This window comes from Balaenoptera ricei, chromosome 16 (assembly GCF_028023285.1).
Source record: "Balaenoptera ricei isolate mBalRic1 chromosome 16, mBalRic1.hap2, whole genome shotgun sequence".
Lineage (NCBI taxonomy): Eukaryota > Metazoa > Chordata > Mammalia > Artiodactyla > Balaenopteridae > Balaenoptera > Balaenoptera ricei.
The window spans coordinates 16,784,713-17,051,063 of NC_082654.1; the positions used below are offsets into that span (position 1 = coordinate 16,784,713).

Here is a 266,351-nt window from a genome sequence, read left to right on the forward strand (position 1 = left end):
AAGAAATTAAAGATGATACCAACAGATGGAGAGATATACCATGTTCTTGGATTGGAAGAATCAACATTGTGAAAATGACTATACTACCCGAAGCAATCTACAGATTCAGTGCAATCCCTATCAAACTACCAATGGCATTTTTCACAAAACTAGAACAAAAAATTTCAAAATTTGTATGGAAACACAAAAGACCCCGAATAGCCAAAGCAATCTTGAGAAAGAAAAATGGAGCTGGAGGAATCAAGCTCCAGGTCTTCAGACTATACTACAAAGCTGCAGTAAACAAGACAGTATGGTACTGGCATAAAAACAGAAATATAGATCAATGGAACAGGATAGAAAGCCCAGAGATAAACCCACGCATATATGGTCACCTTACCTTTGATAAAGGAGGCAAGAGTATGCAATGGAGAAAAGACAGCCTCTTCAATAAGTGGTGCTGGGAAAACTGGACAGCTACATGGAAAAGAATGAAATTAGAACACTCCCTAACACCATACACAAAAATAAACTCAAAATGGATTAAAGACCTATATGTAAGGCCAGACACTATAAAACTCAGAGGAAAACATAGGCAGAACATTCTATGACATAAATCACAGCAAGATCGTTTTTGATCCACCTCCGAGAGAAATGGAAATAAAAACAAAAATAAACAAATGGGACCTAATGAAACTTCAAAGCTTTTGCACAGCAAAGGAAACCATAAACAAGATGAAAAGACAACCCTCAGAATGGGAGAAAATATTTGCAAATGAAGCAGCTGACAAAGGATTAACCTCCAAAATTTACAAGCAGCTCATGCAGCTCAATATCAAAAAAACAAACAAACCAATCCAAAAATGGGCAGAAGACCTAAATAGACATTTCTCCAAAGAAAATATACAGATTGCCAACAAACACATGAAAGGATGCTCAACATCACTAATCATTAGAAAAATGCAAATCAAAACTACAATGAAGTATCACCTCACACCAGTCAGAATGGCCATCATCAAAAAATCTACAAACAATGCTGGAGAGGGTGTGGAGAAAAGAGAACCCTCTTGCACTGTTGGTGGGAATGTAAATTGTTACAGCCACTATGGAGAACAGTGTGGAGGTTCCTTAAAAAGCTAAAAATAGAACTACCATACGACCCAGCAATCCCACTACTGGGCATATACCCTGAGAAAACCATAATTCAAAAAGAGTCATGTACCACAATATTCACTGCAGCTCTATTTACAATAGCCAGGACATGGAAGCAATCTAAGTGTCCATCAACAGATGAATGGATAAAGAAGATGTGGCACATATGTACAATGGAATATTACTCAGCCATAAAAAGAAACGAAATGGAGTTTTTTGTAGTGAGGTGGATGGAGCTAGAGTCTGTCATACAGAGTGAAGTAAGTCAGAAAGAGAAAAACAAATACCGTATGCTAACACATATATATGGAATCTAAAAAAACAAAAACAAAAACAAAAATGGTTCTGAAGAACCTAGGGGCAGGACAGGAATAAAGACGCAGACGTAGAGAATGAACTTGAGGACATGGGGAGGGGGAAAGGTAAGCTGGGACGAAGTGAGAGAGTGGCATGGACATATATACGCTACCAAATGTAAAATAGCTAGTGGGAAGCAGCCGCATAGCACAGGGAGATCAGCTCGGTGCTTTGTGACCACCTAGAGGGGTGGGACAGGGAGGGTGGGAGGGAGATGCAAGAGGGAGGAGATATGGGGATACATGTATATGTATAGCTGATTCACTCTGTTATAAAGCAGAAACTAACACACCATTGTAAAGCAATTATACTCCAATAAGGATGTTAAAAAAAATAAATAAAATAAAATAAAATTGCAGCATGCTATTTAAGATCTTTTGTGAAGGCTCGATAATGAAATAAAGAACTTATTTGGGTCCTGTTTAGTCTTAAATCCTCTAATTATATAATTCCTGGTTAACATCCAGGTTCTTTTAAGTACATAATAAAGCACAGTGTTTTAAACAGTTCAGCTATTCACGTCATGAGAATAATCAGCCAAGAAACGTATCTTTTTGTTTCTAAGCTGTTGACGTTTATATAAGAACTCTTTACTTATCCCAGGTTGTGTTCTAGTAATTTATTCATATGTATTAAAATTTTTAACAAGTTTCTGACGAAGAACAGGTGAGTTAAGTCAGGAGTCGTGAGAAGGTCAGCATAAAGTTATTTTTGTCACCATTTGAAATCCCTGCACAAAAGGAAACAGATGGGTTTGGTTACATTACCCTTGCTGTGCCAAATAAACAATTAAGGAAAATGTTAAATATCCTTTTGCTGCACATCTGTGTCTAGGCTAGGAATTGTGCTTAACGTTAACAGTGCTGGCCTTTCCAGCTGCTCAATATTTAATGGTAGAAGCTTGAAAATTTTTTAATAGATATCATGAGAAAGTTCATTTAAATCCTCATTGAATGACTTAGTTTATTAATTCAGGAAACATTTACTGGGTGCTAATTATCTGTAAGACACTCTGCTGGGCAGAGGAAGGGGCTTGATTCCTTAGGGGGACCAGGTAGCCTTTGAAGTGAATTTTAAACATGAGTACAATTGGGATACTCATAAAAGATAAAAGCTCGGAGTGGCAATTGTATCTAAAAAATACCAAAGATGGTTGTGAGAAAGGTTCCACTGAAGAACTAGGTGGGTAGCAGCCATACACCCAAGAAACATTTAAGTGTCCACAAAAGGAGTTCAGGCAATAAACAGAACAGTTCTAAAACAAGCAAAAACACAGAGATACCTGCGTTTACAGGGCTTCTGGAATATGCAAAGTAAATGAGGAGTCATAATATTGAACACATTATCGGGGAAATAGGATGCTGTGGGCAGAGATAGCGTCCAAGTTGGGAGATGAAAGATGAGTGTGGCCTGACCATCCCCTCCTGGCATTCAGACACATTCAAAGCAACAACTTGACAGAGACATACTGGAAGCCTTTTGAATCTTCCACGTCTCACAAAAGTATCAAAAGGGGAGTCTTCTTTTCAATGTATATTTGTTAAAAGTTATTGTAAAAGGAGAGAATTCTTAAGCTAAAATATTAATGGAATTAATATTAATGGAATTTCAATTAAATTGGTGGATAGACCATGCTTATTTTTCTCCTCTCCTTCCCGAAATTCATTAACATGGTAGTAAAGGTATTAAAAAGAAGTAGATTCACAAGAATAATTCCATCAGTGGTTGAGAGATTCAACAAGAAATTTCTGGAAGACAGAAAAAGGTCAGCTGGGCAGACTAGACGACAGATGGTATGATAGAGACTCTGGAATGAATTGAAGCTGTGTATTTGTGTGCATATGTATATAATTATGTAAGTGAAAAACAAATGATACTATTAACATGAGGCAAACCAAAAGCTACACAAGAAAGGAAAATAAACTTCAGTTAAACTACTCGGTTCTGCAATGAGCAATATTAACACTGATGTTAACAGTGATAATGATTTAATCAAAGTCAGTGATGTAATGCTAATAAGGAATGGAAAAGGGGAAGATGTGAGAGAGAATGGTTAAATCAGTTCCCTGCTGAAAAGTCTCCCGTGGGTTCCAAATGCAATTAGAGTAAAAGTGAAATTCCTTACCATGGTTTAAAATTCCCACATGGTCTGGTCCCTGTCTGCTTCCCTGAACCCATAGCCTCCCACCCTCCCCTCTTGAACCATCATTCAGTGACACTGGCCTTCTTTCTCTTCTTTAAACAAGTCAAGATCTTGCTCTCCTCAGAGCCTTTGCCCTTGATTTTTCCTGTGTGTAAAATGTTCTTTTGTCAGAGAATAAGTTGGTCCCTGTTACCCATTCTCTTCTCCCACAGGAATAGAATTTTAGCTCAGCACATGGCTGCTCAGAATAGAAACCACATTTCAAGTTTCTCTTGCAGCTAGCTGTGACTATGTGACTAAGTTCTGGCCAAAAGTATGTGAGCATAAGAGATGGGAAATTTCTGAGTTGTGCCCTTATAAAGAAGAGATGTAACCTTCTCTTTCTTCCATCTTGTTCTGTGAAACATGAACGTAGTGAAGATATCTAGGACCTTACAGATGAGGAGCAAGAAAATAGAAGGAGCCTGGACCCCTGGCTGGCCTACCCTCAGGCTATTACATAAGGAAAAAAAAAAAGAAAGAAAAAGAAAACAAAGTCACTTGTTTAGGCTATTGTTATAGGGTCCGTTACATGCACCCGACCCATATCCTAATTAATACCGTTCTTGTTCTAGATCTTCACAGTACAGGCTCAACTCAAATGTCATTTCAGAGGAACATTTCTTGACCACCTTACCTGAAGTCATTCTTACTCTGTTTTACTTTCTTTATAGCACATAGTAGTATATTAAATTGTCGTATTTAGTTATTTGCTTTTTAACTGCCTTTCTCCTAGAATTAAGTTTCACAATGTAATAATCTTGTCTGTTTTGCTCATTGCCTGGAACGGTGTCTGGCACATAGTAGTGAGTAAAAGGTATTAGTTGAATTATTGACTCCATCACACTGCAAGTCAATAGATAAAATAGATCAATCAATACAAAGTGGCATACCCATATTATTTGGAAATACAGAGATCAATTAGTAAAAACAACAGCTAAAATATTCTTAAGTGGCTGCTTCTGGGGACCAGGGCTGGAGGGGAGACCGTTGGCACAGGGTGCTATTGTTTTTTTATTATTAATCCTTTAATATTATTTGATTTTTTTTAACGTGCATTTATCACTTTGGGAAAGATCAAATTTAAAAATAAACAAATCAATAAAACACTGTGCGGTCATCACAGTGGTAGAAAAATGTTTAATGACATGGAAATATGAAAATAAAAAGAGTAGGTTACATAACACGTCAGTATGTAGAGCAGGATCCATTTTTGTATATATATGAAGGATATATGCATAAAAAAGATGCTATGTTATAGTCAATGCATATGGCAAATTCCTAACTTTAGATATAAATGGATATTCAGGTTTTATTAATAGAATCAGCTTGTTCCTGATTAACAATGTTGAATGAATATTTAAAGACTTTAGGTTTGAAGAGACACCATGTTATCTTCCTTCCTAGGTGTCCTACAGGCCACTTAATGAGCCATTTCTTGAGGAGTTTTACCCTAATCTAAGAGCCACTGAAGTGTGTTAAGCAGAGATGGCATGATAAGATTGGTTTCAGGCAGTTTTCTCTCCCTGTATTGTGGCAATGGTTTGGAAAGCCAAGCCTAGAATCAGAGAAACGATTTAGGAAGCAGTTGACGTAATCAAGGCCAGAAATGATGGATTCCTCAAGTGGGAAAGCAGCGGCTGGGTTAGAGGGACGAGGGCTGCCTCAAGAACAACAGGACAGTGTTAGCAGGATTGGTGAGAGTGAGGCATGTTCTCAACTATAAGCTCCGTAAGGTCAAGGACCGTTTTTACTACTCCATCCCGGGGCCAACCTAGAACGGTGGCTGGTACATGTGGACACTCAGTGAATATTTGTGATCTAAAGAAGAGGAAAGAATCAAGGGTGAGCTCAGAAGTCTGACTAGGTTACCTGGGTGACTGTTGGGCTGTTCGCTCAGCAGTGACATGAGGGGCAGCATGGAGAGAGGGAGACCAGTGAGTAGCTTGAACTTGTTGGCTTACAGATTCCTGGTACCTGTTGACACAAAGGCAGTCGGGGAACATTTGGATCTCCAGGGCTAGAAGCTCTTGGCTAGAAATAGGTTTGAGAGTCACCAGCATTCAATGAGGAATGCTGCCAATAGAACATTAAGATCAGTTCTGAAAAATGCCCGTAGTATTTAGAACAAAGAGGTCGTAAGTGATGATCACTTGGGGAGCTTAGAATATATGAGGATATAGGGACTGGGGACCATTTTATTGTATTAAGGAGACTGACTGAGTGAGCTACCACCTTTTCCTCCTTTTTAGGGTTTTCCCCTTTTAATTTTAATGCTTCTCTGAACTTGTAACCACTGCTACATTGTCGCTTTCTTATCAAGTTTCCAGTGACTAATTTGGCAGCAGGAAGGTTTTTCCACTTGGTCACATTTGTAATCAGTGCACTATCAGTGAGCTGACAGCACTTTGTTTGTGCTGTTTCAGAATGTGGCCCTACAAAACCAGTCCTCCAAACGCTTGGCTTTTCCTGCTCTATGATTACATCCACAGTTCCTATGTGTCTTTTTCACCTTTCCTAGAATAACGATACACACACACACATGCACACACACACACACTCAATATCCAGAAAAAGATAATAGATTTTGTAACTGTACAAATTATGCTGCTGTCATATTTTTGATTATTGATTGACAATTGGATTGTGTATTTTTCCAAATTTTCTTGACTAAGGATATTCTCAGCACATGAATATTTTTCTCTTTTTTTTGGCCTCACCAGGCAGCATATGGGATCTTAGTTCTCCGAACCTGTGCCCCTTGCGGTGAAAGTGAGGAGTCCTAACCACTGGACCGTCAGGGAATTCCCACATGAATATTTCCTGAATACAGCATTCCCCCACCTTTTTCTTTTTTCCCTCAAGCCATTATTTCTCTTTTAGCACACCTCCATAATATTATTACTTTTCCTTTGTAATTAACCAGCCATGCTTCTTGCCTCTACTTAAACAACACGAAATCTCTCTTTCTCGTCTTGTATTTCATGATTTTCTCTTTATAATAACTCTTGTAAGCAATAAGTGATTTGGCAAATTACATAGGAATATTAAAGGCATGATTATTTTGCGGTAGCTTGTACTGTATTCAAACAAAATGTCTCTAATTGTATGCCACCTGTTTTGTCATCAAAACATTTACTCAAATACTACTCAGCACCTTCTCGGTGGCAGGCACCACATATGTGCTATAAATTTCAATAGCAAATACAGGCCTGAGAAGTTTATTCAATAATTTTGTGAATGAACGAGAAAGCTCAGGCAGTCACTGATACAGACAGGAGTTTGTGGGGAGAGTATGAAATGAGATTAGACGTCACACTTGGAAAAACCTGTAGATAAAGCCATGACAGCAATGGTGGTCCCTACCACAGCAGCCCAAACAGGAGCAGATAAAGTGATGGATGGCAGGTCTTGAGTACCTTTTAGAGATGAACATGAATGGGTAAAGCACCCTCACTTCCCATGGCTATTTGATGATGAAAACTTTTTGGTTGGAATGGCCACCAACCAAAGGAAGAGGGAAATTTTTTTAGCTCCAATTAAACATGGTGAAATTAGCCAAATCAGCTGGGAATACTAACATCATTACATGATGCTCAAAGGAGTCAGGTGTTAGCTCTGCAAAAAGGCCATTGGTATCATCATCATACAACTTGTAATTAATTTATGACTCTCTGAGAAGAGATATTGCTGACACGGGAGGTGTCATAATGAAAAATTTTGGCTTAGTGTACAGAGATTATAATTCAGGCCTGATTCTGCCACTAATTTGTGACCTTGGGCAGATGAATTCACTTCCCTGAATTACTGAAATGAGGTCTGTTTCCTCCACTAGAATGAGAGAGCTGATAGATCTCTAGGTCATGGCTATATAATTCTATGAGTCTGTTAGCTCAGTTGCTATTTTTTTTAAAAAAAATTAATTAATTAATTTACTGGCTTGCTGGGTCTTCGTTTCTGTGCAAGGGCTTTCTCTAGTTGCGGCGAGCGGGGGCCACTGTTCATCGCGGTGCACAGGCCTCTCACTGTTGCGGCTTCTCTTGTTGCGCAGCACAAGCTCTAGACGCGCAGGCTCAGTAGTTGTGGCTCACAGGCCTAGTTGCTCCGCGGCATGTGGGATCCTCACAGACCAGGGCTCGAACCCGTGTCCCCTGCATTGGCAGGCAGATTCTCAACCACTGCGCCACCAGGGAAGCCCTCAGTTGCTATTTTGTTCAGAGTGTTTCATGCTTTTCCAGGACTTGGACATGATGGTTTTGGTCAAGCTACTTATCACAATATATATATTCTATAATATTAAAATATGTTAGATGAGAAAATGTTTTAAATCAATTTATTTTATTATTTAATTTAAATATATATGTATGTGTATATTTATATATATATACATATCTATACATATATATAAATATATAAATGGCAGAACTTCCTCTAGTTTAGATTTGGGGCCTTGAAGGTAAAGTAATGGAAGAATTGATCCCTTATAGTGGTATTAACTAAAATGGTTGTATTAACTCTAAAATAGGACCAGGAGCCAATAGCAATAGACCTGCCCGTCAGTAAGTGAATGAAAGAGTGATAAGCAGAGCACATTCATTCTTCTGCATTCTCAAGGGATAGTGAGCACACAGGAGCAGAACAAATCCACAAATGCAGATTATTCATTTTGATAAACAAGGTGTTATACAAGCAATTGGTAAGACCTATATATTACATCAATTCAAGTAATGGCATAGTTTAGAACTGCAGTGTCTGGTTTCAGCCTAGTGATGCAGTACATTAACAGGTTCTGGCAGATCTATGGAAGCTCTTTGGTGATTTTGTTGGTTAATAATATACTGCAGTACCTGCTCTTCCCCTGAACTTAGAATAAATTGATGATCCAAGAGGCATCAACAAGAAGGATATATTTGAAGGTTTGGGGTGGCTGTGGGGAGAATAGAAGTTGAGTGACCCTGAGTAAGAACTGCTCATTCATTTCCTATTCATAGGAGGGAATTTTGCATTCCATTCCCTTCCATATACTCAGGATTCCCTCTATAGGCTTAAGATAGCCAGATTCTCAGATGGAAAATAGCTTAATTCCCTATAAGGCAAGGCAAGACAGAGGCCTGGGCCCTAGTGGGTGCACAAGAGGACAGCTATTCTGCTTTTGGAAAAAAGAGTGGCTTTTTAAAGTTCCATTCTTTCTCTCTCTTTTTCTCTCAATTAGTCTCCAGAGCCAGCTTTTCAACCACAAGTAAGATGGATACAAACACACCAGATTCAAACTCCACTGGTAATTGTTCACCCATTTTGGCAACACCTATCTTCCTAACAGCTAAAGAATCAAAAGATAATAAGCATTACCCTCTGTTTATCCCTAAAGGGGTCCCTGGAGACAATTTTTTCACCATTTCTTGGCTTGGTGAGAGAGGATGTTGTTAACCAACTGCCATTTTACTGGTCAGATTACAGTGTCAGGACTAACAGGGCAGCTGGTTTGCTTCACCGATAAAAGAATGAAAGTCCTCACTTGTAAATAGCTTTGTCTGTGTTAGCAACCTCTTAAATTAGCCTTGCTACCCTTGCATTCCCCAACGGCTACTTCAAAAGCTCTGCTGCTTCTTAGGCTGTGAGTCACCCTGGTGACTCATCTTGGTAATCAGTTCCTGGAGGTTTTCGCTGTGGCAGAGTCTTAGCGCCTGTGTGTGATGGCTTTGAATCTGGTGGGATATGGTGAATCTGGTGGGATATGGTGAATCTGTGTTCTGTGTTTCCCTGCTCCTGGTAATGGGAGTGTTTGTGTGGAGTGGGATGGGGGAGGAATGCTCCCTTGCTAGGATCTGAGCAATGGTGTGCTACTGAATTTCGCCGCCACTTTATACACACCTATCAGATTCGTCCTAAAAATAAGAAAGGTAATTTATTCCCAGTTTTATTCCTAACAATAAGAAAGGTAATTATGCCAAGACTGCAGAGAGCAGCCTCTCAGCTTTTCGGAAGTTCTGGGTCTCACCTGTAAGTTCTGCTAGCAGATGATGCTTTCTACCCACTCCGTCTTCGTAAAAATAGTCACCTGATAGACTTTGCCACAGCTTGTGGAAAAGGAGGTTAGATAGTGAAAGGAGAAAAGAATACAGTGCTTAAATGAGCCAAAAAAGAAGGAAGAAGAAGAGGAGGAGGGAGAGAAGAGACAGGGAAAGGGGAAAGGGAAGAGGAGGAGGATGGTGAAGGAGGAGGAGGAGAGAGAAGAGGAAGAACAGGAGGGGGAGGAGGAAAAGCAGGACGAGGGGGAGAACAGGGAGGAGAAGAAGGCAACCAGATGATGAAATGAGACCATTTTTTGAAACAAAGCATTTGCCTTTATCTCTTCCGAGGCATCCAGAAACCTCCCACTGTGGACTGTTCAGTTCACTCACAGAAGGACTTTCTAACTCCTCATGGGTTTCTTTCTGAGCTTAGAGATCGCTCGGATGACAGCTTAATAAAGGGGTGAGTATAGCTAAAACAGCTCTCCTTCATTCCAGGGTTTCTCAGAGTATGATCTGTGGGCATTTCTCAGAATTACCTGGGGCCCTAGTTTAAAAAAAAAAAAAAAAAAAAAGACAAATTCCTGGACCTAAATCAGTATCTCCAATGGGTGGAGGGGGAATCTGGGGATTTTCAATCTGCAGGGGTTTTTTTGCTTTTGTATTTAAGGAGGAAGGACGCAGATTATTCTTAATGCCCCCCCAAAATTAGTGAATCACTGCTTTAATCCATAGGACTCAGAGCTCTGTTTTTCTCCCTGTAAAGGATAAAATTTAACAGTATTGTAGCACTTGCATCATTAGCCAAGAAATGTGGGTGTTGCTTAGTTCTAAGCATCCTGAAACATTAAAGAAATATGTGTGTACAAATATTGAAAGAAACAGTTGCTTCATTGCTATGATACATAGTCAGATATCATGAAAGATACCAACACCATAAGTCACAAAAAGGAAGTAAATTAGGAAGCTCATGTACTGGTGGCTTAAGAATATAAGTACTATGTACAAGGAAAAAGATGACACACCTGAAAGCAAAGCTTGAATGAGGAAGTGGCTTTGTTAGGGGTCTCTCAGCAGACTTTACTGCAGTGAATTTCTAGCACAAGCTGCCTCCTCTCCATGATGGAGGCATTCTTCCCTGCCTCGTGGTGGACACAGCAGCTCATTACCCACAGTTTGCATGTTGTGGGTCCAGGAAATGCAGCTGACTTTGAATGGTACTATAAATCTGAGGTGGAAAAACATTGAGATCTAATGCCTGGCCAGGTAGCTGGCTTATCCCCAAAATGCAAGCCCATGTTTCTGGGTTTTCTCTCCTGGGGACTCAGTGTGCAGGGGCTTCCAGAAGATAATCAGAAATGACCCACAGAGGGGTAGAAAGACAACCCACCTCATGGTGTTAGATAAAACATCAGGTACACCTGAAAACCTGGTATCTGAGAATAACTCAAGACACAAGCAAACAAACAACAACCAAAAAAACCCCTATGCTTTCCATTTTGTATTCTGTAATGACCCATCTCTTAAACTTTTTTTTTCATGGATAGGAGTAGAAGAAAGAAATTCTTGTACATACTTAAACTTAAACCAAATTAACTTTATCAAAAATAGGATCATTTTAAATAAACAATGGGATTGAAGAATGGAACATTCCAAGAAGAAAACAATCAGTAATTAAAGTTTTTTGGTGGTCAGTAATCCACTGAATGGATTAAATGAACATTTTGTGGAACGATGAATTGGATAGAAAACAGTTCTGTTTTTTATGTATTTATAAAGGTTTATGTTGCTAAATTAGGGAGTTTTTCACTTTTATACAGTCCTTATAGGTTTTGACAAATACTGCTTACCTACTGACTATTATTAACTTCAAACAATAAAACAGCTAGTTATTTTATCAGCAAAACAAGTTTATTCGGTAGCAGCAAAGAATTGCAGTTCAGGACATGCAATTATGGTGAACCACATGCAAGTCTAGTAAAACAAAAGAGAGGAAACTTTTATAGAGGAGAAGGGGAAGTTGGGAGGGGCTGTTAATAAATAAAAAGTCCATTGGAAGAAACTGGGATTTCTAAGTATAGTAGCTTTTCATTGGCTGAATTGTAACTGTGTGTCATTGATTTCTTGTCATCAATCAAGTAACAGAGTTGAAACTGACTTTTAACTTTGTAAACTTCAAGTGCTGGAATGCCTGAAATCATTACGTTACACGAGGATTACTCGAAAAGCTGTCCTTCTGTTCTTGTGTTTTGTCAGCCTTTGAAATATTTAGCATGTGTGGATTTGAATCCAATAAAAGATATGTACTTTCTATGTACCTTAGAATGAGAAAATAGTGATAGAACTTCACTTGTAGTAAATTGGGGCTTTCCTGTGATGAAGGGAACAAATATGGCCATTCTGCATTGTAAAAGCTGAGACTGAATTTTGTTGTTTTTTGTTTTTTTAAACATCTTTATTGGAGCATAATTGCTTTACAATGGTGTGTTAGTTTCTGCTTTATAACAAAGTGAATCAGCTATATGTACACATATATCCCCATATCTCCTCCCTCTTGCATCTCCCTCCCACCCTCCCTATCCCACCCCTCTAGGTGGTCACAAAGCACCGAGCTGATCTCCCTGTGCTATGCGGCTGCTTCCCACTAGCTATCTATTTTCCATTTGGTAGTGTATATATGTCCGTGCCACTCTCTCACTTTGTCCCAGCTTACCCTTCCCACTCCCCGTGTCCTCAAGTCCATTCTCTACGTCTGTGTCTTTATTCCTGTCCTGACCCTAGGTTCTTCAGAACCATTTTTGGTTTTAGATTCCATATATATGTGTGTTAGCAAATGGTATTTGTTTTTCTCTTTCTGACTTACTTCACTCTGTATGACAGACTCTAGCTCCATCCACCTCACTACAAATAACTTGATTTTGTTTCTTTTTATGGCTGAGTAATATTCCATTATATACATATGTGCCACATCTTCTTTATCCATTCATCTGTTGATGGACACTTAGGTTGCTTCCATGTCCTGGCTATTGTAAATAGAGCTGCAGTGAATATTGTGGTACGTGACTCTTTTTGAATTATGGTTTTCTCAGGGTATATGCCCAGTAGTGGGATTGCTGGGTTGTATGGTAGTTCTATTTTTAGTTTTTTAAGGAACCTCCATACTGTTCTCCATAGTGGCTGCATCAATTTACATTCCCATCAACAGTGCAAGAGGGTTCCCTTTTCTCCACACCCTTTCCAGCATTTACTGTTTGTAGATTTTTTGATGATGGCCATTCTGACTGGTGTGAGGTGATACCTCATTGTAGTTTTGATTTGCATTTCTCTAATGATTAGTGATGTTGAGCATGAGACTGAATTTTGTACTGTTCTTGGTACTGTTTTCTTCTGACTCCAAATTTTGAAAGTACAAATGAAAGCCATGCCTTTTTTGGATTAAAATAAATGCTAGAGAGTAATCTCCTTTTTGCTTGTCTAGTGTTTTATTATTTACAAATCCCTGTCCCACTCACCTCACTTATCCAAATCCAGACCAATATACGAAGATGTCCTAAAAGTCCTTACTTAGAACTTTGGTTATCAGTTTGTTCTCTTTCAAGAACCAGGTCTGCACAAGCTGGGAAAGTTCCTGGAGGTAGGATGGAATAGAAGATCCCTCCCACTTTTGTTCCACATCCTTATATCCCTCCAAATGCCACTACTTCTGCTTTCATGTGTTCTACTCAGACTGGTAACCTAGTGTCATTCCATCTTAGGGAACCTGTAGGGAACTGGGGGAATAGAATGACACCACACTTTTTATTCCTTTTTTGTTCCTGGCAGACTTTCAAACCATCAGATCTTCTATGAGATGTTTAATGCTTCTTACCAATTCATCCAATGAATCTGGGGGTTAGGAGTGCTAGGTTCAAGTTCTCATTTTTCTACTGAGTTACCATGGGCATGTCTTTTGACTTTCTGGAGTCTTTCAACCTTACTCTGAAGATGAGACTGTTAGATCAAATGGCCTCCCATACTCCATCCAATTCCAGTACTTTCTGTATTAGGGAGAATCTTTGACTCTCTGCTATGAATGAGACATATAGGAGACTGTAAGGACAGACAGGAAACAGAAGTCCTGGTACCTGCCCTTCAGTAACTACAGTTCAGTTGAGGGGTTAAGGCTTTCAAACAAGAGTCAAGTTATCAGTCCAAGGCTATGTGTTATGAAATGCCCAAGCAGCTGACTGCCGAAACTCACAATTCTGATTGCAGAGCTTGAAAATAATACTGGATACAGTTTGTAAACAGATCTGTGAGCTCTTGGGAGGCCAAATATCATCAACAGTCTTTTGCAATTTATTGGAGTAGGGACAGGCATCTGCGAATTGTAGATATTTACATAGATGAAATGCAATACTCTAAGGGGATTAGACTGCATCTCAGTAAAAATGAAATGTCTAGTCACCATATTGTAAATTTAATTCCAACCAGAATCTTTATTAAGCCTTTTGGGGCAGGAGGACATGGCTATATAAACATTTTAAAACTCGGCTGTTCTCCAGAAGCCAGCACTCTTTCCAGTTGCTGAGAAGAGAATGTCCTATTTTAGTCACATTTAAGTAATTTTAATTGAACTATTAACTCCTTATTAGCTAGTCTGAGACTAAGAAAAAGTCAAGGCATGTACAAGTATTTAGAACAATGGCTACTTTTGTGATGAGTATTCTTAACCATTCTCGGTAGCAAGTCAGGGTCTTCATTAGATCAAAGCCCCTAGTATAGGGCTCTGTACATGGGAGACACTCAAAAAATGGTAGCTGAGGGATGGACCTTGAAATTCCAATATACCCGAAAGCCAACTTTAAAGAAAATAATTAACAGTTGCACATTTGAAAATTTTGTATGTGGTTTGCATTTCGATTGTTTTTTCATCTAAGCCATATTTTTCAAATGAGGAAACTGGGGGTCATAGAGATTAACTTGCTCAAGATTACACTGCCATGGCATCAAGATTCCTTCACCTTTAATTTTAAATTCCATGGTTCTTTCCAAAGTCTTGAACATTTAGAACATAAATACAGACATAGATAGATACAGATATTTCTCTCAATAACTTTGCATTTTTTGGAAGCAAAGAAGTCCTTGAGAAGGAAACATCTTTTAATCTGTGATTTCTTTTCCTTCCCATTCCGTTTTCCAGGCTTTCATATATCTTGCCTTGGTTTAATGTGTTGAACTTCCCAAATATCAGACCCAAAGATAAGTTTCAGAAAAAGTCAAAAAACACAACCTTGAGAATAATTTTTAAGAAGTCCTCCAGTCTTTAAAGATTCCTTTTGGTGCCCAATGTACATTTGAAGTGGAGCAGGACCCTATGGTCCTTGCCCCGCCATGTCCTCAGCCTGCCTTTTGTCCGTGGAAAAACTTTAGCCAAAGAATAAGTTTAATCAGACAAGTGAGAAATGCAGAAACAGAGGAAAACAGTCAAAGGACACCAAATAATAATAGTTTAGTCATTAAGCATAGTCAAGGACCTTTAGGTCCTCCTTAAGGGCTATAGATAATATTCTGAGCCATATCCTGTGAGCTGTCTTATAGATACTGAAACCCCACCAGGTGGAAGAAGTGAATTACCAGGCTGTAGCCACGACATAAGCTGCCACAATTCCGAGAACTGGCCTCAAAGAAATGGAAACAAACTGACCCTGGAACTGAAGATTAACTATGCCCAAAACAATCGAGATGACACTGGTCAGACCACTGATGACCAATTTCAAGATGACTGTCAGAGCTGACTGTATTGTTTCTGCATGTAGCTCCCTCCCTCTCTCTATAAAAGCTCTTGCCCCCTGATTGTGGGAGGAGGGGGGAGTCGGCCTTTGGACAGGCGTCAGCCCTCTCCCCACCCCCTCAGTTGCCGGCCTCCGAAATAAAGCAACTTTCCTTTCCTACCAACACTTGTCTCTCGAGAACTGGCTTTCGAGCGGCGAGTAGCCGGACCTGGGTTTGGTAACACGTTGGCCAAGCTTCTTAACCAGGGCTGGCATCTGGCCTGGTTTTTTATTTCCCTCTACTGCTACCTGCTGGTAGTGGATGTGCAATGGCATCCTCTAGACCAGAGACCATGTGATCATTCATGTTTCTAGGGTCAGATTCTCTGTAAATCAGTGATCCTCAGCTTCAGCTGCTTATTAGAACAACATGGGATGTTTTCAAGAGTACTGATGCCCAAGCCTCACCCCTAGAAATTCTGATTCAGTTTGGTCTGGGGAGGGGCTCATGCATTGGTATATTTTGAAAAGCTCACCAGAGAATTCTAAATTGTAGCCAAGATTGAGAAACACTGAGCTAAATCAATTAAATCTCCCTAGTACAGATAATAAGAAGGTTAATATAACTGTGAAAAATATGCATTCGATTTTGTCATATGTAGACCAGTACCCCAGTTTATTTCTTAGCGCTGGTACAACTCATTTCAGCTCTAGGTAATTTTTATGGATTAAAAAAAATTGAAATCAATTATTTTCTCTGCAAACTTTCAGGATTTTCCTCATGACTAAACAGGAATCCAGCCTAAAATAAGTTAGCTTTATTATTTTACCGCATTTCATATTATAAGCTATGATATAAATGAATACTAAAAATAAAATGAGTTATGAAAAATGTATAATTCAGAAAGAGGTGGCTTGCATTTCATATTAATGTTCCTGTAAGCTTAGCATTCCTTTATCACGTGAGTCCATGTTAGACTAAGTCAGAGGCTTTCTTACTATTATAAGCAGGCAGATTGAAAACACGATTTATTTGAGATTGAATTTCTGTCCAGTCATGAGGAAAACTGAAAATTTCAGAAGGAGAAATTAATATAAGCTTTACACACACACACACACACACACACACACACACACACACCCCACATCATGTACAGATCTTATATATTTTCACAAATTACAAATGAATGGGAAAAGGGATTTGATTTTCTTGGAAGTGAATTTAACAGATGATCCAAAGAACATCTATTAGAATAAATAAATGTTTATCCTGTATTCCCAGGAGGTATTCCATAGGCCTGCAGGTCGGGAAGAATTTCCACACCCTAGTCAATCCCAATCTCAAATAGCCCAAAGGAAAACATGGCGTATTTATCCTTTAGGTCCTCATTATTTCTGGGAGGCTTTATATCTTGTCAGGACAGAATGTCAGAATCTATCATCACCTATACCTGTGAGGCCTTGACACTTTGACCGGCTGGACTTCCTAGCATTTGGGAAACTACAGCTGTGACATTTTTTCTTTAACTGCGTGAGCTTTCTGGAAAAAGAACAAAACCCAAAACCAAACCAACCAAAAAAAACTCACCTGGTATCTTTCGGCCTTTAGGCCTTCCCTTAGCTTAAAAATTTTTTTAAACACACAAAAAATTCACAGTCTTGTTAAGGAGCGTTTTCTCAGTCTGATGGGGGAGAATTGCCAGTGTTAGCCTCAAGGGCAATTTTTATGGAAAAAAATTATGTAATGGAATACAAACCATTACTTAACAAGATGATTCTGAAAATTTCACTGAACTTAAAAGATTTCCAATAAATATGGTCTTAAAAAAATAAGGGCACATGAAAGAGAAGCAGAATAAATTCATTTGTTTTTAGTCTTATTGCCTGATTTCAGCCTGATTTAAGTTCTGAAAATATTGTGCAATTATTTACTTTCATGGTTGAAGAAATGAGTTACAAAACTAGGGAGATGTGATCTTGAAACCATTTGAAAACAACCCACCAGCCCAGTCTCTCACCCTTGTTTTATCTAGAGGATTATAGTCCTGTGAATTTCCCAGCATTATCAATTTGGATTTAGCCAAGATTCCAATTCTGATCATTCTGATTCCCAGAATAGACCTAGGGGAGGTAATGTGATTTTTAAATTTCTATTAAAATCATTTTGTACATGGAAGGAAATCATTTCAGTGACCTTTGGTACTGAAAAGGACATGAGCCGTTTTAAATTCCTGAGATTAGTGTCAACATCAGTCAAAATGTTATCACTAAGATGGATTGTTCCACCTGGTTCTATTTAAAACTAAACGGGATTACTCACAGAGATCCAATCTACTTCATCAAATTGTTTGGGAGGGAAGACTCTTTATTTGGAGGCCAGATGTGGGTTTAAAGTGGAGAGGGATGGGGACCCAGAGAACTTGTCATTCATCTAAGGTTGCACAGCAAGTCATGGCGAAGGTCAGACTACATCCGGATGTTTTGCTGTCCACCAGCACCCCACTGCCTTGGGAACCCCACTGTTAAATGCATTGGCAACATTACTCTCTTTTTAGTTCTTTTGATAAATGCAAACCTCTGCAAGTTCTTAATTTCTTCCTTTGTCCAAATGGTGCACTTTATCATTGGTATGTTAAATTCCAGACTTTTTATATCCAAAAGTTGTTGCTAGGAAATGTCTGATCCATTCCAACTACTTTGCAAATGCAGCAAAATTATGAAGTGAAAAATATTTGAGGCCTTTACAAGGGTACACAAGTGGGATTGTTACTTCTCAGGACAAAACCAAGTTATTCAAGAGATTACATTTGCTGGGAGGCGAAAGCCACGAAACCGCAATCCAACAAGACCTAAGATCACAGCAAATTCACGAAAGTGTTTTGAAATTGTCAGCATGTTAAGTGTATTTAAATTTTTAAATGATTAATTAAAATAGATGCATTTAATCAATAGCATAGTTATACTTAATTTTAGGGTAAGTACATAATTTTTTTAAATAAGGGTTTAATTAAATAGTAACCAGTATGCATATTATGAAATAAAATTCATATTTTATGGCAAGACAAGAATAATTCAGACATAAAAAATTTGCTCTGCCCTTTGGCCTCCTTTCTCCCCACTACTGTGCATTGTGTATCTGCATTATACATCGACCAAACTTCCCCATTGGCAGACATACCTGCTCAACCATAAGAAACAACATTCTCCTAGAATCAACAAGACAACTCCTTAAAGATAACATTCCTTCTTAATCTTGTAAGGGGCCATGATGGTGCTTAGATCTGGATTGTGTAAACTGTCAATAGTACGTCATTTAATGTATAGCCCTCTGTCTCAAAAATTTATATAACTATGCCTTGACTTCTAACAGGTGGAACAATTCTCAAAGCTTCCTGAGATGCTTTTCTCGGGTTAAAATCCTCAAATTTGGCTCGAATAAAATTTTCCATTTCTTTCTTAGATAGTCTGATTAATTTTTCATCAACAGTATTATTTAGAAGAGTTTGTTTTATTGTTTTTAACAAGAGAAAAACAAACAGAAGTTTATTAACTTGTATACTTCAGGTATCCATGGGACACACGGAGGGAAAATCAGAAGAGTTTATTTTCAGTTCAGAAGTCAGTCAATAAAAATTCTTCCTAGAAAGTATTGGCAGAAAATACATACTCTCTGTCAACTTTGTATGGAAAACACATCTACTATTATAATTTCTGTGCTGGAGGTGATGATTTTACCAAAATGTAAGCTCTATGACAGCAAATATTTTTGCTTTTTTTTGTTTATTGCTACAGCTCTGGTGCCTTGAATAGTCCCTGGAACATAATAGGTGCTGGAAATATTTGTTGAACCAATGGTTTTTCTTAAACAAATACAAATTGGTCAGCAAGTAGCCAGGACTGGAAATTTGGAGGATTTACCAAGGCCAAAGAGCATTTAATACTTAGATCTTATTCCCACTTTCAGGTTGAGGTTGGTCATCAATTTGAGAATAAGGACAGGATTTTGGCTTTGACATTGATTTTTTTTTTTTTTAAAGTATTTATTTATTTATTTATGGCTGTGTTGGGTCTTTGTTTCTGTGCGAGGGCTTTCTCTAGTTGTGGCAAGCGGGGGCCACTCTTCATCGCGGTGCGCAGGCCTCTCACTATCGTGGCCTCTCTTGCTGCGGAGCACAGGCTCCAGACGCGCAGGCTCAGTAATTGTGGCTCACGGGCCCAGCTGTTCCGCGGCACGTGGGATCCTCCCAGACCAGGGATCGAACCCGTGTCCCCTGCATTGGCAGGCAGATTCTCAACCACTGCGCCACCAGGGAAGCCCTTGACATTGATTTTTACTTTTCAAATCTTCAGCCCATGTGTTTGCAGCCAGGTGTTCACCTTGACAATTTGCAATGCCTGAGGTGGCAATAGAAAGAAGGGTTATATTTCATCCACTTTTATATATTCAGGATGTCTTGCACATAGTAGGTTTTCAATACACATCTACAGATTTGCATTGAACTATGCAACTTCAGTTTTAAGTGTAGCTTTCTATTTTTCTTGGCAAATGTTAATCTGGGAAAGAATCGACATAAGGACTGAACACATAGGCATACTGTTATTCAGTCCTGCCGCGATGATTAAGTTTGGTTTTATTTCCGACCTGAAATGAAAAGCAGTTCACATATGGGAAACTGCTGCCCAATTCCTCTCCACCTGCCAGTCAATTTTCAAGAAAGTGCTATCTGCATAATTCTCCATGTCGTTTTCCAATGGATTTATGTCGTCTTAAGATACTTTGGTTATGTATTTCAGTACGAGGCCCCCTCCAGGGCCAGGTAGGTTGACAGGAAATGGCTATGCACTGTGGTGCCCCCACCTAATCAGGACTCACAGTTGGGGGGTTGCATGGCAGAATTTTCGCATGAGGGCACCAGGGAGAGTTGGGATGGGGAGTGGACCCCCCCACCACCCCACCATACCTTCCTCTGTCCATTTATATTCCTCAGAGCTAGAACAGTAACTGTTATCAAATGCTGACTTTCAACACACTTTACTTCCTTTCCAAATGGTAATCTTCACATCTAGAACCATGGGATCCAGAATTTTCCTGTCTGGAAAGACTTACCCTTTGCTGGGTGTTCATTTTGGTCTTTAATAATTGACATCCTGAGAAAGTCAATGCAATGTGTAAAAGCAGCTTCACCTGATGGTCACTGAATCTTCAAGCGACTGCCACACACTCTGGGCACAAACTCCCACTGAGGGGAGGGGGACCCAACCTTGAAGGCACAACATTTATGCCCTGAAGTTGGGTGATAGGTTGACTGAGTTTTTGTCATTGCAGATGAAAGAAAGCAGATGTGGATGCTTCAAAGTGTGGTGATCTTCTAAAGAGTAGTTCTCTCTGAACCCAAAGGGGCCAGTGGTCAAAGGTGGCTTAATTTGAAGCCAGATCACTTCTTGACCCCTGGTCCCCATAGTCATAGCATTTGATTTTTCCATTTTGTGCAGTGCAGTGAAAAGGGACTTCTTATATCATGTCATTTCTATGTTAGAGGTCTAGCTTTAAATTCTTGACTTGCTTAGAACACAAGGACTAAATATATGATAGAACCAAAGCCTCTAGAGAACCAGATTCTCTGATACACTAACATATAGAAAGAGTTGTATTAGTTAAAGAGCTCATAGAGAAGCGCTGAGAGTTAAAAGCCTGGGAGAAAGAGACAAAAAGAAAAAAATATCAATAGGCACATGAGGAATTAATTTAGAAATTATAACAATAATAGTAAAACTTGGCACTCTTTGTTAAATGAAATTAAAAGAAATTTAGACTACAAAGATCTCAAAGAACTATTTCCTCTAAAGAATCCTTGGGAAATGTGTCTCTGTAAAGTACTTCATCTGGCTGCCATCTATCAGATGGAATTAAAGAAATAAATCTGTTTATTCACTGCCAACCTCCTCACTGTTGTTTTTTCAACATGGAATAATAGACGAGTTATTAAGTAAAAAAGTTATTAGTTATTAACTTTGAAAAGAGGAAGAAAGGATAAGTTTCATAAGGGAAGAAAAGTAGATACAGGAAACCACCTTGACTTTATGATGACATCAGGATATATAACAAACAAAAATGAAATCTATTGACATTGGCAAAAATACGATGCAGTGAATACCCAGAAAAGGTCAAATCAAATAAGTTGGGTTTGTCCTACCCTTTGTTCCCTCAAAGGGTAGGACAAATGATAGGAATTTAGGGGAATTTATCTTTAAGGTGTTGCATTTCTTAACACTTTGTGGGAAAATTAATTCACATAGACTGATAATCTCAGTGACTACAGAAGCCATCTTGTTTTCCATAGCCCTCTGAATAACTTCTTTGACATGTGCCATCTTTCCTGGTTAGTCAAGAGCATGGAGTCAGATTCCTAGTTCTACCATTTAATAACTGTGTGACCCTGGGCAAATCACTTCACCTCTCTGATCCTTAGTTTTCCCATCAGTAAAATGGGGATACTCAAATAGCTAACCTCATAAGATTAGAGCTAGGATTAAATGAAGTAATGCTTACAAAGTGCTTGGCACTCTTCCTGCTATATAATAAACACACAATAAACGGTAGTTTTCTTCATCATAATGTGCAGTGTTCTTTTCACTATCATGCTCATTTCAAACATTTTTCTTCTTTTGTTCAATCTGCTCTTCCTTTATCTTGCCAAATCTCATTCATTCTTTTAGTCCCAATTTATCCCTCTTCTGTTCCAAGGGGGGCTTCTCTGAGAACATTAGCTTACATTCATGTTATCTTCCTCTGAATTCCTGCATTACTTTTTGTTTATATGGTAGATTTTAACACTTAGATTCATTCTTTCTTATGTTACACGATACTAGTTTCATGATAGTCACATCTCCCCGAGTAGATTTAGAATGACAGGCTTGATAGGGTTACAAGGGTTCCTTAAAAACTTAGGCTATCACTTGTCCAAAAGAGGTAGTATCATTCCCATTTTACAGATGTAGTAATTGAGGCCCAGGAGGTGAAGTGAATGTTCCAGGCCCAAGGTCAAACAGAAGCTAGATGAGAGATCAGTGGGACCCTGAAGACTGTGCCTCATAAGGTAAGTGCATGGGTTTTGGAGCCAGGTCACCTGGATTTGAAACTGTGACCTTGGGACAATTACTTAACTTCACTGAGCTTTATTTTCCTCATCTTTAAAATGAGGTTGGTAGTACTTACCTTGAAGAGTTGTTGAGAAGGTTAAATGGAATAATGTTCAGAAAGCAGTGCCTAGTGTTATTGAAGAGAGGCTCAAAAAACCAGACCCCTTTCCATTCCTTTCTACATCTTAAAGAATAAAGTAGGTATCTTCTACAACTTCTAAGCACCAAGCCTTATTAAGCAGCACTGAGTAAATACTCTTTTATTGACTCAAGAGAAACGTGGAGGGTTTTTGCTGATGACAAATGTTAGAACTCTATCACCCCAGCATCTCTGAAGTATCCAGCCCTAAGAACTCATCCTCATAACCAAAACCAAGTGGAGACTTGGTGTGCTGTGGGCATGTGTAGCTGCACTCTGGGGAAGGCCCCATATTGTGAGACTGTAACCTCATATTTCACTTTAATTCGACGTGCACTTATTATTCTGAGCACTCTTACAGATCCTAACAATATAAAGGTGACCAAGATATGGCTTAGCTTGCAAAGAATCCACAGACTTGTATGGAATAACAGATATATTGACAAAAGAAGTAATAGATTTACATGCTACAGAGGAAATGGATACAAACTGATGTGGAAACATGGATGGGGCAATCAATTCTACTTGAGAAAGGAAGGCGAAGAGATAGAGAAGGATGACATTTGAGCTGGACCTTGGGGGTCAAGTGTTTGCCAAGTAAGCAAATACTATATTAAAAATACTCACAGCGCTCTGATTAGCTTTACTCTTATTTTTCATTTAATTCCTGCATCGTAGAGAGTTAACCAGGCAATTCTTATATGGTTTAAATGATCTGGACTGCCATCTATACTCTCAGATTCAAAAAATTAGGAGGGAAGGAGTGCAAGGGGGAGGGGATGGTGGAAAATGTTTTGAAGATAATGAATAATGTGCAAATATCTAACAGCCAACATATGAAGAGGAGCACCTTTCCTAAAATGATGGTGTCATTAGTATCAAGTCTATTTATACAGCTCAGTAAATAAATACTGCATTAAAATGTTCACAGCACTGCCTAATAAATCCACAACGCAGCTCAAGTTTGGCTTATGTAAGCTGAGAGGAATGCTGGCAGAGCTTTTGTGATTTCACCCACTTTGTTTGGAATTGTGAGAATATTAATTAAAGAAAAGTTGGATCACAGCATCCAGGCTGATTTGAGCTGTCAGCATCTTGCTAGCCAGCTGTAATTGGTTAAGACCAATTTCTTCCTAGATCTCCCTCTTCTTGAGTTCAAGTCCTACTCCTCCTCCACGTAGCTCATTGCTAGAGCTTCTGATCCTCTTGATTTGGGCATTGTTTAGGCTTTGGGAAGACCTTTTTGCTACAGTGTTAAATTTTGTGCGATTTTTTTTTTGTGGCAAGATAATGGGATTGCAAAACAGTTTATGAGACAGCAGGACTGGATTAGCATATAAGGCAAAAAGCAATTTGATCAAGGAGTTACCTTTCCTTGGAGCACAAGAAAATCCTGTCAGTCCTACATATGACTCTGAACAAAAATAGCAGTTATGTTTTCTCAGCAGTTCCTAGAAGAAGGCTTTAGAGGAGGGACTATAGAGGAGGGACTATAATTTCTGGGCACTTTAGCCAGTATCAATAGCTACTTTGATAAGTTAATTATGTTATTTGTTTTGGATGATTTATTGGTATCTTTCCTCATTTTCTGTAGTCTAGCTCTGCACATCCTGCCCTTCTAGGCACTGAGTGCATTCTTTTTTTTTTTTTTTTTTTTAGGTAAGAAGTGGATTTATTTAGAGAGAAACACGCTCCACAGAGTGTGGGCCATCTCAGAAGGTGAGAAAGGCCTGAGTGCATTCTTGTCCTCTCTTACCATCCTGCTGCTCTAAGGCTCATATAGTCATTTGCACCTTAGTATAAATGAGACTTTAAATGGGATGCCTGGTCCTTGAGGTACTTTTATCTTAAGATTGGATGTTAATAAGAATTAACACCTATAAAGGAATTAAAGATGTTAATCAGGTGATCCACTGTTTCTTACAACAGGATACTCTTATCATCTTCACATGAAGCCATGTTTTAGAAAAGACTGCTTAGTCAGTCATAGGAAGGCTGCTCCTGCCCTTATTCTTCAGCAACTATAAATGAACCCTATCTTCAAGGTTGGCGGGATGCCTTGATATCCAATTTCCTTACCCCAGTTTAGAGTCTATGAGGGACATTTTTCTTTTATATTTTTTAAATTGAGATATAATTTACACACCGTAAATTCACCTTTTTAAAGTGTACAATTCAGTGGTTTTTAGTATATCTAGAGTTGTACAACAATCACCACTATCTAATTTCACAACATTTTCACCTCAGACCATTAGCAGTCACTCCCCATTCTCCCCTCCCCCCATCTCTTGGCAACCATTAATCTATTTTCTGTCTTTATGGATTTGTAGATTGTGGACACTTCATATAAACAGAATCATATAATATGTGGCCTTTTGTTCCTGCCATTCTTCACTTAGCACTTTTTCAAGGATCATCTACATCATAGCAAATATCAATACTTCCCTCCTTTTTATGGCTAGATAATGTTCTATTGTATGGATACATCACATTTAATTTATTCGTACATCAATTGATGATCATTTCCACTTTTTGACTATTATGAGTCATGCTGCTGTGAACATCCATGTACACATTTTTGTGTGACAATATATCCATTCCATTTGGGAAAATTTTACCCCTAAGCAATTTTTACCCTCCCGCCCTTAATTAGGGATTATTAATTCCCTGAGGGAAGGTATTTTATTTCTGTTGATATCACTAGTGCTTGGCACAGTTCTCTGAACCCAAGATGTGCTTAAGAAGTGCCGTTGGTGACATTTCAAAGGGCTGAGATGGTGTAAGAGTTAAGGAAGGAGAGCTATAGGACCTTGAGAATTTCTTTGGTCCTGGCAGTTACATTCTGATGTCTGTGCACTGGTGATTTGGCCTGTTCTAGAGAATCACGTAAACTTTATTCATTCTTCCATAGGTAAAATTTCACCCCTCACACCACGCAATAACTAACTAACTAACTAAGTAAATAAATAAATAAATGAATAATCACCCTTCCTATGAGGCTCTCCCCAAACCAACCAAATAGGATTCACCTTTAAGTCTTTTACTCATTTAACACTGAATTCGTACTTTAACAAAGGATTTAGGGCTATCAGATTTGCCTTGTAGTTTTCTATGCAGGTGTTCCTATTACTCCTACTTGATGAAAAGGTTTGCAAAGTCAAAGATGCTTTATTACTCATCTCCTGTCCAGAGCTCTAGCCTAATGCCTTTGTCATTGGAGGTGTGCACTGCTTGTTAACTTGCATGTTATACGGAGCCAGATGGCCATCTAAAAGGAGGGGTAGGAAACCTGCTAACCAGTCATACTAGGAGCCTCCATAGAGTTCCCCTGGATCCTGGAACAGAAGGTGTCGACTTTTATGGTTCTCCTGGGCAAGAGGCCCAGTCAAGGAGTGGATATTGTTAAATCAGAGATGTACAAAAAATCTGAGTCATTCCACACATTCCTTGTCTGCACTTGGACAGTATGCTCTATGCTCGCTCCTGCCTGTGTCACTGCTGCCTGTGGATTATCCTCTTGCAGAGCTCAAGTTCCTTCCTCCTCCAAGAAGCTTTCAGTGTGATGTAGAGTTAGACTTGTGGCCTCCAAAGCCAACCAGTCTGGTTTAAAGTCTGGCTCTGTCATGTATCAGCCATAGCCTTGAGCAAGTTATTCAGCTTCACTGTGCTTTGGCTTCCCGTACAAAAAGGGGGGGTAGTGACAGTCCTGGTTTTACAAGGCTGTTGTAGGATTCACTAGCGTGTGTACGCTCAGCTCACTGAATGCTAGTCATGACTGTACTCCATTCCATCACCGTCTCTTTCTTCTGTCACCATACAGTTTGGTAATTAATTGTCCTCTAGTTTTTCTTATAGAGTAATTTTACTTTGTCCCCCCATTCATTTTTCCAGGACACACTTGAGAACCAAGAGGCAGGCAAATAACAATACCTCCACTACCACCATCAAGATAACTGAACACCCCAAATTAATGTCACATAACCCCTGTACTAGCAACTAATGGGCTCTCCTCATAAAACCTCTTATACACACACTCATAGCGTATTAACCCTTAATGTATGTACAGTGAGTACACGAGCACCATCTGCCTCCCCAGTCCACGGCATAAACAAAAGCAGTCCAGGATCATTTGGTATAAGAAAAAATAAGAGATTGGCACAACATTGTAAATCAACTACACTTCAATTTAAAAAATTAAATTAAAAAAAATTAAAAAACAGCTATCACTTATATGTGGAATCTAAAAAATAGTCAAATGAACTTATTTACAAAACAGAAACAGACTCACAATGAGAAAACGAACTTATGGTTATCCAAGGGGAAGGGGGGGAGGGATAAACTGGGAGTATGGGATTAACAGATGCACATGAGCATATATACAATAGATAAACAACAAGGATTTACTGTATAGCCCAGGGAACTATATTCAATATCTTGTAAGAAAATATAATGGAAAAGAATCAAGGAAAAAAAGAATACATATATACATATATGTATGTATAACTGAATCGCTTTGCTGTACACCTGAAACTAACACAATATTATAAATCAACTACACTTACATTTAAAATAAAGTATATATATGCTAGTGAAAAAAAAAAAAAAAAAAAAATTAAAAAATAAAACTAAAAAATAAAACCCCATTTGTAACAATGGACAGGTCATCCAGACAGAAAATCGGTAAGGAAACACTGGCCTTAAATGATACATTAGACCAGATGTGTGTGTGTGTGTGTGTGTGTGTGTGTGTGTGTGTGTGTATATATATATATATATATATATGTAAATGTCTTCCATGTCCCAGTACTTCTTAGAAAATACTTAGAATATGGTAAAATAATGTCCATCACCATGACCCTGAGTAAGAAGAGTTTAAGAAGGCAAGAGAGTGTTAACAAATTTTGGAAAGATTATGATGAACATAATTTAAAATTTAAACTATAGGAGAGTGACTTCTCAAATGACATCATGTAAACAAGAGATCACAGTTTGGTCATTTTCCTCTTTTTTTACTATGTCATAAGCTCTTGTTAAAGAGTTTTAGATCTTGCATATCTTTTGTGTCCCCAGGAGAGCTCCCAAGTCAATATTGACTAGTCCATAAAAACCTGTTAATTGTTGAGAAAACAGCTTATATTAAAAAGGCCCACAGTTTGGCTTTTAAATTAATTGGATCTAACCCCATACCAAAAGAAAAAAAGTTATAAAAATCATTGATATGAATATTTTATTTGAAACCATTAACAAAATAGAATAATGCTTGTAAATTGGTATTTAACCCCACATTTAGTGATTCCTTCTTTTAACATGTATTTATTAGCCCTTGTCATGAGCAGTGCAATGTATTTACGTGCTAGGAATATGGTAGTGAGCAAGGCAGATGTGAATTGTTCCCCTCTGAGGGGTTTAACATTCTAGAGCAGGGCTGTACACTAGAACTTTCTGCAATGATGAAAATATTCTACATCTGTGCTGTCCAATACTGTAGCCACTCACCATCATACGGCTACCGAACAATTCCAGTGTGGCTAGTACAACTGAAAAACCAGATTTTAAATTTTATTTAATTTTAATTAGTTTAAAAATTTAAGTCACATGTGGCTAGTGGCTACTGAATAGGGCAGCCCAGCTCCAGAGTCCAGTCCTGTGAGTGCAAAGTTCACTTAAACCCTTAGATTTCCAGGACCATCTAGCCAGAGTTGATATTGAGAATGGCTCCGGAGGTCCTTCCAGATTCTTGATCATTAGACAAAGACTTCATCAACTCAGATGTTTTAAAGAGATTTTTCAATAAAACACATTTCCTGCATGTCTGTGTATTCAACTTCAGGAAAGAAATCTAAGTTAATCCAGCTTCTGAATCTGAAAGCCCTCTCCCTTTGGGCCTGTTTATGATAGTTTAAATCCTCCTTCTTATCCCAAGGGAAAGTACTTGGCACAAGCCCTGAAGAGAAAGGGGTAGGGGTGGGGAGACTGAGTGCTTCAACTTCTCAGCCGATTAAAGAATTATTGTTGCCCCCACCTGTCTTCTCCACCACCCCCCAACCCATCAACATGCACACAAACGCACACACATCTAGGTAAGCGCCTTTCTGGAATCCATGCTAATATGTCAGCAGCTTTGAGTCAGGATAGATGTATTTGGCCCTGCATGTTCATTGCATATCTTACCAGCTGCTATTTAGATTTCACTCTGAATAGTTTGTGTCCTCAGCAGAAAGAACAAAGTGGAAAGATACAGACACCCTCTGAGGCCTGTCCTGGAGGCATGATGCAACCATTAGGAAGAGGGAGTGGCTGAGAGGTGGCAGCTCCAAATGCCCTGTTGGAAAGTTGAGCAAGGGCAGAAAAGATGTCAACCTGGAAGCTGGAGGTGCCACGCCGAGCTGGGGAGCCCAGGTAATTCTCTTCACATTGCCAGCTCTGGTTTCTTCCCCAGCAAGACTGAAGTGCACCACATTCAGGCCTAGGTTATATGATGGCCAGGACTAGCTTATAATCCATTCTCGTTACCTCCTTTCCTCCAGAAATATGCCCAGAACAGGGCTATCTCTTGCAGGGACAGTTCATCACTCTGCAGCCCCCAGCTCCACCTTCACTCATGTTCATCCATCTGGAATCGGGCTGGAATGAACAACAAGGGCAACTCTGGAAGGGGAAGGTCACAGATGACTCTCTGCACCGAGGATGGGTGTGGGTATGGTCGGGGGTGCACAGTGGGAGGAGGGTCTATCCTACCCTCTCTGCTCTGATGAATTACCTGTCTATGAGGCACATGTCCTTTTTGCCTTGGCCTCGAGACTTGCCCCCATCTCTCAGCAGGCTGTCCTACAGTTCTCTTGGCCGAGTAACAAAAAGCTGGGTCTGGAACAAATGCCTCGGTTAGCAGATTTCTGGACCAGTTCAGTCACCAGCTTTCCTTGGGGCCACTACCGTTGTTAGGAGGAAGAAGAGCCGTCACTGGGCTGGACCTAGCTTAAATAAATCGTGGGGAAAATTGCTGGCTTACTGCTCGGGGAAGGGAGAGATGCAGAGGAATGAACCTGGCTGAGGAGGAGCAGCCTGCAGTCCCACGCCACGTTGCTCTCCATCCCAATGCTTCTGCCCCTCTCCCGCCCAATGGCGTGCGGGCACACAGAGTCTGGACAGGTTGCTTCTTCCCAGCCCTGGCTATGACACTCCCCAGTGGCAGAGAGCAGACTGGAAACCAGGCTTCTGTGCTCAGGAACAGGGTTCTTTTCTGGAGGGGGAATGGAGGGGTGGTTGTCATCAGCCTCTTCCAGGACTATTGAAAACGAAGGGCCTTTTCCTCTCAAAATCACCCTCGTGCGTATTCCGTGTCCTGCAGCTTCTCAGAAGATACACCGGCCTCTCCCCGTTACCCGGGGGGCGGGGGGCGGTGAGTCTCCCCAGAAATGCTCCCTGGCCCACCTGCAGTCCAGTCACCTGGTTGTTAGAAGGCAGCTTCCAGGGCCCCACAACAGAACTACCAAATCAGAACCTTTGGGTTGGGGGAGATCGTGAAATCTGCCCTGAGACTTCCTTTGGGGAACAAATCGCTCATGTGGGAGAAGCCCCTAGAGCAGGATCTTCGTAACAAGTATCCCAGATGGTTCAGCTGCAGGTGGAAGGTTCTGGGATGAAGAGAGGGCCAGGAGCAGGCTCTCTAGCCTCACTGTACAGGGAAGAGAATGGACTGGGAGCCAGGAGCCCTGTGTTCTCCCAGCACTTCCATGAGCCACGTAAACACTTCAGCACCTTAGTCTTCAGGCTCTTCTTCCACTCAATGCGGAACTGAAGGGCCTGGGAGCTAGAGCTTGTCCATCCATCTCAGCTTAGACGTCTGAGCAAAACAGGAGAAGGACTTCTGGCTTCAAAGCAGTGCACCCACCCCCATTGTTGATTCCCAGACAGTTTTACCTTGATGTTTTTTTAAATTTGCTTCACTAAGGTGGCTTGGTTTCTACTTATGAAGGCTTAATATATAAATATGTTTAAATATATATATTATTTACCACACCTGTATTTATTTTTCATTATAAATGTGGCATGTGCTCATAGTTAAAAAAAAAGGGAGAGAGAGAAAAATTCAAACATTATAGAAATGCCTCCCCCCAATGGCCAACTGTGATCATACTTCTCAGAGATGATTCTTATTGACAATTTGATGTATGTTCTTCTAGACAAAAAAAGGTATTGTCTGAGCAGCGGCAGTATAACTAACCTTTATTGAGTGCTTACTCCATATCAGGCAATGTGTCAGGGGCTGTTTGTACATCATCCATTTCAACATCATAACAACCCCTGTGAGGGAGGGATTTCTCTCCCCAGTTAGGGTTGGGAAAAAATTTTTTTTAATTAATTAATTAATTTTTGGCTGCGTTGGGTCCTCGTCACTGCGGGCGTGCTTTCTCTAGCTGCGGCGAGTGGGGGCTGCCCCTTGCTGCGGAGCGCAGGCCTCTCATTGCAGTGGCCTCTCCTGCTGCGGAGCACAGGCTCTAGATGTGCGGGCTTCAGTAGTTGTGGCACATGGGCTCAGGAGTTGTGGCTCGCGGGCTCTAGAGTGCAGGCTCAGTAGTTGTGGCGCACGGGCTTAGTTGCTCTGCGGCATGTGGGATCTTCCTGGACCAGGACTCGAACCTGTGCCCCCTGCATTGGCAGGTGGATTCTCAACTACTGCACCGCCAGGGAAGCCCAGGGTTGGGAAAATTTTATATGCACCAACACCAGTCATTTATTTTTGTAAATGTGGGATGATGTTATACCTGCTGTACTGCAACTTGCTTCTTTCGTTCTTAAGATATTGTGAACATCTTTCCTAATCATTCATGTAAAACTTTGAACATCTGCAGAATGTTCAATTATATGAAGTCATCATAATTAAGCAATTCCCAAAGGATTTTTGTTGTTGTTGTTACAAACAACGCTACTGTGAACAATTTTTTTTTATGGATATCTTTGTGTATTTGTGTGAGTATTTCTGTAGGATAAATTTCTAGAAGTAGAAACAGTAGGTCAATATACACATATAAAATCATTATACAGTATACCTTAAACTAATACAATGTTATATGTCAATTATATCTCAATAAAACTGGAAAAAAGTAGAGTCTTAACTCCAATCTAGCTTTACCAAAAAAAAAAAAAAAAAGAAAAAGAAAGAAACAGTAGGTCCAATAGGGCATGCAAATGAAAATTTTTTAATACTTTTCTGTACAATCTAGATAACAGAAAATGAACTATATTTGAGTGTCTCATCTATGTGCTGAAGGTCTTTTTGAATCTAAATCCAAATACAAAGTGAAGATCAGGACATCTATTTCTCAGAGCTGGTTTTAAATTCTTGGTTCTGCCACTAAATAGCTATGAAACCAGGAGCCACAAAGAAAATATATCATTAAACGTCTGAGGCCTTGATTTCTTCCCGTGTGAAATGGTAACACAGTAAGATCTATTTTCCGAAGCCCTCTTTTGCTCTACCATTCCCCCATTTGATTCGTTTAGTTCTCTGCATTTGTTTTCTTACTTATGAAAAAAGACTTGATCCTTTCGGCCTTTTAGGATCAATGAATTAATGCATCAATTAGTTAAGAACTTTCAAACTTAGAAGTGCTAAGCAGTTCTCTTATTACTTGTAGAGCAAGCAAACTTTGCTGGATATAACCTTAAAATTGCTTCGACTTCTAAAATTGTTCCTTGGTCTTTAAGAAAACAAGATGATCATTGAATCCAAGAAGTCACTGTGTCTTAGCATTCTGGATGTGATGAATAGCAGGAGGTGTCTGGGAAGGCTGATACGGTATCACATCTCTCTCGGGAATCTTGGCTTCCCGAAATGAGTGTTTCCAACTGTCCATTCCCTAACAAAGAAGAGACTGTGTGGACCATGACCTCACAGAACACACAGCACATTTTAAATTTTTTTTTTAATATATATATTTTTTATAAATTTATTTATTTATTTATTTATTTTTGGCTGTGTTGGGTCCTCGTTTCTGTGCGAGGGCTTTCTCCAGTTGTGGCAAGCGGGGGCCACTCTTCATCGCAGCGCGCGGGACTCTCACTGTCGCGGCCTCTCCCGTTGCGGAGCACAGGCTCCAGACGCGCAGGCTCAGTAGTTGTGGCTCACGGGCCCAGTTGCTCCGCGGCATGTGGGATCTTCCCGGCCCGGGGCACGAACCCGTGTCCCCTGCACTGGCAGGCGGACTCCCAACCACTGCACCATCAGGGAAGCCCCACAGCACATTTTAGATGAGAAACTTACCCAATCTCAGTCTGTGGTGTTTGGGACAAAGTCTGAGATAATAAGGTCTTAACATTTTCACTGTGTTCCATAATCATCATCCCACTTGGGCCTCTCAACATCCCTGACGAAACAGCCAGAGATGGGATGGTTATTCCCATTGTTAAGATGCAGATGGAGAAATTCAGAGAGGTGTGCTGACTGCCTGCTGTCACACAGCAGTGAGGGGCAGAGCCCAGCACAGAGTCTGGGGCCCATCCTCGCTCGTCGGCAGTGGGCCCCAGCACGTTACTCTCCAGATCCTTTCTGCTGACCCTTTTTAATGGCTAGATTCCTCTTCAGTGTCCTCTCCAGTACAGACGTATCCAGTTTAGAAGGTTTAATACCTTGGTCTTGTAAGTGGCACGTACAGGCTATTGTGTGGAATTTCTCTGAATTTGGGATCCGAGCGATGGTGAGTTTTACTTTCTAAAACACAAGAAAGAAGAACATTAAATGACTAAAGACTATCCTTAGGGCCGTTGGTTCTCAGTGTCAGTCTGTCCTCATTCACACCCTTTGAAGCTGGTTTTGAGGAAAATCTGGGCCGGAAGAAACCAGGATGGATGACTTATATTGATATATTCAGGTGGAAGAAGGATTTTCATTCTCTGGCCTCCACTGGGCAGATTCCAGAGTACATCAGTCCTGTCCAGATGGGCCCATTTGTACCAAGAAATAAAAAGCCTCTTGAAACAAGAGAATCCAAATAAGACCACCAGACAGGACCAGCCCCTGACAAAATTGGGAGGAAATTGAAGTTCTATGTGTTTCTCCTGCAATCTAGCATCTCCTCCCCCTCCTTTTAAAATCTCACATTCTCTCCCCTCCCTGTCCCTACCCACGCTCACCCCAAATTCCCATTTCTGTCAACTTCATTCTCAAGGATGGAAAGTACATCTGCTTGGTTCAGCTGCTGTAAAACATTAGGGGTCTTTGACTGCCCCTCCTTTGGTCCCATATCTTCCCATCTTCCAATATCCTTTTTCCTTCCAGGGACCAGCTATTTGAATTTTAAAAAGGACTGGATATTTGTTTTTAACATAAAGAAATAGATCAGGAATGGTAGGGGTGGGCAAGTTGGGGAGTTTTTTGATCTTCAATAATCACATTGGTGAACACATGTATTTCTCAATAGCATCCGGGAGAAAGGGGGCAGGCAGAATGAGCCCAAAAGAAATGCTGTCAGTCCCTCTTATGCAAGGGACTCCACAATCTAGAAGGCAGTCTTGATAAACTGCAGTCAGCAACACCCAGGTGGAGTTCCTCCTGGATCTGCTCCCAGGCAAAAACCCTTTTCTTGGCTTCGGAGCTGATGCCTATGTCTCTGGATAAGCGTATTGTTTGGTAACTTTCAGAAGATTATATTGAACACTTGGCCGCAGCATGGGTCTTTGGCAGAGGAAATATATTACAGTTACTAGAGTGTTGGGCTGGACTCCTAAAAGCTCCCCTTTGCCACCACACAAACTCCTACCCTAGTCTTCAAAACCCAAGTCAAGCATCCCCTTCTCTGAGACACCTTTCTGGCCTCCCTCAAATAGATTAACTTCATTCTTCCTCTGTGATCCCATGGTCCTCTGTTCATATCTCAAGGCACATACTGCACCTGTAACTAGCACATAATATACCTGTTTTATCCACTAATCTGTAAGCTCCTTGAGCTCTGGCCGAGGCCATTTTTGTGGCTCTAGGACCTAGCAGAGAATCCAGCATACAATAGATGTTCAATAAATGGTGAGTGAGTGAAGGAATGAAGGAATGAATGAGTCCTTTTGCTCTAACGCTATTTATGTATCTTAGACAACTCCCTCATTCTTACTAAATTTTCCCATTTAGATAGCAGGGGTAGTACAATTTGTCTAACCAACAAAGTTATTGTGTGATGCAGAAGAGATAAGACATATTTAATCATAAACTCTCAGAGCTGGAAGAAATTTGAGAGATCTTCCAGTACTGTGGTTTTTAGAAATTCTAAGCCAAGTTACTGTTTCCTCAAGGTGAGGTAACAGGAAATTCCACCATGAAAAAATAATGATAAACATACACTGCTCTCACTGGCCGAGGCCCAGAATACCATCCTCTTCCTCCCCTCTCCTCCTGCCCTGGTCTTAGGGGTCCAAGAAGTACAGTTTGAAAACCAACCCTCTCTCACTTTAGAGAGAAGAAACTGAAACTGACTTGTCAGAGAAGGAAGTGACTTTCCCAAGGTCAAATGGCTTGTCAGAAATAAAAATAGACCAGGAAAGGAGTTAACAATATGGAGACTGTACTAATAGGCAGAAACATGGAGAGCCTTTTAACGACATGCGTACTCGGTACATAGTCACGTGTTCAGTATAATTCTTACAAGAACTCTGTGAGGAAGGTATGTCAATTTCTAAGATGAGGAAATGGAGGCTTAAAAAGCTAAACCTGTTCAGCATTCCCCAGCCGATAGTAGAAGAAGTCATAGTAACCATACTGAGTACCTAATCTGTGCCCATCACTGTCGTAAGCATGTTACATATTATCTCATTTAATTCTCCAATAACTAGTATTACCATTATCCCTAATTTTACAGAAGAGAAAATTGAGGCACCGTTTGGTTAAAGGAGGTTGGATGTAAACACTGAGCCTGCCTGATTCCACTACAAGCTCTTTTTTGCCATGTCATGCTGCGTCTGAGGTCTTGAACCCAGCTGTTCAGCCTCCTAGCAAAGTGCTCCCTCCAAATACTACTCGATACAAAAGAATTTTAAAAGGGTCCTAAAATAACATTCTTGTTATTTAGAAGTATTTTATGAAGTGTTATTTACACTTCTTAGTCTCTTATTTACATATGGTGGCTGAGGATTGAAGAGTCTCATTTGTCTTTAGAGTACAGTACTGTTCAGACACCATCCCAGACCTTGATCTTGTTCATCTTGCCCTGACCAGGGCCAATCAGCAGGACTCACCTCCCTCTGGATGGACCGGCTGAGAAACAAGGAAAACTCCTCCAGGCTCTGGGGCTTCAGGTCATTCACGGCCAAAAGGTGATCTCCGTGAAAAAATAAGCATCCCAGGTGCGGGGGGCCTTTCCACTGAGCCACACTGCAATGGGAGTACAGCATCCAACACAAGAGTGAGAAGGTACTTGCTGGGAGTGCGGGGCACAGATGGAGATACAGAGGGGGCTTCTCACTCTATTGTACCACTACTATTACTAGTTTCTTTAGCTATATCGCACTACATCTGAAGTAGTCGAACTCCTTTTTCTGTTTGGAATAGTCTTTCCTCTATCATTACTCTTGGAGCCTGAGCCTTCCTCCAAACTCCAGCTCCAATGACACTGCCTCTACAAAGCCCTCCTACATTACCCTTCCTTTACCTTAATTAATCTCTCCTGCCTCTGGACTTCTACTGCATTGTGTGAGCTCCTTGCTTATTGTATATTCAGATCAAATGCATTTTATATTTACTTGTCTATGTAGCTGTCTTTTTCAACTGGCTTTGAGACCCCAGAAGTATGCAACCACCTTAAAAAAATGTTTTTTTATAACCCCATAAACAGAAGATGTTAAGTACTGGGTTGGCCAAAAAGTTCGTTCCGGTTTTTCCGTAAGACGGTACGGAAAAACCCAGTATTTAAAGTGAGCACACAGTGAATATGTCATGCAAAAATAGATGAATTATTAGATGAGCAAGCTCAGGTGTAGAGAAGTCCATAGTTTCCGTCAAATATGTTTTGAGCCTTAGATTGTGGGAAGTTTGGAAAAATGGCAGGTTGTGCTTCCTGCCCTCTTATAGAACTTATAATTGATGTGTGATATTTACATTAACAAGCTTTCTTCTATTCTAAAAATGTAATCTTCCATCAGAATGAATTACAACGTCTTTAAAAGAATGGAGAATCAAATAAACAGTAATCATTCTAAGAAAATTCTCTGCCACACAATCTTCTGTGTCTGAGTCCCTGACCAGCAGGTTTTTACCTGGTGTCTAGAAGTCTTCGACCCTGTTATGCCATTTTCTTTTAGACCTTAGATTCTTGTTGACCTCACTGACTTCATTCATCAAATACCCACTGCTCATTGTTTGGCAATGATTTCCTTGGACCATACACATTCCTGCCCACTTTTCCTCACTTTCAAAAAATCAGAAATTTAGTGCCTCCTGGACTTTTGGGTCCTCCTATACCCACCTATCTCCCAGCTGTCCCTCCTATACAACAGTATCCTTATTTCTGCGTCAATCAAAGACCTTTTGTGACAACAGCAGCACGAGAGTCCGAGTTCTCCAGGCAGTTTTGCCACATACAGTGCTTCAAGATATAATTACTGTCTTCATATCATCCAACCCCATTTATAATCAGTAACCCTCAAATCTCCTACCTACCATATCTGTCCTGCAGCTTCTTTGAGAGCAAGGTAGTTTATGATGTCAGGAGGAGAAAGGAACACGTTCAGTTTCTCCACTTGGATTTCATCGGGGATGTTACTGCAAGACATTTGTAAAAGTCAGGCAACTCTCTCTGGCTCTGAACTGTACCTTCTGAGTGGACTTTGGCTTCCAACATCTGAGACTGTATTATGCCATTAAAGATTGTCCAAAACATTTGGAGAAGAGTAAGAATTTAAGTTACTCGTTAATGCCCTCCTCCACCCCCTTGGGATGTGGTAGCGATGGTAGACAATGGAAAAGGAGTAAAAAATGGACGAAGTTCGTTATATATCATGTCAGTTTGCACACTTCTCCACAGAAGGAGACACTGAAAAGAGTTAAAGTTGAGAATGATCTCATCAAATGTTCTTGGCATCATTTAAAACCTGAAAGTTCTCCAGCCTAGTCTACAACCAAACCTCATGTGACTTGCATGCCTGTAATTTTAATAGTAAAATCTGGGTGATATACAACCCAGGTCAGGGTGATCCAAGGTTCCAGAACCTGAAAGAACAGAATTTTTTAAAGTATTTGCAAATGCCACTCACAGCCCAGGGGACTGCTTGCTGTGTTTCCAGCTCTGGTACTCACTGTCCTTGGTTACCACATCAGTGAGAAGGGCAAGCTGGACAGATTCTTGGCTGAGTTGGAGATTAAAATGTGAATTCTGAGGACAAATGGAAGCCTGCCTTGCTCTACGGGCCCATAAAGTTTTAGAAATGAGAACTTTACTTGATCAGTATAGACAATTGCACAACACTTAGTGAGGCCGACCCCTTTTTGTCATTCGTGATCTGTGCTTCCGTATTGGCAGGTGAAAGACAAGAGCCTGTTCCTGAGCCTTGGTCTTGTGGGTGAAGCTCCCCATTCAGCATATCTGCCAGGGTCTGGGATTCTTCTTTGCCATCAGCAGACTTATGGGACGTCTCTTTGGAAACACTAGAGTACAAGAAGTTAACACAAACACTTTTTCAGCATTATCTATTTACAGCTTTCCGTGGTGTGTGAATCAGATTTAAGTAGCTAACAGCCATGTGAAAACTAACAAGGTTTTGAAGTATGTCCAACCATCAGAATCCCAGCTACAGTTAGAACCAAATCCAATAAACTTTCCTTCTAAAAATGGACATGGAACCAAAATAGCCCTTTACATTGGGAGGGTTTGGAGAGACAAAGTGATTGTGCGAGAGACGTAAATGCAAAATAGAAAAGAACTGCCCCAGGAGACAGAAAATGTCCCGCGGATGTCACTAATGGTTTTCTATGGGTAGAGAAACCATTCTCACGTTTACTTGTTTTGAGATGACTGAATAATGTGTTGAACTTGGTCTATGGTAATGCTTTTGTATTATTATATCAACTATTTAAATGATCTGGCAGCAATTGTTCTAGAACAGTACATTAGCGAAGATCAAATTTTAAAGTATGGCAGTTTTACTTACCAGGATTTCATTGACATGTAATGACGCTCAACTGCCTTGGTGACCTGGTCTGGACTACCAGGTCCAATGGGTTCAATGGGTTTGCCAGAGTCACTGGCAGCAAGAATATTATCCAACTACAGACAAGAGGCAGAGACGTAAGGATGTGAGTCTACCAATAAGCCAGGTACCTTGTCACCCACTACCTGATGGCTCTGGTCCCTGAAACAGAATGTCTACCATTGGATGAACAGTGGTGCTCATTCTGGGGGAATGAACCAGTAAAGCTTCTGGCAGACTCCAAATCTGCTTTCTTCTCTAGGATTCCCCACGCTCCTGATACAAGTGTTCTATTGGACTAAATTGCTGTTCATTTTTCTGTTTCATCACTAGGCACTTAATGACATGAACTCTTTTGCCCAACCGATACTATTATAGAATCGCGACACCTGACTGGGTCAAAGGCTCCGACATAGTGCAGAGCTGGCCTCGGGCTGCTCTGCTCACAGGCAGTCAAGTTACTTCAAGGGGCTGTAAGGATTCGAGAAAATACTGTCCTCTGGGGATTCTCCACTAGCCTGTTGGAACTAAGTCATTTGGGGCAATGGTTTCTCAAAAACCCTAAGGGCTTTCGATTGCCTACCTAACAAACTAACCATTAACCATCACTGGAACACTTCTTTCCAGTCAAGCCAGCCTTCCCACTATGCCCCTCCAAACGATGTTCTTCTAGTGCCCATTTCATGCTGTTTTCTTCTCCTGGAGTGCCCCTTTTTTCTTTTGTCTAATGAAGCTGTATTCAGGCCTGGCTTGAGGTCCCATAGCCCCCTCCAATCACCTCAGCCACTGCCAACCTCTCCTTTCTCTGAATTTCTATGACACAGTGTTGTACTTAATTTTTGTAATGGTCTTCCAGCTTAGTTTTATCTGTCTTACTAGACTTTGCATCTCGTAAAGTACCTAGCAAACGCCGGGCATATAGCTAGTGCTCAGTACCACCTGACTGGTTGGTTGGACTGTCATGAAAGACTAGTTGCTGTCACCATGTCCCAGAGAGCACTGGTATGAAAAGCAGGGTCCTGTGGTCAAAGCTTGCGGAATGCTGTGTGTTGTATCCTGCTTGGCTATTTATAATGCACCACTGCATACTAAAGGCTCTGAGAATTCTTCAGTGAAGAAGCTTGTGTAACTTACTTTGATTTGGTGTTTCCAGAACTCATTTGACCTCAGAATGCTTCTTATGTATGAACACATGTCACCATCTTGTAGAAAAACCCAGTTTGGGAAATGCTGCCCCCCTCCCCCCAACTTTGTCTTCCTACTTCCCATTTCCATTCTCTTCTCTCTACTGTCCACCTTGAATATAGCTGCTGGGTTAATAGTACTAGAAGATAATTCGGTTTTGCCCCTTCCTAACTGAGAAGCCACCACTGCCCCTTGTCCTGCCTGCAGCATGAAGTCAACTTGGCATTCAAGACCCATTATGGTCTGGCTCTTTTTTCTGGTTGCTGTGGGGTTTTTTCCCCGAATATGCCACTCACGCTGGGTTAGAGCTCAACTGAACTATTCATCATATATGTGTCAAATGCCATTTTGTGTCTTGAAGCCCTCCCTGACTCCAGTGGAGACCGAAAATCTGTCTTGTTTTCTATTGCTTCCAGAGCTCTTTTATTTTTTTAAAAAAGTATTATTTTATTGAAGTGTAGTTGATTTACAATGTTGTGTTAATTTCTACTGTACAGCAAAGTGATTCAGCTATATATATATATATATATATGTATATATATTGGGTTGGCCAAAAATTTAATTTGGGTTTTCCGTAAGCTGTTATGGAAAAACCCAAATGAACTTTTTGGCCAACCCAATATATATGTATATGTGTGTGTGTGTGTGTGTGTGTGTATACACACACACATTCTTTTTCATATTCTTTTCCATTTTGGTATATCACAGGATATTGAATATGGTTCCCTGTGCTGTACAGTAGGACCTTGTTGTTTGCTTCCAGAGCTCTTTGACCATGCCGCTGGTGGAGCATCGTCAGGTGGTAACTGGGAGGACTGTGAGCGCTGAGGGCAGGCGTGATATCAGGTCCCTTCTGGCAGCCACCATGCCTGGCACAGTACAGGATTCGCACACAGAAGGCACTCAGTAGGGAATTCCAAATGATCAATAGACTGGTTGGTATATGCCACACAATTTATCACCCAAGGGTGTTGTTGTTTCTGCTCATATTATTATTATCTCTTCCCAGAATGCAGAAAGACTCCCCAGGTCAATCCCTCAAGTTCAAATTTTGCCTATCATGTAAGGTCAAATGTCATTCCATGGAACTTTCCCTGGCCTCTGTCTGGAAGTCAGCTTCCCCGCCTACCACCCCTCATGCCCTCCGAGCATTTGACGAGCATCTCTCTTCAGTATGGAGCCCTTTCTGTCTCGTATCATGGTTGGTTCCTATTAAAGTGTCAACACTGTGAGCACATCACCTGTGTCTGATTCTGAAACCAGCCTAGTGCCTCAGAAACAGTGCCTGGCAGGGGCTCAGTAAATATTTGCAGAAGGAATAAATGATTAGTAAACAGAAGGGGTTACCTCTAAAAGAATACTTCGAGGACTAATATAATGACTCTCTTCTTCTGTATCTTGAGCGGCCTCTGACCAGAAGTCGTGTGGTAGATGAGCTTCTCTTAGTCCCGAAGAACTCTTTTCCATTGAAAAAGAACTTTTTACCATTAAATGCTGAATAAAGAGACGAAGACAGAATTAATGCTTTTTCTTTGTCTTTGCAAGAGACAGAATTAAACCACATGTCTTCTGGAAAAGGCATGATAGATTAATTGGGTTGAGAACATCCGAGGATCTTCCAAGGTTACATCCAGAAGCCCTCACAACTTGAACTTGCTTCTTGAGTCTGGGTCACCACTGATATAAAAATATAAGCCAGCCCATCTTTCAGGCTTTTCTCTATTATTGGGTCCCGTATCTCAGAACAAGTAATTCTCTCCGGTGGGTGGTGTGCTAAGTCACTAAGCTCCGCCACTGAATCCTCCACACTCATCTTTTTCTAGTTTTCACTCAGTGCCATCTGAGAAGCTAATTAGCCCAGGGTCAAGGCACTGCATCTTTTCCCTTTCTGCTGTGTTCCTCTTTTGTGTTCTGCTTATATAATTCTACTGTTTCCATAGCAATGCAATTTTGTAGCACCGATCATGTGATAGTATGAATTGTAGGCTTCAAGGTGATCTAGGTTCAACCAATTACTGCTTCCCTCTCTAATAGATACAGGACTGTACAAAGTAGCTGCTTTGCCTGGCAGGAAAATTGTTATAAGTACAATTCAATTCTTCCAAGTACAATGCCTTAGAGCAAGGGGGGAGGGTTGAAAAAACCCTGAATGTTCTCTAGGAAGTCCTTGAAAGAAAGTGATTTAAAAAAAAAAAAAAAAGATGTATTTAAGTTGTGTCCGTTTTTCTAGCTCCAAGTTCACGAAGCCAGGTCATGCTGAGTCGGGGATGAGGAAGGGTTCCCATTTTATTTTAGAAACAGCAACAACAACTCCCAACAGGGTAGGTGGTACTCTTAACTGAAGGTGATTGGAAAATCACTGGATTGGAATACATAGTATGAAAAGGCAAAATGACCAATAATAGTATCTTTAGGGAGAAGGGGTACAGGAGTGAAAAGCAAGAGGCATTTACTGAAAAGAGTTATCTTTCTCAACCCCATTTCCTACCGCCTTTCCTACAAATACCAAATGAAGTGTTTGGCCTGGTGCATTTGATATGCTACATAAAGCTTTTAAAATAGTTGGAGAGCTTCCAGCTAGATAAAACAGGAGGCTATGCCCTATTAAGATGTGCCCGGTACCCAGGAAAAAGGCAAAGTCAGTGGTTACATCTCTAAGGGATAAAATAGCATCCATGGCAGAAGAAAAAAACACTCAGCCTGTTCGTTAATAATACCCAAAATTGGGAAGATTGCAAATCCAGGAGAGCTGAAAGCACAATTACAAATCATTTTCAAGGGGCAAATGTATTATATTTGTTTTCCTCAAATGGACTTCATTAGAAATGAAGTCACACACACACACACGGAGAAGCAAGACTGATTTGGGTAAATATAGGAAATAATAAGAACTCTGATTTTGCCTCAGGAGTACAGATGGTCAAGTGGTGTTTGGGGAATTTTTTTTACAGAAGTAATCTTTGCCCTGTTGGTGAAAGGAAGGAAAAGGCTACCATCCAGGCTTTTGTTTAGCTGGGGGGGATCTCCACCCGACATACCTGCTGTACCTGGATGCATATCAAAGAGCACCCAAAGTGAATGAATACATTTAGATGTAGGCCGGGCAAGCAGTAAGGCTCATCATGGCAGGGGAAACAGACTAAATATAGGATAGACAGTAGGACTAAGAATCATTCTTTGGTGGATTAGGCTTTGAGGAAGATGTCAAATACTTTGACTTTTGAAGCATCAGCTGGCTCCCAGGCAGGGCGTCCTAAGAGAGGTAAGTCTGATTACCATGTCTGGAAGACTTTTTCTTGTTGTGGTCGTGCTGACAGCCTCCGGTGTGCAGGAAGGACCAAGGAGAGGGATGGGGTCTGAAGAGGGCCTTCTATCACCCAATGAGAGTTTCTCCTGCTTATCAAAAAGGAATACTGGAATCAGGGCATGACTGATCTCTTGTCTAGAATGAAGCAACAGCCTGGTCATGGGGCTCTCTGCTTCCAAACTTTGACCACTAACATTTATACTGCTGGCCAGCATTCTCCCATTTAGACAAGAGCTGATCTTGTGTCTCTCCTGTTCCAAAACCCTTGAGGACTCCCAGCCTGGCCTTCAGAGATGCTCTAAGTTTCCCTCAACCTGTCTTTTCAACACCGTGTCCCTCTGTACCCCACCCCTTCACTCTAATCATTTGAGTACTTGTAGACACACTTTGCTTTCCCTTCTCCTTGGCCTCTGCTTTTGTTGTAAGCATAGAACAACCTAGAAACCATGTCAAAATGATACCTAGAGGCCAAAGTTTCATTTATAAAGGTCTGTCCTAAGAAAGGACTTAGGTAAATTAGCAAAGGTTCTTATGAAGTAAATAAACAACTTAAAATTTCTGGCACTTACATCAAAGAAAACTCGTATTGAAAATACAAGATAGGTTAAAAAGCATTTTTTTAGAAACCACCCTGGACTTAGTCATTCAAAGGGTAGCTGTTATGTACCTTGAATAACAATGATGGAAAATACTGTAGTTTCAGCTACTATTAAAAAATGCCACAGTTAACTTTCACTCCTCCTACTCCAATAATGAAAATTTGAAGTGTCTGTATTTTAGCTCTCTTGCAAAACACAGAAGAATTTTTTTCTATTGTTAGTCATAAAAATAACAAGGATGTACATTTTCTCAATTATTTATTCCTTGTATTAATGCCAGTTGCTAAGGAGGAAAAAAAAAAATAGCTCACATTTTGTTTCCTTGTGAAAGAGGGCTTTGTTCAGATGCCCCGTTATTTTATTAGTGAAATAGAGTCACCTCTGTATTCTGGTGTGCTGCTTTTATATTCCGGCAGAGTGATGACAAGAAGGACACCCAGTCTTTAATCTTCTCCCTGTTGATAGGAATAAACTTTCACCCGTCATGTGGCAACAATGGCGCCTGCGCTCACTTTGAACCGGCGAAGGATTCTTTTATTAAGATTGGAACAGGCAATGAGGTAGGTACCAGGGAAATAAGGATCTTTTTCTTGAGTAGCTTAAATGCCCCCCCTTGGATCCTTACCACCTCCACGCTAACACACCAGAATTAACCCTCATGCCACCTCTGTGAGCAAAGCTCAGAGAAATGGGAAGAAAAGTGGAAAGTAACAGTATAATCACAGGGTTTGGAGATTTTGACTTTGAAACGGATTTCTTTTGTGTCCTTAAGTGGCCCCTTAACCTGTCAGCGCCATTTGGTGTAGCTATTTAGGTGTGCCCCCCTTTAGGGAATGCATGTATTTAAGAAGGATGTATTTGAACAAATGTATATAAATCACGTCTTCTTTTCTATTGACTCCTGCGACAATTGAAAAGAAAGGTTTTCGCCTGAATATCTCTTCATATTGATAGTTTGGCTTGAGCATTTGCCACCTCCTCTGTACAGCTGCCTTCTCCAACTTTAGCCTCTCTGTGAAGCAGATAATCATCCGCAAAGAATCCATTTGCCATCTTCGCTAGCACCAAAAGCCCCTCAAAAACTGAAGACTCCTTCAGGGACGAGCATAGCCACTCCCTAATATATGTACCTTGGGTAGATGTTACTGTATTGGTTTCTTGTACATAAAATGTATCTGCGGTGATGGTGACTGTTATGGGTTGAATTGTGTGCCCCGCCCCCCGCAATTCACATGTTGAAATCCCAATCCTCAGTACCTCAGAATGTGACCTTATTTGGAAGTCAGGTCAGGTTGTTGCAGACGTAATTAGTTAAGATGAGGTCAGACTGGAGTAGGGTGTCCCAATCCAATATGACTAGTGTCTTTATAAAAAGGAGAAATTTGGACGTAGAGACGTGCACATAGGGAGATTGCCATGTAAAGACTGGAGGTTTGCTGCCACAAGCCAAGGAACTACCAGAAGTTAGGAGAGAGGCCTGGAACAGATCTTCTCTAGAACCTTCAGAGGAACCATGGCCTGTGACGCCTTGATTTCAGACTCCTAGTCTCCAGGACAGTGAGACAACAAATTTCTGTTGTTCTAAGCCACCCAGTTTGTGGTACGTTGCTATGGCAGCACTAGGAAATGAATAGTGTGATTTGCCAAGGTATTTTAACACATAATAAAGACTGCCAAGATGGTGTTTAAGGTTGTGGCCATGGGTTTCTATTCAAGGCATGTTTATTGTTTACTGGTTTAAAATGTTTTTGTTTATTTGTTTGTTTTTTATTTTGCATACAGGAGACACCCTGTGTTATCTTACTACTTACCTGTCATAGCCAATGAGGAAGTATTCCCTGTTAGTGGTCCTGATGGACATCACTTCTTCAGGATGGCATCTAAACATCTTCTGTACAGATTGCATTTTTTCATGGTTACTGATGCCGACTTCTACACTGGAGTTTCTGTTAGAAATAGATATAAAGTATTAAACAGATGCAAATACAAAATTAGGAAGAAATTGACTAATGTTTTTTATTAAGTTTCAAATTGAATAAAACTTTAGATCTGTTTGATCAATACTTTGAAAATTGTCCAATAGTTTTAGAAAATAAGTTGAGATCTGGTTTATCACTGATTGAAAATACTTTGTTCAGCCTAAAACTTAATTCAGAATTCCTATTTCAGTTGGACTCTTAGTTCCACAAATTAACGTTTTCTAATTCTTTTTTCTATTTTGCAGGCAACACGTTAGTATTTGTTGTTATAAACATTTTCTTGATTGGATACGCACCGATCAATTTCAACAGAACCTCGGTGATGATGGTCTTTGTAATAGGAAAGACTAAAGCCCTTTTCCCCACTCTTTGACAGGATGAAAAGCCGCTTTTTCCAAGAGGCCTGAAAAATGAAAACATTTTGCATCTCAGTTAAATCTCAAAGGAAGAGAAAGGATTTTAAAAATGCTCATGAGGCTGGTGGGAGGCCTGTTAAATCTTTGTGAATACTTACTGCAGAGAAGAAAAGCTGAGGAGGTGGTGATTTAATAAAGTAATCTTGTTTGCAGACTTCATTTTCATAATATAATGTAAGTTGTTTGCCTAATAAAAGAAAGTGAACAGGACTCAGTCTGTTGCCTATAAATTTCTGAGAAGAACTGCTTCAGTTGGAGAACACTGTTTACCGCTGGAAAGGTCTTTGCATTATTCAGTTATGGAAAAAACCATCTATAATAGGCCAGGAGAACAAAAAACCCAGGACCAAGTGTGTGATTCTTATTCATCCAGTGTCGGGACCTTTGTTCAGATGACATTTAGAAGCTCTTTAATTCAGCTCACACCTGTCTGGCTCTCCGTCTCTGGAGGATGCCGTTGGCTCTCTAGATGTGAGCAAAGATCTGTCTCCCTGTTGAAGCACCAGCCGCAGAAGCAAGATAATTCTGCCTTGACCTTTGACTTACCAAACAAAAGCGAAACCACCTGCTATTGAAAATAAGGTGGCAAAGTGGTTAAATAGAAGGTTTCCAAAATGTTAATTGCTTCTCTGTAAGGATTGACATGTATAGGCAGTTTTGATTTTTTCTATATTTTTGAAAATGTCTGCAAGAAATATGTACTACTTTCCTTATCTAGAAAAAATTAATGTTGCTAAAATAAAATTTATTTTAAAAAGAAGACCTTGGTTTTGCTTTTACATCCAGGCTATAGTTCTAGGTCATCCATGGTTTGGTAAAAGACAGCCTTTACTAAAGTATTAGCACTTCTTCATTAAGTGAAAACAGAATCAAGATTGGGTACTACAGCTGATGGAGACATTATGCTCGTATCCAGTAATTCTCAGACAGCCGTCCTCACCTTCCCTCCCTCTCCTCCTTCTGCAGCAGCTCTGCCTGCTCCCCCCCATTCTCCCCACCAAGGAAGAAAAAAGGAAAGAGAAGAACAGAAGGAAACAAAAGCAAAAAGTTTTAGCTCCTTTATTTAATGGTTGTGTGGCTTTGGACAAATTCACAGATTTATTTACTGAACAAATATTTACAGAACACCTTGAATCACTCAATTTCTCTCAGTTTCCTCATTTGTAAAACGGAGGTGAAAAATAAAGGAAAGCAGAGAGTATCGTAGCCACTGCAGTCCCTGACCGACGGTGCACCCTGAGAGGAAGTCAGGATGAAAAACAGGATGCGGCACTCTGTGATCTAGAAAAACAGTCCCCATAGATAGTCAGAGGTATTTCAGGAAGAATTTTAATGAATCCAAATCCTTGCATCTTCCCGTACATAGATGAGCATTAAAATCATTCACTTGAGGTATCTGCTCTTTGTGACTAACAGCAACCTTTTTACTGAGATGCATTTTTTTTTTTTTTTTTTTTAGAAATTCACATTCTTTTATTTATTTATTTATGACTGTGTTGAGTCTTTCGTTTCTGTGCGAGGGCTTTCTCTAGTTGCGGCAAGTGGGGACCACTCTTCATCGCGGTGCGCGGGCCTCTCACCATCGCGGCCTCTCTTGTTGCGGAGCACAGGCTCCAGACGTGCAAGCTCAGTAATTGTGGCTCACGGGCCCAGTTGCTCCGTGGCATGTGGGATCTTCCCAGACCAGGGCTCGAACCCGTGTCCCCTGCATTGGCAGGCAGATTCTCAACCACTGCGCCACCAGGGAAGCCCTGAGATGCATTCTTGACTAAATGTATTTTCTAGCCAAAAGTCATACATAAGCTGGTTTCTCCCTACCTCTTCAGAGCAGTTCCCTAGAGCTACTGAGAGGTTGTCTCCCCAGTAGGAGACAGAGTGGAGTAAGAGAACAGAGTGAATAAGAGAGGAAGAGTGGTATAAGATGAGGCTGCAGATGAATCCTGCAGCACCTGGTAGACACTAGACCATGGTAGAGTTTGCATTTATTTTAAAAGCAATGGGCAACACCATCCATGGATTAGCCTTGACCAAAAAACACTGAAACGATCTCATCAACCCTCTAGATCCAATTTGTAGGAAATACAGAAAACAGAGAAACATGCTAAACACCATACCAGGGATGTGATCAGCAAAATTCAGTCTCTAGGGGAACTTCTAGGACAAAATCTCAGTATTTTCACCCTTGGATAGACCATTTCCGGCCCTGAACATCTCCACCTGGATTTCCCATAAACTCCTTTCTCTCCTCCTTTTCTCTCAGGTGCCCTAGATCACTTGGTGGCACCAACATCTACCTAGCCTCCCCTCCTAGAACACTCAGAGTCCTCTTAAACTTTCACCCTTCCATCACCCTTCTGTCCAGTCAGTCATCAAGTCATGTCCATTTTACGTCCTGGATCCACCCCTATCTCTCTGTTCTATCACCACTGCCTTCCAGACCTTCATATATTTCAATACATTAAATTCACATGAATTCAAGGCCTGCATACATTTTTCACTACACTGCTTTGGTAACTGTCTAGATTGACTCTCTAATTCCATTTTTGACATCTTCAAAACCATCCTCGACACAGCCCTGAGAGTAAATGCCAAATCTGGCCAATTTTGTACTTCGGGCAAAGATGAAATAACAGGAACTGGATTTACTCTCCTGTCTGAAACACACAAAAAATACAAAATATATGAATTAGTTGTTTTCAGGACACTGGTCATAGGCAATAAAAGTCATGGATCCCTGAGAGACAGGAAACGAACTTGGTGAGCCCTACAATTTCCTTGGTGGAGTTTCCAGTCCACAGCACAGGAAAGGGGAACTGAGGTGGGCCCAGGTGGACCCCTGAGCGGAGGAAACAGAGCTGAGAGTTCAGGGAGATCAAGGCAGCTAGAGCTCATAGGACAGAGGGAAGAGCTACACAGAGGGAGAATCCCAGAGACAGTCACACGGTCCCCCTCAAGTATTCAAGAATATTGATCAGTATACGTGTGTGGGGAAACTACCCAAGGCCAGAGAACGAACCATCAGAAAAAATTAGAGGGAAGAGTGCCCAGTGCCCCACTGGGCCAGAAAAAGTGCCACTTCCGTCCAGCCAAACTGGCAAAAATGATCATTTATGGAGCACTGTGTAGAGTACTCAGGAAGGTCTTGCCTCAGTAGGGAGGAATAATTAGCTCTGGGCTGAGGACTGCTCCAGACCTAACAAATCATAAGAGCAAGTCTTAAAAGGATCAAATTGTTTCCAAGGAAGTTAACTACATCCCAGAAAAAAGCTCAAGATTTATAGAAATACAGAAATATCCAGCACCCAACAAGGTAAAATTTGCCAGGTCTGGCAACCAATCAAAAGTTACCTGGTATGCAAAGAGACAGGAAAGCATGACCCATAATGTGGATAATCATCAATCCTTCAAAACTGGCCTAGAACTGACACAGATGTTAGAATTAACAGAGAAGTTCATTAAAACAGTTATTATCAACTGTATTTTATACATTCAAGAAGTTAGAGATATAGAAGATATAAGAAAGATCCAAAGTGAACTTCTAGAGATGAAAACCACAATGTCTCAGAAAAACAACAACACTGGATGGGATTAATGGGACTAAAACAAATGGAGAGTGAAAAAAGCACCCCAAACACAAAAGAGCACTGGTGCATTGTGGGACAATTTCAAGTTTAAGGTAACTGGATTCCCTGAAGTGGGGGAGGGAGACAGAAAAAAATATTTGATGAAATAATGCTGAAAATATTTACAAATTTAAAGAAAACTATCTCAGAAATCTCAGCAGGTCAGGAACCCCAAATACAAAATATAGGAAGAAAACTATAACAAGGAACATCGTAGCCAAATTGCTCAAAATCAGTGATAAAGAAAAACCTTAAAAACTGTCAGAGGGAAAAAAGAGATAATGCATACAGAAGAAAAAATAAGGATGACATTAGATTTCTCATCAGAAACAACGCAAGCAAAACAAAAACACCATCAAAACCCAGTGGAACAACATACTTAAAGTACTGAAAGAAAAATAGTGTCATTTTAGAATTCTATAGGCAGCAAACATATCTTTCAAAAACGAAGGCAGTTTCAAGACATTTTCAGACATACAAAAGCTGAAAGAATTCAGCATCAGGAGGCCGCATTAGAAGAAATGTTAAAGGAAATCCTTCAGGTGGAAAAAATGATGCCAGATGGAAATCTGAATTCATACAAATGAATGAAGAATGCTGAAGTGGTAACTTCAAGGATAAATATGTGACATTTTTATCTTACTACTTAAGACATAAAAATTCAATTGACTATCTAAACCAAAAACTCTTGATATATGCAACAACATAGATGAATCTCAAAAGAATTATGTTGCGTGAAAGAAACCAGACAAGAGTTCATACAGTATGGTTCCATTTATATGAACTCTAGGAAATGCAAACGAACTTAGAGTGACAGAAAGCAGAACAACGGGGAGTGGGATTGGATGCTGGAGGGAAGGATTATAAACAGGCACAAGAAAACTTTTGGGAGTGATGCATGTGATTACTATCCCGCTGTGGTGATCGTTTCCCAGGCACATACACACAACCTTATCAAGTTGTTCATTTTAAATATGTGCAGTTGATTGTGTGTCAGTTATACCACAATAAAACTATTTTTTTTAAAATATGAGCAATCCAAAAAGCAAATCTGATGACATCACTTCCGTGCTTGAAATCCTTCAAGGGTTGCTGGTTATATGAGGTCAATATCCGGCACCATACAGCACCACTTTCCTGTTCTCCCCTCTTCCTCCTATTTTACAGCCACATTCTCCTTGAACACAACCTGCCTCGAACACACTTCATTGCTTTCGGTCATGCCATCCCTTTCTGCTGAGATGTGCTCTTTCCCAATCTCTTTTAAAACCCTATACATCCTTTAGGGTCCAGCTCAAATGCCTTCTCCATAAAACCTCTCTGGATCCCCACAATGACGCATGTGCTTTTTTTCCCTTCAGACTCTACAGAATTTTGCACTTACCTATCATAGCCTGATCACATGTGCCGATCTTAACTTCCCAATACAGCTACTGGAACGTGTTTATCTTAATATCCCAATGAAATTACAAACTCATTGAGAAAATGACTCTTCCTAATTAACCTGTGCATCCTCTGCAATACGAAGCACAGTGACTTACTAATAATAGGTGCTTTGAATAAATATTCAAAAATACTCATTTTGGAATTGAATCAGATAGTTTGATTTTTAAATTAGTTCATCCTAAACTTCTGACCAATCATCTACAGTGAGGCATGTGAGCATGAAGCAGGAACATCTGAATAATACCCCTTGACCTATCCTCATAATAAGCCCTGATAACAATTTTGGCAGTTTCTCCAATTGAGAATTTCATATAAAATTACGGAAATATTCTCCAGTCTTTTCTGGGCTATAGTTTGCTGTTAGTACCACCTCCAAGCAACAAATGGAACATTTGGTCCATGAAAATCAGAAAATGCCAAATTTCTAGATAAGTGAGCTCTTACAAAATAATCAGCTGAATCTAATAGCCTCCGCTACATTCTCCACACCAAGAATAATTGTCTCAGAATTGCCACCCATCATCCTTACTAAAACCATCTTCTGTATCCTGGTTAGTTTGACAGGAATTGATCATTATTTTCAATAGAGTTTTTTCCTTCTGAGAATATGCCCCTCGGGTACCTGAACTCTTCTGAGGTTTGGGTTCCATTATGGCTGTCTGTTCTCACCTGTCAAAAAAGAAGGGTTAAGCGTTAGTCCCCAAACAACGGTATGCTTCACTGCTTAGCCACTCAATCACCAAGCGTCAGGATGGTGCTCCCAAATGTTGGTGAGACGGCTTATCAGCTCCCCTCTCCCCATTCTGCCCTTGAGGCTGATAGTAGCCATGGTAATGAGGACCCGCCCAAGCAGCCTGTGTTCACCAAGTGCCAGTTCTGTGGAGGTGTGGCTAGGATGACCAAAGGAGCATCTTCCCTGGACTTTCTCTGCTCCTGCTTCATAAGTGGCTCTGACAAGAGAGCCCCTGGGGACAGCAACACCAAGGAACAGAGATAAGAACAGGGCAGAGGGCAGCATGCTATGGACCAACTGCAGCTGAGAAAGCATTTCTGGCCAAAAAGAAGCCCAAGATAAGCCCTCCTCCACGCCAGGAACTCATTTTCTCCAGAGGGAAACCTTAGAGCAAGGACCAGGGCATACCCCTATCCTTAAACTGCCTCCACTGCCCGTGTGCCCCGTTCCCAAGGCTGCCCAGCACTGGGGGCTGAGGCTGACATGGTCACACTGACTCTAGAGGTCAAGCCCTTTCCTGCACAGATCTGCTGGCAATCCCATGACCGACACGGGGCCCTGCGAGGAGAGGAATCCCACAGGGTAAGAGACCAGGGGGCAGGTGAGATCGTTGAAACAGGAATGTATTGGTGACCAAGTTTTACCCTGAATCAGACTCTCAAAATAGGAGGAAACACTGAACAGGGCAGTGCTAGGGCAGTCCCAGGGCAGTCCCAGGGCAGTCCCAGGAAATGGGAAGAGGCAAAGGGCTCTTTACCATCCAATTGGCATGATGTCATTCCTCCTCTCCTGAGGTCTCCCTTTCTCCAGCATAAACTCACTCATTCCTCCTAGGGTATAAATGACTCACAGCAATTTCTGAAATATATATGTATATTGTATATAGTATACAATATACATATACTATACTATAGTGCGTGTGTGTGTGTGTGTGTGTATATATATATATATATATATATATACATACGCATATAGTATACTATATGCATGTATACATATACTATTTGTGTACATATATATAGTAAACAGAGATGAAAGTCTTAAGGTTAAGACCTCAAGATCTCAAAGCATACTCCTGGTGATTTGTGAAAGGCACATGGGAACCCTCTGAAGACAAGTGGGGTTTTCCTGGACCTAGAACTCACACATTCCCTAACTAAAAAATGGTTTTCTCTGTTGAGGTATCTCTGTATAATAACGATAGTGATTATTTGAACAAATAACAAATAGATAACAAGTGAAGTAACAAACAGGTCCTTGGGGTATCTTAAGGCATATGTTGAATCTCTGGTGCCCTCAGCCCTCCCCTGGTGTAAGGAGCATGCTTAGCTCTGTGCAATGGGCTGTAATACTTGGTGAAGGCACCAGGCCATTGAGACCAAAGCCTTCTGTTCCCTGGAAGAGCATTTCTGTACAAGGAAAAGGAATAGAACCTACTTAAAAATTTGCCAACCATGGACATTAAAAAAAAACTTACCCCTGAGGTTTTGCTTCAGATCCCTGAGGTTCTTTCCAATTGTAGGGATTTCACTGCCTGAAGCAGAATTGGGGGCCAGTGGTTCTCAGCCCATCGCCTTTCCTCACATCCCTGCATGTGGGACTTGACCACCTTTCCCACGGGGCATTTAGCCTAGTGAGCGATGGAGTTCAAAGGTGAGATTGTAGGACTGTGCCGGAGAGACTAGCTGAGGGAACATTTTTTTTTTTTGGATTTTTGAATTTTATTTTATTTATTTTTTTATACAGCAGGTCCTTATTAGTCGTCAATTTTATACACATCAGTGGATACATGTCAATCCCAATCACCCAATTCATCACACCACCACCCCCACCGCTTTGAGGGGAACATATTTTAAAGCAGTGTTTTTACTGCAAGCTCTCTTTGTTTAAAAGCCCCAAATCATTCTTTTTCTTGACAGAATAATTCTTTGTTAAGCCTTTACAGTTTATAAAATGTGTTTGCTCACGTGACTGCTTTGGTGTCGCAGAACCGTCCCGGGAGACGGCTCGTTTTATGCACGGAAAACTGCGTTTGCTAGAGGACGAGCGAGGTGACTTGTGCAGATCCCCACACCGCTCCACGCTCCCACCCACATCCATGCTCCCTGCGCACCGTGGACGGCAAGGAGAGCTCTGGAAGACGTTTCTGGCCTTCCAATGTCTGTGAAAGGCCCCAAAGTCTCGTGTAGGGACCGCTCTTCCTGCTTTTTTTTTATGGTGGTATTTTTTTACCCACTGTAAAATGAGACGGCAGTTTTAGAGTATTAACTCTGAAATCCGGATTCATCTCCATCAGTTATGACATGTGATCTTGGGTACATTATAGCACCTGTGTTCACCTGTGTTCCTTCATCTATAAAATGGAAGTGATAACATCACCACCCTCATAGGATTGCTGTCAGCATCACTTGAAATAATCTGGCGAAGAGCATTTTATAGGTGCTCGACAAGTGTTACTTGTTGGGTCATGTCCAGTTCGGATAGTCTATGATTCTATGATTGTTTCATAATGTCTAGCATGTATTGAGTACTTAATACATTCCAAGCACTTCTAAACAAAATCTGTATAATAGATTTCAGATATATATATATGTATATAATGGTTTTCATATATATGTATACATATTCTGGATTTCACATAATATATGTTGCATATGATCTATATCGATTTCAAATTATTTTTATGAAATTCAGTATATGTATATGTATATATGAAATCTACTATATTCAAACATATGAAATCTATTATATAAATTTTGCTTATATAATGTAAGCAAAGTTTTAATATTATATATTACATATATGAAATCTAGTGAGATTCAACATAGCAATGAGATATAACAATACTATAACGTTTACATTATTCTTACAGTGATACAGTATCCACTTTACAGATGAGAAACTGTTACCAGAAAGATTAAGTAATTTGCCTTTGATCACATAACTAAAAAGAAGCAGAGCCAGCGTCCTAACTTGAGAGCTGGTGTCTGAACTACTTTGCTGTTCCTTTCACCTGAGAAAAAAGAATTAAATCTGTTCAGAGTTTGACTTTCATTTCTTGTCATTGCCCCCAAACAAAACAGCCTTTCAGATTTAACTCTCTGATCTTGTTCAGGAGACAGCATCCAGTCTCATTGCCTAACCTGTTCATTGTAATGAAATCTGATGAGTGTGATACCAAGAGGTCCTGTTTCCCTCTGTGCAGCCCAAGAAGGTTATGAAGAGAGAGCCCGTAACAGTGATTTTGTTCAGTTAAGCTTCCAGATCAGCACAGTCTTGAGAACCCCGACCAGTCACGTCAAGCAGTACTTACTGGAAGCCAGGTGATCACTGGTTCGGTTCTCAGCGAAGTGTCCTGTCCTTGTGTCTCCTGAACTCACCCCGGCTCACTCTGAGCTCTGAGGATTAAGTACCAGCTTTGCCTGAAATGTGAGTCAATGGGAAATTCCCAAACTTCTGTCTTCGGGAAGATTTTACTCTTGCTCCAAGCTGAAGGAAGCTGGTGACCCAAGGGAAGTCCTGGGCTTTCATTCTTCTTGCGGTTTGGCACAGAACTGCCCTTGGCATTCTCGGTGTCTAATAACAAAACAAAAGCAAACAAATAAAAAATTCCTGCCAGACTCTGGACCATGAACACAATGACTCTTATTGAAAACAGTGCCAGCCCAGTCTTGACCTCCTGCAATGACTGCCATTGAAACAATTCCTTTGCTTCCCACCCATCCATATCCTCCCAATGTCCTCCTGGGGAAGTTAGGAAGGGTTCCTTTGTGCCAGATGAGGAAATAAAACCTGACTTCTCTAACACATTTGCACATGCCAAGGGTCTCTGGAAGGTCTGCTTATTTATCCATGATGGAGTGGTCAGCAGGGTGGCACTGGGCAGGCTCTCCTGAACGTCCTGCACAGCCACCAACAACTCTTAGAAATAAGCAGGCTACCATGAATGGTCATTCTCAGTGATCTCTAACCACCAAAGGGCCTTAGGTATATTTTCATTTATATTAAATTGTTCTTTGGAGAAAGAGGAAGTGGCAAATGAATTAAACTTCTTATAGCACCTTCAGCAGTGAAAGCACATAATTTTAACCTTTGTTTTCACTAGTGTAACTGGACTTGAATCAGCTCTGCCAGGTATTCACTGAGTGGTTTTAGCTAGCTATTTAAATTTTCTGAGTCTGCTTCCGCATCTGAAAAATTGGGTGCAGCACTGACCTCACAGGATCTGTTTAAAGATTAAGTAAGATTTCACCATAAAAAGCCTATAGTATAGTGCTTGATCCTTGGTAAGCATTCGACAAAGGTTATTTCTCTGCTTTTCCCTTTGGCACCCTATGGAAGGGACAAGTATTATTGGTTCCTTTACTCAGCAAACTTAGATGGACTTCAGATATGCAGAAATGATTATTTTATTGTTCACTTCCTGCACAGGATGGGTTTTGCTTGATTTAGGAGAAATAATTTCTTGGAATGTATTTCTTTGGATGTTTCTTTAAGGCCAGCTTTTGACTACTCTGGAAATAGTTTTTAGTATCTTTACATTTGGTCTTTAAGCAGATATTACAAGTTATTGCTCTAAGGGGTTCGTGAAAAGCTTGTGCTGATCTCCACTTACTCAGAACTATAAAGCTACAGACAGCCCAATGTAATAATCCAGGGACCCAACCAAAAAAGGGAAGAGAGAAAATTTCTTTAAGACTGTATTCCTTTGGAAAGGCTATCGATAAACCAGTTAGACAGACAGAGGGACTGCCCATCCATCCATCCATCCATCCATCCATCCATCCAACCAGCCATCTACCAACCCAGTCCACATTGTTCTAGGCTTTTTTGGTCATATTTTCCTAATAGTATTACAAAGCTCCTTGAAGAAGAAGCTTAATATATCTTACAAGTGCTTATGAGAGTTATCTATACTGTAGATGCCACCTAGAAAATTAAAACTTGGCAAGCAGACACCAAATACGAAGCTTGTAAAAAGTAAACATACCTATGAAATGCAAGTATAGTTTCCTTCATCATCTCCAGTGACCTGTAAACAAGGTATCAGTGAAATGCCTGTTGCAAAAGAGCAATCATCTGTTCATTTGAAATATCAAGTAAGTTATTTCATGGTTTTGCCAATTGTGCTTCTGTATCATGAAACAGCTCTTCAGCTCTGCTGCCTCTTAACCAAAACACAGCTGAATGGTTTATATTACATGACCTAACATTTGTTGGGAATTTTTCTTTTACATATACTATCTTAGTTAATCCCAACAATTTTGCAGGATAAGTGTTGTGATTCCTTAATTTCAAAAAGAGGAAATTGAAATTTAGAGAGAAAAAAGAACTTGCTCAAAGTCACACAGCTAGTGTGTGACCACCAGAAATCAAAACTCGAGTCTGTCTTGACTATAAGCTTACATGTGCCCTTTCGTACCCTCTAGTGTGTTGAATCCTGGGCTTGGATCAGTTGGTCTGGGCTCTTGGCCTGCTCTGCCACCAACCGTGTGACACTGCATAGGTTGCCAGCTTTCTGGGCCTCATGACCCCATTGCTGTCCCTGTGTCAAGGAGCTCTAAGTACCCATTCAGTTCTGATTATAATGACGCCCTTGAGGCAATGCCAACGACATTGTTGGCCAAAAGGAAATGAGATTTCCTGGGCTGGCTTGGACCAATCATGATTCTTTTCCTTAGCATCTGAACAAAATTGAGGTACAGTTATCAGGAAGATGGAGAACATCTGTTGCCGACATCATCACCTGGCCCCTGCCTCCCTCTCCAAGATCACCTCTGAGAGCTCTCACTTGTACTGTCTGCCCTCTAGGCATCTTGACCTGTGTATGTACTGTTCCCTCTCTCTGATTCATTCTTCTCCCATCTCTTCACCTGGTTAACTTCTACTCATCCTTCAGATCTCACTCAACTATCACTTCCCAGTGATTCCCTCCCTCCCCCAGACAAGGTCAGATTCTCCCATGATACATTATCATGGTGCTGTGTTAACTTCAGAACACATTTTCCCATTTATAATTTTATATTCATTTGTCTGATTATTTGATTAATGTCTGTCTCTTCCTCCACAAGACTGCAAAATCCATGAGGATTATTAGTATTGTGTCTGCTTCTGCTGACCCTTGCATCCCAAGTAGCTAGCTTAAATGCCTCTCCCATTCTTTCTTTATTGTGTGCCTACTATATGCAAGGTGTATATTATGGGTCAAAAGATAAATGAAAAGATGAATGTCTTTTGAGAGCTCATAACGTGGCCAGGGAGATCAGACACAATGAACTCTAATACTCCAGTGATACCTCTACTTCACTTCCATACCCCACTCCCATGGTCACACTTTGGACCTTGTAATTACCCATCCCTGTCTGGCCTTTGATCACTTTGATGCTGGTATCCTACCTTCTGACTGCAACTTCCCATCCTTCTACCTATTCTATTTCCTCATTTCAACCAAACCTGTTCTTCAGCCTTTTCAAGCCCTCGGGATTCTTGATGCTTCCTCATACTTTCACATGTCTGTTGCGATCAGTGACCTTTTCTAGCTGAAACTGCCATTCCTCAACCCCCTGTTGAAGGAAATGAGCCAGCCTGGTCTTTGGATCAGGGCGAGCATGTGACCCTAGAGCTGGCCCTCCGTTGGTTGGCTGTTGGTCCACAGAGTAGCCTGACACAGAGTTTTGCTCAAAAGAGACAATGGCAGTTAGTGAAGCCTTGTTGAAATTCTCTTTCCTTTACTTCCAAGTTACTTTTTTCAGCTGGTTCTCTTCTGCACTGATTGATCTTCTTTGCCTCTTTTGCTCGCTCCTCTACCTGCATGCAATCCTTACATTTCAGAATCCTCAGCGTTCCTTCCATAGATATTTACCCACTCTACAAGTATATCTTGATGCTGGAAGTGTTGACAGTCCATTGAGGTTGGTGACCATAAATCTGGCAAGATTCCTGTCTGCTTGATGTGTGATTTTCTCTAGTAGCATCCAGCTGTTCAGGAGCAGACATGGGGAAGCCAGGTGGTGAGGTTCATTCCAGGTTAGCATTTGTGCTGGGGAGATGCCACGGAAGGACAAAAGAGAAAGGGAGTTTAGGATAATTGCAAAAGGGTGCCCAAATAGGTGAACCATGGGATCAGAGGGGCATAAGGAGGGAAGAGATGGTAGGAGGGGCTCCTGGAGAGGAAGTACCGGTGAGATTGAAAATAGATGAAATAAGCTGACTGGAAGGGTAGGAAGTGGTGCTTGAAGAGAGCATGACTGATTGATGATCTTAAAAGTAGAACAGTTGCAGGGAGGGGATGGCTGAGCTACAGTGTGTAAGAAGGTCATTGGCAATGAGGAGGTCAAGGAACTTAGGGGCTAAGATGTTTGGTCATCCACATGGATGTCTAGTTTATGGAACAAAATCCTTTTGAAGTTCTCTGAAGTTTTTTTGAAATGAAAAACAGAATAAAGTTAATCATCTCTGCCCACCTCCCCTAACACATACATACAACAGTGTCTATTTTAATAGTTGAATTCATTTGTAAAAGCAAAAGTAGACATAGATGTCAAAGGAGGACCCTTGGATCCACAGACGATTGAAGTCAGAATCCTCTTTATTTCAAAAGAACATTTGGGTCCAGTTTCTGGGGATGAGGGAATGTGTATAGGTGATAGAAGATGGCCCAAAGGTTGCAGGCTGGGAAGACAGCCAAAAGACCACCACTGGATCCAAAGGAGGGATGACGGGGGCTGCTTCCTTTTCTTTCCTTTCCTTTCCCCTTATTGCCCTGAATCCTTATTTTGCCCACCTGGTTGGCACTGGGGCAATGGGAACAGAGTTGGTAGAGAAGGAATGGCAGTGCAGTTTACAATAGTGAAGAGGGAGGGACAAGCAGAGTAGGAAAGAGACCCCCAAAGTGGGGACCCCATGCAATAGCCACTTTCCCAAAGCGTATCACATGCATAGGATGTGGCACAATTACTGATACTCTATGTTTCTTAGATCCCTCCATTGTTCCGCAGTGGGGCTTCCCTGCTGCTCTGGATTTCACAGCTGCCCGCTTTATTTGTACTTCAACTTCTATGGTAATAGAAGTAACCGTCTTTCATTTATGTACCTGGAGAAGAAAGCGCATGCTCCACACGGATTTTGTATGAATCGCGAATTTGACGAATCAGGCAAAGCCCATGAAATCAGCAACTAGTGGGGCTTCCCTGGTGGCGCAGTGGTTGAGAGTCTGCCTGCCAATGCAGGGGACACGGGTTCGAGCCCTGGTCTGGGAGGATCCCACATGCCGCGGAGCAACTGGGCCCGTGAGCCACAGCTACTGAGCCTGCGCGTCTGGAGCCTGTGCCCCGCAACAAGAGAGGCCGCGATAGTGAGAGGCCCGCGCACCGCGATGAAGAGTGGCCCCCGCTTGCCGCAAATGGAGAAAGCCCTCGCACAGAAACGAAGACCCAACACAGCCAAAATAAAATGAATAAATAAATAAAAATAAATAATAAAAATAAAAAGGAATTCCTTTAAAAAAAAAAAAAAACCTCCTTAAAAAAAAAAATCAGCAACTAGCATTATTTCATCCTTCTGCCTTTTGTCCTGGGGGATCTATAAACATTTTAAATGCTTTTATCCCTTTCACTTCCTATTTAAGTTGAAGGCAGTTAATAAGAAAGAATATTTTATTTCGGCATTTGTTGGTACCAATTGTATAACAATCATTACTAGGAATAAAAAAAGAACTAAGACCTTGCTCTTAGTGACCATATAAGCTAATATGGGAGATAAGCAACATACAAAAACAAGCAGTGTGTCAATCAGGGTCCCAGCAGGGAACAGGACACTCAAAGTGTTTATAGAAGAGAGTTACTGAAGGGACTATTTACAGAGGCGTAGCCAGATTAAGAGAGCCAAAAGGGATGGTGAAGCACCCAGGGTCTAGCAATAGCGGGAAGCCTTTACCACATCTAAGCCTGCTGGGACAAGAGGAGGGAGCAGTGTTACCAGATTCTGATGAGGGCTGCAACTGTGGAAGAAACACCACATTACAGGAGCAGAGGCTATAGGAGGAGCACAGCCACTGTCAAAACTGTGGTCCTGCATGAAGAGAACAGGGATAGGTAGGGGTGGGGTGGGATGGAGAGAAGCCAGCAAAGGAGATTAAAAGGGAGCAGTCAGAGGAGTATGTGAAAATCCAGGAACGTCTGGTGTCTGGAAGTGGCGGCAAGTGTTTCTGGAGGGGGAGGGGGTCAGCCACATCAAATGCTGTCAGGAGGAGGAGTGAGATGAAGACTGAGAACTGACCACAGGACTGGGCAACATGGAGGTCATCATGGTCTTGGCAAGAGCTATTCTGGGAGAGTGGTGTAGAGTGGAAAGTTTGATTGGGTCTTTGTTCTTTTTTTTATTCCTAGCGGTGACCATTATGCCATAGGTACAAATAAATGCCAAAATAGAATATTCTTTCTTATTAACTGCTTTCAACTTAAATAGGAAGTGAAAGGGATAAAAGCATTTAAAATGTTTACACTTCCCCCAGGACAAAAGGCAGAAGGATGAAATAGTGCTAGTTGCTGATTTTATGGGCTTTGCCTGATTCCTCAAATTCGCGATTCATACAAAATCCGTGGGGAGTATGCTCTCTCTTCTCCAGGTCCATAAACGAAAGATGGTTACTTCTATGACCATAGAAGTTGAAGTACAAACAAAGCGGGCAGCTGTGAAATCCAGAGCAGCAGGGAAGCCCCATGGGGGATCAACAAAGGGATCTAAGAAACATAGGGCGTCAGTAATTGTGCCACATCCTATGCATGAGATGGGATTTGGGAAAATGGCCATTGCATGGGGTCCCCACTTTGGGGCTCTCCTTTCTACTTTGCTTGTCCCTCTCCCTTCACTACTGTGAGAGGGTTCATTTGGTGGGCTGCAGAGCAGGACAGAGAAGAATAGAGAATAGAGAAGAGTAGCTCTGGAGGGGCAAGTGGAGATGGTCCAGAAGGAATCCAGTGAGGAATATGTAGAGTGATAGATGCAGATCAAGAGTCACGGTATTTCAGAGGAAGGAGCTGTTCTTCCAGAGAGGGAAGAGGAGGAGACCAAGGGAGGCTTCACGGAGGAGGTGGCACCTCAGCTGGGTCTTGAAGACTCCCTACCCTCCCACTTCCCAGTGATCCCTGGGACCCACGTGACTCTTGGACCGGGGACACACTCTGGACTCCAACGTCGGCCTCAGCCACTGGTCCAGAAGCAGAGGGAATCTCAGGACTTGTGAGTGGGATGCTGGGTCAAAGGCTCCTTCTCTTCCGCTGGGCAGCACAGTGTGCGGATGGGAAGGCATTTTGCTTCCATGCGGGGAAGCCAACCTAATAATAAAGATGATGCAAGGAAAGAACAGAGCTGAAAGAATCACAGAGATACAGTGCCACTGTCTTGATGGCTTGGTAAACTTTGGATTAAACTGTGCTTGAATTCCATCCTTCCTCTGGACTTTCCTGTTAGGATAAGCTGAAATTCTCTTGACTGTTGAAATCAGTTTGCATTAAATTGTTTGTTTTGTGCAAATGGAAATCATTTTGAGTGAGGGATGTATGATTTGAACATGAGGAATTGGCCCAGGGATAGAGATGGGTGAGAGAGTTTATAGGAGAAAAAGGATAAAAAAGGAAGGGTAAAAAAGAAGATGACTCAGCATAGCATAGTATTTTCAAGCATAGAGTCAGACTTACAGAGCTCCCAGAGCTCATTATTGTGCTCTGTGCTCTTGGAGAAATCACTTAACTTCTATATGCCTCAGTTTCCTTGTCTTTAAATGAGAATGATAATAGTACCAACTTGCTAGAGTTGTTACAAGGATGAAATGAGCATATATTTGTAAAGTGCTTGGCCCATAGTAAGCACTTTATAAGGGTTTATCAAATAAATCAAGGACGTTGTGTCTGTAATTTAACTTATAAATGAGTTTGTGTAGGAGCCATACCTCTAATGGGAGGGGCTAGGCTCCTCTCTGAGTTTAAAGACTCTTCAGAGTACTTTATAGTGGCATTGGGGGTGTGATGTCATTCTTTCCATGTTTCACATGAGTAAATAGAGGGAGGCTACACAAGGCTCAGAAATCATCTAAGAGTCACCTGGTAATAAACATCGTGACAGAGTTGAAACCTACCAGACCTAGAATCAAGATACCAAGTTTATGCTTCTGGTCTGCTTCAGCTCACTGGAAGACCTTGGGTTTGTCCCCTTTTTCCCCCTGGGAGGGGGAGACCAGTCTATGGGTCTCATAATAGTACCAGCTTAATTGATTGTGCAGTTTGCCAGTTACAAGGCACTTATACAATGTCTCCTGCTTGCACAAAAATCTTGTGAGGGAAGCAGGGCAGATATTATATTCCCTGTTTTACAACCAAGAAGGGAAGCCAGCTGATAAAAATGTTTGATATCTGGTAAGTTACCACTGAGGGTAACTGGAGCTGGATCCCACTAGGAAACTCTGGAAACTATTCTACAACACTCACCTTAGTTATTCCACCCAGGGGTGAGGGAGCTGGGGTATTTATAGACCAACTCCTGTCTATCATCAGGGGGACATGAATTTCTGGCACTGCTGACCTGTCATATATGTAGCAAAGTGGGCTCAGGAGGCCAGAGGGATCCAGAGGGACATGTGGGTGTTGACACTTGGGAGTAGACCAATGTGGCTGCCGCCGGCATCTGCTACAGTCCCCCTTGGATAAGATGCTTTTGTCACTTTTACCTGCAAATATGTCTGAGAAATATAGTTTTGTAGTTGGGCACATTGCTATTTTCACCTCAGTCAGGGTTTTGAGGGCAAGGACACATGGCAGGTTAATAGTGGTCCCCAAAGATGTCCACATCCTAACCCTGGAACCTGTGAATATGTTACATCACATGGCAAAATGGTCATTGCAGATGTGAGTAAGCTAAGGATCTTGAGATGGGAAGATTATCTTGGCTTATTTGTGTGGGCCTGCTAGAATCGCAAGGGTCCCTATATGAAGGAGGCAGGAGGTCAGAGGAGAGAGAAGATGCTACACTGCTGGCTTTGAAGAAATGAGGAAGGGGCCAGGGGCCAGGGAGTGTAAAGCCTCTAGAAGTTGAAAAAAGCAAGGAAAGTTTGATAGATTTTCCCCTGAAGCCTCCAGCTGGAACAGAGCCCTGCTGATACCTTGATTTTATATTCTGAACTTCAAACTCCGAGAGAATAAATTAGTGTTGTTTTAAGCCACGAAATTTGTGGTAATTCGTTAGAACAGCAATTGGAAATTAATGCAGAGCAAATGGATGGGTTAACATCAGGGTCTACGATAGATGTTCAGCAGGTAGCTCAAACAACTTGTGCAAAACAGAAACCTTGATTTTCGCCATCCTCACCCTTCCCAGCAAACCTCTTCCCAGTCTCAGGAAACGGCACCATTTCATCTACCTGTTAGGCTATAAACCGGAATCATCCTTAATTTCCAGCCTTTTCGCATATCCCTACTCCAAATCTGTCAGCCAATCCTGCTGTCTCTGCCTTCAAGACAAAGCCCACATCTGACCACTTCCCATGACATCCACTACCATGTCAACCTGCATCTCTCACCTAGGCCACTACTGCAACCCCTGGGCTTCCTGCTTCTACTTTCTCTCTTCAGTCCATTCTCCAGAGTATCTCTGACAATAAATAGTTCATGAAATCCTATCACTTCCCTGCTCAAATCCCTCCAATGGCTTCCCGTTCGTTGTATCAGAATGAAATCCAGTGTGCTCACCATGGTTGAGAGCCCTACACGATCTGGCCCTGCCCGCCTTTCTTATTTCCCAGCATCCTGCTCTGCAGCACTGGCTTTCTTGATGTTTCTCAAATAGGCCCAGGTGGTAGCTGCCTCAGGGCCTTTGCACTCACTGCTTGCTCTGCCTAGGAACCCCTTTCTTTGCATGTCTACGTGGCCCACTCCATCACTCTGCTCAAGTTTCTGCTCAGATATGGCTCTGAGGAGGCCTCTCCCAGTCATTCTACCTAACTTAACCTTCCTCTCACCCACCTCACCATTCCTGAGCTTCTTATCCTGCTTTATTTCTTCATAATACTTCTCACTACATGAAATCATATTAACTATCTGTCTTCTCCACTAAAATATAAATTCTATGAGAGAAAAGACTGTTTTTTTACCTGTTCTTTCCCCAATGCTAAGAACAGTGCTTAGCACAGATCTCAGTAAATATCTGTTGACTGAGAAAAAATACACATAAAAGGTTATTTCCTTTTTGGTGTCTATCATGATCAGTCAAAGACAAGTGGTGGCTTCTGATGTAGGCACGGTTTACCCAGAACACAAATTAGTGCATTTTCACATATCCACCCACCCACACCTTCTAGATCTTTATGCCTGAAAGAGAAATTCATCTTCAGCTCCCACAAGTCCTAAGTTGGAAGAGAAATTGTGAACCAACTGTGACTTCACTGAAAGTACAAATCCTCCAACAGCGCTCTCTTCAATCACAAGTGGATCATCTTGCCCTCTGAAATGAGAGGGACCACTGTTCACATCGGCTATGTGGCTGTTAGGCGCTGGTTAATTTATCATAGAAAATTCTTACTTGGTATTCTTATCTAACCCCTGTTTCTAGCACACACCCAAATCTCCTGGTTTTTAAATTAGCCATGCTCATTTGCTCTTGGTACTTATATTATTTTTAAAAGTTTAGCAGACGGAATATATCTATCTTTACAATTCCTTTCTCTCTTGTTTTTATTATTTTTCCTCCTCTCCTTCTTTCACTCAGTCTCACTGAAGAATGTATCTATCCCGTAGGACCCTCCTCAGGCTCCAAAGTTTCTAAACTGTTCAACTTACCCCTTCCCAGGGTGCATTCTACCACTAGTTTAAAGTTTGGCTGCAAGCTGGAATCACATGGAGAGGTTTAACAACACTGATTCCTGGTCCCACCCTCAGAGATCCTGACTTAGCTGGTCTGGGATACTGCCTGGGCACTGGGCTGGAAAAGATCTCCAGGTGATTCTAGGGTGTAGCCACAGTTGAGAACCATCACATCTAGTCAATCTCCTTAGGGTCTTTATTTATTTTTTTAGAATTTTTTAAAAAAATAAATTTATTTTATTATTTATTTTTGGCTTCATTGGGTCTTCGTTGCTGCGCGTGGCTTTCTCTAGTTGCGGCGAGCGGGCACTACTCTTCGTTGCAGTGCGTGAGCTTCTCTTGTTGCGGAGCACAGGCTCTAGGCGTGCAGGCTTCAGTAGTTGTGGCTCCCGGGCTCTAGAGCGCAGGCTCAGTAGTTGTGGCGCATGGGCTTAGTTGCTCTGTGGCATGTGGGATCTTCCTGGGCCAGGGCTCGAACCCGTGTCCCCTGCATTGGCGGGTGGATTCTTAACCACTGCGCCACCAGGGAAGGGAAGCCCCCTTTAGGGTCTTTAGAATCGCCCCTTCTGAATAAACTCCATAGGCTCCCTGGAATTTTCCATTTATCTCTTTAAATTCACAAAGACCTGGCTTTTGCTTGATGACTCATAACAACACCCACCAAAGGAAATGTCTCCTTATTTGATCTTATAGTTCTTTGGAGTTTGCAAAGCCCTTTCCACGCATTTTTCTTTAAATCCTCCCAACACCCCTGTGAGGTGGGCATTCAGGGCCAAGATGAGGCGATGGAAGCTGGAACAATGGTCTGCAGAGTTAGGGCTGGGGCAGCCAGATTGAGCAAAACAAGCAGATAGACAAACACACACACACAATAAACAATAACCCCATAAAAACAGGATACCCAGTTAAATTGGAATTCCAGATAAGCAACGAATAATTTTTCAGTATAAGTATATTCCATGGAATATTTGGGACATACTTACACTAAAAAAATGTGTTGCTTTGCCTGAAATTCCAATGTAACTGGGCACCTTGTATTTTATTGGACATCTCTGCACTCAGCGCCCATTCCTCTTCTGAAGCCCAGGCTGGTGGCTATGCCATTCTCTGGCCTTCCTATAATTCTCTTGCCTTCCTTTCCTGCTCCCGTTCTTCCTCTGCTCTGCATGGGTAGCCATAATCCTCAGAAAGCCTCTTCTGTAGATTAGAATCCGCTTGCACTTCCTTTTTCTCCCTCCTTCCTAATCTCCTTCCTGTGTCCTAAATTATTAACAAGGTCAGGCTGGTTTAAAAAACATAGTCAAACATTTACTGAGTACTTTCTGCATGCCAGGCGTTGTGCTAAGCGCTTTGTACTCATTATTTCATTTATTTCTCACAAGACGCTTAGAGGTAGATACAATTTCCTAGGTACCTACATATGGCTATTTCCATTTTAAGATGGAGAAACTGCGGTTTAGAGAGCTTGAGAGATTCCTCAAGGTTATCTAACTTGGAAGTGCCAAAGCTGGGATGGGAACAGGGCTCTTCCTCCAGAGCCTTTGTTCTCAACTAGCATACTAGGAAAATGAGATGGTACAAAGAGCCTTGTGGCTTTGCTATTCAAATTTTCCAGCTTGTTCAATTTAGCTTTCTGAAGCTCCTGGGATTTGGAACAACCATTGGATAAACCTCTTCCATGCCATGTGGGAGGCCTAGGAGATGAAAAGTGTTGACAGCGTAGCAATCCATAAGATGCATACATATTTTTGGAAATCTTATTTTTAACCCTGAAAAAAAGAAGTGTCATCCACAAGTCTCTTGAAGGAAGACTTCAGCATCCATTGCCAGCAAAGTAAACACTTAGTCAACTCAGGGACAACGTTCTTTAAACACGTTTGCTGAGGCTAAGGGGCAAATAGTTTATGCTGATTCTGGGTAACAGACCACAAATACAGTGTGTCAGAGGGGCTTTTTTTCAAGTGTTCCATATCTTTTTTGGTATAAGCTGCCCCTATGCTTTAGCAGTCTGTAAATATTTGTGCAATTAATGTATGCTGGCAAACGTCTCAAGAGAAAAGCAGGCTTCATAATGCCAAGAAAAATTGTAATTAGCAACACAAAAGAAAAAGAATTTGTCTCTTTCATCTCAGTGCTTAAAAACTGTCAGCACTTAATACAGCTGGAAGCTTCAGAAAAGATAATTTGCAAAAGCTGATTTTCCTAAGCTTTTAAGAGTTGGTCCTGCATATATCCTCGTATAAAAAACATACACTTGAGAATTAATTTTTCCCTTCCTTACTTAACATTAAACCAGTTAATATTAATTATGAAAGGTGTGGTAGAGAAAAGTTCCTTTAAAAATGTCAGTAATGTTATTAAAGAGAGTATTTTACATTGTGGTACCTAAGAGGCACTGGAGGAGAGGGAAAACACGTGTGGCCCATCTTGCCTAGAAATGATTGCCTAAGTGATCTGAGAGGAAGAGGAAAGAGGTGTGCCTGCAGATACCAGCTGGAGAAGCCAGTGCATCTGGACCCATTCATTGCAAGCTCCCTCACACTTCCCAAGCTTCCTCCAAAAGTCACCCTGGGCTTGAAGTTCCTGTTCAGCCTCTGGAAGTTCCTGGGCAAGTGTTCTCTAGTTCTAGCACATTTGGAATTGGGATAGGGTGGCTAGCTGTACGTTATGGACTGAATGTTTGTGCCCCTCCCCCAAATTCATATGTTGAAATCCTACCCCCCCACCCCCACCATGTGACAATATTAGGCAGTGGGGCTTTTGGGAGGTGATTAGATCATGAGGGTGAAGCCCTCATGAATAGGATTAGTGCCCTTATAACAGAAACCCCAGAGAGTTCTCTTGTCCCTTCTGCCACGTGAGGATACAGTAAGAAGATGGCCATCTATGAACTAGGAAGCAAGCTCTCACCAGACACCAAATCTGCTGTGCCTTGATCCTGGACTTTATAACCTCCAGAACTGTGAGAGATAAATGTTGTTTAAGTTTCTCTTTCTATAGTAATTTGTTAGTAGTCCAAACTGACTAAGTCACCAGATCTGAGAATAGCCAATGCATGGCTGGCCCTTTGATGGTCTTTCGTAGCTGGGTTTTTTTTTTTTATATTTATTTTTTTTGGCTGCGTCAGGTCTTAGTTGCGGCACTCAGGATCTTCGTTGCTGCGTGTGGGATCTTTTTAGCTGTGGCATGCGGGATCTTTAGTTGCAGCATGCAGGCTCTTAGTTGCGGCATGCAGGATCTAGTTCCCTGACCAGGGATGGAACCTGGGCCTTGGGAGCATGGAGTCTTAACCACTGGACCACCAGGGAAGTCCCTTTCCTAGCTGTTTAACTGAGGTTTTACTGCCACTCACACTGATCTGCAAGGGAGGCTTTTACTATCAATATAAAATACACTGTCCTAGGACCACCTACATCAGAATCTCCAGGCAGGTTTGTCAAACATGCAGATTCCTGGTCTCCAACCTGGAAATACTGAATTACAATGGGGGCAGAGTGGGGTGCAGGAATTTGCTTCATACACAGATCCTCCAGGGTTCTCAGGCACCCTAAAATGTGAGAATTACTAGAGTAAAGGAACCACCTTCTACCTGCTGACCTTCATTTCCTGTCTCTGCTGCCTCCTCTCAGCCTTGCTGGGAGGCTAAAATGTAAGAGAATTAGATATGTCCTCTGGGAACCCCTCTCTGAATCCCTACCTAGGCAGAGGGAGACCTCCTCATCTGTACTCCAGAGTAATGAATGCACAACTCAATAAATAAACAAAAATAAGCTACTCTTTTACTGGAGGGATTTGTTTACCTCCTCTGGGGAAAGTATCATTTCATGGTCATCTTTTTAGCCCCACCTCTAATACAACATCTGGCATTTAGTAGGGCTTTTTAAATGTTTGCTGTATAAATCAGTCTTTGGTGTAATTCCTGCTCTTTTGGGAGACCTCACTTTGAGGCAGAAAGAGTGGAGGGTCCAGTGGAGCATCTTCCATTCTTGCCTTTTCCATGTTTCATGTTAAAATCATTGTCTTCACATCATCATCTTCTTCATCATCCCTTGATACTTACCTTTTATTGAGTGTTTTGTGCCAGGCATTGTGCTAAGCACTTTACATACATATCTTATTTAATCTTCACAACATTACTATCCTCATGGGTTGATGGGGAAACAGAAAGGTTGTCTAAGGTTATATGGGTATTAAACAGTCAAATGGCAGAGCTGGGATTAGAATTTGATCAGACTGTTAATTAAACCAGGAGGCCATCAGACTCAAGGCAGCTCTAGCGTTGCTGCACCGACAGAAGCAAATCAAAATCTAAGCCTATAAACATCTCAAGTTTAGGAAAGCGAAAGCTAAGGACAACCAATCACAGCCAACTAGGGTTTAGGCTATAGCCAACCAATAATGTCCTTTCTGCTTCCACTTTTTCCCTGTAAAAGATTTTCCCCAGCTCCCTCTGAGGGAGCACTTCTAACCACTTCCCCTTTGGAGCAAAGAAATTCCTAAAATTTTAATATGCCTCAGTTTATCTTTTAATGGGACTCAGAGCCAAGTTTCTAAATACTGATGGTTAAAAGCACCTCTGCTAACCTTGGATCCTAAGAAAAAAGTTTGATGCTGTGAGTATTGAGATATGCCTTAAACAGCTTAAGCTGGAACTAGCAATTTTTCATTTCATTTCATTCCATTTTTTGGCCGTGCTGCACAGCTTGCGGGATCTCAGCTCCCCAACCAGGGATTGAACCCAGGCCGACACGGCAGTGAAAGCGCGGAGTCCTAACCACTAGGCGCCAGGGAACTCCCTGGAACTAGCAATTTAGACCAAACCTATCAGACTGTTTCTACCTCCCTCTTTTTCCCAAATCATTCCTGAACCTCATGCCATCTACCTGGGTCAGACCATCAAAGCTCAAGAAATGCCTGGCCTTGTATTTCTGCAGTTATATCAACCCCAAGTGCCTTCCAAATTTAAATCCTTTGACATCGTTTGGCTTTAAATGCTTAAAACAAACTTAACAGAAAACTGTAGTGCCATAAATATTTATATAAACCAAAGCTCGCGCCAAAGCCAACTCCTCATCTTCGGCTTTTGGGTTTTCAGATGTTGATTGTGCACTTTTAGAAGGCTATTCAAGTATGAACCTGCAAGCTAATGGAGTTTCCACATCCACACCAGTACTGCGGAGGTGGCTGGGGTCTTCCACATGTGTTCTTGGTGTATTTGTGTTAATGATCTATGAATCAGAAAGAATTATTTGCCATCTGATCCAAAACCAAGTCCTGAAATCTATCGGAAGGGTGATCTGTGGCCCGAGGGCACACTGGCAGGGACAGGCAGTAATTCTCTCTATTGGGAGGACTGGTGGGAAGAGACAGGCTCTGTGGTTTCAATGCACAACAGCTCCTGCCCACAGCAGAAACATGCGCAGAATGGCTCCCTTAATCCCATCCTGTCTGGGAAGACATCTTAAAGCCTGCAATTCATATTCTCAAGCACTTTGAGAACATAAAAACAATCCTATTATATCACTCAGCAGAAGCCTCATTTAAAGTGGAGAAGGGCATAGAAAGTATACCTTGGAAATTAAGGGCATCGTAGAGTTTTACAAGAAGATTTTTGCTGAAGGTTAAGATGTGCTTGAAACATGCCTTCCGTGAAAACTCCAAAATAGATATGTTCTTTCATGAATTCTTTTTAGGTATATACTATATTATCAGCTTCAGTTTCAGTGGAGAGGGGAAGCAAAAATGTGTAAACAAGTGGTCCTTGCCCTCAAAACTGAGCTTCTCAAACTGTCCTGTGCATGTGGATCCCCTGGGGATTTGGTTAAAATGCAGATTCTTGTTGAGTGGGGCTGGGCCTGGGATTCTGCATTTCTGACAAGCTCCCAGGGGACGTGGATGTTGCCCGGCACACACTTGGTATTGACATTTACAAGGCAAAAACATTTACAAGGCAAAACAGTGTAAAAGAACCTTTTGATCTTGCGTTATCTTTGAAGAACTCTGAAGGATCCCATTCCTTTGGAAGTTCATGGTACTCGGGGCTACTGCTATTTGTGTCCCGGCCTAAGGACACAGATGCATTGCTGCTGCTTTAAACTGGTGACCACCGCAGCTCCTCACCTGGCCAGACGTCTGCTGGAAAAGGCCTGACAGATGGCAAGCCAGACGGAAAGGTGTGATCCTAGGAAGTCAAAAGGCAATCCTTGGTGGCCAGAGTATCTGGACAAAAGATTTCAGGAGACGCACTGCAAGGCTGGACAAAAGAAAGGATTTGTCAACCAGTGTCTATGTCCTTTCCGTGGACATTACCGTCTTTCTCACAGAGAAACCTTGATTTTCTTGAGGTTTTAAACCATGTTGAATACACTGCATCCCAGCACTTTGAGACCTATTTTGGGCAATTTATATACATAATAGGCTTATGATGGTTTATGGAAATTTGCTCAGAGGAAAAAGCTCAAGGCAGAGCCTAAAGCTAGCACTTAAAATAGGCTAGTGGCACCTCGAGAAAAAGCAAACAAAGAGAAACCCAGACTTGAGCCCACCATGCCAAGTGAGGCCTCTTCCTCACCGACAGCAGCACTCTGCCTGGTACTTTTGCAAGGGGGAAGCTTGGATTCTAAATAACAATAACCAGGAACGTGTATTCACCAGGATTGAGTTCTCCTTTAGTGTAATTTGTCATCAGAATTTCAGATTATAAAAATATTGGTAAGTTTAAGAATGGAGATGGGTATGAACACATACCCAACTCGGAACAGGATTTCTGATCTTGATAAACGAAGGCTCTTTCCTAACAGCGATTTATATTTCTGGACTACGGGGCATGAGGTAATATTATTTTATAAGCTTAATGACTGCTCAGAGAATTAAAAAAAAAAATTAATGCTGACACTTGGAATCACTTCTGTCTCTTTAATGAAGCTTACAAGGCAAATATCAATAAGTAGAGTGCTATGGTTTTTACTTCAAATTACAATGCACTTGGGCATATTTATTTTTAAGACAGGAACCTTTAACAGGGTAGTCTATTTCCCAAAGAACAGCCTGTGAATTCTGAGAAAAGTGGGGTAGGTGTTTGCTGATTCTCTTGATTCATGATCACCACTTAAATTTTGAACATTTGGTATATTTTAGATGGCAGGAGACAGGGACAATTCTAATAAACTGGCCCTAAATTAGTTTTCTTATTGAAAGAAGATACTTTTACACCATCTGATTTTGTTGCCAAATTAAAAAGGGCCAGCCCATCACAAACAGCTTTACAAGTTCATTAACCCTTTATGTGAAGAGTTTCAGCTTCCTAAGTGATTATTTACTTGTTGTTTTATTAGTGTTCTAGCTTCAAAAGAAAACATGAATTACATTCTGTGTTGAGGTCAAGTCAGTAGGGTCAATTCTTATCCTGTTTTCTCATTTTCCCACTGAAATAAAAAAAACTTCAAAAGGAAAGCAAACTGAGCAGATTAGGAATTAAACAACCACATTTTAATCAATAAATATAAACATTTGTTTGTTAACAAGTTATCGGGCAGAGTAAAATAGTAATTATCAAGGATTCAAAAGGGGACACCACCTTGAAAACACAGTGCAAATATCTTTGCCATAAACCTTCCCCCATTTAGAGAATTAGAGGTAACAAAAAATTTACTCAGAATAAGGCTTGGAATAACCTAAAAAGTTCCAGGCAGATTTTAAAGCTAAAACAGATGATTTTGCACATAACAGGTAATACATAGATTATCTGACAACTCAATGAATAAATGATTGAATGGATGACTCACTGAACACAGGGAATAGGATTCCTTCTACTCACATTGTGAGCCAGGCCCATATCTATTTCTGTTCCTCCCTTGCCTCACTATCCCTTGCTATGCTCTGTATTGCAGGAAATCACACTTCCCAGGGCCCTTGCCAGATTGCTTCCAGGTAGGGCTGGAAGGGTAAGGTGTTGGAGGAAGACTAGAGGGCAGAAGGAGAGGTGAAGCCCGGGTATGTTGCCATGTCTGACTCATCTGGTGTTGCCCCATCTCGGGCGATGGCTTTGTTCCTGCCACGGCTCCATTTCCCACAACTCCTAGGTGGTTCCAGCTCCTACCAGCCAGTCCCCAACCATGTTTCCAGCTCCTGTGTATGACCCCAGCTTCTGGACTCAGGGAACCACACCTCCTCATAGCCCTAGGTGGTAACAGCTTCCTTTCATTTATCTTCTCTTTCATCATCTATGTATGTCAATTTCCTCTATTGAATTCCCTCTACTGAAATACTTAGAATGGTTTCTGTTTTCCTGACTGGATCCTGACTACTACATATTAGAATCATTACATTTTTTCCCCCTCTAACATATCTGGGAATTTCTGCACGAGAATCCGCTGTAAGCCAATGAAAATAATCACTCAAACCGCATTCAATACCCACTTTCTGCAATACAGGCAAATGAATATCCCTTTGGCTGTCTTTTGTCAAGCACTCTCTTTGCCAGGTACAAATATGACTCTGACGGTCTACCAAAGTCACCACCAATCACGGTGGACACAGCCAGAACTCATCTGCAGAGGTCATTTTTGTTGTATGTACTAAGTGTGACAACAAGGAAAAAGAAAGACAAACAGAAAATTAATCTTAAGAGAAAGTCACCAAATGGATAACAATGTTAAAAAAAAAAAAAAAGTCTCTGAAAATTCAGAGACGATAAGACAGCACCAGAAAGTTTCCTGTTGAATCAATTTTCCTGAAGTTAAAATCTTTTTGAATTTCTGGATCTTTCAAGAGCATCAAAAAAAAAAACCAATTCTGATTCACCCACAAATGATCCGTAGCTTCTCAGCTAGAATGCGCCCCTGGAATGGTTATCTTCAGAAGTAGAGTTCCTTGGTGAGCATGGAGACGACACATGGGATCTGCTTCTTCTCATGGAAGCGTGGGTCATCAGACTGAGATTCAAAGTGCCTGGCGACCCTGTCATTCACCCTGGTGAGAATCTGCAAGATCTCCAGGCTTTTCCCGTGCTCGTTCAGGATGGAGCAGAGGGCCTGCACAAACCAGGAGCCACTCCCTTGGTTCCGCCATGAGAAATAGCCTTCAACGGGAGAGAAAGGAGGTGAAATCAGCAGACCTGGCCACTGCTCCGCTCACCACCCAGTAGGAGCTGGTGGTGTTTGGGGCCTTCGCACGTGCTTTTCTGAAGTGACAGTACTCCCCGCCTATCCGTGCAGGGTATGTGTCCTACAGGTAACCACTCTAAAACACAAATCTCATCCTGTCCCTCTCCTACCTAAAACAGTTCCCTCGCACCCCTATATTAGGGTGAAGTTCAGGCTGCTTAGCACAGCCCACAGGGCCCATGACAACGTGGCCCCCTGTCTACCTGTCCGGGTTTGAACCTTGCTAATGCCCGGTCACACCCTGTGCTATGGCCTCTCGCTCCTCTCTGTGCCATGGGAGTGAAAAGGCAGCGGTCTACAAGCCAGGGTGAGAGCTCTCATCAGAAGTCACAATGCCCGGCACCTTGATCTCAACCTCCAGAACTGGGAGAAATGAATTTCTGCCCCCCAGTCTGTGGTCTTATGTTAGCGCAGCCGGAGCAGACTGACAGCCCCCTGTGGTCCAGCCTTTTGAGTTTTACCAACGCGCTGGGCCACCTGCCCCTGGGCACGCTGTCTGGTGAGCCATCTCTCCCTTCCTCCTGCTGTTTGGTTTTTCAAGACCCAGTGACAGCAGCTCTTTTTTCCGGAAGCCTCTCTCACCTGCCTCCCTAGGGTTCACCCTTCTTCCTTTAGCTCTGCTAGACTTGGCTCAGAGCACCTCCCACTTGAGTAACAGGTTGGTTTACACAGATACATGCTCCCATGACTCTGCCTCCCTCTCACGAGCAGGAGACCAGGTTTCTTTCTTCCACGCACAATCCTTAAGACTTGTGACGTTATCATTCTCACAAAACCCCATTTGTAGATCCTGCCAGAACTGGTTTTCCAAACACAATGGCCTATTTACTGTAACCAGTACCTCTGTATCAAGCACTTGACAAACTACTACTACAGTTGGGAGAACTCTAACTTAGTGATGGTTTTTACCCCAAACAAAGGAACTTCACTGAACTCACTCAGGCAGACCCGGAGCTTGGTTAATCATAAGGCGGCTTGCTTGCTACAGGCATTTCTGGTGTCTCTTAACAGGATGCCGTATAAAAGAATAAAAGAATCCTGGTCTGAGCTATAACTCTATTATGTACCAAAATCTCTATATGACCTTGGGCAGGTCACCTAAACTCACCCAAGCTCAATTTTTTCTTCTATCTGTAAAATTAGGACAGATGTAACACCTTTCCTAACTACCTACGCAATTATTTCAGGGATGATTGAGGTAAAAGACATGAACAACACTCGGTAAATTGTAAAGTGCCATAGAAATGTTTGTTCTTATAATTCCCAACAATGATAATAATAATCATAAACGAGAGAATTCAGCTTTCTTTGGAGAGAAAAGTGACTACGTCCCTGTGGTAGGCAGAATAATGGCCCCCAGAATAATGGCCCCCAGAGATGTTCATGCCCTTACTCCAGGGCCTGTGAATATGTTACCGGACACGGCGAAAAAGAGCTTCGCACACGTGATTGAGGTCAAGGAAACAAGATGGGGAAATTATTCTGGATTATCCAGATGGGACTGATCTAATCACAGGAGTCCTTAAAAGAGGGGAACCCTTCCCAGCTGTGGTCAGAAAGAGTGGTGTAAGGGTGGAGGGAGGGTCAGAGATGGGAGGTTGCTGGTTTTGAAGCTGGAGGAAGGGGGGCCACGGGCCAAGGAATGCAGGTGGTTCTAACATGTCGGGAAAGCAAGGACATGGATTTCCCACCCCCCGCTACAGTCTCCAGAAGGAACTGTAGCCCTGCCAACCCATTTTGGAATTCCATCCTCTGGAACTGTAAGGTAATACGTTTGTGTGTGTTAAGCCACTATGTTTGTGGCAACTTATTGCTGCAGCAGTAAGAAACTGACAGAGCTGCAAGGCTTCATTTCGATGGTGGGATGGATGGCATGGTCTGGTTAGCAGACAATGGACGTGATACCTGGAACTGTGGAATAGGCGAAGAGAAAGTCGGCTTCAACTGGGATCTTATTTCGGGGATTAGCATCTGTGTCACTGATAGGCCCCGAGTCGGCCTGGATCCCATCATCAAGCTCTGTCCCCCGGCAAGCCTAAATATCAAAGCAGAGATCACTCCGTGAAGTTGGGAACAGGAACATGTGTGCTGTTCACTGCTGTGTCCCAGTGTTGTCTACGCTTGGCATGTACTAGCAACGCAACAATCTTCAAGATAATTTGATAATGTGTCAAATCAGTAAGCAGAGCAAATAAAAATATTGCAATGTCTTAAACTCTCATAATTTGTGATCGAATGCAATCTAAATGCAGATGGCAAGCATTTAGAGGTAGAAAACTACAACCCAAATTTGCATACCCCAATAGAAACAGCATGTAGATTTGTAAAAAATGATACAATCCAAGTCATTGTGTAATCTTTTCCCATTTCTATGGACTTTGGAAAGGGATTACCTGAATGAAGAAGAGTTTGGGTTTCTCTAACAGGGTTTTGCATCGATCCCCCCTAAAATGGGCTGTCAAGTCCTTTATTGTTGTCTTGCCATCTGTTCCATAAATTAAATTTTCTTCTCCGTGGCTTAGTAAGATGCAGGCAAAGCAGGCTGAATTTCTGTGGTCCTCTTCAGAAGCTGCAAGTGATTTAAACATTGAAAAGTTAAAACCTAAGTCCTGTGGGACCTCAGAGGTAGTATTCCCTTCCAGCCTGGCAGCTGTTACTGACAGAGAGTGACGGGCAGATGGTGCAGGAGCCCCCACTGGAGAGAAGTTAGAGAGAGGGAGAATTCTAGAATTCTCACTCAGTCTGAAACCAGAACGAGGCTGCCTCATGAGGAAGAGAACCCCAAGGGTAGGAGGGCTTCAGGCAGCAGCTGGGAGACAGCATATGGGGTTGCTGAAGGGTGTGGCCTTTGTTAGGTCCGTGACACTGGGTGAGTTACTCAACCATTTTGTGCCTTGGTTTCCTTGTCTGTAAAATGGAGATAACAGTACTCATTAAATGAGTTGATATTTGTAAAGCAGACCACAAGAGTATTGGGCAAGTATTTGTTAAAGAAAATAAAACATACTAAGTGAAACAAGCCACTTAGTAAAGGAAAAATACTCTACGATTCCATGTATATGAGGCTCCTAGAGCAATCAGGTTCACAAAGGCAGAAAACAGAATGGTGGTTGCCAGGGGTTGCGGGGATGGGGAAATGCAGCGTTAGTGTTTAATGGGGACAGAGTTTCAGTTATGCAAGATGAAAAGAGTTCTTCTGGAGACGGGTGGTGATGGCTGCCAAACGATGTGAATGTACTCACTGCCACTGAACTGTACACTTAAAAGTCGTTAAGATGGTAACTTTTATGTTATGTGTAGTTTACCACAATTTAAAAAGTAAAAAATAAGATTACAAAAAAAAAAAAAAAGAAAGAAAGGAAGAAAATGCTAGGTTGGCTGTCAATTTAGGATACTGAGGAGAGGAACCATAAATAATGTAATGGGTTGGCTCAGCTTGATTTCATCTAAGGTTCTGTGGTTCTAACTAACTAGCTAGCTAACTAACTAATTACTATAACCTATCCTTTCTTCTTCTCTTCTCTTCATCAATGATAAGGGAAGAATAAGATTTAGAATTTCTTAATTCCCTGGAGGTCCAGTGGTTAGGACTCCACACTCTCACTGCCAAGGGCCCGGGTTCAATCCCTGGTTGGGGAGTTAAAATCCCACAAGTTGTGCGGTGTGAGCAAAAGGAAAAAAAAAAAAGTAGTAAAGAATTTCTTGAGCACCTACTGCGGGCAGACAGTGATCTAGGTACTTTGCCAGAGTTATCTTATTTAATCCCTACAAGAGCCGCTTGAAGTAGGCCTCGTTTATCTTTATTTCACTGATAAAAAAAATGGAATCTCGGAGAGGTCCTAGCACTTTGTCCTGTCAAGAAAAATCACCATGTTGCTATTTTGACAGGACAATATATGAGAATTCTGTGATCCTGACATGCCCTGGACACGGGTGGAATAACTCACTTTTCATAAGAAACTACAATTGGGACAAGCCCTTACATCTGTAGAGGCCATTACCCTTCTCAAATCACATTCACAATCTTTCCCTCAGCTAATGCTAACTGCAGCCCCAAGAAGCAGGGGGAGCTGGTATCATGATCCGCATTTCAGGAAAGCAAAAAACCAAGAAGGCACAGATGCCTTGCCTAGCTCGCCCAGCTGCTAGAACTTGGACTAGACCCCAAATTTGTACTCTTGACTTCCAGTCTGCTCTACCATGTGGCCTACTAGGGTACAGAAGGTGGGCTCTTAAGATTCCTGTTTGAAGAAATAAGGAAAAGATGCCTAGGTCTTAAAAATATAAGAGAGGGTACTTAAGAGAGAGTGTTATGGGGGGGGGGTCTTTTTTGTTTAGCTGCACAGCTAAGAAAAGCAGCGCTGATTGGAATTGTGTGCCTACCCTCTGCCCGTGGGTCACCATCTAATGAGTTGGGAGGCCATTACTTTCAATCATTTGCCCTAAATGCGAGAATATCCTAGGTGGCTTCCACTAGATGGTGTGGGGTAATAGAAAACCTAATTGTTCTGGAATCGGAAGACCAAGGCTTGAGTTTTGGTTCTGCCCCTACTAACTATGCCTTCAGTATGGCCTTTGTCCTCTCTAAAGCTCTGTCCCTATATTCATGAAACGGGCATGATAATATTGTTGGCCAACATGCAGGGGTTGTGTTAAAGATCTAAAGAAACAATTTTGTGAACATGTCATATAAAAAATAAGGTGTTGCGTATGGGGTTATTCTTCTCTCTCTGCCACCAGGGAAAAGTTTATACTTAAACTCTGTTCTGGACAGAAAGGTAGATTTGTTACTTCCCTAGGAATTAGCGTTTTGAAATTGAGACCATTCTGTAGATACAGAACCTATTTCTCTTGCTGTGATGTGAGCTGCTTTCATCTTTTTAGGGGGAGATCTAAGTTTCCAGAGAGACAGGTGCCCCAGAGACAGGTATGGAGTCACCCAGAGGAAGGAAGGGCTTCCCACGCTGAGACATTTCCCTCCTGCATGTGAAGGTGTCTTCCCCAGACCAGGAGGGGAGCAGGAAGAAGACTGAAGGAAGAAAGGGAGGAGTGCACCTTTTTTCAGCAGATCTTGCATCCTGGCACAAGAGCAGTCATTATAGACGGTCACATCAAAACCCAGGCTTCGGAAGCACTTGAAAAGAGCCTCAGCATCTTTGTCTGTTCCGTTGCGGACATCCATTCCTGTGGGAATCAAGCACCGAGTCCACGATGAGTGCCACGTGCTGGCACCATCAGGCCAGGTGCTCCGGTGTAAATGCTGCCAAGGTCACAATTTAGATGAGCGACTGAAATAAGAAGCAAACTCAAAGGAGAGGGTAACTCAGCCCACCCACAAAAGGTGAGCCTCGTCATGGTGACTCTCAGGCCCAGTCAGCCCAAACAGCCCACCTTGATCCTCAGCCAAATCCCACATGTGGTCCAAATATTACATCCGCTAATGCACATGATGGGACTCTCAGACTGAAAGTTCCCAGTTTCCCCGCATCCCTCTCTCCTGGACACTCGAATACCACCTGCGGAGGGGCTGTCTGCCACAGTAGGTGGGCACAGTGTCTTCCTGATGAATATCTGATACAAGTCTGAATGCAAGCTGAAGAAACTGGAAGGGAACAGGAGAGGTTAGCCCATGCCCAGAGCACCCACCTGTCACTCTGTCGAAGTTCTTGTTGTTTATGATGATGCATTTGCCCACCTTCTCAAAATTCATGTTATACTGATATGTAGGCACTCGGTCCCGGGGGTTCTTGGCCGATTTCCCTGAGTCATTTTTCTTCTTCTTACTGGGGAAATACAAAGCCAGTCAGGGGCTGTGGAAGATGTTTGGACAGGAATGACCACTTGTTTTTACTACTAGCATAAAAGGGGTGCCCAAGATTGCTGCAATGTCTGTGAAAAAGAAAAAGAGCTGGGGTGGACAGTTGGTTCTGTTTAATTGTCATGTTGAAAATGAACAGGATCTCCTGCTTAATTTCATTAGATGCTACAGAAATGCAAACTGAAATCATAATGCGATACCAGTACATTTCTCAGAATGGCTTCATTGTCTTGGTGACCACGTTCGGCACCTGGAATTATTATACGTTACTGGGGGAGCCCCCTTTGTACATCCCTCTGTGGAAAACTGGCAGAACCTACTAAAACTGAACTTAAACATATCCTATGACAGAGCTATTCCCCTCCTGGGTATATAGCTCAAAGGAGAGCAGACGTTTACCTAACGACAGAGCCACACATGTGCACAGCAGTACTATTTAAACAGCCCCAAACAGGAAATAATCCAAATGTCCATTTACAGTAGAATGGATAAATTGTGGAATATTCATGCAATGCAATACTATAGACAGGCAGACCTCAGAGATATTGTGGGTTCTGCAATAAGCAAATAACCCAATAAAGCAAGTCAGATGATCTTTTTGGTTTCCCAGTGCATATAAAAGTTATGTTTACACCATACTGTAGTCTATTAAGTGTGTAATATGTCTAAAAAAACAATGTAGGTATATCTTTATTAAAAAATACTTCATTGCTAAAAAATGCTAGCCATCATCTGACAACACAGGGTTGTCACAAGCCTTCAATTTGTAAAAAAACACATTATCTGTGACGCACAGTGAAGTGAGTGCAATAAAATATATGCCTACAATAATGAGAGTGAACAAACCATGACAACACAGAGCCGCACGGATGCATCTTAGACAGGTAACGCTGAGTGAAAGAACACATACACAAAAGGGTACATAAGTGTGTGCACTTCTCTATGTAGATGTTATAATTTAATTAACATTGACATTAAAAGGGGAAAAAAGGAACAGCAACTTAAACAAGAAAGTAGGCCCCTTCCGATCTCCAGACACTGACTGTCCAGTTTTTTAAGAGTCAGGCACACAGGCACTGAGACTGAAATCTGCGGCATCGTTGACAGGGTAGAGGAAAAAAATGTCAAATGTCAGCGGGGAGCTGCCTTGCTAGTCGACCGTCTGAATGTAAGCTCCGTGAGAGAAGAGATTTTTTAATCTCTTTTGAAAAATTGCAGAATCCCCAACACCTAGAACAACACCTGGCATATGAGTTGCTCAATATTTGTTATAAACTACAGACCAATAGCCCTAATAAATACAGATGCAAAAATCCTTGATGAAATATCAGCAAGCCAATCCAGCAACCTATAAATAGGGTAACACACCATGACCAAGTGTGATTGATCCCAGGAACACAAGGTTGGTTTAACATCCAAAAATCAACCAATGTAATCCATTGTATGACTAGAATAAAGGACAAAAACCACATGATCAACTCAATTGGTGCAAAAAAGCATTTGACAAAATCCAACACCCTGCTATGATAAAAATGCTCACTAAACTAGGATTACAATGGAACTAACTCAGCCTGCAAAGGGCATGTATGAAAAACCCACTGCTAATATCATACTTGATGAAATAAAATTTATATTTTAAGGTGGGACAAGAAAAAATTAAACATAAAATTCTCTGTGTTTGTTTGGGCCTCCTCCCTCCCTCCCTAATGTGCAGTTTACCTCTGCACTACATGTTAACCAGAACTCCTCAAAGACAGGAGTGCCCGCTCAACTGTAACGATCAATATTTCTTCTTTCTTCGGATGCTAGCAATGTAACTTCTTAAAATGGCATTCTTTCCCAGTTCTGTAGGGGGTCATGGTGACTTGCTGCTGGCTTTGTATGTGCTTATCTGGACTATGTAACTTTGGTGAACTTTATGTGAATTATCAGTATGTCATTTTGATGGACGATCCTATGTCTCGAAAATGAATATGACTGTGCCTTTGACTTCTAACAGGTGGAACAGTTCTCAGAGCCTTCTGAGAATATGCTTCCTGGGTTATAACCCTCGGTTTGGCTCGAATAAAATTCCCGTTTTCTTCTTGACTTGATAGTTAATTGAATTTTCATCGACATACTTAATGATGAAAGGCTGAATGCTTCCTGCCCTAAGATCAGGAACAAGTCAAATATGTCCACTCTTGCCACTTCCTACTAAATACTGTATGAGAGGTTTTAGTCAGGCAATGAAGTTAAAAACTGTCATTTGAATGAATGAATCAGGTTTTATTTGCTCATTTTGCAGACATGGAAACTGAGGTCCACAGAGAGGCAGGGGGTTGTCCAAGGTCACCCAGCTAGTGATCGGCAAGGTGGGACCATCCGCCCAGGCCTCCTCCTTCATGTCAGTGTTCCAGAGCCTTATGCTCTTGAGTATCTGTTAGAATGATTTGTCCACCATCCCCCCAAAGCTTCCTCAAAAGTTGGAAGAAGTAAAGTGAGAGTGAAAACTGAGCTTGTTCCCTGATGAATGTGGGTCCAAGGGTATTTTACTCTGAGTTTTCATTGAATGTTATCTGAGTTTCTCAGAATCTCTGAAAGGACGTGGCCTTTCCCCTTTCTCCTCCTACTTTGGTCCAGATTACAGGTTAGCTATGTTAAGTCGAAACTTCAGATTCCATATTGCTGTTTTCAACCTCAACATGACTTTATCCTCCACTTTTATAAGGCCAAATTTCTTCCGTCGTATCATTTTATTTCTAAAAGAGAAATGCCCTCAGTCTGGTCTCCTACCTTCTAAAGTCTCCCCTCTCAAAACATAGGCAGAACATTCTATGACATAAATCACAGCAAGGTCCTTTTTGACCCACTTCCTAGAGAAATGGAAATAAAAACAAAAATAAACAAATGGGACCTAATGAAACTTAAAAGCTTTTGCACAGCAAAGGAAACCATAAACAAGACGAGAAGACAACCCTCAGAATGGGAGAAAATATTTGCAAATGAAGCAACTGACAAAGGATTAATCTCCAAAATTTACAAGCAGCTCATGCAGCTCAATATCAAAAAAACAAACAACCCAATCCAAAAATGGGCAGAAGACCTAAATAGACATTTCTCCAAAGAAGGTATACAGATTGCCAACAAACACATGAAAGAATGCTCAACATCATTAATCATTAGAGAAATGCAAATCAAAACTACAATGAGGTATCACCTCACACCAGTCAGAATGGCCATCATCAAAAAAATCTAGAAACAATAAATGCTGGAGAGGGTGTGGAGAAAAGGGAACCCTCTTGCACTGTTGGTGGGAATGTAAATTGATACAGCCACTATGGAGAACAGTATGGAGGTTCCTTAAAAAACTAAAAATAGAACTACCATATGACCCAGCAATCCCACTACTGGGCATATATCCTGAGAAAACCATAATTCAAAAAGAGTCATGTACCACAATGTTCATTGCAGCTCTATTTACAATAGCCAGGACATGGAAGCAACCTAAATGTCCATCGACAGATGAATGGATAAAGAAGATGTGGCATATATATACAATGGAATATTACTCAGCCATAAAAAGAAACAAAATTGAGTTATTTGCAGTGAGGTGGATGGACCTAGAGTCTGTCATACGGAGTGAAGTAAGTCAGAAAGAGAAAAACACTCTGTCATACAGAGTGAGGTAAGTCAGAAAGATGTCGGTCTTCAACTGACATCTCTGAGGTAGGTGGAGGGGGCATAATCACACCCATTTTATAGGTAATAATAACAACAATTAGCGTTTGTCAGGGCTTATTATGGGCTGGGATCTTGAAAAAATTCTCACCTGCATTTTGTCATTGGCTCCTGAGAGGACTTTAGCTAATTTAAGCCTACTCGAAGACCCTAACAAGAGGAGCATTACGTCTGGCAGGCTGGAGGTCAAGTTTATGCCCTTTATGAGAGAAAATTTCACTTCTGTCTTCTGCAATACAGACTATTTTAAAACAAACTGTACAATGATATCCAAATTATAAACAAGCTGTGATTTTTTTAGGCTGCCATAAGCCAAACTACACCAGTGAGCATTTTTTATAAGAAAAACAGGCTCAGATATAACTTACACAAAAAAGAAAAGGACTCTGTTTCTATCAGAATAGAATTTGGAAAACTAACTGCTTAAAAAAAAGGAACACAAAAGTGTGTATATAAAGATATACACACTTTAAAGAAAACACTTTCCATGGTTATAAAAAATACCTTAAAAAGGAATATGAAATGTGATTCTTATCCCCAGTAAATATCTCAAGGGAGATAAGGACAATTTCCCTTTCTTATCCTTCCCCTAAACTGAATTCTCATTTTTCAAAATGAACTTAATATCTGCTTCTTCTTTCTGGATTTGAGTCAGTCCATATTAATTTTTCCTTCTAACTCAAATAGCTTTTTGTTAAACTCAGGTCTTCCCACACCAAAGATGTGTATCAGAGAGTGAATATCAACTTGATCCCATTGAGCTCATCTTCCTAAGAGGCACTGGCTTTGGGAAAACTCCATCTGTAGCTTAAGTCTGGGGAAGCAAACCCTGATGATTAGCTTAAAGCATGTAACGAGAGACAAACAAGAGGAAGAAATGATTGTCGAGAAGTCACCAGGGGAAAGGAGCCAGGAAAAAACCAGGTGGACTAAAGTCTATTGCCTATGGATAGATTCCACAAGTAAAAGAGTCCAAGAGACTAGAGTCTACCACCTACTAGATGTGAGGCTTTGGGGTCCCTTCTCCTGGGGATTATCTATCTCCCTTTCACCCCATTTTCCCTCTTGTGGGAGCAATGCCATCTCTTCCACTTTGCCAGCTGCTGTTGCCAGGCTGCTGCAGAGACAACATTAAGTACAGCCTCACATATAGGAAGGGGGCTGATTCCTGAGAGGGGCTTACGTTAGGGAGCCCCAGTAGCTGATTCCGCAGGAACACAGGGCAATCACTTTGCTTGAGTCTTTCTTTTGTGTGTGACACCTAATACTATTTGGAAACACTTTTGGACTGACAAGTTCTCTTCCATTTTTTCCCCCTGGGGTTCCCACGTCCAGTTTTGAACCTTAATAGCAGGCCTCAATGAAAAGACCTGGTTGGCGGACCTAAGTTTATTCAGTTGCCACTCACTCCCATAATAACCAGCAGGGCAAGTATCAAGATCTAATTCGGCCTCTACTTCCTAGCTGGACTGTAAAAGGGAGGGTCTTGAATCTAAAACACACAGTATTGTTAAAATCATGAGGAAGCTCTCCCTATCCTGATGTGGGATGATTTGTAATAAGCAGTGTTAAGGGTGGAACAAAACAAAGGGGCAAAACAATGAGAACAGTGTGCTACGTGTCAGGAAAAATTCGTATCTTGCTTGTATTTGCATAAACAGACTCTTGCAGGATGATATAAAGGATAAATCCATGGATTCTGGGGCTGGACTGCCTGGGTTTGAAACCCTGCCCCACCACAGAGCTGAATGATCGTGGGCAAGTTACGTATTAACCTCTCTGGGCTTCAGCTTCCTCATTTGTAAAAAGGACAAAATTATAGCATCTGCCTCAGAGCTCGTAAAGAAGTTAATATTCACAAAGCACTTAGAACAATGTGCGGCATGTAGTAAGTTGTACTGAATAAATAAACATCATTATTATTACTCATGTTATTTATTAAATAGCATCAAAAGTGGTTACCTGTGTTCTGGAGCCCAGAGCAGGACAGCAGGAAGGAGAAAGAATTTTGACCGTATATCTCTTTTTCTATCTATGAATAAGTTAACTACTCAAAAGATTAAAATAAAAATTATTATTTAATAGTTAAAAATCACTTGCTGCAAGTGGATTTCAAGACCTGTTTTGAAAATTACTTTTTGGATTTTTTGGATTCATACTTTTTTGTGCGAATTGTTGAAAGGCGTCCCTGGACACCCCATTTTTCTGGTTTCCACTGTGATTTTACCCCTCTCCCTAGCCTTCTTCCTCTACGTGTCAATAGTAACAACAATAATAAATAAAGTTCTAATAAGTACCACTTTTTGAACACTTACCGCTTTACATATATTATCTCATGTAATCTTTACAACAACTCTGTGAGACATTAACTCCATATCTCATAGAAAAAGATTACATTAGCTTGTCCAAGATCACAAAGCTAGGCAGGGGTAGTGTCCAGGTTTATTCTGAGGTCTGACACCAAGTCCCTTTCCCAGGATTTCTCTGTTAAAATTCAGATTCCCAGGCCTCGCCCTAGACCCAGGGGATCAGAGCCAGGCCCGGGTATTGTCCTGGAGACGCTCATATCCTCTGAAGCCTGAGGGCCTCAGCACCAGCCTGTGTGCCCACTGCCTGGGCCTGCTTGGCCCTCACCTTTCACTGCACTCTCCACTCTTGTTTCAAGCCCCTTCGTTACTTCCAGAGCCCATGGAAGCAGAGGTCCCTGCGGGCTAGTCCCTCTTCCTCCCGGGCAGGGTACAGAGTACCAGCTCGTCCCACCCTATCAAACACCGCTCTCTATATGGCTGCAGCCTTTGGGCCCCTTAGCTCTTGGCTAGAAAGTCAAATGAGATATGCCTCGAGGAGTACAGCCTGTGGAAGGCGGCCCTGGGCAGCAGCGTGGTTATATTTAGGGTCATGTGTGGGATTTATGGCTCTCCACGAAACCCGCAAGGTCTCCCAGAGGTGACAGCCGAGCTGAACATTAAACTGAAATTAACAGCACAACCAAAACGCTTCCAGGAAATGCCACGTTGCAAGCAATGCCATCCTTATTCTCCCTTGTTTGCACAATGTTTGGGTGAGTCCCCAGCACCGCCTTGGTGGCCCTGTAACTCACTATCAGCACAGTCGGGGGAGGTGAGCTCTGTGACCGAAGTGCTAGCAGCTCATAAAGAGTTACTGTTTGTTTGGAGATCAATGGTCAGAGCCAAGCAGATCATCAGATAAACAACTGCTGTTGGACAGAAGCAAGGCCCTCAAGGGCTCCAAAGAGATGGTGCTCATTAATCAGCCAACTACAGAGAGATGGCAGTGGTCTGATCCACAGCTCAGCACCGCAGGTTCTCCAGGGGTGGGCGCCGGGGTGGGAATGAACAGGGTGATAAGAAGCTTTCAAGGATCCAGATTAGAAACTTCTTCAGCTGGCGATCCTCCCCCAAAGACAAGATTTTCTAAAAGTGGCTGTTCTTGTCATCCTGGGTTCATTTGGCCTTTTCTGCAGAAGACGCTAGCACACGTGAGAACTGCCGTTACACAGACCCCAACAGGTGGGCACCCGCACTTCGTTCAAATTCGGATCAGTGGAAACCAGCCTTTCTCCTGAATCTGACAAACGGTACAAATGGTGGAGGAACCACGTAAGATAGTCCCTAAGTCACCAGGAACAAGTATCACTGATATATTTTAAAAATTTATTTTATTGAAGTATAGTTGATTTACAATGTTGTGTTAATTTCTGCTGTACAGGAAAGTGATTCAGTTACACATATATAAATATATACATTCTTTTTCATGTTCTTTTCCATTATGGTTTCATCAAAGGATATTGAATACAGTTCCCTGTGCTATACAGTAGGACCTTGTTGTTTCATTAATATTTTTTAATAGGGTTTTATGCTTTACAAAGTATGTTAATAACCATTACCCCCATTTGTTCTGCAAAGTACAAACGAAAGGTATGGGAAGATGTAACAAATAAAGGCTGGCCAGGGCATTTTTAAAGCCAGATTCTATCACTTCCCATTGTACCCTCGCTAGGACCCATTTTGTTCCCTCCCTTTGCTAATTTTGTGCTGATAAACTCAGTCTTTAACTTGACTTTTTTACATTCTGAACACATTGGCCAAGATTACTACACTGAGGAGAAACACAGGATTCTGGTTTTGGAACCTGCTGTTAAGTGCAAGGCTATGATAAACCAGACCAGTGAATTAAAAGGTCCAAATCCTCTTAAAAGCTCATGTGTTATATACAATTGGCTGCAGATTTTAAAACAACAAATCTGGCCACGAAATCACTGTGCTTGGTTAGGGCTGGACAAGCAAGGTCACAACAACCACAAAAGCCTGGTAGAAAGACTGACTTAGGAAGTGCATTCAAGTGTGCACTCAAATACAATGAGCAGTTAATTTACACAAGCAGGTTGGCTAACTGTGGTGCTTCCTAACCATCCTTCATGTTTGCTGGTGTTGTATTTCCTCGCTCATATGCGCAAGGACCACTATCTTCATTTCCCAGATATGTTTTGGTAAGCTCAAATCTCTGCTAGGAACACAGATAATACCAGCATTGATTATCAGGAAGGACCGAGATTATCCTAACTTCTCAGGTCGAGAGCCATTTTTTGGAACCTCAGATTTCGCAGCCATTTCAGCAAAATCAAGAGGCAAAGAATTACCACCAAGCTCTGATAGTTATTTATATAGAAAGACTTCCTTGAACAGTCTACAGTAACACATACCAGAAAACATTATAAGATAAAAATACTGTACCTACTATACAAAGAAGTGAAAAGCCTCAGAAAGTGCAGGAAAAATTTTTACAATCCACTCTGGGTACAAGTATAATTTTCCCCATCACCAGAGTGAATAAATACAGGTTTTATCTTCTTACAGATCCCCCAGGCTGCTCGAAACGTGAATTACACCTTTCTATATTTGGAAGGGAATATAAGCACGCAAACTGGCTCCTATTTATTTTCTAAAGTGTCTCCATGAATTGGATTCCCAGTAGCTCTGTCTGTTTGCAGACATTCATCAGCATGAAAGTAAACACACCACCAGGCACACATTTCCCCAGGGCTGCTTCATTCGGAACTAGAGCTCTGGTTTTCGTAGCTGCTTTGTCTAAATATTTTTGGGATGATTCATTCATGGTTTCAGGATTTCAGTAGAGGGCATTCCCAGCAGTCCTGACATACCAAGGCACAGAACAAGACCGAGAGGAAGGGACAGAGTGAAGGTGGTACCTCATGTCTCCATCTGAAAGCAACCCCCTCTGCATCAGAACTAGGCTTCGCCCTGCGATGACCGGCAGCGAGTTTCCTTCTTCTCTGAAATAATAAAAACTCAACATGCTCGGAGCACAGCAGGGGCAGAAGATTGGCACAGTCCGCCCGGCCCTGAAGGCCTGTGACTGAATCAGCAGTGAACTGCACGCTGGAGTTTTCCACAGGACCATTCACACTGGGGCTGGGAAAGTCACACTGGCCTCCCCCTTCTCTGCTGACCGGCAGAAATGCCCAGGCTCCACGCGGCTGCATGCTCCCCACTCCAGGACAGCTCCCTAGAGAAAAAGCGACTTCCTAGGAACTTGGGGTCCCATGGGAAAAAACCCACATTTCCACAAAGATGCAGCCAGTAGCACCATCTCTGAGAGGGAAAAACTGGAAACAATGGGGAAGTGGCTAAGCAGGGGACAGAGTATCAGGAGAATAAAATACTACACAGCTATTTAAAGTGATGAGCACGCAGATGTGGGCAACCCACCGAAGTGCCAAATCTACAAAAGGTGGCAAAACAGCACACATAGGAAGTGCAAAGTATGTAAAGTTATATGTGAGTGAGCAAAAATAGGAAGTGAGTTTGTGCTGAATCAGAGAGTTCAAATTCATTAGGTTATTTTTTTCCTTTTAAAGGTCCTCAAGGTAGTAATATAAGAATAAAATAAAAGACCATAGAGGCATACCAAATACTTTAATTTTCAAGTGAGGCATATAAACATTTTTCAAGGGTCTTGGATAAAGCGAATGACTCAGGAGTTACCACACTTTCCCATTTCACCCCTCCAAATGCAATGAGGAAGAGGTGGATGCATAAAAACCAAAATTATTAAGCAATGCTTTTCTCAATTTCCTGGTTCAAGGTCACAGTTAATGAAAGGTGTGGAGCTGATGAAGGGGAGTTATAACACCTGCACTCCTGGGAAACCTCCTAATCACTTGCCATCCTCAGGTTTGTGAAGGAGAAAAAACTGGCTCCGTATATTCTTCTCTGAAACTCAATTTGCAAAAGTACATTTACACTGGGAAACAAAGTCAGTTTAAAATAGGCTAAGGAGAAGAATTATCAGCCTCCAGGTTTCCAACTTCCCCCTTAGAAAAAGAACAGAGACCTCTGGCAATAAAAATTGACAAATGACTCAAAGAAAAAAATCATTCGGGGGGAAATAAAGGACTGAATTCTCTTTAAATAGTCTAGAATGAAGTGGGAGACACAGTGGTGTCTGTACTGTGGCTGCAAGCTCCAGAACTGCGAACAGCTCACACACTTCAGTCTTGATTCTTACACAACCACTTCATCTGTCTTCTTCACTTTCAGCTGAGCAGTATACAAACTCACCCTATCAGATGCAGGCCAGACAGAAAGCCCCAAGCACCAGCAAGCTTGGGCTTTGAACGTGCAAGGCCATAATGCACATTTCTTATTTGTGATTATGAGCTCCCTTGAGAAGCAACGGGGCTTATTTTCATAGTACTCTTCTATTACTGGACTTAATTCTACACTAATGGTGTTTTAAAAGTTCTATCACTATGGAAACCTGACATTTACCTCCCTTCCTCACTTTTTCTGTTAATTTTAGAGCTTATTTTTTCCCCTCTAGAAAAGCAATAATCTAAAATAACTAGAGGTATTCTACACACGTAGAAGTCATGGCTTCAAAGATTTAGACCCCGTGACCATGGTTCAGAGGTGTGGCTCGCTGCTCCTGAAATGCGCACGTGGCCCTCTTTATCAGAAACCCCGTCGCTAGCCCTGTTGAAATGCTGTCTGTATACCATCTCTCAGCTGAAGTGAAGCAGAAAGGGAGCAGTTTCAATGAAGAATTAAATTTGCTGACCCACTTGGGTGGAAGAAAAAAACCACCCCGCTGGTGGATTAATATGGTTGAATAGCTAGATGCCACTGCACCTGTGGGTGGCACTTGGTTGAATAGCTAGATGCCACTGCACTTGTGGGTGGCACTTGATGTAAGGGGCGGGGGGGAAAATGGACCCCAAATTAGACCTGGGTCTTGGTCCTGTTGGGTGACTATGGATAGAGGACTTTACCTCTCTGGCCTTCACTTTCTTTGATCGTTGCACAGAAGGGGAACTGGATAAATTACCTTTCAAGGAGTCTTCCGGTTTGAAATTATGATTCTATGATTTCTCCCTTATCAGGTAATTTAATTCTCACAAACAACCCAGTGGATAGGTATTCATATCCCTATCATGCAAATGAGGGGACTGAGGCTCAGAAAGGTCAAAACACCTGCTCTAGTTGTTCAACTAAAGAGTGGGACTCAGGGCCAGGATCTGAACCTAGGTTGTCCAACTCCACACCAGCACTGCTGTCATTTTAAGTGGTATCATGACTACTTCAAATATGGCATTAAATCTTTATTACTCTCTATATAAAAAGTTGGGAGACAGGCATCCAGTATTCTGGAGTCTGAATCTGAAGGCTTCCTTTATTGAAAAGTAAACTGCCTGGGTATGTTTTAACGTTCTTTTTCTTTTTAGGGGGCTCAGACCTGGCCTCTGCTTTTGCTTAATTAGGGACATAGTCCTTGGGATGAGTTGAGGTCTGCTTTCTTTGTTCTTTTCTCCAATTCCAAAGCATTGCTTCTTCTGAAACACTTCCCCTACCAGCCTCCAAATGAACAGGCAGGCCACCTGGATCTTTCTTATAATTACACAAATAACACTTTTTTTAAAAAAAATAGGGACCTGTTTACATATAACACAATTGGTGGAGCAACTCAAGTTGCAGCCCAGGAGAAAGAAGAATTACAACCAAGTGGCATTTATGAAACACGTTCCAGGGGGACAAAGGTCAGAACACAAAGATGATACACAGGAGAAAGCTCATGGGATCTGAGCCTGTGCTTCAAAAGTAGGGAGCTTATCAAGCTTTGAAAACAAGCCTTTTCTCCTGCCCTCTTCACCAGGGAACTGGAAGGATAAATACACCCCCCCCCCACCCCCGGAAAACACCCCAGGCTCTACCAAGGCCCTGGGGAAATTTGAGAGCATGTGCAATCTGTTTGCTACTTTGTTTTTTATTTCCTTTAACAGTGACCTGGAGCAGAACTCAGGAAGGAGCCTCTGATTTCACAGCTGAAGTGTTCCTGGAAGGGGGGACATCTTCCAGGCTACTGTGCAGGGCTTGGTCTTACATGTGCAATGGCTCTCAGTGGTGCCACCAGGATCAAACTCAGCCCGTCCAAGGGCTCTACCCACTTTCCCAGACCTGTGCCGTGGGGCCTGGCCATCATTCCCACCACGGCTCTGGCCCCGGCAGGCAGGCTCTTCTAGTGCCCTGATAACCCCACTGCCTTTTCTCTGACAAGTCCCAACTCCTCCAGGCCCGCCCTCATCCTTCCTCTCCCAGCCTCCCACAGCTCCCAATACTCTACAATTCTGCAATCAGTTACTTCCTGTTGTTAGCTATTTTCTATACCTGTGCCTAGATATTCACTAAGAACTTGAGTTTCTATCCAGGGCAGGGACCACATCGTTGCCTTGCATGACAGGTAACCCAGGCCAGGATCTAGGGTTACCTTTACATCAAGAGGGATCCCTCTTCAAGTTCGCAGATGACAGGATGCCTTGTTCATCAACTACGGCTCATAATGAACACAGACTGTGCACACACAGTTGGCCCTTCGTATCCGAGGAGATTGGTTCCAGGATCCCTGAGGATACCAAAATCCTCGGATGCTCAAGTCCCGTATTTCAAATGGAGTAGTATTTGCATATAACATATGCACATCCTCCCTTATACCTTAAATTATCTCTAGTTTACTTATAATCCCTAAAACAATGTAAATACTATGTAAATAGTTGCTGGCACTCAGCAAATTCAAGTTTTGCTTTTTGGAACTTTCTGGAATTTCCACTCCCAATATTTTTGATCCACAGTTGGTTAGATCCACGGATGCGGATCAGAGGGCAGACAGTACTTATTTCTTCTAAGTCATTTTTTTTTAAGTCCAAGCACTTTACTAATGTAAAATTTACATTCTAAATATTTTTCCTTTGTGGTTTTCTGTGTTTTCCAAATGTTCTCCAATAATCAGATAAGTAGAAGATATTTCTATCTTTTTTTTTTTTTTTTTTTTTTTTTAAGAAAAGTGAATTAAGGAACTGCCTGGTTTATTCAGGGCCCAGCAAAATGGAAATAAAATGATGTTGTCATGCCATCTAGTGGCACTGACACAAAACAGCCAAGACAAGTGTGAGGGCTTGGGACCACCTGAGTCCCACCCAGGCTTTTGGGGGAAAAAGAGGCGTCTTTTCGTTTCCCAGAATACTTGAAGTTTCCAGAGGAGGGTGAGGGTCCTCGACTAGAGATGGATGGGGGTGCTACTGCCCCCTCCACTGCCTTACCTCCCTGCAATTCTGACGCTTAGAGAAGGGAACTGGGGATGGGACGGGAGGGGGAAGGTGCCTGCCGTCAGTTGCAGGGAGCAGCCATTGATGTTCCCCCAGGCTGCGCCCACACCTCTGAAGTGTGGGAAGCAAAGTTCCCCACGCGCCACAGCGGGGACCATGGGCGGGGCTACTGCACACCTGCCAGATTTGCAGGAAACAACCAGCATCTAGTGCTGTGTTCAGGTCGCCCCAGTGAGTCACAGGTAACAATCCCAGTTAGAATCCTTAAGGCACAGAGGGTAAGTGCGGGGTGTCCATGGGTCAGGTGTGATAAGGGACACTCCCTCTTTGCTTCAGATCACCCTGTTTTAATCACACTTAGAGTCTCACCCCATCATATACAAGGTCCCTGACGCCAGCCAAGTTTCTCAAGAGGTCTCAGTCAGCAAAGCCGAGGCAGCAGGCACGGTCAGGGGAACACTGAGAGGCAGCAAATGCTGGTGCAGTTCTGTCACTGTGACACTAGAAATATACACGGCTTTCCCTCTTTGCTGAGCAAGGGGGCTCAGTGGGCACGAGCCTCCTTCAACTATTCCCAGGGGTGCAGGTGCCACTTGCCTCTTCGTCCCTCCCTTCTTCGGCCCTCTCCTTCCACTTGGTCAAAGTCTGGTGGCTTCTACCTCCCAGGCACCTCTGGAAGCCCCGGTCCTGCTCCATCTACACCATCCACTCTGGCCTGGGGAGCAGCAATGGCCTCCTAACTCACGTCCCCTCGCCACAAACCCCTCCTCAGGGCACTCCCCTCCATGCTGCAGCTCGAGTGGTCTTGTGGGTTTCCATAGGTGTAATCGATCAAGTCACTCTACAGCTAAAATCCTTTAGTGACTTCACCGTCCTTAGGATTGATTCCAAATCCTTTACGTGACCTGCAGACAAGTCCTGCTAAAATCTGGCTCAGCCCATCTCCCCTTGTCTCTGCTCTGTCCCCTCCGGGGGTCATCACACCGAAGTTACTGGCTCCATGTCTGCCTTCCCCACCAGAATGTGAGTGCGGCAAGGGCCACGTTGACCTCGCTGTTCTTGCTCCTGGCTGCAGCGCCAGGGCCACACACAGGACCAGGTACACAAAGGCGGCAACAGAGACTGGTGGTCGAGAGCTTGGTTTTGAGAGGCAGGGGAATACAGGTTCAAATCCTGGTTCTGCCACTAATCAACCATGGGATTTGGGGCAAGGGACTTGAGTTCTCTCTGTCACGCCGCAAGTATTTAATGAATAAATGAAATAATGGATGTGACCAAAAATGGCATCTCAAGTGATTAATTTTAAAGCCAATGATACTTTACTAGATGAAAGGACCTTCTATCCTGCTGAAGTTAAAAAAAAAAAAAAAAAAGGAAGGAAAAATCTAAATTTTACGGGTATGTTGCAAATCCTGATTGAATTTTATTTGCATTGATTGCCTATTTGGTAGACGGTCCGTGTACAACCTAACACATGGGTACGAGTCAGATGCCTAGAGAAGGCAAAGAAAATAAACAACTAACATTTCACAACCTAGATGAATAAGGCATTAAATAGACATTTATTGTAGTTCAAATACATTTAATAATTCAACAATCGTGTCTTGCAATTCACACAACTAAAATAAGCAGTTCATAAAATGGAATTTAATTTAAATATTTTGCAAGTATTTAAATATTCAGTTTATTTTCATAATATGTAGCTTGACATCAATATCAGCCACACTATAAAAAAAGGTATAGTGGACCAGAATACAGAAGATTATCCAGGCTTATTTACTTTTCCAAAGAACTTAAGGGGGTAAAAAAAACCCACATCACAGACCACACCTATTTTTGCAAAATGATGGGTCTTTAAGGCAGTGGTCTCCAGCCAGGGTACTCAGAGATTTTCCAAGGGGTGCAGACAAGACAATTTTAAGTGAATGAATTGCCAGATCCTCAATTTCCATTTGTATTTTTCCTAAAACTGGTCTGCCTGAATATGATACCACCTCCCCTTTCCCAGTTTCCCATCTCCCACCAGAGAGGAGAAGGGTGGACTTCTCACCCTCCTTGAAATCTTAGATCACATAGAAACTGCCGCATCAGCTAACTAAGACGTATGAAATGGCTGTTATACGATTCCTGTTTCTCTTTCACTTAGAGGCAACCTGCTTAACCTGAATACTCAGAGAGATGGGAAAACTGAAATATTACTACATCCTCTGCAACTATTTTGAGGTGGTGTGTAGTTTTACATTATTTGGGGGGTATGTGAGCAAAAACATTGGAAGGCCACTGCTCTAAAGGGTTTGCACTGGGGAGTGGCTTAGCCTGGACCACTTGAACTCATGGCTTTGAAAAGTTTTCAGTAATTGGAGCTGTATTTTCTGGTCATCTCATCAGATATCTTTGACCCTCAATGGCAACCAGTGCCAACGGAACTTGGATCCAGGATGCCGAGGCCTTCCCACTTCTCCGAGTCATGTCTGGGATGATATGACCAAAGGATCTCTGCGGGATGTTGCAGGGAGCCAGAATGCCCCTCATCACCAGCTCTTACCCTCCCGAACACTGCTTGGGAGCACTCCCTAACCTCACCCTTTATCCCCCTCGCTGTCCCTCCGCCGTGGGGCTTGGTTTAGGAGCTACGGAGAAGTCTGATGCTCTGATGCACAGACCACTCCTGCCTCTTTGCCAGGGAATACCACTCACTGCCCCTCCATGACCAAGGTTAAGGAGGGGAGGGAAGGGGCTCCTCCACATCCCTGCAGCCCTACTTTTAAATAGAAAGCACGGCAGAGCTGTTAAGGGAGTGGTGCTGGTACCGTTTGGGTTCTAATCTCAGCTCTACCATTTATTAACTGCCACCAGAAAGGCAGGCTACTAACCCTCTTAATGCCTCAGTTTAGCTTACTTGTTAAATGACGGGAAGAGTAGAACCATCTCCTGGGATTGTGAGGGTTACTGAGCTGGCATACAGAAGCTTAACAAATGAAGCTGTTACGATTGTTATTAAATGTAAAGTTTAGAACTTCAAAAGTGAACTCTAAGAAGGAAAAGGTAGGAATCGGCAGAGTGCCACCCTACCACTTCCCATGCCATGGCCCTCAGTTCTGCCTTTCAGCCAAGCCTGGCCCCACTGGCGGCAGCAGCCCATGCTCTGCCCCGAAGGAGGTTAGCGGCAAATCACCTCTGACGGGGACAGCCCCTCACTCCTGGGCAGCTGCCACCGCGGCAAGAGACCCCCCAGAGCCTGGCTCCCCCATACCTGGGCTTGCCCTGGGGACAGGGGAGTGCACAGGGGGACCCCAGTGTTGTCACACACAGCTGGCAGGATTCTGTGCAAATCTCCCACGCACAGCACAGACCTCCTCCCCTGAAGGTCCGCTTCTGCATGGGTGGGTGGAGAGGGCAGAGGCGTGGTAGGCTGAAGTGGCCCAGGGTCCCTCTTTAACTCAGCAAGGAAGGAAACTTACCTGAAGAGTGATGGGACAAAAGAGGACCGGTCTGGCTTCGCATCAACTGTGTCATTGCTTGCTGAGTCCCCAGCCCCCTGTTCCACAATATGGTCTTGACTGTCTGCCATCTGGAAGGAAAAAAACCAACCAGAAAATTGGTACCCAGTGGCATCCCTGGTGTCATGACATTTTAAAATAACACTCATTCAGTGACACAGCTTTTAATTAAGCCTGGAGATGACCAGTACTGCATATCTGGGCTCCAGGGCTGCTGCACCAACAACTCATTCAAATGCTCGAGTGCCAGCTCCATTTCAGGCCTCATTCCAGAGACTCGATACACAGTGGCAAAGAAAGCAAAGTCCTTGCCCCTCTGGGAGCTTCTGATCCAGCATTCACGATTTTGTTAAATGTTCACTGCTTATGAGAAGCTGTGGAAGGTTCGTCAAAGTCTGTAACAACAAGAAACTCCCCCTAAATTCCTGACAGGTTATAAGATGCTCATCCTTTGCCCGACATCACTCAAACCCAGTTAAAAAACAGCAGCGACCTGGAGTATAAAGTTCTCTTTCTGTTTCAGATGGTTTTACATGGTTCTACCAGAGTAGATTTCCATCAAACTATTTTCCTGCTCAAGAATCTTCATGAGATCCCTACAATCTAAAAGTTCAAACCTTAAACTGAACTCCTTGGATCTTAAGGGTCTTCATTATCTAGTACTGGAGTCGATAACAAACTATGGCCCACCACCTGTTTTTTTGTTTGTTTGGTTTTTCTTTGAATTTTATTTGTTCTTCCTTTTTCTAATTTTATAAGGTTGAAGCTGAATTTACTGATTTGTGACCTTACTTCTTTCCTACATACAGGTGTTCAGTGCTAAAAATTTCACTCTAAATACTCACCACCTGTTTTTGTAAATAAAGTTGGAACATAGCCACGCCCATTCATTTACATGCTGTCTGTGGCTACTTTCCCACCACAACCAGAGTTGAGTAATTGTGACACAGATCATGTGGCCTAAAAAGCCTAAAATATTTACTACCTGGCCTTTTACAAAAAAGGTTTGCCAACCCCTGATCTAGGATTAACTGCCAGCCAGTCGGATCCCCTACTCACCTTCTACTTCCCTTACTTTAAGTAGTAAAAATAGCAATAATAAGAATAGAAACTCACACTTATTATTTGCTGTGCTAATTGTTTCATAAGCATTATCTTATTTAACACTCCCCCAAATGCTGTTAGATCAGCCCTATGATCACTGCCTTTTGACAGATGAGAAAGCTGCAGTTAGAAAAGGTTAGTAACTAGTCCCAGGCTAAGTAACTAGTAAACTAGACTTGGATCTGAAGCCGGCAAACAAGCACTCAGAACCCACCCCTCACCACCACACCATTCGGCCTCCCAGCCTCCTAGCATCCTTGGGCCCGCTATGCTCATTTCAGCTTCCATCAGGGCTTCTGGTTCTCCCTTTCTGGTAGTCACCACCCAAATGTTTGCTGGACAGGCCATCTTTGCCCAGCTGGCTAGTTCTCAACCTTCAGAATTCAGTTTAATGGCACCTTTGCAGGAGGTCCTCCTGGATTACACCTACCTCACCAACTCCCTCCCTTCCCCCAGTCCCTCTACAGCCCTTCTATTTATCTTGTTTACTTGCACTCTACTTATTGCTTGGTTCAAACACGACAATGTAAGTTCATCATGGCAGAGGCCCCTGGCACACAAAAAGTATTTGCTAGATCGGGCTTCCCTAGTGGTGCAGTGGTTAAGAATCTGCAGGCCAATGCAGGGGACAGGGGTTCGAGCCCTGGTCCGGGAAGATCCCACATGCCATGGAGCAACTATGCCTGTGCGCCACAACTACTGAGCCTGCGCTCTAGAACCCGCAAGCCACAACTACTGAGCCCGCGTGCCACATCTATTGAAGCCCGCGCGCCTACAGCCCGTGCTCCGCAACAAGAGAAGCCACCGCAATGAGAAGCCCGTGCACTGCAACGAAGAGTAGCCCCCGCTCGCCGCAACTAGAGAAAGCCTGTGCACAGCAACGAAGACCCAACTCAGCCAAAAGTAAAAATAAATAAAATAAATTTATTAAAAAAAAATCATTTGCTAGATAAATATTAATTGAATGGGAAGCTGGAAGAAATCAACGCCCTGAGGGAAGAGAATTAGCTAAGTGACACAGCTGGTCAGAAGCACAGTCTTGAGTTGTTTCTCCTAAACCAAGTCCTGTGTCCTTTCCCGTAAAGGGACTGGCCTTCAGTAACAAAGGGAAACCTCTCCAGACTCTAATTCCTGCCGATCTCTATCTCTGAGCAATCGCACAGTGGGCCAGGTTGGCAGCTGCAGGTCTGTGTTCCCGTCAGGCTCACCCAGGGATGTTTTCACACCGCTGGAAAACAAGATGGCATCTATCTCACAGAATACCCGTGCCCCAGAGCACAAGCAATGACTTTTGGAGGTGGGCAGAAGGAATCCAACTGGGGGGAGGTATCCAAGATGGCAAAACGCCAACCTTGTGTCCTTGAGTCCCGAGAGGCATTATCATGTCACCTTGCAGCTTATTTAGGGGTGAGCTGGGCAGTGAGGAGAGAAGTGAGAGGAAGGGCGAATCCTGCAGCCGGATCTTTACAAAGACAATGAGAAGTCCGATGGCTATCTTGTTCCTCAACACATCGTGAACCCCCCATCATAGCCACCAACCTGTCTCCAGTTGTGAGGCAGTAAGATTTTTCTGATTAGGACCCAAAATGCTTCTTGAAAACAGAGATAACCCATCCCCAGAGGAGATGAGCGTTAAGTCCACGCATGCAGAAAACACTCAGTCATTTTTATTTCATTTCCTTTATACAGACTTAGTTACTTTTCACTGTGGATTGTTATTAGCAAAGCACGGAAGTATTTTCAAAATTAACAATATTATACAAAATCCACCAGAAAAAGACACTAAATTCGACATGTGTTGTTGAAACCTTGAGTCTTTTGCTAAGGCTAATCTTAAAGACTGAATCTAGGAAGTATGATGATATAACAATGTGACCATTATATATAGATATAATTTCCTGGAAGTCCAAGGCACCAGGTGTGTGCTAGGAGCCGGGGATACACCTGACCTGGTCCTGCCTTGTTGAGAGACAGGCACTGATAAACAGCACAAATGTTGACGGACAACCGTGATCAGTGCCATGAGGTTGAACAACTTGCGGCCACAGTAGGGGACCTGACCTAGCCCCAGAGGAATTAGGGAGGGTTCTCAGGGGAGGAAATGTTTGACCTGAGGTCTGAGAAGGGGAAGCAGAGAGGGTGGAAGTGAGGGAGGCACAGGGAACTGCATGTCCGTTAAACACCTGACATGCTCCATCGACGGAGGGGCTCAGCTTGAATCCCGCATCCCTCCCAGATTTTTGGAGGGAGCTTTGGACTTAGCGACAGGCTGATTTCTATGGCTCAGTGGTGGGAGGATCTCCAGAACTTTCTCTGCAAACACTAGGCCAGAAGGGTCTTCTGTGTGAAACCTACAGCATCTTTCTGGGTTGGTGCTGTTTACCGTCTAGGAGGGCAGCAAGAGTCCCTTCTAACAAGTTGCCAGAGTGTGCGTCTAAAACGAGTCAGTGCTAGGGCTTTACTCTTAAATCTGTAAGGCTAAACATTCAGTGACTTTCTTATTCCTATGAGACTGGGCTTAATTTCTGGGTGAAATCAAGTTCACCCAGAACGAGAGTGGTGACCGAGTGGGGAGCCTGACCTTGGTCACATCATATCAGTCAAGCCAAGGCTTGGTGTTGACCTTTTATTTCTGCTTATCTTCACAGCCCAAGACATTTCAGGCCTATCTCAGTCTGCTCTACTTGGAGAGGGCATGCCTGGCATTATTTTCTTGTATTCGTTCCCTCTGTAATGCTTCAGGCTGCAAAGAGCAGTCATCCATTCAAGGGAATATTGCTTATTCAATTGCTTCAATTGTTAAAAACATCTATCTTCTCTTTAAATAAATGAATATATAATACACATGAAGCATTAACAGTGTCAGGCACTCTCTGTAAGCGCTCTGCTAATTATTATCATTACTCTTACTATTGTCCACTAGGACTCTTATTTGTATATTATCTTAATCATCCTTTTATAGTTCCAGTTATAGAAAAGTGCCAGGTACATGGTAGGCACTCAAAATTTCTTTATAAATGTCACAACTGAAATGTACTTAAAAATTTTTAATCTTTCAGGGCCCCGAATAAATTGTTGATATGGGACAGACCACAGAACCAAAGGGACCTAGGAGGGCGGTTGAGAACTCAGTTATGGTGAACCACAGACCAGGGGTTTAAATCAGCGCCTCCAGGGGTTTACATCAACCTCTCCTGAGTTTCGTCATCTGTAAAATGGGAAAATGGTGATGCCTAAGTCACACGTGGCTATGAGGATGAATGGAGCAATGCATGTAAAATGCTAAGCATGGTGTCTAAATGTTCAATAAGTAGTCCCTGTTATCACCACTGCCCACAGAACTCAAGACTAAGACAACATTCAACTGTCAACCCTCACTGGTATTTTAAAATCACATTAATATTTTAAACAGCTTTTGTGGAGACTGAAAAAAAAGTTCCTCTAGTGATTATTTCTATACATACTTAATAGGCGACTGGTACAGATCTGGTAGGAAATCAGTTCCCAGCTACTGTCTGAATTTCATTGCAGCTGCTTCCCCCGAAAAGTGACATAATACAACTTGTGCCTCACTCTTGCCCCAATGAAGACAATCTTCCTAAAAGGCTCAAAGAGAAGCAGCCCAGCGGACCTCCACTGTTCACCTCCGGCACCTGGAGGGGGAGGGGGCTCTGCTGGGCACTGAAGTACTCCACTGTCCCCTGATGCTCACGACACTGCTAGGAGGCTGTATTGCAGAAGAAACTTCAGTTTTCTCAGAGAGGTTAAGTAACCTGCCCAAAGCCACAGAGCTAAGAGGAAGCAGAAGTGGATTATGAACCTAGGCGGTGACAGGCTACCTGGGATGAAGGTCAGGCCATAGGCCCTAAAGGAGGAAATAGCCTGTAAGTAAACTAAGGTTAGGGCCACGTCCTTGGCCAGCCCAGGAGTTCAAGGGAAAAGGCTGGGAATGACTCAGAATCACCCACATATAATTTTACTGCCCCCCAAAAAGCGAAGTTGAATACAGTGGTGAAAGGCTGCAGCCTGAGAGTCCTGCCTTCTTCCGCTTCCTCAAGGAATCTTCGAGAGCCGTGCACAAGGGTACCTGAACGAAGATGACAGCGGCTTACGTGTAGCCTGCTAAGCCCTGACAGATGCACGGCTATGCACCACAATCACCTCATTCCATCGTCGCAGCAACCGTCAGCCCGGGCCCACCACTAACCCCATTTCACAGACAAGCACAGAGAGGGCCAAGGCCCCACAGCTGACGGGCAAGGAGGCGAGAGAACGAACCCCTCCCGCCCTCCTAAATCCACCCCTCCTTCTTTTCGAAATCCCGAACAGTACCGGGTGTCCCAAGCCCGGGGACCAGAATGGAACAGAGGACAAGCTGAGAAAAGCAGGCGATGGTGTGGGTGGCAGAGAGCCTTCTCCTCCTAAGTTGAGCGCCGGCCGTCGGGGCCGCTTAGCCCGAAGGGACCGGGCCCCCACCGACTGCGCTCGGCGAGAAGGGAGGAAGGAGGCAGGGGAAGGCAGGGCAGAAGCGCGGCGGCGGGCGGTAGAGGCGCCGGCGGAGGCGGGGGCCAAACTTACCGTTCCCTCGACGATCGGGAGGCCAGAGCTGGCGGCCGTCTCCGTCTCTCCGCCGAGAGGGTCTGCGGCTGCTCGAATGAAAGCGAAAGTAAAAGCCCCTACGCGGCTAGGGGAGGAGTCGCCCGGGGCTGGAAACGGACCGGGCAGGCGGGGCTGCGGACGCCGCCTCCGGCCCGGAACCCCGCGTTCCGCAAAGTCCGCCGCGCGCAAGACCACCAGGCCGCCGCGCGCCCCCTCGGGGAGAGCGCGCCCAGCCCAGCCGGCCAACTGTCGCGCGCGCCATCGCCGGAGGGCGCCCTCGGCAAAGCTGGCCGCGGGCACCGGAGAGCGTGCTGGGCGAAGTTTGCGCAGCTCTAGCACCGCGCTCCAAGTGACCCGGAGAGCGCGCTCCGCAAACCCGCCGCACGCGGCCTCCCCATCCAGGCGAACTGAAGAGCGCGCCCTGCCGACTTCGCGGCTCTGGACGATGGGGCGCTCGTCGGAGACCCCCGCTCCTGCTCTCCCGCTGCTGCCCGGGTCTACACCTGGACTTCGGCCTCCACACCAGCTCCGGGACCCAGTTCCCAAGGCCCGAGGACGCCTCCCCCGCCAGACCCTGACCCCAGTATGCGCGGGCTGCGCCCCTCGGGGGGACGGGGCGCCCACATCTGCAAGAGCTACCGTCTCCCAGGGGCCCGCGCTGGGAGCCGCCGTGGTCTCCCGCCTCCCAGAACTTGCTTCCAGTCCCTGGCGCGCCTTTCTCACCCTTGGGCAGCAGGACGCTAACTCCGTTTCCTGCAGAGCGCGTCCCCAGTGCCTAACACCGCCTGCTGGCCTGGATGTAGCGCCAGAATCATTCATGGACTATTTATTGAGCGCCCCCATGTGTCAGCCACTGGGTACGTGGCCGTGACTTGGTCTACTGTGGGAGAGTCAGTGAGTCCCCCCAACACCACTTCACCCCGGCGTCTCCCACACCCGCAACACCCACGCACCTTCCCACATTTGTCCTTTTTCAACCTGAGGCCTCCAAGGCCTTGCTCTCCGAGACTCCTCAGGGGACCAGCTAATGAACACAGTCGCACTGAGGTGTAAATAGCTGAGGAGAAATTACAGTTTTATTCACACCAGAGATGTTGACTGTGAAACTATCAACGCCTTGAGTGAAAGGAGTGAACCTTCGTGGTGTGACATCGGGCAAGAACCACATCTTGTCTTTTATTTGCTCTCCTCTGGGACTGAGACTTCAATATTGTCCGTAAAATCTCACCAGGTAAGGACACTTTCTTGGTTTAAGAAAGACTGGTCCCAGGCAAGGGTAAGGGAGTAATTATAATTTATTAACTTCTGCCAGAATACTGAATTCCTGAATATTTTAAACAGGCAGTTACACTATTTCCACTATGGCTGTGCTATAGGCTGACCTTTTGTGCCACTCCCACCCCCCAATTCGTATGTTGAAACTTAATCGCTAAAGTGATGGCATTAGGCGGTAAGGCCTTTGGGAGGTGCTTAAATCTTGAGGGTGGAGCCCTGGTGAATGGCATTAGTGCCTTTGTAAAGGAGACCAGACAGAGCTCCCCGGCCTTTTCCACCACAGAGAGAAATTGCAGTCTGCAACCCAAAGAGGGCTTTGACTAGAACCCAGCCATGCTGGCACCCTGATCTTGGCCTTCTAGCCTCCAGAACTGTGAAGAATAGATTTCTGTTGTTTATAAGCTACTCAGTCTGTGGTATTTTGTCATAGCAGCCAAAACAGACTAAGACAGGCTGCACTACTCTCTTTAATACCCATATTTGCAGGACTCCCCTGGTAGTGCAGTGGTTAAGAATCTGCCTGCCAGTGCAGGGGACAGGGGTTCGAGCCCTGGTCCGGGAAGATCCCACATGCCGTGGAGCAACTAGGCCCTAATGAAGCCCGTGTGCCTAGAGCCCATGCTCCGTAACAAGAGAAGCCACTGCAATGAGAAGCCTGCACACCGCAACGAAGACTCAATGCAGCCGTAGATAAATAAATAAATAAATTTTAAAAATAATAAATTTATGCTTAAAAAAATACCCATATTTGCAACATGTCAGGCAAACTAAATTATTGTAGACACAAAGATAATTTACTTTTTGCAGGAATTCAATTGTGAATCACGTGAGAAATGAAAAATCCTATTAGTAAGGCAAGTAAATTACTCTTTAATTTATCTGATTTATAAAATTGTTTTTGCAAGTTATTCCTGAAATATGATGAAACAGTGTTAGATGTAGAGGAGCCTTAACAACTAATCTCTCTGCTCATATTATAGATAAAGAATCTGAGGCTCAGAGAGGTTGCCAACATCACAAGCTTTCTAGTGGAAGAACCAGGATCAGGTTGCCTAGACAAATAATGAATTTTTCATCCACAAGAAGGTTCTACCATAAATTATATCATGCAATTGTTAAAATGTGTTGCACACAGGAATTCATTGCTGGCTCAGGTAGAAAGATGGTCTGAAGGAAAACTTTCTTTTTTCAGTTCTATAGTGTAGACTGGCATGGGAACTCCAAATGTATTGCTCCGAGGCTGGATTATCACTGTACCAACAAATAAAATCGTAGATATGTGAAAGGGAAGAAACAATTTTGAACTTTTCCTCTATAATAATTGTACTGACCCTTTAGATCCAAATGATATTCTCTTCTAATTGTATTTCCTGTGTTTCTCCAGCCTTGGCCCATATCATTGTTTTCTGCTTCCTTTCCAAACTCACATGAGTAGAGCATGAGTCTTCCTCTTCACCCTAGAAAAATCGCCGACTCCATTATTGAGATGGTTTCCCAAGGGCTGGCCTCATGGGTGCTCCTGGGCTGGTCCCTCTGGACCTTGCCTCCAGCCCTCTGCTCTGGTCACCAGGCTGCTGCTGCTAATCTTGCCAAGCTCTGCAGTCCCACCCTCGCCCTGCGGGCACTGCGTCCCCCAAGGGGTGCCACCGGTGATCGCTTCTCCAGCTGTTCACAGGACAGCTCAGGCCAGGCTATGGCTTCGTACAGGACTCCACTGAAGGATAATCCCTTGAATAACAGAAACGCCAGTCTTAGGACTCACAGGCCCAAACCCAGACTCTGTCTGAGGCACCAGCAGACTTCTGCAAAGGGGGAGAGTGGTGAGTGGGAAGCTCAGGGTCCAGGCAGAATTCCCTGGAAGGAGGAACTGATGCTGTACCTATTAACCACCGCCTCTAAGCTCCCTGGTCTGTTCTGTGAAAATGGAAGCGGGCCCTTTGCGTGTGGCCCCATGTTCAGCTTTGCCAGTAGGGGGCGCTGGAGAAAGATTGCAGGAAGTAAAGCTTTTGCTCCCTGGTTCTGGTGTGTCTGCCATGCTTTTGAGGAATCGGGCTCATGCAGAAGGGGTGGCTTCTCAAGTTCCTATACCGCACGTGGCTTCCCCAGCGCCCAGCTGTGCCTGCTGGCCAGCAGCACCCAGCAGCTAGCAGCTTCCCTGGCACCCCCTTCAGGTGATTTTGTAGCAGGGTGCCTCCATTGAGACAACTCCCCATGAACAGCTCTCTCAGGCACCTAGAGGGTAGATTTCCAGAAAGTTCTAGAGGACAGAGTTCTAGCAAGTTTCACTGGCACAGCCCCATAATAACTTCCCTGCATCTAGTAAGCCATGAACGTGCTCTCTCCAGTAAGATTTGGGTCACAGCCCTGGGGTGGGGAGTCTCTTCTTTAGACCCTCTAAGGGCAGTGACAAGTTAAGTTATGTCATGTTATGTTGTTCTGGAGTGGATTGTGTCTCCTGCTTCCAAATTCGTATGTTGAAATCCTAACCACCAGTACCAAGGAATGTGACTTTATTTAGAGATAGAGTTTTTTTTTTTTAATTAATTAATTTATTTATTTTATTTATTTTTGGCTGTGTTGGGTCTTCGTTTCTGTGCGAGGGCTTTCTCCAGTTACGGTCAGCGGGGGCCACTCTTCATCGCGGTGCGCGGGCCTCTCACTGTCACGGCCTCTCTCGTTGCGGAGCACAGGCTCCAGACGCACAGGCTCAGTAGCTGTGGCTCATGGGCCTAGTTGCTCCGCGGCATGTGGGATCTTCCCAGACCAGGGCTCGAACCCGTGTCTTCTGCATTGGCAGGCAGATTCTCAACCACTGGGCCACCAGGGAAGCCCAGAGATAGAATTTTTAAAGAGGTAAAATGAGGTCATTAGGGTAGGCCCTAATTGAATATGACTGATGTCCTTATAAGAAGAAATTAGTACACAGATACACGCAGAGTGAAGACGACCATCTACAAGCCAAGGACAGAGGCCTTAGAAGAAATCAACCATGCTGACACTTTGATTTCAGACTTCCAGCCTCCAGAACTGTGAGAAGGTAAATTTCTGTTGTTTAAGCCACCCAGTCTGTGGCGCTTTGTATGACAGCCGTAGCAAACTAATACATATGTTATCTTCAAGTGTGCTATGTCTGTAATAGCTGTATTTTTTTAAGTTCTCTTTACTTCTTACTCTTGATATTATAATCCCCTGTTATAGTTAATCATTTGATGTATCAACCTTTCCCTGTTCAGATTACTGGGTGGTTTCTCTCTCCTGACTGGACCCAGGAAGCTAGACCTATGTATCCTGAATCCAAGGGCTGCCTCCTTTCTGATTCTATGGCCTTCAGCAGTTGGGAATATCCATTTCTTGATTCAGAGGGAAAGCTCCACCCCACCCACAGTGTGTGTTGTGGTCCTCTGGTCCAGGGAAAGGTCCAGCAGAAGTTCAGGCTTCCCCAAGGTGAGGAAAGATACTTGCCTAACTATGGTCACCACCATCTAGTGCACAGACCTCATGACTGCATGAAGGAACATGACTCTGAAGTCATCAACGGGTGCCCATGGAACTTTATTCTGCCCCTGTCTAAACCCATGTGGTCACCCCCAACAAATTCTCCCAGACATAAAGGGATGGGGGTGGGAATTCTGACCTGGGAAAGCATGACAGCTAGAGACAAGCCCTCGCTTCATTAATTTTCCACCCCAAGTATTGGTCACAGCTTGCACAGTGCAGAGGAGAGGAAGGATGGAACAGAATTGACACCATCAGCTGGAAAGGAGGACAGTGGGAGTTCATGGTGTACCTCATACAAACACTTTCCTTTACCCTTAGCACAATCAGTTTCCTTGAGTGATTGACCCTTGGGGTACCCTATGCCACAGCCCCTTGGCTCACCAATAGCTCCTTGGGTGGCACCAGGACCTCCTTAAGTTCCTGCAGTAGCACCTCTCTGCTCCTCTTCCTCTGGGCTTCCTCCAAAGCCGTAAAAGTCTGTTCAGCTAGTGCTGAGGGTGTACCCTAGAGGTGTAGGGAGTTATTGCCCCTGAGAGTACTTGCAGCTGATGGGAGGTGAGAATTGGGTGGATAAGTGTCCCAGCCTCCTGTCCTTCAGTGGGACGGTTTGGGGGCACATCCTACACGATTCCTCAGAGGGTCCCTAGCAAGATTGAGCCCTAGTTGCCCACAGTGGTAATTAGATCAGGATGGGCCCTTATTGACTCTTCTTCCTCTGGCTCACTCACCTCAAACCATCACTCCTGCCTTGTGGGATCACCGCCCAAAGCAAGCACCTGCGGCCAAGTGCTCATCTCAAGCTCCACTTTTGGGAGAACCTAGACTAAGGGAGGCACGCACCCCCAGCACGGGAGGAGCAAGCCCGATCTAACCAGAGTGACGATGACGGAGTGAAGGCTTTGGTAGCTTTCTTGTTACTTCACATTTGTCATCTCTCTGTAATTTCAAAACCATTTGGCATCCATGGCCCTGGAGGGCACTGGAAATGATTCAGAGCTGGGAAGAATTACCTCATAGTCTCGAGGACAGAACCAAGATACAAAAAGATCTTGACCGGCTGAAGCAATGGGGCCGCCATCAACAGGATGCAGTTTAAAAGAGAGAAATGAGTGCTACATTTAAGTTCCGAAAGGAAATCGATCGCCTGTATACTGAACATGATAGTCATTGATGTGAAAGAAAATGTGGGGTTTTTCATTGATCACAATCTCCCTATGAGTCAAGACTTAAAAAAAAAAAAAATGAGCCAAAGCAATATGGGACACTGTTGGCAAAAGCATCCAGATCAAGGATTAACAAGCCTCTACAGGGTCTGGCTCTGGCTCACCATCACCAAGCCCGAGTCCTGGGCTCTCTGCTGATTGGACAATGTATCAGACACCTCTCAGGAGCCACTTTCCATCCACTTAGCCTCACCTGTCTTAGACCTTTGCCCATGTATGCCAGTCCAGCCTGGGCGGTGGCAGCTAGCTCTGTATGGGCCCTGGCCATCTTCACTGTTGCTGCTCTTGCTTTTTTCCCCTGTTGCTATTGAGGCATAAGATGCTGTGGGTCTCCCTGGGTGCATACACAGCATGGATGTGCAGGGGAGTTAAAACCCAGTGGGGCCAAACTTTCACCAACGGGAGACAGGGGCCAACAGATACTTCCTTCCCGCTTCCTTCCTCTAGCAGACGTTCCTGGGTAGCAGTTGTTTGTGTGGCGTCTTGGAAGCTAGAGACCAAGAGATCCAGTGTCCAGTGGCTTCTTTGGGAAAGGACCCTCCTGTTGACTCTCCCCCCTCCATTTCCTGCCTTCTTACTTCTGTTCCCTGGGACCATACTTCTGAATAAAGTCCTTGCACATAAGCCTTTGCCCCAGGTTCTGTTTTTTGGGGGAACCCAGGCTAACACACATTGTCTGAACCGATGCCGGGGGCCAGAAGAGCATGTGTGCTCATTGGCTAAGGCTCGGAGGTCCTCATGTAATCACTGTGACAAGGGGGAGGGGCTCTACTGGATGTGAGAGGGGTCGGCTGGACACAGGGAAGACCATCCACAAGGTCTATCAAGCAGATGAGGGCTCTGTGTCTCTTGCCAGCAACGAGGGTTCATTTTAGGTCCTTAAACTGTCCCATTTCCAGTTCTGCGGGGTTGTTTTTCCTCACTATTTCTGATACATAATAAGTGCCTTTTAAAAGCAGAAGTGATGGTAGGAGTCACATTTAACATCTTTCATTTGGGTCATCCTTGTTTTCACAAGGGTGACCGAGAACTTGTAGCAGTGATGCAATCACAACCTTAGAGAAGTGTTAGGTAGTTTTTTTCTTTAAAGGAAATCTGGCTGCAATTCCTCATCCCTCTGGATGGGGGCAGAGTTCTTTCTCTGTGATTACTGGGGCTTCCAGCCCAGGTCCAGGTAAGGCTGGAGAAATCCCACACAGAGCAAAACGTCTGGGGAACCTGTAGGTCTTAGGTCTCTGCCTTTGCTGTTCCCCTTTGTTCAGGCTGCCTTGTGTCACATTTCAGCCTGGGAGTCTTCCTGGGTCTAGAGCCCCTACGTAGAGCCTCCTTCCCATGCTGAGAAGGCAGCACTGTGCCCACTCTCCGTCTGTGGGGAGACTCACACTGCACCCTCTCCTTAGTGTCATGGCAACGCTGCTCTCCTTCCCTTGCTCTGTGGCCTCCTCCCCCTGGTTCTCCCAACACAACACAAAAGCACTACTGATTTCTCTCTGCCTCACCTGGGGTCCCTCCAGCAGAGTTTCCTCAGAGCCTTTTCTTTAGGCCACAGATCACTAACTGGTAACCTGCCGTCTAAGTACTGCCCATGTTTCTGTTTTATTGTTTTATTCCCAGTGTTTTACAAAAGAGAGAATTTCAGGTGCAGATGCAGATATCTGGCTTTTCTGGAAAAATCATAATATTTGGCAGTGCCGGGTACTGATTGCCTCATGACAAATTGCTGGGGCGGAGGAGTGGTTCAGATGGGGCCTGTGACCTATGGCTTCACCTCTGTCCCCTGTAGGTATTTTGGTGTGAGTATTAAGTTGATTTCTTTGACTTGATAAATACTTGTTGAGCACCTTTTCCATATCCGACCTTGTTCTAGGCACTGGGGATACAGAAAGGACAACAAGGACCAAGGATCCTATTTTGATGGAACTCATATTTTGATGGAGGAGACGGATAATTTTTAAAGGTAGATATAGTAAGATTTAAGGGGTCAGGTGGTGGCAACCGCTGTGAAGAGCATAAAGCAGGGGGAGGGTCACAGAAGGCAGTGAGCTGAGGAGAGGGACACGTGTGGTGCCATCTTTTGTAAGCTGTTTCTGGAAGGTCTGTTTTAAGTGACATTTAGGTAGATCCCTGAAGGCAATGAGGGGCTTCACAAAGCCAAGAAGAGAGCTTGTCTTCAAGCTGCTCCCTTTCAAGCCTGGGAGGCAAGGGACTGAGCAAGACCTGGAAGGCAAGGACTTCTTGGAACGGTCCAGGATAACATACAGAAGCCGGCATTCAAAGAGTTCTCATCTGTTCTTAGTTTTGCATTCTTGCAGAAGCTACACACGAATTGATATCTTAATAAGTTTGCCGTCCTACTCTTATAAACATCTTTATTTATTTTTTTAAGTTTTATTGAATTATAGTTGATTTACAATGTTATGTTAATATCTGCTGTACAGCAAAGTGACTCAGTTACACATATATATACATATATATTTTTCATATTCTTTTCCTTTATGGTTTGTCCAGGATATTGAATATAGTTCCCTGTGCTATACAGTAGGACCTTGTTTATCCATCCTATATATAATAGTTTGCCTCTGCTAATCCCCAACTTCCAGTCTTTTCCACTCCTACCCCCCTTCCCCTTGGCAACCACAAGTCTATTCTCTATGTCTGAGTCTTTTTTTGTTTCATAGATATGTTCATTTGTGTTGTATTTTAAAGGATTTTAAAAATTTTATTTATTTATTTATTTATTTTTGGCTGTGTTGGGTCTTCGTTTCTGTGCGAGGGCTCTCTCTAGTTGCGGCAAGCGGGGGCCACTCTTCATCGTGGTGCATGGGCCTTTCACTGTCGCAGCCTCTCTTTTTGCAGAGCATAGGCTCCAGACGCGCAGGCTCAGTAGTTGTGGCGCACGGGCCCAGTTGCTCCGCGGCATGTGGGATCTTCCCGGACCAGGGCTCGAACCCGTGTCCCCTGCGTTGGCAGGCGGATTCTCAACCACTGCGCCACCAGGGAAGCCCTGTGTTGTATTTTAGATTCCACATATAAGTGATATCATATGGTATTTATCTTTTTCTTTGTCTTCTTTCACTTATGTGATCATCTCTAGGTTCATCCATGTTCCTGCAAATAGCATTATTTCTTTTTTATGGCTGACTAATAGTAAACATTTTTAGTAGACAAGGCTAAATTTCAAATATGGTATTTACCCTCCTGTGGAGTGAATCAATCCTGTTTTATTTTCTTTTGCGGGGGGAGCTGGACTTTCTGCTTTAGTCACAGGCCTCACAGAGCCAGCTTTCTCATTTGGTCGTTGGATGAGGGTGTGGTGAATGCCTTCGAGTTCTTTTCTTGGGTTATGATCACAGCTAGTGTTAAACGACTACATGCTGCCTGATCATACACGAGGATTCGGTCATCCACATAAACGTGATGCTGGTGTGAGTTCACTTTTCTATTTAGAGAAGCGTGTCAGCTAGGAATACCTCCACCTCATTTCCCAGGCGCATGCGTGCTGAGCAGAGTTGCCAAAATAGCCCTTTGAGTAAGTGGCAGCTTTAAAAACCATCCAGCTGCTGACTTCAAACTAGAAGGTCAGCAAAGGAAAGTGGAAGTTGGATTCTGAACGGTCAGGGTGCCCACAGAAATTTACTAGGGGTCGGGATTTTGGAGACTTGAACAACTAGACTGGGGCTTCTCCTTGGATTTCTTCCTTGTTACCTATCTTTGTCTTCTCTCTTCGGACTTCAAGATGAATGTGCAAGCTTGCTCCAGGTGTGGGTACGGAGTATACCCTGCTGAGAAGATCAGCTGTCTAGACCAGGTCAGTAGACTTTTCTTGGCCTTTGGGAATCATAACAAACATGAGAAATTTATCTTCTCACATGTGGACATGTGGGTTTTTTTAAACCACCAAAATAAGACGCTTTCCCCACCTTTCTTCATTTCTACCCATTTCTAGCTACATCTCCTGTATTGCCTCAATTTTTTTTTATTCATTTATGTATCGTAGCCGTGTGTGTGTGTTTTATCACCATTTTATCCCTAAAGCTCATTTTTTTTTACCCTGAAATATATTAAGAATACTGAGTCTGAAAAAAAAAGGTAATTTTGCTAAATCTTTTCTGTTTGATTTCTAGATATGGCACAAAGCATGTTTTCACTGTGAAATTTGCAAGATGATGCTGTCGGTTAATAACTTTGTGAGTCACCAGAAAAAGCCATACTGTCATGCGTAAGTGTTTGACGCTTCTTCCCACCACCTCTTGAGTTGTGTTTATCTTTTTTTTAAACAAGTAGCCAACCAGAGGTTCAAATCACACACTCCAGGGTTAAATCCAAGAAATGCCTTCTCAAAAGTTTTTACTTCCATACAATCATTACAGAGACCTAAGACGGGATTTTATGCAATGGACAGAAAGTTGAAAATTTCAGATTTCTTATAAGTAAAAGATCAAATCTATCCACTACAACCTCATGTCAAAGTATTAAATATTGTGCAGAACAGTGTAATTTCCATGAATATGCATGAAGCTTTAAAACGTTTTCTTTTAAAAAATTTCAGAATCCTTTTTTATTTCTTCAGAAAGTTTTTAAGTGATCATTTCCAGTTAAATTTGGTCTTTAAGTTAAATAGGTTGAATTTATTTGGTTAGCCTTTGTTTTCTTTAGGACGCATTGCCTGGAAAATCTTGAATTTAATTATTAAGTTTTATATTTTTGATAAAAAATGACTCTGCCTTTAAGAATAGTCAGTCATCTTGGATAAAGTACAGTTCTAATTTTGGTTTATATCTACTTTTTGTAGCCATAACCCCAAGAACAACACTTTTACAAGTGTCTGTCACACTCCATTAAATCTAAATGTGAGGAAATCTCCAGAGGCCATTTGTGGGGTAAGTTACTTAATTTTGAATTTCAAAATAGCCTTTAAAGAAGATTTCTTAGCTCAGGAACCTGTTAGGTTTTTAAGTGTCTCTGCCTAGATGTGAACCTGCCCATTTTCTCCACATATACAAGCAAAGTATATTTAAATAACAAATATTGCTATTTGCCCTACCACAACATAGAGGCCAATACACAGGATAATCTAGCTTGAATATCTGAGATCCTTGTATCTATTTTAATCTCTCTGTGTCTGCTAGCTCTGGACACCTTGATGCAATAGGCTGTGCATACACTAGGTGCTTAATACATAAAACAAAGTTTATATAGTTGGAAAGTATTACAAAGGCCTTTCCTTTCTTTCCCCATGATATTTTGGTACAGACATTGAAACTTCTAGTTCCGTACTCTTAAATCTCTCCGAATTCAGTAGTGTTTCAGTTTATTTGCAGTGTTTAAGATCTCTTTCCCTATGGGTAGCGGTAGGTCAAAGATATTTTGATTTGGAACTGATGTTTGGATAGACCAGGAGGCCATATTGATAAACCAAGCTCTTTTGAAAAACCAACAGTAGAGTTTTGTCAAATAACTGTTGATTAAATGCCTGCATTTATTAAAATGATGAGTCATTTCACTTCCCTCCCCCATGCTCCACAACAAGTTGTTTTTTGGGATGGAGCTAGCAGCTTTCTAAAATTAGAAAATGACACATGAGGTGGAAGGCTCTCTAGTAATCTGCCTTCCTCATGTTACCTTACCTCATCCTGACTCTCCGGCCTGCCCAGGCCGTGTCCTCCTCAAGAAAATGGTTTAGATTGAGCTTATCATTATCATGTGGCTCTCTACACAGACTGCCAAGTAGCTTATTTCACTAAATGCTTTGCACCAATTGTGAGTTTATTATTTTTTTTACAAGCTTATATAATATTTACTGTACAGTCAGTTCATTTAATACATTACGTCCAATAAAGTAAATACTATTTTTATCCCATTCTACTGGTGAGGAAACTGAGGCTCAGAGAGTTGTTCATATGTCATTGATTTCTAAGGATTAACAAGCCTTAAGAATTCACAAGCCATCCTAGATTACTGAGAAGGCTAATTCTTTTAGGATTTTGCTTTCATCTCTGTTTGTTTGGTTTTTGTTGTTGTTGTTGTTTGTTTTCATCTCTTTTTGTCTAAGGGCAACTACACAAAATTACAATCAATACTGAATTTAGCTCTCAGTTCGATAGAGTGCCAGACACTCTTTGAGGCCCTTTATCTGTGTGATCTCACTTTTTCTTCACAAGAGCCCTCTGTAATATTATCATATTACAGTTGGGGAGGCTGAGGCTCAGAGAGATTAAGTAACTTGCCCAGTTTTACCCAGCTAGTTCAATGGGCACAAATCCAGATCTATCTCACTCTGGGACCTGTATCCTAAACTGCTCCATTGGTCTGCTCCCATGTACCTAGGGGGTGGCAAACTCTCTAGGAGGAAAAAAAAAAGCACTTACTTATGTTTACAAACATCCAGAGTTTACTGCAGTTCTGGGGCCAGAGTTTGACAGACTGAACACAAGGAGACGTACTTATACATCAGAGTACTATTTGTATTTATTACAAAAAGATCCATAATGTCTGTATCTTTCGTCCTATGTGAGGTGTCGACTGGCATGTCCCCCTTACGCTCTTACAACAGGTCACAAAGTATTTACCTTTTTTTGAGGTGGTAGTGGATTCACTTTCTTTTAACTTGTATGACAGGCCCGACCTGGAGCAAGATCATTGCTGGCTCTGTTTCCAGCCACAGACAGTGATGTGAGCTTCTCAGGAAGCCTGTGTGTGTGTATTTGTTCGCATCTATGTAAATATATGTGTATGTGTATAAAAATGTATGTGTGCATATGGAGAGTGTATGTATGTGTGTATGTAGGTGTGAATATGTGTACACATGTATACATATGTGTGTACATGGTGCATATGCATGTGTGTATGTATATGTACATGTGTATACATATCTGTGTGCACATCTGTGCATGTGTGTGGTGTGTGTATGTGTGTATGCGTATATGTGTGTTATCTCTGTGTGTATGGTGGATGTGTGTTTACATGCATGTGTATGTACATGCATATGTGTGTACATGCGTATGTGTGCATGTGTGTACACGCATATGTGTGGGTGTGTACATGCATATGTGTGCGTGTGTGTGTGTGTACTGAACAATTGACTGCTGAGACCCCTTTCTCCTCCTTTCCCACCAGGGAAAAAATCAAATGGACAACGATGTCCGTTCTAGGCCCCAGATCTTTTTTTTTTTTTAAATAAATTTACTTACTTATTTATTTTCGGCCACGTCGGGTCTTGTTGCTACATGCGGGTTTTCTCTAGTTGCAGCGAGCGGGGGCTACTCTTCGTTGCGGTGCGAGGGCTTCTCATTGCGGTGGCTTCTCTTGTTGTGGAGCACAGACTACAGGTGCAAGGGCTTCCGTAGTTGTGGCACATGGGCTTATCTGCTCTGCGGCATGTGGGATCTTCCCAGACCAGGGCTCAAACCCATGTCCCCTGCATTGGCAGGCGGATTCTTAACCACTGCACCACCAGGGAAGTCCCCACGGCCCCAGATCTTATAACCATTCTAGGGAGTGTGGTGGATTACTTTCTTACTCCCTTTTCTTCTCTGAGAGACTTTGCCAATTGAATAAAAAAACAGATTCATGGTGCACATGCTAAAAAAAAGGAAAGAAAGGGATGCTTCAGTAATGGTGATGAACGACAAAAGTAAAGATTTTAAGTTGGCATTTGAAGGAGGTTGACATTTTTCTGTATTTTAAATGTCATTCTTTAAAAAGTAAATGAATAAATAAATATTTACTAAGAAAAAATTTCCTGTTTGGTAGGTGTGAATGGAACTTTTAATAGAATAGAACATCTGGGTTCCCTTCTATTTGGAGAATGAACTTTAGCCCTTAATGCTTCCTTACCCCACTATTAACAGTTACGGCTTTTTCTCTCTTCCTGCTTCCTCTGAATAATCACGAGTCCTGTGAAAGGTCTCTGGGGAGGCAGGCACGGCCCCCACCGCCACCCCCCGCCCCATGATGGATTTGTCCTGTGAGACGGGGCAGCAGATATGGCTTCCTGTTTATTTTGGTCATGTGATTCTGATTCCGTAAGTCAATGGCTCTCAAGGAGGGCAGTTTTGCCCCCCAGGTGATGTCTGGGGACTTTTTTTGGGTCAGAACTAGGAAGGTAGGAATACTATTGGCATCTGGTGGATAGAGACCACCTATCCTGGTCAGCGTAGTGCCATGCACTAGACAGTCCTCCCCAACAAATAACGAACTGGCCTCAAATATCAGTGGAGCCGCCAACAAGAAACTTTGCCTTGAGTCTGTGTAATGTTTGTGGTAGTTTCTCAAAATCCAAGGGAAAAAACATGTTAAGATCTCTCAATTTATCTATTTTAAAGTATACATATTAGTGCAGTGTTAAGCAAGCCCAGACAAAGTGCCCTTGACAGGGAACTAGAATTCCTGGATTGTGAACCTGGCTCTGCTAAATCATTGAATGATTTCAATAAGTTCATTTCTCTTCTCTGAGCTTCTTTCCTCACCTGTAAAATTAATGACTTAAACTTCAACTTGTTAAAGTTGCAGGTTTCTGGGCCCCATCTTGGATCTCATACGTTATGATATCTGGGTTTGGACTTAAGACCTGATTTTTTTCTTTTGTTATTAGCTCTTTTTATGTTCTCCTTAAGAAATCTTTGCCTATTCCAAAGTCATGAAGATATTGTTAGATGTCAGTTCTCCTCAAATTGATCTACACATTCAGTGCAATCCCAGCCAAAATCCTGGTGTTTTTCATAGAAATTGACAAACTGATTCTAAAATTGATATGTACATACAATGATTCTAGAGTGGCCAAGATGTCTTGAAGAGCAAAATCAATGGACTTAGGTTACCAGATTTCTAGACTTACTATAAAAGTAGTAGTAATTCACTCAGCATACTATTGGTGTAAGAATGGACAGACAGACCAGTAGAAAACAATAGAACATCCAGAAATAGAGCTGCACGTATGTGGTCACTTGAGTTACAACAAAGGCACCACTGCATTTCAATGTAGCAAGAATGATCTTTAAATAAATGGTACCGGAGCGATTGGACACTTGCGTAGAAAAAAATGAACCTTGATATCTTATTCATACATAAAAATTAACTCAAGGTGTGTTATAGATCAAGATGTGAAAGGTGAAATTATAAAGCATAGGAGAACACCTACATGAATCTGGGGAGCCAGCATTTAACAAGCTCCCTGGGTGTTGCACAGGCCAAAGTTAAGAATAACTGCTCTAATGTCTAATGTTTTCTAAGCTGAACACTTGGTGTTGTGTGATTAGCTCGTAGAGATGTTGCCTTTTTAACTGCACTGCTAAATAGAGCTTTGCACACAGCAGGTGCTTTCTGTGTGCCCTTTGGCTGGTGGTACAGATGAAGCTGGTGGTGACACTGACAGCTGTGGCTTGTAGTGCAGTTAAGATGCTTTGCAGTTGAGACTTAGGATCCCCGCCCCAGTTTAGCTGTATATCATTTGTTTCCTTTCTCTTTTCTGATGGAAACATTACTGATAATATCTTCATTGTGCAGATCGATGACGAAGACGATGGCAAACGATTTAAATCGGTTTTTCACTGGGACATGAAATCCAAGGATGGGGCGACTGCACCTAACAGGCAACCATTGGTGGATGAGGTGAAGGAAGAGTTATAAATGGCTTTGGAAACAGAGAAAAGAATGACACACTATGCAAATGAAATGTATTATCAGTATTACTTCTAGAGGGCATTGGTTACACTTTCTTTTATCCAGTTTGTAATTCCAGCTGTCTGCAGAAGACCCAGCATCACCCCAGCCAAACCTGCTCCAGTCCAAGCTCACTGACTTCTCCCTTCCAACCACTGTGTTTCTGTCACTGGGATCAGCCACCAGGCTGGAAACCAAGGCTGCCTTTTCTTCTTCTTGACCCTTCACTCAGCTCCACCCCTTCCCTCCCATTTCACTCTCCCAGCTCTGAGCCCCATCATCTCCTGCCTGGACCTTTGTGAGGACCTTCCCTCTCCTGGCTTTGCCCCTCTCCAGCCTGTCATGTGACATCGGTCACACACATCTTCCTGCTTGTCTCTGATTTACTCTTCCCATCACCTGAGAATTTGTGGTCATTCTCTATTGACAGCCTCATCATTTCAAAATTCCACAGCCATTTGTTTTTAATGACCTACATAAAACAGTCCAAACAGTGCAAAGCTAACCCTTTGTCCACTATCTCCAATCCCAGTTCCTTCTGTAGAGGTACCCATTGCTGTCAGTCTTGTGGGTTATCCTTCCAGACTCTCTCTCCTCATTTACAAATTAATATCCATATAATTTATTTTTTTGTTACTTACATTTATATATGACTACTGCCACTTATTGAAGGACCTTTAATGAGTTATTTAACCATTCTTTTCTTTGGCTTTCTTTAAGTTCAATTTTTAAGTGAACTTCAAACAGTTCCTGATTCACAGAACTATTGTAAAAATTAAAAGAGTATATAAATGTAAAGATCTTAGAACACTGGTTGGCACAATAAATATCAGCTAGCATTTCTTATGGAAAATTATAGATGTATATTTCTATTGAAATGTATAATTTTGTTTTTCCGTGAAACAATATGCATTGTTTTACAACTTGCATTTTTCGCTCAACAAATACCCTGGAGATGTTTCTATGTCAGCAACCTTTTAAGCTGTTGTAGGTGGGTAGATCATGGGTGCAATCATTAAGAGAGGATGTATCATGCTTTCTTATTGATGGGCAGGGTTATTCCCATTTTTTTTCTGTTATGAATTTGCAGTGAACACCTTTGTGCAAGACCTCTTTTGGACACAGTGAGTGTTTCTCTAGAATAGATAATGGAAAATGAGGTTGCTAGATCAAGAGTCTGTGCCTTTTTAATTTTAATGGACAAACTGTCAAATTTCTGTCTAAAATGGCTATACATTTTATATTCCCACAGGCAGAGTATGAGAATACCCGTTTCCCACAGACTCACCAACACTTGGTATTACCAGATAAAAGTTTTAACAACCTGTATTTTGTTGTTTGAATTTAAACTTCCCTGATTGGGAGTGTAGTTGAGCATATTTTCACATGTGAATTATCTGTCTTTCCAGATCGCCAAAAGATGGTCTGTGCAACTTGCCCCACCTCCAGCCCACTTGGTTCCTCATCCTTACTCCCAATTCCAATCAAACCCACCTCCTCATGGTCTTTCACATGAAGCCTATCACTGCCTTCATGCTTTTATTCATGGAAGTTCCCACTCCGAGAATTTATTCAACATATATTTATTGAGTATTATATGCCAGGCATAGTTCCAGGCTACTAGAATACATCAGTGCACAAAACAGATAAAAATCCCTGCCTTCATGGAACTGACCTCCTAGAGTAGATGTTTTTCTTTTTCCCTTTGCATCATCTGTCAACTGACCTTAGCCCTGGAGGACCAGCTCAAATTCCTGTCCAAAACAGGGGCCATCATATACAGATTGCTTTTTCAAGACTCTCACTGTGTTTTATCTTCAATACAGTACATTTAAGCACACAAATGTTCCCTAATAGCTCATTGTTTCATATGTTAGTTTTATCTCCATAGATAGGTTACAAGTATCTTAAAAGAGAAACTTTGATTTCTTCTTCTTTTTTCTTTTTTGATTTTCTTTTCCTAGTGTTAACTGCTTAATCTAATGCTTGGCACGCAACAGGTAGCAGGTTTTTGAAGCTTGGCTGAATAGTGCTGATTAGTCTCAGATGGCCTGTCCACAGCAACTCCCCGCTGCCCATCTTGGTGCAATAATGAGCAAAGAAATGTTAAGTTACATTTGGAACTCTTCTATGATATAAGTGAATCTCAGAAAGTTTGGTTATTTAGGATATTAGGTTATTTTCTAGTTTGAAAAAAAATGAACATTCTGGTTAGGTGAGACCTTCCATAAAGCAAGAGGAGTTTATAGCTTTTAGAGAATGTCTATTTTTTCTATCTTATATTGACAATGTATGTGAGTGTTGCCGGGAGGGTGGGGTAGGTAGGGGGATCTTACCAGGCAAATGTGTGGGGTGTGTGTTTGTATACATTTGTGTTTTTCCTCTGTAGAGAGCCTATTGGACTGGATATGGGGAAGGGAAGGCTTGGCGCCCAGGAGCTCTGCCAGACGCTGAAGTTGTAAGGATGGCTAAGGCTCGAAAGTCACTGGGTGAGGTAAGGGTCCTGGAAAGTTACTTTAGCAATTAGTTTGAATATTCCTTTATTTTAAGATTGTGGTAGACAGAATACCGGCCCTCCCCGAAAGATTCCCATGTCCTAATCCCTGGAACCTGTGTATATGCTACTTTGCCTGGCCAAAGGGATGTTACAGATATGATTATGGTAAGGAATTTTCTTTTTTATTGAAGTATAGTTGATTTACAATATTGTGTTAGTTTCTGATGTACAGCAAAGTGATTCAGTTATACATATACATACATTTATATGTATATATATATATTCTTTTTCAGATTCTTTTCATTATAATTTATTACAAGATATTGAATATAGTTCCCTGTGCTATACAGTAGGACCTTGTTGTTTATCTATTTTATATGTAGTAGTTTGTATCTGCTAAACCCAAACTCCTAATTAAGGTGAGTATAGGAAGATTATCCTGGATTATTAGGGTGGACCGAATGTAACAAGAGTCCTTATAAGGAGGGAGGCAGGAGGGTCAGAGTCAGAGAAAAGATGATGTGACAACAGAAGCAGAGGTCAAAACTGTTTGGGGCCATAAGCCAAGGAACGTGGACAGCCTCCAGAAGCTGGAAAAGGCAAAGAAATGGATTCTCCACCAGAGCCTCCAAAAAGAATCAGCCCTGATGCCCTATTTTAGATTTCTGACCTGTAGCACCGTAAGAGAGATCTTAGTAGGTTTTCATCGTAGAAAAGGCAATCTTAGCCCAGATTATGGAAATCCTTAGTGATCTGCACACAGTACCCTCTAGTCCTCTCCATATACCCAGGGCACCTACCCTTTGAAGAAACCACTCTGGAAAATATTGCTAGTCTTTAGTAACTTTTCTTTAGCAAATGGAAAGAAGACAACAGAAATATAATTGCTAAGGTGGAAAACAGACCATCAGAGATACTCAAAAGTTAGGAGCAAAGAAGAGCAGACATTTCACTTCCAGTGCTGTAGAACTGTCTCTAGTACCAGAAAGTCTTCTGCATAATAATTGCTGCATTATCACACAAGCCTTTGAGTTAAAGGGCATCCCTTGGGTTGTGCCAGGTTCCACATAGTTGAATATAAACATTGAAGGAGAAACCCTTTGACCTGGGAAATATGCTTTCTTCAGCCTTGAAGGTGTTATTTAAATCACCAAGTGAATAACATTTTCAAATTTATTCCAGGTGACTGCAATATTTTCCAAGTATCTTATACATCCAATTGCATTGGTTCTGATGATGCTTGCTATTGCAGTTTTATTCGTTCTCATTGGATTTCCTATTGGTTCTCATGCTGACGTTGGTCTGACCAACAGGAGTACACAGAAGACTATGAACAACAGCGGGGCAAGGGCAGCTTTCCAGCCATGATCACACCTGCTTATCAAAGGGCCAAGATAGCCAACCAGCTGGCCAGCCAAGTGAGTGTCTTAGTGCTTATTCACCACTGATTACGCTAATGTTTGTCATTAGTCAACCCCTGGGATTCAGATAAAATCCAAAAGGAGAGTGCTTTGGGGCAGTAGGTACCCTTAGTGTGATATTATGGAGAAAACTATGTTCTTATCTTTTCCCTATCATTCACTCTCTGTGCCTTGTTTGGGCCTCATCTATCACATGGAGAGAAGACCCTGTAGCTCACCCCAAGACTGTCCCAAATAATTTCTTGTGGTGGCGTTAGCATTAAGGACACTGATTTTTATTAAGTGGATGGTAGAACCTCCTGAAGAGTAGCACAACTTGTTGGTTAAGAGCTCAGATTTTAGAGCTGGAATGTTGGGATTTGAATCCTGGCTTTCTCACTTAGTACCTGTGGGACCATGAGCAAATTACTTAACCTTTCTGTTCCTCAGCTGCTCTTCTGTAAAATGGGGAAAATCATAGTCCTGCCTTATGTGATTGTTATGGAGATGAATGAATATTTGTTAATGTTTATAAGTTCCTGGCACTCTCTTGGACTTAACACAAGAGCATTGATGCTTTTTGGAGAGGAGCCCGTAGAACAAACCAGAAAGACTTGCCATATGTTTGTGTTGAGTGTTGCCCGATGGTGTAGCTGCCGGACGGCTGCAAGGAGAGGTCCTATAAAGGCTGTTGGGTGTGACCTTGACTCTATGCTGTCCCCTCACCAGGTGGAGTACAAGAGAGGGCATGACGAACACATCTCCAGGTTCAGCACAGTGGCGGATACCCCTGAGCTTCTCCGGGCCAAGGCGGCAGGACAGCTTCAAAGTGATGTAAGAAATGATGGAGGCCAGATGCAGTGATTCTCGTTTAAGGTTCCCCATTCTTTCCTTATGTGGAGGAGGAGGCAGGGAGAATGCAGGCGGCATCTCAATCCTGTGCGGGGGCCAGGAAGAACTTTCTAAGGTCAAGGAGGGTCAGGTCAGATTTGGCAGCTAGCACAGACCTTGCAAAAACTTTTCCTTAGAGAGGAAAGTTTACACGGTATTAGTAACAAGCCAGGTATATCTGATTAATCTTAAAGAAGTCTCTCCTTGTCACTGCAAATTGTAGAAGATAACTTCTGAAGAATTTCTTCCATTTGCCTTTTCATAGCCCAGTTGCTCCATGGCATACTAAGACTGGGAACTTAGTATTGCTCTGAGTGGGAAGTTTAAGCACGAATCCAGGTTCAGCTTAACAAGTGGCTTCCACTTGACTTGGGTTGAGAAGCCTCTTTCATCCCCCAGACTTGACTGGCAGCTCCTCGAGGGCAGAAGCCTTGTTGCTCTGCCTGGCCTCACCCCTGGTCCACAGCAGGTGCTCACAAGTATGTGTCGAATTCTACATTGAGCATCTCCACGTATCAGGCAGTGAGCTGGGTATTGGGAATAAAATGGTAAATAAGACACACAGGGTCCATCAAGCTCTAAGCCAACGACACTGCATAAGAGCTGTGACGATGTGAGATGTGCAGGGTGCTATGGGAGCCCTGAGCAGGGCTTCTCAGTCAGATTGCCTGGGAGATGGTGGGATTGTGGCATGTGATTCAAAATTTGTTTTCATTTTCCAGGTGAGATACACAGAGGACTATGAACGACAGAGAGGGAAAGGCAGTTTTCCTGCTATGACCACACCTGCTTATCAGATAGCCAAAAGAGCCAATGAGCTGGCAAGTGATGTAAGTGTCCAGGGCGATGTTTTCATGGGAGGGAAGGAAGCAGGAATTTACCTGGGCCTGGCGAGTCCAACTTCCTGTCTCCTTGTCTCCGTTTTTACAGGGAGTAGCTTTCCTACATAGTTTTCAATCAGTTTTACCAGGACAATGATGAGGCACTTTTATGTCTAAGACACATTCCCTAGACCCAAGCAGAAAAAGAACATTCCACAAGACATTCATTTTTTACTGTTCTGGCCTCTGTGCATAAGAAGCTAAATTTGTCCTTCCCCTTCAAATAGGTGAGGTACCATCAACAATATCAAAGAGAAACGAAGGGAACGGCTGGTCCAGCTGCTGGAGCTGAGGGCGCATTGACAAAGGAGTATGTGGACCAGTATGGCCAGGTATGTGATAAAATGACGTCCTGCGAGACCCTTTTTGATGGTCATTTCTCAGTTTGGCAGCCCTCTAGCCTGTGACACAACCTATGACTATTTAATCAGGGGTTGGGCTGTGATTTTTTCTTTGCCCTATTTATGGAAGGTGGAATTTCCAAGCCAGAAAGTAGCGAACAAACAATTACACAGGGCTCAACTTGACTCACTTAGGAAAACAGACTCTAAGCACTTTTTCTTTCCTTTTTTAAAAATAAAGGACCAATATCAAAATGGTGGGTTTGCCAGGAATAAAGCATCCTCATCTATTCATTGAAGAAAAGTCCCAAGGACTAAGACTGGCTGTGTTTAGCCTGTCACTGCATAGGCACAAAAGGGATCAAAATGCATGTCTTGAAAAATATTGAGCACTTCACTGAGTAGCAGGATTCATTTTCTTAGAAAATGAATTTCTTATCTAGGTTGCTAGATAAAGCAATATGCCAGAGAAAGTAACCCTTTTTCTCAATTTCACTTCTTAAATGAACTACATCTTGGCAGGATGTAAAAATGTTGAGTGACAATTGCAGCTAATTTTATTTGCACATCCCTCTGATTTTCTGGTACTAGACAGGTGTTGTAAGGGAAAAAGGGAACATTATTTTTTCATGGTTGTAAGTAAAGAATGTTGGAAGAGCAAGCGTGTGTCCGGAAGGGTACATTCAGTGGGCTTGGGTGATATTTCTTTCTTAATTTGACAGTTGTTTAAATTTTTTGGCACTGGGTAGACTTTACAACATATGTGACATTCAATATACATAATTTATAAAAAGAAACAAATAACTTACTTCTCTTCTTCAGAAAACCTAGTTGCTTATATTGGGGATATATTCATGTGAAACTTAAAATGCACGTGAAGATAGGTTTTGACCCTTTTGCAAATGTCTATCTGAGCAAAAATGTTTGGTTTTGAATTTAAAAGGCCATTTTATTAAATTTCATGATAAGTCAGTTAAATGGTCTCTCAGTGCTTAAAACTCAATGAAAATACATTCTTATTGGTTTCATGTTGTAAATATGTTGTTTAGAATGCTCAGGACAACTTTTTTTTTTTTTCCCTATTTTTTTTTTTTTTTTGGTTTTATTTATTTATTTATTTTTATTTATGGCTGTGTTGGGTCTTCGTTTCTGTGCGAGGGCTTTCTCTAGTTGCGGCAAGCGGGGGCCACTCTTCATCACGGTGCGCAGGCCTCTCATTATCGCGGCCTCTCTTGTTGCGGAGCACAGGCTCCAGACGCGCAGGCTCAGTAATTGTGGCTCACGGGTCTAGTTGCTCCGCGGCATGTGGGATCTTCCCAGACCAGGGCTTGAACCTGTGTCCCCTGCCTTGGCAGGCTGATTCTCAACCACTGCGCCACCAGGGAAGCCCAGGACAACTTTTAAAAGTCTGTTTAAAAAATATTTGGCTTCCATATTTAGCAAAAAGTATTTTGTTCTAAATTTGGACTATCCTATCTGCCACTAGTTATAACACATGCATATAATTTCATGTGTGTATCTAGACCTGTCTATACACAGTGATGAAATGTAACTTCATAGTATCATAGTGGAACCTTGATTATTAGGACATTTTGATTGAAGTTTCCAATCATGATAATAACAAATACAAGAATCAAAGTGGGTGTTGTTCGATAGCACTGCCAGCAGCTGTCAGTTGAGAGGACTCCATATCCTGTGGCATTTCACCGTGATTGACTGTGACTCACCAGGGCGAGAGTAGGAGGGAGTGATAGAGAAGCAGGCGGACAGTCAGATACACTATAAATATCTGTAGTGCCTAAAAGACCAAACAATTCATTCTTCATTTTTTTTTTTTTTATAAAATTATTTTATTTATTTATTTTTGGCTGTGTTGGGTCTTCGTTGCTGCGTGCGGGCTTTCTCTAGTTGCGGCGAGCGGGGGCTACTCTTCCTTGCGTTGCACGGGCTTCTCATTGCGGTGGCTTCTCTTGTTGCGGAGCACGGGCTGTAGGCACGCGGGCTTCAGTAGTTGTGGCTCACGGGCGCTAGAGTGCAGGCTCAGTAGTTGTGGCGCACGGGATGTGGGATCCTTCCGGTCCAGGGCTCGAACCCGTGTCCCCTGCGTTGGCAGGCGGATTCTTAACCACTGCGCCACCAGGGAAGTCCCCATTCTTCTTTTTAACGAGTAGTTTTTTAAGTTAATGGACTATACCGTGTAATCTGTTATTTGTAACCTGTCAACTCCCCGATAGGATTAAGGGTCTCAAAAAGATTTACATACACAATATATATTCACATAAGCAGAGAAGTTAAAATGAAGCTACAAGCCAACTCCAAACCGTAAAGCAGAATGGGCAAAAGGAGGTTACCAAAGAATTTGAGAGTCTTTGTTGTTATTATTTTTTTCACTTACTACATTTGGCCCAGAACATTCTGGCAGCCAAGCATAAAGGAGCACTCAGGCTAAACAGTTGTCATTATTGGATAAAACGGAAGCCTGGACATTCTAATTTGGCCCAACTATTTCATTTAAGAGAGTATGTGTGCTAGACTCTGAGCCATGATGCTGTAGCAGGGCAGGCCCCTGCTTTGGAGGAGGCCAGAGAGAGATGGAGTCATGAGCCCAAGGAGGCACACTAAGGGCTGTTCAAGATTTGTGGGAACACAGATGAAGAAGCGGCTGATTCTGCCTGGGGTGGGGCTGGGAGTGAGGGAGGAGTTCCCTGGAGAGAAGGTAGCATCTGACAGGGTCTTGAAGTACCTCCGGTTGCTGGGGAAGTTTTACACTAGTAACGTGATGACAGTTCCGTGAGAGAGAAGGTTCTCCTTTGTGGGAGAGCCTGGGTGATGTGGGGAGGAGGACGGAAGAAATTAAGACTCAGATTGTAATACTTAGTCTGAAATATACATTTGGTCCCAGCTGAGATCATCTTATTGCAATTTGAAGTCTTTTCAGCCAAATTACAAAAATTCAAATAGTTACATAATATCTCTTTCTTGGTAAATGAAATGAATCCATCACTGGGGGAGACAGTATGTGGAATATCAACGTGTCTTTGCATAGATCTGCTAAGGGGCCTGAGAACGGTGGCATTCGAGACTACTGGAAGACAGAAGGACTTTCCAGGTGTCATTTAAGAAATGAATACTCCAAAATACATGAGCCTAGGAGACTCATAGAGTATCTTGATTTATCTGATGGAAATGATGATGCTAGTGATAACAGTTACCATTTATTTAGTGCTGACTGTGTGCTGGGTCTACCTCTAGTGTCTACCACCTTAACGACCACGTGCTACTGCTCTTAGGGGTGATCACAGGAATTTCCAAGGTGGACGGGCCTCCATGGGAACAGGCTCTAGGAGAGATCATTGCTAATCCCCCACCCATTCCAGGAGTGGAGCATTACTGATTAAACTTTTTGATTGACCCAGCAGGGTTACTCAGAAGAGTATGGCGAGCACAGAGGAAAGGGCAGCTTCCCGGCCATGATCACCCCGGCTTATCAGAATGCCAAGAAAGCCAGCGAACTCGCTAGTGATGTAAGTACCACATCGTGACGACCCACAGAGTCACAGAAGCAGAGGAGAAATGAGACTTTGAAGGCTGTGCTTACTGAAACCTATATACAGTTAAATTTATCAGAGCTGAGTCAAAGCAGAATGTTAGCCCTCAATTCCTATCCAAATTTCTGACATCTGCATTTTTGGCTCATGCTGTTAGGTCACATTTATCTGCTTCAAAGGAGACTGACATGGACAAACCACACAACTTACTTGAAGTCAGCTGAAGCAAGTGCACATACCGGTCCAGCTAGATAAGCTGGGGTTAGGAGAGTCTTTGCAAAATAACCCATCTTAGAAATTGAGCACTTCAGAGGAATAGCTGATTAAAATAAATCGTATGATTATCAAACTCAGTGTAACCCAGTTGATAAAATGATTTTTATTTGCAGAATGTTAGCCAGTTGGCAGTCCTTGAAAGATAAGCTATAATCAAACTTGGTAAAGTGACAAGCACACTGCAGATCTTACACCAACTTGAACTTGATCTATAATCAGAAGCCCAGCATTCATTTCATACCCCCTTTGCCCTTCTCCTTTACTTTGTTACTATTCAGTTATTACCCATTTCCTTAGAAGAGTGCACTTTGCCCTGAGAGGGGAAGTAAAAGACACATTCATCACTGGAGGCTGGAAGAGAAATGATTGTTAAAACCAAGAGCAGAATGGGTTTTGGATTATACCTTTAGGTATGATCATTTTGAGACCTTTCTTCATGCAGAATTAGAATGTAAAGTGTAAAAAATGTGAAAGGGGGCAGTAAAATTTTAATATAAAAGGCACTAAGTGGTTTATGGAGTTTAGTGGAGGAAAAACCCATGTGATTATTTTTTCCTCCAGAAAATTCTATGAAATAAATGTTGACATTAAATGTGAAGTAAGTGTGGAGTAACTTCTCTCATGGAGCGTGAAAACAACAACTCCAGACGCTCCTTGTGTGCTTCTTTCAGATAAAATACAGGCAGGACTTCAGTAAGATGAAGGGCGCTGCACATTATCATTCCCTCCCAGCCCAAGACAACTTGGTTCTTAAGTGGGCTCAGAACGTGAACAAGCTTGTGAGTGAGGTACGTATGGGGACAGTTTCACCTGTGTGCTGTCACCTCCTTTATCTCCGACAGACAGTGGAGGGGCGACCCCAGAATGAAAAGTTCCGTGTAACACCACATAAACTACACATGAGTTACCAGTTCCCAAAGAACGAATAGTCAGTAAAAAGCAATTCACAAGACAGCCTAGAATCAAACCAATTAAATCTTTCTCTGATGGTTCAAAAGTTTCTTCCCAGAATTCTCACAGGGCTGTAGCTATTCCAAAGTTCCCAGCAATAGATTTCTAGTTGCCAGAATACTGGAGGAGACATGCTTTATAACAATATGTCATTCTTATAGAGTGGAAATCAAAGATAGGAGTGTTTTGAACGTGGAACCTCCCTCATTCTCTTATTATTGTAGTCAGGTTTCTGAGAAGTTGTGTGTACCGCCGTATGAATTCCCCTTGCCTTAGAGGCTGACCTGGCTGCCAGAGACTGTGTTTTGTTTGGCCTACCCAGTGGTTACGATTTTTATAATTGCTAGGACTATTTGGCAAGGAAATCTCCCCTCTGGCTTCCCATATCCTTTTTAAGTCCTGGAGTTTCTTCATAGTAGCTTCTCTGTTTGCATTGCCTATTGGGACCCTGAAGGCATTTGAGTTGTCAGCCTCTTGGCAGGCTATTCATAGGACTCACCTAGCAAGTTATCTGAAACTCAAAAAAGGATATGCAAATTTCCTAAAACATTTTTCTTCTCTAACCCCTAAGAGTCAGTCTTTTACCCCAAAGTGTTCCTTAGCCTGTGGTGCTCTAATTGCTCAGAATCACAAGGGTGACATTTCCTGGGCCTCATCAGCAACCTCAGATACTTTGAAGTAGTAGATGGGTGCCGAGCCCTTGGAACCTGCATTTTAAACAAATATTCCACATGATTCTGATGCTGTAGGCCAGAGGTCAGCAAACTATGGCCTGAGTGCCAAATCCAGCCCACAGCCTGTTTTTATAAATAAAGTTTTATTGAAACACATCATATTATCTATGGCTGCTTTTGAGCTACAAGAGTTGATATAAAGATGGGATGTCCCACGAAGGGGCAAATATTTACTGTCTGGTCATTTACAGAAAAAGTTTGCTGAACCTTGCTTTTGACTCAGAGGACGTTAGATCTAGATGGGATCTTTGCAATCTTAGGCCCTCGCTTTGTCATAGGCCTGGAAAAGTAAAGTGTCTTGTTCTGGTTCAGATAGACTTTTAGGGACAGAACTAGAACCAGACTGCTGATAATGTAGTTCTACCCAAGAATAACATTGTTACCATTTTGACCTCTTTCTATGTGAATATATCATAAACTAATATATGAATATAAAAACATACATTTGTAGAATTAGAATTCAACGTATATACAGTTTTGTATACTTTTTAAATTTTGTATCATATTGTAAGCATTACAATGCATCTTGCATACTTTAAAAGTCATATTCCCACCAAATGTTTTATAAGATATGATAACAAGTTGTATTTCCTTTGGGAAGCGGTCACGAGGGAACCTTCCATTTCTTTTTGCTCTTATGTTTCTCTAGTAAGACAAACCAGCCAGGCCTCTATTAATGGTAATCACCCTTCAGCTGCCTTCTCCAACTACCTGGGATGACTTGCAGTCTATTTAGTAACTATGGCCTCACATCTTATATCTAGCTACCCAGGGGAGCTCAACTAGCCATTTAAAATTAGAAGACACTTTGCATCTATGAGTGGTCTCATTTATTACACTCTTTTGTAAAGTAACTTTTTGGGTTAAATTCTACTTCAGTATACATACAGAGAAGTGCGTATATCATAAGTGTACAACAGGAAGAATTTCCACAAGTGGACACATCTGTGTAATTAGCACCCAGATCAAGAAACAGGACATGACCAGAAGTCCAGACACCTGTCCCCAAGAGTATCCACTGTCTGAATTTCTAAAACCATTTTGCCATTTTTTTGAGCTATATGAAATCTTAAAGTATTTACTCTTGGAAGTGGCTGTATATTTTTAACATTCAGAACCAAACTGATTATTTACTTATCACTATTTGAAAGGAAAAGACATATTGTTAACCTACAGTATCCTATGCCTGGTATTTTAAAATCTTGGGTTGAAAGTTTTCTAAAAATATCCTAAGTCGAGTCCTGGTGACATTTTCAAGAGTGACTTCGGGTTTGGTTCTCTTGTGCATGTGGTGTTTTGGTTTCCAAGGTGGAGTATAAGAAGGATCTGGAAAGTAGTAAAGGTCGTAGTATCAACTACTGTGAAACACCTCAATTCAGGAATGTGAGCAAGATCTCAAAATTCACCAGTGATGTGAGTTTTTAATGCCTACACGTCTGTTTGGGCTTTTTTTTTAATGACCTTAATTTCTAGGTCTCCTAAGAGACAGTCTACGTGAATGTATCTGGGTGTCTTGGAGAAGCATGGCGTCTTAGGCACAAATACTATGAGTTTTGATAGAGATTGCCTGCTGGGGCTGGTCCATGGAGTGTTAAATCCCCTGGCATGCACTTGACCTTGAGCCCTCAGGGCTGCACTTGTCCTCTTGCATCCTTCGTGTATAGTAGTATCTGGCTCCTACTGGTGAATGCTGGCGAGGGAGCCTGGCTGAGTGTGCAATGTCCCCTCTCAACTTGACTTTGTGCTTCTTAAATTAGTACAAGATCTCAGTTGACCTGCACAGTCACCTAGGGAGCCAGGTGTTATTTCCCCATCTTACAGGTGAGCAGATATATGCTGGAGTGGCATTTGCAGATTTGGAAATTCTCAAAGTCTGGGGATGTATCCTTGAGAACATCAAGGACTAGTTTATATGATTTTACTTCTTTTTGTTGTTGTTGTTGCCCTCATTTTTACTAATTCCAATTTTTTTTTTCACAACTCACACACACACACTGTATTTTATTTTTACAAGAGATAAATAAACTGACACCAAGCACTGTAAATGGATGACCGCAACAAAAGCAACAATGATTGCAATTACCAAACATGAAACACACTCATACTGTGTCATAATATTGACATTCAGTCCAGTAATCCTCCACTGTAACAGCTCCTTTACTTTGCAGTGAAAGTTGATTTGTATATTTTTTGCCTCTGAGTCCTTGTGGGATTTTTTTTAATTCAAACAGAAAGTCACAAAAATTATAATCATCCTCATCAGTTCACTCAGTCCCATGTAATTAAATTTTTTTTTCATCTTGATCTTTTGTTAGCACTTTTATGAATTCATCAGTTTTCCATTAAGGTTCTGAAAATGCTTATTCATTCAGTTCAGCAGAGTATAGTCAGAAACCTGTACTTGTCAGAGTCTTTTCCATGAATTCCTTGAAGATGAAACCCTTTTATAGGAACATTTTTGCGAAAGCATCAGAGTACACCCAGAACTGTCTGTAAATGACAAAAGACTTAAAAATGACCACGGTTAAAGATTTGATGAAAGTTCATAATAATGCAATTGACAAGGAAATTTAGTTATTTCTGAGATATACATTTTAAAGTAATAACTAGAATTATGACTTATAACATTATACCAGAACATATAAGATTTTTAGAAATTTCATGTAATGTCTGAAACATTTATATTAACATATTTCCATACAAATAACCCAAAGAAAGTTTAGTATTAGTTGGTTTTTTTGTTTGTTTTTTTATACTGCAGGTTCTTATTAGATTTTACTTCCGCTTAGCTGCATATAATAGTAGAATTTAAAATCACTTGGGACTTCGTGAGGCTCAGTAAGGAATGTCTTCTGCATAAATGTCATGGTTAAGAGCACCAGCTTTGGAGCTGATGGACCTGGCTCCACAATTAGCCAAGTGGCCGACTTCGGGCACGTTTAGTTCTTGGAGCCATTTTGCCCTCTGTAAAATGGGGATGATAATAATTCCTTCCTTCTCATAGAGTGCTTGTGAAGATTAACAGAGATAAGTAGAACTGCGTCTGATGCAGAGTAATAGTATTCTGTTGGAATACTCTCAGTGCCTGGAAACTCCGTGGCCTCCCAGGGGAGGTGATTTTAATGTAGCTTCATTAGAGGCTACCCACCTTTTCTTATTTATGACTTCTTGTCCTCTTGTTTTGTTCTTTGTTTGGTAAGCTGCATTTGGGACATAACATCGTTATTTCACATGGTTGTGGTAGTGACCAATGTGTCATGTATAAGTCACAGATTTTGGCAAAGCTGAGGTTTTATTCCTCATATATTTAGAAATGGAGGTCATAGCATGCAGTGATGTGTACTAACCCCCAGCATGGGGCTTGCGTGCAGCCCCTGTACGATCAGTGGTTGTCCTTGGAAAGCTCCACACCTGTGCAATGGGTTTTCACATTGGAAAAATCTGGTATATTTACAACTGAAGATGTTAAAAAAAAAAAAAAATCAGGTCCGTTTTGTGCTGTCTGGGTGCATCAGATCTTATGTTTGCTTGTGTGCTTGTCTCACCCCAACTTCTTGAATTTTAAGTTATTTTTTTTTAAGTTTGTCTTACTTTTAATTCAGAGACACACTGAATACTTAAATAGGTTCTATTTAATCATTTAGGTTTTGGATTAGTGCATTAAGATGAGTAGTTTATCTTCAGCGAGTTGGGGAGAGAATGCTTTTGTTGAAGGTTTTGTGTTCCCGTGTAGAATAAATATAAAGAAAACTACCAGAACCACATGAGAGGCCACTATGAAGGAGTTGGGATGGACAGACGGACGCTGCATGCTCTGAAAGTTGGAAGCCTGGCAAGCAACGTGAGTCCTGTTGTGAAGGGCCTTCAGGTCCTGGGGGTCTGTTGGCGTGGAGAGTGGTGGGGCACAAGGAATTCAGCCAATTCTTTTTCAACCTCCCCTTTTTAAAAAATCAGTGTTTTGTTGTGTAAAGATTGACCCAAAAGAGTTTGTAAATGTTAATCAGTGCAACCAAGGCTAGGTAAAAAAATCTTTGAAAAATTTTAAAAGCTTCAATTTAGGGCTTCCCTGGTGGCGCAGTGGTTGAGAATCTGCCTGCTAATGCAGGGGACATGGGTTCACGCCCTGGACTGGGAAGATCCCACATGCCGCGGAGCAACTAGGCCCGTGAGCCACAACTACTGAGCCTGCGCATCTGGAGCCTGTGCTCCGCAACAAGAGAGGCCACAATAGTGAGAGGCCCGCGCACCGCAATGAAGAGTGGCCCCCACTTGCCGCAACTACAGAAAGCCCTAGCACAGAAACGAAGACCCAACATAGCAATCAATCAATCAATCAATGAATAAATCTTTAAAAAAAAAAAGCTTCAATTTATTAAACTCAACTTTCTCTGCTTTGAAGAGTACTTAGATCTATTGTAATTGATCCAGTGTGAGAAAAACTTTCAGTTTCTGAGAGATAAAGAGAAATGGACGAGCATAATTCTCATTTGAAATGCTTCAAATTTCCAAAGCATTGCAATTTATTTAGAATTGGTTGGTTGGTTGGTTGATTGGTTCATTCATTCATTCAATCTTAGTGTTCATTGAAGACTTCCTGTATCCAGGCACTGCTCAAGATACTGGCATAACAAAATAGATCAGGACCCTCTTTTCCCAATAGCATGTGATCTATTAATCTCTCTTTGGCTTTGTCAATTCAGTTTACAGGTTTGCAAATGCCAAATTGTAAATCTTGGAGGTAAAGGACACTGAGAAGGAACTGATTTCGTTATTAAAACATACAAACGTCAAATTTCCTGTACTTGAGAATGTCAAATTTGACCTTTAAAAATCTTTTTAAATACTCTGAAGACTCTTGACTTTTCATTTATTTTCTGGGGGTCACCCAAGAAGCTCTTTTGCTATACACTTGTCTGCAAATGCTTCTTTTTAACAAAAAACTACAAGGGGTTCCATGATTAATAAGAAAGATAAAATAAATGTGCTACAGATGACGTTAACTAATTTTAGATTAATTAAGAAGAAGAATTCAAATTAATTAAAAACAAAAGTGTGAACATAATTTTCCTTGGAGATGATGAAACTGAATTAATTTTGTTTCTGGTTATTTTTAAAAGATTCTTTTATGACATTCAAACAAGGTCAAAAGAGAGAGGAGACTAATTTCTCTTTTCTTGTTTTTTTCTTTGTGTTTCAGATTGCCTACAAGGCCAGTTACAAACATAACGCTGTCGACTACAACTACCCAGCCACCCTGACTCCTTCCTATCAGACAACAATGAAACTGTTTCCCTTGAAAGATGTACGTCCTTTTCCAATAGTCCTTTCTGCTTTATTCCTGTCACTTCCCTCCAGTAGAGTGATTCTTTTTTTTGGCTGCTTTGGGTCTTCGTTGCTGTGCACGGGCTTTCTCTAGTTGCGGTGAGCGGAGTCTACTCTTCGTTGTGGTGCACGGGCTTCTCAGTGCCGTGGCTTCTCTTGTTGCGGAGCACGGGCTCTAGGCGTTCAGGCGTCAGTAGTTGTGGCTCGCGGGCTCTAGAGCGCAGGCTCAGTAGTTGTGGTGCACAGGCTTAGTTGCTCCGCGGCATGTGGGATCTTCCAGGACCAGGGATCGAATCTGTGTCCCCTTCATTGGCAGGCAGATTCTTAACCACCAGGCCACCAGGGAAGTGCCAGTGGAGTGATTCTTAGGCAGCAAGATGGAAAGAAACAAGATACAACAGTTCATAGGAGATGGAAGGGATTGAGAAAGGGGAACTCTTTTCTGATAGGAAGTCCGTATATACACGTTTGGAAACTCTTAGATTTCCAACATAAGGCGGGGACAACTCTGGTTTCATCTTGAAAATATCCTAAGGTTCCATTTCACCTCTTAGAGTTTGGGGACTATGTCTGCTGCTGAGCACATTAAAGTAATTATTCCCTAACAATGATGATCTTTTTCTTTTAAGTTTTGGAGTGTGGTATGTTTAAGGACCAAAGGGAGTAAACTGAAATAGCTGTAAGTTGAGAGGAAATGGTAACATTGACTTACATTTTTTCCCCAGGAGTGCTCAGGAAATATGTGTGGAATAATATGTATCACTAATTTATTGCAGCAGTGGTTTTATTTATTTATAGTTTGGCTTGTCTCCAATGAAATATGTATAATTAATTACATTTGTTGTTTCCTAATTATAAGAATTTTACTACATGTTTATTTCAGAAAATTCAGATAATACAGAAATGTACAAAGAAAAAAGGTAAAAGTTATCTACTATTTTAAAAAGTACATAAGGTGGTTTAGAACTGAGTTGGTATCATGGTTGTCAGTGAAAGTTATCTCCAATCAATCAAGAATTTAATGTATCGTTCGACGTGCTAATTGAATGCTCAGGGCTACTTTCCTTCACATTCCTTTTGGATCAGCACAGCTTCAGCAGCTGACTTGGGCTTTGCTATTGGTAGATCAGTCTTTGCATCTCTTTCCCTTTCGCTCAGAGTAGGAGCAGTGTCAGGTTCAGCTGGGCATCTCCGGCGTCTAACAGTTTACAGGACAAAGAAGGCCAATCATTGGCAAATGATAGTTTGATGGATGAAAGGGGCTTATCAAACGTGTGATAAAGCAGGGGATGGGAAGTAGAAGAATACAAAGGGCCTACATTTTGCTTTTCCTTTTCCCAGAAAGTTTGCCCGAGTTGACTTATTCATTTCACCTTAATGAAATTCAAGGTTAAACTTGGCTACCAAAGCCAAGTTTCTTTTTTGGCTGCACACATTACCTGGGAAACTTGAGGGATCAAGAGCACCTTGTAAAATTTGAATGCCAATTTTCACAGTAGAATTCTAGAAAAAACGCTTCATAGCACAAACAAAACAAGAGAGCGCTCTGCAATTTTGTATTCCCACTATAAAATGACTTGCTGTTACGTTTGTCTGTATAAGACAGTGGATCAAACCAGGCACCTGAAATATAGTCAGCTGTCCTGGGGAAGTCGGAGAGGTGAATTAAACTAGACTGGATTAGAAATATTAATTGGAAGCAGAGGTAGGTTCCACACTGGCAACGCATGAGCCAGATCCAGGCTGCAGAGGTATTTTGTTTGGCCACACAGTGTTAAAAAAAAATTGTTTTTGAACCAATATGTAGAAATTGTGAGAGTTCACATAGGAACTGTGGTCCTAGTTCCTGCACGGCAGCAATTGCCTGGGGCTGAGTGGCAGCTGCTTTTATCACCTTCATCTCCTTTATTTTCCTGGCTCCTGTGTGAATTTGAATTTACCACCCTTAATGAAGGGACTTTAGTATTCAGGAAGTTTGGGGAATCCATTTACAAGAAGATTTGTGGTCTCTATTTCTGTCTGGTAGTCTTAAAGGTGGTCAAGTAGCTATGAAATTAAATAAACAAACACAGGTCCTTAATTAGAGAGCATTCCCTTCAGATGGATTTTATAAACACTGATAGCATTAAAAATGAGACTCTACCCTCAGCAAAGGGACCTTTCAGAAAGTAGACTGAAGCAATGACCAAGCATCCGTGATGTTGCAAAGATATGATTAATCATGCAGAGTGTTAATTATGTCCTGCAGAGCAAAGTAACTGTACTCTGCAACATACTTAACGTAACATTATCAGGAAGGAATGTACCATTTTAAAAGTACAGTTTTGTGACATTTTATCGTGCATAATTCTGAATTCTAATAGACTCTATTATGAGATGATAATTTTCCCTCTGACTTAATGCATTAGGAAGCTACTGTAGTGTAATCTCATTAATGATTAACATTGAAATGACTTCATATTTCCTAGTTTTCTTAAATACCCCATGTCCAAAACTCAGAAAGTGCAAAAACTTTTCTCCTTGAATCATTAACTAAAAAGCTTGAAACAATGCTGTTCTTTTTCTCCAAATCCAACAAAAGAGTCTGTGGCCCAGTATCTGGAACACTCTGCTTTTCCTAGATCTTGTTCTAGAAGCTAATTTGTAAGTCTTTTTCTTTTTTTTCTAATTTGTCAGTCAGAATACATTTCCCTCTCTAAACAAAGTTAGCTCTGGCTATAGGGAACACCTCGTCCATCTGTAAGATAACAAGTAACAGTTCCAAGCACACCAGCTTTGGCAAACCACATTTATAGTGTGTAGGCTGGGAGCCACTTTGGGAGGCCAGCTGCTGGGATTTAAAACCTAACTCTGACACTAGCTGGGTGACCTTGAGCAAGTCACTTCAGGTCTCTGTGCCTCAGTTTTCATGTTGTGAGGTAGGGATAATAACAGTGGTTATTATCTGGAGTGGTTGGGAAGATTAGATGCATCAATATGTGTAAAGCACTTGAAATAGTGCCAGGCACATAGTAAGTACTATTTTTTAGCCATAATTATTATTAGCTGATGTTGGGACAGGCAAGAATGGAGTGAATACAAGGAAGAGATGCAGTATCAACTGGTCCTTGGGTCTGTTTCACTTGGGTCACTGGGTTTTAAAATATTGCACTATTTTCCAGCATTTAAAAAGTGTAAGAATTTATATAATAATATAGATTTCTGGTTTCTTTGGAGTAATTGGACTATCTGTCTACTCTGAACCCCACTTTGATGCAGGATTACCATCTCCTAGAGCTGAGTGGTAGCTGCTGCCCTTCGCCCCAGTCCCCACCACTCCTTACTACTTCCCCAACAATGAGGCCAAACACTGACTAGTGCCAGCCTAGTGCCATCTAGCTAGTGGTCTGTGACTCACTGAGGTGGGCTGTCACCCAGGGAGGTGACAGCAGTCAGATAGAATGGCAAAGACATCAGAGTCTAGTTTAGATAGACAGAAAACGGTAGGAAAGTGCAGTGCTGGCTGTAGTACTAACCCCCGTGAGGGCAGAGCCAGCTGCCAGAGGAGTATGGCCAGAGGCAGTAGGTGGAGGTCTGGACAGAGTTGGCAATAGCTAGTGGGGATGCAGGGAAGGGGCATGGAGGTCTTAGGCAGAAGCTAGGCCTAAAGAAGCTGCCACACTGTGTGGGATACTGGGAGAGGCCTTGGGCTTTGGACAATTAAACAGAGGCATGAAGACCATGCATGGGGTGTTTGATGGTGATCCGACTGCTGCAAACAGAGCCAAAGCCTAGTTGACTAAAGGGCCTAGCCGGGAGCCTGTTGGTTTTAAAACACCTTTCTCTGATTTAACGATGTGGATGAACACATTTTCCTCTGTTCACCAGCCATTTAGTTGACCTCTTTTATGAGCTGCCTGTTTAAGTCACTCAGTCTTCAGTGGACTGTTTTTCCATTTGTTGGCCTGGAGTGTCTTTTGGTCTCCAGTTGGAATCTGATTCTTTCTCTGCTAATTTGAGAATCATGGCTCTGTAGGGCTGAGCGGGAGGGAGCTAAGTAAATCTTAGAGAAAAGTACAAATGACGTCTTCTTGTGTCTCTTTGCCTCTTTGCACCCAGGTCAACTACAGGCAAAGCATTGACAAGCTGAAGTACAGCTCTGTGACCAACACCCCTCAGATTGTTCAAGCCAAAATCAATGCCCAGCAACTGAGTCATGTAAGTGACCTGCCCCTGCCCAGCGGGATATGGGACACTTGTAATTGCTTTGCAGGGTCTGGATATCTGGTTCCCCAAAGATTTGACTTTCACTGATGGTGACATGTGTCCTATTACAACCATGAGATGACTCTCTTTGATTTAAATGTTTTATTATACAAAATTTCAAATACATTCAAAAGTAGAAAGAAGAGCATAATGAATCACCAGGTTCCCATCACTCAGCTCAACTACTACTAACTCATGGCCAGTCTTGCTTCTATATGCCTATCCACTTCCCCCCTCCATATTATTTTGAAGAAAATCCTAAGTATTGTATAATTAAATCTATAAATATTTTAGAATGAATCTCTAAAAGATAAAAATAATTTAAATTGTATTCATACAATTTTAATATATCACACCAAAAAACTAACAACAATTCTTAACATCACCAACGTCCAGGTGGCATTCAGCATTCCAATTGTCTCATAAGGTTATAATTTCTTTTTACAGTTTGTCTGAATCAAGCTCCAAATAAGGTCCACACTTTGTGATTGGTTGATATGTCTTCAGGACTCTTTTCATCTTGAAGTTTTCCCTTTATCACTTTTCTTTTCTTGCAAGTTGTTCGTTGAAGAACTTGAACTGTTTGTCCTATAACGTTTCCCACATCTGAGCTTTGCTGACTGCATACCATTGTGGACTTCATGTATTCCTCTGGCCTCCAAATGCCTGTAACATAGTAGTTGGAGCTATAGGTTTGATCAGGTTCAGGTTTAATTTGGGGGCAAGACTGCTTCTCAGATGATGCTGTGTTCTTCCATTGAGAATCATATAATGTCTGGTTGGCTGTTTTTGTGTGTGATTTAAGATGGCTTTTTTCCAATGGGGGCAGGCATTTGATAATTACTCTTTGAGTATCTACCCTGCACATAGCAAGAGGTTCAGAACTGCAGCAAGTTAAAAAAATAAGTTTCATACCCTCAAGTGCCTCAGAGGACAGTGGGTGAGGTAGCCACAGGGAAATCTTTTGCAAACTCATAACTTTGAGCATGCCTTTGAGTTGTCTGACTTTTCATTTGGTCTTCAATCTGTTAATTTAAAACACTCCTAAAATTACAGGCTTCCTTGTAAAAGGCCTTTTCCGGAAACTCCTTCTGGGCTACGGGCCTACAAAAAGAAAGTGAAAAAGAGAGTGTTCTCTCCAAAGTTCTCCTTCTGCCCATGTAAAAACCATGCACTTACCCTGCAGGTTTGTTTTAAATCCAACAGGTGAATTACCGTGCTGACTATGAGAAAAATAAGTTGAATTACACATTGCCACAGGATGTACCTCAGCTAGTGAAGGCCAGAGCCAATGCCGAATTGTTCAGTGAGGTAAGCAAGCAGCATGGGTGAGAACGTGGTGAGGGTTATGCACAGACGTGAAAATGAAGATGCAAGGATGGTCCAGCAAAACAGGGACCAGGGGCTCTTCTGTCCATGGAGAAGTTCATCAGAGGCACCCATCAGGTTATAATTTTGAATTTTGCTGTCTCATGGCATGTGGTAGTGCACGGGGCTAAATTGATCATAGCAATTGAATTCTCACTGTGTATGCACATGTATGATGTGTGCTGGGACACACACACACACACACACACACACACACACTCACTCATCATCAGTATCATCATCATCATCATCCTGATGACTTCTAGCTGGTGCTTTGCTGTGTGGGTAAAATTTAAATTTTAAGAAGACCAATCTTAATCACCAGATTCTTCCAGGAGTCACAACTAGGCTATGATTAGGCTTCTCATTCTAGATGGGAATTGTAGGGCAGGAGAATGTAAAAAGGAACTAACCTTGGATGGGGAGAGATCAATTAGGAGTTTGGGATTAACATATATACACTACTATATATAGGATAGGTAAACAGTAGGGACCTACTGTATAGCACAGGGAACTATACTCAATATCTTGTAATAACCCCTAATGGAAAAGAATATATATATACACACACACACATATATATATATATATATATATATATGTATACATCTAAATCACTTTTCTGTACACTTGAAACTGGCACAACATCGTAAATTAACTATACTTCAATAAAAAAAAATAAATAAGAAGGAATAACCTTTTCCGTATGCTTATTTTGTGCTGGGCACTGGGATAGGCACTTTACATATGGAATTATTCAGTTGTTATAACCCCTTGGAGGCATTTACTACAGAGACACAGTTGGTGGCATGGGCTTCGGTATCAGATAGACAGAGAGAGTCAGGTGTTACTACCATGGCAATAATAATAACTTACATCCGTGTTGCACCTTACGTGCTTAGGTTATCTGTTTTCGTGTATACAATTTATTCTCACAGCCACCCTGAGACAGATAATATAATATTATTTTTTCAAATGGTAAACTGAGGCCCAAAGAGGTAAAGTGATTTGTCCAAGGTCACATGATCAGGAAACAACAGCGCTAGGATGAACCCATGGGTCTTCTCTTTGCCCCCTCCCATTAGCACTGCCCCGCATGACCCTACAGTGAGGGAATCAACTGTATTAATAATTGATGTTATCACTTTGATAACAGCCAAAATTCTGGTCTGTAAACAGAAGAAGACTTTGTTATTGAAAAAACAAAATTCTGTTCAACTTTTGGCAGGACTCTGGATAGTGACTCCCATTCACCTGTGTTCTTATTTGTCAGGTTAAGTACAAAGAAGGCTGGGAGAAGACAAAGGGGAAGGGATTTGAGATGAAGCTGGATGCCATGTCTCTGCTGGCCGCCAAAGCCTCTGGAGAGCTTGCTAGCAACGTAGGTTTTCTCTCATTAACTCAGAAATGCATAAGAAATTGTTTCAGTGAAACGTCAGTGGTCCCGCAGAAAAAAATAATGACTGTTAACACTGTAAACATCGCTATACTTTAATCTTCCACTGGGTTCAAGAAAGACTGGGTGTTGTTTTCTTAGATTTGTTCCCCTTGCACCTGTTAAACCACAGCCCCTTAGATGGCAAAGTTTCTCTCTCACAGTCGACTTTCCTCTTTCTCTCAAGATTAAATACAAAGAAGATTATGAAAAAGCAAAAGGCAAAGTCCTGGGAACTACAGACACGAGGCTTCTGCACTCCCTGCAGGTTGCCAAGATGAGCAGTGAGGTAAACGCTTTTCTACTCCCCAAACCTTCACTTAGCGCTGTGCTGCTCTGAAAGTTTTTCCCTGGCCTGCTTCGCCGGACACTGTTATTTTTTCCACTTCCACTTGTAATTTCTTTCTTGGCTTACATGAGAAGTGTTTTCTCTTTCTTTATTTTGGCAAAGGATACTGTTCTTTTAAAGTAGATGAGAAACATGTGGTCCCTAAGGGTGACCGGCATCTACTGTTCACGGTACAAGATGTTCGGCCACATCTATTCACTCTGCAGATGTTTACTAAACAACTACTCTGCGTGAGGTACTGTGTGAGACACTGGGGCTGTAAGAACAAACAACACATAACTGGTTCCTCCCTAATGGAGCTTAATTCTACTGGGAGAGTTAGACAGGAAGCATCCTGTTTATTGAGGTAATGTCCTGGATGAATCCTCTCGTCCGAACACACGTGATATTCAAAATGTTTAGCCACCAACTGGGGCAACCAGGCTCCAACCACTCAAAATGACACCGCTTGTAAACAACTGTAATGGCTGGAGGTTAACCTTGGTAAATGTCACTTACCAGAAGCCTTTGGGGAAGGAAAGTTCTGCCAGAAGGTCAGACTTGGTTTCTAATTAAGACTTCGTTGTCAATGCCAAACAGGCAAAAAGGAAGCACGGGCATTGGTTTTCTGCTTTACGATGGTCTGCTCTAAGCTGTGAGGTCAGCTTATGCCACTTTGATGATGCAGTCAGATATAATTACCTAATGAGTCATTAAGGACCCAGGGCTTGAAATAGAATAAGAGTGTTGGCATCTGGGTCACCATTTTGGTTGTGCCTACAGAACAAGCCTTATGATGTGCATAGTCATGAAGCATTTGGCTTCAGTTTAGACAGAGAACAAATTGGTATTATTTCCTATTTGCAGTTGGAGCAAATGGGGCCAAAAAAGATGGACTTGCCCAAAGTCATATAGTAGTCAGTGGTAGTGGTGGAGGAGTGGAGAATTAGACCCTAGAACTCTTACTTACTGGCACCATGCTGCTTCTACTGTACTACCTTTCCTCACCATCACACCATCACCATACCACCATCATTATCACCATCATCACCAGAAACACCATCACCACCATCATCACACCATCCATCCTCATTGCCATCCTCATTGCTAACATTTATCAAGTGTTTGCTATATGCCATCCCTGCGCTAAGTGGGTTTGAGCTACTATTTTGTTTACTTATCACAATAGCCCTCCAAGGAAAATGAGCCATTAGAGAGGTAATGTGACTTTCTAGAGGTCATCTAGCTGACAAAGGGCTGATCAGATTTGAACTCAAGCTTGGCTGGCCCTGGAGCCCAAGCTTTGTTATTTTGCCTCTTAAAGTTTCTACAGAAACCATGGGTAGGGTGTTCTCTTCCTGGAGCAACTGGGGAAAAAAGAGTTAGGAGGCATTCCTCCCAGAGACAAAGTAGTGTGAAACCTCAGTTTCCAGGTGCCACCACCTTACAGAGCCAAGACTTGGGTCACATCCTTTGGACAGACAGGTGCCACTGTCCAGAGTGCCAATTCCTCATGGAAACCTGGCCTTCTTTCCTGTGTTTTCACATCACTCCTGCCAAGGCAGGCTTCAAGTAATACAGCGTGTTTTGGTGCATTCAAGGTTGAATACAAGAAAGGCTTCGAAAAGAGTAAGACCCACTTTCACCTGCCCATGGACATGGTCAACATCAGGCATGCTAAGAAGGCCCAAGCTCTGGCCAGTGACCTGGAGTACAGGAAAAAACTGCATGAATACACCGCGCTGCCTGAAGATATGAAGACTTGCTGGGCCAAGAAAGCCTATGGGCTCCAGAGTGAGGTGAGCCCTGGCTCTTCGCCAGTTCTACCCACGCATCTCTTGCAACTGGATACAGTGACAGTTTCAGAGTGATTTAGAAACTGTGCCTGAGTCTATTAGGTGACTCAGAGGACTAAGAAGAATTTCTGGAGATGTGCCAGGCCCAGGGAGGATGGATGGGGAGGTAGCGATAGAGAGTGAGTCAAGACAGTGGAGACTAGAGGGTGGAGGACTGGGGCTCAGAGCTATTGCGAAAGTCAAGATGTTGCTGGCCATGGGATGAGCAAAGAGGAAGCAAGTGTTGAAAATGGTAAATCTGGTAAGTGTTAAAAAGTAAATCTGGGAAGTGTAGCAGGTTGGCAGATGAGATCCTTAGGCAAGAAGTCTGAAAAGCCCTCTTTTTGGTAAGGCGGTGGTGTTTCAGAGTTAAGGTAGAAGAGCCTCTTCTGAGTACAAGGTGAGCCAGTGGCTTTACCCACAAGCAGAGTTCTGCTGCCCGACTATAACAGAATGGAGAGCAGCTCTTGCACGGAGACAAATACAGGATCGAGGGCTTTCCTAACTCTCCCGTTAACTTTGCCCCATCCGCATCCATGTGTCTGATTAGAGCGTGGTTTTTCTCTCGCAGCTGCAGTACAAGGCCGACCTCTCGTGGATGAAAGGAGTTGGGTGGCTGACGGAAGGCAGTCTCAATCTGGAGCAGGCCAAGAAGGCTGGACAGCTGGTCAGCGAGGTAACCTGAGCCCAGGCCCCCCAGCCTCTAATCCTTCTCAGCCCAAGTCACCACCGAGAGCCATCTTTCCCTCTGATTCCTCCCCCATCCCCAGGCTTATTTTGAGTGAGACTCAGAAGAGAACTTCTTCATTTTGCACGCATAGCACACCCTGAACTAACTTTCATACCCTTAAGCTTCCCAGGGAGGTATTTGTAAGAAGCCAACTAAAAGCAGTAGTTGGATCCAAAGCCTCGTTCAGAACAGTTGTGGTATACAATTAGTCACGTAGGAAACATGTTTGTTGTGTAAGAAGTGTGTGATTCCTTCTGAATCAGAGAATCTGGTGTTTGGAGGTCAGCGTTCTCATTGTGCGTGTGCCTTAAACTCACTGCAGACTTCGGGCAAGTCACTCAACCCTTCCGATCCTCTTTCTCTTATAAAAATGAGAAAGTCGGAAAGGATACTCTACAAAGTCCCTGTGGCTCCAAGCCTGTGCTTCTCTTTATACCGTGTAGAGCTGGCATTGGCAACAGGCAGAGGAGGACTTTTGAAGGACATTTCATTTGGAAATGGGACTATTTCGGGAGCTCTGTTTGGGATCTCCAAAGGGGTTTCTTATTTCGGTGCCAGGAAGGCTGAGTTGGCATTTCTCTTTCATATGGTAATAATAGTGATGATAACAGCTGCCATTTATGGACTGATACTAATTATGTAACCACTGCTATCATTCATGGATGACTTTGAGTGTATTACATACCTATTGATCATTTATTGCTCACATTTATTATCGCTATGTGACTAGACACTAGTAGTATTCTATTAATATCCCCATTTTACATTTGCGAAAGGTGAGAGACAAAATCACATTTCAGTAAGTGGCAGAGCTGGGATCTGTACCCAGTATTTTGGTCCAATGCCCCAGCTCCGGACTATTAAACAAAATTGAATCCCCAAAGCACGTTTTGTAATTTATTCTCATTTTTCAACTGTACTCATCCTTCTCTCAGATACAGACACATTGAAAGTTAGAGTGCATAAATAAGGAGGGTTCTCATTACTTAACTTCTGTGAGACCAACTGAAATCCAGGTGGAGCAAGCCGAACCCCGTTTGACTTGGATGGGGTGCAGTAAGGGGACCTTCTGCCTTAGGAATGCCCGTTCCTGTCTCACTTCCTGTACTGACTAATTTTCAAGCTCCTCAAGGGGCAAGAAGGTATCATTTCCTTTGCCTTTTTCATATCCCTGCTCTGCCCTGGGCAGGGTGGGTTCTTGGCTCCTCCCTACACACTTATGATTTGACCAGTGCAGAGGCTGGGATGCCATGGAAGGGGCAACGTGACTTCCTTCAATTACGTAGTGAAGGAGTTTTCCCATTCAACACACTGGAATGAGAAAGAAAAAGTACAAGTCTCTTTGGAATTTTTTTTCTAGATTTTTTTTTTCCCGAAGGGAGGAAATTTTGGAGTTTTCCATATTCCAATTCCAATCCCTATTTTGGGTTCGACTGACATCGACAACCCTCTTGCTGACAGCACTGGGGGCTCTGCTCATCTCTGATCTCCCCACCACGTGAAGTTTTGCTTCCATAAGCCATTCTCAGCAGCTTCCTTTCCCATCAACTTTGCCAACTCCAATGGAAAAGACAGAGGAACCAACCTCCGGGAAGGACAAGAAGTCCCCGTGGGGGGACAGAATTAACACATTCGAAGTTGCATTGTGGCCGTGAGATGGCAACATGATGAAGACAAGCCCAGTGATCTGGAACACGGAGAGCTGGGAGGGCAAATCCCACCTTGCCACCCACCTTCTGAATGTGACTCTTGGCGTTGCCCTTCATTAGAGCTGATACTTCCTGGATCATCCTGATGGCACCGTGAATAACAGTGATGGCGAGCTTAGTGAACACTTACTCTGCCCAAGGACTCCACTCGTGGGAAGTGTGGCATTGAAGCCTCCGCACCACCCTCAGTGAAGCAGCTTCTATTGTTTTCCACATTGTACAGTCCAAGCCCGAGGGGCTCAGGTGATCCAGTGATGTGCCCAAGGCCGTGAAGCCGAAAATAGGTAGAGGGGAGATTTGGACCTTGGGATTCATGGTTGTAAAGTCCAAGTTCCCTCCACCTCGCTCTCCTATGTCAGATCTAGGTTTATAAAATGGATCCATCCCAGGGCTCATGGTAACATACAGGGTTCACTGAAGGGAAAATTCAAGTCCCCATTCAGTAGTAGCAACTAAAACAAGCTCACCAGGGCTGGAAGTCTCAGGTCTGCATGGTCCTCTTTAAGCTATAGGACCAGCTGGAGCATCCCCCCTGGGGAAATGCTTGGGTCACAGAAGGTATGCATGTGTGTGCACGTGTGTGATGGTGGGGACAGCCCGATCCTAATGCTATGGGGTCCCTTTTCTTTGGAAACAGAAAAACTACAGGCAGAGGGTGGACGAGCTGAAGTTTACCAGCGTGGCCGACAGTGCCCAGATGAAGCACGCCAAGACGAGCCAGGAGCTGCAGAGCGGGGTGAGTCCCAGGCTGCCCTCTCTCCACCGGGCTGCTGTGTCACGGGCCTGGGAACCTCTGGGGACAACAGCAGGTGCTGCCCATGCACGATCCAGGGACCGAAGAGCCTTTCCTTTAAATAGGCCGGACCCGGCTTTCTATGGGCTTCCAGGCCTCCCTGCCTCACCCACTACACTTCTCCTCTGGTTGTTAAGGACAGATGTCAACTGACATTATTCCTTCTCAGCTTTCAGTCTTTCCTAGTTCCTTCTTTCTTTCTCCTTCTTTTCTCTCTTCTCAAAGACTCCATAATTCTGGAGCCAGGAGAGAGGAGGAAAACATTTGCTTGCAGGATGTGTGCATTTCATGCCCACTTGAGCTCAAATGTGGAAGGTGGGACAACGAAACACCACATATGCTATTTACATTTTAGTGGTCAACAGCCAAACGGGTGTAGTTGCTGCCATCTGGCCAGGACGTTCCTACCTTTCCTTCCTAAAAGTCCAGGTACACCTGCCAGAAAGCATGCAATCAACATAATTCAGAATCAGCAGAAAGCCACTGCATGGAAACTCAAGCTGGGGAGTGGGAGAGGGCGGAAGAGAGAAAGAGCGGGAGGGACATGGTTTCCATAGAGAAGATGTGCCCTCATGTTGCCTTTTGGGTTACCGTTCACTCTCCAGGTGTCAGTACCTGTGGAAACATTAGGTCTGGTTATGGGGTGCAGGTGACAGGGGATGCTTCTTATTTTTCCCACCTGGGGAGCCTGTGCTCATCTGAGCCCTCAGGTGGGTTATTTTTTGTGGCCATGGACACTGTGGATGGGAACAGCTTGGGGAAGTCGACGCCTCCTCAAAGGAAAGGTGTGAACGCGAAAACCGTAGAGGGGTTCTCAGGTTGGCCCCCTGGCTACATTCTCCTCCCCGCTCCTCACTGCTGCTGCTTCTTCCTGCATCACCTCTCCTGCTTTAAGCCTCGTTTCCTGCGCGCTGCCAGCAGCATCTGGTCTGGGTGGCCTGGTGACGGACTTTCCACGTAAGACACAGAGAGCTGAGCAGCCAGCCACCCTCCTCCCTTGCCTCCTGCTCCTGACCCGGTGCTCTCTCCCAACAGGTGGCCTACAAGGCAGGGCACGAGCAGTCTGTCCATCAGTACAGCATCAGCAAAGACGAGCCTCTCTTCCTACAGGCCCAAGCCAACGCTGCCAATCTCAGTGAGGTACAGCCAGAGGGAGTGAGCAGCCCAGGGCTCTGCTTCCCTGCGTGTAGGCGCCTGGTCCACAAAACCCACCGGCCGTGTTGGTGTGTCTGTGTCACTTGAGGCTGCATACATCTGGTCATTGTAAACAGCTCGTGAGCAGTATTTTAGGGGGAGGGAAGGCCAGCCTTTGGTAGGAATGAGCTGGTGGGAGATTTGAACCACTGACTATATGATGGGGTAGGAGGAAGTGGTTATTCCGGGACTGGAGTTAAAACAGCGTAAGAGGGGAGTAAATAAGAGCTCAGACGTTAGCTTCAAACTGCCTGGGTTTGATCCTTGTTTCTAACACTTACTAGGTGTGCAACCTTAACCAATTTCTTTGCTCTCGGTTGTCCCGTTGGTAAATGAGGGCACTCCTAGTCCCCTCCACATTAGGTTGCCTTGAGGCTTCAACGAGCTGATATATGGAAAACACTCAGAGGAGTGTTCACAGGGCAGTTATTCCTTAGATGCAAAAGCTTGCACAGTTCCAACTTTCCTTCTCTGTCTTCTAAGGAGGGGCCTTTCTTGGCTCTTCTGCTTGGCTCCCAGGTCTTTAGGGCCCTGATCCGAGGAATGGGTAGAGGGGAGAATTAGAAGGAGCAACAGAAGCTAAACTGATTCACATGCAGAAATGGAGGGAGCCTTCCAGAAGAAAGAACTTGAAATCTGGAAGTGGGGGGCGGGACAGAAAATGGGAGGAGCAAAGAAAAGACCCACATGGACTAGGGGCTGGGCTTGGAAAGAAAAAGGGCTGCAGCTGGAGCAGCTGCTGGGCTGGTGGGGTGTGTGGACAGAGACGGAGAACGGAATTTTCAGAAATGCTGCTGTGTGTTGTGCAATGTTATTCCACCCGTGACAAGTCATTAAGACTTCCATGAAGACGCCTAGTATTTTCCAAGTCTTCTGGAGTTCAATTTCTTCCTCTTTTGGCCGAAGCCCTATGTGGCAAGAGGCCTTAAGGCAGGAACAAGAAGGCCTGGTTGTATTCAAGTTACAGGTTTCTCTGGCTCTCAGGGTTTCTGTGGAAGGATGTAATAGGTGTTTCCCTCTTGGAGAGGTCATTAAAGAGTCTAATTGAAGCCCTCTCACATGAGGATGATCTCTTTTCTCCCGAATCCCCTTAGAAACTGTATAAGAGCAGCTGGGAAAAGCAGAAGGCGAAAGGGTTTGAGCTGCGTCTTGACTCCTTGGCCTTCCTGACAGCCAAAGCCAAGAGGGACCTGGCCAGTGAGGTAAGCCAGTCCCCAACTCGTACTCGACACCACGAATCCCGACATTTACATCTGGGAGAGTCTGAAAGTGTCCTGGCAGGTTTTTATAGTCTCTCTGAGCCTCAGGGTTCTAGTGTGTAAAATGGAGATAAATATGACCACCTTGCAGGGAGATAATCGTGTAACTGTCTAGCACACTGCCTGCTGCACACTGGTTTTTGGTAAGTCGTGACTGTTATTATGAGCGGTAGTAGTGTGAGTGGTAATCCAAATCACTCATTTTACAGATAAACTGATGCCCAGAGACATTCCGTGACTTTCTAAGGTTGTAGAGGCCTGCTGATGGTTAAGAGTACAGGCTCTGGTGTTGGATAGACTTGGCATAAAATCCCAACTCCATCACCTACTAGTTTGTGATTTGGGGCAGATTGTTTAACCTTTCAAAATCTCAGTTAACTCATGGGTAAATTGGTAGTTGCAAAATGGTTATGAGGAAATGAAATGAATTGATGTATGTTAAGTGTTCTGTAGTCCAGTGCTGTCTGTTATGAGTCTGATGTGAGATAAGGAGCCTAGGACAGAATGTAAGTCAAACTCTGCTTCCCTCATCGAGAAAGTCTTGCTTCCAAAAAAACCCCCAATATATATACATGTATATATATTCTGTATCTATTGTGTATATATATATATATAGTACATATATATACAGAAAATATATCCGTAAATGTATATAGATATCAGCTGAGCTAAACAGTGGCTTGGCAATGTGGTTGATTTCCGTTATGACACAAGCCCCTTATCTTATCAACTGGTAACATTTTACAAACCAGCACTTGTCTTCAGATGCAGTTTGAGTGACACAGATTTATACCACGCCTGGCTCATTGTAAGTGTTCAATAAATTGTGGCAGATATTGATACCGTTGTTCTTGCTGGCAGATTTGAGAGTAGAGCCCAAGTCTCCTGATGGCCACGGTAATGATGATGTTGAAATGATGCCACACACCAGTATTCTGTTACAGTTTTCAAAGCATTTCTATATTTATTCTTTTTTTGGATCCTCATTACTTTTTGCCTAGTGCTTTTTCAAGCCAATGTGCTCCCTTTTGCTCCCTGTAACTGCTAAATATTTATACGTACCTCAGTTGTCTTTGAGCTTCTTTCTGAAACAGCAGTTGTATTTTAGATACTCTGTGTCTTTTTCATTTTGTGATAACTTTCTATTTATAATATTCTCACTGTTATCAAAAAAGATTATAAAATGGCTTTCATGAAAGCAACAGGCCACTTAAAAATAAACCCAGAAAGAGTAATCTCAAATAATATAGAGACAAGATAGAATTTCACCAGGAAATTGAAAAGACGGTTCTATAGCTGAACTTTCAGTTTAGCTCTGAGCTTTCTGGCAGTCCAGGTGTAAAAGGAAATAATGAGTAGTAATAATTTTTTTCACTGTTTGATCAAAGGAAGTACATCAGTTGTTCTAAGGAGGCAAGCTTTTTATGACACTAATTCTGATAGGATTCTGCTGTATGGCTTTGTTTTAACTTTCTTGCATGGCTTGATACTTAATTCCTTTAGGAGATGCTAATGTACCGCTGCTCTCTTCCTCTCATTTAGGTGAAGTACAGGGAGAATTATGAAAAGTCCAGAGGGAAACTCATTGGGGCTAAGGGTGCCCAGGGGGATTCGCAAATGAGCCACTCGCTGCAAATGTCCAAGCTGCAGAGTGACCTGGAGTACAAGAAGGGATTCGAGGACACCAAATCCCAGTGCCACGTCCCCCTGGACATGATCCACCTCGTGCACGTCCGCCAGGCTCAGCACTTAGCCACAGACATAGGCTACAAGACGGCATCCCATCACTTTACAGCTTTGCCCACAGACATGAAGGTGGAATGGGCGAAGAAGGCTTACGGTTTGCAGAGTGATGTAAGCTCTGTGTGTGCGTTTATGTGTGTGTGTGTGCTGGTGTTGGCGCCAGGGTTTTCCCAAACCCTTCAGGACATCGTTTATTCTCTGAGATACCTGTTTCTGGATCCCTAAGTGGAAACATTTTAGCTTCCTAGTGCTTTAACTTTTACTCAGACTATGCCCATTTTAGATTCTATACTACCAAAGAAAATCATACAGCTACTCCTTTCTTCTTGGAATTCTGATCTACATACGTTTTCCGTATTTCTGTTTCTTGCAGGGCGGTGGCGACGGTGGGGCGGGAGGCATGTATTTGTGACCTTCTTAACTGTGGCCTGCTCTGGGAGAGCATCCCTGGCACTCATTCTAACGTTGGTAGTCCCATTTTTAGAAAGGGCACCTTGCTAATCGTCAACAACCCCCTCCCCTTTCTCGTTATATTCTTTCATCTTCGGTTGACTCTTGCAAGAGAAAGTGGGTGAACTGAACAGGCAGGTCAGTTGCAACCAGACTGGCACACGTGGGCGTGGGGTGGAGGCAGCACAGACACACCCTTCCAGGTAGAGCTCTTTCAGGATCAAGAGGTGATACGCTAGTTTTAGAGACGTGTCCATTTAAATGGCTTTCCCTTAAAAGTACTCCTTCAATGGCAAGGAGAAAAATGAGGAAGACCCCCCGCCCCGCACCGAGCTTCCTAAGAAGGAATTGGCACCGTGGGAAGCCTCGAATGTCTTGTGATATTCCCTCAAATAGCTCCCCACCTGGGTTCTGTTGTGAATTCTCATTTTCTTCTCCCCTGCATGTCATTTTAAACAAGAAACCAGGGAAAGCAGACAATGAGGACGGGCTCCTTCCGGAGGTCTACGTGGCCTGTAATGAGGGATGCGGCTGATTTGGCTCCACCCCCAATAGTGTCGGGCGGGGCCAAAGCCGCTGTCAGCAGGTCGGCTCCAATTAAGTGGGAAATTAATTTACATTTTGGAGCCCTACCTGTGACTGTGCAGAAATAGATAAGACAAAAGTGGCATCTAATTCGACTCAGCTGGCACCAAGGCGACATTGGGGAGCTGTTAACAGCCCTTTAAATGTCCGCACACCAACAATGGCCTGCCTTTTTTTTTTCTTTCCTTTCTCCTTTGTCAGAACCAATACAGGGCAGATGTGAAGTGGATGAAAGGCACGGGCTGGGTCGCCACCGGGTCATTAAATGTGGAGCAGGCGAAGAAGGCAGGAGAACTCATTAGCGAGGTGAGATTCCCTGACAGCGTGCAGCAGGCCTGGCTGCATTAGGCGTGCGGCATTTCTGTATAAAATTAAAATAATTTCCACTCAAAAGGCAAAGAAAAAGGCAAAGCTACATGAAAGGCCTCAAAACCCAGACTAAGGCTGGTAATTAGAGGGAAACCACATACCAAACACACCCCAGTAGGGGCCCAGAGAGCCCTGGCAAAAACAAAGTGGGTGACAAATGATATTATGAATAATAATGGCAATCAAACAGAGCTCAATTGCTACCCACCAACTTACCTTTTTAATGAAGCAACATGGGACAGATGATTAAAAGATACATTTATTGCACCTAGAAAGCCCTTTTGTGACTTAAGGCACATTTTCTCCCTCTTTCTTTCCGCAGCAGGCAGTGTATACACTTTTTGAATATTCATGTGGTGTCGAACATGTGACATGGTTCTGGTTCTTTTTTGTTGGAGGGTCTCACTTCTATTTGAATCTCACTCCTGTCTACTTGCAGCCACCCTCGCTGGACCCGAAGGCTTATGAAAGGAGCCCTTTCCTCGCATTTTAGGGCAGTATCCTTGAGCAGATCTTTTAAAGATTAGATCAGGGTTTCTCAACCTTGGCCCTGTGGACATTTTGATAATTCTGTGCTGTGGGGCTGTCCTGGGCCTTGTAGGATGTTGGGCAGCGTCCCTGGCCTCTACGCACTAGATGCTAATGGTACCGTTTCCCATTATACACATCACTTAGACTTCGAGATGATTCCTTCATGCATCGAAGTCTGGTATCCAAGGGATCTTTTTGGAACCATTTTTCCCACGGTGGTCTTAATCTTCTACCACATTTTGCAAACTTATTCAACAGATTTGCTTATCTTCCGTGCTTTATACTAGTCCTCAAACTTCAGGAAGGCAAGACATCTTTCAGCAGCTTTTCCCAACCATCTCATTCCAGTTTGGCACATTTCCAGTTTAGTGTCAAATTGGATTGGCCTCTAAATTTTCAGACAGAATGCCAGGCACCGTGAAAGAGCCACAAATGCACACACACCTGTCATTTAAAGCAGGAGTTAGCAAACCTTTTTTTGTAAAGGACCTGATGGTAAATATTTTTCGTTTTGTGGGCCACACTGCTTCTGTTGTAACTGCTCACCTCTACCATTGTAGCATGATGCAGCCATAGACGATACGTAAATGAGCGAGCACGACTGTGTTTTAATAAAACTTTATTTACAAAAACAACTGATGGGTCAAATTCAGCTGGATATTGAACTGTCTTCTTAAGACAACCCAGTATACAAATATCTAACCCAATAAATAAGGAAGTGTTTCTAAAATAATTGTTTGATTGGAGAAAAGATATACTTCATAATTCCATTAAGATAGCAACTGTTTTCAGTCTACTGGAACTGTAGTTTAATTAAAAAAAAAAAAACAACAGGAATGAATTGAAGCATAATTTTCAGAATACTTCAAAACTGGGTATCTAGGACTTTGTTAGCATTTGAATTTCTTGTAATTTTTTTTTTCTCAGTGTCTTTCAAACTGTATGATGACTCCTTTCAATAATAGCACCCTTTTTCTTATAACATTTATAGAATTATTGTGTATGTTAACTGAACCGGTTTCTAAAGTGATTAGATAATGTACAGTCACTGACTTAAATGCAAGGGTTTTGACTCTGGTAATCTCTGCCCAATTCTTTTGTGGAGGGAAAATAGAAAGCTTCAACTGATAAATGTAACTGTGAGTGTTCTTTCTTGCTTGGGAGACCCGAACTAAAATATGTAAACAACTGCAAAACAGTATTTGAAGGCTATATAAAAAAATCCTTTACTAAGTGTGTATCCTCTAGTATTTTACTGGTATGACCTAATTTTGAGATGTTTTCTTTGCACCGTAGAAATACTTTAATGTTAATTGACATGAGGTTATTCTTAAATTGAAACAAATATTAACCTGAAGGCACCTAGGATATAAAGATGGAGGAAGCCGAATAATAATTATGTTCACAAATTCACTCTAATCTCAAGCAACCTATGATTTTCTCTTTCAAATGGCATGAAAGAACAGCACAAAATTCACAGCTTTGATCTTTTTCTGCTCAACAGAAGAAGTACCGTCAGCATCCAGATGCTTTGAAGTTTACCAGTATTAAAGACACTCCGGAGATGGTCCAGGCCAGAATTAGTTACACCCAAGCAGTGGATGTAAGCGATAATGTATATACATTATGACTCTAAGAGTGGGCTCTTCTTTCAACCCTGCGATTGAAGCCGAGGGGTTCTTGGCTTGCTCCTTCTGTTGTTCTAAGGATGAAGGAGCTTCTTATCCTTTGCTGAGGCTCATCTTAGTGGCGGTGCTTCCTCATCAGGATGTAGGCGGGGTGTTACCACTGCTCTTAGGATGCCAAGGAAGGCTCCACCACCCCACAGCCCCATGCTTTCACTTCTTCCCATTTGCATGTCTCCAGGATTTTTCTGTGGTCGAGGTCTTTTCCCCTCTCCTTTTGTTTTGAAGCATTGTTTTCAGAAATGGGACTTTTGGGCGAAATTCTTGGTAATTATAACACCTAGGAATTAGAATGCTTAGGGCTTCTTGGGACACACGGCAGGAATTCTTGCTTTCCGAATTCTCCCAAAGACTTTGAAAAGGATTTGGGTCTGGTTTATGTACATTAGACTAACTTTCAAGCCATTTCCCATATTCCCTTTATAAAGTGAAGCCAAGATCTGGCCTTTTGTCCTCTCTCAGCGCAGGGTTCCTTGTAAACTAGACGGAATGATGAGGTCCTCTAAAAATTCATGTTAAGACATGGATTAGCCCTGGTCGGCTGATTCTACTGAGAGGGGCCCCCAGGTCATTGTGCAGGGTGGACATGCCTTTTAAATATCTTCAGACCATTTAAGTTGCCATGAGGGAAATTGACAAAACTTGGTGGGGAGGGGTTTCAAAATGTCTCCCTTGCTTCCCAGTTGAACAAATTATTCCTGTTGTGCCTTATTCGACAGGCATTCTGAGATGGCTTGAGTGCCTGTCAGAATATGTTATGGGATGATTTACAAACTTATGGGTTTAGAAATGTATAATTTCTTGACAATCACCCCTTCAGAAGCAAATTTAATTCTGAGAAACATAGATGGTCAAACAAGAACTTTTGTATGGAAAAAAAAAAAAAATAGCTGCTTTTTTCCTTATCCTAACCAACTCTAGGGGGCACTGCTGTGATACGTAGAAACTTGGACACATCTAATAAGATTTGGGATGGAAAAGCCCGGTTTAGAAACTTTCTCTGGTGGCAGATGCCAACTCCATGTGTCATTGCTAACTACTAGAATTATCATAAGCCCAGATAAGAGTTCTAGATGAATAGCGCCCCAGACCTACCCAGGAAACGTTTATTAGCACAAGACTCCTTGAGATGGCGGGAGGGGAGGAGGGTAGAAGTAGGTCCAGGGAAAATTTCGCCTGTGGAAGAGCCATTTTCTCTTGTGCCTGCTGAATTTTGATGTCCTCTCCTAGCTTATAGTTAATAACGAAATTACTAGATGTTAACCAGCCATCATTTTCTCATTTGACACCCATCTCAGCAGTATGCTACAAGTGGAGTATTAACTGAGAGGAAAGTTTCAGCCTGTCATGTTCTGGGCTGGGAACTAGAACTCCGGAGGGAATGAAGTACATGTCACCTCGCTTAGCCGTGCGAGCCAGGGAGAGGCAGGGCGCCCAAGATCTCGTCTCTATGGGGAGGTGGCAGCTGCAGTGCCCTTGTCCTCCTGGAGTGTAACTGGCTGATGGCTGTATGGGGGAGGCTTCTGGGTTTAATGCAAAACCTCTCTGCATCCACAGAGGTTATACAGGGAACAAGGAGAGAACATAAAGCATCATTACACACAGACAGCGGATCTCCCTGAAGTCCTGCTGGCCAAGCTGAATGCCATGAATATCAGCGAGGTGAGGCTGATGGAGGGGGGGGCTGGTTTTAATTACTGGAGGTCCAGAGACCTGCACAGTTGTACTGCATCGCATACTCAGAAGCGTCCTGTTCTTCCACACTTGGTTTAATGCTCTGCTGTCACCATGTTGAAATTTGTTAAGATTCCTGAACAAGGGGCCCTATGTTTTCCTTTGCATTGGGCCCTGCAAATTATGTAGCTGGTCCTGCAGAAGAGTCAAGCTCATTGATAAGGATGAGACTAGGAATACTTCCTTAGTGCAAAGGACATTTGTACTGAGGGGCTGGAATATGGGAGCATCAGAATATAGGTGAAGACATCCAGCCAAAGAGAGACTTGGGAGACTTAACTCTTCCCTTCCATCATCCCTATCAGCACCCGCTTTCCTCTTCTTCAGTAGAGACAGTCGTTCCTCTTTATTCTCCATCAAGAGCTGTGCACACGCAGCCTCATGCCTCCTTCTTCCCATCAACTGCTGCTCAGAGCGATCTGGTTCTGACTCCAAAGCTCTTGCTTTTTAAATCCCACTCCCCACCCCCGTGGCTCTCCCCTCCAAGGGTGGACATAAGGCAGGATCCAACTCTTTGTTGGTTTTTGCTAAGCCACAGTGATCTCTCACTGGGGGAAAAAACTCCACGAGAAACCAGATTCTCGTTTTGATAATGGGAGTTCAGGAAGCCACCAGGTCACAGGAGGGTCTTTATTGGTGCACATCTTCTCGACAGACACGCTACAAGGAATCCTGGAGCAAACTTCGAGACGGTGGCTATAAACTGAGATTGGATGCCATTCCGTTCCAGGCAGCAAAGGCTTCTGGTGAAATCATAAGTGATGTAAGCCTCCACCTCCATTCCTAGGACAATGTTTAATACTCACCAATTTTTATTCCCTTTGCCCCTAACCCCTGCCTTCTTTTGCCTGTGGATAATATCCTCTGCTCTCCCAACTGACTGTGAGAAAGAACATGCCTTACAACAACAGCAAAAATCCCCCAGCCAGGGTACAAAGCTGATGCTGGACTGTAAATATGGACCCCTGGCAGATGAAATGCACCCTCCACCAAGCGCTTGCCTAAAGCAAGTCCACGTGAAGAGACTGTTAACAATGTACCCACCTTCCTCCGGTGTGGGCGGCCCAAGCGCTCTCATGTCCTGCCATTTCATATCCCAGCCCTTTAGTCATTGGGAGGCTTGCATATGAAAGAATAGGCCTTTTGACGACTCCCGCGCCTTTTCTTTTAACTCACCCAGTTACTGTCAAAAGAACAAAACATTTTCACCCAATACCCACCTCTTCCATTCCGTGTCCCTTGTCCCTGAGCTGTTACTCTCTCCCGCTCTCTTTCCCTTTAGTACAAATACAAAGAGGCATTTGAGAAAATGAAAGGGCAGATGCTCGGCTCCCGGAGCTTGGAAGGTGATATCAGCCTCGCGCATTCAGTGTACGCGAGCTCTCTGCAGAGCCAAGTAAGTGGGAGAGAACGCAGTGGAGCTGGGGGCCCCCCACCTAATGACGCGCAGCCGACAGATGTCCTGTGTCCTTCCGGTTGAGGGTATTGGCTCTGTCCTAGCTAGCTAGGTGGCGTGGTCAGGTCCCTTGGCCCCTCTGGGCTTCAGGTTCTTCCTCAGTCAAGTGAGGGATAGGACTAGTTGACCCCTTAGCTCCCTTCCAGGGTGGACATTCTATGATTTTGACCAATGGCCACACATGGGGGCCTGTGGGCTGGATTTGCACTGCAGAGGCGTTCTGTTGGGTCTGCAGGGCGAATTAATTGCAAACCTTGCAAAACGGAAAACTTCACATAAAAGTTTTAGACTTCTGTGCAGAAGCCAGACCTGGATTCCTCAAGGCTCCTGTTGAAGTTGATTGCTGAGAGCCCCACTTCGAAGGGATCTGTACTCTCCTAGTCATGCAGACAGCCCCTCCTCCCCCCCTTCCTCCTTCACTCATTTATGCTACCTGTCTGGCCTCTGGTGGCATCTGAGTTTGTACCCCTTGATTTGATCCCCTGGATGCTGGCACATGTGTGTATACAGTATCTCCTTGCCCACATGTGAGTTGGCTAATGGCTGTGATGAAATCGAATATGTGTCCAACATGTAGCAGAGGACTAAACATTTTACATGCAGTGTCTCATTTAATCATCAACTTATTTCTAGGAGCGTCACTTGTTCATCCTGGTTACTGATAAGGAAACCTAGACTCTGAGGGTCTCAATCCCTCGCCCAAGGTCAGCTTGCAAGGGGCAGACTAGAACGTGCAGCCAGCTCTCCATCGCGTGCTCTTTCCACAGTTTCACACGTTCTCGTCTCTTTTGTTCTCTGCCTCAGTTTCCCTATTTCTAACACTTCTCTCTGCTTTCGGTACTGGGGTGGGATTGGACATGAATTGTCCTTGGCTGTATGCTAGGGGTGGGGAGGGTGCGTGGAGGTGGGGGTGGGAGGTTAGGGAGGAGCGGCTGGAGCTTGGAGGGCAACGGGAAGGGTGGAGGAAGAGGTGGCGATTCTGCACCTGACTCCCCAGAAGCCCAGAGTGAGCTTTGTGGACCTTCAAGCAGCTCCTCCGAGGACTGGGGCGGAGCTTGAGGTCTGGAAATGGGCCTCTCCCTTCCTCCCTCAGGATGCATGTTGGGCTCTTGGGAATACCCATCCCGCAGAACTGGCTTTTCAAGCATCTGCCCACTGCTCCTGGCTCCCAGATTTACTAGGATGTCCTCTGATGTTTGAAGAAGCTCTCTGTTACCTAGCGTGAGAGGAGAACCCCTGGTGTCTCAGTCTGAACTTGAGAGGGTGACGGGGAGAAACTGTGTGGTGCAGGAGGCGGCTTAGCCATGTGTCTTCTTGCCTCTGGAAAATGGGAAGGTCTAAAGACTTGAGCAAGGGAACCACTGCCATTATATCTGTCCCTCGAACTTCTGTATTTTCCCCAAGTAGGGGAACCATGGGCCTTGATCATCCAAGAGCTGGAGGTGGTGAGTGGCAGGACCTGGAGACGAGTCCTGCTTGTTAAGCCAGTTGCTGCAAGAAAGGAGCACTGGCCCTGCCAGGAAAGCCTCCTGGGCTCACCTGGGACAGTCACGTCGCATTGCTCTCCCTCATGGTCCTGATGCAAATGGCGGCTTTGAAATAGCTGCTATTGATCTGTCTGCCCATCTAGGTGAATTACAGGAAAGGCTTTGAGCACTCAAAGGCACAGTTCCATCTGCCATTGGACATGGTAACACTGGTGCATGCCAAGAAGGCTCAGACCCTGGCCAGCGACCAGGACTACAGACACCCACTCCCCCAGTATACTTCCTTGGCCGAGGACCTGAGGCTCAGCTGTGCCAAGAAAGCTCACAAGTTGCAGAGTGAGGTAAGGGGACCTGGCCTCTCTCTCCAGGCTCTTTTCCTCTTAAATGTGACTGTGAGGCAGTGACCCACAAACTCCTGGTGGCTCAGTGGGGCTTCCAGAGATGAGGAATCCCGTACCTGGGGTTTCTTTTAAAGCACTGCCCTGGTTGTCCCTGCCTTGCTCTTCATAAGCACAATTGCACAGATCTATTAACAACAACAACAGCAGTTTATTGAGTACTTCTGCTGAATTCCAAGCATTGTGTTTTCAGACATTATCTCATTTAATCCTCCAAATAACCCTATATCGATAGTCTTTATCCCCATTTTACGGAGGAACTATAGTGAGTCTCAAAGAAGTTAAATAGCTCGTGCAAGATCATAAAACTATAAATGAGAAAGTGGGTGCTGGGACTTGGATGGTGTCCAAGGAAGATGCTTTCAAGGCTCATGGTTTTGCATGTTCAAGACTCGCCAATGGTGTTGCCTCTGGCCCCAGCTTGAGCTGGGGGTTCTTCTTGGTGCATCATATGTTCCCGGGCCACCCAACTTCTGAAGAGGCCTGAGATCTGCTGAGAGAGTTGCTCAGAGCCCCTTTGGAACTGACCCACTTCAGGCAGAGGAGAGGGAAATAAGGGCCCAGAGACCCTTCCTGAGTCCTCCCAAGGAGTCTTGGAGGCCTTCACGCCCCCTTGCCCCCACTGAGGGCATTTCTAGCTCATGCCGCCTGTTTTCTGAAGCAGGCGGGCCCGGGAGCGGTGGGGAGCGGTGGGAAGCGTTGGGGAGCGGTGGGGAGCGGTGGGGAGCGGTGAGGAGCGTTGGAGGATTGCCTCACTCCCAAGGAGATCCAGAATGTGTCTTCCCAACAGGCAGCAGCATCCTTTTTGGTACTCACCTCATCTCCCAGCTCGCCACGTTTCCGTGCCGGGAGATTTGCAAGTAACGGGCCTCTGCTGGAAAATAAAACAACCCTCCCAAAACCTGCTTTCTGGTTTGGCAGAGCCTGAGAGCTGAGCAGTGCTCGCATCCGGGTTTCTGTTGTCCACTGGAACTTTCCGCCTGTACAGCGTTTACTAAGTGACATAATTGTCAGGAACCCAACAGCAGGTGGAGGAACGAGGGAGCCGCCACGCTCAGCTCAGGGGCCCGTTTGTCACTTGAGCAGAGCCCTGGCTTCCCCTGCCTCTCGTTGCCATGGCAATTGGAAGGTGGCACGCACGGGGGCGCCTCGGTGGCCGGAGGGGAGTGAACTTGGGGCCCCCTTTAAACTGTCAGCCCAGACCCCTCAGGTACACACACCGCCTCCACCCACACAGACTCAGGCCTTTGCCAGATTATTCTGGATTCATTTATTAGTTCTTTCTTAACCCATGATTAATTAATGCCGCCTTCTGCTGCTGGGTTTTGTTTTGAAGACCCATTAAACCATTTCCACATTTGCCCCAAGACAGCTGACTTTCTAACCACAATCCGCTCCAGCGTTTATTTTTGATAGCCCACATTAAAATAAAAATCCGCCAGGCATCCCTCTGACAGCTACGGAGACAAGTGACAGCAGAATTATTTCCTTCTGACCTACATTTTTGTTTCCCTAATGAGCATTTAAGTAAGAAGCGTGTTTGTGTTTGCTGAGTGTGATGTATCTGGAGAGACTGCCTTGGCCTTGAGTTCTAATTATGATGCTGTCTGTCGTGGGTCCTTCCTCATTCTGCGAGCTTGGCTTTTCTGATTCCTCGTGTCGTTCCTTGTAGAATTTGTACCGGTCGGACCTGAACTTCATGCGAGGCGTTGCCTGTGTCATTCCAGGCACGTTAGACATTGAAGAGAGAAAGAGAGCATCTGAACTCATCAGTGAGGTAACCAGGGACCCAGGACGGGTTGGGGGTGTCAAGTATATTCCACGGTAGAGGTTACACAACCATCTGTTTGTTTCTTACTAAAGCCAGTTAGATGCTACACTGTTAGCAGTGGCAACTCACCCAGCCTCTCTCCTTACTCCCTTCTCCATTCAGACTGGATGCCGTTTAAGACAGCTTTGCAGATCTCGAGCCAGTTCCTATATTAACATATAAGAATTATTTGCTGGATCCTAAGATGTACTTTCCTAGGGTCCCTTTGAAGAGTGGCTTGTGGTACAATGAAAAGAGGGCGGGCTTTGGAGACACATGTGGTGACTGAAATTCCAGGCCAGTACTCATTTGCTGTGTGACCTCAAGCCAGTCACCTGCCCTCTCTGAGATTCAACCTCTTAATCAGTCAAATGGGAATCCTCAGACCTCTCTCATTTAGTTTTTGTGAGGATCAGCGCTAATGTAAGCACTGTGCTTCTCTGGGGGCTGTATATGAAATGGTTGCTATAAGCTTGGTGATAACTTCTTGGTAAATTACAGAAGTCTGGAATTCTAAGCTCTTTGAACTCCTGAGGAATCTTGCCCACCCCTGGGAGGGCTCTGGGATTTCCATTCACGGTAGATGGGCATAATGGAAGGCACTGCAAGCAAAAGGCGGTCAGCATCCAGCCTGGGTGCCTCAGAATGGCTTACGCATTGATTAGAAGCTCTGAGCAAGCGGAATTGGCTGCACTGTGGGAGTTGAGATTTAATTTTGTGCTTTGCTTTTCCAGTGAAATCTCTAAAGCGAGTGGTTTCTAAACCTCATGGTGCATCAGAATCCCCTTTGGAACTTAAAAAAAGTACAGAGCCCACTGACGATTTACTGAATCCCATCCCCTGGGGTGGTGTGCAGGCATGTGGATTATTTTAAGCTGCACGGTTGTTTCTGGTACACCCCCAAAGCTGAGGAGCCTAGGGTTTCCAGCGAGCAAAGGAAATTTGGGAGCAAAACGTGAATTTCTATAGTCGCGTTCACATTCGTAGCAAAGGACTAGATCTCCCTTTCCCATTGATAAGTATCTGATTCCATCCGTCCTCTCCTCCTCTCTGCTTCTTCATCCCACTGGGTTCTGAGGTCACAAGAGCAGGGGACGGACTGGATTCTGGGCCACAGACTAGCAGCCTTTGCAAAACGAGGGTTTATAGCTAGTGCTTAATGAGCTGGTTCTTCTGCTGGTTTTGCATCTTACCTTGTCTTCTTATCGCCTCTTGTGTGTGAGCTCAGAGTAAATATCGTCAGCATCCCCAGTCATTCAAGTACACGGCCGTGACAGACACTCCCAGCCTCACTCATGCAAAGCTCAGCAACCAGATTACAAACGAGGTAAAATCTTCGGATGGCTTTGGGATGGGCTTTTTAAAAACTGCTAGATTGTTAAAAAATATGTGTGAATATTTGTGGGATTGGCGGGGGTGGGGGGAAGGATGGGTGTTTGCATGGAAAGAAGAGAATGTCGTTAGACAGAGCCTCAACAGTTTCCAGAAGGAAAAAGGGCCCAGGAGGAAATTCGGTTTAGTCTGTCGTCTCCCTCCCCAGATGTGGTCACAGACCGACAGCATCAGCATCCCCTGGGAGCTTGTTAGAAATACCAGACCTCAGGCCCCACCCCAGACCCACCGAATCCACACGGTCATTTAACAAGATCCTCACGGGTTTCCTTTGCACGTTAAAGTTGGAGACGTGCTGGTCTGTCGTTCGTCTGTTCTAGCTGGGCAGATATTGCCTAATCATTTCTCCACTGTCATTCTGATGATGACGTTGGGAAGGATTTGTGGTTGTCCGGGGAACAGTGACACAGTGTGATGTTTGCCAAGCTTCTTGGTTCTCTGCCTCCTCATCTTCTCACTCACACCACTTACCCAATTATCACTTTAATATTCTAGCAGAGGGGGCCCAGGGGAAAGAATCTCACTCCATAAAATCATCATTCCAGCTCTACTTCTTCTTAATGGCCCTCTGACAAGTTTGAAATATCGAGTGAGCTTGGCAGAGAATGAAACTTCGTTTTTAAAATTCTCCTTCTGACTCTAACTTTTCGAAGTCAGTTGAGATTTGGGTATTTATAGATTAGTTCCATCCAAGCTTGGGATAAGAAAATCCAAAGGGCTGTGTAGCGTGACATGATCCAGTTAAAATTCCCACTGAACCCTTCTTGCCTGCTTTGTGATCGGGGTGCTGAGGGGTAACAATGCCTCCTGCAGTGGCCTCTGGCCCTGGAGAACTCAGCAACCACAGACCCAGTTCTAATCACGAGAGCAGATGTTTTCACGACGGCCGAGTGCTCCCATGCAACGCAGCTCTGGTGTGAGTCTGCCCACGGGAGGGTCCCGGGATTTTAGTAAAGGATGCAGACTGGGGTTTGGGAACCTCCCTTCCAACCAGTAGAGCTTCTCCTAAATGTCCCAGATCTTAATATTGTCTTTACACTGTGTCCTCAGCAAAAAAAAGTCTGCAATGGGAAGAACCACGATAGTCTTCTTAAAGGTGTTTTTCTTCCCTCGGCCTATTATTGAGCAAAGTATAGGGAAGGGAAAAAATATCTTTTCTTTTACCCATCTGAGGCTCTCGGCTGGGGCTCTGTAACAAAAGATAGATTAACAAGAGAAAAGCATACAAATTTATGTAATGTAAGCTTTAGGTGGTGCAGGAGTCTTCATAAGGAAACGGAGACCAGGAGGGAGGGACGGTTAAACCTGAGCGTTTTTATTCTAGGTTTGATGAAGAGTGGACAGTCGTGGGAAAATGTGTAGGACAAAAGGGGGTGAGCGAAGGGCAGGAAACTGGGGGACACTTAGCGAGGTCTGTTTGTTCAACTGCCTCTCGGTCCTGCCGAAGTCAGAGATGAGCTTGAACCTTCCCTGTGTCAGAGGGAGGGCAGCTCCCACAGGAGGGGAGAAGGTCAGAGAGAGGTCTTCCACCTCCTGCTGCTTCCAAATTCCTTCAGCTGAAAATATGCACGATGCCAAGGTACCATATTTTGGGGTAACATGTCCTGAACCCCATCACAAGCAACTTGCAGTTTCTTCCACATTCCTTTCACAGCACTCAATTTGACTCATGAAGGACTATCTCTATTGAAAAAAAAAAAACATCTTCTCCAGGCTGAAGGTGTACCCATGACACAGCGAATGGCCTTTTACAAACGTATTTCCCAATTGCAAAGGAGGGAACTCCAGCCCTGCAGAAGTGCACAGCACTTACCTTCTTGCCTTTTCTTTTTTTTTTCCTGCCCAGCGCCTCTATAAAGCAGCAGGCGAGGACGCGAGACACCACTACACAATGACCCTGGGCCTGCCCGAGTTTGTCCGAGCGAAAACAAATGCAGCCAACCTGAGTGATGTAAGCCTTTCCCGTTGCTGAGGTTGAGATGTGCTCCAAGGCCACATATGTCTGTGTCTGTGATGGGAGCTAACAGTGACCCTGGTGACTTTCACAGAAACGTTAAACAATGTATCTTGTAGACACTCATGTTAAATATACCTTACACAGATGTGTTGATACCTACGTGTCAGAGCCCACTTCCGAGAGGGTGCTAATGAGATTTTCTTTGCAAAATCGAAAGCTTTTGCTTGTCAGGAATTGATTCTGGAACACCACACTACAAATAAAAGGGAGTAGCATTTGTTCTTTGAGTCATGTAATTTTTTTTTTAAAGAAGATCTACATGTGTTCCTACCGTAGGCAAAATACAAGGAGTCTTGGCGGAATCTCCGTGTTCAAGGCTACAAGCTGACAATAGATGCGCTCCCCTTCCAGGCGGCTCGGGTCTCTGGAGATATAGCCAGTGATGTGAGTTGAATGATATGACCTTCCATCAGGCCTAATTTCTGTTAACTTCATGTAAAACAATGTCTACGGCTGATTTTCCTGAATTAAAGCAAATCTATCACCATGTGAGACAGGATGTCACCTGCAGAATATATTAGTTATGAATGAGATTCTTTGACGGAGAGAGGGAAAGAAAGGCCCTGTTAATCAGAAGCTAAATGCAGGCAAAAGTCTCTAGCAGGAAGAAGATTACGATTTATTTCTAATTGCGGTGTCTAGGCAATGATCTCCCCGTAATGTGTGAACTGTCTGTTTTCTAACTCCACCCAGAATTAGAAAGAACTCGCAGTAGAAATTGTAACTCGGCTCTCTGTAGTTTCCCGTGTCGGCGGTAGGATTTTCAGCTGTGTTTCAGGCACTCTGTTGATAACATCCATAGCTTTGGGACATGAAGGTGACTTTCTGTTTCCCACAAACAAATCGCAGAAAATGTAGACTTCAAATAAATGGATCCTGTCTTTTGGGTTTGATGTTTTGCCAAGTGCAAGGGGATAAAGCACAAGTTTCTCTTTTACCCTTTTTGATAAATTCCTTTCGGGCACAGGACAAGTAAGGGGAGTGGGCCCCTCACTTTGGTTCTAAGGATCTGGTTTTAATTAGATGGGAGGAAGGGAGCAGTGTTTCCACTGTTCCTCCCCCAGGGAGGAAGCATGCTCTCAGGCCAACCTCACTGTGGTTTTTCTTATAATCATCTCCTCCTAGTGTACGAACAGGTGATTTTCTTAGAGTCTGCAAGGAAAACGCATAGATGGAATGTAAGCGTCCCAAATGCCAGCCCCTGACCGCCTGGTCCCCCCCCCCCCCTTCCAGTTTCTCTACAGGAACGACTTTGTGAAGGAGCGAGGGAGGCTGATCGGGGCCCAGAGTGTGAGAGACGACCCCCGGCTCCAGCACTGCCAGCGGATGGGCCGGCTGCAGAGTGAGCTTCAGTACAGGAGGGAGGCGGCGGGCAACAGAGCCCAGTGCCACCTGCCCATGGACATGGTGCCCCTGGTCCACGCCCGGAAGGCCCAGGCCCTGGCCAGCGACCGCGACTACAGGACACGGTGCCACGAGTTCACGGCACTGCCCGAGGACCTGAAGATGGCCTGGGCCAAGAAGGCTCACGCCCTGCAGAGTGAGGTAGGGGGGGTCCGTAGATCACACATCAGTCCCCGACCTTCCTCCTCCCGCCAGGCCTGCGTGTAAATCTCTGCTTCTTCCTTAGCCTTTCGGATCCCCCAAACGATTTGCTTGGTCTGTGCCATCTAGGTTGGAATTATTCAATCCATCAACAAATATTTGTTGAGCACCTACTATGTAGCAGGCATCCCTCAAGGCCCTGGGGATACAGCAGTCAACAAAAGAGTCTAAAAATACAGCAGTCAACAAAAGAGTCTAAAAACTCCCGGGGTTGTGGAGCTTCTGTTCTGTGGGAGGGAGAGAAAGTATAAGTGAGACGTGTAGTATGCCAGATGGAGACAAACAGAGCAGGGAAGTTGGGTAGGGGGGTGAGAGTGTGTGTGTGCAACTTAAAATGGGGGTCAGGGTAGTTCTCAAAAGTGCAAAAGTGACATTTGAACAAAGCCCCTGAGTGGCAGCAGCCTCAGCATATTTGAGGCTGGAGTGAAGCAAGTGTGTGGGTGGGTGAAGAGGATGTCGCAGGGGATGGGGATGGGGATGGGGTCCGAGACAGAGGCTCAGGGCTGGACTGTGTGTGGTGAGGCGAGGAGAAGAATTGCCCCCAGAGCTGACGCTCACTGACTGCTTTGCCAGTACCGGCACCCTCGCTACCGCACTTCGGGGTGGGGGCCATTGCTGCTCCTGTTTCACAGACGAGGTCACGTGGGGGGGCCGAGGCAGGACTGGCTCCGGAGCCCATCCTCCCAACCCTCCCGCCATCCGGGACAAGGGGAGTCACGCTTCCTAGGATGCAGGTGTGGACGCTGAGGCCCAGAGAGAGGCCCACGCAAGATCATCAAGCCTGTAGGTGGGTAGCGCCAGCCACTGCCCCCGTAGTGGAAGGCTCTGGAGTCAGTCCCAGGCCCCTCCAAGCCTCGGCTCCCTCAGCCGGGCCGGGGCCGCGATGAAAATGTGGTCACGGTCGGCACTTACAGGGCGCATGCACGTGGCATGCTCTGCACCACGCGGGCGCCCGTGCGTCGTCTCCCCAGCCCCGCGGCTCCCCTAGGAGGAAGGCGCTCTCATGTTAGAGCAGAGCTCATGGCACTGTTGTCACCTCAGTCCTTATCACCCACATCAGGGTTTCCCAGCTCAGGCGCGTTTGACATTTTGGGCTGGATGCTTGGTCGTGGGGGCCTGTCCTGTGCACTGCAGTGTCCCTGGCCTCTACCCTCTACATCCCACAGCACCCGCTTAGCGTGGCAATCAAAATGTCTCCAAATATTGCCAGATGCACCGGGGGACAAATCTGCACCCGACTGAGAACCCATTTCTCAGTTGAGGGCTGGTCTGTATGATGCACTGAGCATGGTGCCTTCTCTGTAGGAGCACGCCAGTGGGTGTGAGCAGTTCGGACTATGTTCTCCACCAAGCCTTCCGATTCTGGTGGCCTTCAGGGCAGTGGCTGCTTCTAGTTTAGTTATCTTGCCCAGGCAGAGTGTTGTAAACACCTAATGGATGATTAATTGTGACAACGATGATGTGATTTAATGAACGTCAGGATCATCTAATTATGCATCGAGATTTGCTGGAACTGCAGTATCGTGTTGGGCACCAGCCAGCAGAGCGTAGAGCAGGATGAGTTTATCGGGCCCCACTCAGGGCACGTGGTCACTGAAGCACAGCCCAGGACCCACTCAGAAAGCCTTCCACTTGCTAGAAGGCCACCCTGAGGTCCAAGAAGAACTCATAGCATGACTTGGTGCCCAGCCCGGGACCCTCTTGTCGGTGGCCTGTTCCTGGGGAGAAGAGAAACCTCCTGGGACAGGACAGGTGCTGAGGAAGTTACAGAGGCCACCGGGGAGAGGGGGGGGGCCAAGCTGGAAGCCCAGCTTCGTCACTCACTGGCAGTCCTCCTGCGGCCCCTTGGCTTTCTAGGACTCCGTGTCTCCACTGGAAAAGCAAAGAGGTTTGATTTAATTGGTGATCTCAGATTTCAGGATTCATAGATTAATGTTTTTTAAAATGCCGGCATCAACATAATGTCAGACTATTTAACTAAGTGAGGAACGATACCAAAAACCAAATCCTACCTCAGACTACCATTTATATCACTGTTACTTCTGAAAAGAAAGGATATTTTAACACTAAAAAAAAAAAAAAAAAAAAGCCGAAGAGGAAGAACAAACTAAGACAGAGGGTCCTTCCCAAGAAACGCTAGTTGGCAATCTTAGACTGACATTTTACCAAATGGGATATGTATTAGAATGTTGTGTGCTGAGAAATTATTGCCTAATTGAAAAATGACCGTGTTGTGCTTCATGCATTGTTTTGAAACTTCAGGTTTGTTAAACTGGGGGGTCTTGGACTCTAAGTTGCTGTGAACGGTAGACCCGCACAGTGTCCACAGATGGTTCTGAGGCTTTAGTCTTCTCAGAGTCATCCCTGAAAATCCAATTCCACGTGGTTACGTTACAGCGAAAAGGAGACAAAGGCTCAATATGAGCTCACTCAGTTCAGCAGAATCTAGGGTAGGAACAGTAGCCCTCAGTAGCCTTCAGCCATTTCTCCTGTCCTCTTCCACCCAGGCCAGAAAGAATGCTGTGGGACTAGGTGCCCGCCCCTGGGGAGAAGGTCCTCAAGGCCGTGATTGCTCAAGTCGTGCTAACCTCAGGGAGGTACCTGAGACATGTGCTCCGCCCAGGCCACGCTCCACCACGAATCGGTGCTGGTTCGGTCACCTCTCAGTCTTTCCCAGTGTGCCAGTCCGCACTCCCCTCCGTGATGTCACGCGGGAGCTGCAGGACATCCTGCAAAGCACGTGCAGGGACAGTCAAGGAGACAGTCCTGGCCCCGCCCTTTATGGCTACCCGGCCTCAGGAGACTCCTTAAGCTCTCCTAGCTTCAGTTTCCCCACCATCACAAATAACAACAACAATAACAATACCTGAAAAGTATGGAATGCTTATCCTGGGTCAGGCATTTGTTTAAATATCTTGCGTGAACCATGTCACGTAGTATCTAGGTAAGTACTGGCATTACTCCCGTTTTTACAGTTGCGGTAACTCAGGCACCTGTAACCTTCAGTAACTTGCTTAGGGTCATAAGCTGGCAGGGAAATGACTTGCTCAAGACCATACGGCTAGTAAGAGGCAAAGTGGGGCTCTGGGCTCCCGACTCTGGGTTCAGTGCTCTCTGGCTCCCCCTGGTGGCTAGATTAGGAACCCAGGTGCCCTGGCTCCTGAGTGTTCTCTTAAAGACCACCCACGCAGCATCCCCACAGGACCGCAGCTGGTGACTCTTCTGGGAATCCGAACAAACATTTAAACCCCGACATCGTTCTGTAGATGGGAATAAGAGCTCGTGCTTTGAGAATGGCGCAAGGACTGAATGAGATAACGAGTCTAAAGCAAACCACACCCTATGCAAGGTAGCAAGGTAGTGGTTATGGTGATTCTTATTAATATGACAAATATACCCCTTCCCCTGGCCACCTCCTGGGTGCATCTGCTTATGTCATTCCTGTTAGAACTCAGGGGCTGAAAGCTGCAGCTCGTGCGTCTGCCACACTGTGCTCCAGGATAGGGGTACCAGGAAACCCCACGTGTGACTCTGAAGGTGACTTCTAGGCCTTCGTATATACAAGGGCAAATAGCGAGGCTGCCATGTGGGGAAGCCAAATTCAGCTGGGCATCCTGAGAAGGTCTCTTATTATCTTAGAATCCTTCTTTGAAACCATCTTTGGGCCGATTCTCCTCGACTCCCCTCCTCTCTCTCCCTGTTTTATCGTGAAGTCTGGGGCAGGCGTGTTGTTTTTAGGGTCTGCGTGAATAGTCAAAGCTGGGCTGGGAGCAGAAATATCAATAGACAATTCATTTATAAGAGAGTCTAAGGCGCAGTCAGATCTTTGGGGAACCTGCATCTTGCCTTCTGACTCACCTGCGCTCGCACTGTTCAGCTCCACAAAAGGCAAGTTGAAAGCGTGCTCCCCCGCTTCATCTCACTTATGAAAGGAGCAAGGCCTGGCTGTGAAGAGGCCCTGTAGGATGATTCTCTCTAACTTAGAAATTTATCCAATTTTCTCTGTTCTTTATCAGAGTGGAAGGCAAAAGCTTTGCCGGTGTATACTGAAAGATCGCGGTATAAAAAGCAATCTCACTGACATGGGGTTTTGAAACGTGCTCTGGGACCTGAGTGATGTCTCCTTGCACCAGTTGGAAGGCAGAGTGGAATTTGCACAGGGGCCTTAACCAGCAGACAGTAGATCAGAAACGGACCCTCTTTGAGGCCAGCTGTGAGGAGCGCTGTGATTCCTGAAATGAAAGAAAACTAAAAAGGCCGAAAAGGCTGATTTCAGGAGTGGGTATTTTGCGTTACAGCAGAGCTTATATCTAAATTAGAGAAAGGCTAGCAACTTCGTTTAGATCCAAATTTCAGATTTCCTTAGAGAGTCTTTTCCCACCTTTAAAAATGCCTAATTTCCATACGGAGAGGAAGAAAAGCAACTGTCTCATCGTAGGTAATGGTGGGTAGATCAAAGAATGGTAATTAGATTTAACATTTTAGGAGACTCCTAAGCAGACCCACTGCCTTTTGTTTTGTTTTGTTTTGAATATGTCAAAACTGAGTTGATTTGCTGCCTTAAGTTTCCCTTTTATATAAACAGGTGTTAAAGGCTGCAAGTTACATGTTCAGTACCTACTACGGACCCATTGTCTTAAAACAGCACTTACGATTTTCTCCCCAGAATTGATGCTGTACTCCTGATCTTCTGAGTCCTTAAAAGGAAGAAGGTGGATAAAGCTTAAGCCCATTTGTGCAATATAAGCAAATCATGAGTAGAAGTAGGAGGGGTAAACCGAGGCACAGAAAGATTAAAATGGCTTGCACACCATTCGCCAGGTGTAGCCAGGTTTGTTCCAGTTTTGAGAGTCCTGCTATAATCGTCTTCCCTTCCCCCCACCACCGCAAGAAAAAAACAAATCTAACACATAGAGTGGCTTTTACCCCTCAGGACTCTCAGGTGTTTTCATGAGAACAGAGGGGTTGTCATGACCTTCAGGTATCACAGAGAGAAACTGAGTCACATTTTGGTACAGTGATTTGCTCCGAGTCACAGCAGGTTTGATCCAGAGCTCAAAGCCCTTTGATCAACTGAGAGTGTATAAAAACGTTTCTGTTTAGGCAGGAGGTCAATCGCCTCACTGCCAGAATGAAACAAAATGATGGGGGCTGATGTGTGGGCTGGGGTGTATATCTCAGGTCGTTCTTAGGGATCATTCCCGCAGGTCAGTACCTTCTGCTTCAAATCCAGCCAGTTTACGGGTGGAGCCTTCCTGTATCGTACACTGGACCCGTTATTTGATTCTGGACAGAGTGCACAAATTCAAACAGTTTGACTCGATGACATGCAGAACGCACCTGAATGACGATGTTGAAATGTTGCGATGAAGCATTTTTACAAATGCCCCACAGTCTTCGACCCTCTCCTGATAAAAGCCAATGATTTTCTTCCTGCAGTTGCACTACAGATCAGACCTGATGGGCATGAAGGGGATAGGATGGCTGGCGCTGAGTTCCCCACAGATAGAGAGTGCAAAGAAAGCCGGAGAGCTCATCAGCGAGGTACCATTAATCTGACTCTACCACAGACGCAACCTGGCGTTTATTTCCTCCTGATGAGGGAAACTGCAGATGGACTGGAGATCCCAAAGGGCCCCATGGCCACTGGACTCCTGATATTTCTCTGGGGCCATTTGCAACCAAATCCCAAGACAGAACAAGATTTCCCTCCCAGTGAATTCACTTGCTGGGGAGTTAAAGGCATGTTCCAGTCGGGCAGTGAAAGAAGGGTGATGCATTAGAAGATTCTCAAGAGAGGCGTTAATGTACAATTGTGATCTAAGCTGGCCCATTATTTTTGGGGAGGCAGGGAGAGGGTTTGCCACCCATCTCCTGAGTTTACTCAGAGAGTCCAGTGTCTGGGGGTTGTCTGACTTCAGAGGCTGTTAAAAGTTGCACAGAGATGGTTACGTTCACTGAACTCCCCACCATATTGATGACCTAGAGATTCTTGCCCTGGGAGCTGGTTGAGGGTGCCACTGCTTTCTTCAGTTCCTTAATAATGGAACCTACTTTTATAGGGTCTGAGCAGGGCCACCTTGTTGCTGGATCCTTCCCTCTACTGAATTCCTTTATTGTGATGAGCTATGGCATTTTGCAGCCTCTCTTTTCAAGAATGTAAATACCTGGAAAATGTTCCTTATCACAGAGGCAGCTTGGATCTCTTCCGTATGCTGGTGAGGTGCCCACCAAGAAGAGAGACTTGTTTTCCAATCACGTCATTGGTACATTTGGTACTGAGTAGATGGGGTGAAGCTGCACTCAGAAAAGTGCATGGTGTTTGATTGTTTCATGAGAATCTTGGTCCTTCTCTTATAGACCAAATACCGTAAAAAACCAGACACTATCAAATTCACCACGGTGGTTGACTCTCCAGACCTAGTTCATGCCAAGAACAGCTACATGCATTGCAATGAGGTGGGTGTTTTCTCTTCACTCATCCCAGGCCCAGGAGTGGCTAGTGCTGTGCAGTGGTCAGTGCTTAAGATGTGAGGGCAAACCTTTTGTCCCTTCCCTGGGCGATCTTGGGTCAGTTTTCTAATGTCTTCTAACCCTGGCTCCCTTATTTGAAAGGAGGGTAATGATAGCAACCATTTCATAAGATTGAGTGAATTAAATGAGGATTAAATAAATAAAAGTACGTGAAGCTTTTAGCAAGTATCAGAACAGAGTAAGTCCTCAATAAATGTCCCTAGTTTGACTCATAATCATAACAATAATAATACTAAGTATCATTGATGATCCCTTACCAAACACTAGGTCAGATACATCTTAATTGTTGATAAATGATAATGGAATTAAAAGCTTAACATAAGCCAATTAGAAAAAAAACAAAAACGGCTATATCAAAAGCTTCTTTCTGCTTTTACTCTCTATATGATTTAGCCCCATTTCCTCTCTCCTGTATTAATTTCGAAGAATAGGAAGTTACATATATATTTTTTTCTCTGAAATTGTCCAGGGATTGGATTTTGCACACTCACCAAGCTGCCCCGTGCTCACAGAGTCCAAATGTTGTACTGACCAGTTCACATTTGCAAAACCCAAATTGAATTTGGGAAAGGGTTGGAATATTAAATATTATATTTCCTCTCTAAAACTGGATGAGACTCAACCACTTCCTAAAATTGTTTGCAATTCTTAGATCGCTGCCCTAAAAATAGCAACTAAGATAAAGCTTGAGTTTTAAAATTGTGTCTTCTTGGGACACAGGGTGGACCGTGAAAACTTCACATTTCTGAACAGATATTAAGGCATTTAAGACTTTTTAGCTGTTGTGTCTTTTTATTATTACTATTAGTGTTAAGTAGTAAAGGTATGGAGGCATCTTGTTACTAGTAAAAAGCTTGAGCAATGCCCAGTTGCAAAGATTCTCTGAAATATCCACCCACTTTTACTGTTTGTGAAATACACAGGTACAGCCAACCAGGGTGATGGTTTGTGACCCTTTTGGAGCAAATCTTGATGAATATTTTAAGCAGAGTTTATTTAAAACCAGCCCCGCCACCGCCTGACCCTGGCCACATGGGCCCCTCCCTTCCTGGGTGGCTTCTGGAGGGTTGCTCTCCACGGGCTTCTGTGCCCTGGGGTGAGGGTATGGGGTCACTCGAGTGGGAGGGGCAGGAACGGGAATCGGCCCCTTCTTCACCTTGGCTGCAGCAAGTGCGGTTTCCCATTTACTGTGAGCCTTCTTCCCCGCAGCGCCTGTACCGGTCAGGGGATGCCGAATCCCGGCACAGATACACCCTGGTCCCCGACCACCCCGATTTCACCAGAGCCCGCCTCAACGCACTGCATCTGAGCGATGTAAGTGAACCAGCGGTTCATGTGTGGTATGTGCCTGTTTCTGTAAAATGATCTGTGCCCAAATGGGATTTTATTTGTTAAAAAAAAAGAAAAGAAGGTCCTAGGAAGGGGGGCTGGGAGTGGAAAGAACCGTGGATTGAGAGTGGGACAAATGACATGTGTGACTTTGAGCCACTTTCCTCCCTGGGCCTCAGTTTCCCAGCTGTAAAATGGGGATGGAGCTGTGCTAGCCAATGCCTGTGGTCCTTCTAGCTCTCAAATCCTAATGCTGGGCATGGCTCCAAAGACCTCGGTCAGGTGCTGGGTTACGGCCAGAGGAGTGGTGCCCTGGCCCCGCGGGTGTAGACACCTGCTCTGTTTGTTCTTTGGACACCTCTCCTTAGCCATTCAGAGCAGTGTAAGTTTGGAGACAAAGTGGCGCTTTCTCTGCTTTCTGCAGTTAAGAAAGATGCTGCAATTGTAGTCCATCTGGTCCAAACACAATCCGCTCCTTTGTGTGTGAGGCTGTAGACCCCAACACGTCTGTTTCCCTTGGATGTGTGCCCTTTGCATGCATCACCAAGATGCTGTTTCCTAAACCCAGGCTTGTGGGCAGGGGTTGGAGGCCCCTGGTTGTAATAGAATAGGCGGCCGCTCTTCCAGCAAAGCTGTGATCCTGGGATAACAGGTATCGAGGCGGCAGAATCAAAAGATGCTGTCAGATCAGAATAACACAGGCTGAGTGTGTCGGCCGGGGGCAGCGCGGGGCCTCCCAGAGTCTGGCCATTCTTCCCGCCCTGGCCCAGCCATTGTGTCCTGGGGCTCCGTGAAGATCAACAGCTGCTGCCGTTCACCCTAGAGATGGCTGCCTCGTAGGGGTTGGCGAGAGGCGCCTTCTAGTTAGCGTGTGTATTAGTTTGTTGCGTTTGTAAAGCCCTGTGGGATCCCACACAGTGAATGTGATGGTGCTTTGTAAATATGAGTTATTATGACCATTTGATGCTTTTGAGGGCTGTGCGCGGGATAATTTTAGAACAGCAGCTCTGGTGGGCTGACCTCCATCTGGGGAAGCGGGACCTCCCCCTCAGCGGAGCTTGGACAAAACATCCATCTCATTAATGCTGCAAGGATGTGGGAAGGCAAGGCCTCCGTTAGAGGAACTATTGGAGGCCCATTGCCCTGGAAACTGGGATAAAACCGCCCGTCCATCTGGGGCCCAGCTTAAGGAGAACAGCCACCCCAGGCTGGTGGCAGAAGCATCTTTCCTCCCACGAGGGATGCCAGTCTGCAGAGTTCCGGAGCTGAAATTAGCCGCCAGGGCACGCGGGTATGGAGAACTCATGGACCTCTTTTGAAAGAGCACTTCTTCGGGGGCGTGTAGGATACGCACAATTGGATCAAGTGCTCTGTGAGGATGATGTGGAGGGAAGGTGACCTTCCTGGGCAAAGAAAGCCATTGAGATGTGTAAGGCAGCCGAAATAACTAAAGAATCAAATGACTCTAATGTGTGAGGATGAGGGCAAAGCTGTGCCCACTGTGATAAAGAAGAGGAGCACCCAGGGTTCCAAATCAAAGAGCCTGCGAAATCTAAAGGCTCCCAGTGGCAAGGCGAGAACCTCAACAGAATAAAAAAAAACTCGGGGAGGAAGTGATGATAATCAAGCAAATAGTTAGTATACAGGGAGAAGTGGCCGGGAGATGGGGATCCAGCACCTCGGGGGGAACCCCAATTTGGGCCGTGCCCTGGAGTTGACCCTCAGTTACAGAGCCTCAGAGGCTGGGATGCATCGAACCCCAGAGTGGGGTGACCTCGGAGTTTGATGCTGTGGATAGATCGGTGTCATTTCCTAGCCCAGATCTGGTATGGAGGCTCTTATTAGGAAGGCACCGCAACAGACCCCTTTTCAGGGAGTGATAAGGTTTTGGACTCTATTTGCTAGTCTAACATTTGCGGGACCGTCAGAACAGGAAGCGTCATGCTAGAGGGGCTGGTTGGTCTGTCATTGTCTGAATGCTCCTCCCCTTCCTCATACCTCTCGGTCCTGCCCGCTAAACTCAGTGGTGACCCAGGAAATCTAATCCTTTGGGCCCTGATTGTGACCTGTCAGTTAGGTGATTACCCCAGCGGTGATGGGTTCTGTACTTCTCGCTGCTTGAACAGAACAGGCGTCTGGCTCCTGGTTTGTGATGTTGGAGGTGGAGGCGGTGATGAAGGTGAAGGTGACAACGGGCAGCAGGACCGAAAAACGATGAGCTCCACCGCGCTTGGCTCGAGCTTTCCGTGGTCCCCTCTAGTTCCAGGCCCGGTTGTGGGGTGGCGTGAGGGCACTTTGCTTCTTTCTGCCACTTTTCCTGTGCTTAATCCCCCGAATCCCCTGTAGAACAGAGCCTCAGCCTTGACCTCTATTTCCAAGTGACAAAAGTAAGGTCCTTAAGGGCCCCCTCACCTGCCGTGGCTCTGGGAATGAGTGAGAGACCGACACGGTCCGGGGCTGTCACTTTGTCATCTGTTGGTGATGTGCCTCGCCTGCTGTCTCCCTTCTCTGTGGCGGAATAAAGAACAGCCTTCCGCTGGGATCCCCAGGTGACTCCTTTCGTGGAGACGTTCCCTTATCTTGAAAAAAAAATATTAGCTACATGAAGGCACGGGAGATTTTGATGCCTCCATCGGTGATGTGGGTCTACCTGAGGACTGAGAGGATGTGATTACAGACTCCCCGAGGGTGTGTGAGAACAACTTGAAAAGGGAAAAAAATGAAAGAGGAAGATGTGAAATACAGGGGTCAGGAACTCGGGCAGGTTCCTGACAATCAATTTAATTCAGGGGAAGGCTCTCCCCTCAGTGCAGGCACCAGGGGTGCATGTGGGATGCAGCATGCTTCATAGGGATGCTGTGACATGGCATCAGAGGTAGCCCAGGGGCCCCCAGGAAGTCAGTGGAGCCAGTGAACATGTGGGTGCCAGGACCTAAGGAATAGAACCTTCGGCAGGTGGGAGGAAACAGGGTTCTTGAACTTTTGAGTTCTGGCATCTAGAAGCTGCAAACCTGAAACGCTGAAAGTAAAAGCAAAGACAGAAAGAAGGTGGTCAGGGGCATCTGGTACCAGTGGGATGTAGCAAATGAGCCAGACCCACAGACCCCAAGACCCACAAGAGCAGGGCCTGATGCTCAGGCTGGGGGCTGAGAGCTGAAGCCCTTTGTGGCCAGAGCTGGGGGAGGTCCTCAGGATGGATGTGGGACCACGGGCTCTGCCATTCTGGGCACCAGCAAGACAGAGGGTACATGTTTAGGAACCACTCCCACTGAGAACCAGCAACATTCCAGACATGGAGCTACTCACTCCCCGCTCACTCATTTCTGTGTTTCCCCGACTAGAAAGTCTACAGGAACTCTTGGGAACAGACCCGGGATGGTGGCTACGACTTCAGGCTGGATGCCATCCCGTTCCAGACCGCCCTGGCATCCAGGGAGATTGCCAGTGACGTAAGACCTCACGTTCTCGCCCTCCTCTCTCTCTCTCACTGATAGGTTTTGCTCTGCTTTTCCCAGATCTGTTGAAAGGCAAACCACCGGGAACCAAAACTGAACAAATATTTCAAATGAAAGAAAAAAGTTGGCCTTATTTTTTAGCATCTTAGCCAGAAATTTGGAATTGGGGAGGGTCGTATTCCCACTCCCTCTGTTTTAAGAGAGGCACTCTTAAAAGTTGACGCATGTGGACAGTACCTAGAAGTCAATTAACATACGATTGATTTGTTGACCTTCAATTGAGGGACTATTTTTTTTCAGCTGAAGTGCACTGTGGTGGGATAGAAAGAGATTGGGTTTCCCCCCTAGATTGACTTGAGTTCAAATCCTGGCTCAGTCACTTAGGAATTGGCTCTGTGGTCTTGGGCAAGTTGCTTAAATTCTCTGAACTCAACTATCTCCATCTATGAAATAGACATCTAATACTGGCCTCCTAGGATTGACGTAGGGATGAAACCAAAGTGGTTCATAGTGTCATGCACAGAACATGACAAAACACGGCAGCTTCTATTATTGAATAGGAAGATATCATTAACTAGATACGTCATCATTCTTGAGTGGCTTGTCACTGGTCCAAAGTGAGATAAGTACAGAAATCAAGAGCAAGCATTCAGGAACATTCTTAGCAGTTAGACATTATGACCTCCAAGCCTGTGTGACTGGTGGACTCCTCTGGCTGAGCAGAGTAGAGGCCAGTTTTTGTGTGTTATCAAATGTACCTGGTACCACTACATACTAATCACAGGCAGGAGGACCACATATTGGACTTTGACAGATTGGAAAGTTTAAAAAGCAAAACAAAATGAATCCTGTCCTTCACTATAGATGGTTTGAGGAGCACTGGACTGGGTCCCTGAAAGCTGGAAAGAATCAAAGGATGAGTGGCTACTGAGAGAATGGACACATTTTTCTTGCTGTTGGATTATTAACTATTACAGCAGCGATAATACCAGAAGCCAACACTCGGCGGGCATGAGCCTGTGCCAGACATGAAGCTCAGCCCCCACAGAATCCTCTCAACGTCCCATGGGGTGGAGGTTCATGCTCCCATTTTATCAGGTGGGGAAACCAAGAAACCAGAGAGACTCAGTAACTGACCCAAGGCCACACAGCTAGTAGGCAACAGAGGGAGATCCAGGTCCCAGGTCTACTTGAATCCAAAGCTGTGCCCTTAACCCACTGTTGAACTTCCTGCTGAGATCCTGAGGACTGGTCCTAGAAGGGAGGTGGGCGCCCATGACCCCCCTCTGCATCTCTGACCTGCAGTTCCGGTACAGAGAGGCCTTCCTGCGGGACCGGGGCCTGCAGACTGGGTACCGCAGCATCCACGACGACCCGAGGATGAAGCATTTCCTCAGTGTCAGCAAACTCCAGGGTGACAATGAGTACGGGAAGGACTTCGCTAAGAGTCAGTCCCAGTTCCACAGCCGCCCAGACCAGCCTGGCTTCCTCCAAGCCAAGAGGAGCCAGCAGCTGGCCAGCAGTGTGTGCTACAGGCAGCCCCTGCCCCAGCCCACCTGCGACTCAGAGCAGCTGGGCCTGAACCATGCCCAGAAGGCCCACCAGCTGCAGAGCGATGTGGGCTGCCCTCACTCCCTGGCCGAGGCCCGGCCTCTGGGGCCTCTTCGTAAGAGATGGCCAGAATCCCACGTCCCCTGTTACCTTCAGGGAGGACCTGGGCTGAGATAGAACCCAGGAGACCTAACTCAATAGTGCCAGAAGAAATGACAAGAATTGCAATGTACTGAGTCCTTCCTGTGGGCCAGGCTCTGTGCCGAATGCTTTCTGAGCGTCGTGCCACGGAGCTCTCACAACCACCCCACCACTGCCCCAGTTTACAGATGGGGAACCTGAGTCTTAGAGAGGTGAAGTAACAAACTTAAGATCACATGGCAAGTAAGTGGCAGGCCTGGGATCTGAGCCCCATTTGATTTGATGTGAGAGCACAAGCTCTTGATTGCCGTGCCATACTCTTTCCAAGGGATCTTAGTAGTCGCCTAGACCGTGACCTTTCTCTGGGAGGCAAGTGAAGCCCAAAAAAGGGAAATGACTTCCGTAAGGCCACAGAGCAAGTCAAGATGGGAGCTCGGCCTTGAACCAGGTCTCTGACCCTCCACCCCCATTACAGCCCCATCACTTGAATGGAAAGATGCAGAGGGCAGCGTTATGCTGGCCCAGCCCCCAGCACAGAGGGTCCTCAATGCCGGGGAGCTCCTGCTTAAGATGAATTGGCTCACTTGACCTGGCTTCACTGACAGCATATTCTCCAGGGCAGGCTTTTTAAGCCTCCCCCCAAACCCTGCTGACCTATTCCTCTTGCCTCCCTCCTTCCCCCAAGGTTAAGTACAAATCAGACTTGAACCTGACCAGAGGTATTGGCTGGACACCTCCTGGCTCCTACAAAGTGGAAATGGCTCGGCGGGCTGCAGAGCTGGCCAACGCGAGGGGCCTGAGTCTCCGGGGAGCTTACGTGAGTCGCGGGCTGGCTTGCAAGGCCATGGGGGAAAGGCAAACTCATTGTTTCTTTTCAAACTTTATTTTTGGCCAAAGGTCAGCTGGCTCTAAAGACATGTGAAATGCAGCTCACGCAAGGCGCCTAATTTCATGGGTCTGAGGTGACCAGGAGGGTGACACCCGGGTTAAACTTCCTGCAGGGTTTTCTCTGAAGTCACAGCCATTAGTTCTTCGGAGACAAACATGCCGGGGCTACATCAATCGCAGCCGCGGCAGCCCAGGCTGTGCTGACTGCTTGCTCGTTACATTCATGGAAGGGGTCAGGGACTTGCTGGCTACAACAGTCTGGGTTTTGAACCCTACTTTGTTCGGAAGAAAGATGCCACGTCTAAATGAGAGATTGGCTTTACTTCTTTCTCTTTCTTGCCTTGAGGATCCTTCTTCTTGGGGAGGATGGAGGAGGGAAAAAGGAAGGGGAGGGCGAGCGTTTTAGACAGCTTGTCCTATGGGAGCAGGGCAGGAGGTTCATCTTAACTCAGGGAGCTGTGTTTGATTTCTGCAGGGGGGGCAGGAGGCTGTAGAGACCGGAGATGATCAGAGGGGGCATGTGAACCCAGATGCCACCGAGATTCTTCACGTCAAAAGGAGGAAGGCCCTGCCGTTGTGAGTGGGCGGCGTCCACCTGGGATTCTTGGGAGAGGAGCTGGAGAGGAAATTTGCACGCCAGAGACATGGCTTCAGTTGCGGCCAACTGTGAAAACAGCACCCCAGCCCATGCTCCGATCCTCCTTTATTAAAACAACAACTCTCTGAAAGTGGGCGGAGAATGTTGTATCTTGGTCCCCTGTCGGATGCCTAGAAGTGGGGTGGCCCTGTTGCGTGCCTTGAGTGTCTGGGATGAGGGATAAAGATGTGAAGGTGACCCCCACCGACGCTAAGCCGTCTGAAATCTCACATTTGCAAATGTCCGAGGTGAAGGCAGTCGATGAACACTGATTTTCTAGAAGCTACAATTGTTGGAAGGGAAGCAAACGTCATATACTTCAGGTTGATTCTCTCTTTTCTGGGTTTCCCAGGAGGGAGCCTGAGGCAGTGGTGGCCATGCTGGTCCAGGGCACCCCAGGCTGGGCAGCAGTGGTCTCTGCTTAGAGCCTGGACACTCGGAGGCTTCCGGGGCTGTCCACGGCCGCCCGTGAGGCCTCGCCTTGGCCGGGTGCTGAGGAGGATGGGCTGTGAGCTTTGGAAGACACCTCAAAAGCTAGCCTCCCTTTCCATGGTGGCGTTGATCCAAGTCAGGAATTTGGTCACTTGGGTGTAGACTCCTGGCTTCTTCCCACACTCCAGGCCCCAGCTCACGATCCCATAGACGTAGTAGGTACCGTCCTTCTCACAGGTCAGAGGGCCTCCAGAGTCACCCTAGGGGAAAAAGACGCAGGAGTCAGCCTTGTGAATAGGAATGCATTCAGAGACAGTCCCACCCTCCGTGAGGGGGTGCCGGGGTGGGGGAGGGGTGAGACTGCTGGCGGGTCCTGGGGAAAGTAGCAACAAGGCTCTTCCAATGCCTCACGTGACGCAGTGCTCTGAAGGGAGAGAAACAAATACCAACCTACGTCCTGAGTCAGTGAGGGCTTCCTGAGTCAGAGAAGCCACGGGGCCGGGGCCCAGTGCCGGACCCAGCCCTACTTCCTGACCCGCCATGACTCTTAGTGATACAGGTATTACAAGGGGCCCTCAACTTCTCATTCCGGCAGGGATCTGGCAGAGGCTGAGAGGTGCCCTGTTTGGATAGAGCCCTTCCAGGGCCCACAAGGGCACACACATGGCAAGGAGGATGGGGCTCAGAGGCAGCATGGCCTTGATGTTTAACATGGTCCATGGAGTTAGATCTGCTGGGCTCCAAACCAGGCTTACCGCCTGCTGGCCAGCGGGGCCTCGGGTTCTCACACTGTAAACCGTGGGTAGCAACAGAACCCCTGCCCCACGCTGAGGGTCTTGTGAGGACTAATGTTTGTAAAGCACATAGAACAGTGCCTGGTTCATATTAAGCCCCCAGTTAAGGTGGAGGGGATGAAGATGGTGAGGAGGAGAGGAATGAGGACGTCTCTCTCTCACACACACACACACACACACACACACACACACACACACACACTGTTGCTTACGCACCACAACTGGTAGGCTTTTTAATGAATTGTCTCTTTCAATCTTAGCCACAATCTGCTGATTTTATGGATACACTATTTCCATTTTACAGATTAGACACCTGAGGTTGGAGAATTATTTCGGTGCAGTGGGTTGAATGTTTATGTCCCCCTGCCCCCAAATTCATATGCTGAAGCCTCATCCTCACTGGGGTGTTATTAGGAGGTGGGACTTTGGGGAAGTGATTAGGTCATGAGGGTGGAGGCTTCATGCATGGTATTAGTGCCCTTATAGAGGAGACCCTAGAGAACTAGCTTTCTCTCTCCACTATGTGAGGACACAATGAGAAGTTGGCAGTCTGCAACCTGGAAGAGGGTCCTCACCAGAACCTGCCCATGCCGGCACCTGATTTCAGACTTCCAGCCTCCAGGACTGTGAGAAATAAATGTCTGTTGTTTAAGCCAGCCACCAAGTCTAAGGTAATTTGTTATAGGGGCCCGAGCTGACTAAGCCATTCAGTGATTGATAAAGGTCACAAAGTAAAGGATAGAAGCAGGTTTCAAACCCATGACCATCGGCTTTTAAAGCCTGCAAGGGAAGCCCTTGAAATATCTAGGGAATTGAACAATCTGTTTTCTTATTCGTCTTCTAGGGACTTAGGGAAAATCACTCCCATCTGCCCACACACCTCCTTTGAGTAGGTGGATATCTGTGGCTCCTTGGGCAGGGGCAGAGGGTCACAGTAGAGCCACAAACCCTGGGGAGAGTGACCGTGATTTCCCATCCCAAAGGGGGCTCAAGGCTGGGAGATCATTGTTGGGTCCCTTTGTAGGGAGGAGCTCAGATTTGAATGTGCCCATGCTGGTCCCCCAAAGTCCTATATGGGGGCAGGTGTCAGGCAGGTTCTAAATTGGCTCTGGCCACAGAGAAGCCACTCAGCCAATTAGTTTATTAGGGTTAAATAGCCCTCCCCCTTCACACACACACACACACACACACACACACACACACACACACACATTTAAATCCTAATGGTTAGTCAATATTGTTGTGAATTCTCTGGCGTCTCATCTTTCTCCTTCCAACCACTGGTCTTTGGGACTCTTCCCTGCTTATTGGGATTTGCAGACAAGCTGCCCAGTGCTGAGGCCATTTAAACACAGTGGAGCAAATTCCTGCTCTGCCACTTGCCACCCAGGTGCTATAGGCCAAGATGGTTTCTCTAAGCATCTGTACAACGGTGATAATGACATCCCCTTCACCAGATGGTTGTGAGAATTAAGTTGGACAATGTGGGCAAAGTGACAGCTATGGTTATTATGCTGAGTCGTCCTGGTTTGATGTGGATTCAGATTTGCCAGAGGACAGACATGTCCCCCTTAGCTTAATGGCAGGTGGGTCTCTGAACCCGCCTCCCAGCCCAGGGTTCTAAGGGCCCTCTGTGCCCGGTGTAAGGTCCTGTCAGCCCCTCCTTCTTCAAGTACCACTTGGAGTCTCTGACCTGGCAGGAGTCTTGCCCAGGCTTCTGGAGGTTTCCTGCACAAATCATACTGTCGTCGATCATGTGGTCATAGAGTTGGCGGGAGTTGCACACGGTGTTGCTGATCAGCTTGACTTTGGCATCCAGGAGCTGGTGGGACCCTTCTCCTGCGGGGCGGAGAAAAGAGGTTGCCACTGTACAGACCAGGCTGGAACCTGCCCCACCAGAAGCCAGCAGCAGTCAGAAGAGGGCCACCAGACCTGAGCTCGGCAGGAAGGGTTCTTCCAGGAGATGGGCAGAGTAGCCTCATCTTTCAGGGCTGGGGGCTCTTTGCTTTCAGCCTTTGCGATGGTTCTACAGACATTCAATGCTGTGTTTATCACATGGAGCAGAATCATTTATGCCCTCCTCTGTCTCCCCAACTAGACGGTGAGGTTGGGCAAGCAGGGATGGTGTCTTAAACCCATTTTTAATTTCCCATGCCTGGCAGAGGGCTGCACGTAGTAGAGCCTTCACGACGCATGAAGTGCCCTGGTTGATCACCTAGAGTACCTGCTTCCCAGAGCAGACATTTCCTTGCCTAAAGAACCTCTGTTCTGCTCAATCTGCTCTCGTCAGCACGATGATGCTGAAAGGTTTAGATGGACTCCAATGACGTTAGCTACAAAAAGGTTTCCTGGTTAACCCTAAATCTAATTATCGATCAGAAATCTTTCCCAGAAGCCTTCTGACAAATTTATGTATTACACTTCACTTTCTTCCTCAATATGGGCCTATTTAAAGTGATTCTTGCTTTCCATGATTAAGAACTAGATTTGGGGGGGAAGAGAAATCTATTTTGAGTATTTGAGAGAGACTTGATATATACTTCTGAATTTCATATATGAGAGGATGTAATCTTGTCAATACTATAAGGAAAGTAGCCCTTTGGTTACTTTTTAAGATCAGACCAAATCCTAGAGATAAATCAATAGCTTGATTTAACAAAAATTTATAGAATGCTACTATGTAGAGAGCCTTGACCAAAGCACCGTAGGAGAGTCAAAGGTGAATGAAACCTGACCCCTGCCCTCCAGGGGCTGACTTAATGAATATCTCTGGAAAATTCTATCATCTCCTGATTCCAAACCTAGGATGTTATTGGGAAACTGAAACTCAGCTGTCCAAGTGACAAAGCCAAGAACCTAATACAAGTCTGTCTGACTCCAAAATCCATCTTCTTTCTAATTTATCCTCTTTCCAATGTACCTAGGAAAGGAAAAAGTTCTCCATGGATACAGGATCAATGCTTGGTGAAAGTCAAAGATCTAAGGGTTGGGGCCAAGGACAGATATGGAGATCAGAGAAGACTCCTTGAAGGTGATGAGATTTAACTGGAGCTTGAGAGATGGGGCAACCTCTTTCTTTTGTTTATACATTTTGAATATAACACTGATATCTAGTTCAGGAGGGCAGTTGAGTGTAACCCTTTCTTGTCTGGTGGATGTAACTCACCTGGGCCTCAGGAGAATGCATGGCCAGCCTCACCTGTTTCTGTAACACCCCAGCCGGAGATGTGACACTCAGTCCCAGGGGGAAAGGGACCATCAGGCAAACATACAGTTTTCACATATTTGGATTCCAGAGCACACTGACCATCCACTGGTTTTAGCTTGAGCAAAGCTAGGTAGAGAAAGGGGAAACAGGCAGTGATATCCTCTCTGTCAAAGAAGCATCAGCTTCAGCTTGATTGGAAGGTGGACCTAGCAAAGCCCCATTCCCGATACCTAAAGGAACTCTCCCTTGGTCATTTCATTCTTTTAACTTTCAATTCGGAGGAGTAATAACACTTTGGGCTGAGTTTTAAATTACTTCGAATCCTTTTTTAAAAAACAGGCTTTAAGGGGGAAAAAAAGATATTGAGGAAGCAGAAAGAGTGAGAGGTCTGTGAATGGAGAAATAGGGGGTAGAGCTAAGCAGCAGGCAGATTAAGTCCATCATTGCCTACCAGGTGCCAGATGTGCATGGGGGTACATGAGCATCACATCACTTAGCACATAGGAAGTGGAGACTTGTACGTCAGTGTCTCCGTTCTACAGAAGAGGGAATTGCAGCTTAGAGAGGTGAGCCAGCTGTTAATTCAAGGCTGAGCTCTCTCCACAACGCAATATTCCTCACATCTCTTCCCCTCAATTTAAGAACTTGTGCACATTTATCTGCGACACTAACACAGACCTTTAAGAACTAAAAAGCTCTGGAATAAATGCTCTACCTTACAGGGTCTATGAGGGACCAAAAAGACAAGAGCACTTTCTAGAACCAAACCTCAGCTTTCCATCAGTAGAGAAACCCACCCAGGACAAGACCCACGGGAGAGCCACGATAGAAGAGACTTGCCAATGTCGTTGTAGGGAATGTCGTCTCTTTCGTCATAGTGGCTGTACTTGAATATCTTCTCCACCCCAAAGCTCTGCTCGTGGAATTCTGTCTTCTTCAGGTCCTGGTCCCCTAGCACCACTTTTAGATATTTGGCTTTTAAGCTACAAGGGAAAGTAAGATGATCAGGAACTAGCCCTGGAATTTGAGAGACTGGATCCACACCCTGGCTCTGCTCCTGGTGAGCTGTGTGACCTTTGACAGATGACCTGACCTTCTCGCGCCTCAGCATCCTCATCTGTAATCATGGTCTTGCTAAAGATCTCTCCTGCTTGTCTTTAAGTAGCTAGTTTGGAGGCTTGCATGTCATAACACATGTAATGCACATGGTGAGCATTCTACACATGGGAGCTCTCTTCTATCTGGTTGTAAGGAAACATCCTTTCGCCCTTGGAGCAAGATCCGACCCCCAGGTCCTGCCAGAGTTGCCAAGATGCTGCTCAGATGGGAAGAGAAGAACCCCCCTGGAGATGGCAGCCACCCTAACCTCTGCTCCCAGCAGGCACCTACTCGGTGCAGTGGGCGGCAGTCAGCACCCAGCAGGGGTGGATCAGTGTCCCCCCACAGAAATGGCCCTGGGGCATGGAGATGGTCAGTCGCAACGAGGTCTGCAGGGACGCCTGCCATGGGTGCTTGCCCGCTGTGCTCTTAAAGCCGCCGTAGATCCTCTTGACCTTCCTCTCTGCTATCTCAGTCCTCCCGCATGAGTCAAACTCGGGAAGTTTGGTCAGGGGCTCCGTGAGGCTTCCCTCTGGGTTGGCAACATCTGTGAAGCACAAGAAAAATAAATCACCCTTCTCACCCTCCCTCCAGATCCTCAGAGGGACCTTGTCAGAGGCATGGCTCTGCATCCCGAAGCTTAAATAGTGTCCAGAGCTAAGAGACTATACTGGTGCGTATAGGATAGGCACGTGTGCAGTTAGCATTTGTTGAATACATTGATTAATACAAAGCGAGTCTATAGAATTAATGGTGAAGATGTTGCTTTTTCCTTCTTATTTTGACATGTACACAGACACATAAAAAATGTTTGTCACTTATATGTGGAATCTAAAAATTACAACAAATTAGTGAATATGACCAAAAAAAGAAGCAGACTCACAGATATAGAGAACAAATTAGTGGTTAGCAGTGGGGAGACAGAAGGAGGGAGGGGCAAGACAGGGGTAGGGATTAAGAGGTATGAACTATTAGGTATAAAATAAGCTACAAGGATATATTGTACAATGGGGGAATATAGCCAATATTTTATAACTATAAATGTAGTACAACCTTTAAAAATTGTGAATCACTGTAGTGTACACCTGTAACTTACATAATATTGTACAGCAAATATACTTCAATAAAAAATGTGTGTATAAATATATAAATCCATCTCTGGGTATGCATTTAACTATGTGTTAATGCACACATATATTTTGGAGGCTTTTTTGGTGCCTAGGGGAAGATATTCAGATGAAGTAGAGTGGGGGAGAGAAGCCCTTTGCACATATAACTGTCATGCAAAGGAGAGAGCAACAGGTGTTGCATGGATGGTGCCCAATCTATTCCATGGGGTTTGTAAGAAGGGAGAGAGAGTATTTCACTTGGTAAATCATGGAGGACTTCCTGGAGGAGTGGCTACTTGGGTTGATTCTCAAAGAATGGTTGGATATGAACAAGAGTGGGTATGGGCAGAGTATTACAGACAGAGGTGACCATAAGAGCAAAGGCACAGAAATGAAACTGTCCAGGGAAGTAGTTCCATTGAGCAGAGGGAGGGTGCATTGCTTCAGACGTGGGTAGAGAGGTGGGCTAAGGCAGCGTGGCAGGAAGACTGTGAGGCTGGAATTCAGTCCATGCTGTATCCTGAGAGGCTGTGGAGACCCAGCCACTGTTTGATCACCACTGTACACTGAAGGCCTGGCATAGCGCCTGGCATCCAGCAAGCAATCGATCAATATTTGCTGAGTGCACTGATTGGGAGTCAGGAAGCCTGAGTTTACAAAGGTATCCAAGTCTGCTCGACCTCCCGAGAGGGGAGCAGAGGATTGGGCAGTTGGGTTGCCACTGGGATGGCAAATGGTAAAGCAGGTGTTGTGGAAGGACAGGGGTAGGACAGAGAGGGAGTTCCAGGAACATCTGTCTATGGCTCTGCAACCTCCCCACTACCCAGGCCTCCAGACAGCCACAGTCTTACCTAGTTCTGAGCAGGCGGGGACATCACAGTACTCCCATTTCACCTTTGCATTGTTTACTTTAAAGAAACACCAGGGCTTTTTGTCTCCATCTGGGTTTCTAAAATAAAAAAACAAACGAAGCTGGAGCCAAGGCTTGGTGAACCCGCTGGACCTCATTAAAAGTCCTTTGAGTAAGAGAGTACCAAGCTCTTGCATCCCCCTGGGACCACATTCCATTCCATTCCTCCAACGGGTTAGCAAACCTTGACATATAAGGGTGGTTATAGTTTTGGGGCCAAATCTTAACTTCCAGAGGAGAATCTCAATAACCAGGAAGTAGTTCACGAGCTTTGTGCCAGATCCATGGGACATATTACATTGTGTGTAGGAAAATAAATGAGATCCCTGTCGAAGATCCTTCTTTGTCAGGAAAGTGAAATAACTACAGAAACATGGTGAGAGTAGGGCTCCTCTGCCCGAACCTTCAAATTCTGTGCATGGGAATTCTCTGAGAGAGGCTGCTGGTGTTCACCCTGAAGACAGTCCCATGGAGGGAACAGCTCAAGGTAAGTGAAAGTAGAAGGAAACTTGTGTTTTGTGCTAGGGAAATCCTCTTGCTTAATGGAACCAGTTTAAAGCCATACAAAAAAATCTCTGTTTCTATATGCAGACCATGCATGTCCTTGGCCTTGGTTAGACAATGAGCAGTGGGAGGAAGCCAACAGAACGGTCAGGAAGACGGGGAAGAAGGTAAGTAGTCATCACCAGGGATAGAAATGGCTTTATTCTTATTTGGGAAAACCTGCACATCCTTGTGTCAGAGACCGTAATGCTAACCAAACATTCCATTTCCTCCTTTGAAGTTCCATTTATCCCTTGACGTTATGCGGGACTATATGACCATTTCTGGCCAATGAAATATGTGTGCTAAGATGACGTGTCACTTCTAGGCTGACGTAGTAAAAATCTCACGCTCCATGTTCCAGCCCTTCCTGTGTATCTGAGTAACTAAGTGAAGCTAAGATTACCCCCTACCTCCACACCCAACCTACATGACACACATAGCATTAATGAGAAATAAACATGGATGTATTCAGGCCACTGGGATTTGGGGGTTGTTCATTACAGCAGCATAATCTAACCTATCCTGAGTTGGAAAATCTTCCTAGAAAGAAAGCTGATGAGTTTCAGTGCTCTGTTCCAAAATTTCGAAGCTGGCCCAGGAAAACTAGGAGCAGGGGGAAGGGACAAACAAATCCTTACATTGACAAGGGGCCAAGACGGAGCATAGGGAGGAGGGTAAGTTTTACCTGCAGAAGTTGTGCTCCCCAATCCCATGGGCCTCAGCATCCTCCATAAACGTGTTGTAATTCTCCTTCAAGAGGAGGTGGGAGTTCCAGTAAAGGCATGAGTGCTGGTTGACTGTCTTACTCACTTTCCCGCGGTAAGAGTAGCCATCACCAACATAGCAGTCATCAGAACCTTGGAGAGAGCAGTTGGGAATGTGAGAACTGAGACCAGCTGGTGTGCCATGCCTGGAAAGGACTTGACAGGTATGTCAGGTGGTGAGAGGATTGGGCCTGAGTATTGATCACCCTGAGGTTTCACTACGAGTTCCCAGAAATAAGGTGGTTTGAATGCTCCACATTCAACCCAGCTTAAAAACGTGGACTATCATGGGGGTGGGGGTGAGAGCTGAGTTCTTTAATTTTGGCTCAAGCAAGAACCAGTGGTAGGTAAGCTGAGGCCCAAGGATACCCAGGAGTGTTTGACTTGCCGGCACTCTATCCCAGTTTATTTCTTCCTCTACATGGAGTCAGACATATCCTACGCCCTTAGGTTGGAAGGCTGAGGCAATAGCAGAGCTTGGGAATTGACTTGAACCCTGTTCTGGCAACCAAATGCAAACAGATAAAGGATTCCAGAGGCCTCACATGTGTCCCTGAGTTTCTGATGAAGTGGTGGTATAGACCCATACCTATTTCACAGAATCTCCCCTTGAACTGGTCAGGACAGGTACAGGTGAACTTGGATCTCCGCCTATGCCGGGAGCAGGTGCCGCCATTTTGGCAGGGATTTGGCCTGCATGCAGGAACCACTGTGAACACAGGAAGTGGGTCCAGGAAGGCTCTTTAGAAGGAGTTGCAGCTACATCTGAGCTGGTGAGGCGATATTGGTGGCACTTTTCTGGTGTCCATCTTTTCACAAAAATGGGTCACCAAAGGGGAAAGAGAGACCCACTGACATGCAAGAAAACGTACACACAAACTTTAAGAACATAAGCAAACATGGATGAAGCAATATGATGGAGGCCAGCAGAAAAGAGTATATAAGTAGATGGGTCGCTCAGTAAGGAAAAACAAGGTGCATAGACTGAGCAGGAATTTGGGGGCCAGTCTGAACTAGGTCGAAACTTAGCTCTGCCTCTTGACAGCTGTGTGACCATAAGCAAGTTAGCTAACCTCTCTGAACTTCAGTTTCTTCATCTGTAAAACTGTTTCTTGTAGTGTTTTGGGGACAATGTGAGAGAGAATGTAAATATCCTGGGACAATGCCTGACTCATAGCAGTGAATAAATATACATGGTCCATTCTAGGAAAAGACCAGGGCTTACTTCCTAGATGAAGTGAGTTTCAAGATGATTTTTTTTTGTTAGAAAGAGACACAGACAAGTCAATTCTCACTGGACTTTCCAGGGATAATGAATCTTAAAAAACACTAGTTAAAAGGGCCATTTTGGATGCCACCGAAACATTGGATGTATCTGGACTTCCACACAGGAGGATATCGACATCCCAGGCACAAGCCACGGTAGAGAGAGCTTTGCATAGAAGAGGCCTCCAGCACTTACCTGTGGAGCAGTCTGCACCCCTGTAAGGGTGTTTACAGGCACAGCGGTAGTAAGGAGAACTCCGAGTAATGAGACAGTCTCCTCGGCCACATGGGTTGTTCTTGCATTTGTTTTGCACTGTAGGAGATCAATAGAGAAGTAGGGACAAAGTACAGGACATTATTCGGGGCACATTTTACTTTGAGAGGTACCTGTACAGTACAGTGTTTGGGAGGGGAGTGTGGGGGCATGGGGAGAGGTGGTATTGGTGACTGATAGAGCATGTGCCCCCTGTCCATGGTACTGAAACATCATGCTACCTTCCTAGACAAGGCTTCTCTCTTATCCTTGGGTCATGGATGATTGCTTCCCAGTTCCTTATGAGTTCCTAGGGCTCATAGTCTTTATTATGCTATTTTTATAAACACCTTGATAATTTTTACACCTTCAAAAAAATAGAGCTGCAATTTGAGTTTCTCCATTGTATAGCTGATTTTATATTCCATTTACAATTTTGTCATTCTTCCAAGAAGTTGAGGGATAAACCCAGTAACTATGTTTGTGCCTGATACCCCAAACCATCCTGAAAAATTTATTGAAAGACTTTGTAGGATTGAAAATGGTAGGAATAACTGTAGAGGGCACAGAGAAAAGAAGTCAACCATAAAACCCTCACTTCCTCCCCCACCCCACTTAGATGGTTGCTAGATGCGACAGAATCCAGGTTCTCTCTAGGGGTGCAATTAGCCCGTAAGAATTCTATTCCCAATACCTTATCACATAGCCTCATGTTATGCCCACAAGAGGTCACTAAAAGTGGACACACCTTTTATCAGAGTCTCCACGAGTGAGGATGGCAGGAAGAGAGAGCGCAGGGCTGGGAGTTAGGCACCAGGTCTCTAATTTCTGCTCTTCTCTTAATTAGCTGTGTGACCACGAGCAAGTCCCCTGTACACTCTGGGCTCCCTTTCTCTAACAAGGTTGAGCCTTATGTGCCCTGAGAGCTTTCCTGCTCTTGTATATGAGAACAACATTTCTCTGTTGAAGTTGGTCTAAACACTCTAAACAACGAGTCCTGAGTTTAGAACACATCTTGGTCAGAACCCAGCTATTATCTCCTCTTACCCTCAATGTTCTCATCTGTGGAATGGACATACTAGTCCTAGCTAAAATGTAAGGGTGAGGACTCAGTGAGATGCTGCCTGTGACCAAGCTGAGGAATCTATTATGCACAATATAATATGTGTGATCATCAGCCTTTTCACGGGATTGCTGAACCCTTCTTTACCCCCTAGAATTGGAGGAGAAACTGCCTCTTGTTCAACATGGAGGGAAGATTGGATCCAGTGAAGGTCCACTCACCATTCTGACACCTGTTTCCAGAGAAAGGGGCTGGACAGCTGCAGGTGAATGTGGCCCCGCTGATGCGGCAGTCCCCACCATGTGCACAGGGGTTGGACAGGCACGGATCTAAAACACGTGGGCGGAAGTCAATGTTGCAATGAACAGCAGGCAAGAAGCCCCCTGTCTCTTCATTGAATTTCCATCTCCTGCCCCAAATGAGAGAGGAACTGCATAGCCAGTGATCGGGGAAAGGGGGAAACACGCATTGACCTTAAAGAGCCAGGAAAACTGCCATCACAAGACCAGAGGGAGGGATTCAGGTTAGTAAGAGGAGAGGCAAGAAGGAATCGTGACTGTCTCCCTCAGCCTGGCTTTGGATGGGGCCTTTCTCGTTGAGTAACTCCCCTTTCCCGTCATCAGTGTCTCTCTCCTCCCAGTCTCGCTGGGAGTGCCACGGGGTCTGTCTCTGATGCCGAAGGCATTTCACAAGCCTGAAGACCTCCCCTACTCCCAGTGCCCAGGGGTGGAGGTCAGGAGTGGGGAACGAAAACCCACCCCTAATGAAACACAAGCTTTCTGAACATCAGGAAAGAAGACCAAAGGCAAGAGGGGGACAGAAGAATTGACGGCGAGGAGGAAATGACCCAGTGGCCTTCATCTTTCTTCAACTACTTGTTCAGTTAGATTTTGTCATATTTCATCTGTGCCTTTGGCTTTTCATGGTTGTCTGAATGGATCTTCCCTTGGGGAATTCTTTATCCTTCTGTTCACACACATTGTTCTTTGGTTCAGGAACTAGGATCCCTGGGCCTGGCTCTTGTTTTGATGGTCCCTTCTGATGTTCCCCTGATGCCCCGTATCTTGGCCCTGCCTTCCAGGCCACTTCGCAGTTACACAGCTTTTATTCCAGCTGCTAAGTGCTTTCCATTACTTCTACTGATTTAGTCACATGGCTTTGCTTAGGCCCAGCTTCTCATTTTCCTTTCTGTCTCAAGAAGCCACAAAAACAAAAACAAAGGTGGCCGAAGCACACCTGTGTGAGCACGCACACACACACACACACACAACATAACAACTGTGCAAATCTTCTGAAGAGTGAAAAGAGAAAAACAAAAAACAAAAAACACAGCACAGCACAATGCCAAATTTGTGAATGCTCCAGTTCGATGCCTAATGCTAAGACGACTCTTCTGCATAATTAGGACTACCTGTCATGAAAGCTCTGGGATGATTTTGAACATGACTCTAACCCACAGTGTCGGGAGAGCTGGATGACGATGTACTAACTTGCTGCGTGACCTTGGCTAAGTCAGCTCCTCCCTTGGCCTCACTTGCTTCACCTGTCATTTGAAAGTGGGAGAGATGGTCTCTAAGAACCCCCCCAGTATTCATAGTATGTAATTCTAACTGAAAAAAAAGCCAGTCTAAATAATTTTTTAATACTTATTTTATGATGCTGGTCAGAGAGGAAGAGAAGAGAGAGCCCTTGCATGTGGTCACACATAAACTCCCCTCCAGGTGTGCTGCTCTCCCCCCAGGAGGGCCCCCCAAACAGCTTTGGTACTGACCGTCCTCTGCGTAGTACCAGCCAGGGTTCTCGGGATGGGCAAGAGCACTGCTGGCGTTCTCTTCCTGGTCATAATACTCTTGGCTGTACTCATAGTGGTCGAGAGTCCAATCTACAGATGTGGGAACAAGACAGAAGAAACCCTAATCATCAGACCTAAAGAAGTCACCATTTTATTTCACTGAAAACCCCCTTTCCCAAAGATTTCTAGGTCCTGAAGGAGGGTTCATGTGTCTTTCCAGCTCCTGACACTGACGGGGCAGATAGAAGGGGTCAGGCATCGTGAGCTTTCATTTGAGGGGGCTGTTGTGACCCAGTGAGCCAGCCCTGGCATTTGGCAAGGTCAAGAGCACGTGATTGGAAATGGGGAGAAGACAACAAGTTCTGGCTTTTCACTAACCGTGACCTTGGACAAGCCAATTGTATTCTCCGTGCCTCAGTTTTCTCACCTGTAAATAGCAGGAAGATGACTGGGGCGCAGGAAGTCTCCAAGGTCCTGTATGAGATCTGCCCAGGGTCAGATCCAGTGGCACTTGAGTGCCTTGTTGGGTGGTTCTGTGAATGAAATTTCTCAGTGGGACTTTATCAGTCACCTTAGCTGAATAAAGTCAAAGAAACTTGTCACTTTTCTTTCAGCTTCAGCATCAAACTACTCCCGAGTTATTTATATAGAATCATCGTAACTGTTAATATTTACTGAGTCTTTACTACGTACCAGACTCTGGACTAAGCATTTTACATGAACCACCCCATTTCATTCTCATAAAAATCTAGATGTATTATTATCTCTACTTTAAGCTTAGAAACCTGAGGCTAAAAGAGGTTAAGTAACTTGTCCAAGGTCACATAGCTAATAAATGACAGCATATGAACTAAGGCAGTTTATCTCCATATATCCCTTAAATTGCACTCTCTCAACTGCTTCAGCAGGTCTCTCATACTGCCTCAGATAATTCACACTTACCCTTGGGAAAGGGGTCCTATCATTCCCATTGCGTATCCAGCCTGCTAATTAGGAATTGCCCAAGGACAGCCTTGAGAAGGTTCACGGATCTTGCCTACTGAAAGGAAGGGCAGTATATGGCGTTGCCCATGGTTGTAAACCTTACACTAGACCAGTCCACTAGGAAGAGCAGGTGTGTGTAAGCCTCAAGCTCTTTGTTGTCTGGGGCCTTGGAAGATGCTGATAGCTCTGTGGCTGATGGAGAGGAGTTTGGGATTTGAAGAAAGTTGGGTTGACTTTGCTCTCTCCAGCTGGCAGGAGTATGGCAAGTCAGCAAGTCGAAGCTGTAAGGAAGCTGTCCAGAGATGCATATGATAATGAGGCAGGAGCAAATGCAGATAACCGACTTGAAAAGGCACTCCCACGGAGCCAGCCAGCGATGGCCCGGAGGATGGCACTTTACCTAAGCCCGATTATCAACCACATTATCTTATTCGTCTCTCAGTCATTCCCTTAGAGTCTTTATCTCTTTGGCTTTTGAAAAATCGACTTTTGCACAATGGCTGTTTTATATTTCCCATTAAAATGGAACTATCTTTTTATTTCCTTTTTGAATATGCCAACTCTGGTTCCTTGCCAAAGTTTCACCTCATTTATCACAGTGTCAAGTCAAGACTCCCTTTGCTTCCTCATTATTTCTCCAGAGCTGCTTTTCCCCACTATGAAAATGCTCTCAGAGGAGGCCACCTTTCCAGGCATGAGGATCTAGGTTGAAGATAAGGCCATTGTCTTCCTGGAGCAAATAAAGTTTCTTTCCATCTAGCGTGATAAAGCAGAGAAAGGGTGAGAAAGTAAGGGGAAAAAAATGTTTTTCTGAGTTTGACATGAAAGATTTCAAACTGACATTTGGAAGAGACAATGAGTTTGGTAATGAGATGATTGCCCCATTTCTTTCTTTCTTTTTTCTTTGGAGAATTGATTTTTGTTTTTCCAACAGGTGTTTATAGATAAGCGCCTTCGAATTGCTCCTGTAATTTCTCCCATCACTCCCACAAGTCGAGGTTCAGACTGGATAATCTTGGTTAGACCATTAAGAATCATTTCTTTTGCAGATATTCGGAAATGAGGGAAGGTTTTACATAAAGATGGAATGGTATGATTTTTCCAGATGACGGAGGATGGGTGAAATATCTGTTGGAGGGTTTTGATTTGAATCCAGCCCTATTTACAAGGTCTGTTCACCTCTCAGTGAAGCTAAGGAGGGAATTAAACACATAGACTTTGAGTTACATTCCTGCTAAGTGAGGCATTAAGTCCCTGCTATTCTCCAGGGTCCAGGGTCCTTGGCTGAGGTGGGATAGAAGCAGCAGAGGCTCAGTGGCCCCAGATTGCCAGAAGCCATCCAGTTGGAAGACTGCAAGGGAAGGCACCAAGATCCTTGACATTTGGGGTGGGTTGCAACATGTTTTGAAAATGCTTTTTAGAAGAATCACCTGGGAGGGTTTCTCTACCTCCAAACTTAAAGCTTATTTTGTCTTTTCTATTCTATTGGTACTTCATCCCATTGCCCATGTAAGAAACATGTATTGTGCACCTACAGTGGGACAAGTATTATGCCAGGTGCAGGAAGGCTTTGGGAACAATGGAGAATTATACAAAAAAGAGTGGGATGCTGCCTCCAGTCAAAGGAACCTCGAGTCCGGGGTGGATGGGGGAAGAAAGCCAGCTAAGGAAGGAGATGAAAGGGTAGTGAAGAGGCAGGGGAGCTGGATGTGGCCAAGTCTAGCTGATAGCCTCAAGTTCCACATTGGCACTCTGGTGTGGTATGAGCCAATCTGATGAAATAAAAGGGACTGATTCTTCACCTCTCCCTGTGGCCATGCTTTTTGCAATGTGCCATTGCAGTTCCTCCCACCAAAAGATGGAGTCACAAATCAATAAAATTAGAAATGAAAAAGGAGAAGTTACAACAGACACCGCAGAAATACAAAGCATCCTAAGAGACTACTACAAGCAATTCTATGCCAATAAAATGGACAACCTGGAAGAAATGGACAAATTCTTGGAAAAGTATAACCTTCCAAGACTGAACCAGGAAGAAATAGAAAATACAAACAGACCAACCAATCACAAGTAATGAAATTGAAACTGTGATTAAAAATCTTCCAACAAACAAAAGTCCAGGACCAGATGGCTTCACAGGTGAATTCTATCAAACATTTAGAAAAGAGCTAACACCCATCCTTCTCAAACTCTTCCCAAAAATTGCAGAGGAAGGAACACTCCCAAACTTATTCTATGATGTCACCATCACCCTGATACCAAAACCAGATAAAGATATTACAACAAAAGAAAATTACAGACCAATATCACTGATGAATATAGATGCAAAAATCCTCAACAAAATACTAGCAAACAGAATCCAACAAAACATTAAAAGGATCATACACCATGATCAAGTGGGATTTATCCCAGGGATGCAAGGATTCTTCAATATACGCAAATCAATCAATGTGATACACCATATTAACAAATTGAAGGAGAAAAACCATATGATCATCTCAATAGATGCAGAAAAAGCTTTTGACAAAATTCAACACCCATTTATGATAAAAACTCTCCAGGAAATGGGCATAGAGGGAACCTACATCAACATAATAAAGTCCATATACGACAAACCCACAGCCAACATCATTCTCAATGGTGAAAAACTGAAAGCATTTCCTTTAAGATCAGGAACAAGACAAGGATGTCCACTCTTGCCACTATTATTCAACATAGTTTTGGAAGTTCTAGCCACGGCAATCAGAGAAGAAAAAGAAATAAAAGGAATACAAATTGGAAAAGAAGAAGTAAAACTGTCACTGTTTGCAGATGACATGATACTATACACAGAGAATCCTAAAGATGCCACCAGAAAACTACTAGAGTTAATCAATGAATTTGGTAAAGTTGCAGGATACAAAATTAATGCACACACAAAAAATTAATGCACAGAAATCTCTTGCATTCCTATACACTAATGATGAAAAATCTGAAAGAGAAATTAAGGAAACACTCCCATTTACCACTGCAACAAAAAGAATAAAATACCTAGGAATAAGCCTACCTAGGGAGACAAAAGACCTGTATGCAGAAAACTATAAGACACTGATGAAAGAAATTAAACATGATATCAACAGATGGAGAGATATACCATGTTCTTGGATTGGAAGAATCAATATTGTAAAAATGACTATACTACCCGAAGCAATCTACAGATTCAATGCAATCCCTATCAAATTACCAATGGCACTTTTCACAGAACTAGAACAAAAAAATCTTAAAATTTGTGTGGATACATAAAAGACCCCAAATAGCCAAAGCAGTCTTGAGGGAAAAAAACAGAGCTGGAGGAGTCAGACTCCCTGACTTCAGACTATACTACAAAGCTACAGTAATCAAGACAATATGGTACTGGCACAAAAACAGAAATACAGATCAACAGAACAGGATAGAAAGCCCAGAGATAAACCCACACACCTATGGTCAACTAATCTATGACAAAGGAGGCAAGGATATACAATGCAGAAAAGACAGTCTCTTCAATAAGTGGTGTTGGGAAAACTGGACAGCTACACGTAAAAGAATGAAATTAGAACACTCCCTAACACCATACACAAAAATAAACTCAAAATGGATTAGAGACCTAAATGTAAGACTGGACACTATAAAACTCTTACAGGAAAACATAAGAAGAACACTCTTTGACATAAATCACAGCAAGATCTTTTTTGATCCACCTCCTAGAGTAATGGAAATAAAAACAAAAATAAACAAATGGGACCTAATGAAACTTCAAAGCTTTTGCAAAGCAAAGGAAACTGCAAACAAGACGAAAAGACAACCCTCAGAATGGGAGAAAATATTTGCAAACGAATCAACGGACAAAGGATTAATCTCCAAAATATATAAACAGCTCATTCAGCTCAATATTAAAGAAACAAACAACCCAGTCCAAAAATGGGCAGAAGACCTAAATACACATTTCTCCAAAGAAGATATACAGATTGCCAACAAACACATGAAAGAATGCTCAACATCACTAATTATTAGAGAAATGCAAATCAAAACTACAATGAGGTATCACCTCACACCAGTCAGAATGGCCATCATCAAAAAATCTACAAACAGTAAATGCTGGAGAGGGTGTGGAGAAAAGGGAACCCTCCTGCACTGTTGGTGGGAATGTAAATTGATACAGCCACTATGGAGAACGGTATGGAGGTTCCTTAAAAAACTAAAAATAGAATTACCATATGACCCAGCAATCCCACTACTGGGCATATACCCAGAGAAAACCATAATTCAAAAAGACACATGTACCCCAGTGTTCATTTCAGCACTATTTACAATAGCCAGGTCATGGAAGCAACCTAAATGCCCATCGACAGACGAATGGATAAAGAAGAGGTGGTACATGTATACAATGGAATATTACTCAGCCATAAAAGGAACTAAATTGGGTCATGTGCAGAGACGTGGATGAATCTAGAGACTGTCATACAGAGTGAAGTAAGTCAGAGGGAGAAAAACAAATATCGTATATTAACGCATATATATGGAACGTAGAAAAATGGTACAGATGAACCAGTTTGCAGGGCAGAAATAGAGAGACAGATGTAGAGAACAAACATATGGACACCAAGGGGGGAAAATGGTGGTGGTGGTGGGATGAATTGGGAGATTGGGATTGACATGTATACACTGATATGTATAAAATAGATAACTAATAAGAACCTGCTGTATAATAAAGTAAATAAAATAAAGTTCAAAAAAAAGAAAAAGATGGAGTCAGTTTCTCCATCCCTTGGGTCTGGCTGGCCTTGGGACTTGCTTTGCCAATAGGTTCTAGTGGAAGCATTGTGTGCCAGCTCCAAGCTTCTCTTTCTCTCTCTCAGGGACCCCTGTGACTGCCGTGTGAACAAGTTTGGGCTCTTCTAAGTAGGATAATGGAACATGTGAGGCAGTCCTAGGCCCCAGCCAAGGTCTCAAACATGTAAGAAAGTCCAGCTAATCGCCTAGCTGACTACAGACACATGAGGAAGCCCAGTCAAGATCAGCTGACCCTGTCTAGGCTAGAGGAACTGCCCAGCTGAACCCAGTCCAAATTGCCAACAAACACAGTTTGAACTGCACACATAGGTCCACTTATATGTGGATTTTTTTTTTCAGTAGACACATAAGTACATGCACTGTAAATGTATTTTCTCTTCCTTATGGTTTTCTTGCTAACATTTTCTTTTCTCTGGCTTACTTGTAAGAATACAGTATATAATACGTATAACATACAAAATTGTGTTAATCGACTGTTTATGTTATCAGTAAGGCTTCCAGCCAAGAGTAGACTCTTAGTAGTTAAGCTTGGGGGGAGTCAAAATGGATTTTTTACTACATGGGGAGGTCAGGACCCCCAACCCTTGAATTGTTCAAGAGTCAACCATATCATGTAGTAATAACAAATGAACACACATGGCTTAATATTGAGTTGCTGGTAGGATACGAATTTTAGATACTAGAATTCCTCAGTGGCCCAGGTGGTTGCAGAATTTTAGGTTTCACGGCTGGATCTCAGAGGGCACGTCTCTTGAGTTTTGTATTTAACTTGGTCTATCTGATTTCTTTCCTTCAACTAGACAGTTGGTTTCTTAAGAGAAAGGGCCATGTCCATTCCTCTTTCTACCCCACAGTGCCCAGCACAGAGCCCTATATGTTGTTAATATATGTGTTGGACAGATCAAGCTTTCCTTCTATGGCCAAGCCTCCCTTCCTTCTGATTGGCTGGCACACAGTGGGCACATAGCTCTGCCAGTGAAGATGGTGTCTGCCTGGTGCAGAGTAAACAGGGAATTCAGGAAAAAAACTATTTGAGATTTGGGTCATAGATATTTGGTGAAGAAAATACCTGATGAGCTCAATAGGAGGACAGAAATTTGTCCAAGGACATTCCTGGGGAGACAGGGAATGCATGCAGCCTGACATGAAATTTGGTTCCATTGGTAGTTTTTTTTTTTTTTTTAATCAGTCATCAATTTTATACATATCACTGTATACATGTCAATCCCAGTCGCCCAATTCAGCACACCACCATCCCCACCCCAGCGCAGTTTTCCCCCCTTGGTGGCCATACGTTTGTTCTCTACATCTGTGTCTCAACTTCTGCCCTGCAACTCGGTTCATCTGTACCATTTTTCTAGGTTCCACATACATGCATTAATATACGATATTTGTTTTCCTCTTTCTGACTTACTTCACTCTGTATGACAGTCTCTAGATCCATCCAAGTCTCAACAAATGACTCAATTTCATTCCTTTTTATGGCTGAGTAATATTCCATTGTATATATGTACCACCTCTTCTTTATCCATTCGTCTGTCGATGGGCATTTAGGTTGCTTCCATGACCTGGCTATTGTAAATAGTGCTGCAATGAACATTGGGGTGCATGTGTCTTTTTGAATTATGGTTTTCTCTGGGTATATGCCCAGTAGTGGGATTGCTGGGTCATATGGTAATTCTATTTTTAGTTTTTTAAGGAACCTCCATACCGTTCTCCATAGTGGCTGTATCAATTTACATTCCCACCAACAGTGCAGGAGGGTTCCCTTTTCTCCACACCCTCTCCAGCATTTACTGTTTGTAGATTTTTTGATGATGCCCATTCTGACTGGCGTGAGGTGATACCTCATTGTAGTTTTGATTTGCATTTCTCTAATAATTAGTGATGTTGAGCATTCTTTCATGTGTTTGTTGGCAATCTGTATATCTTCTTTGGAGAAATGTGTATTTAGGTCTTCTGCCCATTTTTGGACTGGGTTGTTTGTTTCTTTAATATTGAGCTGAATGAGCTGTTTATATATTTTGGAGATTAATCCTTTGTCCGTTGATTCATTTGCAAATATTTTCTCCCATTCTGAGGGTTGTCTTTTCGTCTTGTTTATGGTTTCCTTTGCTGTGCAAAAGCTTTGAAGTTTCATTAGGTCCCATTTGTTTATTTTTGTTTTTATTTCCATTACTCTAGGAGGTGGATCAAAAAAGATCTTGCTGTGATTTATGTCAAAGAGTGTTCTTCCTATGTTTTCCTCTAAGAGTTTTATAGTGTCCGGTCTTACATTTAGGTCTCTAATCCATTTTGAGTTTATTTTTGTGTATGGTGTTAGGGAGTGTTCTAATTTCATTCTTTTACATGTAGCTGCCCAGTTTTCCCAGCACCACTTATTGAAGAGACTGTCTTTTCTCCATTGTATATCTTTGCCTCCTTTGTCATAGATTAGTTGACCATAGGTGTGTGGGTTTATCTCTGGGCTTTCTATCTTGTTCCATTGATCTATGTTTCTGTTTTTAGATTTTTAAAAAAGTATTCCAGGTTCCAATACAGATTATTTGAGATTTTCTCTAGGCTATAGAGAAGGAGAAAGCTTTGCGGGAAGAACGGGGAAGCTGTCAGAAGCATTTCATATCAGGTATAAAAAGAAACCCTTGTGGATTTGTCTAATTATAAGAGTCTGTTTTTAGAATTTATCAGGAAGAATGGTAAAGAGTATCCTGAGTTAACTCAAATATTCCAAATAATAGGTTATTATGTACTGAGTATTTTCTATGTATTGGTGACTATACAAAATAAACGTGGTTGCACACAACCTTATTTAACTTTTAAAAAACCTCTATAGCATAGGTATTATTATACCCATTTTACAGAAAAGGAAAAACTAAGGCAGAAGGAGATGGTATCAGAACCCAGGTCTACCTAAGTCCAAGTCTTGTTTGCTATTTTATGAGCCCCGGAGCCTCTTGTGGGTTTGTGTTTCCGGAAACTCCATGGGTTTTGGCTTCCAGGAAGTAACACCATTGGGAAATTTCTTTTGTCACATCCTCCAGGTCCCTCAACCAGGATTATCGTGGTCCATACATGGGGTCTCTCAGAAAAACTCAAGAGTTCCTGGGATGGAGTTTTGCAGCTGCTTGGGTTAAAGAGCTTGCCAGATGTGTGGAACAGAATAAAAATCCCTGGAATGCCGTCCCTGTTGGCACCATCCATCACTGTGGCACAGACGGTTCCTCTGAGGGCCTCCCCCAAACCCCAACCCTGTCAGCCTGCATTTGACGCTTGCAATCTGGCTGACAGGGCAAGCCCAGCAGAGACCCTCGCTGGCAGGCGTCAGGACAGCTGATGGATAGGCTCAGCCTGTGTTGCTGGGCAGAGTCTAGCTGGCTTTGAAGAGGCATTTCTGCAGGCCTGTGGGCTGTCATGTCACCTGCTTTGGGGAGATGGGCAGAGTCTGTGTTGTTTGATGGTCACCTCCTCTGCCACCCGTTGGGGACTGTGGCCCAGGCCCATCTGCTCCAGCCAGGCCCTCACAATGTACTGTCTCCAGCAAGACCAACTACAGTAGCAGCTTGCCGGTGGACAGGTGCACAGCGTTTCCCTGGCCACACTGTTGTCAAAGCCGGCGGGGAATCTGACAAATTCCATCAAAGTACAACCCTCAGGTGAAATTAAATCAGACACGAACAGGGGTGTTTTTAGAACCTAACCTGTTCTTTGCAGAAAGACCCAGCCACTACATCTCACCCTGTTCCACAGCCAGAGGCTGGCAGAACACCTCGAGGTGGACTTGGGAACATGCAGGTGGCCTGTTCCAGGGTCCCTTCATCTACTTAACCAAACGATCAGAAGCCCTTGGCAGAGTTCTTATAAAGCCCAGAATCTCAGTATGTTAAATCCCACACTTTCCACTCCTTACTAAGTGGCTTTTCAGCCTGTGCTCGAATACCACCAGTGATGGAGAACTCACTACCACCCAAGAGCCCAAAAGCCCATTCAGATTTTTTTTTTTTAATTTTTTTTTTATTTATTTATGGCTGTGTTGGGTCTTCATTTCTGTGCGAGGGCTTTCTCCAGTTGTGGCAAGCGGGGTGCCACCCTTCATCGCGGCGCGCTGGCCTCTCACTATCGCGGCCTCTCGTTGCGGAGCACAGGCTCCAGACGCGCAGGCTCAGCAATTGTGGCTCACGGGCTTAGTTGCTCCGCGGCATGTGGGATCTTCCCAGACCAGGGCTCGAACCCGTGTCCCCTGCATTGGCAGGCAGATTCTCAACCACTGCGCCACTGAATGGGAAGTCCCCCATTCAGATTTTTTGACAACTATGTTGGTGAGGAAGTTCTTCCTGTTTGCAGATCAAATCTGACCCTATAGTTTCCAATCTGTTTGATTAAAGCTGAAGGCCTTATGGACACAGAGAATGTATCCACTCCCTTTTCTGTGATGTCTGTTCAGTAGGGCCACTGCATACATTTGTTGGTGTTGTTCACTGCACGATCCAGGGTGTCATAAACTCATAGTCATTGTAGATGTCTTTTGCAACTTTCTGGCAGGTGGCTGTAAAGTTTCTTGACGTAAATACTCCTTTTAACTCCCACAAAGACCACCTCTTGGACTAGGGGTGGGGCTGCTTTTCAAACACTTGAAGAGAGTGAGGTCCCTTGGGTGTTAGATGTCCTGTTTCTTCCTCTGTGCAAGCCCACAGTTCCGAAGCTCTGTCTCGTGGGCACCCAGACCAAAGCAGCCCCTTCAGTGGTGCCATTTTTATTTTTGGCACCACTGGAGAAGAAGTTCGCGCTGAAGGCTGGGGAGGGGGCAGCTCTTCCCACCTCTTGGCCTTGGACCCTCCCTGGATTCCATGTACGGCTGCTGGTCTGGCCAGCTGGGGGAGCCCCCTGAAGCATGATTCGCCCAAGCAATTGAATTATATGTTGTTGAATTCAACACTCTCCTTTGCTTTGGGGAAAGACACAGATCCTTTCCCAGTCCCCACACCACGCTCACGTACATTTCTATCCAATTCCACAAACATTCCCTGAACATGCAGGGCAGGACAAGGTCCAAGCATCGCTTGCCTTGAGCCGGCACAAATCTGTCTGCCCATCCAGGGCTTTGCTGCCAGAGAATATTGACTGTCAAGCTGAATTTGACCCAGTTATTGCCTTCTTTGCTCCAAAGAGACCCTTGATCCAATGTTTAGATGTGACTGTAATCTCCATGTGCCTGGCTCTTGTCCTCTGTGGGTGATCAACACAGGTCGCTACCGGTGGGGGATGTGTCCTCTGCCCCAGTGAAATAATCAGTGGAGTTTTCTCCCTGGAGCCTCAAAGCAGCAAAGGGAGATTCAGACCCAGAGACAGAGACTGAGAGATGGACGATGTGGCAGGAAGCAGCGGCTCTGTTCAGCCCAGGCCCGGCTGAGGGCACCAGGCAGAGGAAAGGGAACAGGGAGCAGGTGAGAGGTGGCAGGTGTGCCTGTGAGAGAAGAGCCTGTGTGAAAGAACATCGAGGAGACACACCGGGTGGAGGAGCAACCCAGTGGGGCTGCTGGTGAGAGGCCATCAGCAGCGGGGGCCCAGCCGGGGGCTGCCTGCACGGCACCACCTTCTCAGCACAGAGGGGCTGGTTCCCCACCGAAGGGGTGGAGAGAGTGGGGTAGCACAGGGCTGGCCTTCCTGGAGCCATTGTTCAAGACACCCTCACTTTGCCTTGGCCTTTTGGTCTCATTTCAGACACTGATGGGCTGTGTGACCTCAGGCAGGATGCCTCCCCTCTCTGGGCCTCAGTTTCCTTCTGTATAAAAGGAAGGGGTTTAACGGCTTCAGCAATTTTTCCCTTGGGGTCATGAGACTGGACATCAGGGATGTCCACAGGCAACTCAAAATTGTGTAAAGCACTGTGTGTGTGTGTGTGTGTGTGTGTGTGTGTGTGGACACACAAATACCCAGGAATGTATTTCTCTGGGAAGATCCTCAAAGCGGTCCGTGCCACTTCTGAACCATCGGAACCCTGAGGTCACATCCACACTCACATGTACAGGCCCCCTTTTCTCCATCCCAGAACCAGCCTGTGGGGTTGGCAGCCCCAGGGGGGTCCGCACACTCACCTGGGTCCAGGTCGGTGAGTAAAGACAGGAGGGAGAACTGAAAAACAAAATGACACAGAGCAGAGCAAGGTTGAGTCCTCTGAGCAGGCTGGGTGCTTTCCTGAGCTCCTGCGAGCTGAAAGGAGCCTTCTCGGAGTCATAGCTAGGGCACAGGAGCACGGGGTACTCTCTGATGGCTGGAGGGGTGGTGTCGTGGATTGGAGAGAGAGGGGCTGGGACCTATTTGACGATGTGCCCCACTCACTCTCCCTGTGCTGGCTGAGCATCCAAAACATCCCTCTTTCTCCCCAGTGTGGAAGAGTAGTGCTTGCACTTACCTGTTCCCATGCTGGAACCTGGCCGCCCAGGTACTGACCGTCTTGTCAGTTACAGCGATCAGCATGTATTGTGCATCTCCTCCGCCTGACTACACATCGCTGCATTTAACTCTTATAACAACCCTATGAAGAGGCTTTATTAGCCTGTTTACAGATGAGAAAATTGAGGCTCAGAGGTCACACAGCTGTGATAGGATTCGGATTCATGCCCAAGTCTAGTGATTGTCTCAGGTGACAGTTCCTTAAGGTTGGAGATGGACAGATGCTTAAACTCTCCAACTACTTCCCATTGTTCTTGGAATAAAATACAAACACCAACTCTGACCTGTAAACCTCCTCCCGTACCCCTCTCTCCTGCTACTCTTTACTAATCTCCAGCCACACCTAGGTTCAAAATGGCACTAGCCAAGCTCTTTCCACCTCAGGGCGTTTGCAATTGCTGTTCCCTCTGCCTAGAAAGCTCTCCACCCCACCCCTCCAATGACCATCACTAGGTCTCAGCTTAAATATCATCTTCCCCGACTCCCCTATCAGTATGACATGCCCCCATTGTTTTGTCTCTGCACCCATTCATTTCCTCCATGGTCCCCATTACAGCTTGTAGTTTTGTATGTTTACTTGCACGTTATCTGTCTCTCACATCAAACTCTGCTCTCACAAGAAAGTCGAGCCTCTTGTCTGTTTCATCACTGATGTATTTACCCAATATTGAGCATGGTGCTTGGCACATGGCATGCCTCAAAAAGTTTTGCTGAAAAAATAAATAATGATAGGAATAGTGTTTTTTGGTGGTGGTGGTAGTGTGTTTTTGTTTTTTGTTTTTTTACAATGCAGTACTTACCAGAAAAAGAAAGTTTTACTTATCTAATAGCTGGAATATTTTCTTTCACTTACATCAGATGTCAGCAAACAAAGGTCCTTGAGCCGAACCCAGCAGTTGTGTTTTTGCCAATAAAGTTTGATTGCAACATGGCCACGCCCACCTCCTTACACATTGCCTGTGTCTGCCTTTGTGCTGCAACTGCAGGGCGTTTGTTGACACAGAGAGTATAGTCCCAAATATTTCCTATTGGGTACTTTACAGATCAAGCTTGCTGACCTCTGACTTGGAAAACAAGAGTTCTATCTCCTGACAGGGTTCCCCTTGGGTGGGTCTCGGTGATCAGGAAGCTGCCATCAGGGTGATGCATCTTCCTTGTACCCAGTCTAGGCAGTTTGGTATATTTGCTTCCTCTACCCTCAGCAGAAGTTTTAATTTTCTGTTTTACTGTAGCCTCTTCAGTCATTTTTGGGTAAAATGGTAAAAAGAAAGAATGCATCCCGACGTGATGTACGCACAATAGGGCACAACATCAACTTGTAGCATTCTGGACAAAAATGCTTATCCTAAATCTACTCACGAGGAACATGACAGGCTCAAATTGTGGGCTTTCTACAAAATAACTAGCCTCGACTCTGCAAGATTGTCAGTGTCATAAAAGGCAAAAAAGATGGGAAGTCTGTTCTTTATTAAATGAGGCTAGAGAGACCTGACAACTAAATGCAGTGTGGGTCCTTGATTGGATCCTAGATTTAAAAAAAAAAAAAAGCCCTGAAGGATATTATTGGGAAAATTGGGAAATCTGAATATAGACTTATGTTAGTATTATTTCGTTAGTGTTGGATTTCTTGAGAGTGATAATGGTAGTGTGGTTTTGTAGGGAAATGTCCTTATTCTTAGAGGATGCTGAAGTAGGGAGGGAGATGTCTGCAATTTAGGTGCAAATGATTCAGCAAACCAACCAACCAACCAAACAAACAAACAAACAAAACATGTATATATCGGGTTGTCCAAAAAGTTCGTTTGGGTTTTTCCCCAATGCATAAGAGATCATGGCAGAAAGCAACTACGGCAAAGGTTCTGTGTTGCATCTATCTGGGTGAATGATATTCAGTGAATTATCCTTTCCACTTTTCTGGAGGTCTGACAAATTACAAAATAAAAAGTTGGGGGGGAGAAAGTCATGCAAAGAAAGGGAGAGAAGCCACTTGTGGTCTGGACAGTGCCTATTTAAATGCATCACTATTGCCCTGCCCTGTTTCTGCAGGAAGTAGACAAGGGGTGGGGATTTTGTTTGGTGGGGGATTGGTAGTGGCGGGTGGGGTTGGCAGAGGAAGGGCAGGTTCAGGTCTCAGGGTGTTTCTGGGCCTGGGGTGCTTGAACAGGGAGCAGCTGACATTGACATCTCTGGGCATGAGTGGCAGGCAGGTGACAGAGAAGAGGCATGAGGGGTCCCTGAGGACAAATGTTACCCCTCCTTCAGTCTCACCCTCGTCACAGCCAGTCAATGCAGCCTTGGTCCCGGTCCTTTGCCTGCCTCACCCTCCCTCCGTAAAGCTTGTGTGGAGGTCAGGGCCCGTCACTCTCTACCTGTTTTCATCCAGCCCTTCAGGACCTGAGCCAGAGTGAGAGCCCCAAATCTTAGCTGGAAACTGGAGCTTGAGGGAGAGTCAGGTGCTGCGCTGCCTACAGCCAGCAGGTGGCAGACGTGCCCTTCCCAGGAGTTGGAGCTGGAGCTGGAGCTGGGGCTCAGACGGAAAGCAAACAAAAAGAAAGCAGGACCTTCCTGGCCTGGGGGCACCTTCAGATCCCACGTGCTCTCAGGGGGTCTGAAGCAGCTGCCGCCCAGCTGTGCAGCCTGGGCTGCATGTCAGGGTGTCCCAGGGGTCCGAAGCAGACCCACTCATTTTGTGGATCAATGGATCCGCCCTCAGAAAGAGGCTGTGGTGAAATGTGGACACTGGCAGCCCAAACACCAGGCTGGATATTGGGGGACAAAACTGGAAAGGTTAGGACAGTAGCCAGTGATTTATGCCATATACCTGGATCCTGAAACTAACCTGGATGATGGCGGGGGGCTGAGGGGAATGGATAGACACAATATTTGCCTCCTTTCATCCCATTATTCCATTCCATTTTTCAAAAGAGACAAGGAAATAAGAACTCCTATGCCTGGGACTTGCAAATCTAAAGAGGAAGGTCATCGATGCAAAAGAAGTAGGAAGAGGAGCAGGAGGGGACAGCTATGATCTCAGCTCACATTTATTAAGACCTGACAGTTGCCAAGGACTGTGCTAAATGATTTATGTGCATTTTGTCTCTTTTATTGCACAGAATTCTTGATAATTGAAGTACTATAATTATGCCCATTTTAGAGGCGAGAAAACACATTTGCAGAGATTAAGTTGCCCAAAATTACTCAGCTAGTAATTGATAGAGCCAGGCCAGAAAAGAGCCAGTCTAACACCAGAGCCATTGCTGTGAGGGATGAGGGACCCACAGCCTGCAAACATGGTGTTGAAAAGATGGAGAAGGAAGTGGGAGAGCTACTTAACCCTAAGAGGAGCAGGGCATTGAGCCCGGTGAAGAGATTGGGTCCTTATTCTTGGAAACCTTTGTGAAAATCTTGTCCAGAGTTGCCAGGCCTGGCAGACACAGAGAGAGCCACTAGGTCCCATGGACATCTGGGGAAGGGACAAAAGTCATCTGCAGCCTCAGCCAGCCCACTGTGACAAACACATCTCAGCAAACATCTTCACGCAGATCAAAAGGCACACAAGCCACTGCCTGCTTCTTCCACCACATTTATTCCCAGTCTCACCAGGGATGAGTGGTCACAACTGCCTCAGCTCCTCTTAGAGGGCTGGGAATAGCTGCTTCTTGCAAGTGGACAGGTAGCTGCTTTGCAAGAGATTCAGAGAGACCTCTCTAGATCCAATTGCTGGTCCATCTACATTCGGGCTTTCACAATGGACTCGTGGCTCAGGACTTTGACCTTCCCCAGTTAGAAGCAAATTATTAGCAATGTTAATATCCCACCCCCCAGCCCAGTCACCAGGGAGCATGTCTCATGATCTGGTGTCTTCTAGGCTCAGGATGGTTGGTGGGGAAGGCAGGGAGGGGCAGAGAGAAGGATCCTGCTTCAGAATCTTATTGATTTACTACAGTGTAATCTCCTTGAGGGTGGAGGGAGTTGAGGTCTAATCTCTTCTGTCCTATCTTTAATCTAGTAATTATTTCAACTCAGGTTCTTCCTCTACCTTTCACAATTCTAGACCTTCTTGGAAACAAAACAAAAAGGCAGAGGCTAAAAGTCTGCCTTGATGGGTTCCAGGAATTAACTGGTAGGAAATACGCTCAGAGGACTGGGAAGCAGTAGAGGGGAGAGGTGGGGCTAGACCAGAACTTCGGGGCTAGAAGCTTGACTTAGAATGAACCAATAGCAGAAAAATCTTTCACCTGGTAAGTAAGAGATTGGGACTCAAATGCCAGCCATCTCTTTCTCTGCAGTTGTTCTACCATGACCGGGTGGTAGACCAGATGTCACTGCACACCAGGAAAGGATTTGTGTTGCTCCTAAAGGTAGCTGGGGAGGAGAGAACTCTGCACTGTGGCCAGGTGAGGGTGAGGCTGCTGGGCTGGAAGGCAAGCCAGGGACAGGAGTGCACAGCTCAGCAGGGCCAGTCCCCACTGCTGGACACAGAGCTCAAGGTTAGGGTAAGAGGCGGAGGTGACAGAGGACAGGGGTTGCCAGAATCCCAGGCACCATCCCAACTGCTGCCTCACAACATCCTCCCACTCTGGCCCCTCCTGCAAAAAGCTATGTCATGAGATAAACAACTGTGCAAAGCCTCAGTCATTTTTTTTTAATTGTAAAATATATACTACATGATATTTTTCATTTTAACCATTTTTAAGTATACCATTCAGTGGCATTAATTACATTCACAATGTTATGTAACCATTACCACCATCTATAGCCAAAACTTTTTCATCATCCCCAGCATAAAGTCTGTACCTATTAAACAATGACTCTCTTCCTTCCTCTTCCAAGCCCGTAGTAAGCTCTATTCCACTTTGTCTCTATGAATTTGCCTGTTCTAGGTACCTCATGTAAGTGGAGTCATACATTGTGTGTCCTTCTGTGACTGGCTTTACTTCACTATGAATAATGTTTTCAAGGTTTGTCCATGTTGTAGCATATCTCAAAAATGTGTTCCTTTTCATGGCTAAATAATATTCCATTATATATCACAATTTGTTTATCCATTCATCTGTTGGTGGAAACTTGGGTTGTTTCTATCTTTTGGCTATATGAATAAGACTGCTATGAACATTGATGTACAGATATCTGTTTGATTCCCTGGTTTCCATTCTTTTGGGCCAGTACCAGAAGTAGAATTGCTGGGTCATATGGTAATACTGTGTTTAACTTTTTAAGAAACCACCATACTGTTTTCCACAGTGGCTACACCATTTTACATTCCCACCAGCAATAAATGAGGGTTCTGCTTTTTCCACATTCTCACCAATACTTGTTATTTTCCATTTTTAAAAGGTTCTAGGCATCCTAACAGGTATGAAGTGGTGGCACTCAGTCTCCTTCGTAGTCACAAGGAATCTCATCCTTTCTTTAGCACACAAGCTGTGCAACGCTGTCCCAGGACCGGCAGCTTCCCTGTGGCTTTGCTTTAATCTGAAGCTCAGGGTGAGGAGGGACGGCTCTAACGGGGAAATCCAGAGGCAAAGGAGAAGGCACCAGCCAGTGGTCCCTGCGGGTGGTTTCCTTCCTGAGGGCCTGCATGAAGCCGTTCACAGGACCACAGCGATGAGCCAGGAGGCACTGTGAAGAGGAGCTGGCCTAGACCCTTTATGTGCAAAGGAGGAAGATCAGGTCCAACAGGGTGACGTGGCTCCTGTAAGGACGCGAGTGGGTTGGGCCAGGGAGGAATTCAAGTCCGGGTCGCCTCACCGTGAGGCTGATCACCTATGCCTGGCTCAAAGCCACCTGTACAGACCTCTGCCCAGTTAACTGGAGGCTGGACTGCAGCTTCACGTGGCGAGCAGGGCTGGGGCAGGGCAGGGAGGAAAGTCCCGTTTGTAGACCCTGGGAATTTCCATTTTTATCTGGGGAGCTTTTGATAAGAATTCAGATCCCTGGGCCCCACTTGCAGGGTTGTGCTTCCATGGGCCTGGAGCGGGCCCAGAACATGCATTTTCAATCAGCCCCCAGCTCACTCTGCCCTTGGCCACACTTCGATTTTACCTCTCTTAGGCCTGAAGCTCCTGGCCAAGGAGATGGGTGAGTCTATCTTTGCTCCCGTGCAAATTGTTGAATCTCTTTGTGCCTCGTTTCCCCAGTGATAAAAGAAAGAATTCCCTTACCCACCCTGATGTTTGACTCAGGGGGATTTGTCTGCTCAGGGAGAGCACAGCATTTGCAGTGGGTTACTATTCAGGTAAGCACTTAGCGAGAAATATTGGTACGAATGGCTCATCCCAGGACTTGCGGGGAGGGGGCTGAAGGATTGGTGGTGAGACCATCCAGGATAAGGAGACTGGATAAAAACAAACGCTCATTTCTGGATGTGACCATGCACTTCGGAACCCTTTGAAAAGGCAGGTGTACAAAAAAATAAAAAACAGAAGAGCCGGTGGGGGTGGAGTCTGAGGCCCACCACATGGGCACAAGCCCCCATATTCACCTCCTTGGCCAGTCGGTTCTCAGGAAAAGCCCAGGGGTTCTCAGGAAAGTAACTTCCCATTGATGGGAACCAACTCCACCCCTGAAGCTGTCTTTACTTCTGTGCTTTCTCTGTTGTGGGACATGAACCGCTGGTGGTACCCAAGCTGATCTGGGTGGTGCCTGGCCAGGGAGAGACACCACATCAAAACACAGCGTGAGAGAGTCATTCCCTTCTCAGTTTTACTGTCATCTCTTCCAATCCCATCACAAAGACAGACTGGGGTGGCGCTGGTAAGTCCCTCCCCTCTACCTCTTGCTAGTCTTCCCTCCTAACAAGGAGAAAGCAGGAGTCAGCCCTGTGTTTTAGCGTGACAGCCGCAGCCAGTTAGAACTCAGTGGCATTGTTTCATTTTCTTTGATTTTCCCATTTATAGTAGTGATGGTTTCCTTTATAAATATATCTATCTAGGTAGACAAAAAGTGAGTCTATTCAACAAAAGTATTAAGAAACTAGTCTGGGCTTTGGCAAAATTTCTAAAGATGGATTCATTCATGACTAAAGTTTTGAAAGCACTGAGCTAATGGGTTAGCCATCTAGCAAGACTTGATCATTCTGGTGTTGGAAAGAAAAGCTTCGGGGATTGTTGAAGGAGCCTCCAGATGGAAGTGGCTTTTCCTCCTGCCTGAAACTGGAGTCTGAGGCCACTGTCCCTCTGGACACGTTCCATTCCACATTGAAAGTCCCAGTCGTTTCGGGGTAGTGCCTGGCATGGCAACCTCTAACAAAGTGGTTATGAGCATGGAACTGGCATCAGGCAGACCTGGGTTTGAATCCCAGCTCTGTAACCTCACAGGGGGGCCATTTGCACAGATTACTTAATTTCTGTAAAGCTTAGTTTCTTATCTGTAAAATGAGGATAACAGTGGTCCTTAACTCATAGGGCTGTTGGGAAGCTTTACATGAGATAATAAACATAAAGTACACAATACCTGACATATGGTAAAGACTTGATAAACTTAATAAATACTTGCTGCTATGATTATGATTATGATAATTAGCCACTGTTGTCAATGAGTTTGAATTTTTTTTTTTTCAAATTATTAAGTGATTGAGGGGAGCTCACTCAGCACAAACTCTTCCTCGAATTTGTTCATCAGGTCACAAGCACGTCACACCAACCCCCTCCCCTCATTTTTCCTGGGATCTTTGCCAAGTCCTAAGCCAGGAAACCTTGTTATATTAATTATGAAGAAAAAGCATGTTTTATTTAAAATCCCGGCTGCCGAATATTCTGCCATGCTGTTTCTCTGTGACAGCAGAATTGCTTTTGCATTTAGGAAACTCTAATGAATTGAAAATATAAATATATCTGTGCCTACATACACATGTGATTTCCTGCGACCTGATTTCCCTAAATACCAGTGTACACTGCCAAAGCTAATGAGTTGGACTTGTGCTTAGGATCAGGTTTTTTTAAAATCTATAAGAACCTGCAGTGCAACTCAGTCCCTCTCTTTTCCATAAGACTCTGAATGGGTTACAGCAAGAGGAAGTGATGTCTCCTAGGCCTGAAAGAGACTCTGACATTCTGGAGCATCGACGCTTTGAAAAAGGTGGTTCGTGTTATCCCATCCAAGGCCTTGTTTGGTCCTGGGGGCCGGCTAGATTTGGATGCTTGAATTAATCAGACACTGAGCCCTGTTATCTGACCATCCAAAATTGGCTCTAATACCTCAGCATCCACAGTGTTTCTAAACAATAACCAGACAAGCAGGCTCTCCCTCCATTTCTTTCTCTTTTTGCCTCTCTTTCCAAGGTAGAACGAGGTAGATAATGTACACCTATCAAGCAGAGAGGGTGTCAAAAAGAGAGAGTGCTGGGGCCTGTGGGATCTGGAAGGCTTCAGCTTCTAATATCAGAAGCAGTAGTTCCTTCTCCCCTTGGTGCCATGCAAGAATGGGAGCCTGTGTTACTAGAATGCCTGATTTTCAAGAAAAGCTGGGGACCTGTATTGTTATGTGAAATGTTCTGATTCTCAGATGTCACCAAGCAATTGAAAGGAAATGAAAATACTCTTCAGGCTGAACTTCTACCCACCAAATAAAACTCGGGCTGTGAGTAGAATGTACCCCAAGCTGCCAGTTTGCAAACTCTGGTCTATGCAGACATTTTTGTGACTCTCTATCTAGGAGAATTCTGGAGTTCTAGAGTTCTTGACTCCAAACTCTAAACTCTAGGGTTTAAAAAGCTTAGAAATGGGAGCAAACATGCATTTTAATTGTAAGGCCCACTGTTGCAGATGGGCTGAGATAAGCAGGGCAGGCCTGACAAGCTTATCCTCTGGCTTATGACCCTAGAAGAGGTCAAATTACATCATGGCTGAGGCCAGTGGCACCGCAAATCACCCTAAGAACCACAGCAAGAAGAGATGTCTAAGCTCTGGGGACGGGGCACATACAGTTGAGCGGGCCTCCTGTGATGGGCGAGGAATTGGACAGAGCTGGGTCTCTGTCCTGGCTGGGAAGTTAGTTCAACATCTTTGGGCTTGTTTCTCCTTCATAAAACGGGAATAACAATACAAGACCATGCTGGGGACAGGTGTTCAAAACTGACAGGTAAGGAAAAACAAATCTAGACCAGACCAGGAAGGCACTAAGAAGGATTCCCTGGAATCCATGGCAACTATATTTGACTGCATCTTTTTTGGATCGTAGATATCTGAATAAAAACCTAAGTTAGAGACAAGCCTACAGAGAAGTCTTCATATTTTATGTTGCATGATCTGAACTCGTGGGAGGGTCTCCAGGCATCTTTCCAATGGGCAGCAATCAGAGACCCTTTGCTTTAAAGTTTCAGAGGCACATGAGTCTGTTACGCTCCAACCAGCAAAGAGGCCCCTGGTCTAAGAGCCTCCCATCCCTACAGGAAGGACCATGCCCTGAAGCTATATGGACCAAAGAAAGCTCATCCTCAGCCAGGGTCCCAGGCAAGAGACCTTATCCAGACAGATGGACACCAGCCATAGTCTAGGACTCAGCTCTGCCACCTCCCAGCTTTGTGACTTGAGGACATGTTACCCAGCTCCTGATCTGTAAACTGAGATCAATAACAGTACCTATTTCTTAGGGTCCTTCTGGAGGACCCAAAGACCAATGCATCAAAAGCACAGAGCCTGGCACACAGGATTTTTCATTAAATGGTAGCAGTTGGTTATTATTTTTAGCTACATGGGGCAGAAGAGGCCACCCTATCCATTGGGCTATGTGGCCCCTTCCTTCCTGCTGATGCCTCAAACTCTCTAGACATCTGAGTGAGTTGGCCACTTTCCCCTGGATGTCTGTGTACTGGCCTATGGGACACAAGCTGCCCTCCCAACCACCTGTCTGGCACACATCTGGAGTAAGAAAACATTCCAAAGCCCTGAATCCCCTTTTTGGAATTGACTAATCTCATTGCCCAAAGGCTATCTCTCGTATTTTGTCGTTTATCCATTATTGACTTATATTTTCATCCCTAACCCTAAAAAGTCACTGGGGCTTGCAAAAAAGGGATTTGGGGGAAGCATTATCTTTTGGTGAATTTCAAACAGACTGCATCCACTCTCTTCCTTGCCTGCAAACTTTAGGATCTAATTCTTTCTGACTGGTCCTTTCTCCGGGCCCCTTGTGAACCTCTGTTAGTTTCCATCGCTTTTCTCTAGACTTGCGGTATTTCTGCAGGATCTTGGCCCCAGACATCCAACAACAATCAGTGATGTAGGGGGTTTGATAACAACCGGTCATTGTAGCCACACCACACACACACACACACACACACGCAGGTCATCACTGGAAAAGAAAACTCTTCCAGAGGTGAGTCATTGGCAGCTTAATATGGAACTAAGGTAGATGTCTGAGTACAGTTTACCGAAAGGGGAGGAGAAGCTCTTGTTTTTAAAGCGTGCTAATCAGAAAACCTGGAATTTAATCTGCTTCCTGCAGGAAAATCTCTATGGAGTGAAATGGGAAATAAGATGCAAAGGTATTTAATGAGATAAATAGGTTATGACTGTTATTTCAGTTCTCACCCCTTTCTTGTTCTCTATTCAAACCCCCTCCACTCCAACAAAGGGGCGCATTCTCTGATTTTTATAGAGAGCTCGTATTCACTTTGGAAATCTCAAGGGAAAAGAGCTCACATTTATTGAAAGCCACATGCATTGCCCCATTTAATCGGTCTCGACCCTCCCCAAATCTGGGGGAGATTATCACTAGGTTTGCAGTAGAGGAAGCTGAGGCTCACAGAGAGGATGTTACTTGTTACTTGTTCCGCAGCTAGAAGGCGGCAAAGCTGAGATTCAAACCCTGGCTCCCAAGCCCACACTCATGCCTCCAACCCATCCAAGAGGTGCGATGTCTGGTGAAGGCCCTCTCTCACATGTCCACAGAGACCCAGCTAACACTCTTGGACCACAACGGCGCACAGCAGGAGCCGACACCTCCACAACTCACCTGCTCCCGAATGTCTTGAGTCCCCCATGTGAGAGCCCCTGATGTCCCTTTCCTTCCATTCTCACCACGACCTCCCTGGGGCCCTCCTCTCTGCCCCATTCACTACAGCCATGGTTACAGGGTGATGGGAGAAAAAGTGCTGCCCACAAAGCTTCTCTCCAAATCTAATCCATCTAAGTAGACGTGTTGCCAGCGGGATTCTCCTCTAGAGCCAAAGCACAGGGATTCTTACCCTAGTGTCACCTGAAATAGCTGGAGAACGTGGTATGTGTGTTGGCATGTACAGAGAGAGAGTTTGTAGCTTTCAGCAGCTTCCCAGAGGGATCTCTGAGATCCATGCCAGATCACAGCACACTGCCTTGGCAGATTTTCTTGCTCTGATCTCCTTAGTTGGAAGGTGTTCATGGAGACTCTGCTCCAAGGGGGCTCAAGTCAATCGCATGGCTTCATGGAACTGGCCCCTTAACAGCAACCAACATGACAGGCCTGCATGAGCCCTTGAAATCAGGACATATTCGACCTGGCAACACCAGCCTTTCACAACTAGAGTTTCTCAGCACTCCTGGCCCAGCTGGTTTGGTCCTCCTAATAACCTCAGATTCTCTCAACTACAGATATTTGAAAAGAACACTTACCCCGAAGGCTGTCTTTCCCGCCAGAAACATTAACAGCAGAACATGGAGATCAGACATTCTGGCAAACATCTTTGTAGTTTAAGAACTCTTGTTTTGCTCTAAAAACAATTCCTTTTGTTGTCTATGCCTTTAGGGGGGAAAGTGTCAGTCTCCAAGGATTCAGGAGCAAATGAAGAGGATGCAAATTATTAACTAGGCATCAAATACTGTTTAATGTTTAATGTTTTGCAAACCAACTATCTTGATTAAACAAATGGTAACTTTGGGGCTGGGCTGAGTCATGGGGGTGGTTTCTTTTCTGGAGAGAAAGCAGCAAAGTGCCCCTGGCTGCTGGGGTTGGGGGTGAGGGGGCGGCTGCTGAGGGTTCAGCGCAGAAGGCCCGATGGTCCACTAGCATCCCAGCCGCTGGGTGAGAGCCCTAATAGCGTGAGACTCCTGCCACAGGCCTCGGACATCGCTGATTTGAACAGAATGTTAATAGAGCTCGGATTCACCAAATCTCACACAGAATTAAGGCATGGATGGGCTCCTAATAACATCACGCTTTATATTCATGAAAAATAAATTAAAGGATGCAAAACTGCTATTGACAAACATTGATTCTGGGCCCTTTGAAGCATTGCCCATGGTTGCTTGTTGGCTTCAAAAGTTTTCTTTTAAATTTCATTACATAAGGTTTTAACTTTTTAATTAGTTTTTTTTTTCCCCTTTCATTGGAGTCTTTCTTTGATCAAGAGGGGGGAAAAAAACCCATGGTGCTCATATTTGGGGCCAATTGTTTCCTACGTTCTTTTTATAGCTGCACTGGTTACAGGTAGCACTATGTAGAGCAACAGTTACCTATGAAGCGTGGGTGCTGGTGGATACAACTGACCTCTTTAATAGGCATCACTGTGAGCTCCTGCAAACACCTCACTGCCCACAATAATCTATGCAAGGGCTCCAGGAATCCTCTCACCTGAGTCCTAAATCCAGGTTCTGAAACCCTGCTGCCGACCGAGGCGGGGGCTCACCTGGGCCTCCTGTTCACCCATTTACCATCCCTACTTGGCACGTGTACTTGGACTCCTCAGTGGCTGCTTCCACCTTTGGAGGCCAGGTTGCTGGTCATGGAGGGCCCCAAAGGTACCAGCCCAGGAGAAGGCCAAAGTCAGTGCCCCAGCCACCAGATAGACAACCTTGAAGGACAAACCAAGTCCTGCCACCTTACTTCCTAAATTACCCCCAATTTGTCCTTTGTTCTCTATTTTTTTTTGTCTCCACCCTCATTTAGGCAGCCGTCAACTCACTCCTGGTCAACGTCCATCTGATCCCTATAATACATGCACACTTTTCTGGAAAAGATCCTCTCTAACCTTCCTCTATTCTTCCCCTAATCCTTATTCCACCCCTAACTCTGTTCCTAACTCTAACCCCGATCACTCTTTAGCAAGTTCATTTAGATAGCCACCTGGTTCATCCATCTTTCGGATTTCAACCCAAACATTACTTCCTCAGAAGCCCTGCATGAGTTTTTCCTTCATGGCACTTATCAGGGTCGTAATTGCATACCTGTATAGCTCTTCCATTAATATTTGTTTCCCCACTGCCCCCGATGGACCAAAAGCTCATGAGATGGGCACTCTGTTTCGCTCACCATTGAATTCCTGGCAGGGAGGCCTGGCACATGGCTGGCTCATGACAGGTGTTCAATAAATACATCGTGAATGAATGAGCAAAGGAATAACCACTGTCTTACAGTGATAGTTGGATACTTTGTAACCTGGGCGCCTTAGATAGCATAGCCAACTCAACTTGAAAAGGAAAACTGGGTATGGAAAGCTAAAGTATTTGTGCACTTGTAAACACCCTTCAATTTATTCATGGACACTACATGAATATTGATTGATTATCCACTGATGATCTGCTGTGAGCCTGGCATTGGCAACACCAGGATAGAGGAGGTGAGGTGAACTTTGCTCTTAAGGAACAGGCATTCTGGTCGACGGGGAGTTAGGCGGACCATGAAAGAGTAAAGAAGTTAATTTTAGTTAGTGATAAGTCTGAAAAAGAATGAAGCAAGGTGATGGAACAGAAATCCTTGTGAGTGGGAGGCTTCCGTAGACTAGGAGGTGGCAAAGGTGGGGATAGTGGCTAAGTGGGTCCTTGGTGGGGCGTTGACACCGTTGCTGGTTATCCGGTCATAGAGCAAGGGTCAAAGAGGCAGCGTGCACGAAGAGGTTGCTATTTTCCAGGTTCAAAGCTGGAGCCCTTGTAGCATCGGCTCAGGCTGTAAAAAGTGGAAATGGAAATTCCAGGCAAGTCAAATCACTGAATCACCCATGTGACTTAGGCGTCTCTTTTAGCTTCCACAGCCTTGTGTGAACTAGTGACTGTCTAACTTTGTGGAGAGATTCCCAGAAAACAAACCAGAAGCTTTTCTTCCTGTGTGAACAGGAAGTGACCCAGTGAGTTTGTTGTTCACCTTTAGAATCCGGATTCATTTCCCTGACATGTAATCTTCCCTTTATCTCTAGCAAAAAGTGAACAATTGTGCTCTTTGTGTAGTAGCCACAGGCCTCTCACGTATTGTCTTATGTCCCTAAGGTTTTATTATCATGACAATGTGCAACTGAATAAACGTCTGCACGTAGTAGCCCGAAAAGAGAGAATTCTCTAAAAGATGCTTAATCCTTTTAATTTGGAAGGACAAAAGACTAGTTTATCATGTGATATGATTTTATCTGGGGAGTTGGAACAAACCTACCTGGGATCTCTGTTTTTTAAATCCAAACACAGAGACTTCAGCCCTCACCCCTGCGGGGGTTTCAGATGTGATCAAGTCAATCTATTCTCTTGAGCTCTGGGGAGCTCGTGTGGGGTTTTCTCATGTGTAGGGTTACATGCTGCAGGAGAGAGACTCTGTCCTGCCTCAGGAGGCCTTGGGACTCTGGTTCTCTAGCAGGCTGATTCTTCTACCCTAAGGGAAGACTCTCTCACAATGTCTTTGCTGGAGACCCAGGCTTTAATGTACTGGGTTACATGACATCTGTTGGGCCTGGACCAACCTGCTTCATGTTTACTGTTTATAACATGTTACAGAAAAACTCGAATGAACTTTTTGGCCAACCCAGTAACAACAGTCCTCTTCCTGCTAGGCCTTCAGTACAGGAAGGTAGCAGAGGGGAGGGCCTAAGAACAGCAGCCCAGACTCAAAACTGACGTGGGGTGAGCCCCGGCTCCACCACATCCCCACTGTGGATAGTTGGCCAATCATTTACTCTCTCTGAGTCTTGGTTTCCTCGTCTGCAAAATAGGGATGTTATGGTTCCCACTTCACGGCGTTACCTCGAGGTGTATGTGAGAGCATAAAGGTAAGGGGCTAAGTACAGCAGCTGGTGTGGAGCAGACTTTGCAAAATACACTGGCTTTGGTAACAGGGATGGTATCTCCTGAGCCCCCAGACCCTCACAGATGAAAGGACCTGTGTTCAGTGAGTCTAATCTCCAATCCAGGAAGAGGAATGACTGCCTTCTTGGGGGGACCCTTGTCTCACTTGTCCTCTCTAGAACAGGGATCAACAAACTTCTGAAAGTGCCAGGTAATAAAAATTTTAGTTTTTTTCTGGCCCTCCAGTGTATGTTGTGAGTCCTCAATGCTGCCATTTTAACACAAAAGCAGCCACAGCTAATACATTGGGCGCTCCACATCCACGGTTCTGCATCCGCAGATTCAACCAACCACGGATCAAAAATATTTTTTAAAAAGTTCTAGAAAGTTCCAAAAAGCAAAACTTGAATTTGCTGCATGCTGGCAACTATTTACATAGCATTTATATTGTATTTACAATTATTTATATAGCATTTACTTTGTATTAGATATTATAAGTAATCTAGAGATGATTTAGAGTATACAGGAAGATGTGGTGTAGGGTTTATGCAAATACTACACCATTTTATACAAGATACTTGAGCATCCATGGATTGTGGTATCTGTGGAGGGTCCTAGAACAAATCCTCCCCAGACACCGAGGGATGACAGTACTTATGCCACTGGCCATGGCTATGTTCCAATAAAACCGTATTTGCAGAAAGAGGGCTATAGTTTGTGGATCACTACTCAAGGAGAGAGAGCTGCAGATAGAGCCAGAGCATCACGCAACTTGAGGGGCCCTGGAAAACAATGGAGACACATTGGGGAACACGGGAGGAGGCCCTGGGCGGATGATGTTGCTGCCCTCAGAGTGTTTACCCAGAAACTATGCCCCCCCGAACCCCAGAATCATCAGAACTTCTTTGTGTGATGGGGGGACTAAAGATCATTCGTCATTCTTTCTACAAGGATTTATTGAGCACCTACTATGTGCCAGACCGTGCTGTTGGGAATACAGACGACAGACTAGGTGCCAGCCTCATGGAGTTACCTTCCCATGACGATCCTCACTCAGAGTCACGTGGCTGGTCTTTGGCTAAATTGTTCAAGCCATCCCTAATCAGAGATGACATCATGTAGGGACACGTCACTGCTCCTTCCCATTGTTCCCAGAGACCTCTGTCTGATCCATTCACTTCCAGGGGCACCCTCTTTTGGGGGGAAGGGGGGATGGCTTGTTAACTTGGCGTGGGGCAGTAATCTTTCCCCAGACTACCTCACATCACCCCCACCCCCCAACCCAGCACGGTTCAGTATGCTCAGATCCATTGTACCACACGCCCCATTCTCTGACCTGGAAGATACTAGGGTGCCTCTCACCCCATGTTTGTGAAAAGAAACCAGCATTTATGGAGCAGTTTCTGTGTTCCAGGTGCTTTTACAATTCTGAGCTCATACAGTCTTTGTAACTACCCTGAAAGGTGATTTGGCTCATTTAACAGATAAAGAAACTCAGAGGCTCAGAGAGGTTAAGTAAATTGCCCAAGGTCACAGAGCTTGAGACAGAGCCAGGTTTGAAGCTCTTCCTACTCTACTGCACGGACTCGAGAGTCTTAGGGGGGTGGTTTTGCCCTTTACCCCAAGCCACCTAAGAACTTATTGAAGGAAACAACTTGTCTAAAAGTAAAGATTGCCCATTGCCTGACCAATTTCCATGTTCTCGTCTTCCTTACTATCACTTATTCTTAGGGGTGGCAATGTGCCCACTGTTTACAGAAACCGTGTCCTCCAGCAACAGCAGCCACTCGTTTTAGGCTGGGTTTCCTGGGAAACAGAGATGCTGAGATTTGTGGGCGGGAAGTTTGTTGGGTAGTACTCTCAGCACCAACACCCATGAGGGAGGGAGGGAAGCAGGGAGGGAGGGAAGTTGGTACTCTCAGCACCAACACCCATGAGGGAGGGAGGGAAGGAAGGCAGTCACAACAGACGCCCATTTCACGGAATGTTCTGGAGCTGGGATGGCCTTTGGTGTTGTCCTGCCATGAGCCAAGGGGGCTGGGACTTTGTAGTGGGACCATCTTGTCACTGGTTAGGGACTCTGCCTGTGAAAGAGATGTGAGTTTGGGCAAGGCAACCCTGGTTAAGAGTAACGCTCAGAGAGGAACGCAGCTGAGAGCCTCTCGCAGCCAACACCTAGCCGCTGAGAAAAAGAGGGCTTCACTTGTGAAGAGGGGATCTGGTGGCACACTGCAGAACATCCACTCCAACTATTAAGTGGGAATTTACCCCGCATCCCTTAGTTCAGATATCCAATTCAGGAAACCTGAATGGCTTAGCCAAGTTTTGAATGAACATCCCTAGTCAATACTTGGCCTAATCAGAGATGGCTGGAGCCACAAACATGGCCAGACTGCTCCAGGTCCATGGCGCAGACAGTGACAGATGTTTAGCTGAGGTAATCAATATCAAGGAGAAAACCAGAATGCTATTATGGGAATCATAAACTCTACGTAGTTATTAAGCAAGCCAAGCTACAGATTTATAGCTAAGCTCCCTGCTGGCCAGAGGAAATTGAAAACCCTGATCGTTTGGCATGATTTTCATTATACTTAAGTCAATTTTATAAGAAAAATAAAGATGTTTTTCCAATGACCAATTCCAGGCCAATTTTTGTTTTTTAAAAACCTTATGATCTGATGAGCACAAGTTGGAGTTGAGGAAACAGGATGGGGAACCTCGCGGACACACTGGTGATCCTGAATTCCACATGGTCCCTCAGCATCACCCGTGAAGGGTCTCTGTCTCTCAGGCCGAGCCAGGAGTCTGGATGAACCTATGACATAGATTTGCTTCTTTTTCTCAGAAGCAGGTGTTGAGTCTCTAGCACATAGTAGATGCTCAAGAAATGCCATTTGGAGGATGGGAAGAATCAACAGCCTCTTGCAATCCTCTCCAACTTAGAAAATGGCACTAGTATACACATGGCTTTTCAAGTTGGAAACCTGGAAATCATCATTTGACTCTTCCTCTCCTTCCCCAAACCCAAATTATCAGCATGTTTCCACCTCCGGAATGCATCTCAAATCCTTCTAGCACCTTCCACCCTAGTCCAGGCCCACATGATATCCTGCCTGATCTCTTGCAATAACTCCTTCACTGCTCTGCCTGTTTTCACTCCTGCCTGCTCTTAAATCCATTCTCCACCGTATGATAGCATTATTGTAGAAAAGCCTAATCAGATTATGTCATGCCCCAGCCTAAAACTCTTTGATATCTTCCTTTTGCACTTAGAATGAAATCCCAAATTCTTATTGAGATCCCGTTTGATCTGGTCTCATTGTGGGTTCTTCTCAGATATGCAGTATTCTCTGTAAGACCAGAGACCTCGTCTGTTGCGTGTACTGCCCTAACTTATCCCCTAGCCCAGGGCCTGGCATGGAGTGTCAGTACTTATTTGTTGGCTGAATGGATGAACAGGTGGTTGGTTGGTTGGATAAGTGGATGGATGAAGGGACAGTGGGCAGCCATGTTTGATCAGATGCCAGAAGCCTCTCTTTCGGCAAGGGCTCACCATGGACTCCAAATTCAGAGCTGTCTCCCTCTTGCCAAAGTGATCCCTGGTCTTCGGTCATTGGTAGTTCTGGCTCCTGTGATCTATGAAGTTTGGAAAAATATAAGAACAACTGATGCAAAACAACTGTGTAACCTCCAAACACAACGCAGCCCAATATGAATTAAACACCTCAGGATCTTCACACAATAATTGATCTGACAATTTGTGCTTCTTTCCTTTCTTTGGTCTTTCAGTGCAGCTTCAATCTTCCCTCTTTCATTTTAAATTTCCTCTGTTCAGTGGTTGTCTATGGCAGAGAGTGTATTTCACCCCCCCCCCCCCGCAATCTCTCCCATCCCATCAGTTCTATAGAAACACAAGATCCCCCTTGGCTCTCCAGCCTCACAAAGAGCTATCACCTGGGTTGTGTGATGCTTCTTGTTCTAAGTGTGTCTTTGATTTATTAAACATTTTTGAATAAAATTCTACATACATTTTACATGTTGAAAAGTTTCCCCTCCCTTCGATATAATAGAAAACCTGAAAGAGAGCAGGGATCTTGAGATTTCGGTGTCCCTTTCTGTCTAGACTTGTGGGTATTCTGAATAGAGGGTGCAGTGAAATTTTCAAAAGCCTTTTCTCTTTTGGGGAAGGCAGACCTCTGAGCATTTCTCTCAGAAAATGTACATTTTCTAGACACTGCCTGACATTGACGTCTTTCCTAAGCACATTTTCTTGCTGCCTCTGTGGTGCAGTGGCAAGAGCCTGGGTTGGAATCAGAAAGAGCCAGTGGCAAAGCTGTTTACTTGCTGTGTGAGCTTGGGCAAGTTGCTTAACCTCTCTGAGCCTGTCTTAAATATTTTTTGTGTGTTAAATGAAAATATATATGTAAAAGTGCCTAGCACACAGCATGCACTGGATTTGTGTTCATTTATCTTTCTCCCTTTTTCCATTCCATTTCTTGGTTTAATTTTAATTTATTATGGAAACTGTACATCTTTCTCCAAATTGGCATGATAGTCAATGAAGCAAGTTTTTATAAAAAGAGTTAGACAGAATTGGAAACAACAACACACACACACACACCTATGTGATTTGTCTTCCTGAATCATGCATTCTTTCATTCATTTTAGGAGACTTCATTGAGTGCTGGGTGCTATGGCAGCCTAAGTTGCCTAAGAGACTTCTATCTCTGTTGAGAAAAGACCAAGTAGGCCAATCTGCAGACATCTAGGAAAACAGGTCCTTGCGGAGGCCAATTCTGAGCTGTGGAGATTGGAGGAAAGCACACTAGAAGAATGATAGGTGCAAAATGGGTTCCATTAGTCATTACAGGATGGCTCTCAGCTAACACATACTTAATCACCCACTCCAACCTCAGGCAGCTCAGTAAAGCCAGTTGCCGTATGGGTGACTCCTATCTATCACCAACACATATTTCTTGTGTGTCCAGCACTGGGCTTAGTTCTGTGGATGGAGGTTGGAGGACAGACCCCCATAGGCTCACTTTCAAGGTCCTCACACCCCACCTGGGGAAACGTTCCTTAACTTTTCTCTATGACTCAGTTTCCTCATCTGGGACATGAGGACAATGTTAATATGTATCTCATGGGCTTCTTAAAATAATTAAATGGGTTATGACGTGTCAAGTTCAAAGTGCTTGGACTCATGCCAGAACATAGTGAGTGCTCTAAAGCCATTCATTAAATGACCCACCCTCCAGAGTGTCTATGGTGGGGTTTCACATATCACTATGTAAACCTGCACCAAAGGCTCAGTTAATTAGCATAAAGGATGTTAAATATTAAAGTTCTGTGGATAAAATGAGCGATATTCACGATAGATGGTTGACTGAAATGATGGAGCGGGCACCGCGGCCCTGTCGTAAACAAAAGAAAAGAATCTGGTGAAGCTGGCCGCCCAGCACCTTCAGAGAAGAATTCCAGGTCTAGACCTCCTTTCAGTCTTGTCTCCGACTCCTGGTCCAACCAGAAGACCAGCACACCCTGCCATCCAGCTATGATTGCAAAGTGACCCTTTTCTGCAAAGTGGTTGTCAGGGTGCCTGAAAAGGCAGAGAGTGGGGACCTACCCACACGTGGGTGACTTTAAGCCTCTTGGTACTTGTGGCAGAACTACTACTGTAACGCTGCCAGGTAGCAGGTTGAGAGGGGAAGCCACGGATCTCCCCCTCCCCTAATTAGCAGAGACCCTGCTATTTCCCAAAGAGCCTGGCGGCTGTTGAACGGACACACGGCTTTAGGTCAAACAGCATCTAGAGTGTTTAGAGCATCTTCCGCCCCACAGCCTAGACCTCAAATGTTAAGCCATTACTACCTTATGACATAACTAAAGACTGGTCAAGTGTTAGACCACGTGGAACAGATGACTTGAGTCACAGAATTTGACAAAAGGAAATCAGGACAGTGTGGCCAGAAGCTAAACTTGGTCTCCAGAGACCAGGGTTGAGCTCTAGGTGCTTCTCATACCAGCATGGCAACCCTGGGCAAATCAGCAACTTCTCTGAGCCTCAGTTTTCTCAACTGCAAAAATGTCCGTCATTCTTCCAATTTTGCCAAGTGGTGATGAAGGGCTGGAATGTTCCATAAGCACGATGACCTCCCCAAGGCAAGGCTTGATTCTTTTCTTGCCCTGGCTGATATCCCTCTTCCCTGAACTGTTAAATGTTGATTTTTGTGCTGTCGCCGTGCCTCGCACCCCGCGGCCATTTCCGCAGCCATCTGTGTAGTCAGTGCTTATCAGGGGGTGTGGAGTAGCCCCCTTTCTCCAGAGTTTATTTTCTCCTCCAACCGGCCAGGGTCTGTGAAGTGTGCTTCTTCCAGCTCACAAGCTTAGTTCATCCCCCAGGCAGGGTCCCTACAAAGGATGCACGTGAGTTTGTCGGTCTGAGTGTGCGCTCCACAAAACATCCTTCACGTCTGTTCTCTCGGCTCCACCCTCACCTCCACACTTGCGCTCACGCCCTCAACATCCCTGCCTGCACCTTTACGGTAGCATCCGGTTTCTCAGCCCCGCCCTCAAACCCACCTTCCACCCGTGCCAGAGAGTCATCTTATAAAATGCCAATCCGGTGGTGTCACTCACCCACTTAGAACTCATCAGCAGTGCCTCACTGGCGACAGGACAAAGTCCAGACCAATTAGCGTGACACAGGAGGCCCTCCTAAGCTGGCTTCTGGTGACTTGCTTTCTCCTCTCCCCACCAGCTCTGTTCGCAGCTATCATCACACTCCCCTGACGTCCATCCTAAACACCCACTTTAAGCTCCAGCCACAGGCCTGCCCGATGCCTTCATTTATTTACAATTGTGGTTCCCCTGCCAGAAAAGTCTTTTCCCACCTCTGGTGCCTGGAGAATTCCACCCTTTTCTCTTTTAAAAGGCTCAACAGTCCTCCTGGGAGAAGCTTTCTTCCCCTAGAAGTTGAAGTCCGCTTTCGACCCTGAAGACTCCTATGGCATTTTGAAGTTTATGACCTTAAGACCCTGGTGTGTTACTCTTGGGAACACTTTGGGGCTGAGTCTATGATTTTCTCATTTTTGGATTTCCAGCACGTGGCACACAGTAGGTGCTCAATAATTGTTTTCTGAATGAAGTGAATGTGTGTATGTCACCTTAGGGGCATGTGAGCTAACAAGGATCTTGGAAGAGGGAAAAGGAAGGCAAAAGAGAGCTGAAGGCAGGCTTAGAAACAAGCAGTGGCACCCTCTGGAGATGCTAGGCCCCCACATCTAGTCTGAGTCTATTCATATGTTATTCTTGACTCCCGTCTCTGGAGTTGAGTAAATGGAAGCGCAGCAACAACAAATAAATAAATAAGGAAGTATTTGTCAATGGGTCCCTGGAAACTGGTTCTTTCAGAAACAGGCTGCTCTTGCCTGTCAGTACTCATCTTCCTGCCAGTTCTGGCTTCAGCCCGACCCCTCCCACTGGCTCCTATACAGATGTCTGCTACAAGCCCATCTTGAGGGCGTTCACGTGCAGGAACAGCGGAGCTCGAGTTCAGGGTTTAGATCCCAGTACGTTCATTTTCTGGCCCAATGATCTGATACTGGCCAGATGGGACCAATAAGGCCAATCGAATTAGATAATACATGTGAAGGTCTTTGCACAGTTCCTTGCATGTAGTAAGCATTCAATAAATGCAGCTATTATTTTCTTGGGCTGCCTTAGAGCAAGAAATTCAGCAATCACAAATGAATGCACATATGACAAGAGAAAATTATTAATGTACTTTATATAACATCCTACTTGTTCTTTTCTGAGGCTGGCATTCTTCATTTGATTCCTCTGCTTGATAATGTGTACCCAAGGAAATCACAATAACAATCACTATACATCTGAATTAGTTTCTAGAAAAAAAATCATACATTTTCTAAAAACAAACTCATTTTGTGGTTGGATTTGGGACTTGATGATCACATTGAGGCCAACAGACCACAGCAGTCTCTGGGTCTCTGGGCCTCTTTCTAGGTAGTTTTTTCCAGCCCTTTCTCACAAAACCAGTTCTCTGATACGTTCTTCTATCTTTGAAACATTTACACTGGAGGTGGCACCAATCCCAGAAAGGGACACACTTACACAGAGAGCTATCAAATTTTCCTGGATTTTGAGAAATCAGTGATTCCTCAATGATATTTGGATCAATTAGTGAATTCTTCATTTCACACACAAGCAGTGGCATGCTGGAGCTGACTCACACTGGCTCACAAGAGCTGACTCTCCACATCTCTTCCCAACTCTGCGTTCAATGACACCACATTGGTAGCTTAAAATCCACCACGTGGGAATAGATCACAGAAGTTGGCAAATGCAGGGAATTCCCCGGTGGTCCAGTGGTTAGGACTCGCACTTTCATTACGGAGGGCCCAGGTTCGATCCCTGGTCAGGGAACTAAGATCCCACAAGCCGCGTGGTACAGCCAAAAAAATTTTTAAATTTTTAAAAATAAAAAGAAAAGAAGTTGGCAAATGCTACAGATCAGGGCTTCTCCCTCACCCTCAAGAGCCAGCTACTAAACATTTACCAGCACACCATGCATCCAATGGAAATGTGAAACAGAGAGATCAAGTGACTCTCTCAAAGTCACACAGCACAGTAGTTTAGAAGAGAAATTGTTAAGAAGGACTTTTTAGAACACGTAAGACTTAGATTGGGCTTCTAAGATAGATGGACAGGATAGGACAGTATAGGATAGGATAGGATAGGATAGAATAGAAAGACAAAATAATGGCTCCCAAAGATGCCCATGCCCTAATCCCTCAGAACTTGTGGATACATTACCTTATATCGCAAAAGGGACTTTGCAGATGTGATTAAGGGTTTGGACCTTGAGATGCTAAGATTATTTTGGATTATTTGGGTTTGCCCAACTTCTTAAAGACATGAGTCCTTAAAAGCAGAGAACTTTTCCTGGCTGGGTCAGAGGGATGAGATAGAAGAAAAAGGGGAGATTCAAAGTGCGAAGGGAGTTCCCTGGTGGCCTAGTGGTTAGGATTCTGGTCTTCACTGCCATGGCCCAGGTTCAATCCTTGGTGGGGGAACTAAGATCCCGAAAGCTGCAGGGAGTGGCCAAAAAAAAAAAAAAAAAAAAAAAAAAAAGATCCCCAGAGTGTGAGAGAGGCCAGATGTTTAAGATGGAGATATGGGTGGCCTCTAAAAGCTGAGAAATGGTCCTCAGCTGATAGCCAGCAAAAGAATGGGGATCAGCAAGGAATGTTGCCCAGTTGACACCTTGAGACCCTCTGAGACCCACGTCGGGCATCTGACCTACAGAACTACAAAGGAATAAATTTGTGTTGTTTAAGCCACTAAGTATGGTAAATTGTTATGGCAGCATAGAAAACTAATAGTGAGGCTAACATTTAGTTGCTAAAGGAAAAATAGGGAAAGCACGGATGCAGTGGAAATGCCTAAGCAAAGGCTCGGAGGCCGGAGGGGCAAAGCTTTTCAAGGAACCGGGAGTAAACTACTTGTCTGCAGGGCGGCTTCCAGTGGAATCAGAGCGGGAAGTAACTTTGGGAGGGCAGGTCAGGGGCTCTGTGTGGCCCCATGGGAACTACTGGCAAGTGGCAAAGACAGAAGCGCCGGCAGCAACAGGTTAATGAGACTGGGGCTACTAATGTAGATGCCTGCAAGGGCCAGGCAGGTAATTTGAAATGAGTAGAATGGGTGACATGTAAGGAAAACAGCCAGAGGATGGCGATGGATGGTAATTAACACTGAGCTTCAGGGTGGGGGGCAATGGGGGTGGTGGAGACTGGGTGAGCTGGGGACGGCCACACCCTGTGTCAGCATCCTAGCTCTGCAGGAATGTGGGCCTAGTGTGGCCAGAATGTTAGCTTTTTCAAGAGAAGACAGAAATCCTGAGTTCTCCTGATTTCTAAACGTTGAAAACTATTTCATTGATTTTTTTAACCTGTGCTGGTCCCTGTTGTCTGTGTGCCATTAAAGCACACCCGCAGACCAGCTTTTGACCTTTGTCTCCTACTCCCAGCTTTGTCTCCTCCTGGTTTTTGGATTCTGTGCTGATTCCCCCTATGGATTGAGCAAGCTTCCGGGATGATTACACAATTCAGTAGTGGGAGGGCTCAAGGGGGGCAGACTCTGGTCCTCCTGTTAGTATGGGCCCAACTGATTCATTATAAAAATGACATGAGATCATCCTTTCCTCTCCCCACCCCCTTTCTCCCCACAAAAAGGAAAACAAGAATGAACAAATTTTGCTGGCTTGCGGGCCGACTTACTAAAGACCTGCCGACTCCATCTCAGACCCATCTTTGATGCTGAGGAAGAACAGGCCCAGCTGGGAGTCTTGCTCTTTGGGATGACAGGAGGCCTGCTGTCCTCCCCCCTCCCCCTACCGTTTCAGCCCAGGACCTGCCCAGACTTATCTGGAGCCTTGGGGAGGGGAGGGGGAAAGGGAGGGCAATTATTTGGATTTCTTGTCGGAAACCAATTTACACTGCATTTATCTGAACAGAATTCAATATTTTGTCTTCCCCAGAGCAACCATTTATTTATTTATTTTGGGGGTAATTGATCCTTCTTACTTTTCCTGTGCTACCAGATGGAGTGTTGCTGAGGAAGCAGTTTTAAGCGGTAAAGCGCAGAGAGACGAAAAAACGAAAGCAGGAGGGAGGCTGCCCCAGAGCATTTCCTGAAGGAGCAGACAGACCCCTGTACCTGACGTGGGCCCTTTCAGCCACTTCTCAGTGCAACGGGACCCTGGTCTTGACAGAAGGGGGAGCCCGAGCTAACTTGGGGGGCTGGGTAGTGTGGTGGCTGGGAGCTCCAGCTCTGGGTAAGACCGACTGGGCTACCCATTCTGGATTCACTGCTTACAACTTGTGTGATCTTGGGTAAATCAAGCCCTCGGAGCCTCAGTTTCCTTATCTTACAGGGTTTTGGCAAGATTAACGAGGGTAGGTTACGTAAAGGGCTTTGCTATTATTCCTTGATGTGTTATATTTATGAGTTTGCAACCCAGACTGCGCATACCCCAAGTGTGGAGACATGCACACGTGTGCACACTGCATGCAGATGTCTGTTTGTTCTCAGAACCATTTCCTGTCCTCTCCCTGCTTTAGGAGGGAATTATTGATCAGCTCTCTTGCCCTCTGGCTTCTGGGCAGGTTTGGTCACCAGGGGCACTAGAGAAAGATTGGAGGGCTGAAGGAGGAGAGAATCTAGGGAAAGCCTCCCCTTCCCTTTGTTCCCTGTGGCAAATCTGGAAACTTCTGTGTTTTCTCTACGATCCCAGCACCCACAGAATCTGGTGGAATTTCACTGATTACAATGACACGGAACCTCCTTGAATACTTCCATGTGCTAAGTGCTTTACATGTAGTTTAATCTTATTTCATCCTCTCAGTGCCCCTGTGAAGAGGATGCTACCGGCATTAGCCCCATTTTACAGATGAGAAAACTGAGCCTCAGAGCCGTTAAACTGCCTGTCGTCCGTCTCACCGTTAGTCACTGGTGTCGACAGGATGTGAACGAGCAGAGTCTGACTCTAGAATCTTTGCTCACCAAGGAATGAGCCTTATACAACTGAGGGCTGGCTCAAGCCTCACTTTCATTAGCCAGCCATGACCCTAACCACCAGGCCCACAGGCTGACACCAGCCCATGCTGGGCCTTTACAAGTGACACCTGCTGCACTACAGCTCCAAGAAGACGAGAGCTGCCTCCAAAGGCTGCAGTAGTTGAAGTTTTGACAGACACCACTAGCTGGGCCTGAGAAAGGTTCTGCAGCTTTGATGGGCGACAAGATCCCATCCAGGCAGCTCCCGGAGATGGCTTTGCTCTGAACAGATAACTCAATATAAAGAGAGGAAAAAGTGGAGGGGTGGAGGGAGGGAGAGGAAGGAGAGGGGGCGGGGGAGAAAGTCCCCGATTTCACAGAGCCCAACCCTGACCAGGCACTCTCTGATGACCAGGGGAAAGGCTTTGAAAAGCGGAGGGGCAGTGCCTCAAACCCCGTTCCCTGAAAGTGGGGGTGGATCCTGGCGGAAATCACATGGGGACCCCTGCTGCGGAACCAGGGAGACCGGGAAAGAGTTCAGGTGATAAAAAAAAAAAAATGTTAATAGAGGACTGAAATGCATGTGGCTGTGATTCCAGCCTTCTGATTCCCCGTCTGAAATCCTGGGGAGAGAAGGCTGTCAGGCCGCTGCCTCTCCTGCCCAGCCGACCCCACTCACCCTGGGGTGACGCCCCTCAGAGCCGGCGCGCCTTTTCTTGGTTCAGGATGTGAGAGTCGCCCTATTAAGTGTAGCCAAGCAGGCACCTTGGTTGGAACGGCTCTCCTGTTAAGCACCTTCCTTTCTCCCAGATGCCTGAACCACTTGCTGGCCACAGGTGAAAACGTCTGGAGGGGAGATGGACCCCTTGCCTCAAGAAAGATGGAGTGTCTATGCCTCTGGCTGGCAAAGAAGAACCCCATCGATGTCTCCAGTCCATTCTCCAGAAAGGACATCGTATGGCACAAAAATGGGGTCACGTTGCTCCCCTGCTGAAATCCCTCAGTGCCTTCCTCATGTGCTTAGAATACAATCCAGACTCCTTACTTTAACCAGGCCCTCCGTGGTCCGCCCTTGCCCCCTGGCAACCTCACCTCGGCCCATTCTCCCCTTTGCTTGCCGAGCTCCAGCTGAAGTGCCTCCTCTCAGTCCCCTGGAGACACTCCGCTCCTCATCACTGCCACAGGGCCTTTGCACATTTACTTTCCTCTTCTTGGGCCCCCCTTCAGGCTGCTCTTTACAAACCTGGCTCCTTTGTGTGCTTTGGTCTCAGCTTAAATGCCTGGTGGCATTTCTCTTCAGAGGAGAGAAGGTCTATCATTTTCGATCTCGACATCCTTTATGGTATTTTCATAATATGCAGTTCATTTATTTACTGGCTGTCCCTTTCACTGGCCTCTTAAGCCCCCCTCCCAAGGTTCAGGGGCCTTGTCTGTCTTGCACACACCTGTGTTCTCAGTGTCTAAGCACAGGTGGCTGCTCAGTGAATATTTGTTGAATCCATGACCCTGCGAGGAGGGCAGGAAGCGGAGAAGCAGAGCTGGGAACTGCTGAAGGGGACGGGGACTGCCCGACTAGCCTGTGGGTGACCGTTCCTGGAGGGGATGGGACGCAGAGCCAACAATTAGGGGCTGGCTGACAAACTGGGAAGATTCCAAAAGCGGGTCCACGCAGGCAAGAGGAAGCCTGTGCTGATGTGCCTGCCGGGCTTGGCAGGCGTGTGTGTAGACAAAAGTGGGGTGGACCTCGATCCCTTCGTTTTATCTGAGCCAGTTTCCAGAGCTGGCAATGCCAGCTCCTCAAGCACGTCACTTTCTCCTTTTTGCCTCCCTGTGCGACAGTAACAAAAGTGTGAGTGGTAATTCCACCCAGCCAACCAAATTTTTTTAACTATTTTGAGATCATGTAGTTGAAGACATGGTAAAAGAACTGACAAAACAGAGGAAAGAAAGACACTGTCGCAGATACAGACATATACGTGTGTGTAAATAGTACCGATTTTTAGATGATACATATTTAGACCAATTTATTATTTAGACAAAGGCGACCAACAGAGGGACCAAGAACTGTGATTTAGTCCTCCTGGAGAGAAGGAAGGAGGAGAGATGGGTGAGTGTCCTGAGTGAACCCAACCCTCATTTATCCAAGTAGAAGCTCAACAGATAAAGTGCATAATCCATAAAACAAGAAGTGGTGATGGAAGCAGAGTATTTGGAGAAGATCATCAGAAGAACTAAAAACAGAAACAATTTTAAAGATTAAAAAGAAGTTGCCTCTGGGCTTGAGAGAGGAGTGTTGTTTTTCATAAGCCGTTGAGTGCTATTTTTTTAATTGCATACATGTCACTTTGAAACAATTTTGAAATTAAAAAAAACATTTTAAGTGTGCGTTTCAGTGGTTTTGATAAACATTAAAAAATATTTTATATTTTCTAGAATATTCATGTATTTTTTTTCAAAAGATAAAGACAGGTAAAATTGCAGAGGGGAAAAGGGACTAGGTTACAAGGAATGTGCTGGAAACCCAGTTAAGCCTGTGTAACTCTCCCTTAGCATACTTCTCCCCAGGTTCCAGGCTAGCTGCACAGACTGTTGCCTTTTCTGGCATGTTCTGCAACCCCCACCCCCACCCCGTCCCGCTCTCACCTCGTGCTCCCGGGGATACCTCAGATCAGGGGCAGGGGTGCAAGACCTTCCTCACCACACGACCATGGGTGGGGAAAATTAATTACAGAGAAGCCCGGGACCATGAGCCGGGTCAGAATGCACCTGCCCTAAGATTCCCAAACCCCCATCAGTGGGCGTCCTTCTTTGTGCTCCCAGAGCCTGGAGGAGCTAGGACGGGGGAGCATCTCGGGTCACCTTCCCCGTATGGCCCTTGAGGTGACACTCCGGGTTCTCTCCTTCCTACAGCCCTGCCCAGACCCGCAGACCACGCTCCCATCTCCCAGTGTCCATGTGGGACTCCTGGACGGGTCTGAATCCCACCTGGCATTCCTCCAAGCCTCAGACAGAAGGGGGAGGGAGACAGTTCTTCTTGTAGCCAAGAGCCATCTCCCTCCCCTCTGACCACTACTCTCCTCCTCTTCTTTCTCGATTTGGGGTCTGGTCACTTGTGCCGCCTTCGGAGCCCCTTTCCCCGCCAGCGCCGCTCCGCAGGGCCCTTCCTGTGCAACGGGTCCTGTCCTGTGGCTGCTTCTGACAGCTAGGGCTGGCAGGCTCCTACCTGCGCACGTGGCAGTCCAGTCCTTACAGGTGGGACTGTGAACTCGTGTGACTGTTATTTTAAGTCAGCAACACCTCCAAGTGAGTCCTGTGCTCTTGGAAGCGCCCGGGTCTCTTGGCAGTCCCAGGGCATCGCTCCTGTTTGGGTCAAGCGGCATCAATCCTGTTGGGACTCACCTTCAGATCCTTCATCCCATTAGCCTCTCTGATGGCAATCTTCAGCCTTCAGGCAGGACTTGGATTTCTTTGCAGCTGAAAGCTGCCTCCCTGGAAAAGGCCAGGGTCGTGGGGTCAGAAACCAGGCACACTGCCAGAAGTGGGTAGCTTCCTCGTGCCATGTTAAGGTCCTCTGCGAGTGCCCTCCTGCAGAGCTAGCCCAACCTTCCCCTCAGTCTCGGCAGAACCCAGTGCTTGTGCCTTGTATGGTGTGCGAACAGGCAGGTCGGTGGCCCCCGGGTTGAGAAGGAAAGACACCTTGGTGGTTCGACAGAACATTCGAGCATCATGCGTGTGGCCGCTGGTCCTTCTCCTCTTCCCGCCCGCACTGCCCCCGACTGTCCTCAGGAAGCCCCCATCCTCTATTCGTCCTCCGCGGGCTTGTCCTTCTGGCCTCTGGCTGCAGGGGAAGGACGCAGTCTGCATTTCCACAAACAGCTCAATGCTGGGGCTTTGTTGGGGGCCTTTCTCTTATCTCGGCTCTCCTTTCTCAGAACGATGTGCAGGGCCAGTTTCAATTTAGGGATTAATCTCACCAAAGTACAGAATCTCCTTCTCTGCATGGAGAATGCTCTCCACGCTGTTGTTTATCTGTCCTCCTCCCACCCCCCTCCCTGTTTCACCCTAATCTTTGGAGCTTAAAAAGGCTTAAAATGCTTCTCAGGCCTGGAATCGTTCTTAGGAGGCAACTATTGATGAGCTAAACAGAAATGACTTCAAAACTTAGGGTGTGAACTTTCCTTCGTGACTGCATGGCCGGACGTGGAGCGAAAGGGGAAGGAGAGGGCCATCCTGTTGTCTTGTGTTGTCGGATATTTTCTTCCTGGGGAAAGCCTGAACGTCAGGATGTCCAAATATGGAAGCCTGAACCTGCCGTGGAGGCGGCGATGCAGAGGGGCCCCTCCCTTCTCCCTTCACCCACTCAGCTGATGAGATGGGGACAATCGGTGTGGTGGCCTCACCCTGTCACAGACCAAGCCCCGGGGAAAAGGAGCTGTTTCCCTTCACATCATCCTACTGCTTCTTGTTTCATCAGTTCACAGCAGAATGACATATCAGAGTAGAATCCTAACATCCACGTTGCCCCTTGCAGTGTGAAAACTGCTTTCACATGCATGGTTTTATTTGCCGCTCACCACAATGCAAAGACATAAGTACAATGATTCCCATTTGCCAGATGAGAAGACTGAGGCTTGGAGAAAGGAAATGACTTGCCCAAAGCATCTCAGTTACTAAGGTGTAACGTTATGTTCAAACCCAAGATTCTGACTCTGCAGCCCTCCTGCTGCCCATTCCTGGTCCAGCTATTTCCCATAGTGATGGGCAAAGCTGCAAACTGGATGATGATCGGTAACTTGGGCAAGGTGTGAGCCCCTTATGATGTTAGAAAAAGAAAGGTCCGTGGATCATTCCCAACTCAAATCAATTGGAGGCTCCATGCAATAGGATGGGAAAGAAAGGACCCAGAAGAAGGTATCTCTGTGCTGAAATGAACACACGACGAGCAATTTACCTTCACGAGTTGAGGAATTAGAATCCAGTGACCTTAAAACCTACCACCTAGGGGCTTCCCTGGTGGTGCAGTAGTTAAGAATCCATCTGCCAATGCAGGGGACACGGGTTCGAGCCCTGGTCCGGGAAGATTCCCACATGACGCTGAGCAACTAAGCCCGTGCGCCACAACTACTGAGCCCGAGTGCCACAACTACTGAAGCCCACACAGCTAGAGCCCGTGCTCCACAACAAGAGAAGCCACCGCAATGAGAAGCCCGCCCACCACAACGAAGAGTAGCCCCCGCTCGCCACAACTAAAGTCCGCACGCAGCAACAAAGACCCAACACAGCCAAAAATAAAAAACAAAACAAAACAAAACAAAAAACCTACTGCCTAGAGCATGTTAGAGCTGACCCCGCACATGGGAAGGGGGTGCAGAGAATTAAGGGCACGGTCAGGTGATTGAGAGAGTGCTGCCTGTTTCTCAGGGGAGCAGGGGCTCGAAGTCTCTTGATAATTCCACGCCTTTCCCCTCACTCTGCTTGTGTAGACTGGCTGAGTTGAGGGGCAAAGAGAATGTCTGAAATGCTACTTGCCTAAGCAGCTCCATCAACGCTGATTTCAGAGGCAGACTGCAAGCACCAGTTTTGAGGTAGAAACCTTTGCTGCTGACACTAGCTTTTGAATCTTCTATTCACATTGTTGAGAAAGCAGTAAATGTTTGCTGCTTCCTTTAAAATCTTTGTCTATCCTCCAGCTGCGGAAGGACAAAATTGGCAAGAGGTGAAAAGAAGGAATTTAGTCATAAGAAGAGATGCACGTATGGAAATCTGTGGGTATTTGTCCTGAGTTCTGGAGGCCCCCGGCTGTCTTGTCTAAATCACCCGAGGAGCATATGATATCTACTCAGGGACTCCTGGAAGACCCAGTGGTGTCCTAATGAAATAATAATGGGGCACATCCTCCTCTCCAGCATTTCTACAGGGAAGACTTATCGTTACTCCAGACGGGGATTAGGTCTAATAAATTACACTTCAGAATGCAGGATGCGCACAAAATATCAGGGCTGCGTACACACACGGAGCCCCGGCACAGAAAATTCATCATCCTCAGAGTAGACACATAGCAGGCGCCAAGCAGCAGGAAGTGGCCTGGAGTGTGTCCCCTGAAGTGGTTCTTGGAGCTGAGAAGGAAATGCCAACAGCAATAACTGTTACTATGTGTGTGTTGCAGGCGGGGGGGAGGACTCAGGGCCCGAGGGACACGGGTGCTGCCTTTGCAGCTCCCTGCCATCTTCCTAAGAGAATATTGCCCATTCCTGGGCCTACACCCGGCTTTCTCAGCCTTGGCACCAACCGTTGACTTCCTAGGTCAGATCATTCTTTGCTGGCGGCAGAGGGGGCTGCTCTGTGCATCTTAGGAAGTTTAGCGTTCTCCCTTGTGCCTGCCCACTAGATGCCCGGAGCACAACACCAAAAATGTCTCTAGACAAAATGTCCCCAGGGTGGGGCAAATCGCCCCCAGTTGAGGACCATTGGTCTATACCGGGAGAGACAGAGTGACTGTGTTTTTCTGTTGGGCCACCAGAACCTCCAATGGCTTCTGGTCTCACTCAAAGTCCACCGGGGGCCCCAGGCTCCTTCCTCATCCACCAATCCGGCCTCACCTGACATTTCTTCCCCCACTCACCCCACACTTGCTGTTCCTCATGTGCCCCCAGCTGTTCCCTTGTTAGGGATTGTGTGTTTGCCTTTCCTTCTGCCTGGAATGCCCTTCGCACCTCCCCCCTCCCCAGTATCCACCTAGCTCATTTCCTCACTTATTCGGGTATCTGCTCAAATGTCACTTACTTTGAGACATCTTCCCCTTGACTTTTCAACTCGAAGAGCGTCCCACTCCCATCACTCTCCAAGCCCTTATTCCTTATTCTGACTTCCCCTCCCCGTAGCTCCATTTTCTCCAGCCATTCCGTATCTGCTGCCCATCTTCCTCATCCAAACTCATGATCCTTGAGGACAGGACCTTGTCCGCTAGGTCAGTTGCTATAGTCCCAGAACCTCCAATAGGGCCTGGCCACCATAGGTGCTCAGAAACCTGTTGACTGAATTAGGACAGAAGTTGTGCCTGTATTGGTCACCAGTGTGAACTCAGTGCCCACGAAATGTTAAAGAGGGTTGTTGAGTTATGGTTAATGAATTCTTGTATGATGTCCTCTCTTATAGGTGTGAGGTGGGGATAAAGTGGAAATCAGAAATAACCAAGCAAAATGCATATGGGGCTAAGAGCTTAGCTTGAGCTCAGACTGACCTGTGTTCAAATATCTGCTATGTGTCCTGGTGAAAAAGTCACACGCTGGCTGTTGGACCTTTGGCAACTCTTCACTTCTCCAGGCATAGACACTGTAGACAGTGGGGATAAGAGCATCCCCTCCTAGCCAGGCTGTTGGGAGGAGAAAAAGAGCTGCTGCTGACAAATGACTGGCCCATCCTATTGAGGTAGATCTGGCTCCCAATCTGGCCATTAAACCTCTGTGAGATTCTGCCTGCCCCTCAAAGCAGAAGCACAGCAGTTCCCTGTGTCCCCTTGTTCCCTTGACCCAGTGTGGTTTGAATAGGTTGGGTAATGGTGGGAACGGGGGAGAGAAGAAGGAATGGCTCTACACCTTCAATGTGGGCAAGTCCCACCCAGCACATCTACCCACAGCTTCATGAGGATGAGCAGAGAAGGGGGGCTGGCTGAGCTCGGGGCCCAGGGTCATCAGGCAGTTCACTCAGGGGGACCCCGAGTGGTGCCTCTGTCACCTCCCTCCTCTCAAACCCTCAGTGGAGTCACCTGGCCAATGTCATCCCAGTGGGGTCAGCAGGGAGGAGCCCCGTGGATTTCTGAACTTCCAAACAGCAGTCTGGAGCTGTGTGGGCCTCCGTCCGGGGGCCTGAGGTCTGCTCTCTTCCCGACTGTAGGCTCCCTGGGGACTGTGTCCATTTGGGCTTTGTGTGCATAGCTCGTGGCAGGATGACCATGTGTGGAATGAATGAGTGAACCATGAATGATTGGACTCAGTATTTCATTCCTGGTCTGATGGGCTCAGTGTGGACCCAGGGATAGGACAGCACGAGGAGGTCTCTGTGGATTTATTCTGCAAAAGCCAATGTGACCCTAGATACCTTTCCATATTTCTGTCTCTGCCATTTCTACCTGCGGTTTGTCCTCAGACTCTAAGAGTCACCATCGTACCTTTACACCAGTGGCTGCAAGAGAATATTGTGACAGATGCTATTCTTTGGGTGTCCCCTAGCCAGGAAGGAACGCTTTCTCTCCTGCTCCTGAAGCTGGGAGCCTGAGTGCATCATTCCCTTCCCACCACTCCAACCCTGCCTCCCCTCCTCTGTGGCTTCCTGAGAGCAGATGCAAAGGTGGGAACAGAGGTCAAGCCCTTGGGTTACACTTTCAACAAGGAGTCATTTAGCCATGCCCCCTGGGCCGTCTCACCAGGTCCCCATGAGTTGGGAGGAAGATGGTATCACAGGAAACTTCTAACCTTTCCTGTTAAAAACTGTTGGGGGGGGGGCAAGAAGATCATATGAGTAAATATAAGAATTGGAGACATTCTCTGTGTCCTATTTATCCCCAGGAAAGGAACAAAGAAAAGAAAGAACAGGGGCCTGAGAAGAGTCCAGCAGCTTCCTGAGGGTGACTCACCAATGGGAACATCTGACAGAAAGGCTCTTTATCCGGCTGCCTGGCACCGGGCAGAACATTCCACCGCGGTGGGCTTAGGCCTGGGCAAACCGCACTTACAGGCGATTTCTTTACCAGCGGAGCCTTTCCTCAGGAGGCCGGGCCTTGACTGCGGCCCTTCCCCTCCCTCAAGTGTGGAGCCCTGCCCGGGACACAGCCACAGCACAGTGGTTAAGAGTACAGGCTCTGAAGTCAGACTTCCTAGGTTCAAATCATTCTTCTGCCACTTAGTAACTGCGAGACCTCAGAGAAGTTTGTTCATGTCTCTGGGCCTCAGTGATCCATCTGTAAAATGGGGATGATAATTCCCTTTTAGGTCATGGTGAGGATGGAGCGAGTTAGTACGTAGTTCAAACAGTTTCTGGCACATAATAATTGCTCAGTAAATGTTAGGTATTGTTATTGTACTGCAAGTTTAACCCTCCTACAACAAATTGCCTTTCTACCCTAAACTCTAACCTATGAACTGGAACCTTCCAGAACCCGAAAGGTTTTTAGTCTGCCACTGGCCATCAGTGGTAGGAATTCTCCAAGGTCTCCACAAGGACAGACCCGGGGCCAAGTAGGGACCCTGTCTTTGCTCACTGGCCTAAGTTCAAGGACATTCCTTTGGGTTGGTAGGGCATTCCCACCCATGAGTCAAGGGAGCCATCACACAAGTCCATGTGACCCCTCAGGAGCTCCTGTGTCATGTAGACCGTGGTGGAAATGAAAAAGGACACTGGGGAGCAGACAGCAGAGCCCTCCAGACCCTTGCTGGGGCACAAGCCCAAGGAATGTGGCCACTGAGGTGTTAAGCTCCTACAGGATTCCTGAAGCCCCTCCCACTGTGTCACTTAGTGGACGATGCAATGGATGAAGAAATGTACCCTCCTGGTTCCTATCAGTGGTGTCTCTGTCTCCCTCAGAGGACTTCCCAGGAATCACATCAGCCGTGAAAAGAATCGCCTCTTGTTTAAAATCCGTTCCTAAAAAAGGTGATAGGATAAAAAGATAACTCTCTTTTGCATTCAATGCTTATTACATGTCAAGTATTGGACCAGAACTTTATATACATTATTTCATTTGATTACCACAACAGCCCTGTGAACTAGTTCCTCTATTATCTCCGTTTTATGAAGGAGGGAACCAAGGTTCAGTGAGGTTAAGTATCTTGTCCAAGGTCACACAGCTAGGAAGTGGTGGAGCTGAGGTTCAAATCCAGGTCTGTCTGACCTTCGAGCCCAAGTGACTTTATTTCGCATTAGGAAATGGAGTCTCCTAATAAAGAAATCGTTCCTCTGACCTCTCTTCTGATTGATGGAGTATTTCAGTTAAATATACACTTTCTTTCTTAGCAATGGGGACATTTGGGGTCCTGTGCATGAGACCTACTGTTCCCTATTACCAAAGAACACTTTTTTCCTACTCATTTTAGGTGATATTGTGAAAAGGACACTTGACCCAGATACACAGAATCTTTTGGAATAACCGGATTGCCGCAAAAGCCTCTTAATTAAACTGTGACCTTCACCCAGTTTATCTTTTTCCTGAATGCATGTTCTCTTTTTCTACCCAAACTGCTTTGAGTAAAAACGAGGCTGGACTTATAAAGCATTAACCTTTTTCTCTCTTCCTTTCTAATATCTGCCACTCCAGCTCTGGTTCCCATCTCCCATTTCCAGCTGCCCATAGGAAATTGCCACTGGTGGTCCCGAAGGCACCTCCAATTCCACTCCCCCCCAAACAAAGCACATCCTCTCCTCTGTGCCCACCCCTTCTTCTTGTTGGAGGTGCCATTGTTCTCCCAGCCTGCAGAGTTCAAGGTCAGAGAAGCAGCTTTGATGGCACTATCTCCTTCATTTCTGAAGTGCCAGGAGTCACCAAGCCCACAAAAGCTGCCTTCCCAGCATCCCAGGCATTTGTTTCCATCAGCACCTTGTCCTGAGTTCCAACCCTCCTCACTTCTCCTCAGGACTCAGGCCGTTTTACAATCTGCCTGGCACAAGCTGCCAGAGATGTCTTGCCTCCAAAGGACCATGATCACATACCCCTGCCCAACAACCTTCAGAGATTCCCTTTGTCAGCAGCTGCAATCAGCCCAGAATCCCAGGGCTCCAGAAAGCAGCCTCTCTCTACTCCCTTTTCCTATCAGTTCTGTCTTCTCACTCGTAATTTAGCTTACTTTACTTCCTCTGGCTAAGATGCCCTCCCCCTCCCCCTATACATCTTTAACTACCCATGTGTCAAGACCTGGAAAGGTAAACTAGACTGTTCGCCATTTTCTCACTATGCTTAATTGTTGTAACTGCCTGGAGCTCTGTAATGAGAACTCTGAGATCATATACTTGGTCTATGAGAGAGAGAGAGAAAGAGAGTGAGAGAGAGAGCTATGATTTATTAGTGATGTCTGCCATGGGTGTGGAAGGAGAAATGATTGATTAGTGATGTCTGCCATGGGAAAGGAGGGAGAAATTGAAACCAGTGGATTCTGGCTAGAGTCAACTGATAGCCTGACTCTTCCACGCAGCCTTGAGACAAGGCAGCCCTGTGGGTCATCTTGCCATTGATGTGCTATCGTATTAATAAACACCTTATTACAATGGGCTCTGAGAATTTAAAAAACTAAGGAGATCTGCCTTTGAGAAGGCCATGATTAGGAGTATATTTATCCCACTCTTTATTACATCCCACCCTGTTCTCTATCTGTACTTGACAATTAAAAATCTTACTTATAATCATAATGGCTAACCCTTATGGGAATGGCTCTGTGCCGAGAACCATGCTGAGGTCTTGACATACTTCATCTCATTTAATCATCATGACTCTGAGAAGGAGGAACTCTTACTAGGCTCATTTTGCAGACGAGGAAACTTCCCAAGTGGTGAAGCAACTTGTTCAAGGTCACCTAGGCAGTAAGTGGTGGGACCAGGACATACACCCAGGGCTGTCTGATTCCGAAACTTGGCTGTTAGGTTGACAGGTATTTTTACGATTCTTTTTTAGTGTACAGTGTCCTATAGTGTCACCCTGAACTACTTACTTTTGGTGAATGTGTTACAAATAGACTGCCAGGTCTTTGAGGGCAGAAATATGCCACACACTTTGTCATTTCCTTCCCTTCCACAGCCAAGTACCCAACACAGCGCTAGGCCAGAGCTGATGGACCCTTGGAGTCTCTGATGCTCATTTTAAGGCTCATTAGTTATCTATCTAGCATCATTTTAACATATTTTCAAGGCACTGGAGGATCACAGATACATACAGGGTATGTGGGACTGGATCAAAATGACTCAGGGATCTGAAAAGCAGTGTTCCATGAAACAGAACTATCTCCCTCTCTGTGGCCACAATGAAATCTGCTTTTTCACGTGACAGCAACATTTTTGGCCACAAGAGGGCAGTAAAGACAAGGCTACCAGGACCGAATTACACCAGACTCCCTCCAGGCCTCAGAAGCAAGTGGAGACCTCGGTGGCAATCACTGTTTCTTTTATTACGGCCACTGTCATAAATCTTCAGATGAAATGTACCACAACAGGCTGATGCGAAGGTCTAACTTATGACATCCCCGCAATTTCCATCATAAGCTAAGCTAAATGGGCTTGTATCCATGAATGTATTTGTTCCACTTGCATTTATTGAGCACCTACTGTGCTGCTATTGGGGATGACAGAGAAGTAAACTGACAGCTCTCCTACAGGTTTCTAAAAGGCATCCGCAGCCTCGGAGGAGGCACTCGCCATGTTCCTGGAAAGGTCTGGTATGGCATCTCAGAGGAGGTGACATTTGAGTTGGGTCCTGGAGGAGGTCTAGGAATTCCCCAGATAGAGAAGGCTGGGGAGAGGGCATCTCAGGCAAAGGGGACAGGAGAATGGGAGCTGCACAAGTCACTGACCTGGAAGTGGATTTTTTGCTGCTTGCCAGGGGCTGGAATTTGATGGCTATCTTTCAGATTCTTGAAATTCTCCTGTCATTTTTGGTCGGGTTTGTAAACACCCACAGGAGCAGAGCTATAAGCTCTGGCTAAAGGGTACCAGTGGGAACCATCTTTTCTAGAAAGTTCCTGTGGTTATATTCCTCCTGAGCAGATTTGTGGGAGTTCCCAGCAAAGGCATCACTATCTTCCTCGGGAACAAGCCCGAAGGGACAAGGTGGGAACCCCTTGGGGCACTCCCACCCTCACTCCTGCACCTGGCTCGAGACGGCTGAGGGCCTAATTCTCAACTCTGGAAAACAGGCCGCAGTCCCAGTCCCCCAGCAGCTGGATTTCCAGCCCTGCTCTTTCTCCCTGAGCTCTTTTTCCAAAACGGTCCTTCCCCCCTTTTCTCCTGCTTTAGGCCAGATTCTGTGGCAAACAACAGCTGCCCTGGCAGTTGATCTGAGCCTCTGGGTATAAGGCGGGGTAGGAGGTCATGATGCCTTTGAGGTCAGCCCTGAGCTCAAATCTAGGTCATGTCCACACCTTGGCTGTGTGAGCTTGGACTTGACACTTAGCCTCTCTGGGCCTCCATTTCTTCATCTGGGAAATGGGCATCATAGCCCTTTCCTCCCACAGTCCTTTCCTCACTTGTGGTGAGCAGTTGCAGAGGTAAATGTGAACTGGGGTCCCAAATAAGGGCCTGGGCTGTGGACCCCAAGATGCGTGAGCATCTTGGGGGCAGTGGCTGGGCATGGCAGGGTGTCAGGAGTACCTGAGCAAGGGCCATAGCTTAATCTGCCCAGGGAACCCCCTAGGGCAAGTTGGATGCCCTCCCTCCCCCAGCAGAGGGAACTCCAGTGAGGAAACGACACCCAGAAACTGTTGGGAGAGGCCATTACTGTTGTCTCCCCCAGTGCTGACCCTTAGCCCGAGGAAGCTGGGAGCTGAAAGGGGCTGAAATGGAGGCAGGAGGGAGTGCAATGGGGGAGCTGACGCCAGGGGTGCTGGGGGGAGAGTCATGGCCCCCTCATCCCAGAGCTGCTCCTTCTCAGGGGAGCCCAAGAGAGGGCAGGGCTGGGTGGGAGCAGGGATCATGTCAGAGCTGCACGGTGTCAGAGCTGTACCCGTGGCCAGAAAGGGGGACCTCAATCCTGCAACTAGGGAGCCAAGAGGACAGGGGTGGCAGGGCCTGGGGAGAATGTAGAAGATGTGAGGCACTGGAGAGAAAGGTCCTGTGTGTCATTCAGCATCATCATCTTCATCACCATTATCACCGTGATCACCATCACCATCATCATTATCATCATCATCACCATAACAATATTACTACTACTACTAATAATAAGAGTAACTTTAGTTTACTGAGCTCCGACCACACTTCAGGCATTTTCCATACATGAAATCCTCACAACAGTATTTCCAGGTATTTGTCATTATTACTCGTGCAGATGAAGACCCTGAGGCTCAGAGAGTCTAAGGAACTTACCAGCTTTGCTAAAAAGCAGCAAAAGCCAGGATTCAAATCCTGATGCACCTGACTTCAAATTTTGGCCTCTCTCCACTTCCCCACTGCCTCTCTGAAAGAATGAGTCACTCTTGATCCAAAGGACAAAGACCCCATGAAAATTTTCTTCAACAGTTTGGTTACTCTGAGTTCAAATGCATCAAATTCAGAGGAGATTTGGAAAATCAGCTGACGTTTAAGGGATGAGCAGTGACAAAAACAGAACGCTGGGTGCAAAAAATGGCCTGTGGGGAGGTACCCCACAGAACTGAAGGCCAGCCAGCACTGTGCCCTCCTGTTCTCCCACCCTATCCCATCCTAGAGCCCGGCAGACTGGGCCAGATCTTGCAATGCCCCCTCTCTGTCCTCAGGACAGGGAGAGAACATCCCAATCCCTGCAGGGATGGCGCTTCCAGCTCCTGCCCCAATGGAAGCCAGCGACTGAGAGTCAGGCGGACGTTGTATCAAGTCCAAAGAGTGGCTGTGTGGCCTCAGGCAGGTCTCCTAACCTCTCTGGGCCTCAATTGTCTCATCTGTGAGATGGGCTAATACCTGACTTATGCACATCCAAGATGCCCTCAGTTATAAGATGTAGCATTACCTTATGTACTACTGCAAAACGGTTTCTAAAAATGCTGCCAATTAAACTCTGACTCACTGCTGAGATGCCATGAATACTCAGATACATCCAAATTTTGGTGATACTAAAATATGCAATGGATGTTTGTTTTAAAATTGATGACAGAGGCTGATGGTCCCCACATACAGCCTTCAGCACAGTGCCTGGCGCGAAGCCATCACCCAGCGAATGGGAGCCAGATGGAGCTGCATTTTCTGCATTATCTCTTGTTTATAACGTTCCCACCAGAACTCCCTCCACCCTCGGGGACATCTTCCCAGGGCTGCCCCTCCCCCGCAGTGAGCACCCCGGGCTCCTCCCCACCCCCTCCCTCCTTCTCCCTCCCTCTCAGGAGCAGTTTCTCTCCAGGCAAGAACGTAGTGCCCAAGTCCCTACAGAAATGGAGAGAAAAAAAGATGATTTTAAAAGTTCTCGGGGAAGATTTATTTTTCTCTCTCTATTTTCGGTGAGCCTGTCAGACTCCTAACTGTTCTTTGAAAGTTAGAACATTAGCTGGGTCAGCAGGGGTGCCAAATACACTGCAGAGCTTCTGTGCTTGGGCAAAGCTTTTCTTCCTGCTGCGGTGAGACTGAGTCCTCTATTCCTGCCCCAGCTCTCTTCCGCTGGCTCTCTGGATAGTGGGGCTTTTTCACTATCTTGAAAGATATTCACAATCTGCCTGAAGGGATGGAAGTCAGATTTGGTGGTTCTCCAACTCCCTGTAGCCCGCAGAGCAGTCATCAAGGACCCACCAACCCTGTCCCGTGTCCCTGGGATTTACACAGGAGCCGGCGGTCCGTCCATCAGCTGGCAGGACAGGCACAGGGAGGCCCCAGCCCATCACACACCCAACTCCTCATAGCTTGGGTCTGTCGGCTCTGGACCCCTTGCTTCCCCTTGGCCAGACATTAGGCAGGTGGGAGCAGGCAGAGACCATCAAGGATGCTCCTGCTTTTGCAGAGGAACTGACTTGGACCCCTGCTCAGAGCGATACCCACTCTCCCTCACACAGACGGGTAGACTCAGCTCAGTCTCATCACCTAAGCTTTGCCAGTAGCCTTCACCTGGGCCTCGCCGGCAAATGCATCTCTCCTGTGGGTACCATGCATACCTCAGAGCTGGGGAGATGCCCGCCCACTTCTGCTAGCGCCTTTGATTTCTCTCTCCCCAGACCACTGTGGGCCAGGGGTTATTACATGTTGGGCTATAGTCCCTGTGTGTGGATGGACAGAGATCCTTCCCTTCTGCCTTGGAAACACTGTTCAAGGGACATGGAATGTTCTAGAGCCACAAATAACAGCTCCCAAACCATGGAAGTCCCAGGCAGGGGAGTCATAGGTATCTCATTTTTTTTTAAATGAGCCATATTTTTGCTTTTTGTTTGCCCAATGATCTTCCTTCTTCATGAGACAAGGAGGAGGAAGCGGGTTTATATAAAGAGAGGGCAGTGCTGAGTCCCCAAGAACCCAGGGGGGCGCTCAAGACAGCCAGAGCAGCTAGCCTGCGGCCCTGGAAGGAGGCCCGGCCTCAGGGCTTAGAAAGGCCAGAACTGGCCGACCCTCAAATTCTGAAGACTGAGAAGGAGTTAATGGAGAAACGATTGTTTAAAATTGGAAGAGACTGAGATACAGAGAATGAACAAGTTTCCTTACCTGTCATGTGGGCCTTACAGTATAGGTCTAAATGGCCTTCTTATCATTCTGAAATCCCCAAAGCTCTGAAAACAGAAAGCCTCATCTTTTTCCCTAAATTTTTGGCACAAAAATTCATTTAGTGGTGAAGTCTGACCTGCATTAATATGAAGTAATGTATAACTCTACTTTGTCCCACCAAAGGTGAAAATACTCACGTGTTTGATCAAAGCCCTCTGATCCTATGGTGGTGGGGGGGGGGGTGGGAATCATGTACTGTACGCCCATATTATTCTTTTACTAAAATCTGCGGGGAAAAGGCTTAATTTTGAAACATATCAGACCCCAAATATTTTTGGATAAGGGCCTGAGGACCTGTAATACCTTCCTCAAAAGATTATTCTAGAAATCAAATGAGATAACACAGGTAACACACTTAGCACAGGGTTTTGCACCTAGTAAGAAATTCTCTACCTGGCCCCTGCCCCCAAATGGCATCCCTAGCAGGTTTGGGCCTCGGAAAGAAAAGACAGCTAGACGTTCTTTTGAAAAGGGACCTTTCCCTAAGGGAGCAATAGGGACTTCCCTGAACACCAGGAGAAACAACAGGATCCCTCCTCGCTCCCCCAAATCATATTTCTCCCAGTGAATCAACGTATCCATGCCACTGCCTCCCATTTTGCCCACAGTTTCCAGAAAGAACATTTTATTATATGCGGTTTTCTTCCCCCAGCTGCTTTAAGTTGCAATACTCCCTGTTGGTTATGAAGTTGAAAAATACATTCACATCTGTCCTTGATCTGATAAGTCAAGAACGTAAAAACTCAGAAAACACAAAGACATTCTTCCGCACTCCTTCCTAAGGGGCAGTTTCCATCAACTGTGCAGGCGAGTAAGAGCTGCTTTACATATGTTTTTGATGCTGAAACTATAACATTTGACTTCTTTCTCCTGCCCCAAAGTGTTAACCAAATAAATAAGAATTAGACGATGTTTGCGTAAACTCCAATACATGACCTAAGATTCTTGTTTCTCTTCTGACTTCAGCATAAGGCTTAGCTACTTAATCCCTACACTTTAAAGCACGTGTCCTACTTATTTATTTATTTTATCAAATCCATTTATGTGGCAACTAACCTCTCCCTTGGCAAATATACAAGCAAGGAGGTTGTTTTGTATTCTCACCAAGGTGGAATGAACACTGGAGCTTTGTGGCTGTCTAGGGGTTGGGCCACTTTACTTCCTTATCTGGATCAATGTAGGTTCTTTTCTGTCCCTCTAACCTTGGTCCCCTGACTTCTGGCCACAAAGGGGAATGGGTGTAGGGTGACGAATTGACTCTGCTTGTCTGAGACTGAAAGGTTTCCCAGGCGTGGAACTTTCAGTTGTAAAACTGAAAAAGTTCTGGGCAAACAGGGAACAAGTGGTTCCCTGGGCATGGGTGGGAGAATGGGCGCATCAAAGTAAGCTATCCCATCTACTGCATTAGAATACATGTGCCATCTTTAATTCTAAAGAGGAACACGGAACATATGGTCACACAAGAGGAGGATGGGAGAGGATGGAAGCTTCTGAGGGTGAGGACCTTGGCAGGAAGCTGCTGTGGGTCATGCAGGAGCCAGGGGGCACAGTCTCACCCCAGCAGGTACCAGCCACCAGGGACCTTGGGATGGGACACATCTCTGGAGCGCTTGGTGAAGATCCAGGGGTGGCACAAGGAGGAGAAGCCCACGGGACACACCTCTCCTACAATGCCAGGATGGAACAGAAGCTGCCCCACCACTAACAAAATAACAAACAGCAACAAGGAACGGTGAGGCTGCTTATGGAGGAGGGCTGAGGAAGGGGGTAAGAAAAGTCCAGAACAAACTGAGATCACATTCTGAAAAGACCAAAATTCATCCCGAAGAGTTCACCTCAGATTGTTTTAAGTTGGAGATATTAAGAATGTCAAATATGAGGTTTTTATTTCTCTGCGGTGAGGAAGATCTCTGTGCCAGATGAGACTGACATTACTTAGAAGGAAGACATTACATTCTTGAGTCCTAGAGAATAAGTGTGGACACCCCCTCCCCCACTGGCTTTATAATTATGACAACTTCCATTACTTTTAGGGTAAGGTCCAGATCTCTACCACAAGACGCTGGATGACATGGCCCCAGCTTTGCCCCTTTTACAATCACATCTGGTACCATTGCCTCTCCTCCCTCTGCATGCTCAGCACACTGGCCTGCTTCCCATTCCCCACTGTTAGATTTCCTCCTGCCTCAGGGCCTTTGCACGCCTCCTGGTCCTTCTTCCTGAATACCTCCCTTACTTCTTGTCCTGGATCACTCTTATTTTCCCCACCTCATCCCACATTAAATGGCTTTTCCTTGGGAATGCAACTCATAACCCCTGAAATTAAGCATCTCTGCATCCCCAGTACCTAGCCCAATGTGGAGCACATGGTTGGTACTTAAAAAATAATTGCCAAAGAATATACAGATCAATTTCCACTGCAAAGTAAAGGAGCTGTTACAGTGGAGGATTACTGGACTGAATGTCAATATTATGACATAGTATGAGTGTGTTTCGTGTTTGGTAATTGCAATCATTGTTGCTTTTGCTGTGGTCATCCATTTACAATGTTTGGTGTCAGTCTATTTATCTCTTGTAAAAATAAAATACAGTGTGTGTGTGTGAAAAAAAAAAAAAATTGCCAGACTGACATAAGTGAAAATGGCAGAGTAGAACTCCAATAGTTCATTCCTCCACAGAATGATGAATAAACTGGCAAAAACTTCCTCAGAATAACTTTTTTGGAATTCTGGAAACTAATCAGAAGCATACAGTAACAAAGAAAATTGTGGTTGGTTGTTTTAATCTGTCTGGTGGTTGCCTGGAGGAGTAGTTCAAAGGGCTTGCCATTATATTGCCTAACTCAGAACCATCCCAGTGCTGAGATGGTTATCCAAGGGGCATTTGTCAAAGACATTTAAGGAAATGCACTATTTTCTGCTAACTGGACAATGTATAACAGTTGGGGCAAACAATAAACTAACCAAAAAATTGGAGAGGAAAAGCTGGGGGATAAGATACTTTGGGAAATAAGGGTTTTGAAAAGCTCTGGTATTTTCTTGAGGGTCTTGAAGGCCACATGCATGCCAACTGGATCCATGCTAAGGAAAGAACTGAGAAGTCTCTAGGGTCTTATCGCTGACTGACCTTCAGGTGTTGCACAAACAAGAAGAAAAAGCTAAGGCAGAGTTGTCAGCTGCTTGCCTGATTGTTGAAGGCATGCCCCAATAGGTACCAGAGCTCATCTACAAAGACTGAGAGTTTTTGTTGTTGTTCTAGACATTTAAAGAAATCCCTTTCTACACTCTGGCTGATTACTAGGCCAATGGAACAAAGACTTCAGTGATCACAAATGACAAAGAATACAGGCTTTACAAAATTAGGCCAGAAAAGTCATTAAACAAACAATTACAAAACAACAACAAACTGTGTGAAGGAAGAGAATCTAATTTCCAGAATTGCCACATTATAATGTTCAAACTGTCCAGTTTTCAACAACAACAAAAAATTATGAGAAACAAAATGTATGGCCCATGCACAGAAAGAAAAGTAATCAATAGAAACTATTCCTGAGAAAACCTAGATGTTGGACTTACTAGACCAAGATTTCATATCAAATATTTTAAATATGTTCTAAAATCTAAAGAAAATCATGAGAATGATGTATCACCAAATAGAAAATATAGATTAAGAGATAGAAATTATAATAAGGAATCAAATGGAAATTCTGGAGTTGAAAATTACAAAACAGAAATTAAAATTTCACTAGGTAGGCTCAATAGCACATTTAAGCAGACAGAAGAAAGAATCAGCAAATGTGCAAATGGATTAATTGAGATTATCCAGTCTGAGGTGCAGAAAGAAAAAAAGAAGGAAGAAAAATTAACAGCCTAAGTGACCTGTAGGATACCATCAAGAATACCAACATATGCATAATGGGAGTTCCAGGAATGAAGAGAGAGAAAGGGAAGTAGAAGGAAGGTTTGAAGAAATAATGGCTCACATTTTCTCAGTTTTGATGAAAACATGGATCTATATATCCAAGAAGCTCACCAAACTCCAAGAAGGATAAATTCAAAAAGATTCACACAGAGATAAAGTATAATCAAACCGTGTGTATAATCTAAGGCAAAGAGGGTATCTTGAAAGTAGCAAGAGAGATGTGACTTGTCATGTTCAAGTGATCCTCAATAAGATTAATTTCTCTTCAGAAACCATGGAGGCCAGAAAGCAGTGGGATGACATATTCAAAATGCTGAAAGGAAAAAAACCACCAACCAAGAATTCTACATCTTTCAAAATTATTCTTCAAATATAAAGGAGAAATTAAGACATTCCCAGATGAACAACAATGGAGAGAATTAGTAGCTAGTAGATCTTCCTTACAAGAAATGCTAAAGGGAGTCTTTCAGGCTGAAATGTCTTTTAGAAATAACTCAGATTCACCCAAAGAAATAAAGAACATTGTTCAAGGTAACTACATAGATAAATATAAAACACAGTATTAGTCTCTTTTTGGTTGGTAACTCTTTTTTCCTATATGATTTAAAAGACAGCTTCCTAAAACAATAATTATAAATCTATGTTGATGGGCACACAAAGCATAAAGATGTAATGAATTTGTGACAATGACCACATGAAGAGGGAGCAGTGTTAACAAGAGCAGTTTTTGAACACAATTGAAACTAAGTTGGTATTAATCTGAACTAGACTGTTATAAATTAAGATGTTAATTGTAATATCCAGGGCAACCACTAAGAAAATATAAATATATGGCAAAAGAAACAAGGAAATTAAAATAGTATCGTATAAAATATCTATTTAACACAAAAGAAGGTAGTAATGGTGAAATTGAAGACAAAAAAAAAAAGGTATGACATATAGAAGAAACAGCAAAATAAAAAGAGTATGCCCTTCCTTACCAGTAACTACATTAAAAGAAAATGAATTAAACTCTCTAACCAAATGGCAGGAATAGGCAGAATGGATTAAAAAGAACATGATCTAACAATATACCATCTACAAGAGACTCACTTTAGGTGCCACTATGATTCAAATTTCAAGGGAAAGACAGGGACTGAGGCACCTATTCTAGTCTATTTCTGTCAAACAACATCCTTTCTTCTCTGACAGCTTGGGTAAGTGGAATCCAGGGAAATTATTGATATTCTGCCAAAAATCTGGAAACCACTTTCTGCTAGGCTAGATCAAAAGTGAAAATAACACATATATGGAAACTTTGAAGGTTATTCTCAGCCAGCTGATAGTGGGCAATGACTGTGTCGTCTGCATCTTCTACTTTTAATATGTAATCATGTCCTTCAGTACCATCCATGGGCCATGTATGTGGTTTTCTTAGTAGCAAAGAAGGGGCTGGTACTCTTATACATCCCCCAAGGGCACCTGTCTGCCTGTCTTCAAGGGCTACCTTACAATGTGGCTTGAGAGGAGATTTGGACTTGTCTATGTACAGGTTTGAATTCAAATTCAATTCAATATTTTTTTTTTGCACCAAGCATTATGCTAAGTTCTGAGGCTGCAGCATGAATGAAGCCAAGTCCCCTGTCTCGTGGATCTTCTTCATTGGTGGTGGTGGGGGGGGGGGAGGGCAGGCAGACAGACAATAAACAAGGAGACAAGTGAATACAATGAGTCACCTGGCAGTAAATGCTTTGTAGAAAAATCTCTCAAGGGAAGGGAGTGAGGCCAGGGGAGGGGAGCTTGTTGCTACTTTATACAGGGTATTCAGGGACAGCTTGACCAAGAAGGTATCTTTGAGCAGAGACCTGACACAAGTGAGTGGGAGCCATGGAGATATCTGGGGGAGAGTGTTCTAGGCAGAGGGATGAGGGAATGGGCAGGTCTTGGGGCAAGAGCTACACCTGTTGGAGGAATGGCACGGAGGCCGTGTATCTGGATGAGAGTGAGCAAGTAGTAGAATGATAGGACATGAAACCAATAAGGGCCAGACCACACAGAGTCTTGTGGACAAGTCTAAGATCATTGAACTTGGGCTCAGGACTCAATGGCTCAGCGATCAAACCAAATGAACTTATCTGCCACAGAACCATTTGCCTCCTGGACATGAAACGCCTTGGGTGTGTGGAGGGTCTATCCTAGACTAAGGCTGGGCATGTCCTGGTGCACATGGCCAGATGCTCCAGCGGGAAAGAGCAGGGCAGCACCTGGCCTACCCCAGACCCACCTGGTTCCCCAGTCACTCCAAAATCATTGGGAAGCAAGCCAGTCTTTAGAAAGCAAACAAATGAAAAGTCCGGTTCTTCGTGCCTGACACCAGAGCAAGCTGTCCTCTGGAAACAAGCAATTCTCCCTCACCCGCGTGTCTTCCTTCTGTTCCCATCACCCTCCTTCCAGGAAGTTCCTGCTGGGGCTTGTGTTGCCTCTGTGTGCCCAAGCTGCATCTTACTCACATTATTATACAGCCGTCCTGACTTTGTTGAACATTCCTGGCTGACTAGTCCCAGAGAGAAGAGCCACAGGTTGAAGATGAGTTCCAGTCTTGGGGCATAGCTGCTGAGTCATTTGGAAAAAAAAAAAAAAGACCCTTTTAATGAGCCTTTGTAACAGGGTGTAGGTTGGAGCTGTTTCTTGAGGTCTAGAAGATATTTGGGGTCTAGAAAGAAGACCTCATTTGACTTCCACACTTGAAAATTTCCTTCATTGCGAATCAATCACTGAAATCCTAGTGTTTCTAGCATCTATCCAGGATGAGTTAGTGACTGCCCTCTACTGACTACACCGTGGTCCACACAGGGTTAATTCAAATTTGCCTGTGCTCCCCTAACTGGTAAAAAGCTGGAAGCATTTCTGTTTTATTTCTGTTCCCCTGTTTAACTGTTTTCCTAAGTCGCTCATTTTTCAAGAAGTAATTCCTTTGTCCTTTTGGAATGATGAAGTGTTTTTATCTCATTGTGTTTACCCCTAACTTTTATCACCAGGGGCTTTGTAAGTTACACCTGCTCTTCCTTAGTTTCCGGGTATATTAGTGCCCACTGTAATCATACAACTGACCAATCATGGGAGCCTCCAAGGGGGCCAAAGCTGGGAGAGAGACTATTCATAAAATCATACTTAATATAGTCTTATCTGGCCAGGGGAAAAAAGCCATCTGTCTGGCATCCCACAACCCAACGCTATGCAGGTACTCTAGCACTCTTTGCGGTGGCAACTCTCACCAAATTGTGCAGAAAACAGGCTTCAAAAGAAAAGAGCCACACACAGGAAGTGACCCGATTGCTTATGGACTTTGTCAAAGGGCAGTTGCCAGGGTGCTGTTAGTGGACAAATGCACCTTGCAACCCAGAAAACAGAAAAGGATGAAAAAAGAGAAGAAGAGGCAGGCTCTTCCGCATCTCTCTCCCACACCAGCTTTGCAGAAAACAGCTGGTTTGTCCCACTCCTAAAAATTTTCCTTGAAACTGCAGCAAAAAAAAGCACTGCCAGGAAGTCCCACCCCATCCCTTTCTTCTACCCCCTCCCAAAGAAGCAAAACGGGCTTATTTACATAGGTCAGCATCTGAAGGTAATTAAAAATATAATCTTATATTTGCAGCAAGCTCTCTCATCTCTAGTAAATTCCCACCACCAAATCATACTACTGCTCAACGTCTGGAGTGCACTTTAAGCTTCTTTTTTCCATCCTCTCACTGAGGTAATCGATTTAGATCCTCATTGCAATCTGCCCCAGCTGGGTGGGTACAAAAGGAGTAAATATCCCCCTTTTACAGATAGGAAAATTGAAGTGCAGAGGGATTTCATGACTCATCCAAGTTCAGCAAAGTCAGGTTTCCTTGTTCCAAGTGAAGAGTTATTTCTACCGAATCATGAAGATGATAAGGAATGGTTTATTCTGGTGCATTGATTGCTTTGGTCCATTCAGTTTCCACATGTGCTAACTTACGCTGCAAAATGTTCAAAAAATGAAAGGAAACTGCTACTGAAGAGGATTTTACATAGAATTTTACGTAGAATTTTGGAGCTAGAAGTTGACTTGAAGCACTTGTAGACCACTTCTCACATCATGGACAGAAATCTGTGCCCCAGAGGGGGCCGTGTCAGCCAGGAGTGACACACAAAGGAAGCAGCAGCCCCGAGCTGGAAGAGAGGGGCTCCCAACTCCTGGAAGATTGATCCAGCATCTTCTGATGGATTCAGAATTTCCTTCCAAATCCTTCTCTTATATAACCTTTCTACTCATTGTCAGGGGTTAGCATTGTGAAAACACATGTGATTAAGTGAGTTTTTTAGTTGTTTGGGTTCTAAATGGAGTTTACTGTCTTAAAACCAAACGAACAAGGATTGGAATGTTACACCAGAAGGCGGTATAATGTAGTGGATTGAGCACTTGACTGGGAAGAGACACCTCTTTTCTTTTTTTTTTTCTTACCGTTTTTTTTTTTTTAACATCTTTATTGGAGCATAATTGCTTTACAATGGTGTGTTAGTTTCTGCTTTATAACAAAGTGAATCAGCTATACGTATACATATATCCCCATATCTCCTCCCTCTTGTGTCTCCCTCCCACCCTCCCTATCCCACCCCTCTAGGTGGTCACAAAGCACCCAGCTGATCTCCCTGTGCTATGCGACTGCTTCCCACTAGCTGTCTATTTTACATTTGGTAGTATATATAAGTCCATGACACTCTCTCACTTCGTCCCAGCTTACCCTTCCCCGACACCTCTTTTCTGACTTAAGTTCTGTTAATAGTTCACTTACGGAAGGGGTCGGAGGCCTGGGGTCTGGTCCCCCATCTGACACAAACTGGCTGTCTGATTCCAATTTCTCTGCCTCTGTTTATTCATCTGTGAAATAGGAAAGGGAGGGGTTGTATGAGTTGATCCAGAAGGGCCATTCTGCCTTGAGAAAACTTTGGTTCTAGGGCACATACGTAGCACTGTCTCTCTCCATCCTGCCACTGGGAGATCATCTTGGAATTAGCGAAAAAATTAGGAGTACATGTCCAATCTCAACTGGACCTCCACGGAAGCTTGCATTTTACTTACATTGTACTTGTGTTCCAGGGGGTATAAAGCGGGGGTGGGTGGGCATGAGAAGTCTTCAGTTCCACAGCTGTTTTTGTTCAAATATAATGGCATTTGTTCTAATAGGATTTGATCTGTATGAGTGAACGTTTAAGTTCCCTTAATAAAACATCTTCCATTCCTACAGTCCAGGGGCTCTTTCTTCCAGCAAATCCAGGAGCCACTTTCTCCTTATTGTGGAGGTGACAGCCAGGTGACAATGCAGGGAGACCTTCCAGTCCAACCCTTCGCTGTTCAGACGAGGGGGCTGGTGGCGACTCTAAGCACCGTCAAGGCTCACAGCTCGCCACGGCCTCCCGGGCCCGTGACAACAGAAAAGAAAGACGCGCACAGAAAGGAGTGCTCTTCCTTCTCCAAGCCCATTAGAGAAGTTCAATCTCAAGTCCATAGGGAGGGCGCCCCATTGCTAATTCCCTGCCACTCGGGGAGCAGGGTAGAGAGGGAGTGAGGAGGGCGCCCCCTCTTCTCCTACCATCGGAGCCCGAAGCCAGCCTCCTTCACGCCTTCTTCTTCAGTCTGCATCTGCACGTCACCTCCACCCCCGGCCCCCGACACACAATACTGAATAAATATGCCTGGCCCCGGTCCATGTGGGAATTCTGGAGAGTTACGACTGTTATTTCCAGGAATGCACAGACACCAGCAAAAATTCATTTCCCAGACGCATGGCTATTTTGAGAATCAAATCTCCTGCTCTGTAGCAATCAAACTGGGGGCTTTTCCAGTCTTGCTTTCCAATAGAAACCTGTTCTGCCTTCAGCTGCCTTTTACCTGCAAGAACTCAATAAGAGAGAGAGAGGCCATTAGTTTCCTCTCGCCATCTCTGCTTTGGCACGACATACATTCCTGGCCAACTTTCCTGACTCTACATCTTAGTAAATTCTTCCTGACAATAGTTAGTGACAAGCATGTCAGAAGCAACAAACTCCGTCATCTGTACGGCCTATCAATAATTTAGTCTCTTCCCCCTCGTGAGAGCCTATGTGTTTTGCACTAATGAAATATATGATTTTAAAAATAAATAATAGGCTGTTGTCAGCCCGATTGTAGCTGCAAGTTATGAATGTGATTGATTGATTGAACATTTGACTTCATCCTCTCGAGCAGGATCAAAGAGAGACTCTTCCACCCGCCTAAGGCCACTAGCAATTTATTTAGAGGCTGTGTTCGTATCCCAGCAGGTAGCAATATTGGACTGAGGTACACAGAAAATCAGCTCTTTGAAATTTTTTCCAAGTCCAAGGGAAGCAACAAATGAGATTTTTTTTTTCCTAGTTCATTAAATCATTAACCACTTGATCACTAAAACGAGACATGATAAGCATCCCCTTTAGCTGGGATGCCCAGGAAGAAAGGAATGAGGCTTTGCCGAGATCTGGTGTTGGAAGGTGGGCCCTTTTTACACGACGTGACAGTCTCTAATTTTTTATTTATATGACACTGTAGTTTTCTTCTTCATCTTAACTAATCAGTGTGGTAACAGCCACAATGACATCCCAAAGTGACAGGTGTCTGAATTGTAATGAGGTGTCTATACAGCTGCCAACATGGGGAAGGAAAAGACAAAGGTATGGAGGAGATGTTTGTAAAACAAATATTGTGCCTGCTAGGCTGGTTGGATGGAAAAGGAAAAAAAAAAAAAAGAGAAAAGAAAATGGGGCATAGCAAATTGCTGCTGGTGTGGAATACAGGCCCCCAGTTCAGTCAGGGCAGAGATCCTCCTGAGTTTGGATGCCCCGCTGGCACAGGAAAGACTGTCCCTTCTTTCTCAAGAAGACCCTCAGGGTCAAGTGTGACTCTTGCTGCCTCACACAACAGCTTCCCTGAGCTTTTAAAAACACTGCAACCCAGAGCTCTCCCCATGAGCAGGGGGTGCTGTTTGGCATTCTGATGAGCGGGGCTGGTGAGGAGCCCAAGTCTGGTCCTAACCAGGGTGCCGGGGATAAAGGAGACAGGATGTGAAGGCCTGAAGACATCCACCCACAGAGGGACAGGCTTATCTTAACAAGAACGGGTTGTGGTCTTCGTTGTTCTAGCAGGGGGCTGGAAGAAAGGGAACAGACTTCCCTTTCTGGGTCCCCTAGTCCTGGGCTGTCTGACCTCAGGCAAAGCAATTTAATAATCATCCGAACGCTTTTGACTTCATAGGGCCTTTCAGCCACGGATCTCAAAGCACTTCACAAATACCAATTCATTAACCTTCACAACCAGCCCTGGGGGACAAAGTGTGGGCACGTTTCCCCTGTGGTGGAAATGCTCAGCTGGAGGCATGGGGAAAAGCAGTTTTCCCTTCAAGGTCACTTGAAAGTTGACCAGGAAACTCTGGAGTGAGATCCAGAGCAGCTGGCATCAACACACATGGTTGCTGATTGCTGGGGTCTCAGTTTATCACCCTTTGTGCCTTTGGGCTGGACACACACCTCTGATTCTCCTCACAGAGAGCAAAGGAGCTGCAAGTTCAGGGAGGACAGGACAAACCACATTGCGTACTGCTGGCTGTGTGTTAGCTGCTTTCACATGCCACATCTCATTCACTCCCCATGAGAATCCTGTGAAGGTCTACAAACCCCATTTTACAGGTGAGAAAATTGAGGCTGAGAGATGTAAAGAATTTACCTAAGGTCATCTAACTCATAAGTAGTGGAGTTGACAATCTGTTTATAGTAGTAATAATAATAATAGTAATTATAATATTATTATTATTGTATTCACAATCCCTTTCCCTAGGCTACCTCTAAGAATTCTGTTTTTGTTTATGGGCCTTTTTGGGTCTATGATCAACTTATCAATTGAGTCTATGAGCTGTAACAGGAAATGTTCAGGCCAGGAATGGCAGAAAGCCTGGCTCAGTTTAGAGAGCTAGAGAGTGGGGTGACAAAAGAGTAGCTCTAAAAAGGAAGGGGGAGATGGGGGAGGTGAGAGGGACCACACTTGGGATGGGTTTAGGAAGAGGTTTTAGGGGGATGAGTTTGGCATAGAGGAGGACAGAGGCTTGGGAAGCAGCTGCCATGCATGTGTGAACCATATCACAGAGAGATGGGGGAAAAAAGAATTTTAAGAAGTTTTGCTTTGTGTTGTGATGTGGTTTCTTAAGGGACTGCAATGTGGATCTGAACTGCTTCTGAGCTGCTTTTGGGTGCCAGACTGATGCTTCCTAAGTGCAATGCTAGGCAGAAGCCGGCTGATACTTCATTTGGTTCTGTGAGTTACACATCTGTCAGCTGCACATCTCTGCTCTTTTCATGTCTCATTGCCTGGCATCCCTCCCACCTTGGCTGAGCTTTTGTGCTCTCATGGTATATAGTACGGGTGTTGATCACATGCTATTCACCTCCTCTTATAACTGTTTTGTGATAAATGCTGCTTCCTGTGAGTAGCCTGGGTGAGACTTGGCAGGACAAGCGGCATAACTATCTCTGCCATCCAGGTGAAATAACACATGCCAGGAGGCAACCCAGCATTTGCAGGATGTATTAGTCAGGGTAGATTAACTGCCGTAACAAACAGGTCCATTGGGTTGACATAATGAAAGATGATTTCCCACTCGTGTGATGTCCCCTGTTGTTGTCCCTGATCAGCAGTTCTCTGGGGCAGGTCACCCCCTAGCCGTGACTCAGGGGCTGGGCTTCTACAGTCTTGTTATTCCCCCCATCCTCTGGAGTCTTGGAGTCCTGCACATCCAGCTGTAAGAATGGCAGAAAGACGGAGTGTGGAGAATGGCACAAGAGCCAGGAGCCAGGCCTGGAAGTGTTGTATATGTCACTTTGCCATACACAGGGTCCCACCTAACTGCCAGGGAGGCCGAGATGTGTTGTTTAGCTGTGTGACCAGAAGGAAAAGGAAATCTATTTTAATAAGCATAGGAGAGTTTCAGCTACCTGGGGTCCTCCCCCTCAACACCAGGTATTCCCTCATCAGCCAAACTTGGAACTCTGCTAAAGTTGTTCCTGCAGGCATCTGGGCATCAAGTTCGTGGGTACTGTGTGATTCTCTTTCCCCCCACATGGATTTATGAGTAAGCTAGAGGTCTCCAGAGGGGAGAATTGTTTGGGGAGTTTTGAAAAAGGCTGTATGGACCTAGGACAATTGGGAGGCATCTGACATTTTCTGGTTGGAGGGAGGACATATTCAATTTAATAAATGCCTTTAAACTGACATTGACCAAGGCAGCCTTCCCTTTATTCTGTAAAAAACAAAAAGAACAACAAAAACTCCACTAAAGTTCATGTGTAAAAACTGGGCAGAAAGGGGCTCCTCACCTGGACACCAACGGTGAGTGCTAACACTCCTCAAATTTCTATCTCCAATGTCCATCCAACTAAGGTTGACCATGTTTTCTTGGAATATCCAGTCAGTCTTGGGAAAAAGAGAGTGATTTGCCCTTCATTTTCAGGGAACAGCCTCCGTTCTCTTTGCATGCGCAGTCATGGCCTCAGCAGTAAAGCTGGTAGGAAACTTCATTCCTCTGTTTCCCTGGAGAAGCTGTGCTTTCTGGGTCACTATGACAATCCCCAAACATGTAGTTTTATTTTTGAACACAACTGTGCATACTTCTCATACATTGCAGGGGTTTAATAATGGCAAAAACCTCTTAAAGCACAGTCTGTTTCTATTCATTTCCCCTGAAAATACCAAACTCTGGTTGTTTCAGAGAACCAAGGCTAAAATATTCCAAAGGAAGGTCTCACTCATCCTTTCTCCCAGGTTCTTTTCTCTGCTGCCTTCAATCCCCCCTCCCTTCCTATTTGTAGAGACAAAAGAGAAAACTCTGTAACCACTGGCCTCTGTCCAGGAATACAGAAGAAAATGAAGCAAGGCAAACAACAGAGAAAAGTGAACAGCAGAAGAACAAACTCAAATGAAGCTGCTTGACAATTGTACAGCGCCAGCCCTGCAGGGGCATGCTTTGACTGCTTTTCCTCTTTTTCCTTAATGTCCAGTTTGTTGTCAAAATTCTTAGACTAAAATTGAGCATTGGTAAAAGCTCTGAAAACCCCTACATGGAAATGACTTGCCCATCAATATGTATCCTGGATCTTTAAAGAAGTCATCTGGTTTGACTCAGTAATTCTGCTGCTGAGATTCTATCCAAAGTTAATGACTTAGCTTGAAGTCTCCCAGAAGCAGAGCCTGAGATAAGGATTTGGTGCAAGTGGGTGGTTTCCTGGGATGTTATCCCGGGAAGCATGGTGAAGGAGTGGGGACTGTGGAAAACAGGGATGCGAATGTTGACCTTAAAAATAAAACAGTTATTTTACCAGTAAAAACGGGCTTATTCAGGAATAGCAGAGGAATTGCAATTTGGGACAAGCAAGCTATCACAAAAGCCATAGACAAGTCCAACAAACAAAGGAGAAGAATGCTTTTTTATAGAGAAAAAGGAGGAAGTTGGGAGGGGTTGTTTTGAAAAAAAAAAAAAGTCTGTTGGAGAAAAGTGAGTTTAGGGTTGATGATGGTTTCTCATTGGCTGAGTTGCTGAAGTAGGAGTTGCTGTCTTGTAGGAGGTGCAATGTACATCTTTTCCTGTTGGGGTCTGTAATTGACAATTCTTCTTGTAATTGACATTGAGTGGTACCACATGAGTACTTCCCCTTCTGGCTTCCTGACTCCATTTTCACAAGAGGAGAGCCAATGTGATGGATATGCTAATAAGCTAGCCACTGTGGGTAGCTAGAGCTCAATCCTGTGGGGACTATCTGACAGACTGTGCAGAACACACATTTCATTGGTCACCCTGAGGAGCAAGGAAGCTGAAATTCCCATCCCCATTTGTTGAGGGTTGCTTAGGGACATCAAGGCTGACACATCCAGGCTATTCTACCTGCATGTAGGACAAGCACGCCCCCATGGCCAGAGAATAAGTTCAGGCAGGTGACGTAGGAATCCAGCAGACAGTCCAGGGAGAGAGAGTCTTCAGGTACCCCTGGGAAAGACCTAGGCATGGGATGCTGACAATATCTGTTACAGATAATAATCCTAATATAGAAAATCAAATAAGCACATCAGAATGGCATCATGACCTATTAACAGTGAAAAATTAGAGGCAACTTTAATGTCTACATCAGAGGGAGGGTTAAACAAATTCTGGTATACCCACTCTATGAAATACTCCCCGTTGTTATTTTGTTCA

At 44.4% G+C, this 266,351-nt stretch overlaps 4 protein-coding genes and 1 long non-coding RNA gene across 14 annotated transcripts; 2 read left to right on the forward strand and 3 right to left on the reverse strand.

The window, feature by feature from the left end:
* Positions 1-33,153: 33,153 nt before the first annotated feature.
* Positions 33,154-55,717, reverse strand: PLEKHS1 (pleckstrin homology domain containing S1). 2 transcript variants are annotated; one of them, XM_059900111.1, is made up of 13 exons: positions 55,482-55,717; positions 52,058-52,104; positions 46,465-46,553; positions 46,247-46,353; positions 45,783-45,917; positions 44,351-44,426; positions 43,342-43,458; positions 41,413-41,559; positions 38,842-38,957; positions 38,174-38,338; positions 37,355-37,456; positions 35,935-36,070; positions 33,154-33,424 (listed from the first exon to the last, which is right to left on the reverse strand). In XM_059900111.1, the coding sequence occupies exons 2-13, from the start codon at positions 52,083-52,085 to the stop codon at positions 33,245-33,247; spliced, it is 1,398 nt and encodes a 465-aa protein (XP_059756094.1). In that variant the 5' UTR covers positions 52,086-52,104; positions 55,482-55,717; the 3' UTR covers positions 33,154-33,244. The 2 variants fall into 2 exon arrangements, with proteins under 2 accessions (XP_059756094.1, XP_059756093.1); XM_059900110.1 differs by having other exon boundaries at positions 38,132-38,338.
* A 17,787-nt stretch (positions 55,718-73,504) lies between these two features.
* CASP7 (caspase 7) lies at positions 73,505-104,350 on the reverse strand. 2 transcript variants are annotated; one of them, XM_059900179.1, is made up of 8 exons: positions 104,287-104,350; positions 103,543-103,610; positions 97,822-97,931; positions 80,829-80,965; positions 80,238-80,366; positions 77,576-77,751; positions 77,088-77,217; positions 73,505-75,097 (listed from the first exon to the last, which is right to left on the reverse strand). In XM_059900179.1, the coding sequence occupies exons 3-8, from the start codon at positions 97,929-97,931 to the stop codon at positions 74,874-74,876; spliced, it is 906 nt and encodes a 301-aa protein (XP_059756162.1). In that variant the 5' UTR covers positions 103,543-103,610; positions 104,287-104,350; the 3' UTR covers positions 73,505-74,873. The 2 variants fall into 2 exon arrangements, with proteins under 2 accessions (XP_059756162.1, XP_059756163.1); XM_059900180.1 differs by lacking the exon at positions 104,287-104,350 and adding an exon at positions 104,203-104,282.
* On the forward strand, positions 103,724-111,510 carry LOC132350744 (uncharacterized). The gene is made up of 3 exons (XR_009497996.1): positions 103,724-104,794; positions 107,758-107,875; positions 111,427-111,510. It is a non-coding gene; the product is annotated as an uncharacterized LOC132350744 (long non-coding RNA).
* A 1,599-nt stretch (positions 111,511-113,109) lies between these two features.
* NRAP (nebulin related anchoring protein) lies at positions 113,110-182,844 on the forward strand. 8 transcript variants are annotated; one of them, XM_059901115.1, is made up of 41 exons: positions 113,111-113,367; positions 113,684-113,778; positions 114,352-114,439; positions 119,064-119,168; positions 121,609-121,713; positions 123,030-123,134; positions 123,846-123,950; positions 124,730-124,837; positions 125,116-125,220; positions 128,646-128,753; positions 129,725-129,841; positions 132,047-132,151; positions 134,472-134,579; positions 135,936-136,040; positions 140,159-140,257; positions 141,512-141,616; positions 142,947-143,054; positions 143,296-143,397; positions 145,038-145,235; positions 145,843-145,947; positions 148,348-148,446; positions 149,539-149,643; positions 150,792-150,899; positions 152,499-152,810; positions 153,936-154,040; positions 156,139-156,237; positions 157,877-157,981; positions 158,709-158,816; positions 159,336-159,449; positions 161,140-161,337; positions 163,067-163,171; positions 164,433-164,531; positions 166,443-166,547; positions 166,890-166,997; positions 167,847-168,158; positions 173,658-173,762; positions 174,579-174,677; positions 175,962-176,066; positions 179,423-179,530; positions 181,914-182,045; positions 182,592-182,844. In XM_059901115.1, the coding sequence occupies exons 1-41, from the start codon at positions 113,296-113,298 to the stop codon at positions 182,694-182,696; spliced, it is 4,884 nt and encodes a 1,627-aa protein (XP_059757098.1). In that variant the 5' UTR covers positions 113,111-113,295; the 3' UTR covers positions 182,697-182,844. The 8 variants fall into 8 exon arrangements, with proteins under 8 accessions (XP_059757104.1, XP_059757106.1, XP_059757098.1 ...); XM_059901116.1 differs by having other exon boundaries at positions 128,649-128,753; XM_059901119.1 differs by lacking the exon at positions 173,658-173,762.
* Positions 182,130-219,983, reverse strand: HABP2 (hyaluronan binding protein 2). The gene is made up of 13 exons (XM_059901124.1): positions 219,826-219,983; positions 207,877-207,913; positions 195,968-196,078; positions 194,418-194,525; positions 193,077-193,193; positions 192,204-192,323; positions 191,536-191,707; positions 190,246-190,343; positions 188,577-188,832; positions 188,028-188,170; positions 187,179-187,313; positions 185,673-185,818; positions 182,130-183,445 (listed from the first exon to the last, which is right to left on the reverse strand). Exons 1-13 carry the CDS (start codon positions 219,892-219,894, stop codon positions 183,281-183,283), a joined length of 1,677 nt encoding a protein of 558 aa, XP_059757107.1. The 5' UTR covers positions 219,895-219,983; the 3' UTR covers positions 182,130-183,280.
* Positions 219,984-266,351: the final 46,368 nt, after the last annotated feature.

What these genes read in the sequence shown, in the direction of transcription:
- PLEKHS1 (XM_059900110.1), bottom strand. Translation starts at nt 52,085, where the DNA reads ATGGAACCCAAACCTCAGAAGAGTTCAG. An exon ending in TACATGTCAATGAAATCCTG is followed by an intron (nt 38,339 to 38,841) that starts GTAAGTAAAACT and finishes CTTGTACTCTAG; the next exon opens with TGTTTCCAAAGAGACGTCCC. An exon ending in GCCGGTCCATCCAGAGGGAG is followed by an intron (nt 33,425 to 35,934) that starts GTGAGTCCTGCT and finishes CTTGTGTTTTAG; the next exon opens with AAAGTAAAACTCACCATCGC.
- HABP2 (XM_059901124.1), bottom strand. Translation starts at nt 219,894, where the DNA reads ATGTTTGCCAGAATGTCTGATCTCCATGTTCTGCTGTTAATGTTTCTG. An exon ending in CATTCCCTACAACGACATTG is followed by an intron (nt 187,314 to 188,027) that starts GCAAGTCTCTTC and finishes TTCTCTACCTAG; the next exon opens with CTTTGCTCAAGCTAAAACCA. An exon ending in CTGGGGTGTTACAGAAACAG is followed by an intron (nt 185,819 to 187,178) that starts GTGAGGCTGGCC and finishes TCCGCCCCGCAG; the next exon opens with GAGAAGGGTCCCACCAGCTC.
- CASP7 (XM_059900179.1), bottom strand. Translation starts at nt 97,931, where the DNA reads ATGGCAGACAGTCAAGACCATATTGTGGAACAGGGGGCTGGGGACTCA. An exon ending in GAACTTCGACAGAGTGACAG is followed by an intron (nt 80,367 to 80,828) that starts GTGGGTGCTCTG and finishes TGATTCCCACAG; the next exon opens with GAATGGATGTCCGCAACGGA. An exon ending in CCAAACTCTTCTTCATTCAG is followed by an intron (nt 77,218 to 77,575) that starts GTAATCCCTTTC and finishes TTTGATATTTAG; the next exon opens with GCTTGCCGGGGGACAGAGCT.
- NRAP (XM_059901115.1), top strand. Translation starts at nt 113,296, where the DNA reads ATGAATGTGCAAGCTTGCTCCAGGTGTGGGTACGGAGTATACCCTGCT. An exon ending in CCAGCGAACTCGCTAGTGAT is followed by an intron (nt 128,754 to 129,724) that starts GTAAGTACCACA and finishes TGCTTCTTTCAG; the next exon opens with ATAAAATACAGGCAGGACTT. An exon ending in GCAACCAGATTACAAACGAG is followed by an intron (nt 164,532 to 166,442) that starts GTAAAATCTTCG and finishes TTTCCTGCCCAG; the next exon opens with CGCCTCTATAAAGCAGCAGG.